Raw genomic sequence first — 243793 nt, 5'->3', positions numbered from 1 at the left:
GGGACACAGCCCTACCATATCATTCCACCCGTGACCCCTCCCAAATCTCATGTCCTCACATTTCAAAACCAATCATACCTTCCCAACAGTCCCCCAAAGTCTTAATTCATTTCAGCATTAACTCAAAAGTCCACAGTCCAAAGTCTCATCTGAGACGAGTCAAGTCCCTTCTGCCTATGAGCCTGTAAAATCAAAAGCAAGTTAGTTACTTCCTAGATACTATGGGTACAAGCTTTGGGTAAATACGCCCATTCCTAATAAGAGAAATTGGCCAAAACGAAGGGGCTGCAGGCCCCATGCAAGTCCAAAATCCAGCAGGGCAGCAAAATCTTAAAGCTCTGAAATGATCTCCTTTGACTCCATGTCTCACATCCAGGTCATGCTGATGCAAGAGGTGGGTTCCCACAGCCTTGGGCAGCTCCACCCCATGGCTTTGCAGGGTACAGCTCTCCTTCTGGCTGCTTTCACAGGCTGGCATTCTGTGGCTTTTTCAGGTGCGTGGTGCAAACTTGGTGGATCTGCCATTCTGGGGTTGGGAGGACGGTGGCCCTCTTCTCACAGCTCCACTAGGCAGTACCCCAGTGGGGACTCTGTGTGGGGGCCTCCCACCCCACATTTCCCTTCCACACTGCCTTAGCAGAGGTTCTCCATGAGAACTCTACCCCTGCAGCATATCTCTGCCTGGACATCCAGGCATTTCCATACATCCTCTGAAATCTAGGTGGAGGTTCCCAAACCTTAGTTCTTGATCTCTGTGTACCCACAGGCCCAATACCACGTGTAAATTGACAAGGCTTGGGCTTCTTCCCTCTGAAGCAATGACCTGAGGTGTACATTGGCCCTGTTTAGCCATAGCTGGAGCTGAAGCAGTTGAAATGTTCAAGGCACCATGGCCCTAGGTTGCACAGAGCAGGGGGTCCTAGGCCTTGCCCACAAAACCATTTTTTCCTTCTAGGCCTCCAGGCCTGTGATGGGAGGGGCTGCTGTGAAGGTGTCTGACATGCCCTGGAGACATTTTCCGATTGGTGATTAATATTTGGCTCCTCATTACTTATGAAAACTTCTGCAGCTGGCTTGAATTTCTCCCCAGAAAATTGGTTTTCTTTTCTATCCCATCATGAGGCTGCAAATTTTCCAAACGTTTAGGATCTGCTTCCTCTTCAACACTTTTCTGCTTAGAAGTTTCTTCCACTGGGTACCCTAAATCATCTCTCTCAAGTTCAAAGTTCCACAGATCTCTAAGGCAGGGCAAAATGCCACCAGTCTCTTTGCATAGCAAGAGTGACTTTTACTCCAGTTTCCAACAAGTTCCACATTTCCATCTGAGACCACCTCAACCTGGACTTCACTGTCCATATCACTATTAGAATTTGGGGCAAAACTATTCAATAAGTCTCTAGAAAGTTCCAAGCTTTCCCACATTTTCTTGTCTTCTTCTGAGCCCTCCAAACTGTTCCAACCTCTGCCTGTTCCCCAGTTCCAAAGTCGCCTCCACATTTTCAGGTATCTTTTCAGCAGTGCCCCACTCCCAGTACCAATTTACTGTATTAGTCTGTTCTCACACTGCTAATAAAGACATGCCAGAGACTGGGTAATTTATAAAGGAAAGAGGTTTAATTGACTCACAGTTCCACATGTCAGGGAAGTCCTCACAATTATGGCAGAAGGCAAATGAGGAGCAAAGTCACATCTTACATGGTGGCAGACAAGAGACATGTGCAGCAGAACTTCCCTTATAAAACCATCAGATCTTGTGAGACGTGTTCATTATCACAAGAACATCACAGGAAAAACTCGCCCCCATTATTCAGCTACCTCACACTGGGTCCCTCCCATAACATTTGGGGAATATTAAATTCAAGGTGAGATTTAAGTGGGACATAGAGCCAAACCATATCATATGGTTAAGCTGTTCTAATTGTTGGACATTTTTATTGCTTCCAAATTTTCACCATTATGTGTTGCATTACAGTTGACATCTTACTTTAGATTTTGTGGTATTTTAAAGTTTTGGCGTTTTTTTGTTTTGTTTTGTTTTGGTTTTTTTGCTAAATACCCAGACGTAGAATTGCTAGGTTTAGGTATTTCTAATCTTTTGGATCATTTGCCAAGTGTATTTTATAAGGAGTATACCAATTTCTAGTACCACCAATGATATATCAGAATACATATTTTATTGCATGTTCTTCAGTATCATTTTTAAGTCATTCATTTAATGTGATATATGGAAATAGTTTCTTCCTCTATTAATTTTCATTTTTTTTTAGTACTAGTGAGGTTTAACTTTCCTCCTGTAATAATGTTGCTGTTGCTGATGCTAGTTAGTTATTGAGTGTTTATTATGTGAAAGGTTTTGTTTGAAACCCATCACATAGATTTTCATATTTAATTTGCCTGAGTTTGTGAGTTATTGTTATTCTAATTAGTACATGAAGGAAATGAGTCACAATAATTAAATACTTTCCCACGTTTACATAGCTGGTAATGGTGAAGATGTGTGTCAGTTACAATTTGGTTTTGTGGCAAGATCCTGAGGGTCCTGATTCAGTGGTTCCCCTTAGCTGATGCAGTGGTTCTGCAGCATTCTCCTGATCTCGGACCACTTGTAGTCTTGCCCCCAGTCCTTAGTGCAGCTTTTGTCCTCATGGTTGCAGGTGCTTTTATGCCTTCAGGCTCTTAATTGCCTTTCATTCAGATAAAAACATAAAAATGAAAAACCCTCTACAGGACTTTTACATTATATTGAACAGAATAATGTCACAGGGTTACCTGATACTATAAGGCAGACTAGAAATTGATGCCTTCATTTTTAAATTCTCATTATTAGAGAAAAGAATTTAAAAGGGGACATGAACTTTGAATGAGTGTTGAACGGGCCAATGTCTTTTTCTTATACAAATCATCTCTTTAACTTGTGTGCGTTGATACACACCCTTCACATTAACATGTACATTTAATGTCCCCATTCTCCTCCACATGTAATACAACTTCAAACTCTCATCCAGTTACTGCATCTCACTGATGCATGTTGAGTCATGGATGAGATGTAGAAACTTGCATCAGGTCCAGGGCTCATATGGTCTAGACAGTTTATCTGCCCCCACCTCATAAACATGAGAAAGAATAGAGTAACTAATTTAAAACTCCCATGCAGAGAATGGAGGAAAGCAAAACTCACCTCAGTGCTTATCCAGGTGGACAAGATACAGTGGGACCTTCCTGCTATCAACTTGGTTTTAGTTTGTTGGTTGGTCCCTGGTTCTGTCCTGTGTGGTTGTCTTCCTTATTCCTTGCATTCCCCTTTCTGGAAGCTGCACTATATTTCAGTTCACTTTATCTGAGAAGTCAGAGGCCTAAGACACTCACAGGCTGTCATCGGCCAGATTTGGATTTTTCAGGGGCCGTACAGTTCTCTTTTGCTGGGTTGTATTGTGTTGTATCATCCTGATCAAGCATGGTGACAAAAGATGCAGAGGTGCATCTCTCTTTCTTTCTTCATCCAGTTCATCTTCCTGTGATCCAGGGCATGTTCATATCCTTCCATGATTATGGACACATTTATCTGGCTTCTTTAATCAAGAAAGAGGCTCAATGCCTAAAATGAGGAGGACCCTCTTGATTTGGGAGTCAACGTTTATTTCCATCGGGACTGCTGCTCTTGCTCATTTCTTATGTCACTGGGAAGCCTGCCAATTTTGAATGAGGCTCAGAGCAGAAACTGGCTCTGCAACCATTCCAGGCCACTGTGAAAGGTGCTCTCCACTTGTAAAATGTGACCCAGGGGTACAAGCATGCTCAGAGTGTCATGGCAGATAAAGGTGTTGTGTGGACTCTTGGACAGGTTCTGAGAGGTGAGGATCACAGTGTGAACCTTTAGGATGTTAGAGAAAGCCATGCTATTCTCTGTAGATAACTATTCTCCTTTTGAGAAACAGCTTTTGGATTGGTGCTGGTTCCAGTTTGAGCCAAAAAGTTACTATGTAATCCGAGCTACATAGGTGTTGTCTAACCCACTGAGCCATGGAATTGGGTATGCATAGCAGCACTCTTATCCATTGGGAATGATATACCAGTGTGTACAAGATTGGACTCAAGCAGGTCCCAAGGGAGTGGTAAGTTGCACAAACAAGTGGCTCAGACCTTCATGGCTTCTGTTGCCATGAAGTTGCCACTTCAGCCTGCACCTGTGACCTCATGGGAAGTTCTTTATGATATCTGAGCATCACTTATAGAGTGGTGTACACGTATGTTGGCAGCAGCCACAAATAGCCCTACCCACAGAGGTGGTCCTGAAGGAGAGTGGGGAAGAGAAATGCCAATAGATGAGGCTCCAAGAAGTACACCAGTCTCTCCACCTTGTTGAGAATGAGAGATGACTAGAAGTATGGACCTGCACAGATTTTTAAGCAATAAGTCAACAATTTGGCCCACTGATCAGAAGCATAGAAGGAATAAGATTGGAAATTTGGTGACAGTGTTGTGAGAAAAGTGTATGTAACTAGATATTTCCAAACAAGCACACAGCATGTAGGAATGCACACTAATGAGAAACTCAGCAAATAACCTTAGTTAGTGGACAACATATCTCCTGTGGGCATTGGCCAGCCTCTTTCTTCCTTGCCACTAGGCTCATGAACAAAGTGGCCATGAAAACAAAGATGGAAGGTATGCATGATTACCAAGGCATAATCTAGCTACAACTCATTCTGAGTGTCCAGTTTTCTAACAGCAGAGTCCACCAAGGAGCCCCCAGTATGGCAACATTGACCAGGGAGACAGCCAGTCACCTGGTACCAGATTGATTACATTGGATCTAGTTCATCATGAGAGGGGCAATGCTGTGTTCATATTGAAATTTGATACAAATTTGCTTTCCCTGACTACAGTGTTTCTGCCAAAACCACCATCTGTAGACTTACTAAATAAATTCATTGCTGTCATATTCCTCACAGCAGTGCTACTGACCAGGGAACTCATGGTTAATGACATGTGGCAGTGGGCTCATACTCAAGTAATTAATTGGTCTTACCGTGTTCTCCATTACCTTGTAGCATCTGGAATAACAGAATGGTGGAAGGGGCTGCTGAGGATGCTTATGGTGCCAGCTGGGTGACATCACTTAGTTGAGCTAGTGTAATTTCCTCCTGGGTGTGATTTTTTGCTCTGAATCTGCAACTAATAGCAATTTGCCAAGTCACCCTCTTTGATTCTATGGCCAATGGTGTTTTTGTGAATATTGTAAGGAGGGCATAGTGGAAGCCCCTAGAACTGTCGCTTCCAATACGACTCTAATATATGGTGCCGTTGCTTCCATGATTAAGATTCATGGGTCTCAGAATTGTGTGTGGGTTGGAGGGGTGTTGATGGGAATAGATTCTCACTACTACCCTGGATATCCACTAGCAAAACATTTGCTTCCTGTCTCTGTAATTTTGGACTCTGCTAGTTTGGAAGTCATACTTCCCAAGGGAGGAATGCTTCTAACAAACTATAAGCCAGGACTGCCACCTCATGTTTTTGAACCAGCTGGCACAAAATAAGTTACTGTACTGGCTGGAGTGATTGATCCTAACCATCAAGGGGAAATTGGGTTGCCATTACACAACAGAGATGGGGAGATCCTCTGTGGCGTATCTGAGTACTCTCTTGTCCTGTGGTAAAAGTTAATTGAAGACTACAACACCCAATATAGGTGCGGCTGGTAATGGCACAGAATGAAGGTACGACAGCTATGAAAATGTGGCTCTCCGACCTTCTGCTGTAAGGAGTCACTGACCAGTGGGTCCACTGCTGCACTCTGATTCCACTGTGTTTGTGCTGTGTTCGTGCTTCTAGACTGAGCACAGCAGAGGCCTGCTGCCTGTCTTTCCTGGTTCTGTGAGAATTTCCTGTGGCCGCTATGGCTGGAGGGCCGCTCCTTCACAGCCAGTTGCTTCTCAAAGCTAACTGGAGTCTAAGGCCTTCCTTCCTCCCTGCTCTCCTGCATTATTATCCAGGTGATCTCCCAGCCTCTCCTCTCTTCCTTCCCTTTTTCTCTCACAGACATTTTAAACTATAACACATCTCTTACATGTCTAATCCTATTTTTGTGACCGTTTCTCAGAGGATCCAAGCTAACCCAAGTGATGCCAGGAGCCAGAAGTGGTCTGAGAATACAGGCAGTGGGATGGGGCTCTGTGACTCATTCACTGCCCATCCCGTGGGCAAAGAGGGTACCCTTCTGAGTGGCCTGTGTATGAAGGTGTGATGACTTAGGCCTAAGAAGGGGACAAGGGTGCCACCAAGGACAGCAAAATTGGCTGACTACTGTTAAGTGAAACAGATACTTTGAAAAGGAATGAGAAACTGAGGGCTTTAACAAGATTGAAGACTTTGGGAAAACTTACTGCTAGAAAAAGTGATGGGCAACACAGTAAATGAGAAATGCCTAAGCTGCAGGTGGTAGAAGAAGGAATAGAGAAGCTGACAGAATTGGGAATGCTGGAGCTGGTAAATTATGAGGTTAAAAAAACCCAACAGCGCATTATGTCCAAGAGAACTCAAGGACACACCATTCATGGCACTATCAGCGACACACTTGTTGTCTAAGCAGCACCAGCATCACTAAACACCTAATTGGTGGGTTTTCTCTATTGGCCAGGATTGATGGGAGGAAAGGTAGACATAGTAATGCAAGAACTGCAGGCAGATGGAATGCTTAACTATGGGGCGCCAAGTAACTACAGAGAACTGCCTGTTATGCAGAGTCCACTGACCTAACAGCGGTCCATTCAAGACTGAGTCCAAGCAGGTCCAGAGGGCCCAAGTAAGCTACATTCGCTGACAGACCAAACTCCCAAATTACCCACAGCAATCATACCATTTCCCTTCCCCAAGCTCACATGAGGAAAAATCCCAAGCTTGATTTATGGATTCTGTCAGTGGGTGAAGCCAAAAGTTGACAGTGACTGCCCTATTTTAGAGGGAGATCTGAAAGACAGTGGAGAGGGGAGAATATGTATAATTCTTAGACAGCGGCCAATGGTGTGGCTGCAGCCAGGGGCCTGGAAGGGAAAACAAAAAGACTGGAGACAAAGAGGTCTGAGGCAGAGGCCTTTGGATGGATACATGGGCATGTGTGCACAGTGTGAAGACTTTTCAATCACATAGTTAACACTAAGCAGAAAACATGTACTTTAAAAGAGGCTCTGAAGAACCAAGTAGGTAATTTTTTCCAGGTGACTGGCATTGGCCATCTTTCATCATCAGCTCCACCAGAAACCCCACACAGACGTATGGAGGGAGTGGCCAGGATAGAGCAATGGAGTGACATATGCACCCAATAGCATGGACACCTGCTTTCCCAGGCTTGTTAGCTACTACCACCTCTGAATGTCTAAGCTTTCTGGAACAGAGGCCAACACTGGGTCCTGATATAGGACTGTTCCCCAGGGACACCAATCATCCACTCAGTAGCAAATTAATGCCATCTGGCCCCTGTCCACTGGTTCATCTTTACAGGGATGTATATGTACTCATTGTGTGTGTGTACATACTATATCTGTGCGTGCGTGTGTGTGTGTGTGTGTGTGTGTATGTCTCACCACTACCGGGGGGCTAATAGGAGGGCTGATGCCTACGCATGGAATCCCGCACAAAAGAACATATGACCAGGACTTAGACCACTTCTCAGCACAGGAGGTGCAGAAATGGACCAGATACCACCAAACAGGGGTCAGGAGTGCTGCCTGCTTTCATGCCTGGAGAGTGGGTGAAGAGGACAGCTCCTGCTGGGCCCATTCAAATCAGAGGTAGGTAGTTGTTTACCTGGAGTAGTGTGCACATAGCCAGAAAGGTTTTCTGCTGTTAGGTCATCCTTTTCCTGTGCGTTGGGTTTTCTTGGAGTGTTTATGGTTGGTGCCTGTTGGTGAGTCTGGGATTTATGGGAGGCAATAAGGAAACCATGGAACAGACTGGGGTGTCGTTCCTCAAATTCTGAAGTCCTTGGCAGCCCCCGTCTTCTTTCCAACTTTCAGAGTTTTTATTTATTTATTTATTTATTTTGAGACAGAGTCTTGCTCTGTCGCCCAGGCTGGAGGGCAGCAGTGCGATCTTGGCTCACTGCAAGCTCTGCCTCCCAGGTTCACGCCATTCTCCTGCCTCAGCCTCCCAAGTAGCTGGGATTACAGGCGCCCGCCACCACGCCCGGCTAATTTTTTGTATTTTTAGTAGAAACGAGGTTTCACCATGTTAGCCAGGATGGTCTCGATCTCCTGACTTCATGATCTGCCCACCTTGACCTCCCAAAGTGCTGGGATTACAGGCGTGAGCCACCGTGCCTGGCCTAACTTTCAGTGTTTTTTATGGTTGTTTGTTGTATTATGTCAAGGGTTTTTACTAGTAAGAGGGAGAATCCGGGAGAAATGGGGCTAGTCTATCTTGACAGAGCCAGAACTCTCCCATAATATAATTTGATTATCTTCTTAACACTGCAGAGTCTCTACTGACAGCCCCATTCTATTGTGACCTCCTTTGACCTTGGCCTTTGAGTAGCTGGGACCATAGGTGTGTACCACCTCACCCATCTTGGAATTTTGTTTCTTAATTTGCAACATATGGAGACATTTTATTTATTAATAGTTTTTCTTGTTGAGTTATAGTTTAATTGAATTGTCAGAATTTGTAATTCATGTGATGTCAATGTTTTATAATGAAACTTTCTTTATAGCTCAGAGTAAAGTCATTGTTTATAAATTTTCCACATGCTTGTATTTTGTAACTTTTTCATGAAGAATTATGCACCTATTTCCTAGGTCAGCTTTGTTAATTCTGTTGTTCAGGTATTTATGTATTTTATGAACATTTTGTCTCCTGTTCATTCCACTGCTACATATAAAAAATTACCCTATAAATTATGGTATGCCTCCTTGCCTTATCAAGATCTAGTACTTATTTGTGCTTTTACCATTTTATAACCTTATTGTTATTATTATTATTTGAGACAGTCTCGCTGTGTCACCTAGGCTGGAGTGCAATGGCATGATAGCTCACTGCAACCTCTGCCTCCCGGGTTTAAGCGATTCTTCTGACCCAGCCTCCCGAGTAGCTGGGATTAAAGGCATCTGCCATCATGCCCAGCTAATTTTTGTATTTTTGTAGAGATGGGGTTTCACCATGTTGGCCAGGTTGGTCTTGAACTCCTGACCTCAGGTGATCCACCTACCTCGGCCTCCCAAAGTGCTGGGATTACAGGCATGAGCCACTGTGCCCGGCCTATAACCTCATTCTTTAAAAATGCAGATTCTTAATGAAATGAAAGCTGAAAAAATTACCACCAGTAGAAATTCACCAAAAGAAATATTAAAGAGTATTCTTCAGGCAGAGGAAAAAGATTTACAATGAAAGGTGAAGGAAGCAATAAAAAACAAGAAAATGGCAAATGTGGGAATGTGGCTAAATGGATAATGAGTATTAGAAGAAGAAGAAGAAGAAGAAGAAGAAGAAGAAGAAGAAGAAGAAGAAGAAGAAGAAGAGGAGGAGGAGGAGGAAGAACTTTTCAGATTTAAAACACACAGAATTAAGATACAGCAAAACAGTAGACATGGTGAGGGAATAGTTAGTGCATTGTCTGTAAAAGTGATAAAAGCATCAATAAGTATTAGGTCTTAATAAGTCACAGCTGTATACTATATAGGGCACTAATTATGTGTATGGAATTCTAAGTAGGCAGTTCTTTTCATTCAGCATATTAAAGATGTTTAACTGCCTTCAGAATTGTGCAAAGATAAGAATATTAAACATGCATCAAACATTCACAATTGTCATAATTCTTTTTTACATGGAATCTGTCTGTTTCCTCTGGCTGCCTTTATGATTGTCATTTTTACTTCCTTTCACTGTAGTGCTGCTACTTGGGAATTCTTTGTTTTATTGTCTGTCATCAACTTTAGAAGGCCATCAGCTATTTTCTAACTATTGTTTTTCTGTTCCATTCTATCCTTTTTCATCTTTTGAAACTTCAACTTAATATGTGCTATATTCTTTGCCTCTTATGCATTTTCTATTTGTACTTCTTTTCATTTGATCTGTCTTCAGATTCACTCTTTTCTCTTAAGTTGTTTCTAATCTGTTAAATCCAGTCAATGAAGTCTTTAATTTCAGTTATTACATTTTGCAGTTCAAAAAATCTGTTTTTGGTTCTTTCCAATTTTGCTGGGTCAGTTTAGGTTTCTAATCCTCTGCTGAAATTTCCGATTTTGTCCTATAGCCTTTGAATATAGATTTATTTTATATCTAGGTCTGATTATTCCATCATTAGGAGACTGTGATTCTGAACCTGTTGTTGTTTCTGCTCCATTGTATTTGTGTAGCCTCAGATCAGCTGTGCACCTTGAATGCAGCCCCGTGGGGCCACAAACACATATGGGGAGGTCACCCGCCTTTGTATACCCAGACTCTAAAGTTTGCTCCATTTTTTCCATGAAATGTCAAAAAGTGCTATTCAGCTTCTCAGCATGCTATTCCAATAGGAAATCTACTCAGGGAAAAATGCTCAGAATGCCAGATTAAACTCTAATTTGGACTTTTCCAGCTGTTGGTCTGGTAGGTTTTGCTAAGTATTTAGTTCTCCACTGGCTTCAGGAAGAACTCTTTATTCTGCCCAGCTTTTCCATTTGCCCTTGGCAGGATGATTGTTCTTTTTTTTTTTTTTAATTTATTTATTATTATTATACTTTAAGTTGTAGGGTACATGTGCATAACGTGCAGGTTTGTTACATATGTATACTTGTGCCTTGTTGGTGTGCTGCACCCATCAACTCGTCATTTACATCAGGTATAACTCCCAATGCAATCCCTCCCCCCTCCCCCCTCCCCATGATAGGCCCCGGTGTGTGATGTTCCCCTTCCTGAGTCCAAGTGATCTCATTGTTCAGTTCCCACCTATGAGTGAGAACATGCGGTGTTTGGTTTTCTGTTCTTGTGATAGTTTGCTAAGAATGATGGTTTCCAGCTGCATCCATGTCCCTACAAAGGACACAAACTCATCCTTTTTGATGGCTGCATAGTATTCCATGGTGTATATGTGCCACATTTTCTTAATCCAATCTGTCACTGATGGACATTTGGGTTGGTTCCAAGTCTTTGCTATTGTGAATAGTGCCGCAATAAACATACGTGTGCATGTGTCTTTATAGCAGCATAATTTATAATCCTTTGGGTATATACCCAGTAATGGGATGGCTGGGTCATATGGTACATCTAGTTCTAGATCCTTGAGGAATCGCCATACTGTTTTCCATAATGGTTGAATTAGTTTACAATCCCACCAACAGTGTAAAAGTGTTCCTATTTCTCCACATCCTCTCCAGCACCTGTTGTTTCCTGACTTTTTAATGATCGCCATTCTAACTGGTGTGAGATGGTATCTCATTGTGGTTTTGATTTGCATTTCTCTGATGGCCAGTGATGATGAGCATTTTTTCATGTGTCTGTTGGCTGTATGAATGGCTTCTTTTGAGAAATGTCTGTTCATATCCTTTGCCCACTTTTTGATGGGGTTGTTTGTTTTTTTCTTGTAAATTTGTTTGAGTTCTTTGTAGGTTCTGGATATTAGCCCTTTGTCAGATGAGTAGATTGAAAAAATTTTCTCCCATTCTGTAGGTTGCCTGTTCACTCTGATGGTAGTTTCTTTTGCTGTGCAGAAGCTCTTTAGTTTAATTAGATCCCATTTGTCAATTTTGGCTTTTGCTGCTGTTGCTTTTGGTGTTTTAGACATGAAGTCTTTGCCCATGCCTATGTCCTGAATGGTACTACCTAGGTTTTCCTCTAGGATTTTTATGGTATTAGGTCTAACATTTAAGTCTCTAATCCATCTTGAATTAATTTTCATATAAGGAGTAAGGAAAGGATCCAGTTTCAGCTTTCTACTTATGGCTAGTCAATTTTCCCAGCACCATTTATTAAATAGGGAATCCTTTCCCCATTTCTTGTTTCTCTCAGGTTTGTCAAAGATCAGATGGCTGTAGATGTGTGGTATTTTTTCTGAGGACTCTGTTCTGTTCCATTGGTCTATATCTCTGTTTTGGTACCAGTACCATGCTGTTTTGGTTACTGTAGCCTTGTAGTATAGTTTGAAGTCAGGTAGCGTGATGCCTCCAGCTTTGTTCATTTGACTTAGGATTGTCTTGGAGATGCCGGCTCTTTTTTGGTTCCATATGAACTTTAAAGCAGTTTTTTCCAATTCTGTGAAGAAACTCATTGGTAGCTTGATGGGGATGGCATTGAATCTATAAATTACCTTGGGCAGTATGGCCATTTTCACGATATTGATTCTTCCTATCCATGAGCATGGTATGTTCTTCCATTTGTTTGTGTCCTCTTTGATTTCACTGAGCAGTGGTTTGTAGTTCTCCTTGAAGAGGTCCTTTACATCCCTTGTAAGTTGGATTCCTAGGTATTTTATTCTCTTTGAAGCAATTGTGAATGGAAGTTCATTCCTGATTTGGCTCTCTGTTTGTCTGTTACTGGTGTATAAGAATGCTTGTGATTTTTGCACATTAATTTTGTATCCTGAGACTTTGCTGAAGTTGCTTATCAGCTTAAGGAGATTTTGGGCTGAGACAATGGGGTTTTCTAAATATACAATCATGTCATCTGGGGATGATTGTTCTAAATTGCCTAATCTTCCAGTTCTGGAATGGGAAGTTCTTAGCCTTAAGAAAAAATAATTTTTGTTTTTTATTTATTTTTTAAGAAGCCTTTCTCCAAGCCAGTGCAGAGGAGCCTCTAGAGTGTTTCCATTAAAAAAAAAAAAAAATCTGAAACTAAGGTATTTACTTACTGTTAGTCCATATTTCTCGATTTGTGGTTTCATAATCATTACATTTGCTTTTAGAAATGACAAAGTAGAAATGTATTATCACAGTCAATTCCTTGGGATATTGTATTATAGATGCTACTTCAGTGTACAGCAGTGTCCATCTTTCATTTAAATAAGAGAAATAAAAGTTATATATTTGAGTGAGCCTCAGGGATTATATTTTAAATAACTCAAAATATTTAAAGCATTTTAAATATTTTTAATGACGTACATACATTTTATTTATCTTGCTTAATTTACTTTCAAAAGCTAAAATATTTCAAAGGATTATCTTAAATGTGACTCTACCTGGAAGTGCAAAACCCAGTTTAATAAATACTTTATTTTATAAATCAGGTCAATACACATACCCATCCAACAACACATACAAATTAGGCCTAATTATTTAAATTCAGCTCCACATAAAATTAAGGTATTACAAAACATTTTTCTGGCAAATATATATATAAATGGGATAAAAACTAAGATATAAATTATATGTTAAATTTTAACATGATGATAAAATATTTTTCAAATGAGCACTAAATTATTCATTTAATAGAATCTTCAAAATGTTTTAATTTCAATAGTCTCATATTCCAATGTATTATGTTATAAACACTTTAAATAGATCTTGTGCTTTATAAATATTTATTCTAGGCTACGTGTTTTACAAATATTCACTCATTTAATCCTCTTAGTGGTTGATACCACTCTCCCCATGTTACTGATGAGCAATCTGAGTTACAGAGAGGTAGGTAACGTGTACCTGATAAATAACCGGTAAGTGGTAGAACTGGGATTAGAATCAGACCTCCAAAGGCCAGAGTCTTTACTGCCAAGTTACATTAAAGCAAATAAATTGCAAACGTTTATTGAGAATACTTATGATAGAAATGTTAAAAGGATGCTCTGGCCTTTGTTTCTAGAGACTATGTTTCTATAGCTATGGAGTAAGGCCCAGGCCAGGGATGGGAACAACTCACCTATGCCTTTTAACTCCTATCATCTCTGCTGGAAACCAGACCCATCCTCCAGCCAGCATGTTCTCACCCTGGTTTCCTGAAAGCATCATGGGCATTCCCTTTTGATCAGTTTGCTCTCCTCTTTTCCCCTCACTTGAGTTCCCTTTGGTATCTTCAACACTAAGCACAGTGTTCTCCATCTGTCAGACATGCAGGAAAAGTGGTGACTGATGATTTATTAATGGTTACAGTTGTTATGTAAAATTGATGTTCTTTAATAAAATTTGTGCAGGATATGAACACTTACTGGAAAACTTTCACCAAATAATGTATAAAAACATTTCATTGTTCTCAGTCTATAGAAACTGTCTGAAATTCATAAATGTAATAAGCACAACATTTTAGTACATTTTCCCTATAACAGTCTATTAGAAATGAAGACTAAAAGCTATAATTTTATATTCATCGGGTACCTTGTAAAGCATCACTCAGACTTGGTAAATGATGTTATTTAAAATGACTTTTTTTTTTTTTAATTTTCAAATACTGAGTTTATGGAATAAGTATTTAAAATTATTTTAAACATCAATTCAAATTATAAATAGTAAATAACACAATTAAATACATATGTGTATTATTCATGCTATATTTATAGCTATGTGCAAATAGTTGTGAACTTTACGTAGCCGTACTGACATAGACAAACGAGAATAGCAAACTTGGCCAAGCAGTCCCTCTCTGTTCCCCTACATCCTTCACTGCTTAGGTCCAACTTTCTGTGGACTTAAGTCTGACTTAAAAGGAATTTCTGGCCAACAGTGCAGTGCTTCTTTTGTCTTTTGTTTGTTTTGTTTTGTTTTAACCAGACTCTAGCTTATATTTATATCCACCTTTCCTATCCCAGCGAATTGACAGAGTAACTGTTTTACCATTTGTATAGATGCATGCATGTATAGAAAGATGAGCTTCCAGTTGGAAAATTTACATCATTCTGAGGAATAAATTTAAAGGAAAATTATCTCATCCAAATACCACTTTTATTATTTTCCTTTTTTCCTTAAGAAAAGGATTCATTGTGTAGTAAAATGTTTGAGTTTTTAAGTCATACTTCTTAATATTTTAAATGTTTCAGACAAACCTCTGTTTTGCTCTATATTACTCTGAATTTCAGCATTTCCATTTTGCTTCCATATCCAAATTAATGTCTCCTTTTACTTTCCCTCCTGGTTATTATATAATATGATTTGTCCTCTGAAGTGTAGGTATGCTGTTTATTGTACCAAAAAAACACCATTATGTTTATTTTAAAGACATTTACTTTCTTGGCTTCAATAGAGGGCACAATTTTGAATCTCACTTCAGTGTTATTTGTAACATAAATATTTTAAAGTATTAATTGGCCATAATTAATCTACAACCTACAAAAACATATATAGAACATAATGATTTTTGTATCAAGCTCCTTTATTGCACTGATGCCTATCTTAAAATGAAAATCTTTTTCTTGAGAGAAAACAGGGCAGGTGGGAGCAGTTGACAGACCTGGCCGCTGGTGGCTGAGCCCCCTGGGGATGGGTGGGACTACCTCTGTCCACCCACGACCTTCACCATTGCTGTTATTGTTTGGAGTGGGGATAATCTTTGTTTTTGTTTTAAGAAATAGCATACACTTTGAAACTACAGATTTAACATTATGTAACATGGGTAGATTACTTTTATAATTAATCTATATTAAATTGAGGTTTGTGAGGATTTTTTATTTAATCCTCACAATAAACCAGGGTATACTGCAGAGTATAAGTAGCCCAAGCAGGCACTTAGGTTTTTATGTCATTGGACCATACAATAGTAACTTCATAATTTTATCACTAGCTACTGTGTATCAGAAAATGGCAAAACTCTGCTTAAAAGTATAAATCGTAATACTGATGTAAGTTAATGACTTTAATGCAAAAGTTCAAAATGGCATGTGATGCCATCACTTTTTTTTTTATTAGTTTAAGAATATCTGCTGGTATAGTTGACTCAGAGCTTCATGGGTCCAAAGACCATATATGACCATCACTCAGGCCTAAATTGCATTTGACACATAGAATGCAATGAATAAATCGATTCAGTAAGACTCACAGCCGCTTCCCAGGGAAGAATATTTGGAAGCAGGTAGACTATCCATTCCAGTCCTGACTGTGCCCCATGTAGGATAACTTTGGAACCCAACAGATTTGGCCACAGTACCATCACTGATTTTTTTTTTTTTTTTTTTTGAGACAGAGTCTCACTCTGTCACCCAGGCTGGAGAGCAGTTGAGGCGATCTCGGCTCATGCAACCACCTCCTGGGTTTAAGGGATTCTCCTGCCTCAGCCTCCCAATGTGCCACCATGCCCAGCTATTTTTTTTTTTTTTTTGTATTTTTAGTAGAGATGGGGTTTCACATGTTGGTCAGGCTGGCCTCAAACTCCTGATCCATCTGCCTCAACCTCCCAAAGTGCTGGGATTACAGGTGTGAGCCACTGCGCCCAGCTGATCACCGAAATTTGGGTAAGTGACCCACCATATGTTGACTTCCTCATCAATACAGCAGAGTTGATAAAAAAGAATAAATCAGATAAAAGAATTTGAAATTTGAAATTGTAGTGTTTGCCATATAATCATTACCTAATAAATGGCAGTTTACTTCTCTTGGCTCCAGAAAAACTGGGTCACAATATTTGGTTGTATTTTGTAAATTTCAATGTGAGAATCATACCCGAACAACCTGATGCTTCAATACTATTTTTAAAAAGCGATCTAGATTTAGGAATCAACATATAGCATAAGCATTTAGACTAGGGAGGTCACAACATTTTTGTGAGAAGCTACTATTTACTTTGACAAGTATCAAGATTGATATTCTAGAATTACGGGTCAGTGTTGCTATTCATTATCTTATTTATGGGGAGTGGGGTAAAAGACCATTTTGGAAATTTCTGTCTAATTTCTAGAGGTCCCTGACCTAAAGAAAAATGGTAAGACTTCAAATCATGGGCTCTGGTATAAAGCAGATTTGGATTCTTAACTCAGCCTCTCATTCACCAGACTGAATCTTAAGGCAGTTTTAAAATTTCCCTGAGCCTATATTTACTTTTCTGCAACAAAGGGGATAGTATTACCCACAATTTGGGAGAATTGTGAGGTTAAATGTGATAATAAGTGAAGGAAACCTAGCATAACTTTTGGCTGATGATATACATTCACTGATTGCTTAAGAATGGCTTTTTAAAACTAAAACTCCTTGGTAATATAAAGAACATTAATAGTTTCATAGGTTTATAGTACTTATGGGATACTTCTCACTTTTTTCCATTATAATTATAAGAATTATATGCTTAGGAAAAGAATAAACCCTGAATTCTAATAGAAATAAAAATAGAATTGTATGTATTTGACAAGGTAAATATAAAAATAAAGGAAATGGAAAAATGAAATCTTTCCATAAAATGTGTTTGGAAACAGTTATTTTTAAAACATAGATTACAGAAATTCAAATAACAGAAAATATTAATCATTAAGTAAAATAATGATCATTAAATATTAATCATATAAATGCACTTTAATGTATGCGTTGGTCTTAATGTAATTAGATACTAAATAAAATTGAGAAATATTTCTACTTATTGAAAATTGAATTAAAAACTAAAGTCACAATATTTGCAATTGTGTTTAGTCATTAGGCTGTATTCATAATATACTAAATTGACTTTGATTGTTTTTGATAATTCTGTGCCTGTATAATAGGTCAGCCAGGGGCTTTATGTACTTTTCTACCTTTGAAGGAAAGAGTTAAACAGTATGCACGTCTTAAATCATAAACTGCTCATGGGCCAAGCACTGAGAGCACATTTTCATGTCAGTTTCCTAATTCTATTGAAACTTTGGCTGAATACTTTTCAGGGTGATTGTCAGTGTTACTTAATATTCAGTGGGATTTATTCATTTAAAAATTAGGCATTGGAGTTAGTTTCTAAATTTTTATGTTAAGGCTAGAACAGCAGGTGCTTTGCAAAATTTAAAGTGAAATTTGACACTAGTAAAATTTCGACAATCATCATTTTTAAATAGTTATCATTCACGTTATGGAAGCTACTATATTTCTGTACAAATGACTCAGCTCATTATTTTATCAGTTCACTAGATACCTACTGAGGTGTTTAATTACGTTATGTAGAAAGATTAAAACACGCAGAAATACTCAATACCACAAATGAAAGTCTAAGAAAATTGTTTTCCAAAAATTAAAAATAAGAAAGTAAATAAGTATCAAAACTGTAAACTTGACCTCCTTTTTCATAAAGGGCCAGTGTCTCTTCAATACAATAAACTTTCTTCAGCATCAAAAATTTCACACTAAAAGCAATTTTTTTCTGACTTGCACCAGAAATAGCCAATAGCTGTTAGAGTTCATCCTAAAACTACCATGGGGTATTTGGTGTGTCTCTGGGTTCTGTGACTTAGATATTTGATACTTGCAAATTGACAGAGAAATCAAAAGACAACTGGGTTGGCAAACAGTAATGGGAGCTTTTAGTTGCTCTTTAATATATACATTGTCCTTAAACAAGAATAGCAAATAACTCTGAACTAATAGATTGAATACAATTCAACAAGCCTTTAACATATAGATAATTGGGTGATGTTTTGGGGATTGAATGTCTCACAGCCCAAACTAAAGGGATTTGTAAATAATAGAAGCAGGCATAAAATTAACTATTATGCAAACTATGGTATGATTTATAAATGATATATTAAAATAAGAAACCAAATTAGTACTATATTACTGGGACATAGAGTGACAATTCTTTCGATAAGAACTACAGAAGTCTTCTTACCAGCAATGGCACTTGAATTGGACATTGAAAATGGCTAATATCTCAACGTGCTGCAAAGGACACTCAGGGCAGGATCTGAGATAGTAGAGACCATGTTTAGAGTGGTACCCAGGGCCCAGAAGTCTCACCAGCCACAGGGGCCTGGGTCATGGTGTAGTCCATGATCTAATTGTGAAGACACCAGTCTTCCATGTTGAGGAGTTTGGATGTTATTTTGTGTGTGATTGTGATCCTCAAAATAAAGAATTCAGTTGAAAACTAGATCTACATTTAGAAAACTAAAATAATAGACTGAAGCGGTTGGTGTGGAGTGAGGATATGATATAAGTAGGCTATTTAAACTGTGCTATGGAGCAATGAGAACCTGATCTTTGGAAGCTGCAGCTGGATTGTGAAAAATATGTGCTGTAAAAATGCACTTATTCCTGAATAAGTAAATTGTTCTCTCTTAATCTAATTCTTCAGAAGAATTACTGACTGTATCAACCATCAGATGCTAATAGTGAGGGAAAAAATATAGTAGGTAAGTAGGTTCAGTAAGAAAGTTACAAATTATGTTGGCCAAAGAAGCATGTATGTTTTTACCAATGGTGCTTATAGTACATCTGATACTCTTCTTTTCTCATTACATTATGTTGGGGAAAAATATGATATTAAAAAGAATAATGAAAAGTAGGATTGAGCTCTTGCCCATTGAAACAAATTTAGCAAATTGTTAATATTTTTAAAATCATAGTTTATGTCCATAATTTTGTTTTCTACATGTTTAAATAGTCCACATTTAAAATAATGGATTTAGTTTCCAACAATGCTTGTTTGAAATAGTAAGTTCCAGATAATGTATACATTTAAAAACCCATTTCACTGCTTAAAATAAAAACAAAAATTAAACATCTAAATTTTCTGATTTTTTAGGACTTTTAACCTTATATAAATGCAACTTTTTATTTATGTTGGAGAAGTAGGGAGGAGAGTTTATTAAACATATTATTGATGTTACAAACTTAAAACTTTATGAGAACTCTTCTCAGCATGTTTTACTGCACAAAGCAGACGATGAAATTCTAAGTATCAAAAGATTAGAAGTATTATAATCAAACCTAAATTAGTTTCAAGGCTTACAGACCCCTTGATGTCAAGGATACTGTGCCTTTCCATCTGCACTAGCAGCAACATTGTAGCAGGACTTGCCCAGACTGGAGTGCATCTAATACTTGTTGCATGCAGGGATGAAATACAAGTTTTTGAAATGACTTTTCTCAAGACTTCTGGGAAATGTCAATAAAAAGTATTGTTAATCCACCCAACAAGTAAATATCATATCACTGAAAGAATGAATTTAACTTGAAAACCTCTAAGACACCAGATAATTTCCAGAACCACTCTATTGCTTACATAAGTAGCTTTATACTTTCAGATCTAAATATAGGTTGAAAATTTGAAATAAATTCATTAATACATTTGTAAGCATGGTTTAGTTTATTAAATTGAACAAATCATTTAACAATTATTAGGTACTTATAGAGCAGGCCTATTTGAATTTTAATGATTATGGCTTTTCCAGAACTTCTATACTTGAATTCTGAGGCCGCCTTTTCTGTGCTATCTCCAAACACTATTATTTTGAAATTGAGTGACTTATACTTTCCTTTTTTATTGGGCAGTTATTGAAGTTATGATGTTTACTGAATAGAACAGTTTGTTGTTGATCATCTCAGCAAAGAGTTCTCTGACAACAGAGGGGAGGAAAATAGAATGTCAATCTGAGATAGCTATATATTTGTGAAAGTCTAACTGCAAGAAGAAGTTGATCTTGGACAAAATTGCAAATAATGCCATTGTTATTCATGAGTATGTGCAGTGTCATAAATTCAAGTTCTTCCGTGGGTTGGTTTATGTATTATTTCTATGAAGAGAGAGGAATGAGGGGGTTGAAATCAGAGATGGGGAGGGGAGTTACTTTGGTGTAATAACAACCACTGAGTTTTAGTGCTTAGGAGTGTGTGCCTGTGACGCTGCAGGTCAAACTAAGTTTAGAGCAAGTGAGTCAGTTAATTTTCCAAGATGATATTGGGTTCATTCTCTATATGCAACAAAATACTAGGTTTTCTGAAATTCTCACAGCATTGAAAACACCACTGCAATTATTTCAGAGCTCATCATCCGTTCTGGCAGGAATTATTATTAAGGGAAACAGGAAGACTTTGAGCTGCATGGATTGAGTCTCTAATTGCATCATGCCTGATGGAGAGAGAAGAGGTTACTAATGGCCCACCTACCCATGGGGGCTAGGGCCATTTATTAGCAAAGCGACAACTATAAATAACTGTGTCTCAAACAATCCATCCTTGAATAAAGGAGGGATGGCCAATGTCTACCACTCTTGAATACAAAGGTTAAATTTTGGAAAGCTGATTACACCTGAGAGCAATTAGCTAATAATTCCCCTGAGTATTTTCATGAAATCTATGTACTGGTAGTCCCTTTGGCTCAAAGTGTTCTTTATGAACAAGATAAAAATGACTATATGTAATGTTTTGATGACTCAGTCCGTGGCATCTTTATATTTACTAAAGTCCACAATAGTTTAATTTTTCAACTATGATAGGTGTATCCATTTTTCTTGAATATTATTCAATCTTTAATGATTGAATCATTTTTTATATAATGATTTTTTCATGTTCTCCATCTTCTCATTAGGAAGGCTTTCTAATCTCCATTTGCTGGTCTCTAGTTTGGCTTCTAACACAATACATTATAACTTCATATACTTCTTATGCCAGAGACCAAAAGTCCAAGAAGGCAAGAAATCAAGCCTTATTCCCTTGTTGTCATCACAAATGCTTTGTACTTAGTAGGTTCTTAATGCAAAATTTTAGAATAAACAAAAGTATAAAAAATATCTTTAGAGGCTTCAAACAATGAGTATATATATTTTAATCCTTTAAAGACATAAATAGTGATTATAGTTTTGCTTTTCTTATCCTACACCTATTAAGACTCCAATTACCTCTTTCATCAACACACCACATGCTGATAGGATTGATAAAGGTAGAACTATTTTCTATTATGCATTGATTAGACTAGCGTGACTTTGCAGTGGCTTTTCATGTTCTCTGTTCAAATGAAGAGAAAAGAAGTTGGTTTGGAATTATAGCTATAGGAAAGTTGTGGAGTACACTTGGTCTTCAGCTTTGTTTTAACAGAATAACTGTTTCTCACTCTGCTAGTAAAGGGTGGCTGATTCAAGGTTATCAGTCAAGATTTTACTGTGTAGTTTATGGAGAATAGATGACTCAGTCTGATGATGAATATGATTCCACTGAATTGAGAGCTGAGATATCTGTAGCACGTTTAGATTTCAGGTATATGAACTTGCTTAGGAGTTTGATTTTCCTTAACTCTCCTAGGAGAATTAAAGGACTCCTCCCCTATTTTGTTGTCTGCTTCAGCTTGATGGAACAGTAATGCAAATTTTCCAGCCTACTTTATTCCTCAGTTTAGGGAATGAATTAAAGTTATGCTTAGAAGAGAAAAATAATGTAAATAAGAACGAAATATATGTATGTGCTTACCTATGGTCTACAATATAGGAGGTTAGGGGAAAGAACTGAGAAAGTGTGAGTTAGTGATCTTTATACCTGCATTTCACAAGTGATTGAGAATGAAGCAGATAAAAGCAGTATATTATTATAAGAAGGAAATATATTTATGTGAAGTAGACATCAACATTAGAGATATGTCTGTAATTAAATAGAATTTAAACAGGGTTTCAGTGGAAATTGGTCCTAATATCTTATGATCCATTCATGGGTGACTCTGCCCTGTGAAAATGTGCAGGGGGAACATTCCCGGATGATGGAATCAGAACTGAAAAAGATATGCAGTTACACAGTGAGGACGGTTGACAACACAGCATTTTTAATCTGCATCTATAGAAAACACTTATATAAGCTCTCTAATGGAGGGATTATAGAAATACATTTAATATATAATAGTGTACTTTTGTGTACTTACTGTGAAAATAGCACATTTATTTAGAGAGGGATTTTATGCCCAAAGTTCTTGTTGATGTTTTGAAATATATCCATTTCCTTCTGTTGTAGTAACTGTTATCAAGAAAAGGAAAAGTACCAACAATTTTCCATTATTCCTCATCATAAGTCTTCTCCTTTGACTGATATTTCCCAGAGTCATCTAGAATGTTCACATCAGTAAAATGTTCTAGAAAAAGTCAAGAGTTTGTGTTCTGGGGAGCGTCTACATTTGCCTGCATTCATGTCTTGTGCACATGGCCTGCCGCTCGATTCTCCATGTGCCTTCCTCGTAAGTACAGTGGCATATGGTGCACTCGTCAGTCTTCACTTCTCTGCCAGCAGGGATCACCGCGGTTTCTGCAAAGCAGTTTGGACCTGAAATGCAGAAAAAATGTTTTATGCTATATGTGTGCATAAATATATAATGTACATAGTTAGGTATTAAGCATTACAGCATGTGTGTGTGTGTGTGTGTGTGTATATATATATGTATATATTTGTTTGTGAGACAGAGTCTTGCTCTGTCACCCAGGCTGGAGTGCAATGGCACGATCTCGGCTTACTGCAACTTCCGCCTCCCAGATTCAGGCAATTCTCCTGCCTCAGCCATTCAAGTAGCTAGGATTACAGGGGCATGCCACCATACCCAGCTAATTTTTGTATTTTTTGTAGAAATGGGGTTTAACAATGTTGGCCAGGCTGATCTTGAACTCCTGACTTCAGGTGATCCACCCACCTCGGCTTCCCAAAGTTCTGGGATAACAGGCATGAGCCACTGCACCCGGCCAATGGCACATATTTTATTCAGTTTCTTTTATGAAGGACAGTGGCAAAGTTATAGTTTCAGTAATGTGAAGTACTTTACTTTTGTTCTGAAATGAAACCAATGTCATTTAATTTTTTTTTTTTTTTTTTTGAGATAGAGTCTTGCTCTGTCACCAGGCTGGAGTGCAGTGGCGCGATCTCGGCTCACTGCAACCTCCGCCTCCCGGGTTCAAGCGATTCTCCTGCCGCAGCCTCCAGAGTAGCTGGGACTACAGGAGCATGCCACCATGTCCAGCTAATTTTCGTATTTTTAGTAGAGATTGGGTTTCACCATGTTGGCCAGGATGATCTCCATCTCTTGACCTCGTGATCTGCCCGCCTTGGCCTCCCAAAGTGCTGGGATTACAGGTGTGAGCCACTGCGCCCAGCCCATTTAAAATGTTTATAAGAGACAACACTGTGACTTTCATTAACTATTCCATTTGGGGGCTAAAATCTGCAACCATTTGATTTAATTAATTCTAAATAATCACAGAAAAAGCATAACTAAGACCTTCAAAGAACCAGTCTTCTTCAGGACACTTTCGGCAGAGATATCCTAAAACAAGCAAACTGCTTGAAGTGACATAAATTCAGTGTACTTTCCAGGCCTCCCAGGGCAGCTTTTCAAACTTTCCCATACATTGCAATGGCCTGGAGGGCTGTTGAAGACACTGTTTGCAGAGTTTGTGACTCACTAGGTTTGGGTTGGGGCCTGAGAATTTGCTTTGATAAGTTCTCAGGTGATGTGGATGCGGCTTGTTTGGGGATACGCTTTGAGAAGCACGATCTCAGTGTGCTGCAGGAATGTATCTTTCACAATCTTCCATGAGAATCGAGGATCTCTGTAATTCTCAATCAATTCTATATCAGCCATAATATATCAGCCAACAAATGTGTCACATCTGCACTTTATGTTAAGATCAAGGACATGGAGAGATGGCTATCAGAAAGAGTTCCAATGTTAGTTAAAACACATTATTTTTTAAAGATTGATGGCTTTCTATTATGGTTTATACCTACAGACCTCATTCAACTATGAGCAACTGCTCTACTTCTACACCTCCCTCCAAAATTCAAACACTGGTAATTACTGCATCCTGGCCCTCAACTTCTGTCTTCAACAGTTTGCAAAATTCTCATTCTCCTCCCTTCTTTGCTTCTAATATCTTTGATAATGTGCTCACAACTAAAATGTGTTCAATTATAATGTGTGAAGTCATCAAAGAGATGAAAAAGGTCCATCTGCAAAATTTTAAAAAATGAATTAATCCAGCAAACTCCAGAATAACAGCTGGCCTTTGAATAATTCTAAGCACAATAGCTCATGTTCTGTGGTGGTGGCTTTCGAGCTCGCCCAGGAGGTGGAGGGCCTGCGCCTCTGGATGCCCAGCTCTGCACATGGCTCCCTGCTCGCATGTGCCCCCTTCTCCCTCCTTGAACTCTGTTTTCTTTTTTGTTTGTTTTGTGTTTGAAACAGGGTCTTGCTCTGTCACTCAGGCCGGAGTGCAGTGGCATGATCACGGCTCACTGTAGCTGCTTCAACCTCCTGGGCCCAAGGGACCCTCCCACCTTAGCCTCCCGAGTAGCTCCGATCAGAGGAGCACACCACCACACCTGGCTAACTTTAAAAAAAAATTTTTTTTTTGGAGATATGAGGTCTTTCTATGTTGCCCAGGCTGGTCTCAAACTCCTGGGCTCAAGAGATCCTCCCGCCTTGGCCTCCCATAGTGCTGGGATTACAGGAATGAGTTGCCACACCCAGGCCTGAACTTTCTTTTCTTCTTGTCCCCTGCTCAGACACTGTCCTAAGATTCTGCCCTTGAACTCTTCTCTTTCAGAGAACCCAACAATCATTCATCTGCCAATGACTCCCAAATTATAGTTCCAATTGTACTTTCTTGCTTGAGCGCCAGTCCCGTGTTTCCAGGGGGCCAGTATGTGCATTACCTGAAAACACCAGATTTATGATGTCTGAGCCCAGTGTCACATATCCATTAGCTTTGGTGAATTGTAAGACTTTAAATTCAAGACCCCTCCCCACCCAGTGGCCCCAAAAGGATATTATAGTCCTCTCTGCACTCCACCACACCCCACACAACTGGCCTCCACACTTTGCTGCCTCCCTTGCTCTGCAATGCATTTTCCTTAGTCCATAAGGCCAACAGTGCCACAGTGACCATTCGGATGGTGCCTAGGTTGTAAAAGTTTCCCTAATTAGTCACATTTGGCTTGAGCTGTCTTTGGCATGCCTTCTTTTCTGTATCATCTTTTTTTGCAGAGGTAAACTTGAAAATACAATCTGCTTTTATTTCACCCTAATATCTGTCAGTGTGCTTTGCACAGAGAAGCCACACCATAATTGCCCAGAAGGCCTGTATTCTTAGATACAGATACTGACAGGTCTCATCTCCAGACAAATCTGGATTAAAAATCTGGTACTTAATAGTTATGTGATCTGGGACTGATTAAATTAATTATCGTGTGCCTTAATGGGAATAATAAGACCTCACAGGGCCTCATGAGGGCTAAACTGGATAATTATATTTCACCTATCCTGTTGTTCTACAAATGCTAGCAAAAGTCTTTACCTGAATTAGTCTTTCTATGTCAGGGCAATAGTCACTTGTAATGAGCTTTTATCATTCTAAAGTTAACTCTTCATTTTGCATTTTACTGTAGAATATAAAATCTTTATTTTTCAGTCTTTTGCAACACAATGAAGTCTTTATTCTTTTTGATGTTTAAATTGTCCAAAATTTGGCTAATGGGAGATCTGGACATCAAGCTAACTCTCATGTCTTTTTGCCACACTCCTTTAATCATTAAAAGCCTCTTTCATTTCTAAACTAAGAAGATATCTTCAGCTCATCTTGCCCATATCTGTAATTAACCTTCTCTCTTCCTTTTGGTGGAGAATATATTTAGAACAAAGACCTGGTTATCACATGTAGTATACTGGGGTGGCACTTCTAGGCCTTCCTGGGGGGCACAGATAGGAACACATAAAAACACATATGCATACATTTTTAAAAATTATAAATTCATATTAATTATAATTCAAAAATTTTCCTCTTAGATTTGTGTCTGTATAGCTTTTCTCATACAATGAAACACTTTAAATTTAATGTATTTACTTATTTTGCTCATCCTATTGTATTTAGATTTTAATTATATATCTCATTTTACACTAAGTCTTGTAAATCAAAAATAAAATTCTAGGTCCCTCACCAATTGAATGGACCCCTCCTTGTGGACAAGGGCATTCCAAAGTTAGCCTGAAAACCTATCTCAGATCATGATGAGGTTTAGGCATTGGACATGCCTCATTATAACCTCCTCCTTTTGGAATTCAGGCACAGCTGACCAGCTTTACCATTAAAATAGAGATCTTAAAACTGACAAAACAGACTTTTTGTAGCAATAAGACACCAAATTCCAGCTTGACTCTAGTAGTGGCATCACATGACAGACAGTGGTCCCTGAAAGAAATAGATGTATTTTATTCCAAAATATATTTCTTTGACATATTTTGAAATGGCCCCGAGAGGCTGTCTTTTGTGGGGAAAATCTGCATTCCGTAGAGAATCCCCTTCCCTTTCCAGGTCTTTTCCCTCATCCAGGAAAGAATTAATGAAGAGTCTGGCACCTTTATAGGTCTGCTAAGAGCACTGAAGCCTGCTACTGGAGGCTTCACCTGCATGACAAAACTATGATCTCCACAACCACTTATCTTAACCCAGACATTCCTTTCTATTGATTCCAGGTCTTTATATAATAGCTCTTTCAAGCAATTGTCAATTAGAACATCTTTGAATACACGTATGACTAGGAAGTGGCCCCCATCTCCACCCTTAGTTTTGAGTAGTCCCGCCTTTCAGGACCAAACCAATATATACATTACATGTATTGATTGATGTCTTATGTCTCCCTAAAATGTATAAAGCCAAGCTGTGTCCCAATCACCTTGGGCACACATTCTTAGACTCTCCTGGGACTGTGTCATGGACCATGGTCACTCATATTTGGCTCCGAATAAATCTCTTTAAATATTTTACAGAGTTTGACTCTTTTTGTTGACAGACTCTTGTTTATTAAAATCCTTAATATATTCTATTTTTATCCTACTATTATGTAATTTAAAAATTACAATGCAAATGTCATTCCTAGTAATATATATTTTGCACTTCTTATAGTCAACATATTTTGCTCAAAAGTCACTTATCTCTTCTCTGTGTGGTTGTATTATCACGGGCAAACAGAATTAGGTCCATCTGTTCCCATTTATCCTCTCCACTTCCTCTGTTACCTCCCACCTCCAGCCATTATGTCCATCATTTTCAGTGATTTCTAATTTATCCTTCTAGTGTAACTTTTTTAAAGAATAAGCAAATTGGCCGGGCGCGGTGGCTCAAGCCTGTAATCCCAGCACTTTGGGAGGCCGAGATGAGTGGATCACGAGGTCAGGAGATCGAGACCATCCTGGCTAACACGGTGAAACACCGTCTCTACTAAAAAATACAAAAAACTAGCTGGGCGAGGTGGCGGGCGCCCGTAGTCCCAGCTACTTGGGAGGCTGAGGCAGGAGAATGGCGTAAACCCGGGAGGCGGAGCTTGCAGTGAGCTGAGATCCGGCCACTGCACTCCAGCCTGGGTGACAGAGCGAGATTCTGTCTCAAAAGAAAAAAAAAAGAATAAGCAAATTATTTCCTCATTTTTCTTTCACAAAAGGTAACACACTTCTTAATGCTATGTACTTTGCTTTTTTTCACCTAAAAGCATGTCCCAGCTTATTACTCCACATCCATACACAGACTCAGTACTTGTTCTTTATGGCTCCATTGTGTGCGTTCACCATTGTTTATTCAACATGGACTCTATTGATGGGTCAATTGAAACTGGTCCCCCTGCATTTAGGAAACATATAAATGCTTAGCACATTTTTTAAATCATATGCTTCAGGCAAGAAAGAGATATAAAAATTATTGGAATTTATTACTAAAGCCTATATTCATATGGAAAAGCAAAAAGCCAACGAAAACATCAAGTGTTAAAATGATTTAAAACACACAATCCTAGAGGCAGAAAGCAACAATTTACAAGCTGTTTCACATAAGAAAGTTGGTTTTATACACTTTCAAATATAGTTATATAGAGATTTATCTCTTTATCGTTGCTAAATGACTAATGAGAAGAAACATTGATTCTGGGTTTCCCTTGCTTGAGTCACAACGTCCAGACTAAACTTGGGGTGAAGGCGACACAAGCATCTGGACTTCAGATGTTTGTCCCCCATGGCTGTGATTAAAAAAAAAATTCTTCTTGATAAGAATTTTATGATAGTATGATTTATTAAATTTTTTTGACAGTTAATATTTACTATATTCTTTAGCTCTTTGTTCTTTTTTGAATTTTTTGTCCTTATTATTATTTTAACTAGTTACCCTGTTACTGGAAAGGGGTCCTGATCCACACCCCAAGTGAGGGTTTTTGGATCTCATGCAAGAAGGAATTTAGGGTGAGTCCATAGAGTAAAGTGAAAGCAAGTTTATTAAGAAAGTGAAGGAATAAAGTGACAGGCCTCTAAGACAAAGCTAAGCCATCATATCCCCCGTGATGTGCACATACACATCCATATGGCAAGTTCCTGCCTTAACTGATGACATTCCACCACAAAAGAAGTGAAAATGGCCTGTTCCTGCCCTAACTGATGACATTACCTCGTGAAATTCCTTTTTCTGGCTCAAAAGCTCACCCACTGAGCACCTTGTGACCCCCACCCCTGCCAGCCAGAGAACAACCCCCTTTGACTGTAATTTTCCTTTACCTACCCAAATCCTATAAAACAGCCCCACCCCTATCTCCCTTTGCTGACTGTCTTTTCGGACTCAGCCCACCTGCACCCAGGTGAAATAAACAGCCTTGTTGCTCACACAAAGCCTGTTTGGTGGTCTCTTCACACAGATGCCAGTGACATAAAGAATGGCTAGTCCACTTAGACAAAGCAGCCCCAAGGGCTGCTGGCTGCCCATTTTTATGGTTATTTCTTGATTATATGCTAAACAAGGGGTCAATTATTTATGAGTTTTCTGGGAAAGGGGTGGGCAATTCCCAGAACAGAGGGTTCCTCCCCATTTTAGACCATATAAGGTAACTTCCTGATGTTGACATGGCATTTGTAAACTGTCATGGTGCTGGTGGCGGTGTAGCAGTGAGGATGACTAGCGGTCACTCTCATGGCCATCTTGGTTTTGGTGGGTTTTAGCTGGCTTTACTGCAGCCTGCTTTATCAGCAAGGTCTTTATGACCTGTTTCTTGCGCCGACCTGTTTCTTGTGCCAACGTCCCATCTCATCGTGACTTAGAATGCCTTAACCATCTGGGAATGCAGCCCAGTAGGTCTCAGCCTCATTTTACCCAGCCCCTATTCAAGATGGAGTGGCTCTGGTTCAAACACCTCTGACATCTCCATTAGACAGTAATTCTCTCATTGTAGAGTTTTCTATTGTATTGTAGTTTACAAAAACACAAAGTACAATGCACACAAACAAAACCCTTTTTTAAATGACAGAAATTAAGGTTTACCTCAAATTAAAATATATTATCAATGAAATTCTAAGAGGGAATGTAAACTTGAGGACATGCTATGTTTCGAATGTAAAAAATGAATATTTACCAAAATTTGCTTCCTTTTTGTTTATGTAGTCCCTGATGACTTTGAAGAACTATTGTCCTGGTTGTTTCACAGCGTGAGTAAAAGCAGTGGCACTGCTGTAGCAGTGGCTGCTGTGGTGGAGATGGCTGAGTGATGAATGGTCCCTTTCCATAGCTATCATTTACTCTCATGATAAGTACTATCTTTTACACCCCTTTTTCTAATACATCATAGAACTGCCCATGTTGAATACGCTGCTTCTGTCTTAACACAGTACAATTGAGGTGATGGAAGGTCAATTTGTGTTTCAAATAAGCTGTGTAAATGTGGACCCTTAAAAATTCCTAAAATAAGCTTTCTTCATCTAAAGTGATTTTTAGTTTAAGGAGGGGATTATTCAGATAACAATTAGAATTAATATATGCCAGCCTGGCACGATGGCTCACGCCTGTAATCCCAGCACTTTGAGAGGCTGAGGTGGGTGGATCACGAGGTCAGAAGTTCAAGACCAGCTTGGCCAAGATGGTGAAATCCCATCTCTACTAAAAATACAAAAATTAGCCAAGTGCAGTGGCAGGTGCCTATAATCCAAGCTACTTGGGAGGCTGAGGCAGGCGAATCGCTTAATCCCAGGGAGCGGAGGTTGCAGTGAGCTGAGATTGTGCCACTGCACTCCAACCTGGGTGACAGAGTGAGACTCCATCTCAAAAAAAAAAAAAAAAAAAATTAATGTATGCTATGTTGCTATTTTTTCCTGCTTCAAATATTTAGTTATGATGTAAAGTTACTGCTCTTGTAGTAGGTAAATTCTTTTTGAATCAAAACCACATAAAAGTGGTAAGTTATGAAAATTTAACCAAAATGTACATTTGGATTTTTACAACAGATTTTAATTGCTGAAATTTTTAAAGCCTTTGTCCTATAAGCAGCATTCCTAATAATCAAATTGTGAGATTCTTTCAACCAAGTCCCTCTGAACATGTGTACCTACATGCATGTGCATTTATTTTCTTTATAAAAACATACTACTTTTTAAAAATTTGTTTTCTTTTGAAATCAAACCTGGAAGTTGCGAAGGGAGTAGGAGGTCCTATGCACCCTTCACTCAGTTTTCCCAAAGTTACAGCTTACATGATTATAGAATGATATAGCAGTGAAGAATAAATCACTTAGGCAGATAGGGTATGGGAGTCCTCGGTAAAGCTTTTCTTTTTAATGCAAAGCAGCCTCAAATCATTTTCTAAGGAAGAGCAGCCTGTAAAGTCGCACTGCAGACATAGACAAACAAGCTGGGAGCTTATAAGAGAGAATACCAGCAGGAACTATGGACTAGACATGTTCAAGATGGCGGCTCCATCTTCCCTACTCTGCCAGCCACGTGTATAGTAAGGAGCAGACAAGATGGCAACCGCCAAGGGGAGAGTTCATTTACAAAATAAGATTGGGGGGGCAACCAGCCTTCCCCCATGCTATGTAAACGTCACATCTGATCGAACCAATCTGTGAGACCTACATAAATGAGACACTGCCTCCTTAAGGTGGAGTATAAAATCCAGCGCATCTGCCACCAGCCAGTCTTTCCTTTCAGAAGTCCCTTCTCTCTCACTAGAGAGAGAGCTGTTCTCCTTTTACTTTCTTCTGCCTATTAAACCTCCGCTCCTAAACTCCTTGTGTGTGTCCCTGTCCTAAATTTTCCTGGAGCGAGACCACAAACCCCGGGTATGTACCCCAGACAATGGTAGCCGCTTCAATAATAGGTGCAAAAAATCTATGTTATTTGATTGTATATACAACTTTGTGTAATCACCACCTAATCAAGACACAGAATTGTTCCATCACCACAAAGACCTCCTTCTGCCACCCTATATAGTCACACTGCATCTTCTCTTGCCCCACCATCTTTAACCCCTCAGGGCTGATAATATTCTCCATATCTACTCTTTTATTATTAAAAGAATACTATATAAGTGGAATCATATAGTATCAAAAGTGGGCTTTGGGATTGGCTTTTAAAACTCAGCATAAAGCCTTTGAGATCTATCCAAGTTGTGATGAGTGTCAATAGTTCATTCCTTTTAACAGGTAAGTTGAATTCCGTGGTATGGATGTACCACAGTTTAATAATTTGACAGCTGAGTGGCATTTTTTTTTTCCAGTTTTGAGCTGTTATAAATAACGTTGAATATTTTCTGTGAACATAGTCTTTCTCCTAATTGAAAGCATAGGAGAAATACACATAACTACCAGAATTGCCGGATTGTGTGGTAACTATGTATTTAGTTTTGTAAGAAACTACCAAACTGTTTTCCAGAATGTGTATAAAATTTACAGTCCAACCACTAATCCAGTTTACTGACATCTTTACCAGCATTTGATCTTGTCATAAGTTTTTGTTTTAGCCATTATATTGATGTATAGTGATATCTCAAGTTTTAATTTGTATTTCCCTAGTGGCGAGTGATGATCATCTTTTCATGTGTTTGCCATTTTATATCCTCATCTGTGAAAGGACTCTTCATGTATTTTGCCTATTTTCTAATTGAATTGTTTGGTGTTTTTATTGTTGAATGTTGTGTTCTTTATATGTTCCAGGTACTGTTCCTTTATCAGATATGTGGTTTACAAATATTTTATCTGAGCTTGTAGCTTTCTATCATCTTAAAGGGGTCTTTGATAAAAGAAAACTTTTATATTTCAAAGGAAACATTTTATATTCCAATGAGGTCAAATGCATCAATTTTCTATCTTATGGATCATGCTTTTGATGTCCTAACAACTCATCAAGAAGCTGTACGTCCTAAACTTTTTCTCTTGTTATTTTATAAGAATGTTATACTTTTATGGTTTACATTTAAATCTATGATCCATTCTGAGATAATTTTTCATAGGGTGTTAAGTTTAGGTTTGAGATTTTTTTTTTTTTGGTCTATGGATATCCAATTGTTACAGTGTCATTTGTTAAAACAAACAAACAAACAAAAAAAACCTATCCTTTCATTGAGTTACTTTTGCCCCTTTGTCAAAAATAAATTTGCTATACTGTTGCGGGTCTGTTTCTGTGTTCTGCTGTTCCACTGATCTATGTGTCTGTCGTCTTCACAATACATTTTAAATGGGGTGGAATGATTCTTCCCTCTTTATTCTATTCGAAAATTGTTTGTATATTTAGGACAACAGTTTTTTCATATGTGTTTTGCAAATGTTTTCTTCCAGTCTGTGGTTTGCCTTTCATTCTTTTGACATCTTTCAGAGAGCAAACATTTTTAATTTTAATGGAGGCCAGCCCATCAATTCTTTATTATTCGTGTTACTGATGTTGTATCTAAAAATTCATCACCAAACCCAAAGCTATCTAAACTTTCTCCCGTGTTATCTTCTATGAGTTTTATGGTTCTATGATTTATATGTAGGTATATAATCTATTTTGAGTTAATTTTTATGAAGGGTGTAAAGTCTATGTCTAGATTTACTTTTTCACATGTGGATGCTCAGTTGTTCCAGTACCATTCGTTGAAAAAACTATCATTGCTCCATTGTATTATGTTTACTCTGTTAGCAAACAGTGTTCATGATATTTATTTGAGTCTATTTCTGGGCTCTCTATTCTGTTCCATTGATCAGTGTGTCTATTCTTTGGCCAGTACAATACTGTCTTGATTACTGTTGCTTTATATTAAGTTCAGCTATGTTTTTCTCTTTCAATATTGTGTTGGCTCTTCTACATCTTTTGCCCCTCCAGATAAAAAAGGATCAGTTTTGATATCTACAAAATTGCTTCCTGGGATTTTGTTTGGGATTCTGTTGAATCTATTGCTCAACAACAGATCTTGATCATGCTGAGTCTTTCTGTCCATGAACTTGAAACACTCTCTATTTGTATAGTTCTATGATTTTTTTATATCAGAATTTTATAGTTTTCCTCATATAGATCTTATGTATATTTTGCTAATTTTATACCTAAATATTTCATTTTGGGGGTAGTAATATAAGTGTATTATGTATTTAATTTCAAATTACAGTTGTCATTTGCTAGTATATAGGAAAATGATTGAATTTTGTCTATTAACCTTGTACATTGCAATCTTGCTTATTAGTTCCTGAAGTTTTTTTTCTTGATTGTTTTGGATTTTCTACACAGACCATCAAGTCATCTGCAAACAAAGACAGTTTTATTTCTTCCTTCCCTATCAGTGTATGTTTTATTTCTTTTTCTTGTCTTATTGCAGTAGTTGGGACTTCACTATGATTTTGAAAGGAAATGATGAGAGGAGATATCCTTATTTTGTTCCTAATCCTGGTGGGAAAGCTTTGAGTTTCTCAACAGTAAGTACGATGTTGTAGGATTTTTGTAAATAGTCTTTATAAAGTTGATGAAGTTCTCTGCTATTCCTAGTTTACCTTATCATAAAAGGGTGTTGGATTTTGTCAGGTCTTTTTTTCTGCATCTACTGATATCATCATGTGATTTTTCTTCTTTAGCCTGCTGATGTGATGAATTATGGCATACCTGGGATAAATCCCATGTAGTTGTGATATATAATTATTCTTACACATTGTTGGGTTCAATTTGCTAATAGTTTGTTGAGGATTTTTGTATCTATTTTCTTAAGAAATATTGGTCTTTAGTTTTCCTTTCTTGTAGTGTCTATGTCTGGTTTGGTAATAGGGTAACGCTGAAAGAAACTGTAAAATATTGATAATCATTTCTTTCTTAAATGTTTGGTATAATTCACCAGTGATCCCATCTGGGCCTGGTGCTTCCTGTTTTGGAAGGATGATAATTATTGATTATATCTCTTTTATATATGTAGACCTATTTGGAGTATCTATTTCATTTTGTGTGAGTGTTGGCAGATTGTGTCTTTCAAGGAATTGATTCATTTCATCTAGATTATTAAACTTGCAGGAATAGGGTTGTTTGTAGTATTTTCTAAATTATCCCTTTAATGTCCATGGGATCTGTAATGATGTCCTCTCTTTTATTTCTTATATCAGCAATTTGCATCCTCTTTTTTGTTCTTAGCTTGGTGAGATACTTAGAACGTTTATTAATCTTTTCAATGAACAAGCTCTTCTTTTAATCAGTTTTCTCTATTGTTTTCCTGTTTTCAAATTAATTGATTACTGCTCCATTTCTTTTCTTCGGCCTACTTTGAAATTAATTTGCTCTTCTTTTTCTAGTTTCTAAAGGTGGAAGCTTAGATTACTGGTTTTAGATTTCTTCTTTTCTACTTTATGCATTCAATACTACAAATGTCCCTATAAGTCCTGCTTTCACTCTATCCCACACATATTGGGGTTTTCATTTTTATTTAGTTTAAAATATTTTTAAACTTCTCTTGAGACTTCTGGGCTCCATGTGTTATTTATAAGTGTGCTGTTTAACATTCAAGTATTTGGGGACTTTCCAAGTATCTTCCTATTACTTATATCTCATTTAATTCCCTTGTAGTCTGAGAACAGATATTGTATGATTTCCATTTTTCAAAATTTGTTAAGGTATTTTATGGCCCAGAATGTGGTCTATCTTAGTGAGGGTTCCATATCATTTTGAGAAGAATGTGTATTATGCTATTGTTGATGAAGTAGTCATCAACAGATGATGTCATCAATAGATTGACGTCAATAGATGTTAATTATATCCACTTGACTCATGGTACTTTTCAGGTCAACTATGTCCTTACTGATTTTTCAGCTTCCCGAATCTATACATTTCTGGTAGAGGGGTGTGGAAATATCCAAGTATAAAAGTGGATTAACCTGTTTCTTCTTGCAGTTCTATCAGATTTTGCCTCATGTGTTTGATACTGTTTTCAGGCAAATGGATATTGGAGACCTGTGTGTCTTCTGAAGAATTGACTCATTTATCATTACATAATACCTCCCTCTGGCTGATAACTTTCCTTGTTCTGAAGTCTGCTCTGCCAGAAATTAATATAGCTACTTCTGCTTTCTTTTGATTAATCTTAACATGGTGTAACTTTATCGATCCATTTACTTTGAAGCTATACAGTAGTCCCTTTTTATCCATAGTTTTGCTTTCCATGGTTTCAGTTACCTATAGTCAACTGCAATCCAAAAATATTAAATGAAAAATTCCAGAAATAAAAAACTCCTAAACTTTATTTTTTTTGCACTGCTCTAAATAGCATGATGAACATTCACACCATCTCATGTCATCCTTCCTGGTACCTAAATCAGCGCCTTGTCTAGTATATTCTTGGTGTGTATGCTACTCACCATTATAAGGAGAAAACATAGTATGTGTAGGGTTCAATACTATCTAAAGTTTCAGGGATCCATTGGGGGTTGTAGAACATATCTTTTGTGGATCAGGGGAGATAGTCTATGTGTCTGATTTCTTGTAGACAACAAATAGTGGTGTATTGTTTTTGATCCCCTTTGAAAATCTGTCTCTTGGTGTATTTAGCCCATTTATATTCAAAGTGACTATTAATATAGTTTGATTAATATCTGCTATATTTCTCACTATTTTCTATTTGTTGCATTTGTTCTTTGTTCCTATTTTTGTCTTCAACTTTTTAATGCTTTTTGTGGTTTTAATTTAGCACTTTATGATTCTTTCTTTATGATTTCTTCTTTCTTGGCATACATGCTATATTTCGTTTTTTACTTTTTATAGGGGTTGCCCTAGACTTCTTTACGCTTTTTGTGGTTTTAATTTAGCACTTTATGATTCTTCTTTCTTTATGATTTCTTCTTTCTTAGCATACATGCTATATTTCCTTTTTTACTTTTTATAGGGGTTGCCTTAGACTTTACAGGATACAACTAATATAAGTCAGCTTTCAACTAACACTAAACCACTTTGTGGGTAATGAGAGTATCTTACAATAGCAAAATAAACCTAATTCTTTTTATCCATTGTCCCACTGCTATCATTCATTTCTGTTATACATAAGCTTACATAGGTTATATGTATATGGGGGTGTGTGTGTGTGTATGCTTATGATATGTGTGTATGTATATACATCTGTAATGTGTTGTAAGAAAAAAATCACCACTCTAGAATTTTGTAGCCTGCAGAATTATCTTTCAAAAGTGAAGGAATAATAAAAACTTTGTCAGACAAACAAATATTGAAGGATTTATTGTTAGTAGACCAGCCTTACCAGAAATTTCAAAGTTCTTTAGCAGGAAAGAAAATCGTATGGGTAAGAAACCCAGATCTAAATAAAGAAATAAGTAACATCACAGAAAGAACAAGTGAAGCTTTAAAAAAAAAAAAAAAAAAAAAACTTTGATTTTTTCTTAATTGATTTAAAAGATAACAGTTCATAATAATAGCAACAATGTATTTATGTATGCTTATGATATCTGTGTGTTTGTGTGTGTATATATATACACACACATATATATAAAGCATACATATATACACACACACATGTATAAAGCATACATATACATACACACACATATATATACACACACACACACACACATATATATAAAGCATATATAATAGTTGTACAGGAAGGCTATAGTGGGCTGAAGTTGGGTATTTCTTTTCCCCCAGATCAGTTAGGCTCTGGTAAGACCCTAGCAGGTTAAGTTCTGGTTAAACAGTTTCTCCTGAGAACTGAGAAGAACACAATGCTCTGGAGTGTTTCAAATGGCTACTTTTCCCCTCCCGCTGCAAGAAGTATGAGCGAATTTTTCTCTAATATTCACTGTGAGAACCTTGTTGAGCTCCTGGCAGTTAAACTCAAAGTGTGGGAACTGTGACCCTATGACTGGATCCCCGTGGAGTTTTTTACTTTCAATTTTGTCCAGCAAGCTTCCAGCAATTCATCAGTTACTGGTTAGGTTTTCCTCAATTACAGTTTACATTGTCTTAACCCAATACTGGTTCCCATGGAGCTTTCTGCTCAGGTAAATTGTGATTTTCTGTATTTGCCTATAGATCTCCTCAATTTGGAGAGTAACAGTTTGTCCTGTTACCTCTGAGGGATCCAAGAAGAGTTGTTGATTTTTTAGTTTGTTCAGAGTTTTACTTGTTTTTAGGATAGAGTTGCAACTTCCAAGCTTCTACATGCCAGACTGGAAACTCTATTGATCAGTGTTTGAGAACTAAGCCAACTTTGGCATATCTGGAATAAACTCCCCGTGGTCTTGGCATGCAATTCTTCTTCTATATTGAAGTATTCCTTTTATCAATATTTTAAAAGAAATTTTGTGGCAATATTCATGCAAAATATTGGCCTGTATTTTTTTCACTGTCTTTGGTTTTGGTATCAGGATAATAATAACTTCATAGAATGAGTTGGGAAATTATTGGATGAGATTCAGGGATACTAATTAATTCTTCTTTCAATGTTTGGTATTCTTCTTGAGTTTGAGTTTTTAAAAAATTATCAATCCAATTTTCTTAATAGTTCTCAAGTGAATTATTTCATATTGAGTGAATTGAGGTAGTTTGCATTTTTTGAGGACTTTATCGACATCTTCTTACTTGTTAAATTTATGTGCGTAGAGTTGCTGATAATATTCCTTTGTTTTCCTTTTAATGTCTGATGGACCTGTAATCATAGCTCCTGTTTTATTACTGATTTTAGTAATTCATGTCTTCTTTCTTTTCTTCCTTTGTGCTGCTATGTGTTTAATTGTCGATCTTTTCAAAGAACCAATAAGCTTCTGGTTTCATTGATTTTCTTGAGTGATTTTTTGTCTTCAATTTTACTGATTTTTGTTCTCATCTTTACTATTTTTTCTTTCCATTGCTTTTGGTTTATTTTGCTTTGCTTTTTCAAGTTTCTTCGAGTAGGAACTTAATTATTGATTTAGGAATTTTTTCTCTTTTCTAATGTGAGCATTTCATCCCATACATTTTCCTTTTAGCACTGCTTTACCTGTCTCTCACAAGTTGTGATGTGTTATATTTTCATTTTTTTTTTTTTGAGGTAGAATCTTGCTCTTTCACTCAGGCTGGAGTGCAGTAGTGTAATCTCAGCTCACTGCAGCCTCCACCTTCTGGGTTCAAGTGATTCTTGTGCCTCAGCCTCCCGAGTAGCTGGGACTACAGACGTGCACCACCAAGCCTGACTAATTTTTGTATTTTTAGCAGAGACGGGGTTTTACCCTATTGACCAGGCTAGTCTCAAACTCCTAACCTCAAGTGATCCACCCACTTTGGCCTCCCAAAGTGCTGGTATCACAGGTGTGAGCCACCACACCAGGCCTGTATTTTCATTTTCATTAAACATTTACTTTAATTTTATAGACTTGAAGCCCAATAACTACAAAGAATATTGGGAAAATATATCACTCATGACTACCTGGTGGATGAAAATATGAATTACTTAAGAGAATGTATAAAATTTATACATTCTAAGAATCTTGGGAAAATATATCACTCATGACTACCTGGTGGATGAAAATATGAATTACTTAAGAGAATGTATAAAATTTATACATTCTAAGAATCTTGGGAAAATATATCACTCATGACTACCTGGTGGATGAAAATATGAATTACTTAAGAGAATGTATAAAATTTATACATGTATACAAATGGATTCTACTATTATAATTACTCAATGAAAGTAACCTCCCATAAATTTAACTTCATTAGTAACTAGGAGAATGGGTTAATCTTAATTAATTAACATTGATTGTACTTAATTTTCATATTTACATGCTACTTATTTTTTATATTTATATGCTATATATTATAAGAAATATGATGCAGGCAGAAAAATTATATAAATATAAAAAATGAGACTTAGACTATTACTCCAAGTCATATGGCTGATAGTTAATTACTGATATGTTACATTGTGTTGATTTTGCATGGTTTCAGTTAAAGGATGCTCTGGTTAAAAATGATTCATTGGGGGCGGAGCAAGATGGCCGAATAGGAACAGCTCCAGTCTCCAACTCCCAGCGCGAGCGACACAGAAGACCGGTGATTTCTGCATTTTCAACTGAGCCTCTGCTGCTGATACCCAGGCAAACAGGGTCTGGAGCGGACCTCAAGCAATCTCCAACAGACCTACAGCTGAGGGTCCTGACTGTTAGAAGGAAAACTATCAAACAGGAAGGACACCTACACCAAAACCCCATCAGTACATCACCATCATCAAAGACCAGAGGCAGATAAAACCACAAAGATGGGGAAAAAGCAGGGCAGAAAAGCTGGAAATTCAAAAAATAAGAGCATATATCCCCGGGCAAAGGAGCGCAGCTCATCGCCAGCAACGGATCAAAGCTGGATGGAGAATGACTTTGACGAGATGAGAGAAGAAGGCTTCAGTCCATCAAATTTCTCAGAGCTAAAGGAGGAATTACGTACCCAGCGCAAAGAAACTAAAAATCTTGAAAAAAAAGTGGAAGAATTGATGGCTAGAGTAATTAATGCAGAGAAGGTCATAAACGAAATGAAAGAGATGAAAACCATGACACGAGAAATACGTGACAAATGCACAAGCTTCAGTAACCGACTCGATCAACTGGAAGAAAGAGTGTCAGCGATTGAGGATCAAATGAATGAAATGAAGCGAGAAGAGAAACCAAAAGAAAAAAGAAGAAAAAGAAATGAACAAAGCCTGCAAGAAGTATGGGATTATGTAAAAAGACCAAATCTACATCTGATTGGGGTGCCTGAAAGTGAGGGGGAAAATGGAACCAAGTTGGAAAACACTCTTCAGGATATCATCCAGGAGAACTTCCCCAACCTAGTAGGGAAGGCCAACATTCAAATCCAGGAAATGCAGAGAATGCCACAAAGATACTCCTCGAGAAGAGCAACTCCAAGACACATAATTGCCAGATTCACCAAAGTTGAAATGAAGGAAAAAATCTTAAGGGCAGCCAGAGAGAAAGGTCGGGTTACCCACAAAGGGAAGTCCATCAGACTAACAGCAGATCTCTCGGCAGAAACTCTACAAGCCAGAAGAGAGTGGGGGCCAATATTCAACATTCTTAAAGATAAGAATTTTAAACCCAGAATTTCATATCCAGCCAAACTAAGTTTCATAAGTGAAGGAGAAATAAAATCCTTTACAGATAAGCAAATGCTTAGAGATTTTGTCACCACTAGGCCTGCCTTACAAGAGACCCTGAAGGAAGCACTCAACATGGAAAGGAACAACTGGTACCAGCCATTGCAAAAACATGCCAAAATGTAAAGACCATCGAGGCTAGGAAGAAACTGCATCAACTAACGAGCAAAATAACCAGTTAATATCATAATGGCAGGATCAAGTTCACACATAACAATCTTAACCTTAAATGTAAATGGACTAAATGCTCCAATTAAAAGACACAGACTGGCAAACTGGATAAAGAGTCAAGACCCATCAGTCTGCTGTATTCAGGAGACCCATCTCACACGCAGAGACATACATAGGCTCAAAATAAAGGGATGGAGGAAGATTTACCAAGCAAATGGAGAACAAAAAAAAGCGGGGGTTGCAATACTAGTCTCTGATAAAACAGACTTTAAACCATCAAAGATCAAAAGAGACAAAGAAGGCCATTACATAATGGTAAAGGGATCAATTCAACAGGAAGAGCTAACTATCCTAAATATATATGCACCCAATACAGGAGCACCCAGATTCATAAAGCAAGTCCTTAGAGACTTACAAAGAGACTTAGACTCCCATACAATAATAATGGGAGACTTCAACACTCCACTGTCAACATTAGACAGATCAACGAGACAGAAAGTTAACAAGGATATCCAGGAATTGAACTCATCTCTACAGCAAGCAGACCTAATAGACATCTATAGAACTCTCCACCCCAAATCAACAGAATATACATTCTTCTCAGCACCGCATCATACTTACTCCAAAATCGACCACGTAATTGGAAGTAAAGCACTCCTCAGCAAATGTACAAGAACAGAAATTATAACAAACTGTCTCTCAGACCACAGTGCAATCAAACTAGAACTCAGGACTAAGAAACTCAATCAAAACCGCTCAACTACATGGAAACTGAACAACCTGCTCCTGAATGACTACTGGGTACATAACGAAATGAAGGCAGAAATAAAGATGTTCTTTGAAACCAATGAGAACAAAGATACAACATACCAGAATCTCCGGGACACATTTAAAGCAGTGTGTAGAGAGAAATTTATAGCACTAAATGCCCACAAGAGAAAGCAGGAAAGATCTAAAATTGACACTCTAACATCGCAATTAAAAGAACTAGAGAAGCAAGAGCAAACACATTCGAAAGCTAGCAGAAGGCAAGAAATAACTAAGATCAGAGCAGAACTGAAGGAGATAGAGACACAAAAAACCCTCCAAAAAATCAATGAATCCAGGAGTTGGTTTTTTGAAAAGATCAACAAAATTGACAGACCACTAGCAAGACTAATAAAGAAGAAAAGAGAGAAGAATCAAATTGACACAATTAAAAATGATAAAGGGGATATCACCACCGACCCCACAGAAATACAAACTACCATCAGAGAATACTATAAACACCTCTATGCAAATAAACTGGAAAATCTAGAAGAAATGGATAATTTCCTGGACACTTACACTCTTCCAAGGCTAAACCAGGAAGAAGTTGAATCCCTGAATAGACCAATAGTAGGCTCTGAAATTGAGGCAATAATTAATAGCCTGCCAACCAAAAAAAGTCCAGGACCAGATGGATTCACAGCTGAATTCTACCAGAGGTACAAGGAGGAGTTGGTACCATTCCTTCTGAAACTATTCCAATCAATAGAAAAAGAGGGAATCCTCCCTAACTCATTTTATGAGGCCAACATCATCCTGATACCAAAGCCTGGCAAAGACACAACAAAAAAAGAGAATTTTAGACCAGTATCCCTGATAAACATCGATGCAAAAATCCTCAATAAAATACTGGCAAACCGGATTCAGCAACACATCAAAAAGCTTATCCACCATGATCAAGTGGGCTTCATCCCTGGGATGCAAGGCTGGTTCAACATTCGCAAATCAATAAACATAATTCAGCATATAAACAGAACCAAAGACAAGAACCACATGATTATCTCAATAGATGCAGAAAAGGCTTTTGACAAAATTCAACAGCCCTTCATGCTAAAAATGCTCAATAAATTCGGTATTGATGGAACGTACCTCAAAATAATAAGAGCTATTTATGACAAACCCACAGCCAATATCATACTGAATGGGCAAAAACTGGAAGCATTCCCTTTGAAAACTGGCACAAGACAGGGATGCCCTCTCTCACCACTCCTATTCAACATAGTGTTGGAAGTTCTGGCTAGGGCAATTAGGCAAGAGAAAGAAATCAAGGGTATTCAGTTAGGAAAAGAAGAAGTCAAATTGTCCCTGTTTGCAGATGACATGATTGTATATTTCGAAAACCCCATCATCTCAGCCCAAAATCTCCTTAAGCTGATAAGCAACTTCAGCAAAGTCTCAGGATACAAAATTAATGTGCAAAAATCACAAGCATTCTTATACACCAGTAACAGACAAACAGAGAGCCAAATCATGAATGAACTTCCATTCACAATTGCTTCAAAGAGAATAAAATACCTAGGAATCCAACTTACAAGGGATGTAAAGGACCTCTTCAAGGAGAACTACAAACCACTGCTCAGTGAAATCAAAGAGGACACAAACAAATGGAAGAACATACCATGCTCATGGATAGGAAGAATCAATATCGTGAAAATGGCCATACTGCCCAAGGTAATTTATAGATTCAATGCCATCCCCATCAAGCTACCAATGAGTTTCTTCACAGAATTGGAAAAAACTGCTTTAAAGTTCATATGGAACCAAAAAAGAGCCCGCATCTCCAAGACAATCCTAAGTCGAAAGAACAAAGCTGGAGGCATCACGCTACCTGACTTCAAACTATACTACAAGGCTACAGTAACCAAAACAGCATGGTACTGGTACCAAAACAGAGATATAGACCAATGGAACAGAACAGAGTCCTCAGAAAAAATACCACACATCTACAGCCATCTGATCTTTGACAAACCTGAGAGAAACAAGAAATGGGGAAAGGATTCCCTATTTAATAAATGGTGCTGGGAAAATTGGCTAGCCATAAGTAGAAAGCTGAAACTGGATCCTTTCCTTACTCCTTATACGAAAATTAATTCAAGATGGATTAGAGACTTAAATGTTAGACCTAATATCATAAAAATCCTAGAGGAAAACCTAGGTAGTACCATTCAGGACATAGGCATGGGCAAAGACTTCATGTCTAAAACACCAAAAGCAACAGCAGCAAAAGCCAAAATTGACAAATGGGATCTAATTAAACTAAAGAGCTTCTGCACAGCAAAAGAAACTACCATCAGAGTGAACAGGCAACCTACAGAATGGGAGAAAATTTTTGCAATCTACTCATCTGACAAAGGGCTAATATCCAGAACCTACAAAGAACTCAAACAAATTTACAAGAAAAAAACAAACAACCCCATCAAAAAGTGGGCAAAGCATATGAACAGACATTTCTCAAAAGAAGCCATTCATACAGCCAACAGGCACATGAAAAAATGCTCATCATCACTGGCCATCAGAGAAATGCAAATCAAAACCACAATGAGATACCATCTCACACCAGTCAGAATGGCGATCATTAAAAAGTCAGGAAACAACAGGTGCTGGAGAGGATGTGGAGAAATAGGAACACTTTTACACTGTTGGTGGGATTGTAAACTAGTTCAACCATTATGGAAAACAGTATGGCGATTCCTCAAGGATCTAGAACTAGATGTACCATATGACCCAGCCATCCCATTACTGGGTATATACCCAAAGGATTATAAATTATGCTGCTATAAAGACACATGCACACATATGTTTATTGCAGCACTATTCACAATAGCAAAGACTTGGAATCAACCCAAATGTCCATCAGTGACAGACTGGATTAAAAAAATGTGGCACATATACACCATGGAATACTATGCAGCCATAAAAAAGGATGAGTTTGTGTCCTTTGTAGGGACATGGATGCAGCTGGAAACCATCATTCTTAGCAAACTATCACAAGAACAGAAAACCAAACACCGCATGTTCTCACTCATAGGTGGGAACTGAACAATGAGATCACTTGGACTCAGGAAGGGGAACATCACACACCGGGGCCTATCATGGGGAGGGGGGAGGGGGGAGGGATTGCATTGGGAGTTTTACCTGATGTAAATGACGAGTTGATGGGTGCAGCACACCAACATGGCACAAGTATACATATGTAACAAACCTGCACGTTATGCACATGTACCCTACAACTTAAAGTATAATAATAATAAATAAATTAAAAAATAAAAATAAAAAAATGATTCGTTTTGAAATTACTACAGGATATAATGCTTTTCTTGCCTCATGGACAGTTGATAAACATGGCTTAACTGAATTTTTCTGTGATCATTTGATGTCAGAGCAGAGGGTTCACATTGTGAAGGGTTTTTTTGTGGTTTATACCATCTAGACTCCATGAGTATGTCCACCCTGCTCACTGGTGCTGATGCACAATGCTATGATCTGAATATTGGTGTCCCCCTGAAATTCGTACGTTGAAACTTAATCAACAATGTGATAGTGTTAAGAGGTGAAGCCTTCAGGAGGTGATTAAGTCATGAGGTCTGCCCTCATGAGTGGGATTTAGTGATCCTAGGAAACAGATGGGAGGGAGCTGTTCATCCTTTCCATCCCTCCCCTGCCCGCTGTGTGAGGATGCTACCGTGACAAGACGCCATCAATTGAACAGGCCCCCTCCAAACACCAAATCTGCAAGTGCCCTTATGTTGGACTTCCTGGTCACTAGAACTGTGAGAAAATACATTTCTGATGTTTATAAATTACCCAGTCTGTGGTATTTTGTTATAGTAGCATGAATGGACTAACACATATAGTATCAGAATGGCCTAGCACATTTAACAAAAACTCAATCTTGATTGGGGAAGAGCCATCTTCCATCCCTTAAAAAATCTCCTGCAATGCAGAGGCTGTGTTCGGCGCCTGCTGTTGCCCTAGTTGCCAGCACACTGTAGCCCAGGAGAGGTGCTTTCACTTAGCACTGAACAGATGATAAGGCTGTGGCTTACAAATTACAAATCCAGCTAGAACCTCTTGGGCCATTTTTAGTTGAGCCTCCCCTCCTGGCTGCTCCTGTGTCTCCAGCAAAACTGCCTTCTCAGTGACAGCCCTAGGTCCCCACCCATGCTTTTCCCTGATTGGAAGTCCCAGGAGCCAACACAGCACTGCAGCCTCTCCTTAGGGTCTAGTACTGCATGCAGCACAGAGCTAAAGCTCAGCATATGTACAGTTAAGTCTTCAAATTAAATAATGAATTGGCATACTGAAATAAAAGTATCACAGCTGTGTTGGTGGATAAATTGCCACTATGTTTTAGATGTTTATAACAAGGGATGGTAAGCCATAGGAAGACTGTGTTGATGAACAAAGATTGGGCACAGTGGCTCATGCCTGTAATCATAACACTTTGGGAGGCCGAGGCAGGTGGATTGCTTGAGCCCAGGTGTTCAAAACTCCGTCTCTACAAAAAATAGAAAAATTAGCCGGGCATGGCAGTGTCATCTATAATCCCAGCTATTCAGGAGGCTGAGATGGGAGGGTCACCTGAGCCTGGGAGGTCAAGGCTGAGGTGAGCTGTGATTGTGCCACTGCACACCAGCCTGGAAGACAGAGTGAGAACTTGTCTCAAAAAAAAAAAAAAAGAAAGAAAGAAAGAAAAAGAAAAAGCCCAGAAACGACACACATAAGTGTCTATGTCACATATCTCCTCCCCTTCCATCCAGGACTAGGTGTTGAGGAATGGTCCATCACACCAGAATGACATAGCCCCCGTGGAGCAGAACTCCAAGCAGTGAGAGCCCAGCAGGGTACAGCATCTGCTTGTGGCAATGCATTTTATTTTAGGCACTAGACTATTGGTAATTTTTTTGCGTTTTTCTGAAATTAAACTGCAGATAATTCCCAAGTATTCCAAACTTTACATCCCAAACCTCTTTTGAAACAGCTGCTTTTTCTGTAACTTATTGTAAATTATGTTCCTTAGCACCAGCTCTGTCTGCCAAATGTAAAATTTCCCAACTGTTATTTATAGAGAGGAATCAACATCTATTGTATTTAGATTTCCCTTTTACATACCGGACATATTTTAGTTTCACAGAGCGCTGGTCTCAAAAGGATTAAAAAAAAAAACAAACAAACACTGGTTTCCTAAGATGCATTTTTATTTCACTAAGAGTAAACTAAAAATATGTTGATGTCTTTGTGCATATTTATGTGTTCATGTGGACTTGTGTGTTTTCCTAGTAAGGACCTAGTACAAAATCGTTTATAACTAAGAGTTCAAATGAGCAACACTTTTTAAAAAGGGACTAAAACAAGCATGAAAAAAAGCAAATCTGGTCTCTATGGAAGAAATAATCTTCATCAAAAGAAAACGCCTGCCAGCTTGAAAACTATCCTGCCAAATTAATATCCTGTCTTTCTCAGTGGCTCCCAGGGAGTGCTGTGCAGGAATAGGAGCCCTTCTTGTAGTTTGTACTCTTCCTTCCAGCCCTCTGGGAACATTCCCCAGTCTAGATTCATGGAACCTAATGCATAACTCCTTGATCACCCTGTTTCAATCCTTTCAAGTTGATTTATCATATGCTACCCAGTCTCCACCAAAATTCAAGATATAAAATATATCTCCATTTTTAAAGGCTAAAGTATTCTCATGCTCAACATTCTCAGGAAACAGAAATAGTAGGTCCTCCTCAAAGGAATAAAAAAGGAAAAATATTTCCCAAAGTTCATATTCCAGTATAGCAAAAGGTACCCTGTTTAAAAAAGTGTCCCTGCTGTCAAATAAATTGAGGACAGGCTTCATTATGCAACTTAAGTGAAGATTCTTCATTGAAGATCTTTTCAGAACTTTAATTGTGCTAACATATACTGAGAACCTCAGAGAAAGGGGCAGCGTGGGCAGCATTTTCTAAATTCACTTGAATAGAAGTCTTTGCTCACAAACAGTTATTAGGATCTGATAAACATTCATATTCATTCCCCGGAGCAGTGTTTGAAAAATGAACCAATACAATGTAAGTAAAAAAAAGTCACTGTCTCTTTTGCATACAACATGCAGAACCGAGAGGCAAATACCCGGGGCTTGCACAAGCTAACTCACTGGGCAAGTATTATTACATAGGCCTTCCCACCCCTCTGACAGAGCACACACAAAAATGCCAACACAGCATGAAACTGCAACACAAATCAAGAAACAGAACATGACCAGGGCCTGAGAAGCCCCCACATGTGCCTTTGCTGACTTCTAACAGAATAAAATAGGTTTGCCTATCTCTGCACTCCTTAGATAATCATAATGTATATACCCCTGTAGAGCAGGACTTCTTTTCCTCAATATTATGTTTATAAGATTCATTCACATTGTTGAAGTAGCTGTACTTATTTCATTCTCATGGTTGCATGGTATGGTGTTTTTCATTTTATGAATGTATCACAATTTATTTACTACTCTTGATAGACATTTACTTTCTACTGGATAGATATTTAAAGTATCAATAGCAGAAAGTTAGAGTACTATAGTAGTAGCTATTAAAAGGACCTATTATGAAGTAAAACATTCTTCCATAAGCATTTTTAGAAGTGTCCTTGCTGTGCAACTATCCCAGGAATGGAAGAGTTGGGTCATAGGGCATGTATGTATACTTTCAGCTGCAGCAGGGAGCAGTAAACGTTTTCCCAAAGTAGTTACATCAGAATCAGCATATAAGAACTCCAGCTGATCCAGAGCTTGATGTTGGTATTACTGTTATTTTTTTATTGTTATGTTTTACTGACCCTGGCGGATGTGCAATAGTATCGAATGGTGGCTTTAACTTGCATTTCCTTGATGACTGATTGTTTGGATACTCTCTGCTAATATGTGTCTTTTGAAGTATTTTGTCATTATTTTCTACTGGTCGTCAAGTCCTTATTTATTTGTCAGAATTTTCATGCACTCTAGAAAAGTCCTTTGTCTGATGTGTGATGACAAATAAAACTTCCAATGGTAATTATTAAATTGTCATCTCTCTTTTTAGTTCTTTCAAATTTTGCTTTACTTTAAAGCTGTGCTATTAGGTACATATATAATTAGCAGAGTAATGTCATCTGGCTAAATTGAGGTTTTTATTGCTTGTCTCAAGAGATGCTTCTTGCCTTAAAATCTACTTTGTTCTGCCAACTGCATTTTTTTGGTTATAATTTATAGGGTCCATATTTGTATCTTTTTACATTCAACATTTTTTCCATCCTGCAGTTAAAGTGTCCCTTGAAAGCAGAAGATAGAGTTTAAGAAACTGTGTTTGAAAATCTTTGTCTTAAAAATATATTTAATTGATTTTTATTCAATATAATAATGAATATAAGCAGAATGGCATAAACCCGGGAGGTGGAGCTTGCAGTGAGCTGAGATCCGGCCACTGCACTCCAGCCTGGGTGACAGAGCGAGACTCCGTCTCAAAAAAAAAAAAAAATTAAAAAAATTAAAAAAAAAATTAAAAAAAAAATGAATATATTTGGCTTAAATCTATGGCCTTAGTAGTTCTTTGCTACTTAGCCCATCTGTTTTTATTCATTTTATCTCATTTGTTGTCTTCTAAAGGACCTTTTATTTTATTCCTGTTTACCTGTCTCCTGGCTTGTGAGTTTCCTATTGCCTGACACAAATCCTTAAATACAAATCTTAAAAGAATCTTAAAGTAAGGAGGTGAACATGGGGTTTATCTCAGTGAGCCTTCCTTTCCTGTGAGAGCTAGACCTTCAAGTCCTTTGTTCTCTCATGCTTTCCAATCCGTTTTTTGTTTTGTTTTGTTTTGCTCTGTGTTTTAATGTGTGTGCATTCTGTCCCTTAGACTTGTTCTCAGTAGTGGGAGTTACTCTCATGCATCCTCTTCCATCATGGCTAAAAGTAGCTTTGGGATGATTTCATTGTCACATTTTATTTGACTAACACTTCCCAAATAAGAAAGGAGCAGATCATAAGTATCCCTATAAAATGAGAAGTTAATCTGCAGAAATTGATAAGGTGTTATGATTGTATAGTTCAGTAGGGATGCTAACCCGGAGATGTTATGGATTTATTGGTCTGTAAAAAGTCAAACAGCATATTATGTAATTTAGCAATCTTATATATGCATTCCTTTCCATATTGACTGTTATAAATCCCTGTTTTTGAACAAGTTCTTTTGTCTTCCTCATGGTTCTACCATTAGAAATTAAATACAATTTTGCATGTGTCCCTCATCCATTTATGTGAGAATATAATTTATATAATAGAATTTCAAAGTTTTTATCAAATACACTTGACCTGGGAAAATTATTAGGAGAGTACATCCCCTTGTCATTTTGCTACTTATGCAGTTCTTCATTGTTAAGACCTCAGAGCTCTGCTTCATCTGTGTTAATCTTCCCTCTATTCCTAAAGGAGATGTATGGGTATTAAATGTGAGGTGGGAAACTGAGGCTTTGAATGCTCAAACTACAAAATATTAGGCCTTGGTGATCTTTGTTCTGATACTTCAACACTCATATGGGAAAACTGAAACCTAGAATTAGATCCCAATTCTAATCACAAGATTAAAATTGAGATTAGTTATTTGACTCTTTTGCAAAACGTATATTTGTCTCTCAAACTTTTTCGGTAGGATCTAACATGCCAGATGGTCTCCCTGTTTCAGAATTGCAAGTGTGAATGACGGCATACTGGGGCACCTATTTGTTACCGTTAAAGACCAACTTGGACTGTTTGAATTCAAATAGAATATATTCAAGACATGTTAATCAGGTTTGTTGTTTATTTCCAATAAGTTCTTTTTCTTCCAATACAGTTTGTAGTGATCACTGGCGAAAGCAACATGAAAGCCTTGAGGAGCTCCTAGGGCAAACTTAAGGGGCAAGAAGGGTCCACATGTGTGTCACCCAGAATTCTGACTAGGTCATCACATTGTACCACTGCTCTTTTCATCCTCATCTTTGACCAGCCTTGGTGTCTAGTTCCGGGGACTCCTTTCACTGGACCCATTTTAATGTCTTGGCTGCCCTGATTTTGCCGCCATCTTCTGCCTCTCATTCATTTCTTCCCTCTACTTCCCCACATTTGAGGCATAACAATTTCAAGTATGTGGGAAAGCACTAATATTGCCACGATATGTTTAAATTATACCATCTTATTTTGATAGTTAGACCTCAATCCACTGGATACTATGACATACCATCAAGTTTAACTTTCACAATAGAAGCCTAAGTAGCATTTTGAAAAACTCGCAAAAAAATGGCAACACCAGGAAATGCTCCTTCTCCAAATTCCATTAATATATTTTAAAAGTCATGAAGTGAATGTGATGTGATTCAGAAATGAGGGAATAATCATTTGTAATGCACTCAGAAGAAACAAAAGGTGAGCATTCCCTGTATATCTGGTCTCACAGGGGTGAGCCATGGCGCCCGGCAAAGGGTGCACTTCTTAAACACCTCTGGGCCCAGGGAGTGTGCTTGGATGCAGGCTGCCTGAGGCTTCAGGGAGGCCTGCTATGATCTCAGATTCTGAAGCCAGTCCTCCTGAACTGGTCTTAACCCCTTCGTAGTGACATGGTACAAAGGATGAATGGAATGTTATGAATGTTATGAATTAGAAAAAAAAAATCGATATTACTAATAGAATAAAATGTAGTGAAACCACCGTTTTGTAGCTCTATACCATACCTAAATTGATAATCTGAACAAGAACTAAATTGAGGAAAATCAGTGATCATCTAGATAATAGCTACAGAGCTAACAAAATCGATAAACACCAAGTTATTATGAAACAAATAAGGAAAATTAGAATTAGGAGCAGGATTAAACCTAAGAAGATAAGGAAAAAGGAAATTTAGTGGTGTCTTGATTAGTATTTAACTGGCTGTCAGAAAATTTTTAAAAAGGCCCAGAAAAAATAATTGCCATGGACTACTTCCACCAAGGCCAATTTTGAGCTACCAATGAGACCTCACTGAAGAGGCTGGGAAGAGTCCCTGAGTTGGACAGAGAAGTACATGATCAACTCTCAAAACCAGTAGGAGCCCGCCTCTAGCGACGTGGATGAAAACATGATACCGAGTGGTTGTGAAGGGCAATGATGAAACAGGCTACAAATACACAAATGTAAATAAGTGAAGCAATAAACATAGATTGGAGAACTGTGAATAAATACAATGCAAGGAAGAAACCAGCAGCTAGTCTGGTGGTTAAGTGCAGTAGGCTAGAACATTTGTGAATAGATATTTCTGGGGGATGGGAGAGAAGTTCCGTATATGGAAAGCGCAGTGCAGACAGTAGAAGTGCCATGGGTTGGGGTGATGTTGTATAGACTTCCTAATTCAACAAATGGAGACGCTTGCATTTGAGCTGGGTCCCGGGACGAGCCTCTCTGAGAATTCACTGAAATTTTGGAAGGGCCTATTTTACTTCCATAAGTTGTGTTGGATCCTGTACAAATGGAAACCATTGACATCTGATTATCGTATAGACACAAATGAAATGATACACAAATGAAAAGACCATGTAAGGAGAATACAGCATGGTGTTATCTAACACCCCACAATTACAAGTTTTATTAGGGAAACAAAAACATGGTAATCCAAGCACATACACTAATAAATCAATGATATAACCACATTTAAAATCAGTCCAAAGGATGTCAATATCTTTGTCTGTCATTCTTGATGACTGGCATCCAACATAAAACAAATCAATTGCAAATCTTTCAAACGATGCAGAAAATCCTGAAGTCAAAATTGCTGTTGAGAAATTGCTAAGAATCACACACAAAGCCACTAATAAATAAGTGTATGTCAGAGCTAGACCACAAATCTAGCATCTATTCAGTAGTATTGAGATTGGGGGGGAACCCAAATCATCATCGATCAGTATAAAGCATCCCTGAAGTTAAAATACACAAACCCTTGTCGATAAAGAATTTTATAATTCAAGTAGTTAATGTTCATGTGCAAAGACGTCACAGAGGAATTGCGATGGATTAAAATAAATTTTCTGCAAAAAATTACTTAAACTTTGCCTTGAACATAAGTAAAAGTAAAAATGAAGGTAAAGACAAACAAGACCAGTCAAAAGAAAAAGAAAACAAATAACTACAAAGGACCCATAAAATAGAAATTAGGGTAGAAGAAGTCTTATAAGGTCCAACAATTGTAAGATACACGTTTTCCTATGCAATAAAGGCTACATGTTTTTGATTAAAAGCAAAGAAGCACCAAAATGTTGTGTGTGAAAGAACATAAGTACAAATAAAAATTCAGAAAGGCTAAATCAAAAATTAATTTTAAACAATGCATCACTTCTTTTAAAAAATTACATAATAGGTGACAAAATAATCTGTACAGCAAACCCCTCTGACACTAGTTCACCTATATAACAAACCTGCCCATGCACCCCTGAACCTAAAGTAAAAGTTAAGAAAAGAGTACACGACATAATAACATGATACTTACCACATTCTAAAAGAACTGAATAGGGACATTTGATAAGAACAAGTGAAATTAAAAACAAAATGAAGAAATAACATTTTAAATCTTAAAATGGAAAAGAGCATATCAATGAAATAGTTGAAGAAAAATCCATTTGAAATCAAAATTAAAAAGTAATCATATCATTTTTAATTACCTATATTAGCATAAAGTAGATTAGATGATGACTTAGAAGCTATAGGAAGCTTAATTAACATTGTAGAGGTCGGGCTAATATGGCGAATTTTGTGTTTCCAAATAGGAATATACTCTACTGTCTGCATATTCAAGGGCTTTTACTAAAAGTGATTCAAAGCCACACTGATAATTTCAGTAAAGTAGAAGCACAGCTTACCAAGGTCCCCTCACTCCCCTCACCCCACACTGTGGTGCCCCACATTCAGTGTGGGATGCTTCCTTCTCTGTACTTGCCCAGCCCAGGGGCTTCAGAAACTGCGCAGCACCTTGATGATGCCTCCGTTCTGGACCTCTCCCCTATCTCCAGGCTCCTGCACACACTGCTTTCCTGACCTCTCCACTCCGATGTCCAACAGCCTTTTCAAAATCCATCACATCAAAAATGTAACTGATTTTCTCCAAACTTCCCCTGGCAGGGAGGGGAGACTCCTCTGACTGCACAGCGCCAGAATCACAGGGGTCTTGATTCCTCTCCTCCTGTGCCACGCCAAGGACCTGTAGCCCTACCAGGTTTACCCTGAAAGCAGCAGTGGCCAGCTGCTTCTCCCCAGCTCCAGGGCTGCGTCCTCGGTGCTAGTGGTCCAGGCCGCAAGCACCTGCACTCATAAATCAATGCTTTAACCACATCTAAAATTAGTCCCAAATGCTTACACCCTCCTAGACTCTTGTATCTATTCCTGATCACCATGTTAACACCTTTGTATTAATAGACTAGGTAAGAACTTTCAGAATAAAATGAGAGGAGGTATATTCTTTTTTTTTTTTGGCATAATTGATATTTTTATTGGTAACATCTGCACACAGAATTAAGAAGACTCCAAAAAATAAAATAAAATCGAGATCTGTTCTCATCGGATTCATCTGGCAAAAGTTCCAAATGTCTTTATTTATGAAAATTAATGTATGTCTTTTCATCTCACCCACAAGGAGAGCTCTTAAAATTTAATTGATTATGATTATTTTTACCCTTTTCTCCATCAAACTCTAGGTGGGTTAATATGAGCACCAGATGTTGGCTTGGCACATTCTCCTCCTTCCACCAACAGTCTTTTAGGGAAAAGTGAAGAGGTTAGAGGAGGAAGATAGGGGTTCACACTCAGTGGTCAATAGGGGCAAACGATGAACACCCCAGAACTAGGCAAAAAACCCCAAACTGTCACTTAACCATCACTTTCTGAATAATTATGGGTTGATTTTAGTAAACAATAAACTGAAGATGTATTTGAAATTGTATGTTTCCGGCAGCACATCATAAGCAGTGGTGATTTAAATTTGGTATAGTTGAATTTCTACTGCTCTTGAGGCTGTATCTCTATGCCCAAATGGTAAAATAATCAACAGATTCCATAAAATAGTATTACAAGAAGTCATTTGATTTCTAGCAAAAAAAAAAAAAAATTATTGGCTTTCACAGTGGTATTTGGAAGGCTGTTTTAGAATAAATTTTATTAGCCTGAAAAAGACAGTAAATGAGCATCCCAGCTATTATTCCATGAAATAGAGCAATGAGATTGTCTTTCTTGGGTTTTTTTCCTGCTTCATTATGTATGTTTAACTACTAAGTTAGTTAAATAACTACTAGTTTAGTCATTCCCAATATTTAACTTTTAAACTACATTAACTTTATTTATCTTTTTTCCTTCCTTTCTTTCTTTCTTTCTTTCTTTCTTTCTTTCTTTCTTTCTTTCTTTCTTTCTTTCTTTCTTTCTTTCTTTCTTTCTTTCTTTCTTTCTTTTCTTTCTTATTATACTTTAAGTTGTAGGGTACATGTGCATAACGTGCAGGTTTGTTACATATGTATACTTGTGCCATGTTGGTGTGCTGCACCCAGTTTGTGTCCTTTGTAGGGACATGGATGCAGCTGGAAACCATCATTCTTAGCAAACTATCACAAGAACAGAAAACCAAACACCGCATGTTCTCACTCATAGGTGGGAACTGAACAATGAGATCACTTGGACTTGGGAAGGGGGACATCACACACTGGGGCCTATCATGGGGAGCGGGGAGGGGGGAGGGATTGCATTGGGAGTTATACCTGATGTAAATGAGAGGAGGTATTTTCTTAAAAACAAATCTTGTGCTTTACTTTTTTGTTGCTGTTTAGGAGACTGAGTTGAAATAGATAATTCTTGTAATTGAAAGGATTATTAGAAAAAATCCTAATTATATAAGGAGTTTTACTTCTTCAGAATGTATTTTCATAAAGTTAATCTTCCATCTTACATCTGTATCAAGTGCAATTTTCCCATGTTTTCTTGTAAATTTTTATTTTTAATTTTTATGAACATAATTAATTGTATATGTTTATATAGTTTTCCTTTCAGATATATTTTTTAAAAATTAGATTGTGGTTTAGAATTATCCTAACTTTATGAAATTTGTTGATAAATTACCTGTCATTTTATGTGCCAACTTTAACTGAGACATATTGTTCGCTTTTCAAAAGCCTTGCAGAAGTTACATTAAAACTTTTCTGGAACTAAATTATTTAACAATTATTTCAATTTCTTATGTGCGTTTTGAAGGATTCTATTTTTCTGCTTCTCCTTTAGACACACTTTTAGTGAACCCAGATAATCATGTAATTGAGATTTTGATATTTTATCAAATATTTTAAAAATTGCAGTAGTACAAGGAATTCTCCTATAATTTTAAATTTAGCCATACAACTCTTATATTCTATTTCCTAATTTCAAAAATTTGATGCTTTTCATCTTTTTATTTGACTTGTTAGAAGCTATGATTTTATTGGTTTGGTCAAGGAATTAGTTTTTAGGTTTCTGAATTTCCTCTGTAATTTTTCTATTTTCTAATGTATTATTTTTCTATTTGTTTTGACTAGCTATTGATGTCTATATAATTTTTGGACTTTTGTTTTTGTCTCCTTTGGAATCCTAGGTTTATTTATTTTTTTTTGTCCCTGTTTAGGAGTGAAAATATTTAAGACAATGAATTAAAACGAGTTTGGGCTGTAAATCTCACAGTGTTGACACAGTCAGGTGGCAGGTCCTGCTCTCCTGAAGCAATCAGCCCAACTGTCCTATATAAATGATATTTACTGGTTTTTAAATAGACATAGAAATTGACCCACTGCCTTAAAACTTGCAATTTATATTTGTCTTAGAACTGAGTTCCTTCCTGAACTTCAGTGGATCCCCGGATCCAGAGAATGAGATGCCACACCCCTCATCCATCAGGATGGCTTTCTTACCCCACCCCAAATTGCTGTTCTCCACCTTCCCAGCCATGTGAATCCCCCAATTTTAGTCAAGGAGACAATTTGAGACTTTATCTCTTGTTCTCCTTGGCTGTAGCACCCAGTTAAAACCTTCCTCCCAGGCAGTACTCAACTCAGTGATTGGCTCTCCATGCTGTGGTCAGCAGGACCTAGGAGGAACCCGTGTTTCTGTAGTACTGTCACCCATTTGCTAGCTTGGTCCTTCCTGCAGCCCAGACATGGGCAGCGGCTCCTCAGCCAGCAGCCTGGACCCTTCTTCCCTCCCAAACTCCAAGGGACTGGCTCCAGTACTGTGGCTTCAGGGGCCACTGCAGGAACCCCTTCCTCTACCAGCCTGACAGGTCTGCAGCTGGTTCTGTGCTCCATGTTCTGTGTGGAGTGTGCAATGCCCCTAGGTCCTAGGAGTTGCCTCCTACCTTGGCTGTCCCCACACCCACAGTCGTGCTAACCCTCTGCAGGAAGAAATACTATCTCCACCCATCATGCCTACAGGGGATTGCTCTCCACTGCTTTCTGTTCTTAGCACAGGACAATCTGAGGCCAGCATGACTTTTACTAAATCTTTGTAGAGTACTTGTTTTCTTTATTCTAGAAATTCAAACATTCACTAGGGTATGTCTATGAATTAGGTTCTGTTCATTGATTTTAACTGATACTTGATGGACCATTTCAAATTTGTGTTCAATTAGAAACTTTAAAGCCAAAATTTGTATTCATTCTCTTCAATCTGTTCTGATGTCTGTTTGAGGAAGTACAACTAAAGGAAGGTGAAATTTCCTTTTTCTGTCAATTTTTCCCATTTTATTTTTACATTGTTTATCATTTCCACAACTTTGGAAGAACATGCCTGAGCTAATGTCCTCATCAATCCTACATGTGCAACTAATGTTTTACACTATGATTTTTGAACATTGGCAGATGTGATTTTAATTTTTTCTTGGGCTTTCCCAATCTGCAAGTTAGTTTAAATCTAATGCCATGGATATATCATTATTTTTAATGTTTATTTTGAGAACATAAATCACCTTTTTTCCAAACTGTTTTTCCTATTTTTTAGTACATTCATTTCAGATGAAACCATTTTTATATTTAAGCTTATTTTTTGAGTCAACATTGCAGTGTGGTAACTCGGCCTGATCTGTTCTCCACAGCAGTGCCCTGGATTCGCTGTTCTGGCCCCTGCTCTGGGAGGACGCCTCCCTGGGTTAGGTACTGCTTGACAGGTTCAGGTCAGTGGACTTCCTTGCCTGCTTCTCCTCAAGTTCAAACCCGCATGAAGGCCTGACAGCTCCCTGCGCCTTCCTCATTTCCCCTCAAAGTTGTTTCTTTTGGGAAATCTCTGGCCCATCTCATCCGGTCTTGGCTTCTCTGTCTCAAAGGACCCAGACAAGCTCAGGGAGGAAGAGGGAATGTTAATCCAGGTAGCAAGCAGGCGGGCCTACGGCAGAGACGAAATGGAGACAACTCTGAGGTGACTGACAGAGAGCTTTGAGGTTTTCTGTGGATTTATTCTGCAGAGAGTTTAAGATAGAGGAAAATTCAAATTAAAAGAAAAAAAAGAAAACAAAAAAACCACAAAAAATAGAAGATGTAGTTGAAACTTATAAATGACTTGAATTTCCTTTTAGAAAAAAAAGTTGGGAATCAGATTCTTTTAAATAAATTTTTGTCTGTGCTTCTTGTGTGGCCTTAGGAAACTTACACATTGATCTCTTCAGTGGACACCCAGAGGTGCAGAAGCTAAAAGCTCACCAGGGATGAGATGTAGTGTTTACCTCTCTCCCCGTCTCTCTCCCTGGTTCCTCTCTGTACTCACTATCTCTGTCTCTCTCCTTGTCTCTCTTTGTTACTCCCTGTCTGTCTTTCTCTGTCTCTCTCTCTGTCTCTCCCCCGTCTCTCTTTTTCTCCATCTCTCTCCATATCTCTCTCAGTCTCTCTTCCCTCCTCTCTCTCTCTATTTACAGTGACAATCTAAATTCCATATAGGATGTATATGGAAAAAGACTAAAAGAGAAGACAAAATAAAGACAGTGGATGGTTTACTGATGTGAAATACTGCTATGTTTTTCTTTTTCTAATTTGCTTTATATTGCCATGTGCTAACATTGTAAGGTGGAGAAGGCTTAGCAGAACAAAGAGAAATAGCCAAGAACCTCTCTTACTACTCCTAATTGAAAACTCTGGACAACTTCCATGTAAGCAAAAAAGTGTTACTTCCACTAGCTTTGTTTTCTTTTAAATTAATAAAAGAACAGAACAAATATTGATTATATCACCAGTTTTTTTCCTCAAGTATTATGGCACATATAAATCTATTTTTATACAATCATTTTTTTGTTTTAAATAATGAGCAACTGTTAAGCAGGCACTTGGGTGCTTCTGTAAAAGCTGTTTTCATTTTTTCTTAGGCTTATAAAATAATACCAAAATGTAATTTATTTTCAAGACAATTTAAAAAAGGAAAGGAAAATTTTAATTAATTGGAGATTAAGTATATCTAATATTTGTCCCTTTTATTAAAAAATCTATGAATTCAACTTCAGAAAAATACCTGTTTAGTAGTACAAACATAAATTATGAATTATTTTAATTATTATTATATACGAAGTGATTTCAATCCATATTTTAAAAGAGATGAGTTGCCTATCAAAAGCCTATTTATAGTTATTCTACTAGAAATCTAACCAAACCAAAGACTTTTAGGGAAAACTAATATATTCTGAAATAATATTGTAGTGGTTTGAGACAAGCAAGGCATAGATAGATGGGAACAAGAGTATCTCAAAGAAACAATATAGCACACATTTTGGGGGGCTAACAACACATATCTTGAGCTTCCTCCTAATTAGTTTCAACCCAAATAACTAAGGCCACAGTCGAAAGAGACAGGACGTTTTGTGCATGGGCAGAGGTGGGGTAGGGTCAGGCATAATTAGTGCTCTCTCACTCTTTTTTAAACTTTCTACTAAATCATTCATTCCAGACTCCCCTATAACCCCAAATATAAATTCAGTGCTGTTCTTTTAAATTTCTCAAGTTCCACAAACTGTATTGTCAGATGGGTGGAGTCTCCTATAGGCCAGCAGCACTCTAAAGATTTAGCTGGTTGGTGGAACAAATGGAACAAAAGAATTGGAAAGCTGGGACTGAGGCAACCTGAACAGGACTCTCCTCCTCTCTGCTCAAGCTCAGTCAGCTTCACCTCCTGAGCCTAGTAGCCCCAAAGGCTCAGGACAACTAAATACAAGTCAAACGCAAACCTGGACTCTCAGGCTGAGACAACTGACGCCAGGAATGGAGGGCAAGATAGGGCAAGATATTGGCCAACAGAGAATGGGCAAAGGGACCCAAGAAAGGATGAAACATTTGAATAAATCACTTATTGTACAAAGGATGGATCGAAAGCTTACTCTTTAAAAAAGCACACAAAGCCAGATAAACTGACAATTAAATAAAATAAAACCTTTGTCTACAGCCATACCACCCTGAACACACTCGATCTCATCTGTAAGAGAACCTTTACTCCTGGTAGTATTTACAGTATTCAATGTCATAGGCAAAAATGAAGAGCTTCCTGCGACATAATGAAGCCACGTAAACTTCAATACAAACGCTACAAATGCCTAACAAAGATGATAACATGAAAGAAACCCAAAGTTATCTATAAATTCAGATAAAAGCTTAAAAGGAAAATACACAGAATTCAGCATCATGCATCAAAAATACAAAATGATATATTAAGAAATGCAAGTGTGGTTCTATATATGGAAATGTGTCAACATGTTTTATAGCCACACATATAAGAGGAAAATCATTACCACATGAAGAGGTAAAAAAGGCACTGATGAAATTTAGCAGATACTCTTAGTAAAATATTGCAAAAGCAGAAAAGTTTTTAAATGAAAGAAGAAAACTTTGTCAAAATCTAACAGGAGTTATTATTCCAAATCATGTTGAACTAAAATCATTTCAATTAAAATCAATTGATTTTAATTGGGAGAAGATGATGCTCCCTCTAGCCATTACTATTTTCTTTAAACTTGAAGCCTGTAAAACAATAGAGAGGAGAATGAAATTGCTTCAATAAACACTGGAAAACCAGTGATGAATCTCATCTGTCATGCTGCTGGTGTAAGACTGAATACCCTGAAAACCAAATAACTTTCTGAGGTTTTAAAATAAGTACATAAAAAGGGAAATGAGAAAAATATCCACTGACAATTGTGATCACGCCTAAAATTGTAAGAACAAAATTAGCCAAGATAGCAAAGGGCCTACTTAAAAAAATAACCATGGAAAGAAATAAAACAAGAACCAAAGAGAAAGAATTACTGTGTACTAGGATGGAGAGATTAAATATCACAAAAACTGCAGTACAAGCCCTTCCAGTTGGGGTTGGGACAGAGTTGCCTGTGAATGCCACGAGCTTTGGGTCAGGACCTGGAACTGCTGCGTTCTGGAACTAGGAGTGAAATAGAAGTGGACAGGCCCTACCAGAGACTAACGCTCAACTTGATTTGGTGATTCTGCATTCTATTACATGCCATGCTTTGGTGGTTCTGGGTTGTATTACGTGCCATGCTGTCTGGTACCTGCACATATAAACCCTCTCCGGATAAGATAATGGCATCTTTAGTCTCAAATCATTCCTACAAATGTTTGCACAAAGAGTATCCAGCAAATAATAAAAATTAATAAACACATGAGATCAAGCAAACATGAATAAAAACAGCAGACTAAAGCATAATTGCTCTAGAGATTGGAATTATCTGACAGAATTTCAACTAGATTTGCTCACTATATTCAATAAGATAAAAGACAAAATTAAGAATTTAGGCAGAGAATTGAAAACTACAGAGAATCAAGTGGAAGTTCTAAAACCAGAAATACAGTCATTGACATTACGAAGGCAGTGGAGAGAAATAAGAAAAAGCAGAGAGCTTTGAGAATTGAGGGAATGAACTGCCAAATATTAAGAAAACATCCAGTGGAGTGGAGCACAAAGAGACAAAAATTTAAGAATATGAAGAATACATAGTGACATAAAGAATATCGTGGTAAGATCTAACCCAGGGGTTGGCAAACTTTTCTGTAAAGGGACAAACAGTAAATATTGCAGATGTATTAGATTATCCAGTTTCTGGAGCAAAATGAGCTCTTCTGTTGCAGCAGGAAAAAGCCACGCCTGGTACATAAACGACTATAGCTGTCTTCCAACGTGTCTTTATTCACAAAAGCAGGCAACAGTTTGTGTTTGGCCAGTAGGCCATGGTTGCCCACACCTGGTCTAACCTATGTGAAATTAAAATATCAGCAGTACAGGAGAAAATAGTGCGTGAGCAATTTTTTAAAAGATTATGGCAGAGAACTTATCAAAGACATTGAACCATAGATAAGGGACACCAGGAGGAAAAATAGAACTAATAATAATATACAACTTGGAATGCCATTATGTAATAAAACTGCTGGAACAAAAACAAAGAAAAGACACTAATGGCAGCCAAAGGAAAAAAGGAAACAACATTAAATTACTTCCAAAGGAGCAAAACGTAGACTGAGCATTGAGAGCTAGGAGTCAGGAGACAGTTAAAAAATATATTCAGAGTTTTGAAAAAAAATAGTCAAAACAGAGGTATGTATTGAGCAAATACATTATTTAAGAATTAAAGGAAAATATAGACAGTTTCAAATGAACAAGTACTGAGAAAATGCATCACTCTCAGGTCTTCACTAAAGAAAATACTACAGGGTAATTTTCAGGCAGAAAGAAAAGTATCCCAGAAGGAGCTTGGAGAGACAGAGTCACACAATCATAAATATGTGAGCAGATCTCAGTGACTGCTGTCTGCAGAAAACAACCGTATTAACATATTGCAGTGTTTAAAATACAGGGAATGAATATATATGAAAGAGAGGGGGTGTGAGAGGGAGTGTTTGGAGGTAAGGTGATCTGAAGCCTGAGTGTGGCCCAGGCTGTGGGCACCAATTAATATTAACATTTAAGTCAAGGGGACACGCTGCAACAGTTGGAGCGGTCACTGAAAAAAGCCAGAAAAATCTTCTGAGCTCACAGAAGTGGAAAGCTGAATAAAAGACCATCAGTCATCCAAAGATATCAAGAAAGCAGAAGATTATTTAACCCAAATGATATGACACCAAACCCCAAAACGACAGAACCTATGTTTTTCAACCAGACCCAAAACATTTTGCCCAGATGCAAGGTCAGGAAGATGATGACAAAGTGGCAGTTGCTTAACAGTGTGGTGGGGAAATGGTAGCAGTAGCCTTGGAGACTACTCCCTATTCCAAATAATAATAATAACAACAACAATAATAATACGGCTTAGATGAAAGCAGCTGACACCTGAAAAGTGAGTGCTCTCCAGAATGTAAAAGTTAGGACTAGATGGGAGGGCTCCTAACACCCCGTTCATGACTCTTGGGGTGCTGCCACAGGTAAATCATCACATCAATCACAGCATTTACAGACCAAATTTTGTCCATCCATGAGTCCGGACTTCAGTCATGGAAACAATCATAAAAAAGGAAGACAAAGGATGAAATGGGTGAGCAAGTGACCAAATATATATATATGGGGGGGGGAGGGGGGGGAGAGAGAGAGAGAGAGAGAGAGAGAGAGTTTCTCTCTTGTTGCCCAGGCTAGAATGCAATGGCATGATCTCAACTCACTGCAACCTCCGCCTCCCAGATTCAAGTGATTCTCCTGTCTCAGCCTCCCAAGTAGCTGGGATTACAGGTGTCTGCCACCATGCCCAGCTAATTTTTGTATTTTTAGTAGAGACGGGGTTTCCCCATGTTGGCCAGGCTGGTCTTGAACTCCTGACCTCAGGTGATCCACCTGCTTCAGCCTCCCAAAGTGCTGGGATTACAGGCGTGAGCCACTGCGCCCGGCCCCAAATAAATATTTTTGAGCACTGAGACTGTGTGTCAGGAAAGAGATACATGTCTTCCAATGTATTTTCTCACTTGATTCTCACAACAACACAGCATCTTTCCTTCCAGTCCCTTTGGGCATCAGCTGTAATCTGGAGGAGACTGATGGTCAAGTAGAGTGCCCTGCACCCCAAGACTGTCCTAAGGAATAAATGTGGCTGAATAGATTTGAACCTTGAAGACGTGTCAAAAGAAATTGGGCAAAGACACTGACAGGAGTGCATCAAAAGGATCCACTGATAAATTTAGACTTTGTTTTAAGTCATCTAGGTGCGTTCTGTCATATTCTTTAGATGTGAAGGCTGAGCAAATAAAGCAACTCCACAACTGTAATTAAGAGAATCATTTTCAAGCTAATTATGCCATATTTATTCATACCAAATAAAACTGTGTTGACAGGTAATGATTGAATACAGATACAGGCTGTCAGGAAAAAGGAGGAGGAAGGGGGTATCTTAAAATAGGATAAAATGTCAAGCCTTCTAAAAAACAACAAGGCATTTCTTCCCTTGATCTCTTTCCTGGAGCTGCTCTTCGTTAGTGCTCACAGAGTTTCTCCAAGTAGGTATTTAATTGAAGCACTAAATTAAATATGAATAATGTCAACAGCATATCCCTGAATACAACTTGAGAATTATAATTATAGATGAGTTTGTGGTCTTAAAAGAGCTTTTACATATAGTTAATTATTTTCCAAACTCTAGGAGACAGGTGCTATTTTCCTACACTATAGATGTGGAAACGAAGGCTCACAGATACTGACTTGGCCAATCTTGTCAACCACAAAGTGCCAGGCAGAAAAATCAAACTTGGATCTTTTAAATGAAAAGCATTTTTCACCAAACTAACTACAACTTCTCCCTGTAATGAAAATTTACCTATATTTTCAAATTATCTTGGACAAAACATGTCAGTATCTTACCATCTGGACATGATTTACCCAACCTTTGTCTCTTAAAGGTTACCAAGTTCCTATACAGCCAAGACGGCCTTCCATATAATTCCTGGTCTGTAATTTGGATCCTTTCTTTAGGATAAGCTTCCAGAATTACAATCTTCAAACCACAAACTCTGAACAATTTTGATACTTGGTACACAAGGTCAAGTGGTTTTTGAGAATATTGCCTGCGTTCATATTCACAGTACAGAATAAGTGTTCCGGCACAATGCAACACCAGTTTCTTCTACTCATTATTCCAGCCACTACATAATTAAACACCACTATTTATTAGATATCATAGTTGATGCCAAGGACAACGTGGTGAGAAACCAAGCAGGATTCTCCTGCCTGTGGAGCCTGGAGCCAGTAGCAAAAAGGAATAGTAACACCAATACTAACAATAAATAGTTACGTTTTGGTTGCATTATTATGGCATTGTTTTAGGGGCTAAATATACAGCATGTTAAAGTAATTCTTATGCCACCCCATCAGACACTGTTATTACCCTCATTGCAGAGAGGAGGAAAGTGAGAGTCAGGGGGACAACATGACCAGCCAAGGTCACAGAACTGATACTGGATGGGGGTGGGTTTCCACTCAGCAAAGCACAGGCAGCTGCACCCCTGACCACATGATTGCATGTGTCAATCATGCAGAAGGACTCTAGCCACACACCAAGAACACTGGCTCTCCTCCAGCTTCCCCAGCACAGCACAGAGGCTCCACATTGTGAGTGAACTAGCATTCAAATACTTTATTTTTTCCTATTTTTTTAAAAATATGTGTGACATGACATTTATTCCTTTTTTTTTTTTTTTTTTTTGAGATGGAGTCTCACTCTGTTGCCCAGGCTGGAGAGCAGTGGCGTGATCTTAGCTCACTGCAACCTCCATCTCCCAGGTTCAGGCGATTCTGCTGCTTCAGCCTCCCGAGTAGCTGGGACTACAGGTGCACACCACCATGCCCGGCTAATTTTTGTATTTTTAGTAGAGACGGGGTTTCACCATATTGGCCATGCTAGTCTTGAACTCCTGACCTCGTGATCTGCCCGCCTCAGCCTCCCAAAGTTCTGAGATTACAGGCGTGAGCCACTGAGCCCAGCCATTTTTTCCTATTATGTAAGTATATTGGAAGTTCTTTTTTGTTGTTGTTTTTCACAGAAACAAGATCATAAACTGTTTCCAGTTCTTTCTGCAAGATTTCTTTTATCCATTGGAAACGACGAAACTATTTCAAAGACACCTCAGCACAATTTAAAACTGACTTCTGTGGGTAATTAAAATCCCAAGAATCTCACTCTCTCATACAAATAGGAACAACCAAGAGGCAGGTTCTGGCCACACTCTCTGAATTCTGAGTTAGAGAAGAGGGGCAGGAATCTTCACTGAAGTAGGAAAAGGATGGACAAGTGAGACGTAAGCCTCTTGATCTCTCATCCCTCACACTCCTATAGCAAAGGTGCCCTAACCTGAGGCCTGCTAGTGGAGTCTTTCTATAATAATTTTATAAGTAGAGGTTACAGCAATTTTATAAATTCCAGAAAAGAAAAAGGAAGAACACAAATACCTCCAATCCAGTCCCTTAAACCTAACAGCTGTATTTCTCTCTCTTTCTCCATATATATATATACACACACACAGAGACATATATACACAGACACATATATATATACATATATATAGTCATGTGTCATGTAACGAGGATATATTGTGAGAAATGTGATGTTTTGTGATCTTGTTGTTATGTGAACATCATAGGGTGCACTTACACAGACCTAGATAGTACAGCCTTCTACACACCTAGGCTGTACGGTATAGCCTATTGCCCCTAGACTACAAACCTGCATAGCATGTTCCTGTACTGAATACTGTAGGCAGCTGTAACACAATGGTAAAGATTTGTGTATCTAAACATATCTAACCATAGAAAAGGTAGAGTAAAAATGTAGTATTGTAATTCTATGGGACCACCATCCTATGTGCAGTCTACGGTTGACCAAAATGTGGTTATGAGGCACATGACTGTGTGTGTGTGGGTGGGTGTGTGCATGTATATAGTTTCACTTTTTCAAAACCTTGGCTATAACGCATAGAGCAAGGGCATCCTTTGCCCATCAACTCCAGTCCCATCCTCACTCCTTCCCCAGGGAAAGCCTCTATCAAAATATACCATGTATGTGATAGTGTGTGCATATGCTAAACACACACACACATACACACACACACTCCAAACAATATAATGCATTGGTTTTAATTTGTTTGAATTTGCAATAAATAAATATATCATGCTAACACTGTTTCATCTTTTTTTTTTTTTAACTTAGTTATATGTTTTGACATTTCTCCATGCTGGCGTAAATACAAATGCTGTGTAGCAGTACATTATACAAATGTTCCATAATTAATTAACCCATTTTTCTCTTGATGACCACATTTCTATTTCTGTTTCTATTTTGTATTTTTGGTCATTAATAACAATGATTTAATCAATATACATGTTCAAGTTTCCCTGTACAAAATGCATGAGAGCATCTCTCTATCAACCCACACGCAAAAATTTGTGATTGCTGCACATTGCCTGGCTATGCACATTTACAATTCTAAAATATACTGGCAAACTTTTTTCCAAAGAAGTCCTTCCAACTCATACTCACACCAGCTGTGTGCACCATCATTACTTTATACTCTAGCCAACCACCACTGTGCAATGGTCTGAATGTTTGTGTCCCCCCAGATTTCACATGTTGAAATGTTAACCCCCTAGGTGATGGTATTAGGAGGTGGGGACTTGGGCAGATGATTAGTTCATGAGGGTAGAGCACTCATGATGGGATTAGTGCCATTATGAAATAGACCCAAGGGAGCTCCTGCCTTCCCTCCACTACAAGGTGGACACAGGGAGAAGGGACCACCTATGAACCAGGAAGCAGGCCCTCACCAGGCACTGAATGTGCAGGCATCTTGATCTTGGACTTCCAGCCACCAAAACTGTAAAAAATAAATGTCTGTTGTCTACGTTTCACCCAGTTCATGTATTTTGTTACAGCAGCCCAAACAGACCAAGACAAATTGTTACTCTCAAAATTTTTTTTTCTTCAAATTAATAGGTAAGAATTTGCTTTCTTTTGTATTGTTTTGCAGTTCCCTGAAAACTACTAAGGTTGAACATTTTTTCTTCATCTCATTCTTGTCATCAGTACTTCTGGTTCTGTTCCTGCTCATTTATCAGACTTTTTCTTTTTTTTTTTTTTTTTTTTTTTTTTTTTTTTTTTTTTTTTTTTTTTTTTTTTTTTTTTTTGAGACGGAGTCATGCTCTGTCGCCCAGGCTGGAGTGCAGTGGCCGGATCTCAGCTCACTGCAAGCTCCGCCTCCCGGGTTCACGCCATTCTCCTGCCTCAGCCTCCCAAGTAGCTGGGACAACAGGCGCCCGCCACTTCGCCCGGCTAGTTTTTTTGTATTTTTTAGTAGAGACGGGGTTTCACCATGTTAGCCAGGATGGTCTCGATCTCCTGACCTCGTGATCCGCCCGTCTCGGCCTCCCAAAGAGACTTTTTCTTATTTAGAATAAGAAAATATCTATTTAGAATACATAGTATTTTAAAAATATTTATTCTAATATTTATTAAATATGTATTTAGAATTAAATATTATAATATTTATTAAATATTTATTAAAAATAAATATTTAGAATAAGAAAATATTTATTTGGGTACGAAATTCTTATTTTTTTAATTTCATTTTATTTTTTGAGATGAAGTCTTGCTCTGTCCCCCAGGCTGGAGTGCAATGGCATGATCTCGGCTCACTGCAACCTCCGCCTCCTAGGTTCAAGTGATTCTCCTGTCTCAACATCCCAAGTAGCTGGGATTACAGGTGTGAGCCACCATACCCGGCTAGTTTTTTTTTGTGTGTGTATTTTTTGTAGAGACGGGGTTTCACCATGTTGGCCAGGCTGGTCTGGAACTCCTAACCTCAGGTGATCCACCCACCTTGGCCTCCCAAAGTGCTGGGATTACAGGTGTAAGCCACTGCACCCAGCCCCAAATTCTTATCTTCATGGCTTTTATTGTATCTTATTGTGGAAATATATGGTAGTTTTTTCCTTTGTGCCTTGTAATTTTTGTGTATCTTAAAATTTTCATTCCCCGTAAGCCATAGATTCTTACTCACAGATATTGAATCTTACTTTTTTTTTTTTCACACTTAGAGTTTTAAACCACCTAGGATTTATTTTTGCATATATTATGAGGTAGTGACCTAATTTTTTCTGTGTAAACCCAATTTCCTTGACATTATTTATTGAATAATACCTGTTAGGGTTAGGCTTGTCTGCAAACAACAGGCTTACACTGCATTTTCTCTCACATCAGGAACTCATGGGCAGCATTCAGGCCTGGCATGGCAGTTATGTGCTCCAAGAGGCCTAGCTCCTTCTTCATTTCTGTCCCCACAATCTGTGGTTTCCTTGCTCAAGTTCACCTCATGCTCCAGGCCAGCTGCTGGTGCACCAGCCAACACATCCCAGTTCCAGAAGGGAAGACAATGCTGAGACGTTCCATCCATAAGCCTGGCATAGGTTGGCCTGTTTTTACTTAAGCATTGTGAACATATTTGGTGAGGTAATTTTTATGGGAACTATATTTTTGTTATGTTGTAAATGGTATGCATTTTGGGGAACATATAGAGCTTTGCATTTTGTATTTGGCATGTTTCTCTTTGCTTCTTTCTTTTCTCCCCTCTTCATTCCACTCGTGGTGCTGATTTTGTGTCTTCCCTTTGTTTTCCTCTACTAGTCAAGTTGTTAAATATTCTGTGCATATTCTTTTGATGGTTGCCTTTACATTTTCTAACATAATTGAAAATTAACTAAAGTTAATCAGTATTTCTAGTCTCCCCTCAAAGAAAAAGAAGTTGTTGTGTGCTTTAACTGCCCTCTTTGTTTTTGAGACTGAGTCTCGCTTTGTCGCCCAGGCTGGAGTGCGGTGGCGCGATCTCAGCTCACTGCAAGCTCTGCCTCCCGGGTTCATGCCATTCTCCTGCCTCAGCCTCCCTAGTAGCTGGGACTACAGGCGCCTGTCACCACACCTGGCTAATTTTTTTTGTATATTTAATAGAGACAGGGTTTCACCATGTTAGCCAGCATAGTCTCGATCTCCTGACCTTGTGATCCACCCGCCTCAGCCTCCCAAAGTGCTGGGATTACAGGCATGAGCCACCGCGCCTGGCCTTAACTGCCTTTTAAACATCCTTGCTAACTCTCAAGTAATGGTTAGCCATTCTTTTTCTTTGAAAGGTGATTCTGAGCACATACAAAACCTATGTTCCTTCTATTCTCATTTTTAGACTAACACTTACTTAGATTGACCATAATATTTTACTTTTTTTCATTCTCTTTGCTTCTGGCTTAGAGTTCTGTACCCCTCGGAATCCTCTTGCCTCTCCGCCTTCTCCTTCTGTTCTGTGCTGGGATAGTAAGGATGGTGGAAGAGTCAGGGAGAGTCTTCAGGCTTCTGGCAGCATCTGCCCAGGGATGCCCAGCTTAAATCAGAGGGAGCAGGAAGAGAGGCATGACACTTTCAGCCATCTGTGCACCCAGCCCCCAGGCTCCGGGCCGTACGTACCTTTCTCTTTCTGGGTTCTACAGAGGACTCAGCTCCTGTCTCTATGGGATGGCATCCGCTGAGCCGATAAACTCCATCGACTGCAACGGCCCGACTCCCAGGCATCTGTAAATCACTGTTTTGTTCTTTTTGGTTTTACCTACCATTGCTTTCTGGATGAAAAAGGTATTTTTGTTGGTAAGGTGCATCTTCAGTATTAAAATGTCTTAGTTCTTGTAAACTTAATAATATCTTTACCTTTATTCTTAAATGAAAATGGGTAACTACAGAAATCTAGATCATCATTATTTTCTCTCAGGACTTCTAACTATTTTAAATACTCATTGCCTTTCCATGCCCATTATTATTGTTGAGAGAAAAGCTATTGTTACTTTGATTGCTGGTGTTTTCTAGAAACCTGCCTTTCCATATGGACATTTTCAAGAATTTCTCCTCCAGCTTCACTGTGATGTGGCTGAGTGTGAGTCACCATTTCTGTCATTGTTCCCAGCACATCTAACTTGACACTTGGTGGACATGTTAAATCCAAGACCCTTCATGTTTTCACTTTTTTCTCAAAATTCCTCAGTCACTGTCTCTTCAACAGTAGCCCATCTGTCTCTCCACCTCCACCCCCAGCCATGCCACTAATTCTCTCTTTAATTGTGACCTATCGACTGGATTTTTAGTTTCAACGACCAAATATTTTTCACTTTTTGGGATTTTTTAACTGCTTTCCACATGTTAACTACCTGTTTCTGTTTCATAGTCTACTGTTCTTTAAATAAGTATTATTCCTCTACTTAGTTTTTTTTAGTTTATTAATTTTTTTCTATATATTACTTTATCATTCTCTCTTGTCTCCGCTTATTCTTCCTGCCCTCCTTCTCTCTCTCGGTGTGTGTGTGTGTTTATATACACACATATATACATAATATATATGCACATATGTATGTGTTTGACTGGGTGTATAATTTCCCTTAAATCTAATTACAAAATGCATGCTGTTTTCCAAGGACAGTATTTTTAAAATAAACCATTTATTTGTTTTGATTTTTTTCCTTACCTGATCTAAATCCCCTGCCCAACATTTGCACAGAACAACAGTATCATCCCATTATGTTTCCTTCCATGACATTCCATTCTCATATCACATGAATAAAAAAAATCTAAATCCCCTGCCCAACATTTACATAGAACAACAGTATCATCCTAGTATATTTCCTTCCATGACATTCCATTCTCATATCACAATGAATAAAAACACATAGAAGTTTCTGTTTTTCTCAATTCTTCTTGTAGGAAAAATGAGATACTAATCAACTCTTCTGCCATTTGTTTTTCTGCTTAAAGACACATTATGGAAACCCCGCCAAGCCAACTCATCTATAACGAAGTCACTGCTTTTAGTCACTGTGTATTAGCTCATGAATGTATATGGTATATTTTATTCAGCCATTTCATTACTGATGAGTATTCACCACAATTTCATATTTTGTTCTTATTAAAAGCAATGTTATAATAAAGAAAACCATGGGACATACCTTCATGCACAGGGGTTTTAATTGCACAGTGCTTCAGGGAATCAGACTTGGATTGAAAGGTCCATGAAATTTCAGTTTTAGGCAAAAATACCCAATTGTTTACACAGAAGGCTGTAAGAAGCTTCAGTAAGATACCAACAATAGATATTATTATTCATTTTTATTTTTACCATTGAATTTTGCTATAAATTGATATCTTATTCCTTTATCACCTTATGTATTTATGAAATACTACTTTGAAGTCCTTCTTGGATGGCTCCATTAGCTCTCCATTCTTAGGGTTGAATTCTCCAATTTACTGGTTCTGTGGAATGCTTTTCATGGCTTTGCATTTTTTAGCATCTTTTATCGTTTTGATTATCAATTCATTTTGCAAAGGGGTCTTCTTCTAAGAGAGTTTAACATATATCCTGGAGCAGTTCCATAGTTGTTTTGCCTGGGTTCTACAGAGTTCACCTGTTATTAATAGGTTTTGTTGATGGTTTCTCAAACTGGAATTCTCCCACAAGCATCAGTATAAATGAGGTGCACAGTCTATATTCCTTCTTTGTGGATGACTCTTTTTCCAATCATGCATTATCATGCAGGTTACATTTTCAGCAGTGTGGATTAATGAGGAGAAACTTTGTTGTCTACTCATGATAATGTCATGGTTTCCCAACTCTTGTTTCAGAAGAGGAGCCCTTTTTGGACTTCCTGCTGCACATGTGAACTATAGCCTCAGTTTCCCTGTGCAAGTGTGAAAATCCTACTCGTAAGGCATGCCCTGTATTCAGCTGTGTAAGTGCCGGTCACTACTCCCACTTACCTCTTAAAATGTTTAGTTTCAAATACAGAAAAAGTTGCAAATCTTACATGTTGGTAAAATCTACATATCTATGCACTCATGCACCTACCACTCCAATCATAATATAGAAAATTTTTATTTTTCTGAGACTGAGTCTTGCTCTGTCACCCAGGCTGGAGTGCAGTGGCGCGATCTCCCCTTTCTGCAAGCTCCGCCTCCCAGGTTCATGCCATTCTCCTGCCTCAGCCTCCCTAGTAGCTGGGACTAGCCCACCACCACGCTTGGCTAATTTTTTGTATTTTTAGTAGAGATGGGGTTTCACCATGTTAGCCAGGATGGTCTCTATCTCCTAACCTCGTGATCCACCTGCCTCAGCCTCCCAAACTGCTGGGATTACAGGCGTGAGCCACGGCGCCCAGTGAAAATTTTTTCACTCCACGTTTCCTTGTGTCCCTTCCCAATCGGTACTGCATTTCTGTCTTCTACCACCATAGATCAGTTTTCTTGTTCTTGAACTTCAACTAGACAGAATCATATAGTATACACTCTTTTGTTCCAGGGTTCTTTTATTCAACATAATGTTTTGAGACTCACTATATCTTCTATATATCGAGTAGTCATTCCTTTTGGCATCTGCTGTATGAATAGGACACAGTTTGTTAATCCGTTCTTTTCTGAATGGGTACCTAGGAAGCATCCTGTTTTTGATTACTATGAGAAAACATATATGTACATTTTATAAATGTAGTTTGGTGGCCATGCACATCCTGTTCTCTTGGGTGTATCTAAAGGTAGAATTGCTGGTCATAGTGTAGACATAGATTTAAGTTTGTCACATCAACTTACAAGAAGTCCAGTGGCTTTACATCCTTGCCATTCCTTGCTATTGGCAGGTTTCTTAATTTTAACTATTCTGGTGACAAACAGATCCTTTTTTAGGACTTTTTAAATTCCTTAGCCAAAAGATCAAAATAAGGATTTCAATCTTTGCAAAAGGATCGTTATAAAAATATAAAACATATAAAGCTTAGAAATATCATGATACAGCAACCATAGCAGCTACTTTTGTAATATACAAGATAATTCTTTTTTCCTACATCCAATTTGCTACCCTAGTGTAGGCTTTGATTTGGTAAAATCGTTGCTTTGTTTGAAACAGTCCTTCCTCCCCTTCTCCTCTTGGCCAGATGAACCCACCCTTTCAGACCTTGTTCAGTGTTACTTCCTCTAATATTCTTCCCCAGATTCCTGAATGGAGGAATTATTTCCTCCATTCACTGTGTATTTTGCTAAGGCTTAATTTATAACAATTATCTAACGGAATTATAGTCAATGTCTGCCTCTTCTCCCAAGCTGTAGGATACCATATTTTATTCATATTTGTGCCCTCAACCTTACTGTAGTGTTTAAGCACATAGCTAGTGTTCCATGAATATTTATGGGGAAAAAAAAAAGAAAGTGTAAATGTTTCCTCACTTGTACGGGTTTCAAAAATTCCCTACAACTCAGAAAGATAACCAACTAATATTTTCTTAATTCATAGCTTATTCCTTCGGAAACTGTACTCTGGAAAACCATACATATATTTGAGAAAATATGTACGGGAAAACTTCTTTCCTATATATAACTATTTTTAAAGATCTCCCAGGCCAGGCACGGTGGCTCATGCCTGTAATCCCAGCACTTTGGGAGGCTGAGGCAGGTGGATCACTTGAGGTTAGGAGTTCAAGACCAGCCTAGCCAACATGGTGAAACCCCGTCTCTACAAAAATACAAAAAAAATTAGCCCAGCATGGTGGTACACGCCTGTAATCGCAGCTACTCGGGAGGCTGAGGCAGGAGAATCTCTTGAACCCAGGAGGCGGAGGCTGCAGTGAGCCGAGATCGTGCCATTGCATTTCAGCCTAGGTGACAGAGCAAGACTTCATCTAAAAAAAAAAAAAATTCTCCCTACATGAGATCATTACACTTAAATGTTGCAAATTAATGCTTAGAAAAATTAAACATACATGTAGAACTATATGATGAAAATCCACATATGGGAACATTTTTAGGTACTTTTTAAAAATTCTATGTGATTTAGATGTTTTTATAAAATACAGTACATATACTCCCCAAGTAGACATGGTGGCTCTGAATTAGATGTGCTTCATCTCACAAATACTATAAATGTTATCATCACTAATTTATGATCAAGGAAATGAACCATCAATTAATATTTTGAAATATCTACAAAATTGACTTGGCAAAAGAGGTCTAAAGCAAGTCTCGGCTTTAAAAGAAGCAGCGTATATCTCCTATTAATGAAACCTAAATTATTCCAAGCTCTTGGGAAACAGCACCTATTAATGTTACACAAAAACACCAAAATACAGTCATTGTAGGGTGAATGAATCATTCATTTGGGTTTTCCTCATTTATAATGTAATTTTCCTTGGCCGGGCGCAGTGGCTTATGCCTGTAATCCCAGCACTTTGGGAGGCCGAGGCGGGTGGATCATTTGAGGTTGGGAGTTTGAGACCAGCCTGGCCAATATGGTGAAACCCCATCTCTACTAAAAATACAAAAATTAGTCAGGTATAGTGGTATGCACCTGTAATCCCAGCTACTTGGTAGGCTTAGACAGGAGAATTGCTTGAACCTGGGAGGTGGAGGTTGCAGTGAGCCGAGATCGCACCATTGCACTCCAGCAGGGGCAACAGAGCAAGACTCCACCTGAAAAAATAAAAAATAGAAAAAAATGTAACTTTCCTTAAATAAAAGGCTGCTGCAGGCAGCCCCAAAAGATACCAGCAGATCTTCTGCTGTTTCTACTTTTGTAGCCATGTAGTGGGATCATGGCTGACTGACAGGTGAGCCTTAGGGCCAGAATTCTACTGTCTCTTCAGCCAGGGCCTCGCAGTTGCCAGAGTTCATGAGGACGAGTGCCTCAGATGTCTCCTGTGCCTCCAGCACCACACAGCACCTGTGTCCTCTATATAGCCTTTAGTTACTTGTTCAGTCTTTTATTTTTAACAGAACAAGAAGGCTATGTCAGCACATGAGACATACTCTGTTTGGTATGGTGCATCCTTTCTTAACATTTTCCTTCGCTTGGGAGGCCCACCTCCGCCTCTCCGTTGATCTGTACTCCTTCCCTTACTTCATCCTCCAGGTCTGTCCTCTCTGTGTTGGGGAGCAGCTGCTGACACTGAATATGTAAATGTAAGGATGGCCTTTCTGGGTTTCTCATGCTTCTTCCTTTCTGGCAATCTTCAGGAATGAAAAAATCTTTAAGTATATTTTTAGTGATAGTTTGGTCAATATCATATTCCTATGGGATTGTTAAGGGATGTGGACGAGGTTTCGATCTCTTTAGATGAAGTTGACTGAAAGGGAAAGGCCTTCCTCACAGGCTAGTCTGTGTGTGTTGTTCTCTCCAGAGGCTCCCCACATAGCTGCAGGACCCCCAGGGAGACATTTGGCTATTTACATTTCTTGAGCCATCTGTCTCTCTAACAGGGGTTGCAAAGATAATGTAATCAGTCCTGGATTATCCCTGCTGTAGTTTAAAGTTTCACTTATGATTTTGCTTCTAGCAAGAAGAGGACACAGATGGGCTTCTGGGTCTGTGCGTCCTCAGAAAAAGGTGGCTTTGCTGCGCTGCTGCTCCACTGGAGCCGTTTCAGGCATGTTTCTGCCTCAGGCATGCCTCGGGCTGTCTGATTTGAAAGGAAGCAAATGTAGATCCAATTCAACAAATACAGGAACCTGAATGCCATAAAAGGAAGCTGCGCTTCGTGTAGAATTCCAGCCTATCCAGCTGTGGACCATCATCCTCTGAAGCAGATGCTTGAGTGTTTCTGCCTCCTTCTAGCAATGCACCACAATTCTGCAAATGAGGGACCTGTGATGATGTCAAAACTGACCACCCTTTGTAATGGGATGTTGCATTTCATTCCATCAAGAAGAAGGCTGTCTTCCTTCTTTTCCAAGTCACATGGGCAAGCCCGAACTCAAAAGATTCAGGGCTTGCCCATGTGACCTGCTTTGATCAACAGATCCTTAGCAAATGTAATACAAGCAGAGGCTTGCAAAGGGCTTGCCTGCAGGGGCTGTCTCACTACTGCACTCGCAAGCCTGAGACCACCACAGGAGAGCCCTAAGGGAGCCTGTGGCATTAGTTTCAGGATAGAGTACAAGGCAGGGGTTAGAAAAGCAATGAGGGAAGAATGCCAGTCAGGACAGGAAAAGTGGCAACCAGCGTTAGGCCATAGCAAGATACCTGGCACGGCAGACAGCTGGAGGACCTTGAAAAAAACATACCCAATGAACACATCTGGCGAAGGGTCTGTTGGTTCTCCCAGCTGTGTCTGAATAGATAAGCAAGTGAGAAACAATCCGAAGAAGGAATTGTTTGGCTTAGAAGCAGAATTTAGAGGTGATATGAAAGAGCCAGGACTTGCCGGATGGAAGAATGAAACTGTTTCACATTTCTAGTCTCTCCACCGGCAAAAGAGTCTCAAAGGAAGGAAGAAAATTTAAAAAAAGAAAAAATAATAAAAGCAAGGTATGGCTGTAAAAGTCTTTTATTAAACCTAAGCAATTTAAGATGGTGCCCAGTAGACTCTCTCAACTGGACAAGTGGGCTTGTAAGAATCTTAAGGATATTGTTCCACTGAAACATGAAATGTTCCCCAAAGTAGAAAGACATCCGGACTTTGAGACTGAGGTTGAATAGAATGAGCATTCTGGGTGCTGGGATGGAGTTGGTATATCTTGCAAGTTAGAGGTGGGTGGATCCGGAGGCTGACTTGTTGCCATAATAGACCCCTGTGTTTAGGTCTGCTCTTCTGAAGGCATGCCCTTAGGTGTGACTTTCACTCACTTGACATGTGGCTTGCTTTGGACAATGGGACTGCAGCCAGTGATATACAAACAGAGTCTCAAAAATACTTGCATATTGGAGTTTGCCCGCTCTTGATGCTTTTTGGAGTCCTAGGCCCACTATGTGAAGGATAATGAGTTAGCTTATGGGAGGATGAGGAACCACATCGCCAGAGGCCACACCTGCCCAGCCATCTCAGCTACTTAAGAAACAAGAGCTAAATAAAACAATTGTCACTTGAAGCCACTACGTTTTGTTGTTGGTTGTACAGCCAAAGCTAACTGATTCAGTGCTCATGTTACTCCCATTTTTCAGCTGGGAAAACTGAGGGTTACGTGCTTCAGTAAATTATCAAAGATTATAAAATGGATAGGAAAGAATCTATTACTTGATCCAAGGTACTCAGATTTCAGATACCAACTCTTTCATCACCGTTCCTCAAGAAACTTTTGCCTTTCTCTACTACCCCACGGACCACACTAACAACTGAACTGCACATTCTCTTCCTCCTGTTCCTGAACCGGCATATTCTTATAAAAGCAATATACAAAATCAATCACATCTCTACATGGCAAATTTCAGCGAGAAAACATGACAGAAAAATATTCCATTTAGAATTCTTTACAAAAAATAAGACCTTTAAGAATCAATACAGAGGAATATCAGCAAACTGAGAGTAGGCAGCTCTACCCTCCCGTTCTCCCCACAGGAGCACTAAAAAACAAGCAGGAACTGTCAGAATCAGCTTCGTTAGAAACGTGGAAAATAGTCAAAGGTTTACAGCAACAAAGCAAACACTGAATCACGAACAAGGCAACTTAAAAATGGCAGGAAAGCTTTGAGGCAGTCTTGTTTGTCCTTGCTTCACCCTCCCCTGCTCAGCAGCAGTCTTCATTCCCATGCTGGGAACTTGGTCCTGGGTTCGGGAGGGAGCAGACAGCATTCATAAATTATTGTGCATGTCTGTTTGAAACTGTCTGGAGCTACTTGAAAGACCAACAGAAGATGCAGGTCTCTGTTTTGCCTAACTCAGAAGCCATTTGGGATGGAAAAGCAGTAGATGGTGCTCGAAAACACTGTAAGGCAGACAACAACCTGCACCACCCACCCAGGCCAAAAGACAACTGCTGAGACATGCAGAGGCCTACTAGAGTGAGGAAGAGCCCAGAAAGAGCTTCCCTGGGATATTCGGGCATTCAAAAGCACCCATGTATTTGGAGGAATCTAGAACACCATGCACATGCCCAAGGTAAGATGCATGACCAGAAAAAACCTGAGAAGACCTTAAGCTTCCATCCCAGATGGATTCCGAGGCTCCCGGGAAATCCATTTAAGGGCTGAAGGAAGGTCCCAGCACAGAACCATTCTGCGGAGACTACAAGAGGTTCTCCTATCTTCTCCTCCTTCCTTCTTTGTCTTCTTTCTCATCTTCTTCTCTTTCCCTTCATATTCAAGGAAACTTTCGGAAAAAGCTAACTGAACAATATCTAAGGAACAGAGACTTCAGTGACACCAATGGTAAGGAGTACAGTCTGAAAAATAGTTAAGAAAAGTCGCAAAACAGACAAACAACCATAGCCTGCAACAACAACAACAAAAACAGAAAACCTCTGGAAGAACGGGAGTCTGATTTCCAATTTTATCACATTATAATAAACAATATATGATTTTTGAAAAAATAAAGGAAAAATATTTTAAAACAAAGTAAAGGAAAAATATTTTAAAACAACATGCCAAAACTTACAGGAAAAACAGTGCTAAAAGGGAAATTTATGGCTATAAATGCTTATATTATAAAACATAAAAGGATCTCGAATCAATAATCTAACTTTACACCTAAAAGAATGAATAAAAAGAGAGCACACTAAACCCAAGGTTAGCAGGAGGAAGGAAATAATAAAGATTAGCACAGGGTAAACAAAATAGAGAACAGAAAAGCAGACCAGGCGCAGTGGCTCACGTCTCTAATCTCAGCAGTTTGGGAGGCTGAGGTGGGCGGATGGCTTGAGCTCAGGAGTTAAAGACCAGACTAGGCAACATGGCAAGACCCCTTCTCTACAAAAAATACAAAATTTATCTGGGCATGGTGGTGCACACCTGTAGTCCCAGCTACTTGGGAGGCTGAGGCAGGAGGATTGCTTGAGCCCAGGAGGTGGAGGTTGCAGTGAGCCGAGATCATGCCATGCACTCCAGCCTGGGTGACAGAGTGAGATCTTGTCTCAAAAAAGAAAAAAAAAAAAAAAAGAAAGAGAATCAATAAAGCCAAATTTGGTGCTTTATGAAGATCAACAAAATTGACAAATCTTTAGCTAGAGTGGCAAAGATAAAAAGAGAGAAGATACAAATGACTAAAATCAGGAATGAAAGCGGGAACTCACAGAAACAGAAAGGATGGTAAGGGACTGCTGTGAACAAATGTACTCCAACAAATTAGATAACCTAGGTGAAATGGACAAATTCCTAGAAACACACAAACTACCTAAGCTGACTCAAAAAGAAGAAAAATAACAAAACACCTATAACAAGTGAAGCTATTGAATCCGTAATCCAAAACCTCTCAACAAATAAAAGTTCAGGACCAGATGGCTTCACTGGTGAATTTTATCAGACATGTAACATACAATTAGCACAAATCCTTCTCAAACTCTTCCATATGATAGAAGAGGAAGGAATACATCCTACCTCACTGTAAGAGGCCAGCATTACCTTGATACCAAAGCCAGATCAAGATATCACAAGAAAAGTGTAGGTAAATATCTCTAATGAGACAGATAAAAAAAATCCTCAATGAAACAGTAGCAAAGTGAATACAACGGCATATTAAAAGGATTATACATCATGACTAAATGGGATTTATTCCTTGAATGTAAGGGTGAGTCAACCTACAAAAATTAATAGACATAATACAACACATTAACAGAATGAAGAATGAAAAAAAAAAACAACTTATCGTCATCTCAATTGATGCGGATAAAGCATTTAACAAAATCCAATGCTCTATTATAATGAAAGAAAAAAACACATCAAAGCAGGAAGAGAAGGGAACTTCCTCATCATAAAGTCTTTTATGGAAAACCTACAGCTAACATTTTACTCAATGGTGAAATAATGAAAGTTTTCCCCTAAAATAGGAACAAGACAAGAATTTCCAATTTCACCACTGCTATTCAACATTGTATTGGAAGTTCTAGCCAGAACAACTAGGCAAAGAAAATAAAAGCATCCAAATTGGAAAGGAAGAAATAAAACTATCTCTATTCACAGTTAGTATGATCCTGTCTATAGAAAACCTCAAAGAATTCACGAGAATGATACTAGGGCTAATAATGGAACTCATAAAACTTGAATGTTACAAGATTGACACACAAGAAATGGCTGTTTTTCTATATACTGGCAATGAATAATCTGAAAAGAAATTTAAGAGAGCAATTTTATCTAGATAGCATCTAAAATAATAAAATAGTAATAAATTTAATTGAGGTAAAAAGACTTGTGCATTAAAAACTATAAAACATTGCTTAAAGAAATTAAAGAAAACACAAATAAATGAAAAGATATCCCATGTTCATGGCTTGGAAGACTTAATATTGTCAGGATGGCAGTACGTCCCAAAGCAATCTACAGAGTCAATACAATCCCTTCCAAAATTCCAACAAACATTTTTTACAGAAATGGAAAAGCCTATCCTAAAATTCATATGGAATTGCACAGGTCCCTGGATAACCATAATAATCTTTTAAAAAGTAAAAATACACACAATTCCCAATTTACCACCAAGTTACCGTAATCAAAACAGTGTGGTACTGGCATAAGGACAGACATATAAACAATAGAATAAAATTCAGAGTCCAAAAATAAACCCCGGCATCTGTGGCCAACTGATTTTTGACAAGTGTGCCAAGTCTATTCAGTGAAGAAAAGATTAGCCTTTGCAAGAAATGGTGCTGGGACAACTAGAAAGCCATGTGCAAAAGAATGAAGTTGGTCCCCTACCTCATACAAAAATTAACTCAAAATTGGCCTGGGGCCTAAATACAATATCTAAAAATCATAAAACTCTTAAAAGAAAACAAAGGTTTAAATCTTTCTTACCCAGAATTTGGCAGCAGATTCTTAGAAGTAACACCAAAACATGAACAACAGAAGAAAAAATCGATGAACTGGATTTCATTAAAATTAAAAACTCGCCTGCATAATAGGATATTTTATCAAGACAGTGAAGAGACAACAAACAGAATGGAAGCAAATAGTTGCAAGTCATATATTTGATAAGGGCTTAATAATATTCAAAATATAAAAAAGTGTTAAAACTCAACAACAAAAAGACAAACTACTCAATAAAATGAGTTGAACTGTCATTTCTCCGAAAATAATGGCCAATAAGCACATGAAAAAAGGCTCAATGTCATTAGTCATTAGGAAAATCCAAATCCAAACCACAATATGGTTCCATTTTACATGTACTAAGATGGTTGTAGTAAAAACAAAGACTAAAAAAAAAAAATAACAACTGTTGGCGAGGACGTGGAAAAATTGTAACGCTTATCAATGGAAAACCTGTCCATTGCTGCTGGGAATGTAAAACTGTGCAGTCACCATGATAAAGGGTGGTGGGTCCTCAAAACATTAAAACAGAGTTACTTTCTTAGTTCACTAGAGCTACCATTTAAAATACCATGGACTGGGTTGCTTAAATAATAGAAATGTATTTTCTCATTGTTCTGAAGTCAGAAAGTCCAAGGTCAAGGTGTTGGCAGGTTTGGTTTCTGCTGAGGCCTCTCCCCTGGGCTTGCAGATGGCCACCTTCCTTCTGTGGCCTCACATGGTCTTTTCTCTGTGCACACATCCTTGGTGTCTCTTCCTCTTATAGGGAGATCGGCCCTATTAGATTAAGGCCTCACCTTTATGACCTAATTTAACTTAATTACATCTTTAATGGCTCTATCTACAAATATAGAAACATTGAAAGTTAGGGCTTCAATATATAAATTTTGGGGGAAATAATTCTGTCCCTAACAGTTACTATATGCCCTAGCAATTCCACTCTTAGGTATACAATAGTCAAAGGAATTGAAAGCGGGGCTGAAACAGATACTTGTATGCCAATGTTCACTGCAGCATTATTCACAGTGGCCACACAGATAGGAGCAACCCAAGTGTCTATCAACAGATGAATGGAGCAACAAATCACGGCATATACATACAATAGAGTATTACTCAGCCACAGAAAGGAATGAAGCACTAATCCATGCTACCTTGACCTTGGACTTTCTGACTTCAGAACCATGAGAAAATACATTTCTATTATTTAAGCAACCCAGTCCGTGGTATTTTAAATGGTAGCTCTAGTGAACTAAGAAAGTAACTCTGTTTTAACGTTTTGAGGACCCACCACCCTTTATCATGGTGACTGCACAGTTTTACATTTCCACCAGCAATGGATTAAGTGAAATAAGCCAGACACAAAAGGACAAATATTGAAAGAGTCTACTGATGCGAAATAACTAGAATAGGTAAATTTTTAGAGACATAAATTAGATTCAAATTTACCCTGAGCCTGAAGTAGAGAGGAAGGAGGAGGTATCACTTAACAGACAGAGGGTTTCAGTTTGGAATGATGAAAAAGTTTTGGAAATAGTGGTGATGACTGCACAACCTCGTGAATGTACAATGCCACTGGATTGAACAGTTAAAAAATATTAAAATGGCAATTTTTGTCATATTTTTTAACACAATTTAAAGAAACTTAAGAAAATAACAAAAGTGGCATAAAACTATGGATAAAATTATGAAACTTTAAAGAAGCCCTTAAAGAGTACCTAATTAAATGGAAATACATGTATATAAATATAAGCGTATATTTATATACAAGTGAATATTATATAAATAATGTTTATTTGTATCTAGATAGAAAAACTCCTTTAGGCAAAGTTCTTAATTTGCCCTGTGTTGATTCATACGTCAATGCAATTGTGATTAAAACCTCAACAGAGTGTGTGTGTGTGTGCGTGCACACGCAGGCACACACATGTGCGCTCTAAGACACATCAAGTACATCTGTAGGGAGAAATAGATGGAGAAAACAGTCAAGATCATTCTGAGGAAAACTGACTCACCCACGGATTGGCAACACATAGTATAAATCTATAGCACTTAAGAAAGCAGAGTATTTGAATGCAATAGGCAAATACACCTGTGTAACAGAATGGAAAGCCCAGACGTCAACGCACACATATGTAAAAGTAGCCACATGACAGAGGCTGTACTGAGGGTCCCATTGTTGGGGCTGAGACAAGTGGTTATCCACATGAAGTACAACAAGGAAAAAATTAGATTTCCCACCTCACACCACACACAAAAATCAATCTCATCTCCATTAAAGTTTAAATGCAATAAGCAAAATTTAAAGAATTTCAAACTTTAAGGAGGATATATATGAGAACAGCCTTGTTACCTTAAGGAGGATAAGATTTTAAAAACCAGACTTAAAATAAAAAACCATAAAAGATAATTTAGAAACTTTAATTCCATCAAAAGATACCACAAAGGAATTGAAAAGAAGAACCCCCCAAATGGTAACTCAAGATATCTGCAATATGTAAAACCCTTAAAGAAGATTTTAAAAACTCCTAAAGGTATTATAATTTTGGTGTTGCTGAGTAACGCTGAAGACACACACGCCCCATGAGTGAAATTCTCCTCTAAGGTATAATTCTTAATGCTTCCTAAATAAGTATGTGCCCATATGGGCCACAATGTAGAACAAGATGTGTCACTAGTAGCACCTGCAGTTGCTAAAAACCATCAGATAGCAACACCAATGTCTAGCAAGCACAATGGTTGAATATATCCTGACATATTCTGATAAAGTCTGTGGGGCCATGAAATAAATATACCTTCAACCTTTGTCAATGTGGATGAATCTCTGGAAGAGAATACTAAGGAAACAAGGTAAGGTTTTAAAAATTTTCCACAATGGGATTCCATTTGTATGAATTTTATAAACAACAAAAAAGTAACATTTAAAAACTATCTACATAAGTAACAAAACTGAAGGTAAATGCATAATCTCGCATTGTGTTCCCTTTCTTATGTATGGCTTTCATTGACACGAGGTTACAGGGGAGCTCCACAAGCCTAAGAAAAAGAAATCAGGGTGATGTTCTGGGGAAGGCTGTGTGGTCTCATCTCTGATGTATCATCATCAGTAGACCTGTGGAAACACCAAACTTAGCTCAGATGCCCTCACCACCTTTTTCAGACCCACGATTGAAAATCATAGGCAAAGAAGGTAAGGAAATGGAAGCCCTGCTTCACTTTTTATGGATTTATACCCAGAAGTGAGACTGCAGGATTGTATGGTGGCTCTGTTTTTAACTTGTTGAGAAATCTCCATACTGTTTTTGACAAGGACTACACCATTTTGCATTTCCACCAAGAGTCACAAGGGTTCTAATTTCCCCATATCCTCACCAATACTTGTTTACTTTTGATTTTTGTTAACAGCCATTTTGACAATTATGAGGTAATGTCTCATGGAAGTTTTAATTTGCATTTCCCTGATAATTAGCAATGTTGAACACTTTTTCTTCTACCTGTTGGCTATCTGTATGTCTTCTTGGAAGATATCTACGCTCCCATATTAATTGCAGCACTATTCACAATAGGTAAGATATTAATTGCAGCACTATTCACAATAGGTAAGATACGGAAACAACTCAAGTGCCCCTGGACAGATGAATGAATGAAGAAAATGTGCTATATGCCTACATTGGAATATTCAGTCTTAAGAAGGAAATCCTGCCATTCGTGAAAACATAGAGGAACCTTGAGGACATTATGCTTAGTGGAAAAAGCCAGTCACAGAAGAACAAATACTGCATGATTCCATTTATATGAAGTCCCTAGAGGAGTCAAACTCATAGAACCAGAGCTGAACCAGAGAGGAGAATGGTGGTTGCCAGGGGTTGGGGGCAGGGGCAAATGAAAGTTGTTGAATGGGTATAACGTTTCAGTTATGCAAGATAAGTTCTAGAGATCTGCGGCACGATATAATGCACATAGTTAACAATATGATATTGCGCACCTGAAAATTTGTTAAGAAGGTAGATAACATGTTACGTGTTCTTACCACAACAACACAAAACAAACAAAACAAAACAAATAAAACCAAAGGGACATCAGATAACTTTTGGAGGTGATGGATATATTAGTTACTTGGACTGTGGTGATGGTAATATGAGTGTATACTTATGTCCAGACTCCCAAATTGTATACACTAATTGTGTGCAGTTTTTTATATACCAATTATACTTCAATAAAACTGGTGGGGGAAATGGAAATCCTGCTGTATTATTCCATTTTGTGTTGTTATAAAGGGTAATTTTTAAAGAAAATAAGTATATTTGGCTCATGGCCTGCAGCCTGTACAAGAAGCATGGTGCCAACATCTTTTTCTGGTGAACCTCAGGAAGCTCATAATCGTGGCAGAAGGAGAAGGGTCAACCAGCATATCACATGTTGAAAGAGGGAGCAAGAGAGAAAAGGGAGGTGCCAGACTCTCTAAGCAACCAGATTTCACTTGAGATAACAGACTGAGAACCCACTCATTACCAAGGGGAGAGCACCAAGCCATTCATGGGGGATCCACCCCCATGACCGGAACACCTCCCACTAGGTCCCACCTCCAACATTAGGGATCACATTTCAACATGAGATTCCCAGTTTGGACACACATCCTAACCTTATCACCTGTCTTTATTTGTATGGTATTATGCATTGCCTCCAGGCAGGGTGGCGTTTCTGCGGACAGAAGGGGACACCAGCCCTGAAAGGCAGCCTTGTACACCTGAACTAAGCAGGGTTTAAGCATTTCTCAAAAGGTTGCAGAAATAACTGAAGGAAACCCTTCCTCACAGCAGCAAACTGTGGGGCTTAGTGTCTCAGTGGGTCTGAAGGAAACATCAGTTTTCTTCCTTCTCTTCCCCACTTCACTCTGTCCCTCTCACCAAATCCCTCGGAATCATGGGGAGCCAGGTGCTCTGGGAATTAATATGCACCGTCAGCCACCGACCCCTGGCTGGTGAAGGCAGCTGGGAGGGCTGGGCTGGCTGCTGGGGAGGCAGGGACCCTGGAGGCCAAGCACTGAGCTGGCCCCTCAGGGGACTCATTTTTGCCTAATTCACACTACTCACCATCTGCCACCACAAGGCCCCCAGAAATTATTTTGGAGAACTGCCACATTCTCCTGCAGCACAGATCAAGAAACCTGTCCTGACTTAAAGGGACGCTACCTAGTTAATGCTTGGCAGGTCTCTAGGTCTCCTCCTTCTCTCTGTCCCTGGAACCTGTCCGCGCTGAGCCTTCCTTACCTCTCTCCACGACATCTGTCCTCTTTCACCTGGGAAATACCCAAGGCTTCCTCCTCCCAGCTGGGCTGAGAGTCCTTAAAGCCTACTCCCTGGATGTTAAACTCCCACCCAGAGATGCTGACGAGGTCCCTGTCCTGTAAATGTACCACCTAATGCCAGGCAACCTGGTAGTGAATTGAGTCAAAGCTGTCAGTGATCATAAGGAAGATCATGAAACTTCACTAAGAAAGAGACTACACTGCCCATAAACTATGACCCAGTGTTCTCCTCAACCATTGATTGCAAAACATATCCCATTTTCAGAGACATGAAAAAAAGATTTGCCTTTTGGGAACTAAGAAATATGATAATTGCATTAACTATTAAGACTCTAATGTGAGCAGGCCTTTCACATGCACAATCTCATTTATTTCTATCTTCACAGCTGTACCAAGGAAAATATTTATTTTTCTATTTTCAAATATAAAAGCCAAGAACTCCTCATCCCTCTCAAAGAGGCAGGCTAATGCTTCAGTTTGCATTTTCAGGAAGCTTGGCACTCCTCTTATAACCAAAAGCCATATTTGTCAAGCCCTCTAACCTGGACTAGGGTGCACGGCATTGGGCAAGTTACTTAACCTTTTTGAGCTTCGTAATTCTAATCTAAAAATATGGTTGATAACAGCCATCCTGTCCAGGTGTTGTGACGCGTGCACCAGTGTATCTAGAGCGTTTAGCACAATGTGTGGTTCATGCTAAGGATGCAGTAATAAATGACAAGTAGAAAAACAAATGTTCGTAAACATACTTTATGTAAATTCTCTCATTTAATCTCATTATAGGGCTTATAGTCTACTATGATTAAAAAAAAAAAACAAAAAACTTAAGACCTATCTTATCCCACTCTGTCTTTCGAACTGTAAGACACGGGAGGGCAGAGATGGGGTTTGGGTCCCTAATAGGCCCCAATGCCCAGCAGAGCTCCTGGCACAGAGCAGATAGGCTGGCTGCCAGCATCTCCTGAGGCCGAAGGCCAGTCCAGATTTCAGGTGTGACTTCTTAGGCCTGGGGAGAGACAGGGGGTGCCTCCATGGGCAGGTGCTAGGGACCGGCCACAGGTTCCTAAGGGAGGCTACAGTCATCCCTGATAGGGTCTGCCATGCAGAACATGTGCACTCCACACGGCAGCAAGAGCCTGACCACGAGAGGCCTCACCTTCAACCTGGGATCCAGAGCAAAACCAAGTCCACCCCAGTGACTGCTCCTGTTTGGAGCCCGCAGCCCTGCCCTACAGCCGGGGAGCCCGCCTTCAGCCTGCAGCCAGAGCTGGGCACGCTGCCTTCCTGTGGCCTCTGCTTTTGTCCTTGGTGCAGCTGTTGTTTTTAATGTGTGGGGTGAGGAAGAGGAAAGGGCTCTGGACTGGAGTAGATCTGTGGTGATAAAGGACTGGATTTGTTTGGAGGCCTAACTTCTGCACACTCATTCTGGTAGTTACCCAAGTTCACAGAGTGCCCTGGCTTTACAGAAGCGGGTTTCCACCTGCAACTGTAGTTCAAGGAGCCAGGCACTAGATGGAGACGCAGCCCAAGTCATGGCCAAATGTTCCTCACATCTGGGAGTTTGAGAGCAGAGGGAGGAACCAGGGTTTGGAAGAAGTTGATTAAGACAGTCACTTAAATCGCACAGATATTGGTCTATAAGAGCAACGCCCGTCCCCCATCCGTCACACCAAGGTGATAGGGTTCTTTCTGAAGAGGGGAGGTGAGACATTACCCTGCACTCATCCCTCACTCCTCCCACAACATCACTTCTCAAAAAGCCAGAGAAACAGGAAAAACCACTAAAGAGCATTGTCCCCAGGTATGATCTTCAGCCCTTCTGCCCCCCAATTTTAAGATAATTATAAAGGTTAGTTTAAAGATGGAAAGAAATTATCTCCCTAAAGGGTTGGGCCGTGCAAGGATCATATTTCTAGCAAGTGCAAAACAGTACCGGTCATCTTGTTAAGGAGATGAGTGAACAAGCCAAGGACAATCACCAGCTCATGCCTGGCAGGCCTTTTCTTTGAACCAGAGCCTGCCATGTCATCTGCATGCATGTCCTTGAAGAACACAGCCACAGAGCCATCATGACCCTCTGATGCTCCAGGGTCACGCATCTGGAAAAGGAAGAGCTTTTGAGGCTGGACTTTCAACTCAGGCCATGTTAGTGAGGGTCTGAGATAAGGCAGTGGTCACAGGGCAGAGAGACCAGTGCTGGCCTGATGACCGACTCTTCAGAAAGCAGACACAGGTGGTGCTGGTGCCTGCTGGCCTCTGTCGGGCTCCCAGCATCTGACTGCTCAATATAGTTCTTGGTTTAATCTGGATTAAATCCGGACCCTAGGCTGACAGCAGTGATCTACAGGGGATGAAGATGCCATCTTCACTGCCTAACAGTCCTTAGAACAGGAGTGGGAAGGAGCCCACTGGGTTTTAGAGATCCAGTGTTGTGGGTATGAATGCTCTGTGGGGTCTGGCCGTTTTGTAGCAGACATTTTTTTTTTTTTTTTTTTTTTGAAAGAGAGTCTTGCTCTGTCACCCAACCCAGGCTGGAGTGCAATGGTGCGATCTCGGCTCTCTGCAAACTCTGCCTCCTGGGTTCAAGTGATTCTCCTGCCTCAGCCTCCCAAGTAGCTGGGACTACAGGTTTGTGCCAGCATGCCCAGTTAAGTTTTGTATTTTTAGTAAAGACAGGGTTTCACCATGTTGGCCAGGGTGGTCTCGATCTCCTGACCTCGTGATCCACCCTCCTCAGCCTCCCAAAGTGCTGGGATTAGAGCATGAGCCACCACACCCGGCCTGTAGCAGACTTTTTATTTCAGAGTTGGTCCCAGAGCCTAGACTCTGTTCACTCACACACTGTGACGTGGCACTGTCAGAGCCGCTGGAGCACTTTCAATATAACATTGTGCTAAGCAACTGTCCCCTTTCCTGTGGGCAGACCTCCTTAAGTGTCTGTCTGCTATGAGCCAGGCTCTGGTGCTTAGCACCAGAGTGAGTTGAATGGTGGCCCCCAGAATGTCTGTCCACTGAGAACCCACAAATGAGGCCTTATTTGGAAAAGGATTTTTGCAGATGTAATTAAGAAGGATCTGGAGATGAGATTATCCTGGATTACTCAAGTGGCCCTAAATCCAATGACAAGTGTCGTTATCAGGAAAGGAGAAGACACAGGCACAGAGAAGACCACATCAAGACCGAGGCAGAGCCTGCAGTGAAGCCTCGAAAGCTCAGGATGCCCAGGGTGGCAGGCAGCCACTGGGAGCCAGGAGAGAGGCATGGAAGGGAGCAGCCCTCGGAACCTCCAGAAGAAACCGATTCTGTGGGACCTTGACCTACTTTAGACTTCTGGCCTGCAGAACTGCGGACGAGTAAACTGACATTCCTTAAAGCCACTCAGGGTGTGGGATTTGCTATGGCAGCCCCAGGGAGCTAATGGAGTCTGGTGCCATGATCACTCCATGCAGCCTTCTCCACAGGGAGCCATCCTGAGGTACGGTGTCCACTATGGCCAGCACGGTGCTTGACCAAGCGTAATGGCGGTACGTGGTTGCTGAGTAAATACACAGAGGTCACCGTAGCCATGATGTAACTGAGAGTTATGCAGGGTGAAGTAATTTGGGGAAAGTCACACAGGTCAGACACTGGAGACCGATACATGAACACAAGTTGTCTGACGCTGGCTTTTTTCCAGAAGATGGCATTACATCTCCTAATCACAAACAGTTGATTGTTTAGGTAATATGAAATTAGACATGGTCTGGCCTAGTAAAAACTGATGAGGCTGCTGTGTGTGGGCATCTGTGTGAGTCCATGCATGCACCGGTGAGCAAATGCTCCTCTCCTCTCTCAGGACCTCCTGCAGAGCCCCTGTCCATCTCCTTGTGCCTAAGCTGCCATTCTTTCCATAGTTCCAGGAGTACTTGGCTTATAAGGATGCGACAGGAAGACAGGAGGCCTCTGACACTGGATGTGAAGCTATGTCATTGCACTGGCCAGTTTTGTTCATCTTGGACTCACCAATGGAACTGGCAGATGGCAGGTGTGTTAAACAATGTGACTTAAAATAAAGGACAAATTCCTAGATGATGATGTAATTCTAGGTCCCTGGTGTGTGGCATGAAGTGGAAAGGTTACTATAGTCAAACCTTCATTGATGACAGACCCTGCCTAATCACTGTGTTGTGGTACTATGCTCAGTCTTCCTGAATACTGCATTACAGCACTGTGCTCTGTTTTCCTGCAGCACCATGCTATGTACTAGGCTCGGTCTTTCTATAGCAACATGTTGTGGTACTGTGCTTAGTCTTCCTGCAACTGTGCTAGGATACTGTGCTCAGTCTTCCTGTGCACCATGCAGTGGCACTGTGCTCAGTTTTCCTCCACACCCTGCTGTGGTACTGTGCTTAGTCTTCCTGTGCACCATGCTGTACTACTGCACTGAATCTTTTTGTACCTGTGCTATGGTACTGTGCTCAGTCTCTCCAGGGTCCTCTCAATCCCACTACATGAGGCTTCACTGGCCTCACAGGTTAGAATCTGAGAAGTGATGCTACCCTAAGACTTGGTTAGAACAGTAGCCACTTTGATTAAGCCAAACTCTCAGCAGAATAAGTGACAGGCTGGTTGCCCATTCTTCAGGCTTCTGCTGACATCCAAAATCTCCCTGAAATAAATACAGCGCTACCAAACGGTGAAACAAGCACCTAGCATTAGACCCAATCTAATGATGCATGTTCTTAGTCTGAGTCTTGGTTGGAACATTTATATTTGTGAAACAAGGAGAGGAGAGGCAGCGTGTGTGTGTAGAAGAGCTGAAATGTGGCGTGGAGCAGGGGTGCATATGCCAGTGGGCTGCAGAAAGATGCACTTCAGAAGGGAGATCCAAACCCCATCCAGAGACCCGCGAGGAGCCTTCCTGATAGTCTGCTCCCAGCAGGGCTGATTGCTTTTGAAGCCCTCAGGAGCAGTGGCAGGAACACAGCAAATCTAAACTCCCTTCTTAGCCATCTAATTTCCAGTGCTCCCCCAAGCCAGTTCATCAAAGGTAGCACTTACTTTCTCTCTCTCTCCTCAGGGAAATTCATTCATAAAAGACAAAAGCATTGTGTAATCAAGATATGGTGACTGCATTGGTTTCCCCCATAGCCGAGGTTTCATGGGATCCAGAGGGGTCTCCCTGGGACTTCAGAGTATGAACTGCTGAGATATGTAAAGTCAAACTCTGAGAAATAAGAAATACAATACAGTAGGACAAGAAATGCGAGGCAAGCGTGCCAACATATTTGTCACATATGAAGCAAGCAGGACCTAAAGAGAAATAGAGACAATTGGCTACTATATTGATCAGATATAATAAACACACATTTTCCACAGTTTAGATAACTTTTTGTGCTATCATATAAGAGATATGGAGACTAGGAAATTCTGAAAATATTATTAGAGGTGTTTTCTGTCTAGATTCCTTTCTGGTCTACTGAATTAGACACAATGTAATCATTTTATTGACTATACTATAAAAGTGTATTTGATCTGTGGCATAAAAAATAATTTAAGGGCCGAAGAAGATATTACCAAAATATCCACTTATATTATTAACATGTGAGAGAAATGATTCATATAAAACACAAAAATGTGTTTGCCTTCGAACGTATAAGGTCCGAGGAGGTGAGAAATGACAGTCAATGATTTATAGATGCACATATTTTTGACAAGATTTTACAAGTGGAGAAAGGGAAAAGATAGCTCCTGAGAGCAGCTAAAGAGGAGCTGGGTGATAAACCAGGAAACGAGAGAGCAGAGCACAGCTACAGGAGACACACCATTTCTAGGCTCACTGAGCGACAGTTCCCATGGCCCACAGCCGACCCTGGGCAGGTGGGCTGGAAACAGAGGATCCCATGTGTCCTGGGATGGATGGCTGGTCCAGGGCCATGCCCGGCTCCCACATGCTACAGGGCATCTCCTGCTTCCTCTTGTCAGTGGAGAACAGGACATTTGGAGCTGCCCCATAGGAGAGAGAAGATCCTGGAAAGATCCTGCTGTGGGAGGCTCTGAGTGGAGGTGGTAGGGTGACACTCTCCCGACAGCTAGAGCTGCACCATAGACTGCTCCCCAACGCATTTACAGCACAAGTGCAAAACTCATGCATCACTCAAAGTCTGGGCTCCTACCTTGCAGCCTCCCCAGCCCCCACTGGGTAGACAGAGCATCCCACACACAAAGCTGACTCCCGTTACATTTCTCCCTGAGAGAGATCTAATTAGCAACTGAGACCTAGAGAAGCCCCCACTCCCCACCCATGTTGCTGTGGAAGCAACACGCTGTGCTAGCCCTGTCTCATTTTCTGCATTCTAATGCTTTGACATTGGGCCTTGCTGATGCGGGAGGGACTGCCCCTTTCAGGGCTAACCCATTCCAGATGATAGTAAACCACTCACCTGTGAGTGCACTTTTCATGTTGATTACCCAATCAGAGCTCACATCCCCATGACCTCCTCTGCGGGGCTTTCACAAGAGCCACTGTCCACCTCTCCTGATCATCAGGGCCAGGTTCCAGACACAAGGGGCAGTTCCTGTGCCCACAGCCTGCTGAAATCACTCCAAGTAGCCAATCCTAAGCCTGCCTCGCCCCTTCTTCCCGTGGAAGCCACCATGAGGGCTTTTGCTCATATTTCCCTTCAGCTTCTGCTGCCTCCTGACCCAGGCCAGAGTGCCCCTGTGTGTTCCTCAATAGAACACCGTCTTCTCTTGGGATCTCTGAGTATAACCAACTCTCTGTGATCAATGGCGATCCTCTCATGATCTGTTGACCTTACCATACCCAATAATAAAACCCACATTTTCAAACCTTTGCCCTCGGGAGGGTCACAAGTAATAGCACTGAATTAATAATGGTCAGGGATCCTGGCGAGGCTCTGTGCTCAGGCCACACACACATTCACTGTTTGACCCTCTCAGCAACAATTCTACAACACAAATAGCACTATTATGCCAGTTTCAATATTAAGAAATAGAGGATTAAAGAGGATAAGTAACTTGTCAGTAGTCGCAAGTGATACTAGTCAGATGTGGAATTTACAACCTAATCAGATATTATATTATGATAGGTTCACACTTTTTTGTGTCTTAATATTACATCCCACAGAGGATTCTTACATCCTGGCAATGACCCTTTTAAAATCCACCTATTCCTATCACAAGCTCCTCTTTACAGCTTGCTATTCTTTTAAAACACTTTGCAAATAACAAGCCAACCTTTTCAAAGACATCCACAATTTGACAGAGACCTTCTGCTCACTGCAAGTTAGAGTTAAATTCTGCAGGTAGGAAATTTACTGCCTCACACTGAATAATTCACATTCGCAATCTGTCAAACTGCTAATTATTCCTGCAAAGAAAAACAATCAGATATTTGTATCATAATATTTTACCTCATCTAGGCTAAACTGCCAAGGTGTCAGAGTGATTAGGAACCCGCTTCTCTGGCTGTCAAATGAGGCTGGGGAAATTTACATATGTATAAAGAAGAGAAAATGTACGCATTCCTATATCAGGAAATTATGAGTTAATTCAACCAATGTGGAGCTCAGGGACTCGGGCATTATCTGTTCTTTGCTCTTTAGGCACAGTGGATACTGTGACGAAAGCGTCTCTATGGTACTCACAGTTTCATGCAGGAAATAAGTATGGCAATAATAATAACAGCGTAATAAGGAGAAAAGGAGAGAGCCATCTGTCTTACCCAAAAGGCTTTCTACAGTGATAAGCCTTGAGCTCAGCACTGTCAGGCCACGGCCAAATTTGGAAGCTTGGAGATGACACTCCAAGCACAGGAAAAGGCATGTGCAAAGACGTAGAAGTGAGGGAGAACTTTATGTTGTTCTGCAGATGTCAAAAATGTCCCACAGGGCTGGAGCCCTGCATGTAGGTCTGGGAACAGCAACAGTGGAGAGCTGTTAAAAGACCAGATCACAGAAGCGCAGGTAAAGACCTGTGTTCGTTGTCGTTATTGTTTTAGTCCATTAAATTTCTTTCCATATTTACCACAGAGGAAGTCGTGATGTGCAGGTTGGAGCAACAGTCTTGGGGGGTGACTCTTTGCACCACATGGAGTGATGGAAAGTTATTGGAAAAGGGGTGGATTCATATCTTAGTAAGTCTGGTGGGCTCTATTGACTTGCTTAGATACTTGGGATAGTTATCTCTAAAGAAGCAATGTGATATCATCCAAAAAAAGGAATGTTTATTTTTGAAGCTGCCTGAAATACTTTTTAGAAAGCAGGACAACATGGATAATTTCCACGGACTGGAGCCATCTTTTATCATGACTGTACCAAGGAGGCATTTAGAACAAAATATCCACAGGGGCAGGTGTCAAAGACTCATTAGTAAAAACTCTCCAGTGATGAATATGTAAGATGAGAAACGTGTGGGTGTGCACACGTACTCACACTCACTTACTCACTCGCTCTTCCTTCCTGCATAGCTGTTCTGTTTGCCACTCCCACATCACAAGGTTCTATATCTGTGGCCATAAAGACAGGGGAAACTTACCCTGTCCCTCTGATGTCTGCTTCCTGCATAGCTGTTCTGTTTGCCACTCCCATATCACAAGGTTCTATATCTGTGGCCATAAAGACAGGGGAAACTTACCCTGTCCCTCTGATGTCTGTTTTGTACTGGGAAGTGCTCTTGGGTTTAATTTTGTTACAATGTCAAGGTCTTTTATTAGGAATTATAATTTGTTTCTGAAGTATCACCAAGGGCTGGTATTTTAAAGTTAGGAATTTCTGTATTTGAAGACTGACTTTGGGTAGGAAGTCCTTTTGGCCACAGATATTCTGTATTTTGTTAGCATCTGACCAATTTCACACAGACACCTTGCTTGCCTCTCTCTCTCAGATACATTCCTTCACCATTCTGCATTTCAGTCTTTTTTACAGTTGAACTAGTAAATGTCAAGGGTTTGCTATCTCACTAATATATTGATAGTAATAATCACAAGCGTTGTTGAAATTATAGATTGTATATGAAAAGTCTAAGTTTCTATAGAAACTGTAGATGCTTAACAGATGGATAGAGTCTTAGAGATTGTATACTTAAATCATCTATCACCTTTATTTTTTTCTTCGACTTTCAAGTTCCAGGGTACATGTGCAGGATATGCAGGTTTGTTACATAGGTAAACGTGTGCCACTGTGGTTGGCTGAACAGATCAACCCATCACCTCGGTATTAGACCCAGGCTCCATTAGCTATTCTTCCTGATGCTCTCCCTTCCCCCACCCCCACTGACAGGCCCAGTGTGTGGTGTTCCTGCCCATGTGTTCATGTGTTCTCATCGTTCAGTTCCCATTTATAAGTGAGAACATTCGGAAATAACTTCCTTTTGAAAAAGGAAAAGTGAAGCCCAAAAATGAGGACAAAAGTGACTTGCAGGCCAGGCGCGGTGGCTGCTGCCTGTAATCCCAGCACTTTGGGAGGTCAAGGTGGGCAGATCACCTGAGGTCAGGAGTTTGAGACTAGCCTGGCCAACATGGTGAAACTAAAAATACAAAAAATTAGTTGGGCGTAGTGGCGGGCATCTGTAATCCCAGTTACTCAGGAGGCTGAGGCAGGAGAATGGCTCGAACCCGGGGGCAGAGGTTGCAGTGAACCGAGATCATGCCATTGCACTCCAGCCTGGGCAAGAAGAGCCAAACTCTGTCTCAAAAACAAAACAAAACAAAACAAAACAAAAACAGTGACTTAGCCAAGGTAATGTGGCTGCTGTGTGCCAGATCCATTGACTCTAAACCAGAGAGTCTCAATCAAAGACCAGAGCTCTCATACTCTTCCATACTGCATTCCCATTCTAGGGCTTCTGTTTGCTACAATTTTATGACCCACTAAAAAGCAGAAATTTATATTCAGCAATGGATATACAATTAATTGAGTAATGCCGTATAAATATTGCCCAGGGAAGTATTTATAGGATAATATTTTAGAAGCTATCATATCTATAGTTAGCTAACTCTGCCAGGGCAAAGCCGATCGTTCTGACAGACCTGGCTTGGCTTACCTAGAACTGTGAAAATGGAAAGTTTAGTAACTTAAGGAGATTTCCAAATGTAAACACTGCAGTGTTTTAAATTGCTTTAAAGGTTGAGAGGATAGAATCGATACCCTCAAGGGACTCAGCCAGTCATCATATAGATTGATGTAGAGATATTCTTTACTAGCATCCGTGATGTCCACTCTGAGTATGCGATTCCTGTCTGAGTAGACCTTTCCACGTTGCAGTCCCAACACACCTTACGTGAAACACCACACATTCATCCTCCTGTTGCCATCCTCTCCTGCAGCAAAACCTGCCCCGAGTCTCCTCCTGTGCTGCCAACCTTCATGAATCATCATCCAGTCAATTCCATGGCCAAACCCAGAAATCTTCATTGACTTTTTCCCTTCCCTTACACATAGGCCCCTGCAATAGAATGAGTCCTAACTGTCACCTTTTCTTCATCTTTTAAAGCTCTGCTATCTCTCCATCTATCAGGGATTATTACCACCAGTCTTCTTTTTTCCATTCATCCTCTGCACAACTGACAGATTGAGTTTTCTAAGATGAACTGTCATCACATCGGTGCCCAGGTTAAGTCCTTGCATGATGCCCTATAGCACTGGGGGCAACATTTCAACTCTTCGCTTCTCATTCCAGTGCTTCTACGATCTGGCCTCTAACAGGCCTCAGCTGTTGCTGTTCCCCAACCAACATGCAGGACTCTAGCCCTCTGAAACATTTTTGTCGTTATTACCTACATTGTGGGCATTACAAATTGAAAACTTTTCTCTACATACAGAACTAAAGTCATTCATTGAAGAGTAATTCTTAGCTTTTGTTTGGTGTTTGTTTTTTACTTGAGTAAAATAGTCAAATTATCCTGAATCAGTGCTGTAAGCTGGGCTCCTGCTGTCTAAGCTCATTAATCATAGACCCTTTCATTTCTTGAATGGTAAGAAATGGCACATATAAACAATCTCTGAAAATATTTGCTTAATATGTCCATGGGCTTCACTGAGCTGTGTCTCCTCTTCACTTGGGAGATTTTTCACATCTGATGTTTCTGAGAGCTTTACATGCCTGCAGCCATCAGGAAAGGGGCTCACCATGAGAAAATGAAGTTTAAACCAGAATTTGAATTTGGATTTATATGAGTATGGAAGAATATTGGAATTCCCACATTTTCCATTTCTTTTTTTTTTTTTTTTTTTGAGATGGAGTCTTGCTCTGTCACCCAGGCTGGAGTGCAGTGGTGCGATCTCGTCTCACTGCAAGCTCTGCCTCCTGGGTTCACGCCATTCTGCTGCCTCAGCCTCCCAAGTAGCTGGGACTACAGGCGCCTACCACCACGCCTAGCTAATTTTTTGTATTTTTAGTACAGACGGGGTTTCACCATGTTAGCCAGGATGGTCTCAATCTCCTGACTTCGTGATCCGCCTGCCTCAGCCTCCCGAAGTGCTGGGATTACAGGCATGAGCCACCGCACCTGGCCTATTTTCCACTTCTTATTGGTTACAGTAAGCAAGAAGTTTACAGAATACTGCATGTTCTCACTTGTAAGCAGTAGCTAGACATTGGGAACTTAGAGACATAAAGTTGGCACCCACAGACACTGGGGACTGCTGGAGCAGGAAGGGAATGCAGTGACTCAGGGAAAGGGAAGAGGAAAAACAAACTGTTGGGTACTATGCTAGAGTTCATAAGTTCACTATGAGATAATTTGTACCACAAAGTTCAGCATCACACAGTATACCCGGGTATCAAACCTGCACATATACCCTTCTGAATCTAAAAATAAAAGTTGGAAAAAAAAACAGAAAGGGGAGATAAATAATATTATGAGATATCTTTCATTATGCAGTGAAAGCATGAGTAAACATACTTCTTTTCTATAGAATCTGGCCACCTCCTAGATGAGATGTATTAAAGCTACATTGCCAAATTCATACTATGAAATTTCCCTCTATTTCAACATCTCCAGGGAAATCACTAATAGTGGACTTGCATGAATTATTGCATTACCTCCCACATTTATTCCCAATAACTTTAAAGACAATTATTAATGCAAGTATACACAGAAAATGCCTGATAAGAACATTCCTAAGTTCACTGACACATGATTATAGGGTGATTTCTGGAAGCATCCTATAGGCAAGGGTGTGGATTCACTGTAATGTCAGTGAGTTTCACTAGATGGTGAAACTCTCAACATGAGTTTCTTAACTTCATTTGCTCTCCTATATTATCTCTAAGGTTTTAGGCTCTCTCCTATACTGACTTGACTAAACTATCATATCTAACAGGCATCCAACTAAAAATAAAATAAAATAAAAATGTCATGGCATTTCAGTAATTTTTAAGTAAGCTAAAGTATACAGATAATATAGTTTTAGTTTCTTTTTATTTCCTGAATGATAATATTCTCTCATGAGCTATGGCATTGCAATAGCCATTTGCTAATTCATGCATATCCACTAACACTCAACATGTATTTATCAAGCATTTATATAACGCTAATGACATCACTTAAAAGAGTTGAATTGGTCGGGTGCAGTGGCTCACACATCTAATCCCAGCTTTTTGGGAGGCTGAGATGGGTGGATCACTTGAGGTCAGGAGTTCAAGACCAGCCTGGGCAACATGGTGAAACTTCCTCTCTACTAAAAATTCAAAAAGTTAGCTGGCCGGGGTGGCGAGCACCTGTAATTCCAGCTACTTGGGAGGCTGAGGCAGGAAAATCGCTTGAACCCAGGAAGCGGAGGATGCAGTGAGCCATGATCACGCCATTGCACTCCAGCCTGGGCAACAAGACCAAAACTCCATCTCAAAAAAGAAAAGAAAACAAAAACAAAAAAAAAAACAAGAGTTGAATTTACAACATTCTCCTCCTAGGAGTTATTTTCTATCAAGCATAATATAAACAATTGCTTTGGTCATGATTTCTCACAAAAATGGAGTTCCATGAAAAATTCCTCCAAATATTATTACACGTTATAAGAAATGTGTGGACAAGGGCATCAAGTAGGATGAATGCTTAGAAAAAATGCAAACCATGCTAAGTAAATTTCTACTGCAGGGCCTCCCTAAGCGTGTCCCACTTAGGGAGACAGAGAAGAACCTCTGTCCTCCCGGAAGGTCTGAGGGAAAAAGCTCCACATCCAAAGCGTTTTAGGAAATTTGCCATATTTGGCGATTTGTTATATGCACTATGATAGTTAAGCTCTGAGTCATGAAACTTCCAAAAGAAAGACTTGTTCAATACTGTTTAAGTGAAAAGTTTATATCCACATTTTAACACTGAATCCCTTCCTTAAATTCCACCAATCCATTTAATTTCTCCACTATGAAATCATTTCTTTTTGCTTGCCTACAGTACTTTGAGCTGACAGTTCTGCTTACTGCTTTTGCCTGATTCTCTTACTTAAAAAAAAAAAAAAAAAGGTACTGTGTAAACATCTTAGGTTGTTTCAGCAAATACTAGCTCTCAAAACATGACCACAAGCCTCAGTGGAATTCATCTCTGCAAACAGGGAACAGTCAGGCCTCTTTCTTGCTTTGGTTACTTGAGTCTGGAGCACGAAGGCCACTTGCTCTGGAATCCCTCCTGGGTCAGAACAGACAGCTTCGCTTGTATGCATTATGTCTCATAATTCAGACAGAAAAAAATTCCAGTCCACACTCCTCTGGAATCCAAATAAGACCAAATATTTCAATGTTCTGTCCTTGCAGTGGAGTCCAATCACGAAAGAGGTATCCCTTCTAGCTCTTCTCCTGACACCATCTGAGTCTGTTCCTTGCATCCCATCAGGTCATTCATGTTAACCCACTGTAGTGTTGACCAGCTTTCACCAAGAGGCAGAAAACTTGAGACAGGGCAACAGCTCTGCCTCGGCGGTCAGAAAGAGGATGGAGAGGGACAAACTGTGAGTGGCTTGACTCACTGTGAACCTGAAATACAGGGAAACTAACTGGGAGAGTTTTCCTGAATGCCGGATCCACAAAAATAAACAATAAAAGAGTGAATAATTGGCTTTTTATGCAAACAGCTTTTGAAGCTGCACTGAAGCAAATTTCTTAGTAATACGGGAAGAAAAAATAATCAAACCAATACTCCTTATGCTCACAAAATAGAATCAGAGGAGTTAACAAAGACTTATTTATTTGAGAACCTAACTGACTGATTTGTGCTCAATGATCCATAGTCACCCCCTCCCACTGCTAAACATTATTACACAGCACTTGAGGTTTATAAAATGGCTCCCCACCAAGCTGGGGGCTACCAAGCAGCAGCTGGTACAACCTGATAAACATGATGGATCTGGAATTAGTCACTAATCAGATGTGATGCGCCCCCACGAGGCAGATAGTACATGCAATTAAAACCCGGTGAAACCCCGTCTCTACCAAAAATACAAAAAGAAATTAGCCAGGCGTGGTGGCGGGCACCTGCAGTCCCAGCTACTCGGGAGACTGAGGCAGGAGAATGGCGTGAACCCGGGAGGCGGAGCTTGCAGTGAGCCGAGATCGCGCCACTGCACTCCAGCCTGGGCGATAGAGTGAGACTCCATCTCAACAACAAAAACAACAACAAAAACCAAAAAACCTCGGCGCTGCTGATGATCTGCTGCACGACTGTCAGAATATCCTATACTCCATGCCCCTCCACCATACCACCAGACATTCCCTGCAGCTCTAGAAGACCGTAGTCATTTTCATAGTTTACATTTAGCATCCAAAGAAACATATTTGTTCATCTACAACTCTCTCGAAAATGGCTTCCTAGGTCTGCTCTACCACTGACGGAAGAAGAGTCACTCTTCGCAGGCAGGCTCTCCTCGGGTGGAAAGTGAGGTGCAAAGTGAGAGCCAAGTAAATGGGCTCCTGCTCCGGAAGCCTGGTCAGCCCGGGGCCGGGGTTTTCCATGAGGTGAGACTGACACGCCTCAGCACCCATTTCCCAGAAACAGACCTTACTGCCTGGGTCTTTGTCACAGTTTTGATTTTAGGAAGGCATGATTTGATCCTAGAAATCATTCATTTGGGAAAACAACTACAACAAAAACTCAGCTTGGAACCACCAGATCTTCTTTGAATGCTTCTAACTTTAGGCTCTAGAGACATGGGACTTCACAATTTGAAACATGTGGTTCTCACTCCTGACTTGAGTTCACGTCAAAGGCCCCGTTTGTGAAGTGGCTTTATTTCGGCAGGCAGCTCTTTCCTCTCAGACCATTTTCAAATATTACAAATTCCCAGTTGCCTGGATCCAACATACATAGTCCTCGGCCTTCTAACCATGGGCACCACGTGAGAGATCTTTGGCAACAGACAAAGAAAACCTTTTTTTTTTTTTTTTTTTTGGCTCTTGTTTGAAGGTGGTTATCCTGCAGTCAGATCTTGTCCAGGTGAAACCTCCCCTAGGTTTCTCAACAATTATTATGTTGGTTTCTCTCTGCTTTAATCATGAGAATGTAAAACATCATTCAGTTCAAACAAGAAATTTTGAAGGGATAAAAGACATTTCTTAATAAGCAAAGCCTTGGTTGTCCTCAGATTTGACGGCATTAGAGCATGTTTTAAACAAGCATATAAATTAAATGGTGTCACATATTGTAAGTTATCCCCATTGCTGCAGAAGTACCACAGTATCAATTAGACCTCAGGGGACACACGGGTTAAATTTAAATTCTGCCTTTGGTTCTTATATTGGTGCTGCCATAATAAAATATCACAGACTGGGTAGCTTAAATAACAGAAATTTATTTCCCACAGTTCTGGGGGCTGGAAATTTCCAGATGCAGATCCAGGTGGATTGTTGTCTGGTGTGGGCTCTCGTCCTGGCTTACAGACAGCCGCCTTCTCACTGTGTCCTCACATCACAAAGAAGACAGGGAGGGTTCCGGGGTCTCTTTATTTTCTTACATAAAGGCCTGACGCCTATCAGAGTAGGGCCCTACCAATGGGAAATCATTTAAACTTTATCACCTCCCTCACAGGCACTATTTCTAAATTCTGTCACTTTGGGGATTAAAGCTTCAATGTACAAATTTTAGGAGGACACAATTCAGTTCCTAGCACATCTTAACAGTTGTGTGACTTTGGGCAACTTACATATCACCTCTCAGCCTCGTTTTGTGATTTGTAAAATGTGCATTATATTGATTTCATAGTATTACCATAAGGCTTAAATGATTTCATGTAGGTAAAAAAGCTCCTGGAAAATACTGGAAACTTTTAGATCCTAAAAGATAAATTGTAGCTATTACTGTGTCCCTTGTAACCTTATAAGGATGTTGGTTAATCCTTCTGTCAAAACACTGCTTGTATAGGGAGCCACGTTCTACTCCAAACGCATCGTCTACTCAAGCGCAGTAGGATGCTCTGCAGCCCGTCCCAGAGACACAAGCCCTCCTGTGCTAGCCCTGGGAGAACTCCAGCTGTGAGCACTCACATCCTCCGCAGGGCAGCCTCCCAGCTCCCATCCTCCACTGACAAGATCCCAAGAGACCGGAGTCTGCTTCAATCCTACTGTCTCCTGACTCCACTCCGTCAACATCTGTACTCCCCTAAAAGTCCAATTAGCTATCTCTAAGGAAACGAAAAAGTGCACCAATCTGGTGGAAAAAAGTAAGAGATAATAGATAAGTTTCATTATGTGTTTAACAGAATATTGTTCAAGAATCTCAAGTGAGAAATGTCTCACATCCATAGAGCGTTTTGCCTTTTATGGTTGTGTGCTCCCAGCATGTACTTACATTACTGAGGTTATAAGCCCTGCCTCTGCCTCCTGATTCACACAGGCTGGCATTAGATGAGGGGCTAAGGAAGACAGTTTTCAGGATCTTCATTCTTCTGTCCCCATAGCTAGAGTGAACTCAATACTTGGGCCAAACCAGGCCATTTGGGACTTGCATATCTTGACTGGATAGCATTGACTTCCTTTTGAATTGCTTCCACTGAGCCGCATGTGATACTATCCCATCAACGTACATGGAAGAAAGTTATAGACAGATTTTTGAACTTTACGTTTGTATTTTCTGTATGGATTTGAAAAAAATTTTCATTATATCATAAGGACTAAGGGGAAAATTTCTCTCAGGTCTCAAAATAAGAAATAAATATGCTCCTCCTAGGCAACACACCTTTATTTTTATTATCAGTACTGTGGATTGTGCAATGGATTAGATTTCCACCTCCTCGGCTACTGGAAAATTCAAAATGAAATTTGTATTCCATCTCTGGTAAGTAAGTATTTGGAAAGCATTTAGAGTCATAACCTTGCCATTCAATTTATCTTTTTTCCTTCTTCCTCTCAAATCTTGTAACTTTAAAATTTTTCCCTCACAAAGCACAAGTAATTCCCTGGAGACTGTGAATCCAGCAAGTGCCATGAGTCCACGTACAGAACTCTCCCCATGACCTCCCCCAGCCTTCAGGGATTCCAAGGCAAAACTCAAAGTGAAGGATCCCTCTTCTGTTTTTAGCTAATAAGGGGGGGAACCGAAAGTCCTTCACATGTTTTCGGGACACTTATACTCTTTCTTGACACAGTAGGCACATCATCGAGGTGACTTGTTATTGGTTTTCTTGCATTTAATACCAGGTTTTGCAAAAGGCAGACACAATTTTCAGCAATTACTCTAAGAATGTCTAAATTTAATTAAGTTCTATTCCTCAAGCCAATATCCAAAATGTTTGCATGGTTCATTGAGTCTCACAGAGCTCTGGTTATTTAAATATTCCCTCACTGAATATCACAGTTGCAATTCTTAATTTAAAGTCTGCACATCTCTATGGAATATGTTTAATAAAAATGTTTGAAAAGAACTGGGTCATTTTGGTTAAGGTTCTCAACTCACTTCAATAGTTGCCACATATGATCATCTGTAAAGTCAATTTTTAATGTCACACAAATCAAATAAGTTAAACTTCAAAGTCTAAATTTCAAGCATTTAGTGACTATATACTTTAGCAATTAGTTGTGCACACATTCTCATGATTTTTGGCATTTTGTTCAAGGGTAGGAAAAAAGTGGTGTCAAACTCTGATCTAAGTGTGACATATCAAGTGAGGCTGCTCTCTGAGAAGAATATATGACACAACTTACTAAAGAAACCAAACCAATCTACATATATCTACAACTAAACAGTGGTTTGGTTTCTTTTGTAATGTATCTATATTCGTTGCATATAAAAAAATCTAAAATATTTTTTCTAGGTCTCAAGAAGGATTTTTTATAAATCAATGCACAATTAAGTATAGATTTTATTTATGTATTTATATATTTATTTATTTATTGTGATGGAATCTTGCTCTGTTGCCCAGGCTGGAGCACAGTGGGAGACCTCAGCTCATTGAAACCTCTGCCTCTGGAGTTTAAGCAATTCTCCTGCCTCAGCCTCTGGAGTAGCTGGGATTACAGGTGCCTGCCACACACCTGGCTAATTTTTCTGTTTTTTTGTGTGTTTGTCCTTTTTTTTTTTTTTTTTTTAAGGGACAGAGTTTCACCATGTTGGCCAGGTTGGTTTCAAACTCCCAACCTCAAGTGATCTGCCTGCCTCTGCCCTGCAAAGTACTAGGATTATAGGCCTGAGCCACCGCGCCCAGTCCACATTTAAGTATAGATTTTAAATATCATTTCACTATAAGTCATAGACCAAAAATTTAAGTGTAAAAATATTAATGCAAACCATCAGCCTACACGTTTATCTCGTAGTTCATGTTAGCAGAAAAAAAAAAATTTCAGTTTGGTTTTACAAATATGAATACAATTATTGATTGAATGTATCTGCCTAAAATATTCTATCCAAATTAAATCTGATGACGTGATGCCATATGGAATAATCTGAGAGCAGCAACACAGACTTCTGTTTTAACTCAGAATGAAAACAAATTAACTAGCTAACTCCCTTTCTCTGGCTTCTATTCATTATCATTTGCAAATTATGATTTAATGCCTAGGAATCAATAACCAGAAAATTGTATTTTCTTCTAAAGCAATTTAATTTATCATTGTTTGTTTTTATAAGAAATTTAGTCATGACACCACGACTTTTTTCTTTCATATGATTTAAAAAATGGTCATTATAACAAATAGGAAAAATAAATAAAGAAGAAGCAAAAGGTCTTAATAATGTCCAAAGAGAGATAGCTAATGACAATAGTTTATTTCCTTCCAGTATCAATCAATCAACCAATCATACATTTTACTTATAAATTAAATTGTTTTAACACAATGCTGCCAAACCCTAAAATGCACATGGACACAACACAAATTGCCACACCACTTTCTCAGTAATTCTCCACTTAGCCCCTACTGTAATTTTCCATTTCCTCATAGGCTCCAAGTTTCTTTTTTGTTCTTGCTTTTTGTTCCCTCTCTGTCCTCCTTTTAAAAACCTCAGCCACCTTGGTCTTAGTTGAAGTTGAGCTCAGTGTATACTGGATTGTCTCCCTTACTGCAGCTGTCTGAATTCAATCCGTCTTGCCCTCTTTAACAAGTGTTCAGTCCTGTTTCTCTTTAAAAATTTCTGATCCCGGTCCTCCCGGCCCCCACCATGCATGTAAGAAAATTTGCGCCCACGCCCACACGTGTCACTAGCTTAAATATTGAGAAAGGAAAGAAACTTCATATGAGGAATGTGAGCCCCCTTTAATTATCAGGCCTAATTGCATCAGTCACCTCTCATTCCTCCTTGAACTAAATAATTACTGCTTGAAGCCACTTGCTAGGTGGGTTCTGGACTAACTGATGTCCAGTAGCCATAAAATGCCATATGCTGGACACTATGTTCCCTACCCTATTGTTCAACAATATATAGCCAATCACTGACAAATGTTACCACTGTAAACCAATGAGAATTCTAAGCAAACAACTTTGTATCAGGGCCCTCTTTGTCTCCTTTGCCTTTAAGAACCTGTTTGTAACAAAGGAGCACTCCCCAAGGCAACTTAATTATGTCCTAGGCTGCTGTGTTCAACCTTGACCCAAATACACTCTCTATATTAATTTTTCCTCAGCTTCTATCTTTAGGTTGACAGTATCTCCCCCATCCTGGCCTCCACCACCACACACAGTTTAGATTAACAACTGTATGCACAGGGTGTGCTCCAGGTCTTCTGACTCACAAGCACTTACAGCCAAATGTCCTGTCCCCATGTGAGATCATGACTCCAATCCTTGGGGCCTCCAGCCAGTCCCAAACTCCCAGAATCACATGGCACTGCCTGTCTGATATTACTCTGGGATTTACTTCTTACTTGATTTCCAGCACCTGGGGAATTTTATTTTTTCCAAACTAAGCTAGATATTTTAAAGGCAAATATATCCAGCATTTACTCAGCATTTTGTGTTTACAGTAGGAAGGATTCATGAACCTCAGCTCCATCTGCCACGTGACCATAAACCCTATTTTCTACTGATAATTCGGCATATAATAGAGACTGACACTCAGTAGGACTAACAGATCTGTGGAATAATCCCCACTTGCTCATTCACTTGTGGCATGAATATGTATTTACATAATTGGAGTCCTCCTTTAATAGTTCTACATCTTGTTTCCAGCATGGGCTTCTTAATGTATGATGAAAGCTCTCTGCCTAGATTCATTTTCCATATAATTGAACTATCTGATTCCCACAGAGTCCCCTGGAAATGAATTAGCCACTGGGGATAATGAATAGAGGACAGGAGAACATGCCAATGAACTGTATCAGGTCAACCTTGAAGTTTGCCCCAAGGCCCACATAACCCACACGGTGATATTCAGCTAACCAGAACAGCCCTGTGCACAGATCAGAGAGGACTGTGGTGGAAAACAGAAGGCCTCCTTTACTCCCAAGTCCACCTATCAGCCTAGAAACCAGTAGAATCATTATCGCTGCTGGTTTTGCTCAGCCAATACACTTCCCATGGTACAAGATCAACTTTATGGCATCTGAATGTGAAGATCCACAAGCCACCTCTGAAATCAACAGCTAAGCTAGTGATCCTGCAAAACTTTATCTGTTTTGGTTGCTTTTAGCTCCTTTTTTCTAGTTGATCTTAAAACCTATATAGTTAAAAGTCATGAGCTAAACAATATATAACTAAATTCCCACTGCCTAACTTATAGATAGAATCTGTAAGTTACGACGGTAAGTTGCTTACATTGTTTTTCAGGAACTTGGGGTCAACCTTCTTCCGGCTCAAGCCATCTGAGCCTCCAACTGGACAGGGTTGATTCCCTGCAGCAATGTTCAATAAGTGATCTTCTAACATTAGAGGGACGAAAACATCACTCTCAGATCATGTTAATGATGCCATTTTGTGAAGACGTGTCCCATAAAGAGCCATGAAGCTTGACTGCATTTACATGGATCACTGATTACCTCTCATTTTTCCTCACCCCCAATCACCTTTCCTAATGCCTTGGACCACCTTGCTCCTCTATCTCATAAATATCCCTAAGACCCCATCTTCAGGGAGATGGATTTGAGAGGTATTCTCCCACTTCCTTGTTTGGCTGCTTTGTGAATAAAATCTTTTCTCTACTGCAAAACTTGTCATTTCAGTGACTGGCTTATTGTGCAAGGGGTGGAACATGCTGGTTCAGTATCACCTCCACATTCATCTTTCTGGCCGGGATCCCATCTCTGAATTCCAAACTCCAAATCTCTACTTGAAGAAGTTACTCAGACTTCTAATAGGCTTATCAAATGTAACACAGACAAAACTGAATTCTGCATCTCCCTCCACTACCTCCTGTTAAGCCCACATTCTTCTCTGTATCAATAAATATCAATCCCATTCATTTAGTTGCTCACACTAAACTCCTTGCAGTTAACCTGGAAACCTTCCTTTCTCTCATGCCCAAATGCAATGCATCAGCAAGTCTTATTAGCCTAACCTTCATAGTATCCTTTGATCTTTAGCCCTTACTCTGGTCATTTTGACTTCTGGACTTTTCACATTTCCAACTCAGGAGGTACAGAGCCTGTAGCTACAATTCTGGAAGTGTACTTCTCCAGAGAAGACTCTTAGACTGGGATCTCCTTGAAGCAGTGTCGATTTTTGATCCAGACTTTTAACCTTAGAGCCTAGTGAAGGGCCTGGAGGTACCTGGCAAATGACCAAAGAAAGCTAAATGACAACTGGACACAGCTCATTGCCACGAAGTGAATATAGCTTGACAAAGTCTTGGCAATGTAGAATTTTACCTGAATGTTGTTAAACACAGTTGATGAGAGGCTGTTGGCTTAGACCAGCCTCCTGCACTAGGCCCCAGGAGACCAGATCAAACCAGAATGGACAGACCTGTGGTAAGTGCCATGGAACCAAACAGAAGTTTGAAATGGGTTGGTTTTCCTAAAAAACAGGAGATTTCAGTTAACCTGGTTCAGCACAATAAGGAAGTTCCCTCTGTTTTAACCCTGTAAGGAAAGAAACTTTCAAATGACCAATACACTTTTTGTTCCTTGTTTCTGCTTCCTTGAGTCCTTTCTGCCTGTAAAGCCAACCTCCTCTGATCAGTTGATAGGAACCTCATTCTATTTCTCAGAAAATAGAGAATATAATTCTCTATTTCTCAGAAAATAGAATGAGGTTTTATTTCTCAGAAAATTCTCTTTTCAGAAAATAGAACAAGGTGATGCTCAATCCTAGAACAGCAAATAAAAGCCAATTAGATCTTTAAACAAAATTTCTTATAATTTTGTCTTTTGATGAGGTAAAGGAATATCCCACCCTTTTGTGTCCCTGAAAACAGCTTACTGCAAAGACTCGCCCCTCCCATATGACTTAGATGTGTGATGCCCCCTTGTTCCCTGTGAAAAAGACAAAGACTGCAAATTCCCATTTTCCTGCCTCATAAATAATTAGCTGAACTCCTTTGTCCCCACCGATCAACCAAACAAAATGCTTGTTAACCTTCCTCCAGGGCCCCCTCAGCCTGAGCAGCCGATGCCCCTCCTGAGAACAGGCTGGCCTCAGGGAAAATATTATCTGTCTACTATCTGATGATGCTACTCTTTCATCCCAATTCCCCATGCCTGGTTCTTTCTAGCCTTGTTGACTCATGTCTATGAAAGAAAAGAAACTCTTTTTTATTTTTAATTATACTTTAAGTTCTAGGGTACATGTGCACAACGTGCAAGTTTGTTACATATGTATACATGTGCCATGTTGGTGTGCTGCACCCATCAACTCGTCATTTACATTAGGTATATCTCCAACGCTATCCCTCCCCCATCTCCCCACCCCACGACAGGCCCTAGTGTATGATGCTCCCCTTCCTGTGTCCAAGTGTTCTCATTGTTCAATTCCCACCTATGAGTGAGAACATGCGGTGTTTGGTTTTCTGTCCTTGTGATCGTTTGCTCTGAATGATGGTTTCCAGCTTCATCCATGTCCCTACAAAAGACACGAACCCATCTTTTTTATGGCTGCATAGTATTCCATGGTGTATATGTGCAACATTTTCTTAGTCCAGTATATCACTGATGGACATTTGGTTTGGTTCCAAGTCTTTGCTATTGTGAATAATGCCACAATAAACATATGTGTGCATGTGTCTTTATAGCAGCATGATTTATAATCCTTTGGGGATATACCCAGTAATGGGATAGCTGGATCAAATGGTATTTCTAGTTCTAGATCCTTAAGGAATCGCCACACCTTCTTCCACAATGGTTGAACTAGTTTACAGTCCCACCAACAGTGTTAAAGTGTTCCTATTTCTCCACATCCTCTCCAGCACCTGTTGTTTCCTGACTTTTTAATTATTGCCATTCTAACTGGTGTGAGTGATGATAAGCATTTTTTCATGTGTCTGTTGGCTGCATAAATGTCTTCTTTTGAAAAGTGTCTGTTCATATTCTTTGCCCACTTTTTGATGGGGTTGTTTGTTTTTTTCTTGTAAATTTGTTTGAGTTCTTTGTAGATTCTGGATATTAGCCCTTTGTCAGATGAGTAGATTGCAAAAATTTTCTCCCATTCTGTAGGCTGCCTGTTCACTCTGATGGTAGTTTCCTTTGCTGTGCAGAAGCTGTTTAGTTTAATTAGATCCCATTTGTCAATTTTGGCTTTTGTTGCCATTGCTTTTGGTGTTTTAGACATGAAGTCTTTGCCCATGCCTATGTCTTGAATGGTATTGCCTAGGTTTTCTTCTAGGGTTTTTATGGTTTTAGGTCTAACATTTAAGTCTCTAATCCATCTTGAATTAATTTTTGTATAAGGTGTAAGGAAAGGATCCAGTTTCAGCTTTCTGCATATGGCTAGCCAGTTTACACAGCACCATTTATTAAATAGGGAATCCTTTCCCCATTTCTTGTTTTTGTCAGGTTTGTCAAATATCAGATGGTTGTAGATGTGTGGTATTATTTCTGAGGGCTCTGTTCTGTTCCATTAGTCTATATCTCTGTTTTGGTACCAGTACCATGCTGTTTTGGTTACTGTAACCTTGTAGTATTGTTTGAAGTCAGGTAGCGTGATGCCTCCAGGTTTGTTCTGTTGGCTTAGGATTGTCTTGGCAATGCAGGCTCTTTTTTGGTTCCATATGAATGTTAAAGTAATTTTTTCCAATTCTGTGAAGAAAGTCATTGGTAGCTTGATGGGGATGGCATTGAATCCACAAATTACCTTGGGCAGTGTGGCCACTTTCACAATATTGATTCTTCCTTTCCATGAGCATGTAATGTTCTTCCATTTGTTTGTGTCCTCTCCACCGATCCCACAGAAATACAAACTACCATCAGAGAATACTATAAACACCTCTATGCAAATAAACTAGAAAATCTAGAAGAAATGAATAAATTCCTGGACACATACACTCTCCCAAGACTAAACCAGGAAGAAGTTGAATCCCTGAATAGACCAATAACAGGCTCTGAAATGAGGCAATAATTAATAGCCTACCAACCAAAAAAAGTCCAGGACCAGATGGATTCACGGTCGAATTCTACCAAAGGTATAAGGAGGAACTGGTACCATTCCTTCTGAAACTATTCCAATCAATAGAAAAAAAGGGAATCCTCCCTAACTCATTTTGTGAGGCCAACATCATCCTGATACCAAAGCCTGGCAGAGACACAACAAAAAAAGAGAATTTTAGACCAATATCCCTGATGAACATTGATGCAAAAATCCTCAATAAAATACTGGCAAACCGAATCCAGCAGCACATCAAAAAGCTTATCCACCATGATCAAGTGGGCTTCATCCCTGGCATGCAAGGCTGGTTCAACATATGCAAATCAATAAACGTAATCCAGCATATAAATAGAACCAAAGACAAAAACCACACGATTATCTCAATAGATGCAGAAAAGGCCTTTGACAAAATTCAACAGCCCTTCATGCTAAAAACTCTCAATAAATTCGGTATTGATGGAACATATCTCAAAAGAATAAGAGATATTTATGACAAACCCACAGCCAATATCATACTGAATAGGCAAAAACTGGAAGCATTCCCTTTGAAAACTGGCACAAGACAGGGATGCCCTCTCTCACCACTCCTATTCAACATAGTGTTGGAAGTTCTGGCCAGACAATCAGGCAGGAGAAAGAAATAAAGGGTATTCAACTGGGAAAAGAGGAAGTTAAATTGTCCCTGTTTGCAGATGATATTATTGTATATTTAGAAAACCCCATCGTCTCAGCCCAAAATCTCCTTAAGCTGAAAAGCAACTTCAGCAAAGTCTCAGGATACAAAATCAACGTGCAAAAATCACAAGCATTCTTACACACCAGTAACAGACAAACAGAGAGCCAAATCATGAGTGAACTCCCATTCACAATTGCTTCAAAAAGAATAAAATACCTAGGAATCCAAATTACAAGGGATGTGAAGGACCTCTTCAAGGAGAACTACAAACCACTGCTCAAGGAAATGAAGGAAAGAAACTCTTTTTGCCTAAGTTCTGGAGTTGCTTAAAGATCTTCTGTTCTTCCATTTGCAATCGTCTTTTATTATCACAAAAATCCTTTTGAACAAATATCTCTTCTTGCTAAGTTCAGATTTATGTTTTTATTTTGCAATTGATCACCTTGTTGACAGAACTGAACGCTTCTTATCATTGCCAGAGTCAGGAACTCTTCTCACTGTAGCTAAAGCATGGCCAACGAGCCTTTGCCCTCCCACCTCCAGTAGCTGGAAATTGTTGCTTCCTTAGTGTCTGTTTCACTGGGGGTAGCCCTCAGTATGAGGAGTGTCTCTTTACACTGAGCGAAAAACTGCCACCTGTATATTCTACCCATGTGCACCCTATCAAACTATGCAGAAGAAATCGAATTCCTTTTCCATAAAATAAGCACTCAAGTATCATAACATTTCTCCCCTGAAGTACCCGCATCTTCTCCAGGTTAAATAATTATTTCCTGGTTAAATAAGTATGCTAATAAATACATTTGTTATAGGATTCCTGAATTCTGGTGTTCAGAGAGCGTGGAATAGTCCTTTTTACAATTGCTGGTGAAAAAATAAAAAATTCAAATTACTGACAGTCTAAAGCACAGAGTTTAACATTTCAAAAAATAAAATCCACATCAAAATAAATGAGAATGACTTCAAAAAGCAATGAGAAATTTACAAAAGAAGATCATCACCACCATGAGCTCTTAGGAGAAGAGCCAGCAGCTGGAGATGGGCATCCTCAACTCAGGAGCCACAGGGAGCTTCTGGAGGTGTTTGGTCACCTCTTCAGCCAAAGCCAAAGAAGAATGATTACCACCTTAGATGCAGACAAGCACGTGGCACTGTATTGGGCTTGCTAAAACAGTCAGGTTTGGCAGTGGGGGCGGCGGGGGCGCGTGCTGGGTAATTAACAAACTTTCCAGAAGTTACGAACAACTGAATAGCAAGAAATACTGGAAGAGCAATGTTAAATAAAACTAGCCCAAGAAAATTACCATTGGACAGTGGACAGGAATAACAATAATAATACAAGGTGAATTAACAAATTTTGAAGTCAAATCCCAGTAATACAACATGTGATGAAGTCTAGATACCAGAGAAACCAGAGACTTCTGACAACACAGAGCCCCCATCACCCCACAGTGAAGCTCAAATTATTAAGGAAACAACTTCTGTTCCAGGACTCCTACTTGTTAAAGTTTTTGTTTTTTGTTTTTTCAAATTTTAAAGATTAATAAAAGATTCTACAGCTTGCCAAGGACAAAAAGGACAATGCCTAATATTTCTTCCTGGAGACTTTGAAAAGGAGGAGAACCACAGGGAAGAGCTGAACAGTCAAAAGCAAGTTTCCAGTACAAGTACTACATTCAGTGATGTTGACTTTTCTTTTGAAGGCAGAAAAATATAGAGTAGTTGGAGGACATGAAAAAAGAAAATCTGTAAACATAGTCCATGGCTGTAAAAAATCTTCCTAAGCAGCAATAGAGATCTGAGAACAGATTGAAAAAATGACAATAACCCAAAAGATAGTTAATGGCACACAAATCAATCAACATGAAGTTCTGCTTCCAGGTAGCAAATAAAGAGTCTCCAGAGATGGCCATTCTCATCCTAACAGAAAGAGCTGGATAAACTGTGAAACCACAGGTTCTTGTCATTGTTTTTTGTTTAATGTATCTATTCATTAGAGAGCTAAAGATGCAAAGAGATCCAGGTGGACTAAACGCAGAAAGGGATAAGCCTTCTGGCACCTACGGCTTGCCCTCCTCACTGGCAATGTGAAGGCAGAGGAAGAAGGCTGTTTAGGCAGGGCTAAGGAGAAAGGAAACAATGGGATCACAAACTTCAAAGGGCGTGAGTAGCCTGGCGTGATGCGTTAGACCCCAGAAGAGCACCAGCCATGGAATGAGTCTGCAACCAAACACTGGCCCTTTCCCATGAGCTTCAACAAGTGAACAGAGATGTTAGGGGAAGGGCACAAATGCCGAGATGCCCTGCCAGACTGCCAGAACCTTAACTGGGGTACTATGGATGCCTCCATGGGACACAGAGGAGAGAGAGGCCACTGAAGAAGTGGGACCCAGGAGCAAAGCTGAAAAACAAGGAACTCCCTAGAGACCCAAAACTCTGGCAAGCTATAAATGGGGAGAGACTCTAAGAGTTCAGAAAGCTGGTAGGTGGGATATTATTTTCTAAAAAATCTCAAGTCACATGGGTGTTCAGATTCTAAGCACTGCTAAAGAGAAATCCTGATACAGCCTTGCAAATATTTTAAGCCAGTGAATAATTGTTTTAAAATATAGTGTATTAACAGAAAGTTGAGGTATAGTAAGGACAACAGATCAGGAGACAACTCTCTTTGCAAGATAGTTCATTACTCATAGGTTCCAATAGAAGAGGGACACCACCCTCAGGGGACCACTGGGAAGTGGCAGGGTTAGCCATGAGGCAGAGAGAGAGAGAGAGAGAGGAGCTGTGGGCAACAGCCTTGGTGTGGGTTCTATGGGAAGGAATTGGTAGAGCAGGGCAAACAGGCTTAGCATTGACTAGTCTGAATCATTTCAGTGGGCTGTGGGGTACCCGGGCTATCCCTGGGACCTGGCCCTGAGTGAGTATTAGGGCAGGGTACAGCAGCCCAGAGTGTAAGAGCCTGCTGCAGGAGGTGGTTGGGGGAGTGAGCTCTGGATTGGTTGTTTATATTTGAAAAGCCTGCTCTCTGCAAGTTGCTTACTATCTCTCAGAACTGATGAACCCTGGGAGAAGCCATCTGTCTAGCAGCAGTGAGACCCCAGATGTCAAAGTATCAGAATACAAAAAATAAAAGACATGGTTAATATAGAACTAAATCCAACTACACAGCAGCACAGCCCAGACTCAGCTCAACACATACAGGCTACCACCACACCCCACTAGAATGGACAAGTTTAGAAAGACTAACAATACTGAGTGTTGGTGAGGATGTTTAGCAACTAGAACATTCATATATTGCTGGTACGAGTGTAAAATAGTACAAACCCTTTGAAAATTAGTAATTTATTGTAACTTTTCACATAGACCTACCCCATAACCCACTCCTTAGTATTTACTTGCAAGCCATAGAACTATATGTCCACAAAAATCCTGGTGCAAAATATTCATAGCACTTTATTCATTATAGTTCCAAACTGAAAAGGAACCAAACATCCATCAGCAAGAGAAGGCACTTACAAATTGTGGTTTATTTGTACTATGGAATACTACTCAGCCAAAAAAGGAACCAAAATACAAATACGCACAGCACGGATGAAATTCAAAAATATGCTGAGTGAAAGAAGCCAGATATAAAACATCTCATGTAAGATTCTACTTATACGATGTCTCAGAACAAGCGGAAATAATCTATAGAGACAGAAACTGGAAGTAGGTATTTCTGGCACGAAGGGTGGGGTGGGAATTACATGGCAATGTGCATGAGGGCACATTCTGGGATGATGGCTGGTGGAAGTATGTAACTATGAATACTTAACTGAATGATCAAAATTTGTGCATTTTATTGTATGTAAACCGTGTCTCAATAAAAGACTTGATCAGAATATATAAGAAAGCAAAATGCATTCTGAAAAAACAAAGAACAGTAAGTATTGCATTTTACAGTAAAAAACTAAATAGTAAGATGTAATGGGGTTTCCAGAGAAGGCTATACCAATGCCCAATTTAGAGAAGTCCCCCAGAAAAGAGGTGAGACATGAAATAAACGGCCATTATTAAGAGGAGGCTTAGAATTGCTCTTGTACATGGTGGACCTTTTAAATGGTGATTATTATTAATACAATATAATGGTAAGAATGGTAGAAAATAATGAAAGCAACTTATTTTCAGCATAATAAATTCTAGAAAATGAATTTAATAACATGCAATTATCTCCCATCCAATACTAAGAAAAATAAAAAGCTATTGTTTTATACAACATAGAAATAAAAAGACACAACAAAGGCTAGCTATGATATTGAATATATTGGAGAACGGGATCCTGTACTAATAAAATACTAAAATGGGCTGGGCTTTTCTATAAAAAAGAGGCACTTTCTGGAATTAATATGAATTTAAAAAAATTTAAAGCATGTCAAACAACTTTGCTAACTATACAATAACACTTAAAGTCAAAATGCATTATATAAATACTAAAAAATGGGCAAAGCTTCACTCTATTTGCATGAGTATAAAAATGTCAGAATTGACAATAAAAACTCAAGAATACAGAAAAGTACTTAAAATGTAAACATACAAATATGTGAGTCCTATTCATAAACACAACTGCAATATGACATAACTAACTGTATTAACAATATATAAAATCATACAAAGCAATAAATAATTTTAAAACTTCAAATTATAATAAGCATATGTCAAAACTTGGGAATATTATGAAAATGAAATGTGTATTCTTATGTATAAGTGGATATAAGCAATTAATAAAACAATTGTGAATAAACTATTTTTTCCTGACTTGGAATACTGAACATGCTCAAGATAAAAATTTTGCCTAAGAAAATACACCAAATCCATATAATCGTAAATTTATCATAAGGCATAAATAATACATAGTACTTGCTAGAAAAAAAAAGAATATTTATATAGTCCACCCATCAGGGGCCAGAGTCTGTTAAACGACTTTAAGTTATCTTTTGTGATAATATTTTCAAACATTTGAAACATTAGTTAAACAAATAAGAAATCTATTAAAAACTTTTTAAATGAAACCACCAAAAATTTCCTAGCAGATTTGTAGTATACAAGACATTAATATTTAAAAATATCACTGGTTTTGACATGTAGTATTTATTTTGTTTCTAAACAGCACATAATTTTAGTATGATTTCTTCTTTAAGCAAAAAATGATTAAGACGATATTTTTTTCAATTGAAATTTTATAGGACATACATTTGTGCACTTTTAAAGACTCTGGCTTGTTCACCTGCAATGCTATAGTTAGAACCACACTTGTATATAACAGGTTCTTGACTGAAAATTATTGAATGACTGTCTGCGAGTCTCACCTTTTTCAGTCCACTAATATTTTTGGGGGGACCTAATACATGATCATTTTTTAAAAAATATTCTAAGATGTTTTAAAGGAGATTATTCTTTTTTGGATACAAAATTTTATATGTGAAAATAACTAACTTGTTAAAGATTTTTCGTATCTTCATTTTCTTGCAGACTAAAAGTGGAAGACTTCTGGTAATGGTGATGGTGTCACTGAAAAACTGTTCCCCAGACAGCAATGATGAAAACCAGACAGAAGGAATAATTATTGGGAGGCATCAGAAAGCCACCAAAAGCAGGCAGAAAACCTAGGAGAGTTTACTCTAAACAGATGCTTACAACAAAGGGTAAGAATCATGAGTTTGTAGCTTTTTTGCCTGTGGTGGGTTTTTGTCAACTCTCCTTTCTCCTCAAGTCACAGGAAATCACAGTCTTACTGCCTCAAGGACAGAGTCAGATTTGGCAGAACAGTTGGAAATATGGGGGTGGTAGGGATCACTGAAGTAAGAAAGCCAAAGAAAGGGTAAGACTCCAAATCAGCACAAACTGCCTGTAACTCTGACCAACTGATGAATAAGCATGTACAGTGAGGAGTCTGAGGAGGTAGCCAGAAAGTAGGTGTAAATGTAAGAGGAGTCTATCATTAAAGGACAAAAGTGCATTAAGAAACATCAGTTTCTTATTGCTGTTTTGATTGTATGACTTTCTCAACTCACCTGCAGTTCAGATAATAGAAAGCAAAGTCTTACAGCTGGGATTAGCAGAGCAGCTGGAAAGTGAGGAGGAGCACATGGAAGCAAGGAAACAGAAAATGGCTAGGCCCAAAATGCCAGCATAAACTGCACAAGTACTTTGCTTGACCACTAACCTTCACAGGCACAGTGAATTCTGAAGAGGTCCAGACCAATTTAGAAGCAGCCGTAACCAAAAAGAACTAGGCAAAGAATAGAGGAGATCTATATTCACACTGTGGTTCCAGGCAGGAACAGAAAACCATCAATCCTCAGAAGAAACAACAGAACGCAGAGTTGCTGCAATGTAACAACAAAATGTATGCCCCATACTGAAGGAGAAAAAAACTAAAGAAATGGACTCCAAGAGGGCCTATATGTTGTACTCTGTAGACAAAGACTTCAAAGTAGCTATTAAGGGATGTTTAAAAATTTTAAGGAAAATGTGATCTGAATGGGTCTTAATGAGTGAACATATAGATAATATGAAGAAATGAAAACTATAAAAATAATTCTATGGAATTTCTAGAATTGAAAAGTACAATAACTGTAATGAAAAATTCACTAAATTAACTCAACAGATGATTTTAGAGGGCAGAAGACAATCAATCAACTTGAAGATAAACTAATATAAATTATCCAATGTAAAGGACAGAAAGAAAAAAAGATACAGGGAAAATAAATCCTTAAAGACCTGGGGGGTGAAATAAGAAGTTTTCATATGTATAATTTGGGTTTAGGAAGGGTAGGAAAGAGAACAAGAAACAGAAAAATAACTCAATAAATAATGAATGAAAATTTCACAAATTTGGAGAATTTTGTAAGGTAGGAAATACAAGATTAATAAAAATCGAATATATTTCTATACTGAAGGAGTAAACAACTGGAAATTGAAATTAAATGTAAACATTTCCATTCAATATTAGGAAAAGCATAATATTAAGAATAAATTAACAAAAGATATGCAAAACTTATATAATAAAAACCATAAATATTACTGAAAGAAATTTCAAAATATCTAAATAAATGAAGAGATATGCCATGTTCGTAGACTGAAAAACTCAATCTGGTTAAGATGTCTGTTTTTCCAAAATTAATCTGTAAATTAAATGCAAACTCAACTAAAATCAAAACAGGGTTTTTGTAGAACCTGACAAGCTAAATTTAAAATTTGGTGACAATGCAAAGGCTAATGGAATTTTAAAAAATAAAGTTGGACATCTTATAGTACTTAATTTCAAGTTTTTCAATAATTCTAGAGAAGAGTCTGACATTGGCATAAGGATTAACATATAGGTCAATGGAAAAGAACAAATGGTTTGGAAAAAGGTCCCCACATATGGTGAACTGATTTTTGACCCAAAAATGTCAAGATAACCCAATAGGAAAAAGCTAATCTCTTCAAAAAATGGTACTGGAACAACTAGATATCAACATGGGCAAAAGCAAACATCAACTCTTATCTCACTCCATGTACCCAGACAATAAATCTGAGAGCTAAAATTACAAACTTTTAGAAGACAATGTAAAAGAAACTTATGACCTTGGATTAGGCAAATATTTCATAGACAGGACCAAAAAGTAAGCCATGAAAGAAAAATTGAGAAACCAAACTTTATCAAAATTAAAAACTTCTGCTCTTTAAAAGATACCATTAAAAATGAAAAGGCAAGCCACAGACTGAGGGAAAATACCATATACACATATACTAGATGAAGGATTTGTATTAACTTTTTCAAGTCAATAACAAGAAATATGACAGAATAACAATAACAATAAAAAGAATAACAATAAAGAATGAGCCAAAGATTTGAACAGGCACTTCACAAAATAGGATATAAAAGTGGCTATAAACAACATGAAAAGATGCTCATATCACTGGTAGTTATGGAAATGCATATTAAGGTGCACTAGACCTCCTAGACCTTCTGAAATTAATCTCTGTCAGTACCAAGTGTTGGCAACGATGTGGAATACCAGTGTAATATAATATTTCACAAGTGCTGTTTTGACCTAGATTTGATGTCATGGCTGAAAACTTTCAATTCCTCTACACAGGCAGTTTACTAAGCCCCCGACACCACTACTTCCCTTACCAGGCACTAACACTGCTGAATTATAATAAACACACACCCAACCGCCAGGGACCCCAGGATACTTAGGGCCCAGGAATGGACCTTCTTATTTGGAATTATTCAAAATGCCCAATGTCCAGGGATCCCAGTTGGCTCCACCAAGCTCACCCCACCCCACTTGCCATACAGAAGACTATATTTTCCTTTAAATCTTTAAACATACCCTAATAGCTACTTTGAAGGCTTTCTCTGCAGAGTCCAACATTCTAGACTCTCTTAGAGTCAGTCTCTTTAGTCTTTTTTCCTTCCGTATGGGGAGTACATTTCACGGTTGTATAGTTCCATCTTGCTGTTACCCTGTCCCTGGATGCAGCTCACTGTGTAGCCCAAGTGGCAGCCTCTTCTCATTCAAAGCTGTAACCAAAAGTTCTTTCATCTGTCCAAGCATCCTTGTATGATATCCTGCCAGTTAGAGAACCCATACTCGTAACTATTATCGTGTAATTATAAAACAAACTGGAGCACTCATGCTGTCCTGAAGGGAATGCTCAATAGAACAGCCACTTTGGAAAACTGACAGTTTCTTACAAAGTAAAACATATCCACTCGCTCCCACAGTTCCATTCCTGGGAAGTTACCCAAGACAAATATAAACATATTTCTACACAAGGGCTTATCCACGAAAGCTCACAGGAGCATTATTCATACTAATCAGAAGCTTATAACCTCAAATCTCCACCAAGTAGTAAATGAATGAAGTGTGCCGTGTCTACACAAGCGAGCACTGCTCAACAGTAAAAAGGAAGGGACTGATACAAGCAACAACACAGGTGAGCCTCAAAAACATCACCAAGTGGAAGAAGCCAGACACAGAGACTCATACTCCATGACTCTCATCTGAAATTCTGTGAAGCACTGGTTAAAAATAACCACAGTGATAATCCGAGCACTTTGGGAGGACAAGGCAGGCAGATCACTTGAAGTCAGGAGTTCGAGACCAGCCTGGCCAACATGGTGAAATCCTGTCTCTACTAAAAATACAAAAACTAGCTGGGTGTGGTGGCAGGTGCCCATAATCCCAGCTACTCAGGAGGCTGAGGCAGGAGAATCAAATCGCTTGAATCCTGGAGGCAGAGGTTGCAGTGAGCTGAAATCCTGCCCCTGTACTCCAGCCTGAGCAGCAGAGTGAGACTCCATCTCAAACAAAAAACAAAAAACAAAATCCCACAAAACCCCACAGTGAGATGAAGCAGAGCACCAGCTGCTTAGGATTAGGGCTGGAGAAAAAGGTGAGAAATAAACTGCACCTTTAAAAGGCAGGTTTTTAATTATATGTGAGGTATACCTCAGTAAGCATGATTTATAAAAGAAGAAACTAAAAACACTACACAATTTATACATGACAGGGCATAACTGCATTAATAATGGCAACTTTCTAAAACTTCAAAAGCTAGAGTTTTTTTTTAATTAATTAATTCGTTAAATACTGTAATGAAAGATTTCTAGTTGGAAAGAAATATGCAGCCAAAATAAAGAGAATTCAATTTTTTAAATGTCAAAAACTTTGTTAGGCATTTAGATTGACTTTAAAGTAGGTCTTCCAAAGTTCAACTATTTCTAAAGAAATTCCAACTGATGAAAGAGAAAGCACTACTGCCATGCTGAGAATTTTTTTATATTTGTAAAAAGATGGGTTTATGAGAATATTTTTAAATTTTGACAACTATAGCTTCTATATTTATTTTTAGAATGTCACAGCTTGTTTAGATGCAATTATGAATATGTGCAACACAATCAAATTCAAGTGCATTTTAACTCTGTTGGTTTCTTAAGTTAAATCACGGTTTTTATCATGACACTCTGCTCCTGCCAAAATTTATCCAAAGTATTAGTCAAAAAAAATTGTACTTTTAACACTGAATTCTTTAAATGAATTTAAAATACAATTTGCAATAGTATTAGATGTTTTAACTCATGGAATCAACTTCCAAAAGCTTTTTTTTAAATCCAAGAATAGATTTGTTTTTAATTACTAACTTTGAAAATTATGGAATTGTTTTTCTACTTGAAGTATGTAAGACACTGATATAAAACTGACATTATTTAATGTTTTGCTGCTTTTTTTTATGCTATTGGAGTCAACATAGTAACAGGATTTGTTTTACTTTTTGCACAGCTATTAGAAAATTGCAGTTGAAAATGAGTGATGTTAATTAATCTAGGGCAAAATTCTCATCTGCTGTCAATGAGCATTCATGGTTCAGAGAGTGACAAGTAAATATTCCTTCCACTGCCAAGTGTGTGACATCATTGTCTTGAGATCCTCTTATTACTGTAACTATTTACTTTTGAACTAGAAGCTGATGTTTCTTCCGCAAATTTATGTTTTCCAGTTTGTTTGTATCTTGCCAGTGAGCTCACTGCAGCCTCCAACAATGAGTGGGCAAACTGCAAATTAAACACTCATCAATATCCTTGCAAAAGCAAAAATCAATATTAAAAGTTGGCTAAAGTCCTCTTTCCCTCCCTGCTTCCTTCCTCATTGCTAGTGAAAGGACTAGTTGCAAAATGGAAAAGTTCATAGAGTGAGTTACTTTCGTTGTGATAATATTGGCTAACACGAAAACAAGCCCTTCATTCAGCATCCTGGGTGGGGAGGGCTGGGCAGCTCATCTCCAGGCTGTGGTTCCATAGGTGGTGCAGGCTGAAGGACAGCTCTTATCTGACCATGCTCATCACTGCACAGAACTCTCGTCCTGCCAGCCTTCCTCAGCCTGTACTTGGGCTGCACCTATGGGGGATGACTGTCAGTGTTCATCTTTTTGATAAGTTTCAGGTGCTAGATTTTTGTGTTTAATCAGGGATCACAAGGCATTGCAAGGATAAATGATGGGGAAGAGTCAATGTAAGTGAGGTACACTTTACTCTTTGCATTCCTGGTATGTGCAACCACCATATTTACATTCTTTAGACAGTGAAACAAAAGTCAAATTCTTGTCAGTTCGATTAGAATTTTTGAACAAAATGTAACTAATGAAACATTTCAGGAGTACTTAATTCAAAGACTCACTTGCAGTAACTGAACTTCATTTTAATCCTTTTTAAAAATAAATTTGTATTCCCTACAAAGTTCCTCAAAATTAGAATATTGGACAGGAATGAATTTCTTTAAAACAAATATCCATTTATTCTCCTCTGCTTATAAAATCTTAATGAATGAGCCCTTCCTTCAGGCTTTCATTACTCATGGGAGCCAGAGGGGAGAGTCTTAGCATCTTCATTATTCTGATGCTGTATTTTCAATAATGACTGCGGGCTGCCATGGTAATCATCCTTCATGGTACCTGGAGTGTGGAGCGGTTGCCTGTGAGATGTTTCCAGCACTCCAGATGGGCTCAGAGCTACAGAGTAGCTGCAGGGTAGAGCGTTCCTGAGATATTAAAAGTAATGGCACCTACCTAATATTTACAAGAGGTAAGAAATCATCATCAATCTCTTCAAGAGCTTCAGGGAGATTGTGAGGGTCAATCTCTCTCAAAGTAATGACAGGGAGCTTGGTGTTTCTAATCTCACTTTAGAAAGGATTAAAACCTTAGAAATATATTGTGAGAGACCAAAATACACTTCCCCAAATAGGGAGGACTTTGAGCTGAAGATGATTAAGAAGCAGCAGATGCAGGAAAGACCTCTGCCCTCCCTCTATTTATATGGACATGGTGTTACAAAGACTAAAGGTACCCTACCTGTCCCCTTCTACCAGGGAGAATAGAGACCCTCCTGGACCTGAGATGGTACCAGAGGAGCCCACACTAACAAGCATCACAAACTAGTCTCTAGCTGCCAGTTATTTGCCCTCCCCCACTGGACCCCTTAGGTAATCAAAGTCCTTTGCTTTTGTCTCCTTACTTCTCTAAAAATTTACTGTTCCCTGTTATCAGCTAGAATTCAAAGCCACCTCTTTGAGAACTACTCATTCTCTGGGTATCTCCCATGTAAGTATGAAATATAAACGTGAATAAACTTGTTGGTTTCTTTTAACTTGCCTTTTGTAACAGGTCTCCACACTACAAACCTATGTTATTTTTCCCCTACAATATAAAGAACATCATGCAGTATTTTACATTTCAGGCTGCACAGCATGGCCCGTGTTTTGGCTGCATGTCCCTCATGTTTCAGAGAACTTGGTCATGGAGAACGCAGTGTGAAATGAGCAAGTTCATGAAGGTGGTCAAGGAATCATGTCACCCGAGACTGTGAGCACCACGGCAGGGGCACACACAACGCTTTCTGTGAACACAAAGTTGAGACCTTGTGAAGCAGGAAGTAGACATCTGCCTCCACCCTTGAACTCCTGTAGAGTTCTGTTTGTTCGAGAAGGGTTTTAAGGCATTCTGGATGGAGTAAGCAAGAGAGCGAAAACAGGTGAACAGATGTATTGACAGTTTTGTGTAGGTTCAATACAGCAGGAAGGGCTGAATGCAGCCATGACAGAGGGAACTGCAGACCAACGAGGAAGCTGTTGGATGCCAAGGTGTCTGTCTTCCCAAGGGGCTAGTGAGAGGGCTTCAAAAACTGAGTTATTAGGAGATAAGTGAAGTTTGGGTTTTGGGACATGTGTGACACTTTTCATAAACATTAATCACATTCAATTTATTTGCTGAGGCTGTTGACTTCCTTTACCTAATATTTTATTTTAAAGGCACATTCATATATATATATATGAATTTACATATATACATGAATTTATATATATATGAAGATATATATATATTTTTATCTTCAATTTGCTTTCAATCTCCTTTCACTGATGAGGAAAGTGAGGTGCATGCATCACAGGTGGCCCCGGCAGCAGGTCTAGCCAGATCCAGCTCCCTTGCTGCAGGGTCTACTCTGTCTCAGGGTCCTGCAGAGCCCCTATGCGGACTGGATGTTGCTCTGCTCTGCTTTGGGGAAAGGTGATCAGCACCTTCTCTCGAAGGTCTTCAAGGAATAAAGGATGAATGTTTTAAGTGCTTATCTCATTCACTTACCAGATGATTTACTGGCATAAGATGGGGAAAAACAAGAAAATTTGTGAGTTAACTGGAGAAAAAAACAACTGTTCTTTCTGTGCACCCAAAATGGATCACTGCGTAACGATGTCTGAAACATTTATGCATTAGTGTCAAAGAATAATAGATTTTTAGTGTTGAAGGGCTCTTCAAATAAACTAGTCCAATTTGGGAAATATTTCTCTGTGAATTTGGCTCCCCATCCCCTGAATACTTAAGTAATAGGAATTCTAATGATTAGAAAATTTTTCTTTGTATCACTTCCCAATCTGCCTTCTCTCAATTGCCATCCACTTTTAGCCATTCCCTCCTAAGATTACCTAGATGCGGACATGCTCAGCATTTGGTGGCTCTCCTTGAGGTAAAGTCTAATGTGTACTTTTGTACCTACCGTAGCCTGCTCATAAGGTGACAAAATACATTCAAATAACTGGTATTTTTAACCGGTATTATAAGAATTAAGTTATAGCATAGGCTAAAATTCAGACACTCTTTTCAGAAGCGTTTAATTCTTATTATCTGAAACATTTCTGTTTTCCTTATTAATGAATTGGCAATGTTTTTCCCCCCATATGATAATGCTTTACTCAATGATGGCTGATGTGCTTTCAAAAGACACTCAGTGAATGTGTGATTAAAGATAAATTCAGTTTGCAGCTGTCAGGATTGGCAAATTGTAACTGCTCTTAAGTGAAGGCATTTGTTTTAGAAAAGATGAGATGCAATTTTCAGAATTGGAGGTTTATGGATACCTCCTGGGGTAATGGACTCTTTTATACCTGAAGTTTATCTTCCTGAAAGACAAATAAAAGGTTTGGGTTTTGCTGTTAGTGTAAGAGCAGAATGTGTCTTCTGATCAACAAAGAGGGTATTTTACATTCCCTGGAAGCACCCACTGAAAATCCTTGCTAATAATATTCATTGGCTTATTCTCCTGGAGATGAAGACAGATTGGGCAAGTCATCCACAGGGTTATTTGTCTTCACACTGTCTCCACTGACAGATCATTTCTACCAGGATGTGTTCCATGTAAGTGTTTTGGATGCAATTCAAGTTACCTCTGGTAATGGCGCCATTGATCATGCTGTGGATGTGGTAAAGATATCTGCCTTAGGATGAATAGCTGTATTGTATATTGTGACAATTGATTTCCCTTTTGCTGAAGACACAGGCTGGAGATATTTTAGAGCACTGTATTAATGACCAAGCAGCTTTTAACAGATGAATAATGGTGAAGGAGTGTGAATGGATAATCTTCTAGAGGACAGAGGGCCTTGCCTGTGAAATACAGCCGGAAATTTAACCTCTTCTGCAGCTTGGGGCCACTGCCTGAGACCGGACAAACTGCCATAGTGTTCAAGCAACAAGTCTTAGAGGTTGATTGGAGGTGGATATTACTTTTAAGAAACTCAACTTGGGATGGAGTCCCAGGGGGCCAATGGCAGGGAGAAAGCAGTCGTGAGTGTCTGGATTCAACAGTGGGCTCTTGATTTACTTGATCCTCATATGAAGCCCACAAGGAATGAATGGAAGATTGTCCCAGTTTTGCAAGTGAAGAAACTGAAGAGGGGAAGCACATTAGACAAGGTGATAGGGATAAAGCTAGAATGTGCCAGTCTAGCTCCAAAGCCAAGGCTTTTTGTACTATTTCTTCAACGAATTCAGTCTAACTTGACAGTTCACAACACTGAACAAAAAAGCATCCATCAGTGCCTGTGATGTGCTCTTCCTCCCATTCTTCCTGCCTCTTGGATCAACCCATAGTCTTTGTCATTACCCAAATCAGAAGTGAAGCCCCATTCTACAACTTTTGATCTCCCCCTACCTTGTACAGTTAACCACAAAGTGCGGTTGACTTGACCTTTGATGTATCTCCTTAGGGCACCGTGTCTCCTTGTGCTCACTGCCCATGTCCAAACTATTGCCCTTCTCTGGATCACTGCAATAGCCTCTTTTCAGACACCCTCAACCAGAATGACTTTCAAGAAGTCAAATGTATTTGCACCATTTCCATCCTATAATCCCTTCTTTGGCTTCTCATGGCCTCAGAATTAAATCTATTAATAACTTCTCTAATGAAGCATCAAGGTCCTTCCTAATGTAGTCAGCATCCATTCTCACATCCCTGCCTCACACTTCCCAACTCTCCCTCCAACTCCAGGCTTAGGCAACAAATCCAGTGCATAAATATGGTTCACTCCCACCCTCTGGACATATGCTGTGCCCACAATCCACACACTCCTTCTCTTCTTCTCCCATTCCATGACCCACTCCCACTCTGCAGCAGGCATTCTCCTTGCTCAATACTGTGTCCTTCATAAATTCAATGGAAATCACCTGTTTCCTTCACAGAATCTATGGTTCTGGAAGCTTTCCTATTAGCCATTTTCTCTTCTGTGACATACAGCAAAGGATGAGTCAATATATCTGTTGAATAAATTAATGAAGGACTTTGAAATTCATCCTGGTATTTAATTGACACAAAGCATCCACTGATGTGGCTACGTTAAATATTTCCAAGTTATAGGTACCCAAAAGGATACAGAGAAATCAAGTTACTTGACCAAAGTTTTACTGTATAATACTCTGTCGTATTACAAGGCAGCCTGATCATTGGTTTTCATATCAAGGGTCTTCAGTTATTAAGAACCACTTAAATTATGTTCAAAATTATTTTGCCAATAAGGTAGACAAGTATAATACATTGTGGAAAAATTACCATCTAAAATATTGTAAGGTTTATGTGCTCAATATTGAAATAATGAGGCATCATTCTTCTATAGTTTAAATTAACAAAAGGTTAGCAAGGTTATAATAAAATCAGAGGCTTTATAAATTTACACAACCTTTTATAAAACAACATGGTGATATGTATCAGAGTCATAAAATATCCTAAGCTGTCAGCCTAATAATCTCACTCCTGGGAGTTTCTCCTAATGTAAGAATTCAAAGGCAAATAAAGGCCATATACATTGTGATGTTTACTGCAGCATTACTCACTTCTTCCTCCTCTTTCCCTCACTACTTTTGTCATAATTCAAGTAAAACAGAAAACACAAGTTATTTACAAGGCTACCTCACCTCTAGACTGTGAGATCATTAAAGGCAGGCATCATAGCTTGACTCATCTTTATACATGCAGTGAAATAAACAATAAGTGCCTCAGTGTTTTATAAAAGTAACATATATATGCTACAATATATATAAATATGCATGCACATACACAGAACACACTTTTCTCCAACAATCTGAAAAACAAAGGGTCCAACAACACATGGTGTCTACACAATTCCTACACTCAGTATCAATGGCATAAGAATACAATGGGATTAGGACTGTGGCTTCTGAGAATAGCCACGAGTGAAATCAATCTCCATTAGGAAGCAAGCCAGAAAAAGTTCCCACAAGGATCTCTGGACACACATTTATACAGACTCAGTGGCAGTTAAAGAGAGGCAGAGATAGGGAAGTGACTTCAGGGCTGGTCCTCAACAAGTTCAAGGGGCACAGTGTAACTGGTAATGGCCAGGCCTAGTGGACACCAGTTTTTGATCTGAGTCCCTGGCTTTATCTGAAATCCATTCCCAAAGGCAGTTTGTCTTGAGGAAGCATACAAATAAAACCACCAGCACACACTTTCTGACCATCAGTTTAGAAGTGCACTTAATTCTGAAAAGTACTTCAGCCTAATAAACTGGTAGCAACACTTTGGGGCAGTCTGTCTGTAACTTTATTTATTTATCTTAAAAATACGATTCTGTCCCAGTGCTTGCAAGCAAAGGGACCACTATAAATTGTTCTCAGATTTACAAAGAAGAGATGCTAATTCAAAGATCTCAGGAAGAGATAAAAACAAATTAAATTCCTATATGTAAGAGATCAAATGTTATCTATTCATCCTCCTTATCTAGTTTGTCAGAAATGAAAATATCGGAGAACCATCTGAACTCTTTTCTGCTGATACTGAGCACTAAAGCCTGAAATAGCAACAGCAAACACATAGTTAGTATTAGTTAAGGAAGTGATGAAGAAGAGCGTGAAAATACTTATTACAGAGGCTGGGATACTGAGGTTCTTCTCTAATAAGAATAAATAATTCATACCCATTGGGTTTTTTACAGATTAACGGGTTGTAATCTGAATCAATATTCCCACAAAATCAAAATGCAAGTAAAACAGAAGACATGTGTAAAATAAGTACATTAGCACTTTGGAGTAGAGTTCTTGACTTTTGTTGGGAAATGCCAACAGGAGGAACTGAATGAAGCTTTTAAATATTTTAAAATGTATTTGTGTATTTATTTGTACAGAAACAATTCACCAGCGAGTCATTTCCTCCAGGCTTCAGTACCAAGAAAAACAGAATTGTGTGTTTCTGATAAATACTGTAGCTAATGTTTCCTATGGTTCTCTTTTTTGCTTTGGCTGCTAGCAAGCCTATAATCTAATTTTATGCCAACCTGTACTAACTAGCTGTATATGACGATAGAGAGTGTATTTCTGTATAAAACCTTTCCGACTTAATTTGCCATTCAACAGTCATGTTTTCTCTGCCCTGATATTTTCCAATTTTAAAGTATTATTGCATGTTAATATATTTCCATAAACCCTACAATCTGTAGAATACACCAAACATAAATTAATTAAGGCATTTGAAATCCATTCGAAGTCTCAAATTTATCTCATTTCATGTTTAAAGCCTTATAAGCACTGTGTTCTCTCAGTAAATTTGACTGGCAGGAAATATCCAAGAATAATAGGAACAAACGAGTGCCCGAAAGCAGTGGCTCTCACAGCAGCAGCAGAAGCACACAGCAACAGAAGACCAGCAGCAACAGAAGCACACAGGGTTTGTTAAAATGCAAATTCTCAGGCCCCAGCCCAGACCTCTGGACCAGGCACTCTAGGCATGGGTCCTCAAAGTATGTTTCATCAAGCCTTCGAAGTGGTTCTGCTACACACAATACTTTGGCAATCACAGGTCCTAAAAAGCACGTTGAGTGTTGCGTCGCGGGCTCTGCAGTTTTAGCAGTATGCAGTGCCTGCAGGAGAGCAGGAGGCAGGCACTGGCTTTCATTCTCCCTGCATTTTCAGTGTTCAGCACCATCTTCTGGGAAGCTGAATCCATAAAGAGGAAGAGCCTAGAATGACATGGAGAAGAGCACTGCTTGAAGGAGAAAGAGGGTATCTCCATGGCAAGAAAAGAGTAACAGGAGAGAGGGAAGTGTGGGGAGTTGGACTTCCACATTACACACAAGGAACCAAGAGTACAAAAAAATCTACAACCAGCTATAGACTTGTGTTTCTTTGCCTATTTTTCTTTACAACTTCTTACCTCTTACAGGTATTAAATAAGAAGGCGGCTATTAGCTTGAAGCAGCCTCCTTCCTTTGACTTTCTACCTAACAAATCAAAACATAATTTAGGAGTATATTTTTATAACAATTGCTGGCTTCAGCCAATCAGAATCAGCTGAGCTTCAAGCAATTACAGGCAGCCAACTGATCAGACTATGCCCAAATAAGGGAAATGCCTCATCACACCACACCCAAATATGGTGACTTCTCCACTTCGCTTCTGTGCTCAGCCTATAGAAGCTCACTGCTCACACTGCTGGGTGGAATTTTCTGAACCTCTTCTGCTTCTTAATGTTGCCTGACTCATGAATCCTTTGCTCAAATAAACTCAAGTTTAATTTGTCTGAAGTTTCTATTTTAACACTGGCAAATAATATATACTTATAAGGGTCTCAGCTTCAGTAGGCTTAAGAAGGACGATTTCATAAAGCTATTAAAGACATCAGACCAGAATTAGAAAAGTCAGTCTCTGAGGAAAGATAAAGGTTGTGTACCAAGATTAGCCTTGGGAGTGAGTCAAAGGAAATTACAAAAATTTCATTTTGCCTATCTTTGTTAAGAGGGTCAATAATTTTAGGTTTATTCAGGAATATTTCACATACCAGAAAACTCACCCAGTGTAAGTGTATAATTTAATGATATTTAGTAAATTTAATTAATTGTGTATCCACCTGACAACTCAATTAATAAGCATACCATCACCTCAATAAATTCCCTCACGATGATTTGCAACTAATTCCCACTCTGATTATAGCTCTCGGCTACCACTGATCAATTTTCTTCCTATGTAAATTTGCCTTCACAAAATATTTCAAAGAAATAGAAGCATAAAATATGTAATCTTTTGCAACAGCTTCTGTATTTGAGGTTCATCCATGTTGTATGTATCATTAGTTCATTCCTTTTTACTGATAAATAGTATTCAGTACATGAATATACTACGTTTATCCATTCACTGGTTAATGAACATTTGCATTATTTCCACTCTTTGGCCATTAATAATAATTCTAGGAATAATAATAATCTGCTAGGAACATTTGCATACATATTTTTGTGTGGAAATATGTTCTCAATTTGCTGGGATATAATCCTAGGAAGGAATAACTGGGATGTATGGTAAGTTTTCTTTAACTTTTTAAGCAACTGCCAAACTGTTTCCCAAAGTAGGTGCACCAGTTGACATTTCTGCCAACAATATTTTTCCATTTTCTCCACATCTTTGCCAACATCTGGTACTTTCTGTCCTTTTTATTACAAACATTCTAATGGGGTATAGTAGTATTGCATTAGACTGTTCTCATGCTGCTAAATAACCTAAGACTGGAGTATTTGTAAAGGAAAGAGGTTTAATTGACTCAGTTCTGCGTGATTGTAAGGTCTCAGGAAACTTACAATCAAGGTTAAGGGGAAACAAACATGTCTTTCTTCACATGAAGGCAGCAAGGAAAAGTGCAGAGTGAAGCGGGGAGAAAGCCCCTTATAAAACCACCAGATCAAAAGAACAGCATTAACCCCCATGATTCAATCACCTCCACCATTTCCCTCCCACAACATGTGGGCATTACAGGAAATACAATTCAAGATGAGATCTGGGTAAGGACACAGCCAGGCTGAGGTTGAGCATCATCTTAATTGGTTATTTGTCATTTGTTTGTCTCTTTTGCTGAATTGTCTGTTCAATCTTTTGCCTGTTGTTAAATAGGTTGTCTTCTTTTCAAGTTGTGTGAGTTGTTTATATATCCTCGATACAAGTCTTTTATCAGATACATGATTTACAAATGTTTTCTCAAAGTTTGTGGCTTGTATTTTCATTTTATTTGTTGTGTGTTTTGAGATGCAAAAGTTTTTCATTTTGATGACATTCAATTTATTAGTTTTTTCTTTTGTGGATTATGATTTTGACATTAATTTTAAGAAATATTCACACAATCTATAGTCATAAAGATGTTCTCCTATCTTTTTAATCTAAAAGTTACATAGTTTAAACTCTCACATTTAGGTCTATGGTTCATTTTGAGTTAATGTGTATATGGTATAAAATAAGGGTCTAAGTTTTATTTTGCATGTGAATATATAATTGTCCCTGCACCATTTGTTGAAAAAGTTATTCTTTCCCCATTGAGATATCTTACAACATTGGTTGAAAATAAATATGTGAAGATTTGCATACTGGATTTCTTTTGGGGCTGTCAATTCTTTTCCATCATTTATCTTTGCACCAATACTATGGTATCTTGATTATTGTGATTTTCTAAAAAGTTACAAAGTGGGATAGTAAAAATTTTCCAACTTTGTTCTTTTAAAATTTTCTTTTGGCTATCCTTTACATTCTATATGAATTTTAGGATCAGACTGCAGACTGTCAATTTCTACAAAAAAATGTATGCTGGGGTTTGTGTGGGAATTGTACTGAATTTATATTTTAATTTGGGAAGAACTATCATCTTGACAACATTGAGTCTTCTACTCATGAAATGTCTCTCCATTTATTTATATGTCCTTTGATTTCTTTCAGCAATATTTTGCAGCTTTTAGTGTACAAATCTTGGATTGTGACGTGTTTCTAAGTATTCTTTTTGAAGCTATTCTAAATGAAATTATGTTCTTAATTTCATTTGTATTATCCATTGTATACTACAAAAATGTGTATTTTTGTATATATATCTGGTATTAATCTTTATTAGCCCCCATAGTTGTGTGTATGTGCATGTGCATGTGTGTATGCATGTATATGTGTGTGTGTGCGTGTGTGTGTGTGTGCACGTGTATGTGTAATTCTTGGTATTTTCACATACAGGAGCATAACTTCTTCTAATAAAGGCAGTTTTACTTCTTAATTTCCTTTTCCTTCCTCTTTTTTCTCCTGTCTTCTCTTTCTCTCTGTATATAGGACCTCCACTACATTGATGGATGAAAGTGGTCAATATGGATATCCTTATCTTCTCCTAGATTTTAGGAGTACTGAGAGAGTATTCATAATAGTTGTTAGCTGTGAGTTATTCATAGTTGCTCTTTATCAGATTGAGAAAGTTCCCGTTTATGCCTAGTTTGTTGAGAACTTCAATCATGAATTAGTGTTGGATTTTTCAGATACCTCCTCTGCATCATTTGAGATCATATGAGGTTTTTGTTATCATTTGCATTATTAATGTATTATGTTAATTGATTTTTCAGACAGTAAACCAAACCTTGCACAACTGAAATCAACTGCATTTGGTTAAAGTGTATAATTCTTTATATGGTGCTGGATTCAGATTGCTGATATTAACTCATTTGGAGGTTTCCATTTATGTTCATGAAATAAATTTGTCTCTAGCTTTCTCTTTTGTGTGGTGTTTTTGTCTATGTTCAGTGTTGTGGTCACAACAAATGCAGAAACTAAACAGGAAAGTGTTTCCTTTGCTTCTATTTCCTGGTTAAGTTTGTAAAAGATTGGTATTATTTCTTTCTTTGAATATTTGAAAGAATTCACCAGTAAAGGTATGTAGGCTTGGGCTTTTATTTGTGGGAAGCTTTTAATTATTAATTTGTATTTTATTTGTTTTAGGGCAATTCAGAAATGAACTGAGTCAGTTTTGGTAATTTGCATTTTCCTAGGAATCTGTCCATTTCTTTCAACTATTTTAATTTGTTGGCAAAGAGTAGTTCATAGTATTGCCTTGTAATCATTTTCATTTTTGTAGGGTTAGTAGTGATGCCCCTCTTTCATTCCTGACTTGTGTCTTCTCTAATTTTTTCTTGGTTAGTTTAGTGAAAGTTTTGTCAATTTTATCAATACTGTTAAGAACCAGCTTTCAAAAACGAACCTGGTTTTATTTACTTTTTTCCTAAGCTTTACTATTTTCTGTTTAATTGATTTATGCTTATATTTTTGAGTTCCTTCTGCATGCTTTTAGTAAAATTTGCTGATCAGTTATTAGTTCCTTAAAGTAGAGGGTTATATTGCTGATTTGAGACCTTTCTTCTTTTCTGAGATAGGTCTTCATATCTATACATTTCCTTCTAAATACTGCTTTAGCATCATCCAATAATTTATAGTGCATTCTGTTTTCATTAAATCAGTTCTAAGTATTTTCTAAAATCTCTGAAATTTCTTCATTGGACCTTGGGTTATTTAAAATGTGCTGTCTAATTTCCAAATAATCTCCAATTTCCCAGATTTCCTTCTGTTGTTGATTCTAATTTAATCCTTTCAAATTCTGTGGTGTTCAAGAAAGAAACTTTATATGATGAAGTCCTTTAAATGTATTGAGACTTGTTTTATGTCTTAGCGTATGATCAACTGTAGAGTGTCCACCTGCACTTGGCAAAAATGAGTATTCTTCAGTGGATGGGTGGTATATTGTACATATATGTCAGATCAAGTTCACTATATAGTATCATTCAAGTCTTCTACATTATTGTTCATTTTCTGTCTATATTTTCTATGAATTATTGAATGGTTTATCAGAATTTGCAACTACAATTACTTAAGTTTATATTTCTCCTTTGAATTCTATCAATTTTTACTTCATGTATTTTGGGGCTCTGTTATTAAGTACATATATGTATATAATTTTACTTGTCTTCTATCAGTTTCCTGACAGTTGTTCCTGTTTCTCCTTGACTGCCTTTTAAAATTAGATATACAATTCTTTCTTGTGTCATGTTTAATGCCTTTATTGATTTTCTTAGTGATTGTTCTAGGAACAACAAAATGCATCTTAAGTGATCACAATCTATGTCAGGTTAACACTAATTTAATTCCAGCAGAACAGGAAATTCTTTTTTTCTATTTTTTATTTTTTCTCTCATATATGCAGCAAGAACAGGACCTGTCATGGAAACGCAATGTTACAGAAATAACAAAGGCAGCCCATTACTTAAAACCCAGTAAGAAAACTCATCTTGCTGATCAGAGGGATTGGGAAAATGGTATTGATATACAAAGAAAGTTGGGAATCTCTCCTTATACTTTTCTCTCTTTTGTATCTCTCTGCTTTATTTGGATGTGTTGGAATTATTTAAATAGATATTAGTTAATTATACATACTGCAAATACTTTCTCAAAACATGTGAGCTATATTGTGCTTGTTTAATATTGTTTGGTGAACAAAGATTCTGAATTTTAAAAAGTTCAATTTGTAAATTATTTCCTTATGTTTAGTGCTTTTAGTGTTCTTTTAATCTTTGCATACTCAGTGACAAACTGTTCTACGTTTTCCTCTAAAAGCATTATTGTTTTAGCCTTCATATTTAAATCTGCAATCTGTTTGGAAATGATTTTTTGTCGAATGTGAGGTAGCAATCATGATCTCTTTTATCTCCATACTGCTATTCAGTTGGTCTAGCACCATTCACTGGAAAGATTACTCCTTTCCCACTGTCCTGTGATGTCAGCTTAGTCACACAGCTGGTGGTCTTACATGCACAGGCCTTTTCTGACTCTATTCTGTTCCATTTGTCAGTCTTTCTTTGGGACCAAACCACAATGGGCTAATTACTGTCTCTTTGAGTAAGTCTTAACATTTGTACATTTTTCAGCTTTGTTGTTCCTCTTGGATATCTCTCAGGCCAGCCTTTGGCTTTTGTATATCATTTGGATTTTAGAAACAGTTTGATAATTGCTAAAGAAAACCATCGGATTTTTGGCTAGAATTTTGTACTGAATCAATAGATTACTTTGAAGCAGACTCACATCTTTATGTTATTGAGTCTTTCAATCATGAACATGATATATCTCTCCTTTTACTTAGGTTCTTTAATTTCTCTCAATAAAGATTCATGTTTTTTAAGTATGGAGACTTTTCACAATTTTGTTAGATTTACTTCCAAGTATTTGATTTGTATGATGTTATTTGAAACTCTAGTTTTTAATTCGCTTCTATTTGTTTCCGGTATATAGAAATACAGCTGATTTTTCAAACACTGATCTTGCTAAACATCCTTGTTAAAATCAACTCTTCATTTTGATATTTGTAAATTCCTTTATTTTTTATGGGCACAATCATGTAATCTGTAAATAATCACAGAGCGTTTCCATAAAATTTGTATTATTTCTTTGGTAAAAACGTTAGAAGGATTCAATGGTGAGACCATATAGGAGCAGGCTTTTCTTTGTGAGAGGATCTTGATATGACCACACACATACACATACACACACACACACACACACACACACACCCCATTCCGTTTTGTGTAACTCACTGCATGAAATTTACTACCATCTTATCCTACTCTATGAAATACACAGGAAAACAAACAAAACTTTGCCTAATTCTCAGTCGGTGCTTCTTACATATTTTCCCATGAAATTATGTTTAATAATTTGACGTCTCAGTGTTTATCTTTAAAGTGTCATAAAAGTTTTTCACTTTCCTCCAAAAAAATAGACATTTACTTTTCGTGTGAAAATAAAGCTGCAAATAATAATCATCAGGTGGCAGTAATACTTCAGGGAGATATACAACCTTTATATCCAGTGGCTTTGTGCTTTTGGCATAAGTCATATCCTCCCCTGGATACTATATTCCACCTTTGAGAAACACAGCTAATTCTGACAAAGTCTTCATATTTCAATACCAATGTCTTACTTTTATCATTTTTCTTCTTTGGATCCATAAAGTAAGACAACATGTATACCTGCAGAATGGAGGTCTTCTGATCGCTAATGGGAGCCTAGTGCCTACTTGATGCAGACAAGCATGTCTAAAACTAAGGGGTTTGATCGGAATCGGTGCTGTGCACCTATCGCCAGAGAAAAGCTGAATTCTTGAAAGTCAAATAATACTCACTGTTTGTATCATTGTGGGGTAGGGGGAATTTAAAAACAAATAATGCCATGCAACATCCATTTTATCAAAAGAAAAACACTGGGAGATTGATCTGCACAAGTCAACAAAGTGAATATATTAAAGTACATGTGATTTGTGATCATTTATTTATATTCAAGACATTCTTGGTTTCCATCTTCTGCTCCTTTGATGCAAGTGACTTTGGCAGCTGGCAACTGAACTGTAATTTTCCTTCTGTCGGAGAAAGAGCTATTTAATGCTACAGGTCAAGACACGCCAGAGTGAGGAGTAAAGGCCAGTCTACGGAGATCAAGAGTTAAAACCTTCATATTTCATCCAAGATAAGTCTATTCAAGCTTTTAATTTCATATAAAGCATTCATTTCTGATGTCCCTTAATCTGTGATGCATCAAACATATAATCTTTTTACAAGAACATTGTTTATGCGGGGAGGCAGGGTTGGACTACTGTAAATTATTCATTAATCTCAGTCAACTATTATAGAGCATTTGTTTTTCATAGAAGCTGTTTTCATTTTTCAAGCAGTTCTCTTTTACTAAGAATTTCAAACCCCGTTTTCCCTGTCAAGGTCAGAATACCCTATAACTAGAGACAGCTGAAAGCCAAGCTCTATCTAGTGAATAAAAGAAATGTAATTGTATGTGCGTGATTAGACACATTTAAATTTATTTCCAGTTAAACTCCCCAAAATAAGTTGTTGATGTTTTGATATAACTGGATCAAGCCTTATAATAGAAGTCTTTCTGTAATATAAATCTAGCTTTAAAAAACATATTCATCTCCCTTCTAAAAATCTCTAGTGGGCCACCACAAAATCTTGCCTTATTCCATCCCATACTGCCCCTCAAAATATAGAGGTAAAGGGTCAACATTTAGAAGTTTACCATCAGGACAACAACCATCTCACAAAACCATCAATGCAATATGAAAACAAACTGTGAATCTCAGAGTATATAATATTTATAAAGTGTTTACTTTTTCTATTTTTTTTTACTCAAACATATAATTATATCTTACATGAAAAAACTGAACACGGAAATAAATTACATCTCTGTAAATTTAACATATCTGCACACTTTTAAGTATTCATTCAAATAACTGTCCAATGTAGTTCTCTGACTATATGCTCTAAGAAGGATAAATCCTAAGGGCAAAAGAAAAACTCTAAAAAAATCTTGAACGCTATTCAGTAGGTTTCACGTTGGTGGTAGTCTCAATAGAGTTTGTGCTGTGTGTCTTATGGGAAAGAACAAATAAGTAAATATATTGACGGTGTTGGATTATGTATATACAGAGATGGGGCAAGAGCGGACCAAAGATAGAGGGCCAAAAAAGAGACAAAGCAAATATGGCAACGTGTTAGGAATAGGTGTAGCTAAAGGTATACAATTCTTCACTGGACAGTTATTTCAACTTTTCTGTAGGTTTGAAATTTCTCTAAAAGCTGGAAAAAAACAATCCAGGGGTTGAAATCCTGTCTTCTCACCTATTGGTAACACCCAAGGTAGGATTCCCTGGCTATCTAATGCCAAGACTTAGTTTACAATCAAAATTTACAGGAAAAACATGGAATATCTTGGATAGTTAAGATGCCAAATATTTGAACAACACATATTTAAGCCACTCACTAAACCCCCTGACGCAGTGAGAGTTGTTGTCCAGTACCCCTGAGATGCAGGGCACATGGCCTGAGCGCCAGCCCTCAGATCTCCCAGCAGACCAGAGGTGCTCACTCGGGCTCCTCAGTGCATGTGCTGAAAGCCACACCCTGAGACTCTGCCAGACTATCCATCTCCCTCTCCTTCCTCAATCTGAGTCTTCTTCCCCCTTTATTAGTGTTAATTAGTGGAAATTAATACTAGCAGAGTAAACTGTATTGATTTCCCTCCATCTCACAGCTGGTGTCTCAACATCATTAAAAAAAAAACACACACACATACTCTCCATGCTCAAAGGCCCACTCGTTCCAAATGGAATCCTACCTCAGGATTTCTTCATAATTAACATGCACAAGAGACCAGCCAACCCCATATAAAGTACACTCTGTGACATCTTTGTTTTAACACTGTCCACTTGCCTTTGGAGGACTGGATGTACTATGCTACAATGATTATGACATTCCTAACACAGTCATCTTGTTCTTTCAGGGCTATCCTTCAACAGCAACATCATTCCCTCTTCCAATTATTTACCTCAAGAGTTTTACGATGTGTTGTAGTAAAATTTGGATATGTACAGGTACGTGGTCGAAGGTACCCATGGAACCTCACGGCCCACAGAATTTTGACTGTGATGAATTGGACTCTGGGAATTGTCTGAGTACCATGACCACCGCTGTGTCACCATCCTCTGACACATGCCTGCCACTTACCAAACCCATGCCACACAGCTATCAAGCCTCGGTCCAGCAACCCACTTGAACAGCCAACAGCGTCACAAGTTAGCCCTGAATGCTTTCAACCAGGGGTCCCCACAGCATGCCCAGGTGACATCCAGAAAGCCTAGTGGCTCCTGTCAGCAAGGCCACTCAGATCCTTGTAGACTCTGGCTGTGTCCCCTCCGTCCGCTGTTTCCCAAGCTCTGCTCAGCCTCTTGTCAAACTGCCCTCCAGCCATAATTCTCAGGCCCAGTCATCCTGGGAATGCACTCTGTCAAAACCCATCTTAAAGTGTAATGCCCTCAGTACTTCAGGTACAGAGTAATCATCGTTTGTCAGGATGAGGAAACACTCTCCCTTGACAAATTAGGATCAAGGACATCCTGCCACTTCATTTTTCATAAAGCAGGCAAGGCTTCGCATCTACCAGGGGCTCTCACTGGGAATAGGAAGGGACTCTCTTCCTGCCTAATTTGCTTATGAAAAATATTCAATTATGTTCCAAGTTCAATTCACTTAGTAATGAAAAGTAAATGAGCCCAACCAGTGTGTTTAATTTGTCTTGGAAAGATAGAAATAGCTTTGTAAGAACAAACAAAGTTAAATTAAAATAAGTGACTCTCCTCAAAGGTGGAAATTGAATTTCTCCCCAAAGAACTTCTTAACATCCATAAAACATGGTGCCGATGCCAGTAAGAGAGAGAAGGCCTTGCTACAGAACCACTGTGGCCGAAAGATTACACACGTGTGTATGCATGTGTATAGATACATAGGTTGAAACTCACATATCCGTATGTGTGTCCCGTCTACCATGAAGCAGCACATGGGTTGTGTGTCAGGGTGGAAGGTGCACCCCATCACCAACGGGCATCTCACATACCGTTTTTGCAGATGGGACAACACTGATCAGGCTCGTACACAGGGTCCACACACTCCGTCTGGGGACACGCTGACACCGTGCACAGCACCTCACCGTTGGCTTCACAGCGACACCTCTCGCATGGAGACACCTGAAACACAAGTCCACAATCAGCATCATGCCTGCTGTCATGTTTATCCTACAGGGTCATATATATATATATATTTTTTTTTTTTGAAATGGAGTCTTGCTCTGTTGCCCAGGCTCGAGTGCAGTGGCACAATCTCAGCTCACTACAACCTCTGTCCCCCGAGTTCAAGCAATTCTCCTGCCTCAGCCTCCTGAGTAGCTGGGCTTACGGGCACCCGCCCACCATGACTGGCTAATTTATGTATTTTTTATAGAGATGGGGTTTCACCATGTTGGCTAGGCTAGTCTCGAACTCCTGACCTCAGGTGATCTGCCCGCCTCGACCTCCCAAAGTGCTGGGATTACAGGAGTGAGCCAGCGTGCCCAGCCCTATAGGGTCATACTTTTCTTCCCCTAAACTTTCTGCAAAGACACCTAAGTGTTTTAGGAATGTTAAAAAAATGATCCAGTCCAGTGGTTTTCAGAGTGTGGACACAGGCGCGCTGGGTGTTTAGTGAGTTGTCTTAGGTGCAAATGCACAGGACAGGCCATAGGGCTATGACGTTCCCTCTCCTGTCCAGCCAGAGCCACTGTTTAATTCGTGGTCTGCATATTGGGTTTCTCAATAAACTTTTTTTTTTGAAGAAACGTTTTTCATCTCTTTAAAAATTAAACAAATAACTTGCTGCTGAGTTGTTGCTCATCCCCTCACCATGTAGGTGAATCCCTTGTCTATAACCCTGTCAAGTCACCACCCAGCCTCACATGGAACACTCCCAGTGTTTCCAGTTACGAAGACACTGGAATAGGAAAGGGGAAAGGAACGAAGGAGGAGAAACAGAGTGGCATCCAAGCAGGGCCATGGGCCAGGGACTCTATGAATATTCCCTCACCGAACTTTTACAGCAGTGCTAAAATACACCTACTCAAATTACTGACCCTTTGTACTAACAAGAAACTGAGACTCACAGGCGTTAGACAACGTGCCATGGGCAGGTCTGTCTTGTGAGCACAAGATCCTCTTCCACTGAGGGCTCCTGACTGCGAGTCCATGGTGATTCCAATCTCTTCCATGTCATTCCGCCCATTATCCAGCATCATGATGCTCTGTTAGAAACCAAGCTTCCATTTGCCTCTCTGTACTTTCCAGCCATGGGCTCAAACTCTGCCTTCTGGAGCCATCCAAATCAAGCATACCAGCCATTCCCAGGAAAGCTGTACGTGGCTAATGGAACCCTCCATGGTCACCCACACAGGGCATGGTGATTTATCTCCTGGTTACCACCAATGGAGTGATTTTTGATACGTGTTGACCCAGGGCAAAGTGGGAACAGCATACGCAGACCCAGCCATCAGAAGCAAAACAGGAAAGTGGGGATACCCACTAGAAAGACTATGGAAATGGGGGACATGAAAATGGGTCGTATCAAGCTGAGTTCCTGCTTTCCCAGGGGCAGGGAGACCCCAGTTGAGTTGTGTTCCCCATGTCCATGGTACAAACACCACTTCTAAGGTATAGAACATGAGCAACCCTCACAGATGCCCCCTTTGTCTATACAACGCAAACGCTAAAAACTGAAATCTCCACTGAGTGGACTGGCTATTATGAGAAGCAAAAGCTCAATTTGAGTTTGACCATGTCTCTTTCTGAGGCACTAGACCACAGTCAACCTGCCTGGGAGTGAGGGCTAAGTGTGTGTGTATGTGTACTTGGCCAAAAAAAATTTTAAAAGAAAGGAAACTTTGAAAAACTTTAGAGTAGCCTGAGACAAAACGCTGACCTGGTTTGCAATGTAGCCTTAGAAGTTAAAATCAATCTTGAAGTAATATAAAGGCCTGTTTTTGAGATGAGTTATTTTTGTTATTGTTGCTGTTGGCACAATTAGGTGTTTTTTTTTTTTTCTACAATAACCAGTGTTGTTCTTTGCTGTTGCTGTCATCGCTGTGGGTCTCATTTCCTTCTATCTCCTACCAATTGCCCCATTCAGTATGTAGCATTTTTGTCTCAAGGGGGATATATACATAGCAAGCAGAATGAGAACAGGATTCTGAGTTTTAAAAGCCAAGACCTTCAGTTGCAAGAGACATGGTTTATTGCATGTCAGAACCCTTTGGCCAGAAGGACTCAGAGCATAAGCTCTCAAGCCCAGGTGGTGTGGATTATGTGATGGAGAGCCAGAACACCCTGCCCCAGAGGAGGGGAGCACCATCTCCTGTAGAGATCAGGATAGTCAGCAAGGAGCAAGAGGGTCAGATAGTGAGGTCTGTCCTCACGAAGCAGCACAACGTGGCATCCACTCCTCACCTAGGCATACACCAGGGAGGGAGTAAAAAGCATCATTTCCATTTGGGAATTTAAAAGAAGGCCAGAGCATGCCCTATGTCATATCCCCAGGGAGGGCCCTGGAATACAGCAGGACCAAAGATAAATGTCCAACTGCAACGTCAAAAAGGCTCCAGGTCCTTAGGCAGCAGGCCCTGAATCAGCCTCGTCCAGCAGCTTTCTGCATGAAGGCGCACACCTTGGCAAATGGGGCAGAGATCACTGGCCTGGAAACAAAACACTTCTTACTGCCACTGGAGCTGAAATTTCACTGAATCCATGCCACAGAATACTGCCCAAAGGCATGCACACAGGCCGGCATGCTATTTTCTCAAAGGTTTTGTAGCTTTGTAAAACATTTGATTGTCAGTTATATTGTCATTAAATATTTAGAAATCCTGATTCAACTTCAGTCATGTGCCCCATAACTGGGTCAAAAAGGGACTACATATATGACGTGGTCCCATAGATTACAATGCCACATTTTTACGTATCTTTTCTATGTTTAGATACAAAAATACCGTGTGTTATAACTGCCTATAGTTTTCAGGACAGTAACATGCTGTGCAGGTTTGCAGCTTGGGAGCAATAGGCTATACCATATAACCTAGCTGTGTAATAGGCTATACCATATAACCTAGGTGTGTAATAAATAGGCTATACCATCTAGGTTTGTGTAAGCCCACTTTATGGTGTTCACATAATGATAAAATCACCTAAGGATGCATTTCTTAGAATGCTTCCCTGTCATTTAGTGATGCATGATTGTGTCTGGAGATTTGTTTACTTCTAAAAAGTGAGAGTTGATGCTTAGAATTAGGATCGCCAATCAGGCCTCCCCTCCTAGCGCCTACATCTGCCTTCACCAGCACCCATGCTGGGCTCCTATGCTCCTGCATCCCGGTTTGGGCCTGTCTCAATTCCCAGAGGAAGTGAGGCTGGTGACAGCAAGTGGCAAAGCTGTGTCAGTCCCTCAAATGCCAGCCAGGTGCCCTGCTAGTCCTGCCTGGGCAAAAGCCCTCAAGCTAGTCACAGGTCCTGGATACTTAGAAGTCAGAGTTTCTCATCTGATAAGCAGGTTCCAGAACCCCTACCCGGGATCCAGGTCACATAAAAGAACCCTGCCTTCTCCTGGTTTATGTTCCTATCTCCTGCAGGCAGGCGTCCTAGGCCTGAGGCAGCCACAATCCCAACCTATGAACCCACCTTCCAGTAAAACCTTCTTGCCTCACAGTCTCAGAACACCTGCTGGGCCACTGGGCCACTTGCCAGTGTTGGGCCCTGATCACTGATCAGACTTCACCCAACACTGCGGGTGTGCCCAGACTCAACAGATGAAAATAATGCCCCGTCCTTTTCAGCCATGCCAACCCCCTGAGCCCACCCCGCCAAGCTCCTCGCTTGGTGAAGCAGTGGCCTATGCCCCCTCAATGCTGTCCTGTCTCCCTGGCTCACATTTGATAAGCTCCTACCTGTCACGGATTCAGCTCAAACGTGGTCTCCTCTGCGGAGCCATCTTTGATACCAACATGGATGAAACTGGGCACTTTCCCTCCATTGAGACATCGCTTGAGATCAAACCTAGGCCTTGCATAGCCCTCAAGTAGGGAAGGGAATGTTGTTAAAATAGCAAAACAGGCCGGGTGCAGTAGCTCACGCCTGTAATCCCAGCACTTTGGGAGGCCGAGGCGGGCGAATCACAAGGTCAGGAGATCGAGATCACGGTGAAACCCCGTCTCTACTAAAAATACAAAAAATTAGCCGGGCGCGGTTGTGGGCGCCTGTAGTCCCAGCTACTCGGGAGGCTGAGGCAGGAGAATGGCGTGAACCCGGGAGGCGGAGCTTGCAGTGAGCCGAGATCGCGCCACTGCACTCCAGCCTGGGTGACAGAGCGAGACTCCGTCTCAAAAAAAAAAAAAAAAAAAAAAAAAAGATGTTATCAATGACAATGCATGCCTGAAGCTTCATTAGCAATTTTAATTTCACCCCATCCTGCAGTCCTGTGATCTTGCCCTGCCTCCATTTGCTTTGTGATATTTTATTACTTTATGAAGGATGTGATCTCTGTGACCTACACCCTATTCTTACACTCCCTCCCCTTTTGAAAACCACTAATATAATCTTGCTGGTTTTACGGCTCAGGGAGCATCATGGAAACCGCCAACATGTGATGTGTCCCCTGAACACCTAGCTTTAAAATATCTCTCTCGTACTCTTTCCCTTTTTTCATCAGACCAGCCAATGCTTCAGGAAATAGAAAGGAACCCATGTTAAATATCGGGGGTGAGGTTTCCCCTGATAGGAGGCTGAGGCGAGAGAATTGTTTGAGCCCGGGAGGTGGAGTTTGCAGTGAGCCGAGATCGCGCCACTGCACTCCAGCCTGGGCGACAGAGCGAGACTCTGTCTCAAAAAAAAAAAAAAAAAAAAAAAAAAAAAGCAAAACAAAACAAACACAAAACCCAGTGCCCACGTGAACTCAGCAGCCAGCTGAGGAAGATGCAGCCTCACCACATTGGGGGGAAAAGCCACCACTGAACTCCACACCTCAAGTCCTCCAGGGACATCTGACAGAGACCCAGCTGGATTCAGGCCAGCTCTTCCCATGGCTCCAGTCCCTACACTGCCTAAGGACCCCTCATTCCAACACAGGGCTCTGTTTGGTGCCCCAGGATGGCCACTGTACACTCATAAAAGCAGCTTCCTGCTCAGAGTCCTCCGGGACAATGTGCCAGTGCCTCCCACCTCCTGAGGCACAGAGAGGCTGCCAAGGAGCAGATGGAAGCTGCAGCCGTGGCTCCAGCCATGGGTTCCAGCTTTGACATGAGGCTTTAATCCCCAGTCATCAGGGCCAATCTGGCATTCTGGGTTACAGTGGCCCTCTTTTAGGCTCATTTTACCAACCCATGGCTGGATCCCCACTGGCGTGGTCAGCAGGCCCAGGAAGCTGACCCAAATGTCTAGGAGTGAGGTCAAAGATTTGCCTGTCCCTTGACCTGGTCAGACACCAAGCTGCTGCTCTGACTCTAAGCACCCACCAAGCTGATGGTTGCCCACCTGCCAACTCAAGCACCACGGCCCTTTTGCCAGGCTGTGCTCTTTGTTCCCCATGGAAACTAAAGGTAAGATGCCCAGCACATCACTTACGCTGCAACCAGCAGCTGGAACTTCCACACACATTTTTTTCTAATCAGATGAAACAAACCTTTCTCCTCTTCTAAAGTTATCATTTCCCCAGAAGAAACTTAACTAGGGATAACTTAAGTTTAAAGCACTAGTACTTCTTATTAGCAAATCGCCACCTACATTTTATGTACAATACCTTACGGCAGAAATATCATTCTTCACAATCTCCCAGTTATAATTCCAAGTTTTGCATAGATAGAATTTAGAGGCATAGCCTGGAGAAACAGCTGGGAATTGAGAAAAGAATTCATTCTCAAGGCCCTTACTGTGTGCCAGGAGTAGTGAAAAAAACTTGTGGGATCCAAAGAACATGGCTTCTTGGAATTGGGAGTGAGAATGAAGACATTCTCGATGTGTTCATTGATTCATTCCAGTCCTAAGGCCAGAGAGATGAATGCTACTTATACCATTTTTCAGGAAGATGAGAAAACAGATAATAGTAGGGAGTGGTAAGGAAAATTAGCAAAGATGTGCACATTGCACCTGACCCCCACAAACAGGGTCTCTGAGCTGATGCACTAATCATTCTCACTCATCCACATTGCTTTCACAGTTACCACAGTGCCACTGTCTGTAAGACAGCAGTTAAACAGGATCTGAGAGATACACCCTCAAACCTGATGCAAAACAATGAAGAATAGATACGTTTGGGAATATTTTTTCAACTATGACTAGCAGAGGCTAGTCATAACTACATGCATAGCAGAGGCTTTGTAAAGATATTAACTTGATGGCAAAGTAAAATTATTCATAATTAGTTAGACCTTTATAATGTTCAATAATTATAGATATGTCTATATCATATGTACATAGGCAACAAGGACTGCAAAATAAATATTGAATCTATTTCTAAATAATTAAGTAGGAGTAGGTAATAGAGTTTACACATGAAACAATTCTTAAATGAAAAATGAGGCCTATAAAACTGGATACTGCTTAAATCAAGTGACATACATAAACTAAAGCTCTATATAATGGTAAGTGGTACAGAGTTGGGATTAGCACTCCTATATGAGTAGCATTTAAGGAGCTTCATATTGCATTGCATACATTTTACGTTAGCAAACTGAAGTCCAATTAGGCATCTATCTGTAAGAAGCTTTGCCTTGTTTAATTTCATAACTGTGATTGTAATCATTATAACCACGAGAAGGACCAGACTTTGAAATGTTACAGAAAGCAGCTTGATTTTAATGTCTCAAATGTCTTTCCACTATGGAAGGTAGGAAGTATTTTTCAGACACTATCTCCTACTCCATCCTGTCTGCAACAGCAGCAACCCTCACCATCTACCGGGATGCCTACCTACCTGAGAATGCCAACATATTTTTCTCAAATCCAGCTTAAACACATCTTTCTGTGAGAAGTCAGAGATGACTATGTTCACAATGTCACCTGAATAAGGACCACCATGACATGTCTAATCTGGAGCTTCTGATTGTGAGCTGCTGGAGTAGGTGCCAGGAAATCCCACTGCTGCAAAGTGCACTGGCTTTCGGTAGCTAGAGAGTAATTCCAGGCTGAATGCACATGCCCACTCATGAGCAGACAAATGGGAGGCATGAAAACCCCAGAACAATTTTCCAAGTAATTGTAATGGTTTCATAGATGGAGTTAATTTAAATATAGAGAAGAAAGAGAAGTATTGAGCTAATAAACTTCAGCATAGAACTTTCTCAACTACTATTCAGCATAAAGTAAATTCTTCTTCCCATTTTGCTATTTCTTCCATTAGTAGAGATATTGCACTGATATTTTCTAACTCTCAGATTATTGGATTCTGCAATGATACAAAATAATACTAACATGAAACCAGTGAAACACTGAAATATTGTCTGCCCCCTTCCTTCCTATCTGCCTCTCTCAATCCTTCCCTTCCTTGAAATTCTTTAAGTCTCTGGACCCCCTGGAGCCTGCCAGGCCTTTTGGACACAGATGATCTATCACTGAGGTTCTTAACCCCCATGTATGCAGAAAGTGTGGCCACCTAGACTAGGTGCAACTCAAGGGCCAGAGCCATCTCTCAGTCAAATCTATGATGGCTACAGTAACTGGGCCAGTGCAAAATGTTGAACAAGCTCAAGAAATATTGATTGAGTCAAGAAAGAAATGGTTGGAAAGACACAAGATCTAACACCAACATATTATGAAAACAAAAACAGTGTCTACAACTTTGCTACAGGGACAATTGCTCAACACTTCACAAAGAGCTGCTGAAGGGTTAGGCACCCAACTCTTAAGAATGGGGAATAAAGTTAAACCTTTCTATTGAGACGGATCATGATTTGAATTACACATGTAATCCACAAAGGGAATAGAAGGCATAGATACTAAAGCAGTGACTTTGAAGAAGGGGCCGATAGTGTGTGAGGGCTGTGTGGAAAGTGAGTAAATGCAAAATCTGAGATCAGAAAGCGAACTTCAAGGTCCTGATTCCAGTTCTGAACCTAGGGCACATACAGCTGCACACCACACTCCACCTATTCCAGACGTCTAACTCTCTGCACTACTCCCTCTGTTGATGTCTTCTTTAAACAGCTAAAAATGTACAATGAATAACTGATAATTCATACTTACACAATTGACAAAAATTTTCAAATTCAAATATGAAAGATACACATCCATCTTGCTGATTAGAGATTATATACACATGGGACCTGGGGCAACAATACTAAGAAGAGGCCCCACAAATCGCATCAACGACCCGGCCATCCTACTCTTGATCAATTGCATAGGCTTACTACATTATCTCTCCTTGTGTTCTCAAGGAGAGATATAAATAAATACACAAGTCACTCACCTCAAATGCTCAGTCTGGTTAGGGAGATGAGGTATAAATATATGGAAGAGAAACTAACAAAATGGCTGAAAATGTTGGGTACTAACTGAGCTATGTGCATACTGAGAGTTTTAAAGACAGTGCTGTCACTTCTGGTTGGGATTTTCACACAGAGAACTTGGAATATGGTAAGTCAGGTGGGAAGGATTGGGACAGGTAGAAAAGAGAAGAGGACCACATAGACAAGACGATGAGGATGGAGATGCGTCCAAAGGATGCTGCACATTCTAGACTGGCTGAACTGAACTACAATGAAGAAGTGCAACAGTGGATCAGATTGGGCAGGTGGAGAGGAAAGGCATTAGGAATATAGCCTATATACCTTGGGGAATATGGAATGAGGTGATGAATATCCTGTGCTCTGGGTCCTTGTACCATAAGAGAAGACCAACTTGGATCTACAATAACCAACAATAACCTCTTCAAACTACATGCAATATTTCTTTCTCAAGCTTCTGCGTCCAGCACCAATACATACCTGCCTGCTGAGCTCACACCCTGTTTATTACAAGGGCCAAAGACAGTGCAGCTAACAGGCATGGATGCAAATTCCAATGTATTTATTGGTGTAAGCTTCGGCAAGTACTTAACATTGCTGTGTCTCAGTGTCCTCAATTGTGAATGCTCTATTAAGTGGCAAAAGAAGAAAATCGGAATGGTCAATTAATGTATAAAAGAACATTCCATCTCATTAAAAATCAGAAAAAATGCAAACCAAATGATAGTATTTCATGCACATTCGAGTTGCATGAAAAGAAAGTCTGATAACATCAGGTCTTGGCCAAGAGAAGGGGAACCAAAGTTCTTACATTTGCTAGCATGCAAATGGGCAAAAGGGCTTTGGTTTGGGATATATAAGAGGTTAGAATGAGAGGGTCGGGAGTGAGAGAAATTCTTGCTTCTTTTCCAGTCTTCAGTTATGTCTCTCTGGGAGGAGGCATTCAAAGAAACTCTACAGCCACTCTGCTCAGCCCCTCTGATTAGCTCTCTGGTGTTGGCTAGTTCACAGGATGAGCACAGTTGTGCCCTCCTTTCAGAAACCTTGCAGGTACCCCTACAGGTGGACTCTGAGTTGCTCAGACTGCTGAGGTTCAGAAATGCCCCTGGTCTACCCTGGTCCATCTAGCTGCACTTCCCAGTCCAGGATGCTGATCTTGGTCTCTGTGTCCCTTCTAAGTTGGTTGTTAACTAAAATGCATGCCATTTATGTGCTATCTATCAAAGACCTAAAGCCCTAACAGTTTGCAATAGAAAAAAGTTAGAAACAATCGACCATTAAGAGAGTGGCTAAACACATTGTGGTGTTAATCAGATGGAATAATAGACAGCAGTTATAAATTAATGAACAACTATGCCTGTGACAATACAGATGAATCTCAAAAACATAAACAGGAAAAAAAAGTTGCAAAAGAATATATGTGGTATGATGTTGCTTCTATCAATGTCAGTCTTTGAAAACACATGTACAAACAGGTGTTGCTTACAGATACAGGCTCATGAATAAAATAAGAAAATCAGTACAGGAATGTATGTAGCAACTTCACTGCACCAGCTACTTCTGCAGAGAAAGGAAGGGGGGCAGGATGGGATGAATGAGAGGGCAGTTTTGTTTCTATCTGTACACTTCAATTTCATTTTAAAAAGGAGGGTTAGAAACAAATGTGACAAAAAAGTGGCATCCAGTGATGCCTCGACAGAGTCTGCATATTATTTAGGCACATTTGATACATTCTAAACACACATTTTTAAAAATCTCAGATATGAATTTGTTCCACATCAAAGATCATTTATGAAGTACCTAAAAAATGCCAGGAAATATTCCAAATCCCACCGATCACCTCTAACCAGCAGCCATCTGATGGAGGATTTTAGTGGCGCTTTACCGGGCTGCAGCTCTTCCATAAGAAAGCAAAGACAGAGAGTGGAATCATTAGCACAATTTAAAGTTCTGTCAGGGCCTCTGGGAGCAGCTGCCAGGAATCTTTAATTGTAAAGGAATAAGCACGAGGGTTCTCCCAGATCTAGAGACCCAGGTAGGCCACGAGACGTGGGAAACTCGGTCCTGGACCTCACTCCTCAGCCTGCCCTGTAGCCTCAGACGAGCCCCTGGCCCAACATCGTAGTACCAAGATGAGACACACAGGAGGACTCCCATGTTCCCTTCTCCCACTGAAACCCCATGAGGCTTCCCCAGGGTGGAGGTTGTGCAGTGGCCCCAACATCTGGCCTTCTCCAGCCAAGCCCGAGGAAAAATACAAAGCTGGACGCAGTGCAGATGGGGAGACCTCTGGCCGCCAGGACAGAAGGCTTCCAGAGCAAGGGTAGGAAGGGTGGCCAAGGAAACAGGAGGAATGACAGCATACATGGCAACAGTACAGCGATTCTCAGGAAGAGAAGCAGCTCTAGAACTGGACTGCGCCATCTCCAGCCAGTCCCTTTTCCTTCCTGAGTTTCCATGTCCTCATGTTACAAAGGGGAAGGAGGAAGTTACCTGTTGAACCTACTGGGGTACCAGTCCTCGCAGTCACTGCCTGGCCACAGGAGTGCAAAATCAAAGGTGTCTAGTGCAGCGTAAATGTGCACAGCGGGAGAGGACAATCAAGCCCAATTCTGCCCGATTAACTGTGGGACCTGGAGCAAGTTATCTGAAACTTGTGCCTCAGTCTTTTTATCTGTAAAATGAGGACAGTTAAATTACTGTTGGCAAAGTGCTCAGAGCGGTGAGTGGCTCGTGATGGGCACTCCACAAGGATGAATTTCAGTCATCCGCTGGTATCCACTGGAGACTGATTCCGGGAAACTACTCGGATACTAAAATTCAAGGATGCTCAGGTCCCTTCCAGGTGGCTCTGCATATGTGGCATCTGTGGATGTGGAGGGCCAAATGTGCTAGTAGTCATGGCAGAGAGAAGGACAGTGTTTTGAAGTGACACCTGTATATTTCTTTCTCACCAGTGTTTCCCTTTGGCCCTTCCACCATTGCATCTACACAAAGAGGCTAAGCCTTGGTTTTCTAGAAAGCAGACACAAGTAAGCAGAACAAGTAACTACACAACTGCTGTGCTTTTAAGAATGATGAGAGCTAGGCTTTCCAGGAAGACAGTGGTCGTTATCAGTACTTCTTGAGCTCGAGTTTTACAGACCGAGTGCCAAAGTCCAGAGGTTCAATCATAGAGTGGGAAGAATGAAAGAACATATAACAAAGGAAGGAGAAGCATCTTCTCATCCAGAAGGACCCGAGGGAGGAGGATGGAATGAGGGCGAAGCCAAAAGGTCAGATGCCACCACCCTGGCTTGAATCAGCCTGCAGCTGGTGGAGGGGGCACTGAGAAAAATGGCCCTAGGTTTGGGACATAACTCCTGAAAAGCTGAGTAACTTCCCAGAAGTGATCAGATTCCTGACTGCCCAAAAGGCTGGGATATCCCAAAAGGCACAGAAACTTTAGTTTCATAAGAACAACTGTTTTCAGCCATCAGCAAATGTTGGGAGCCATGAAAGGAAAAGCAATGTTCTAAACTAAGAGGACCTCCCTGTCTCCACATACCACTTTTGTTGTATTCATTTTGACCCTGTTACATGATTATTTGGATGACCTCAGATTAAGAAGTTAGTGAAAGGCACGAACGACAAAGCAGTCTCCCCGTGTAGCCCAGGACAAGCAGCCTCCCAAAATCATTGTCACAGTTCTGTCACCAGATGGCGAAAGTGCCTTTTCTAGCTGCCCAATTTATGAAAACCTGTTTCCAGCTCACACCCTTCCGGCGCATGTACAGGCAAGTCACAAAGTCCCTTCCATTTATATAATGAAGTCTTACCAGCTTCTGATAACCCGGAACTGTGTGATTTCAGAGCTGGAGGAAAATGCTGAAAATGCTGAAGTGATTCCTTTCAACTTTGCTTTTTATGGAGTGAAAACACACCCACAGGTCTGGTGACTTTTAGAGGCAGGTCGCTGCCTGAACTCAAGTCTGGTCATACCACAGCGCCACTGATAGAAAATCTTCATTAATAAGTACTCAGAATCCACAGGCATCCTGGAGTGGCTCTGCCTGCACCTGTCAACCCTCCTCACGACCTGTAAGAAACCTGGAAAATGAGGTCTTCCTTTCAGCAGTCACCTGGAACTAAACCTCTCCCCCATCCTTCTTCAGGTTTCTTCCCTGAAACTGTCTTATTAAACTAGCACAGGACATGGCCAAATTCTCCTTCCAAACTTGACAAGCAGAAGGGCCCTTGCCACCTGGGGACACTGGCCCTGCAGCCTGAGTCCCCTACCCCCTGAGGGCTGGCAGGTGCCCTGCCGCGTGATGTCCCTTCATCAATCCAGGCAGGCATAGAAAGGCTCCCCACCTAGCTTCCTTGCCCCTCTCTACTTTCTCCCTCAAAAAGAGAGCTAATTCTAATGTGAAGTGATGTTGATTCACAAACTACCTTCCAGCCTCCAACACAAGGATTGTAGCAACAGAAACTAAGGACAGAGAGATGCTGCTGCCTGTGCCATTCAGAAAAGAATTTTCTTTTGTTCTCTTTGTCTTTCCACTCTCTGTCAGAGAGCAGATTTGCACACAAAGGGATTTAATTAAGAACTGTCCCCCAGAGGCTGTCAGTTTCGGAGTGTCAGTAAGAAGACAACTCCACGTACCGCACAATAGATTAACAATACAGCAGCCTGACAATCTGAGGCAATACAGCTTTCTTCTCCAGCACCACAGACAACTTTTCCTTCTTTGTGGTTTAAGCTTCAGGCAAGACCCTTGTTTACTAACATCTTTTAAATCCTCTCCTGAATAATGCCTTCATATTAATACAGCTCAACAGGAACTTGCTAGGTCAATTATGTGGGGAAAAAGCAGTGGCAGAGTTTATAGTACATATTTATGTGGTTGCAAACAGCAGAAGAGCTAGGAGGAGAATGAGGAAGACCTTCTTTGCTGATGGTTCAGACCTGATGGGCAGTCTGGAATCTGCCAGCCTGCCTACCAGATACACAGTCAGAAAGGATGCAGCCAAACCTGCTGGCCACCTGCACCCCGTGGCCGTAGGGCCACCCGGAGCACCAGGGCCAGTGCAGGGAGCGGCCTCTCACTTCCCAGCTGGGAAGCATGGGTGATGCTGAAATCTTTGTAGAATTATTTCGTAGCTAATTTGCTCATTTATAGATTCCTAAATTAAGCCTATAAGAGAAGGAAAGTAATGTCAGCTGCATCTGACCACCTGCTTGGGGAGAGAAAAAGGTTCTCTGACAAATTTTGAAAGAGATTCTCTTCTTTAAAAACATTGGAAGATCAAAACCCCTTTGTTTTAGTATTAAAGAATTAAAGCTAAGTAATCCTTGGGAGAAAAAAAAAAACAGAGAGCTTAATTTTCACTTAATACATAAATGACTAAAATAATGTTTTCCTAAGAATAGACTTTTAAAAGACGAGTGTGACATGGGGATTAGTTCTCTCAGGGATGACAAATTCAAATTACTTCAGGGACCACTTAAGTAAGAAAATGAGGCAGTGAACTAGGTGTGTAATAGGGAGTGGTGGGGACTGTGGCCAATGGGGGGAAATGTTAATGCAATGGAACTACTATGCCTACTTCATACACACACTCACACACACAGTCACATATACACACACACGCACCCACACACTCTCACACACTACACCCACATTCAGGCACACACTCACACACCCACACTCGCACACCCACACTCACACACACAGTCACATATACATTTACATGTACCCACACACTCTCACACACACCTACACCCATACTCATGGACACACACCTACACCCATACTCATGGACACACCCACACTCACACTCCCTCACACCCACACTCTCACATACACGCATACAGCCACATTCACACTCATACACACACCCACTCCCACGCCTACACTCTCATTCACACACTCACACATACACCCACACTCACACATATGCACCCACACACACTAACACACATACACCCACACTCACACATACACCCACTCATTCTCATACACACATACGCACTCTCATACACTCATTCACACCCACACCTACACTCTCTCATACACCCACTCACACACGCACTCACACATACTCCCACTCACACACGCACCCACACATGCTAACACACACACAGACACACTCTCATACATGCACCCACATCTCCCACACACATACGCTCACACGCACACACATGCACCCACACTCATATTCTCACCCACATATGCCCATACTCATGCAACCCACACACACATATACACACACTCCACACACACCCTCTCACACACCCACCCCTCACACACCCCCACACACATGCTCACACACATGCTCACACTCTCATATCCACATATCCACTCTCTCACACACACCCACACACACAGTCACACACTCTCACATACCCAGTCACACAAAAAACCCTCTCTCACACACACACTCACCGCCCACACCAACACACACCCACACATCCACACACACCCCACACCCACACACCCTCTCTCACACACACACCTCACACCCCCACACTCACAGACTCTCATACCCACACATCCACACTCACACACACCCACACATCCACTCACACACCCACCACTCATGAGAGTGTGGGTGTGTGGGTGTGGGGGTGTCACATACCCCCAAACTCATACACACTCACTCTCTCACACTTACACACTCATACTGTCTCACACCCACCCACACTCACATCCACACTGTCTCACACACCCACACTCACCCACTCTCTCTCACACACACACACATACAGAGGCCGGGAGAAAACAGAACTACACTGCTCCCATTTGGCATTCTTTTATTTGAGACGGCGATGACAATGCCCGCTATAAGCAGGAAGTGAAGATGACCAAAGGCACCCATCAGTCTGCCTTTGCCCAAAGCTGGCCTGGCTCCAGCAGTAGCACTCGCACCCGCAATTGTAAAGTGACCCAAATGGATGCTCGTCTGGACGCTGTCTGAAGTCATGGTTTGCTTGTCTTGTTAAAGTTCCTTCAGCATATCAGCTGCCAATTACCCAGAAAGTGCTGGGCCACAGCCCGAGCCAGGAGTGGACAAGCACTGTGGGCTCCCATTACTGGCTCTGAATCTCTTCTTGAACCTAAGCCTATTCAAAGGTAGGCTGAAATTAGAACAGGACACCCACTGCGGATTCTCCGTTTAATGAAGTCCCTTTCCATGGAGTTTTAAGCTCTGGTGGAGAAGGCACAGCAGTGCTCACTCACGCAGAAAGGGACTCTTTGCACTCAGTCATACGGTGCAATGGTCCCTGAGATCTGACCATTAAATTATATCTGTCATCCCTTGCTGTTACCTAGAAGCAAGATGAGCTGATTTTCTTGGCTTCCTGGAGGGCACTGGGAGCCCAGACATGAACTCTGTTACCAGTGTGAGGTTACCCTGAGCTGGGAGGCTGACATTAGAGCACAGTGTACCCCTCAGCTGCCTGTCTCTCTCCTGATTCTCCTGCCCAGGCCACAGCAGCAGCCTTGTCAAAAGCCATATTCTTTTTCAACCTACCCACTCCTGACATTTGTGTGTGTGATGCAGCAAAAGCACAGTGAGTGGAGGCAAAGGCGCTCGGGGCAGTTCTGCCCCACATGAGAAAGGAAGGTGAGCATCTGGCCACCTGCTGGCTCCCTACACATCCCAGGCTCCTCACAGGTGGGGCTTGTGTCCCTCCATGTCCCTAGAGCGTAGCTGTCAACAGTGCCACAGTGTTACCAGGCAGGGAGGTTTAGCTCCTGGCATATCAAGAGGAATTAATAAGAATAGTGACTCATTTGAAATTAATTCTATTATATTTCATTTATTTCAAGCTTTCTAAAACAAAAATGTTGAGCTCTCTTTTTTAAAAACACACAGAATTTGAAAGTAAAATATAAATAAAAATTGTTTTTAAAGCTAGATACAAGGAAAGCAAAGATACATACAGAAGGGCCAATCTGTTTGGTATGGTTGAAGGTACTATTTATTTCTGATTGGCCTATTGCCCCAAGGGTATAGAGAGCAGTAGGAAAGGAATCTGATTTCCAGGCATTCTGACCTTCATTACAGGAAGGGCAGGAAAAATTGCCCATGGCTGAGTAGAACTTGGTGGTGGGCAATTCTGACCAGCTGGGGGTGCCTTTGAAATGTTCACCTACTTGATGATTTGGCCTAAGGCTGAGCTGGCTCCCAGCACCTGTTTTCTAAGAATATTTAAACTAAAGAGCTTCTGCACAGTAAAAGAATCTATCCACAGAGTAAACAGACAGTCTACAGAATGGGAGAAAATATTTGCAAACTATGCATCCAACAAAGGTCCACCATCTATAAGGAATTTAAACAAATCAGCAAGCAAATAGCTAATAGCTCCATTAAAAAGTGGGCAAGAGACATGAACAGACACTTCTCAAAATTAGACAAACAAGCAGCCAACAAGCATATGATAACATGCTCAACATCACTGATCATCAGACAAACGCAAATCGTAATCACAATGGGATACTATCTCACACCAGTTGGAATGGTCATTATTCAAAGGTCACAAAATAACGGATGCTTGTGAGGCTGCAGGGAAAAGGAAGCACTAATACACTGTTGGAGGGAATGTAAATTAGTTCAGCCACTGCAGAAAGTAGTTGGAGATTTCTCAAAGAACTTAAATCAGAGCAACCTCTTACCCAGTAACCCCATTCCTGGGTATATACCCAAAGGAAAATAAATCCTTCTACCAAAATGACACATACACTGCTATGTTCATTGCAGCACTGCTCACAATAGTAAAGACATGGAATCAACCTAGGTGCCCATCAACAGTGGACTGGATAAATAAAATGTGGTACATATATACCATGGAATACTACATAGTCTTAAAAAAGAATGGAATCACGTCCTCTGCAGCAACATGGATGCAGTTGGGGGCCACTACCCTAGGTGCATTAATGCAGGAACAGAAAACCAAATACCACGTTTTCATTTATAAGTGGAAGCTAAACATTGGGCACTTATGTACTCAGAGATGGGAACAATAGACACTGGGGACTATAAGAGGGGCGAGGGAGGTGGGCAAGGGTTGAAAAACTAACTGTTGCATACTATGTTCAGTACCTGAGTGATGTGATCATTCTTATCCCAAACCTCAGCATCACACGATATACCCAGGTAACAAATACTTTGCAAAGGTCTCCTGAGGGAAGGCAGGCAATGTTGCCCACAGCTGAGCTCCACCAGTCTACACCTTAGTAAACAGTTAAGTTGTATCCACTCCTTCTTGATTCTGTGACTTTGCTTCTGGGATCATCTTCCTTCTTCCTAAATTTCATCCTTTAGACTCCTTTTTAAAAATTATTTTAGTAAATACTTTTTGGTGATACTCTCCATTGTATAAAGTATCTTTCTTTAGGCTTACTCCTGAAGGACAATTTTGTTGGATACATCAATCAGATTAACACTTGTTTCTCTCTTATTTAAAAATATTCTCCTACTGTGCTGTGTTTTCTGTTGACCAGATGTCTGCTGTCAGCCTACTCACTGCTATTCTGGAGGTAATGTCCTCTCTGTCTGGTTGCTCTGAACATCTTTATTTTGCCTTTGTTGTTCTGCAGTCTCTATAATATGGCTGGGTGTGAATATATTTTTTTTTTATCTTTCTTTAGATTCATTGGGTTTCCTGAATGAGAAAATAGATGTCTTTCAACTAGAAAGTCTTGGAACTTCCATATCTTAATTTCTCCCATTCTCTACAATCTCTATCAGAATTCTAAGCAGATGTGTGGTAGATCTTTTCACTTTATCCTCCGTGTATCGAAACATCTCTTTCCTGTGTCCCATCTATATATGTTTCATACTACTTAACTTCTTCAGATCTGTGTGCTGGTTTGCTATCAAATATCTCAAAACAGACATCAAAATGAGTATATATCAAATATACTCATTTTACATCCCAATATCTGGGCCTGATTCAACTGCTTTTGCCTCAGCTGATTCTTGCTTACACTGCCCTTTCTCCTTGTGACTAGTTTTTATTTTGAGGTCACATTTCTTGGAACACTATTTGTGGGAATTTTTTGTAGCCTGGGTGAAGGGTGCATTCACCCCGTGTGCATGTGTTTAGGTCAGACACCTGTTGATCCATTTAAAAACACATATTCCATTTGGACTTTGCACACCACACAGGGAAGCATAAATGGGGCTCCACATTCCTAAGAGGGTAAGCCTGCTACAGATGGCAATGACTCAGGGAAAACAAACATTTCTTTCTCTTCTGGACAGAGCCAAGGTCCACTGAGAGATGTTTGCTTACATTGTCCCACTGCAGTACAGGCTCTTGGGTCTCCTGGTTTTATAAGATAGATCCTGATCTGATTCTCTCTACTTGGGTACCTGCACTCATCACATGCCACAACCCAGCAATGATTGGCCATGAGGGCCAAGGGCCCAGGGCCCGAGATCAAGAGATGCTCCCAGACAGCCACCACTTTAAGGCAAACTTTGCTCTATGGATTCCAACTTCACCTCTAGAAATTAATTTCTCTTATTTTCTTGCCATGTCAGCTGTGCTTTTAAAAATGGACGTAGAATGTGAAATGACAGACAATAGAGACTCAGAAGGGTGTCAGGGATGGAGAGGGAGTAGATAACGACAGATTATGTAACGGATGCACTGTACATTATTCAGATGCAGTGTACATTACTCGGATGCCATGTACATTATTCTGGTGATGACTTCACTAGACGCTTTTCCTTTACCACTACGCAGTGTATCCATGTAATAAAATTACACTGTACCCCATCAATTTATACAAGCAACATTTTGCTTTTAAAAATATGTGTTTTATATGGTATTCAGGATTTCAGGCATTTTGTTGAATGTGAGTTTTCAGGCTGTCCTCCATATTCCCAGGAAAGGAAGGAGTAGTCTCATGTTTAAAGCATCATCACTTTTACTATACTTGGATACTTGGAAATGTGCAGAGCCACCTGGCATTTTAATTTCTTTTTCTCCTCCCTCCCTCCCTCCCTCCCTCCCTGCTTGCTTGCTTTCTTTCTTCTTTCTTTTCTTTCTTTCTTTCTTTCTTTCTTTCTTTCTTTCTTTCTTTCTTTCTTTCTTTCTTTCTTTCTTTCTCTTTCTTTCTCTTTTCTTTTCTTTCTTTCTTTCTTTCTTTCTTTCTTTCTTTCTTTCTTTCTTTCTTTCTTTCTTTCTTTCTTTCTTTCTCTCATTATTGTTATTTATTTTTTTTTAGAGACTGGGTCTCACTCTGTTGCACATGCCAATCCTAAACTCCTGGGCTCAAGTGATCCTACCAGCTCGGCCTCCCAAACTGCCGGGAATATAGGCATGAGCCACTGTGCCCAGCCATGGAGTTTAAATTTTCAAGCTCTATGCTTTTTCACAGGCCTAAGGCTTCTGAGAGAACTCATAGGGCCCTCGGCAGAGGCCTGACATCATCCTTTTCCACAGATTTGAAAGGCGGTCTATGTCCTGGCCGCACCCCAGTGCCCGACAGAAATAGAATGAGAAGTATGATCCAGCTGGCAGGATCTCAGCCTTGGAACAGACAGGCAGTAAGAAGGATTTCTAGCTATGTGGTCAGAAAAGTACCATGAAGGATGGTCACAGGGTAGGTAAGCCTGGGTGGGAAGCCATATTCTTCATGCAAACTCACAGTTGTTACATTTGATACAAACTCTTTTCTTTTCCCTAGAACATCTGGCCCAGGATTCCTCTGTCATTTAAAAACAAGTTATCAGCAACAATGGAGTCTATTAATAATAATAGAGTGACTTCCACTGTGTGTCCCCTTGAACCCCTGACCCAAGCTCTCACAGTGCCTCACACACCACAGTACTGCTGCCTGTCTCCTGGAGGGGGCCATGTGCTTCCCGTCACATCTCCAGGATGCAGCCCAGGGACTGGCACACATGGTGTCCTAAATATTTTCAAATAAATGTAAGAATAATGTTTCTGTTGGGACTTATCAGATTTAGAGATATCATCTGAGGAGGTAATGCTTTACGGAAAAACAGCTCCACGGAGCCAGTCCCTAATGGTCTACAAGAGTCCTTCTAGAGACCAAAATCTGGACCAGGGCGTAGCCACCTACCCCTGAGCGGCACACTCTGCAGAACTTGTCTAAACATTCACATCGACTTTGTTCAGAGCTTTACAGGTTCAAATTGCTTTCACATACATCTTATTTACTTCTTATAATGGGAGAGAAATGCAGAATACTATCCACTTTTTTATTTTTCTTTTCTGATTTTTAAGATGGGGTTTCATGCTATCATCCAGGCTGGCATGCAGTGACCCAATCATGACTCACTGTAACTTCAAATTCCTGGGCTCCAGCCATCCTCCTGCCTCAGCCTCTCAAGTAGCTGGGTCTACAGGTGAGCACCAACATGCCTGGCCGTTCTTTTGTTTTGTTTTGTTTTTAATTTGTGGTAGAGATGGGGCCTCACTATGTTGTCCAGACTGGGCTTTAACTCCTGGACTCAAGTGATCTTCCAACCTCAGTCTCCCAAAGTGCTGGGATTACAGGCATGAGTCACCATACCAAGCCTCATTTTTTTTTTCTTTCTAACCACTAGAAAACAAGGCTCTGAAAGTTGTCCAGAGAAGCACTGGATAAAACAGAACCCGGTTCACACTGCTGTGTTCAGATGATAAGTACCCTGTCCTTAAAGTCCCAGAAGCTGATTCTCCACCAAAACTGAAGAGGAAAGGACTGGAGAGCATGGGACCTGCTTTCCTAAACCTCCTCACGATATCAACTGCCTGTATGATTCTGGAGGGGGCACTAATTTTCTAAGGTGAATTTTCACTGCCTATGAACAAGAGTCTTTTCAAAGTCGTGTATTTACAGAAACATGGGTGAATCGCACATCTGCCGAGTAGGGGTGTGGTCAGCTGGAAAGCAAATGCCCTCCCACAGGAGCAGCCCTGCCCAGCTCTGACAGATGGCTGCCATCTGGGAATCATTTCATTTTTGTAAGAATTAGGCAATCTGGGAATTTACATGAACCTCCCACTTGTCAAATACTGGCACTAATAAACAAATGTTTTATATGCCGTGAGCCAAACAGAATACCTCCTAGAACCAGATCTTCCTCTTGGGCCACCTGTTGCCCCCCATGGGTCTGATCATCCCTGGAGTCCTACCCACCTCTTGGGATCTAGTCTTCTTTTCGCTGCCCCCTGGACTCATTCCCCCTTGCTCTCAGGGAAATCCTGGGACTAAGTACTTTTAGTTCCATTACAACTCAAGACTTCATCCTTTGAAGGACACAGGCATTATTTTGTCCATCAGATGGCCAAGTCAAATATGACATAAATCCATGTAAATACATGTTTAACCAAGAGGATCAAGCATTTATTGGACATACATATGAGCAAGGTACTCTGGACTTGTATTATTTTTCCTTTTTCCAGGTACCTGAAATGTTCTCCACCACACACAAAATGCCACTTCATCACCATATGGTCATGAAGACACTATGCACGATCTTCACAGTCCAACACGCTAGGATTCAAATCCTGTCTTTACCATTTACTAGCTCTATGATGTTGATCAAGCTATTTAACTTTTTTGGACCTTAGTTTTCTCTCCTTTAAAAATAAAGAAAATACCACCAACTGATTAGTCTGTTGTGTAAATTACTCCAGAAAAGCCAACACATAAAAAATATTGGTACTGGATAAATATTGATTCCCTTCTGCCCACTGCAAAAGGTTATGGTGTTAATTCCATCATACTTCACATCAGATATTGTATGAAGCAGGCAAATAAGGAGTTTTTAAAGCTGTGTTTCCCCCACCTCAGTTAGGAACACATCTAAAGAGTCTAGATATGGCATATGACTCCCTCTTTAAAAAAAAAAAAAGTCACTGTTTAAATGACTTTAGACAGAAGGGTAGAAAATGAGAAGTCGAGAATTTATAAAATCTTACTCAGAACCAAAACAAACTCAGAGACAGCAACAGTACATGCATTAGCCTGACTTGCAGAAAAGAACACAGATTGACTCATTTTACTTAGTGAAGGTAGATAATAATAGCATTGTTTTCAGTTAAGTAACATCAGCCAAAAGAATATAAATACCATTAGACTGAAAAGCATGAATAACCGTGGCTTTCTCTTTGCTGGCATTTTCTCATAATTACAGTAGAGATCTATTTAGATGGAGGTTTTGATTCCAAATTTCACGTTTGAAGTTTTTTAATTGATAAAAACCTAGAAATAAGATTTTGCAGTGGGGTTAACGGCAAGTCAGATACGGAAGCAGTCAGAGAGAATTTGGTTTAACTCAGCGGTCCCAAATCATTTCACCTCCAAGTACCCCTTCCTGTTATCTCTCTCTCAACAGTTCTCAAGCTTTGAAAGACAGTCTAGTAAGCTTCACTTATTAATAATTCATCTTCCCTTTTTCTTCAAAGACTTATACAATTGCCAATCAGAGCTCCTGATCAGCTATGATAACCAGTGTTGACACACTTTGCTGATATCAATCCTACCAAAAGCAAAGAAATGTGAAGATTTAGTTATCCTGTATGGCCCTATTTCAGAGTCACAAAATTTCCATTAGGTTCTATAAAACATGAAATAAGCCTGCAAACTCCCCTTTCCACCATCACGGTCCTCCCAAGATTCACAGAGGGAATCACAGAGACCAAAATTCTCATGATGAAAACAACTTGTTTTGTTGATCAAAATAGAATGATTTTTTTATAAAATTAACACATTTCAAACGTTATTTTACTTCTGAACAAATCACATGGTCATTGAGGCAAAATTTACAACTACTCAATATAGCCCCCCTCCGCACCCTTAGTCACCTTTTAGTTTTCCGTGATACAAGGATCTATTCACATAAGTAATATAAGAACTCCTAAAGTGACTCTCAGAATGCAATAGACACAGAATCAGAATGGTCAAGATGAGCCCCTCAGTTAATATTCATTGGCATACACTTCATCACCACTCACTCTATGCCTTTGCCGTAAGCACTGTTTTCCCATCATGCGTGCTGATGCATCCTCACACACCCCACTGTTACTACCTCATTAGATCTGTTTTATGATGTCAATTTTGGTCATTGACACTATGTTTTGGGCTGAACTGTGTGCTTCTACAATTCAAATTTTGAAGTCCTCATGCCAGTAGCTAAGAATATGACTGTTTGGAGACAGGTCTTTAAAGAGGTAATTAAGTTAAAATGAAGTCATTGGAGCAGGCCCCAATCCAATATGAGTGTGTCCTTATACGAAGAGAAGTGGACACAGACAGATGCAGAGGGAACACCACGAAAAAACCCAGGGAGAAGATGGACATCTGCAAGCCAAGGAGAGAGGCCTCAGAAGAAACCAGCCCTGTCAACGCCTTGATCTTGGACTTCCAGATTACTTGCAAAACTGGAAGTCTGGAAATCTTGGATTTCCAGACAACAAATTTCTGTTTAAATTACCCAGTCTGTGTTCCTTTGCTCCAGCAGCCCTAGCAGACTAATATACTGTAGGAAGCACAAAACAGTTAAAAATATCATTCCTTTACTAAAAAAACAATAATAATAAGCCAATAGACAAGCTTCCTTATTCAAAGTTGGATGCCTGCTGGTATAAGTTAAAGAAAAAAAAGACACTTGGTATCATTTGAGAGGCAGTGGGGAAAATTCTATTATTAACTATGTTTTTATTTGAATGTCCCAATTAAATTACAACCATCCCTGGAGGAATGAACACATTACTCTCATTATTATTAGCAGCTTAATGGTATTTTGTGGAATCAGTGAGATCTTTCACAAGTATCTAACTGAGATCAAACAGGCTGTAAGGAGAGGAAGTTTTAATGGGGTAAAAGAGTACAGAGAGAAGGGAAAGAACAGGTTCAGAATATTCAGAAAACTGAGTAGAGTAGAGAAGGCAGCAAGAAAACATGCCCAACAAAAGAGAAGCCTATGAAGACAGGGAGAAGCCACACTCCTGCCGGAGCCAAATACCCTGCACATCGCAAGCACAGGCAGTCTCTGGGGTTAATCTACTGCTCAAAGAGGGTCAAGCCTCCATCAATAACTAGTAATTTCCCCTCTCTCTGTCTCTCTCTGTCTCTCTCTCTCTCTCTCTGTCTCTGTCTCTCTCTCTCTCTCTCTCTCTGGAAGCAGAGAACAGACTGTTAAAAGATCTATGCATCATGCAGGGACTGAGGCCCAAGGAATCTCACTTTCACTTCCTTCCTTGCTAAAGTAAACAGTGTTCCAGTCACGACCCTACTGCACCACAATCTCCATTTGTATCACATTTTCTTCAGAGAAGTGCAAAGCACTTCAGACAGAAATGCTTTCCTTTTTCGTTTTCCATGTACTTTGTGCTATGCAAACTACAGAGTACAATTTATCTCTCTCTGAAACCCAGAATACCCAGAGCAGGCATGTTAACAATTTCTGTGCCCTGGTACTCAGCATCACGACAAATCTCTATTACTACAACCCACAAACCCCGTGGACTCACAACTAACCCTATACCATTCTACATTCATATTTTCAACATTCTTCAAAAAAAGCATTGCTTTCTCTTTTGTACACTGAAGGACAGAAAAATGGAGACAGTAAATGGCCTGCACAAGGCCACAATAAATTAGAAGAATGCCTAGAAATGTTCCTGATACTAACAAAAAGGAGCAAACATGATATAACACTATAAAATCTTTATGTAGTTGACATAAGAACAAGCATATAATTAAAAATGTGTAACAACTTTGCAACTTTCAAGCATGTGTGCATCCCAGCATCTAGTAATAACTGATGAAAGCTTAGAATGAAATGACATTTGAAGATGGAAGATGCGCTTAATACTCCAAAAATAGCTTTACTGGTATTTTAATTCTTTCTAAGAGTGTAATCTTTCCAGTTTCCCTTTTGTCAGTATCATCTCCCGTCCTCAAGAGTTTGAAAACACATTCTACCTATGGACTACCAAACAGGTAGCAAAGAGGAATTAAATAAGAGATCCCTCTCCTCCATTGACAAAAGCAGCTTCATGGCTGCTAGCATTTAGCATGTACAATTAAGACAGAAGTTTGAATTATTCCCTTTACCTGTGATCTCAGGTAGGTAAGTGGACACTGAAGTTATTTGGGCTTTCTAGATCAAAGTGCTATTAATTCCTCAGTTTACCTCTTACGACAATTCTAACAAATTACTATGGAACTATAAACAGTGCAAACAACAAAAGGAATTAATTACAAACCACTGCTTATCTTTGACTTTAGAAGAGCCAATGATGTTACCAATTCAAAACTTAAGAGAATTGTTCTAGTGTTCTATGACCCTGCTCCAAGCCAAAATGGAAGGCCCCTCTTCTGGGGTCATCTGGCACCCACGAGTTCCTTTACCTGGACACATTTGCCTGTGCACTTTTGTATTGCACCCAAAACATCTGGAGAGATAACTACCAGACCCTCCCATAGGCAGGAAGCATTTTGAGGGCAGGGTTTCTGATTTAGTTAATTTTGTATGGCCTGGGCATGGATCATATGAGTTGCTCCTCTCAGCTGTCTTTCTCCAAAGGGCTGAAGTCAAATGTTAGTACTTAAGCAATGTATGCCTGGAGTTATATTTTGCTACATGAGCCTAGGGATAGCTGGCCCCTTATCTTACAGATAAGAGAAAAGAAACCCAGAGAGGATATGTCTTTTGTTCCAGTCCAGCAGCTGGTCAGTGGTAAAGCCAGAATGGATAACCATGTTTCCTGACTCTAAATTCCAGCACTCTTTCCATACTTTGTACACCATATATAGATATGTCCTTCCTGGCTTTGGACTTCTGTAACACTTGATAATTCATTGCCACAAGTCAGTAACTACATGGCCTTCACATCCTGGGAATTAGCAGATCTCACAGGCTAATTCCAGGACGGGTATGCCAGCAGAATTCCTCCCTACCTGCCTGCCGAGCTTTGCTTTAGTAGCTGCACGTTCCATGACGCCCTCTGCAGGTGGGAAAAGGACAGCTATGGCCTGGCAAGTCAATGGGCCAAGTCCAGGCAGGCCATAGGTTGAGCCTACCTTGAGGTGTTTGGAATAACTGAACACCTGTACAGGTCTCTCTCAGGCCCCCAGCCCACTTGCAGGGATTTTACCTGGAGCCTGTGCATGCAGGCTGTGCAGCACCTTCACCCAAACTAAAGCCGCAGTGGAGCTGGGCTTTTGGTTCAAGTAGAGTATAAGGGTTAAAAACCTAAGCTATGGGAGTAGAACTGCTTAGTTTGACATATGAATCTGCTTCTTAATAGCTGCTCTGCCTTCAACACATTATTTAAATATTCTGTGTCTGTTTCCTCTTCTCCATAAAATGGAGACAATGGATAATAATCCACCTCCTAGAATGGTATGAGATTTAACTAATGTACATGTAAAACAGCGGGATCCTGACGCACAGTAGGCATTAGAGAGATGGCCGGTATTATTAACACTACTACTACGTATCTAAATCAAAACAATTTTTAACCATTAACTGCACTTGTTGGTTTCGCCATCCACTATGATTTGGCACCCCATGAGCAAATATTTTTTTCTTTTAATTTTTAGAACATTTGCATGATACACACATAATCTAGGGAAATGGCTTATTTATATGAATAGTCTCCCTTAATTAGCTATTAGTTGAAAAATATATCCCAAATGGCATGGTAAATTACCCTGTGTTTGAAAGCAGGTTGAGCATTTCAGCGACAACATTCCCAAATTAGGAGCAGTAAATTAATGTTGAAAGTCCCTCTGATACCTGTTGGGACCCTTGCCTTCAGTGCCATGGGCTTCATCCTCATGAAGCCCTTTTAAAGTGAACACCGAAGGAATCCCTATGATTGGCCACAGTGCTCTTGGAAGGATTACCTCTGCCCTGAAAAAGAGAGGTCATGTCAAAGGGTCTTGAGCACAGCGCTCCCCACCTCTGAGAACCAGAGAGCACCTCTTCTTCAAAGTGGGGGACCACAGAACCAAAGCTGTTCCACCCCTTTCTGGAAGGTGCAAAGTCGCCCGGCGGGCGTTCGCCTCTTACCACGAACTCCTCCAAAGTCTGATAGGTCTTGCCCCGGAACTCGCAGTAGTTCTTCCTCTCCTTGCACTGCGGGCAGCACTGGCTCGTGTCGACGTGGATGCAGCGCGGGTGCAGCCTCGGGCACTCCGGCTGCGCGCACAGCGGACCCTCCTCGGTGCACAGGCACGGGCAGGCCGAGGGGCCCGGCGCGAACTTCTCCCCGATCGCGTACACGAAGCCGCTCTCGTCCACGCAGCCCTTGCCGCGATAGTCCGGGTACACGTACTCCTCTGGTGGCTCGGGCGTGGGTGCGAGTTCCGGGCCAATCGCGTCCTGGGCGGCTGCAGCCAGGGCTTCCCCCTGCGGGGTGTCCCCACGGGGCCGGACCTGCAGATCCCCGGCCTTGGCGCCCCCGCCCTGGGAGACCCAGGCCTGCTTCAGCTTGCTCCACGGCTCACGGCCGGCGAGCCCACGGCCGCTCTTGCTCTTCCAGTCTCGGCCGCTGCCGCCCTCGTCCCTCGCCGGGCGCCCGAGCTCGTTCACCCGCCCTGGGCCGTCCCGAGAGGCGTGCTCACGCTTCTCCTGGCCCGGCTGCTCTGGTGCCTGGGCCAGCTTCTCCAGCGGGATGCTCGGACTGCACAGAGCCACCATCAGGCAGCAGGTGACCAGGAGGGAACTGGAGAGCGCGCCAACTGCCATCGCAGTGGAGCTGGGCATCCCCTACCACGTCCCGGCGGGCGGGCGGGCGGGGAGCGCGGCCGAGGGGCGAGTAGCATTCACAGCCCGGGGGCGCGCCGCCGCCAGCCGGGAGCCGCCGTCCCTGCGGAGAGAACAGCAGCACAACTGAGCCCCGCGGCCCGCGCGCGCCCCGGCCCGCCGCGGCCCCCACCCGGGCTCCGGCATAGCTCTAGATTAACGAGCTGGGCGACGGGGGCGGGGGCAGCATGCCCAGCGTCGGTGCACGGCCGGGGTTCTTAGACATCACAAATTGTGGAGCGATATATTGGAAACGAAATCCAAGAACGACACCGGCCGGCGTGTTTCTGATGTATCGTGATTAGTGTTGGAGATGGCCAAGGGCGGCTTGCGGAGCCCAGGGAACGCAGTGAGCAGGGCCCGCGCCCCCCTGCAAAGCTCTGCTGGGAACCACGTAATTCGGGCACCCAGGGTGTCCCTCCCTAGGTCCTGGCCACGTTTCCCGAAGGTTATTAAATGGAGAATTCAGCAGTGGAGTTAGAGAGAGACGAAAGTACAGGAAGATAAGAGGGAAACTCTTCCTCATTTGCATTAGGGGTTTGTGCTGGGAAAATTCGGGGAGGTTAAACAAAGCTTCTCCTAGGACTCCACGATTCATTTCTAACAACTTCTTAAAAGCCTCCCGTCTCGGGAGCAGATGTCCCCTCCCTGCTCTCTAAGCCCCGCTGCATGAAAAGATGCCCTCGACCCCTTCCCAGAGGGCCGAGTCGGGGATTCCCGGGGCTTCGGTTCCTCCGCCCGCCCGCCCCTGGGAGCCTCGGGAGCCAGGTCGCCGGCCGCGGCGCTCAGTCTTGTAGGGTCCTGGCTGCGGAGCAGAAGCGCCCGGGCAGCACCAAGGAGTGCAGTGCGGAAGGCTGGGGCTCCAGGGCGCAGAGTGGGGGCGAGACCCTCCTACTCGCCGGACCCTCGCCAGCCTTTCTGGATTCCAAAGTTTCTGCCGCCCAAAGGGGCTGGGAGAGCCCGATACGCCGCAGGACACCGGCAATCCAGCCTCTCTCTGCCTCACTTCCCGAACGCCCCCACTCTGCGCACTCCAGTGCGTCTGTCCCCTCCCCCTCAGCCCTCCTCCCTGAGGGCTCTGAACGTGCCCGGCCTTGCTCACCCCCTGCCCGGTCCCTTCCGACCTCAACACTGGGCGAAGCGCCCATATTCACAAACTTGGGCGGGGGAGGGGGGGTCCTCCGGAGCAGCTGAGCGGTGGAACACAGCGGGAGCGCGTCCGGCAGCGCGGGGACACCCAGCATGCACCCTCAGCCCTGAAGACCGGCGCCCAACCTACATACATGAGCGCAAGGCGTGGGCCGGACGCCGGGCTCGTGGCGGGCGCAGGGGTAGCAGCGGCGGGCGCGGACCCGGGTTGCCAGCCCCCATCCTGGGCCAGTCGGGGACCCGCGCGGGGCGGACCGCGGAGAGCCCAGCCCCACCTGCGCGCTCCGCCCGGCGCGCGCACCGGGCTAGGGCGTCTCCGGGGACTCGCTCATCGTGCTGCCAGCTGCCGGTGGTCGCGGCCCCAACTCGCGTCAGTGTCCGCGTCGCCCTCAGCCGCTCATCCTCCAGCCTCGTCCCCACTTCTCCGAGACCAAGCGCGCCCCGGAGGCCACCCGGGCGCCGCCTCACTCCTCTCCGCGGAGGGGTTCGGGGAGCTGTCCAGACCCGGCAGCCGGAATGTCTGGGCAGCCGCTGCGCGTCGGAGGGGAAAGAGAAGCCCGGAGCGCGGCAGGCGCGGTAGTGGCACCGAGGCCAGCATGGGAGCCAGCGCGCCTGTCACCCGCCTCCCCCTGCCGCAGCCGCCTCCGCCCGGCTCCCGCTCCGCTCCCTCTTCTGCTGCCCCCGCTCGGGAGGCGCCGCCTCGGCCCGCGCTGCCCCAGGGGAGGCCCTCGCGTTGCCCCCGGGGAGACCCTGCCGCGGCACCCGCTCCCTTTGCTGCGCCAGACCCACCTGTCAGTTGTCCGCGCGGCGGCGTCCCCACCTCCGCCGCCGGCCGCAGACCCTGCTAGGGTTGCCATTCTCCAGGCGTGTCACTCACTTTGCGCTGGACCTTTCATCTTGGCTTTTCTCTTTTCTTTAATTTCTTCCTTCCTAACTGGCCCCCTCTGGCTTTCCTCTTTGTGGACGGCTTGGTTCAGCTACCGTGATCAGTTTGGGATTCGAAGGCCGTGTTAGTTTAGCAGACTCTTGAGACTTTTTCGTCTTTGCATTCAGAAACCCAGAGAAATAGACGTGTATGAGTAAGAAACGTAAAAATCTCAAGCGCGAACTTTCTGAATCTCTGCCAGTCTCTCCCCGCTCCCATCTTCCTCTTCCTGCCTGCTCACTCTTCTGCTGCAAATAGAAACCTGTTTCCTAACTTTGCTGGAATCCTCAACTGTTAAGCAGAGGCCTGGTTGGTTTTACTCTTTGATGTTGTGTACAGGAGAAAAAGTCAGTAGCACCTGTTCGGATTAATCCCCGAAATGGAATTTTCATGGAAATGGCCATTCCCAGGGCACTGGTTCCCACTCATGGCATTTTAAAATCCCTGAAAGTGCTCGGACGGTAAACAGATAACCTTCCCTGCAAGGTCAGGCGCTCTGGTGGTGGAAACTGGGGAGGCTGGTTTAGGACAAAGTATTTCTCTCTACCTTTTAATTGTATAGACAAACAAGTCTTAGCTGAGGTGGTAGGAAGCCCTCCTTGAAAGTCTTTTTAGAAGGCTGCCCCTCCACCCCCTCCAACACACACAGAACCAACAGGGCAACAGGGCTGGATGGAGGATTTCTTTCTGTTTTCTGTTTGTTTGTTTGTTTTTGAGACGGAGTCTTGCTCTGTGGCCCAGGCAGGAGTGCAGTGGCTGATCTCCACTCACGACAAGCTCCGCCTCCCGGATTTATGCCAGCCTCAGCCTCCTGAGTATCTGGGACTATAGGCGTCCGCCACCACCAGCGGCTAATTTTGTTTTTGTATTTTTAGTGAGACGGGGCTTCACCGTGTTATCCAGAATGGTGTGGATCTCCTGATCTCGTGATCCGCCTGCCTCGGCCTCCCCAAATGCAGAGATTACAGGCATGAGTCACCGCGCCCGGCCTGGATGGAGGATTTCTATGTCCAGGATGATTTGAGCCTTTCTGCTGTTTCAGTTCTACTCTCATTTTTCCTTTTTTTTTTTTTTTTTTTTTAATGTTTTAGAGACATGATCTCACTTTGTCACCCAGGCTTCAGTGCAGTAACATGATCACGGCTCACTGCAGCCTCAAACTCTTGCCTCAGCCTCTGAAGGAGCTGGGTGTACAGGTCACCACACAGGGCTAATGGTTTTTTTATTATTTTTTTTTGGTAGAGATGGAGTCTTGCTTTGTTGCCCAGGCTGGTCTTGAACTCCTGACCTCAAATGATCCACCCGGCCTCTCAAAGTGCTGGAATTACAGGTGTGAGCCACCACACTCGGCCCTTTCATTTCTTGTTACCGTCAGAAAAGAGATAGGCCACATTTGCCTGTGGCTGCAGCAGCCTACCCACCCACCTGCCTCTCATCACTGCTCTAATCAATTATGGCTTCCGTGTCTTTATGATGCCTCTATTCCAAATATCACACCTTTCACAATACCGCCGAAATAAAAACACGCCTCAAGGTGTGATCATATGTAATGTGCAAAATGGGTCCTCAGTTCTATAAAATCAAGTTTTTATAGCATGGGTTAGGTTACAAATTTTGTTATTAGACTTACTTTATTAGCTAATTCTGTTCTTGTCATTAAACGCCCTGTTTGTTTTGTTTTGCCAACAGTACTCTCATGTGGTTACAATGGGGTAGCCCCAAACACGTGACTAATAAGAAGAAACAGTAACGGTGTATGTGTCCAGAATTCTAACTGAAAAATTGATTGGGGGCTCAGGTGAGGAAATAATGATGTCTTTTTATTGATCCCACCTCAATCACTGGTCTCTCTGAATCGGAAACTCCTTGTCCCAGCCAGCTGGTTCCAGTAGAGAGCCATGAATATGAGATAACCAAGTTTTCAAGAAGAGGCCTGACAAAACTGAGGATGAATTAAGTGACCAAGTGTCCAGATGGCTTTGTTCTGTTAGATGTTCTCAGAGATAGTGTTACAGGGCTGATAGAAAGAGGGAGGAAAGCAGTTTCCAAGGGATTGCTGTTCTTTGTGAAGAACAATACCCATGCAGCTCGATGAGCTGAGTAATTTGAGAAAATATAGGGGATTTTGCAGGCACTGAAGGAATATATAATTTATTTATTGCCAGTGCAATGAATTGTAATTCACTTTTCTTCTTTCCTTGCTTCTTTGTTCCTTTCTTTCCTTCCTTCCCTTCGCCCTCCTTCTCCCCTTTCTGCCTCCCTCCTCCATCTCTCTCCTTTCCTTTTCCTCTTTCTCTCCCTCATTTCTTTTCTTCTTTCCTTTATTCCCTCCCTCCCTCTTTCCTTTCTTCCTTTCCACTTATTTTACTTTCCCTTGCTTTCCTTTCCCTTCTTTTCCTTTCCCTTCTCTTCCCTTTCCCCCATTTTCCCTTCCCTTCCCTTCCCTCCCCTCCCCCTCCCCTCCCCATCCTCTCCCCCTCCTCTCCCCTCCTCTCCTCTTCCCTTCCCTTTCCCTTCTCTTTCTCTCCCCTTCCCCTTCTTTTTCCCCCTTCCCTTTTGCCTTTCCCTTCATCTTTCCTTCTCTCTCCTTTCCTTTTTTTCCGGGCTACAGTTTGCAAGGAAGCAGCAGAAAGATCTCTGGTCAGGGAGTGAGGTGACATGGGTGTAATCCAAGTTCCACCAGAGGCCAGTTTTGCAACTTTGAACAAGTCACTCAGTGTTACAGGTTCTTTGTTTTCTCACCTTTAAAAGGAAAAAGAGAGGATCTCTGAATGAATAGGAAGTCCAAAGCACTCTAGGAATATAGCACATTTCTGCTTTCATGCCCTGTTTTAACTGAGTTCGTTGGTCCATTTTCTTCCTGTGCGCAAGAGTTAAATCCATCTGCTGAGATACAGTCGTATTTAGTAGCCGGTGTGACAGTCTGAGCTTGGCCGCAGGACCAACCCTGAGCAATGCAAAGCAAGTGGGTTCCAGGCAGGATTCTAGGCCAGTCACCTTTCCTGTCCCTTTTGGCAGAATTAATCTTACCTTTCTTTTCTCCCCAGAGAGTGGTTCATGTCTCTTGTAACAGTCAACTTTTTATGTCAACTTTTTTTTTATGTCCCTTAAACTTTTTTTAATGCCAACTTTTGTTTTTTTAATGTCCCTTATAACAGTCAACTTTTTCATAGCTCCGGATTGTCTGTACTCACCTCTGAAATGGTTGCTTATTTAAGGGCAGTGGCTATGCTTTATTCATCCTTCTATTCTTAGAGCCAATAGGACCAATTGAGGAGGGAAGGGGAAAAGGAGGGAAGAACGCAGCAATAGAAGGAGGGAAGGAAAGAAGGTGGGAGCGAGGGAGGGGAGAAAGGAAGGGAAGGCGATTCAGAGGGAGGGAGAGAAGAAAAGCGAGGGAGGGAGAGAAGAAGAGCACCGGAAGGAAGAAGGGAGAGAGGAAGAAAGGAAAGAGGGAAAGAAGGAAGGAATGAAGAGAAGGTAGGAGGAAGAGAAGAATTGAGGAAGAGAGGAAGGAAGGGAGAAAGTAAGAAGAGGGAGGAAGGAAAGGAAGGGAAGAAGGGAGAGAGGGAAGGAATGAAGAAGAAAGGGAAAAAGAAGGAAGAAAACAATGGAAAGAAGAAGGATTGAAGAAAGGGAAGAAGGAAGGAAGGAAGGAGGGAAAGAAGGAGGATGGAAGAGGGAAAGCAGGAAGGAAGGAAAGCCAAAACTAGGAGAAATTCACTTATTTATACAATATTGGGCGAGGTCACAACCATCTCATTTAATTTCTTACAGTACTACTAGTCTTAGCGACCATTATTGTTTTTCATTTTGCCCATGGGAAACCATGCCTGAAAGAGGTTGAGACTTGACTAAGGTTACCCAGCTAATAAGGGCAAGTGCCTGGTTGACAGTGACACCTGTGACGGCACCCCCAGTGTCCTGTCCCACACCCCCACTGCTGTCTCCTCCAAGTGGGCTGTTTTGGGTCAATGATTTACTATTCTGGATTAACTGGCTCTCCCGAGCTTCTCTATCCAGCCAGAACTGCACGACCTCACGCACTGGGACTTACATTCATCACAGCAGAGAAGCAACAGGTCATACAAGGACCAGAGTGGGTTGGTTGTAGGGGGCCTCGGGAGCAGTCCTGAGATGCTGGCTCCATCTTCATGTCCTCAGGCCAGGACCCCCTCTAACAGGGACTCATGTTTGCCAACAAATGAGAGAACACATTAACACATGCATGGCTGAGAAAGGATCCCTTGATGCATATTATCCCATACGCTGAGGAAGAAGAGTCAAGGAGCAGATTTGCCTGGGAGGAAAATATAAGAGATCATGCCCTGGGAGGAGAGGCACCTCAGAGCAACCATTCGCAAGTGAAATAGAAGAGAGGTAAGGAGCTTAGGTGTGCTCAAAGAGGGATGAGACAAGGTCATCTCCTGCAACTGAGGGTGCCAGCTGTTTGTGGTTTGAAAGTGGAAAAGAGAATAAAACATAAACGAAGTTAGGATGACTGCAGACCTGACCAGGAAACCAATAAGGCCTTAAAGGGAAGCAGAGCCAGCCAGGGAACCTTGCATATTTGTTCTATGGGGAGAGCTGCTTGTGATGCACAGGCGAGCCAGCTTTATAGGTGGCAGTGGAGAGAACTGGCAGAATGCTGCCACGCCTCCCTTTAGGGGTGAGGAGACAGTGTGGCTGCCCTGGGGAAGGAGGGTGTCCGGGAACTGTGTGTTCCAGGCACAGCAGCTGCAGCAGTGTCTGCAGAAAACACAAAGGGCTCCCCACTCCTGCTCATGCACTCACTCCTCCTGCTGACTGCAGATCTCCTGAGCCCAAGGAGAAGAGCTTTCCTTCACTTAGTTCACACCTTTGGCAAAGCCATTTAACTTGAATTCTGGGTTTGGGCCAGTGAAGGAAATGCTTTGAAACCTTCATCTTTGAGGGTTAGAGGGAATAAAAGCCTCTTTCACCTGAAATCAAGGGTCAGCAGGATTGTTGTGGTTCAAGCAGAAAGGTGACCATTAATGAGTGGGAGAGGCCACTTTGGTGTTCAGATGGCTTTTTATGGATGTACACTGAGCAGGCCTGGCTGTTAAGGGAGCCACTAATTAAAGTTCTGCCCTGGAACAAGCTACCAGTCGGCAGGGCAACAGCTCCATTACTGCTTCCCCTTTTGATACATGTCTGCGGTTGAGAGTTACTGTTCCCTGGGCTGACCCGCCGCACATGATGCCTGATTACAACACACCTTGGGGACTCATCCCTTCTGCTATGATGCCAGAAGTCAGCAGCATCTGTTCAGATAATCAAATGGATGACTCACAGATATTCTTCTGAAATCAGTGGCAACATCTTACTCCTTGAAAAGAGGTTTCCAGAGATCCATTTTTTGTAGACTATTAAGTCATCCACTGTACTGGTATCACAGGCCCCATAGATACGGACCAAAGAAGTTTCAGAAACAATTATTGTGAAACAAAGGCCTATCAAAGTTTACTACTCTAAGAAGTACAATAAGCAGTTGGTTTAGAATTGTTGGAATTGCAGATGGCATAGCACTGTGCAATAGTGGGAAAGGATCTAGGTCCGTAAAGCAGAGGTAAGAAGCTTCAGGTTGCATTTGTAAAGGTGTTTCCTCTTACCTTTGGAGAGTTCCAAAGGAGGAAATCTCTGGCTAGTGCTGCATGTCATGTGGCCGTCTTTGGGCAGGATTTTTCCCTGGAGTCAATAAAGGGAACCTGAAATCCACTCTGGAGCCCTTCGGACTTGGGATGTGTTTTCTCCTGACTTCTCTGGCCCATGATTTTCCCAGGAGCCAGACACTGGATCTGGCTGTGATACCACAAGAGATGGAGTGTTATTTATACCCTGTAGTCTATGTTGGGGATGCTTTGCTTGGCTGAGCATAGCAGAAAGCAGTGCAGGAAGGGGAGGGTGTTTCCAGGTGGGCTCATAATGAGTGAGCGGCTAAGAGAAAAAAACAAACTCTATTTTTAATTTGCTTTCACACCATGATGATCAACACAGAAAACTTCTGTGGCCAAATGTTTGGGGATTACCCCTAACCATAAACCAAGCAGTCAATTCTGCAGTAGACACCAACTGGGTGTCTTTCAGTTCAATTCCAACTCCGTCTATTTGGAGATAGCCTCAGATCCCACACGTTGGGAGCTCAGTCCCCAAGACTGCCTCCACTTCTGATGCCAATCTCAAGGCCCAGGTTGTTTTACCTGGGCTTCTGAATGACTGGCTATACATTGGGGATCCCATAAGCCCCTTCCTTGGGTTTGATTAATTTACTAGAGTGGCTCACAGAAGTCAGGGAAACACTTTGTTTACCAGTTTATTATAAAGGATATTACAAAGGATACAGATGAAGAGATCCTTAAGGCAAGGTGTGGGGGAAAAGGCATGGAACTTCCATGTCCTCTCCAGGTACCCCACCCTCATAGGAACCACTGCACATTCAGCTATCCTGAAGCCCTTCAAATGCTATCCTTTTGGGTTTTTATGGAGGCTTCGTTAGGCAGGAATGTAGGTTAAATCATGATGGACTTATTAAAATACAAAAAGACATTACTTTGGAGACTCTAAAGATTTTAGCAGATATATGCCAGGAAGCAGAGTTGAAGACCAAATATATATTTCATAATATCACAGGGGCACATGCATCTTTGGTGGAGAGTCAGGAAAATGGGTCTGCCTGGATGACTTATCTCCTTGGTCCCAAGCTGGTTGAACTCTAGAACATTCATTCCCTGATGTGCCAAGGGGACTTCGAAATTCTCTGGGGTTCCTCAATTCTTTCCCAAGTATCACTAGCTATACAGGACAATGGCAGAACCTGAGGATGGGTGGTACAAGGGATTCCCTCTGTAAACAGATGGTCAAAAACCTGACTTCTCCCTGACACGACTTAAAACCCTGACAATGGGCCTCATACTTGGGCTGGGACAGTGGGTGTGTGCTTCAGAAATACTTGGGCTGGGACAGTGGGTGTGTGCCTCAGAAGAATCCTGGGCTCATTATCACAAGGCGGTAAGTCCTTATTCCAAACAACTTCTTCATGGGATCTAAACATGAGAACATATAGATACCTAGGACTTACAGGACAAGGACAATGACAGTGACCACCCCTACTCTATCTCACTTCTTTATTTCTAGCATCTAGAGCATGTAGCATCTATAGCAGGCAGCTGGGGCACAATGAATGTTTACCAGATGAAATAACAAAGAATCACAAAACGACATGACACAAAGTTCTTTTTCCTACATCTCCCATTACCGACCCCCTCCACTCCCCCACCCCTCCCCCTAAGCTCTTCACCTCCTCACCACCAACCCACTAGGACTGTACTTAATCATGTAAAACAGTTCTGCAAATACACTGAGCCCTAGGGCACTGAGTGAGCACAGGCCTCCTGACTTCTCTTCATTTGCTGGGCTTTCCCAGGTACTACTTCACCCCCTCACTCAGGAACATGCTAGCTAGGTTTTATCTCCAGCTGTTGAAAGAAACTGCTTCCTTTCAGCACCAAGCATAAATAAACCTGAAATTTTTCTGTGGTTCTGGGCCAATAATTATTATTATATTGCTTTTCTCATACCTTATGCATCCTAATTATTCCCTACTCCCTTGCGATATTCAAGAAAGCAATCCTTTGAGGGGCTATTGAGGAATTCATCACCTGGTTTCCACCACTGGCCAGTGAAGAGATGCTCAGGAATGCATAGAATTTGAGAATGGAAAGGTCTTCTCTATTTTATTTCTGTGAAGTTGTTATTATGTACCTAGTCATTAGCCTTTAACTTCGTTATTTACGTCACATTATTCAGTTTGGTCTATTATTCTAATAACTGACATTCTGTCTTCCAGCAAATTAAATAACCAGTCCCTGCTTGGGGTTTTCTAGTTTCCTCGATCTGTGGTTTGATATCTGACATTAACTTGAGGAAATTCTCAGTCATTATTGTTTCAAATATTTCTCCCATTCCTTTTTCTCTTTCTTCTCCTTCGGGAATTTCCATTGCACATATATTGCTCCTTTTGTAGTTGTCTCAGATAATTTTCTCAATTCCATTCTATTGTTTTCAGTCATTTTTCTCTTTGCTTTTTAATTTTGGAAGTTTCTTCTGAGATATCCTCAAACTCAGGGAGTCTTTTTTCAGCTATGTCTAGTCTACTATTTAATAATAATAGGCTCATCAAAGGCATTCTGCATTTCTCTAACAGTGGTTTTCTTCACTAGTGTTTCTTTTTGGTTAACCAAAGTTTCTTAGAATTTCTATTTCTCTGCTTACAGTGCTCAACTATTCTTGCATGGCATTTACTTTATCCATTAGTGCCCTTTGCATATTAATTATAGTTGTTTTAAATTTCTGGTATGATAATTCCAACATCCCTTCCATATCTGGTTCTGATGTCTGTTCTGTCTCTTCAAACTTTTTTTGTTTTTTTGTTTTGTTTTGTTTTTGCTTGCCTTTCAGTGTGCCTTGTAATTTTTTCTTGATAGCAGGGCATGATTTAATGCATGAAAGGAACTGTGTCAATTGGCCTTTAGTGCTGTAGTGGTAAGGTGTGGGGAGAGGAAACACGCTATAGTCCTGAGAGTAGGTCTCAGTATGTGGCAAGCCTGTGCCTCTGGACTGTAAACTTCACCAAGTACTTCTCAATTTTTTATCCCCCTTTAGGTGGCACAGGATGGCTGGAGTGGGCTGGAGTTGGATATTTCCCTCACCCAAGGTAGGTAGACTCCAAGAAAACCATGGCAAGCGAGTCTCTGGTTAACTAGTTTCTCCTGAAGGCAGGCCTTGGTAAGAAGAGAATGCTCTGGTGTATTTCAAAATAGATCCTTTTCTCCTCCCCTCGCTGGAAGCAGGATCCTGTTCGATCTCTAGGAGGCAAAACTCACGAAAGTGTGCCCCTTCCCCCTCGGTGCCTGGTCACTGGGTCTAGCCAGAGTTTTTACCTCCAGACTTGTCCACCATGAACCCCCAGCACTTCGTCAATTACAGTTCAGGTGTTTCTACCCTGGCACTGGATCCATGGAGGTTGCTCCTCCATGGATTTCTGCTCTGATAAATCGTCATTCACTTGTCTGTCTAATTTAGAGGCAGTGGTTTGGCCTGTGCTCTCACTTCCCTGACAGATCTAAGAAGAGCTGTTCATCGCTTTTTCAGTTCGCTCAGCTTTTGACTTGTAAGGGTGTTGAGAAGACTTCTTCGCTCCTTATGTGCTGGATCAGAAACCAGAAGTTCACGAGTATCCTTTGAGTAAAGTGTTTCAAATCGTTTCAAAGCCACCTTCTATACTTACATTCAAATCATATTTCTGCCATGTGCCTCAAAGATATTGTTGCTGTTAATTCAGCATAGATTTATTTTTATGCTAATACCTATTTTGTTGGAGATTGTGCACTGAAAGACAGATATTGGTATCTATTTGACAACAGATATATAAATGTTCGCCACCCAATATCCGTTCTCTTTCTTCTGATAACACACACTGACCTGTTTTCCTCTAGAGAACCAACTCCTGCCCCAGTCTCAACACACCTGATTCTCAGTTGGAGCTGCTGGCTGCAGCAGTGGACCCTGCCTGGTCAGCTTTGTCATCCTTTGGTCATGTTGGATGTTCAAGGATGCTCCTGTGATCAATCCCATTGAGCCTGCAAGGGCTGGGTTCATCTTGAACCGTATGAAAATAAAATATGTCTTATTCTTTTTCCTACTAGACTTGAATCTTGTAAAAATTAAGGCTTCACCTGCTAGGGTCACCACAAGTTGTAGGTAGGTTCTACCTGAAATGGAGACAGCACAGAAGAAAACTGAAGCAAGAGACGAAGACAAATCAGCTCCTGATAATGTGATGTGAAGTACGAGGTCCTTGCAGGCTCAAATAAGTTTCTAACTGGTTCTCTTTGTAATCACCAGAGCAAATTCACATCTTCCCCCACACCCCACCCCCCAAGCTTATTTGAATTGAAGTCTTCTGTCACTTGGAATTTCAGAAGCCCTGACAAATAAAATGGTTCATTAATTGAATCAGCTATATCACAATTCAAATGGTGGCCTGACAACATATCTGCAGATATCAAAATCCTACCATAATAATTAGACTATAAATGGTTTTTAGTCCTATTTTCAGTATTCTCAAAAGTACTCTCTTAGAAATTAAGCCACCGCTTATTCTGCACAAGAATTCCTTTCATGCCATCCCAGCAAATCTGCCTGTATGCGCTCAGATGCAGAACTGGTTCTGAATTGTGCAAAGAGCCAACGTTGCCAGCTCTGCTCCATTTTTTTCTGGCAGCCCCAGCATCCAATCAAGATTTCTGGATCTTTTCCAATTATAACACCATTTGGAAATACTCAGCTTTTTCCAGCCTTGAATAATGTATTGATCTCTTTAAAGTAGAAAATATTCTCACAGACCCCCAACGTTGACTTAAATTCTTTTTATTGTAATTTTACTTAAATATATATGCAAACATAAAACACTACAAACTGTTAGGCTTGTAGCTTTTAGACAACTATAAAAATAAACGTACAGATCAGATATAATATAAACTACAAAGCCAATGAAATGGAACTGAGCTACATTAGCTTACCAGGGCAGAGCAGAGAGTATTCCCGAAGCCCCATGGCTGCTCAGCTTGGGAGGCCAATGTTTCTAATTACTCTGAGTCCTGAGCTCAGCATTATCAGAGGATTCCTGCCTGGCAAGGCCTGGATTCTCCAAAATTTTTCTGTATTTAGATTATTTCAATGCTTCATTAGAATGGCTTCCCATAAAGTCACTGGCCTCTACTTAACATAACTATAGCTGTTATTTATGAAGACTCTCTGCTGTTTCTTATTGAATCTGTGACTAGTAAAATTGTACCAAATCCAGTATCAGCATTATAATAAACATTTGAGCTGTGAGAAATAAAATCACATGATGGCCCTCAGCAAGGTGATCATCTAAAGATCTAGAAGATGCTTATGTAATTTTTAATCAACTTTACTGAGGAATAGTTTACACACAATAAAATGTACAGACTTTATATGCTTGGATGAATTTTGACAAATATATACATTTGTAAACAAGACATCAATCAAAATATACATTGTTACCCCTCAGTAACTTTCCTGTTGTCTATTTCAGTCAATATCCTATCTGACTGCTATGAAAGTTGTCAGAATCAAAAGGGAGTCACTAATGTTAAGAAACTGCTGACAAATAGAGCTGAGAAAGGCTCTGAGACTTCTCATGCTTGTATGCCTGATAACAAAAAAGGCTACAAAACCCAAAAGTTTGCACAAAGGCTGTCACAACCCTACAAAAAATCTTCCAGGACATCTGCCTAGCAACTGCCCCGTCCATCCTCTGGCTGGTGTCACCCTTGCTATTGATCTTTATAGTCAAAGATAATTATTTAAAAGCAATTATGAAATTCTTCTCATTTTCCCTTTAAAATCCTTAGTTTTCCCTTACCTCCCTGAATACACACATAGTTTAGTATGACATGTGTATTCCCACTGCACTGCCCTATTCCCAGATAAATGTATTTTCTTTTGGAGAGGCTGACTCTGTTTGTTTTTTGGGTTGATATTGCCAAACCAACCCTTCACACCCCCCAATGTCAGAAAATCACTTCCATTTTGCTTAAGGACTTCCTATACATGGAATCATATAGCACCATATAGTCTCGTGTGTCTGTCTTCTTTCACTCAATACTATGTTTTTGAGATCTATTCATGTGATTATGTACATTAGGAAGCTGTTCATTTTTCTTGCTAAGTAGTGTCACATTGTATGGCTCTTCAAAAGTTTGTTTCTCTGTTCACCTGTTAATGACATTTGGGTTGTTTTGGGTTTTGGTTCAAGGTAATTTTGTGATGTATCCAGAGTTAGAAGTCAAGGTCTCTTTCTTCCATACAGATACCTAACCTTTCCATTATCATTTGTTGAGGACCTCTGAGGTCCTCAACCTCAGAGCAAACAAAAATATCCTAGAAAAGATAACTTTCTTTTTCAGTATTTGTCAAAATTCCATCAACTATCAAGTGTATTTGTCCAATATCTGTTCTGTTCCATAGCTTTAAAGATAGGTTTGCATGCCAATGCCATTAGTGCCTTAATTAAATATCTTTATATGAGATATAAACATCTTTATATAAGCCTTGAAATCAGGTAGTGTAGGTCCTTTTGATTTAAAAAAATGTATTAGCTTTGAATTTATTGAGTATATTGCTTTGAATTTCCTTATGAGTAGTTGAAGCAATCTGTCAGCCTCTACTTGTTGGGTGGTATTGAGTCCACAGGTCCACTGGGAGAGACCTGACATCTTAATAACATTAAATCTCTAATCTATGAACATAGTACATCTCTCTACATGTTAAATTGATTTTCTCTGTGAATTTTTTAATACAAAGTTCTAACACACAATTTAAAAAATTTATTACAAAGTATTTTCTGTTTTTAGATGTTATTATACGTACTTTAAAATTTATTTTCCAATTGCTTCTTGCTAGTGTATAGTAATGAAATTGGTTTTAGCATATTGACCTTATGTCCTATCACCTGGGTTAATTCATTTATTCATTCTAGTAATTGCTTTGCATATTCCTTAGGAGTTTTTAAAGAAAAAACTTGTATGGGCATCAAATAAAGACAAGTTTAATTCTTTCTTTCAATCTTTATTACTTTTTTATTTTTAAATACTTCATTTCATTCGTTAGGGACTTCTAACACAATGTGGAATAAAAGGATTCAGAGCCTTGCTCACATTCACACATGGAAAACATTCAAAATGGATGATTAAATATAATAATGGCCATAGGTTTTATTGTGGATGTCCTTTATTAGATTGAGGAAATTTCTTTCTTTTTTTTTTTCTTGGTTGATTGTTTTTATAATGAATGAGTGTTGAATTTTGTCCAGTGCCTTTATTATTTTCTCTGATACACTTATCATAGGTTTTTTTCTTAATGTATAAATTATATTGAGTTTTGAATGCTGAACACATGTTGCATTCCTGAGATAAACTCCACTTGGTCATAATGCTGAATTCAGTTTGCTAATATTTGATGAGGATTTTCAGGTTTATATTCATGAGAAATATTGGTTTATAATTTCTTTTCTTGTAAGATTTCTATTAGCTTTTGCTTTTAAGGTAATTCTGGCTTCACAATGGAAATTTGGAAGCATTTTCTTATCCTGGGTTTTCTGAAAGAGTTTGTATATGGCTGATATTTACTCTTTAAATGTGTGATAGAATTCACCAGTCAAGCCATCTGAGCCTGGAGGTCTCCTTATAAGTAGGTGTTTAATTATGAATTCAGTTTTTAAAATGATATAACTATTCAGGATTTCTAATATTTAGGTAAATTACTTTTTAAAGAAATATGGTCAATTTATCTAAGTTGTCAAATTGTTTTGACATAATATTCAAAATATACCTTTGTTATCCTTTCAATATCTGAAAAATCTGTAGTTATCTTTCTAATTTCATCCTCTTGTTTTTAATTGTTTTCTCTCACTATTCTTAAAAGTTCATTATTATTTTTAAAAAATCTTAGTTGGGCTGTGTTGATGTGTTCTGTAATTTGTTTTTTATTTCATTAATATTTGGGGGGTAAATCTTGCTGTCTTTTTTGTAGATTTTTACGTTGGAAGCTTAGGTAATTAGTTTTGTAGTCTCTTCTTCTATTGAAATGTAACCATTTAAAGGTATTGGTTTTTTTTAAGGACCACCATATCCGTATCCCATAAATGTTGATATCTGTCTTCTCAACACTCAGTTGAAAATATTTTTTAATTTTTCTGGAGGAGTTTTTTTCTTCAACCTATTTCTTATTTAATGTCTGCTGCAAAGTCTCCAAATATTTGGAGAGTTTCTATGTAATTTCTAGATAATTTTATAATTGCTGACATTTATTTTTAATTTAATTTAAATATGGCTAGATAATATAATATTTACTATTTTAATCCTTCAAAATGTGTTAAGACTGGTTTCAGGGTCCATCACATGTTCCGTCTTGGTCTGTATTCCATGAGCCCTGGGAAGGATTGTGCACTCTGTAGATGTTAGGTGTGGTGGTCTGCAAGTGGCAATCATAGCTGGTTGGTTGATGGTATTATTCCCATCTTTTATATTCCTACTGATTTTTTTTGTTTGTATTTTTTATCACTTATAAAAGCTAGACATTGAAATCTCAAACTATGACTGTGGTGTTGCTTTTAATATCTTTAGTTCTGTCAATTTTGCTTCATGCATTTTGAAACTACTTGTATGTATGTAGGACTGTTAATACTTTCAATTATTTGAGCTTTAGTTATTATAAAATGGTTCTCTTTATATCTGCTTATAGTCCTTTTATAAAACCCTATTTTGTTTGTTATTAATACACTCACACCATTTTTCTTGTGCTTCCTCTTTGTATTACATATCTTTTTCCATTCCTTCAATCTTTCTGTGTATCTTTGTATTTTATATACCTTTGTATTTAAAATTCATCTGGTAAACAGCATAAAGTGAGAAAGGCCAACTAGGCCATCCTGTGGCCTAAACATCTGTGCCCTTCTTTCTTGTGTTTAAATAAAATCCCTGGCCTTTATTTAAAGTGCTTAGTCCACTGTAATTATCAGTATAATTGGTTTTACATCTATCACCTTGCTATTTGTTTTCTCTTTGTACCCATATTCTTTGCTCGTTTGTTTTTCTCTTTTTATGTTCTTGTGAGTTAATTTTTTTAAAAGTGTTTTACTATATCTCTTTTATTAGCTTTTTAGCTATACGTGTGTATTCTACTTTTGTTATGGTTGCCATATGAGTTACAGTATTATCTTTATCACACTGCACTTAATTAATGTTATTGTACTTTGTGAATAATGTAAGAACTTTACAATAATGTAACTTAATACATACCCTATCCCATTGCTCAGGGTATTAATGCACTGTGCTATATCTTATATTGACATGTTATAAGCACCACAACACATAGTTAATATTATTTTTTCTTTGAACAGTCAATTAAATTTTTCTTGAATAAGAAACAAAGAAAAATAACATGTCTATTTGCTCACATATTTTCTCTTTCTAGTATTCTTCATTTTTTTTCTGTAGACCGAAGTCTCCATCTGGTATCCCGTTTTAGTCCATTTTCAACTTGAGAAACTTCCTTAGCATGTCTTATACTATAGGTCCTCTGAAACAAACTATCTCAGCTTTTATTTATCTGAACATTTTACTTTCATTGCTGAAAATATTTATCACTGGAAATTAAATTCTAGGTTGACAGGTTTTTACTTTCCTTAGAACTCTAAAGATGTTGTTTCAGTGTTTTTATCTTCCATTGCTTTGAACGAGAAGTTCAGCAATTTCCTAAATATTGGTTCCCTGTGTCTACTCTGCCTCCTTCTTTGGCCTCTTTTAAGATTTTCTTTATATCATTATTTTTAAGTTAACCACTTAACTATGCTGTTCCTAAGTGTCATTTCTTATTTATTTCTTTATTTTGAGGCAGAGTCTCTGTCGTCCAGGCTGAAGTACAGTGACACCATCTTGCCTCCCTAATAGCTGGGATTACAGGCACCCGCCACTATGCCTAGTTATTTTTTTGTATTTTTAGTACAAAAATACAGGCTGGTCTGGAACTCCTGACCTCAAGTGATCCACTGCATCAGCCTCCCAAAGTGCTGGGATTACAGTCGTGAGCAACCGCACCTGGCCCATTTGTATTTATTTTATTTTATTTTATTTTATTTTATTTTATTTTATTTTATTTTTGCCATAGAGTTTTGCTCTTGTTGCTCAGGCTGGAGTGCAGTGGCACCATCTCAGTTCACTGCAACCTCTGCCTCCTGGGTTCAAGCGATTCTCCTGCCTCAGCCTCCAAAGTAGCTGGGATTACAGCCATCCACCACCATGCCCAGCTAATTTTTATATTTTTAGTAGAGACAGGGTTTCACCATGTTGGGCAGGCTGGTCTCAAACTCCTGACCTCAGGGGATCCACTGGCCTCGGCCTCCCAAAGTTCCAGGATTACAGGTGTGAGCCACTGAGCCTGGCCCGTTTTTATTTATCTTATTTAAAGTTTGCTGAGCTTGCAGTGTGTCTAGATTGCTGTTTTTGATCAAATTTTTAAAAGTTTTGGCCAACATTTTGTTTCCAATCTTTCCTTCTACTTCGCCTCCAATTACACATATTTCAGAATGCTTGACACTGTCCCCATATCACTGAGATTTTATTCATTTTTTTAAAAAACTAGTATTTTTTTCAGCCAGTACTTCAATTTCAATGATTTCTATTGACTTATCTTCAAATTTATTTAATCCTCATTTCTCTGTGTCCAATCTGCTATTAATCCCATATAGCAAAATTTATTTCAGATATTGTATGTTTTAGTTTTTTGTGTTTTTTGTTTTTGTTTTGTTTTTTTTTTTAGACGGAGTCTCGCTGTGTCGCCCAGGGCTGGAGTGCAGTGGCCGGATCTCAGCTCACTGCAAGCTCCGCCTCCCTGGTTCATGCCATTCTCCTGCCTCAGCCTCCCGAGTAGCTGAGACTACAGGCCACCTCGCCCGGCTGGTTTTCTTTTTTGTATTTTTTAGTGGAGACGGGGTTTCACTGTGTTAGCCAGGGTGGTCTCGATCTCCTGACCTCGTGATCCGCCTGTCTTGGCCTCCCAAAGTGCTGGGAATGTTTTAGTTTTAATATGTTGTTCTATATAGTTTCCATGTCTCCTAAATTATTTCTCTCTTTATCCGTCTTTCTTTATAGTTTTTTAAAAATCCATCTCATTGCTATTTTAAAGAATTTATCTGCTGATTCTAAAATCTGAGCCATCTGTTGGCTTGTTTCTATTGATTGATTAGATTTAATATGGATATATCCCCCTTATTTCAGGAAATACCCTTTCCTCTCTTTGGCATCTGTAAGTTAGGACTGACCAGTTTGAGATAATCTGGAGTTGAGCTGGTAAAATAAAGTATTATGGCTTTAATATAGATATAGTAGGGCCTTGAAATTCAAGCACCAAGAGTTGCTTGAATTCTTTGTTTATCTTCAGTTTTCACAGAAGTTTAATTGAGTTGGGGTTTGGTTGCATCTTTGCTTAAACTCAGCTCACCTGGCACTTCAAATGCTTTGAGGGTGAGCTCAGGCTCTTCCTCATGAAGGACTCTAGATCTCCAGAGTCAAACAGAGGAAGACTGCTACACCTCAAAGGTGGGAGCCCTAGAGACCACTAGGTTGCAAATCTGATGACTCAGACATGTCCAGCTATGGACACTGGGAAACCTTAAGGCTGAGATCTGGAAGCTGCAGGACTGTGAGACTCGGACAGTGAGAGCTCATGATTTCTTTCTGTTCTCTAGCCCTCCTCCACCATCTATAAAATCCTTGGGTTACAGAATTACTGGGTGGAAGGGATTATCCTTGCCTCTGTGTTTTTTCCAGACTCAGAGCTGACCTGCCTGTCCATAGAGTGTCAACAATTTGGATGGTGTTGCCTCACCCCAGCAGCTGTCTTTCCCTGGCCAGCCCATGCCTCTCCCAAACCTGCAGCCACCCTCAGTCATGATGAGAAAGTGCACTGTGCCCCTTGCTCACCTGGGCCATGCTTGCCTTCAGGAGTTTTAGCTCTTGCTGGTTTCTTTGCTTCGAAAGCTCCACGATGACTTTAAAAAATTTTTTAAAACATTTCCTGTGCTTTTTGGTTAAGATGAGAATGATTTTTTTTTTTTACATCCCTTCAAAATATTAACTGGAAGTGGAACTTGATTATACTATTTTAAAATTATTAGAAAAATGAAATTAAGACGCTTAAGTCAATGAAACAAATAAGACCTCAAAATCTGTACCCCTAAATTCTCAGGGTCCTCAGGTCCCAGTTTTGGGAAAAATAGCTAATCATGACCATTTAGGAGATGAAGTTCATAGGAATACTTCCTCACCCTCCAAGACTTTAAATAAAATATCAAGACAGACAGTAGCCAGCCCTCCTGGTTAGGTGCAGCTAGGTCTTTAGGGCCAGGGCTAGAGTCTGAGCCAATAAGTAAGTGGCCAGGTTTCTTATCTTGGACTCTCTCCATTTGAGATTGCCAGATAAAATACATAAAATACTGTATGAGGCATAATTATACTAAAAATATTGTTTGTTGTTTATTGGAAATTCAAATTTAACCATGCATCCTGTACCTTTCCTTGAAAAATCTGATAACCCTATTTCCATTGCATGATACTGACTGTTCTTATGCTAAGGATTTCTATAACAAGACATTAAAAGGATGGTTTTTCCTTTTTATTCCAAATCAAAAGGTAAAAAATGAGTATTTTAACTTTCTGCTCTTACATGTGATCAGAGCTTTGCTGATAGAAGTTTTGTTATATAGTGGAACTAGTGGAATCACTTTATGATCCTGGGTTCTAGGGAAAGGCCATAAGCAAATGTAATGATTTATGGAACTAAAATTAATCTTATTAAACTGTAACCTCATTGAGAAAAGAAATGCATGCTTCTTACTGATATTAAAATTTACATGAAGGACATTTAATAAAAATAATACATGCTCATTTAAGGACATTTGAATAATAAAAATATATAAGAAAATAATCAATAATAATTTGACCACCTAAGAGAAACGCCTTCACATTTTAATGTATTCCTTTCATTCTTCATATTGATATAAGAAGGGCGTCTCTGTGTGTGTGTGCACATGCACGTAAAATATTTGTAGAATCGCTATGTCTCAGACTCAAGCAGCCAGCCTATGACCACAATATAGTCATATTGAAAGAAACAGCTTTTAATAATATCCTGCAAAGCAACTTTTACATACTGACTCCATACATATGTTTACACACACGTTTGCCTAAAGATGCAAAGCCTAAGATGTCACTTTGCTCTGTCTTAGTAATTGTTACACTAGACTTCTTGTTTCTTGGAATGATACATGCATTTGCAAACCTCCAGGATAAAATGTCCCTAGTATCCCCCTACAGAATGCCCATCTGTTACAGTAACAGCAGTTAATTGCTTGTGTTTTCGCAGCTTTGAGCCAAGCTAATAGTTGGCTTTAGTGTCCACAGTCATTTGCTGTCACTTGGAAGAGCTGTTTTCACCCCTCCATGCCAAAGTGGGCAAGGGCCATCCTGAGTGTCAGCCATCCATCACTAAAGAATATATAACACTGACCTAGCAAGGAAGACACTGGAATTGTTAGAGCTGAGGGTAGGCCATCGTAGGAGTCCAGAAACAGCCTTTGATTTACTGATTTATTGGAAGATTAATTATCTTCTACAACAATTTGCCACCGTGACAAATAGGGACTGCTAGAGACAATCTGGTGATACGTGCAGTTAGTATCTGTGGCCTTATCTTTGACTGATGCGTGACGATTTTCTGTTTTACTAATCAATATTGTTAGGTGACAGGTGACTGGACATATTTCTTTGCTTTGGAAAAAACCATCAAAGGAAAAGAAATCAAAGTACAGATTACATAGGTTAGAGAACCACAGGACAAAACTTAAGGAGACCTATGCTTTTAAAGGCAGAATTACTTCCATGGGCAAAAATAGAATTTAAATTTTGAAAGTCTTGATTAGCAGGAAGTCCTTTCTTATGTTCCAAACATTTTCTACCAAAATAATTTCAAAATTTTCAGGGATGCTTGCACGTCTCACAGATCCACCTGCCATGGGGAACTGGCAAAGTCATTTCTAGAGTTGATTTCAAATTCACTGGGTAAAATTTATCCACCTGACAAGGCTCTGGGACTGAGCCATCCTCCTTCTCTCCTGTTGCGACTCTTTTCCAGGCTTCAGAAATGGTTCTTCCCTCTACATGTCCAGCCTTTTGAGGGAAGCCGTTCATAGCAGAATTCTTTGGGCTACAAGTGATACAGGGGTTTTAGTTGTATCTTTTCTTTCCCAGAACCAAAAGACCCCATGGAACTCCAGAGGAAGTTAGGCCAAGGGTATTCAGGAGCCATATGTGTGGCCTGGAATCTCCCTGCTGGAACAATTGGGGTTCTGCTGCAGAGGCTGGCTCACCTTCCTCATTCATTTGTTGGGTCTTGAAGCTCATAATTTTCCCCAGGCCTGGCTTCCCTTAGATCAGTCCTGGCGTGAGCTGTGAAGTGGGAAGTGCTCCACTTTTCATCCCTGGATATCCCAGGTCTTTCCCAATCAGAGGTGGGAGCTCTATTGTGTAGGAAGGGTGGCAAGCATTCTAAGACAACATGTTCTACTAATATCCTGTGTCTCCTAAGAGGCCCCTTTTCCAGACAGTAGGGTTGAGAAGCAGCATCATTTAACTTCCATGCGGGTCAAGCTGTGATTTCCACCCTCCTATTTTACCTCTCTTTTCCTCATCTTTGCTTTTATTTTCTTGCACAAATTCAGGGCCTTCATTTCATCAAAAAATTCATTTCCAGTTCCTGCCTGCATTTAATCACTTTCAGAGTGGCAATGACATGGCTGAAGGGGATAGTCTTTGAAAATGAATTTGCCTGAATTTACACCTGATTCCATCATTTATTACCTGTGTGGTTAGGGGACAAATTTTGTGCTCTTTGAGTCTTAGTTTTCAGCATTTACAAAATGGAGTCAGTCATGTCCACTTCAAACAGATGGGTGTGAAGATTATGTGATTTAATGCATATATTTTTTCATGCAAGGAAGGAATCTGCGGAAGATTTATATTCCTACTCTTCTTCTATTTTCTCCAGTTAATCTCTTGTAAGCAGTTGGGATTTTGGTGTGTGGAACATCTGATTAATTTACCACCAGCTCTGATCTAGTTGCAATGTTTTCTTCTACCTTGAGTTTTGAGAAGCAAGATTCAGTCCTTTGACTCAGGGTCCAAACCATTCCTGCCTCTCTGAGGCTGGAGCTGGCTTTTGTCCTGGGAATTCTCAGACTCTACCATGTTCTGTCCCGGGCTGTATTCTGCATGGACTGTTCTTTCCTTATCTTGGCCCTTTCTACAGATTGTGACCTGAGAGTCATCCATTAGAAGCCCTCAATTATATGCTGTCTTTTCCATGAAACCTTTTCCAAATCACCCAGTTGGAGAAAGCACCATCTCAGTATAAACATGACACTTTTCCTACACCATCTTCTTCCAAGCATAACATTCTTTCTCACATTTTATATAGCTGTTAAATAACTGTATTTGAGGAGTTGGTCTCTTTTCCCATTGCATAGTAAACCTGTGAGATCAGAATCTTCATCTGATCCATCTTTATTTTTTCACAGAGCTTAGAAAATTGCCATATAGGCCAGGCGCGGTGGCTCAAGCCTGTAATCCCAGCACTTTGGGAGGCCGAGACGGGCGGATCACAAGGTCAGGAGATCGAGACCATCCTGGCTAACACGGTGAAACCCCGTCTCTACTAAAAATACAAAAAACTAGCCGGGCGAGGTGGCGGGTGCCTGTAGTCCCAGCTACTCGGGAGGCTGAGGCAGGAGAATGGCGTAAACCCGGGAGGCGGAGCTTGCAGTGAGCTGAGATCCGGCCACTGCACTCCAGCCTGGGCGACAGAGGGAGACTCCGTCTCAAAAAAAAAAAAAAAAAAAGAAAACTGCCATATATGCAGAAGACACACTGTAAATGGTTTTAAGTAAATTGATTCATTTATTAAGATATAAAGTACTTGCCCTCAGAGTCTCCCAGGATCTTTTGCCATCTTATGTCCCTAAACGTCTGGTTTTATTGATAAAGGTCTTTCTCTAGCCTCTAGCTAAAAATGTTTAAATAAGTTACAGCATACTCAAAGCAGCAGTTATTAAAAATAATAATGCTGGACCTGGAGCAAGATGGCCAAATAGGAACAGCTCCAGTCTCTAGCTCCCAGCATGAGTGACACAGAAGACGGGTGATTTCTGCATTTTCAACTGAGGTACCGGGTTCATCTCACTGGGGAGTGCTGGGACAATCAGTGCTGGTCAGCTGATGCAGCCCCACCGCGAAAGCTGAAGCAGGGCGAGGCATCACCTCACCTGGGAAGTGCAAGGGGGAAGGGAATCCCTTTTCCTAGCCAGGGGAACTGAGACACACAACACCTGGAAAATTGGGTAACTCCCACCCTAATACTGCGCTTTACCAAGGGTCTTAGCAAATGGTGCACCAGGAGATTATATCCCACACCTGGCCGGGAGGGTCCCATGCCCACGGAACCTCCCTCATTGCTAGCACAATTGCAGGCTAGCAATGAGGCAATGAGACAATTGCAGGCTGCTCTCTAACTGCAAGGCCACAGCAAGGCTGGGGGAGGGGCTCCCGCCATAGCTGAGGCTTAAGTAGGTAAACAAAGCCGCCAGGAAGCTCGAACTGGGTGGAGCCCATAGCAGCTCAAGGAGGCCTGCCTGTCTCTGTAGACTCCACCTCTGGGGACAGGGCATAGCCAAACAAAAAGCAGCAGAAGTCTCTTCATATGCAAATGACCCTGTCTGACAGCTTTGAAGAGAGCAGTGGATCTCCCAACACAGAGGTTGAGATCTGAGAACAGACAGACTGCCTGCTAAAGTGGGTCCCTGACCTGGGAGACATCCCCCAGTAGGTGCAGACCGACATCCCACATCTCACACGGCGGGGTACATCCCTGAGACGAAGCTTCCAGAGCAAGAATCAGACAGGAACACTCTCTGTTCAGCAATATTCTATCTTCTGCAGCCTCTGCTGCTGATACCCAGGCAAACAGAGTCTGGAGTGGACCTCAAGCAATCTCCAACAGACCTACAGCTGAGGGTCATGAGTGTTAGAAGGAAAACTAACAAACAGAAAGGACACACACACCAAAACCACATCAGTACATCACCATCATCAAAGACCAAAGGCAGATAAAACCACAAAGATGGGGAAAAAGCAGGGCAAAAAGCTGGACATTCAAAAAATAAGAGTGCATCTCCCCCTTAAAAGGAACACAGCTCATCGCCAGCAACCGATCAAAGTTGGACAGAGAATGACTTTGATGAGTTGAGAGAAGAAGGCTTCAGTCCATCAAACTTCTCAGAGCTAAAGGAGGAATTACATACCCAGCACAACGAAATTAAAAATCTTGAAAAAAGAATGGAAGAATGAATAACTAGAATAATCAATGCAGAGAAGGCCATAAACGAACTGACAGAGATGAAAGCCATGACACGAGAAATATGTGACAAATGCACAAGCTTCAGAAACCGACTCGATCAACTGGAAGAAAGAGTATCAGTAATTGAGGATCAAATGAATGAAATGAAGTGAGAAGAGAAGTCTAAAGAAAAAAGAGGAAAAAGAAATGAACAAAGCCTTCAAGAAGTATGGGATTATGTAAAAAGACCAGATCTACGTCTGATTGGGGTGCCTGAAAGTGAGGGGGAAAATGGAACCAAGTTGGAAAACACTCTTCAGGATATCATCCAGGAGAACTTCCCCAACCTAGTAAGGCAGGCCAACATTCAAATCCAGGAAATACAGAGAAAGCCACAAAGATACTCCTCGAGAAGAGCAACTCCAAGACACATAACTGTCAGATTCACCAAAGTTGAAATGAAGGAAAAAATGTTAAGGGCAGTCAGAGAGAAAGGTTGGATCACCTGCAAAGGGAAGCCCATCAGACTAACAGCAGATCTCTTGACAGAAACTCTCCAAGCCAGAAGAGAGTAGGGGCCAATATTCAACATTCTTAAAGAAAATAATTTTCAACCCAGAATTTCATATCCAGCCAAACTAAGTTTCATAAGTGAAGGAGAAATAAAATCCTTTACAGACAAGCAAATGCTTAGAGATTTTGTCACCACCAGGCCTGCCCTACAAGAGATCCTGAAAGAAGCACTAAACATGGAAAGGAACAACCGGTACTAGCCATTTCAAAAACATGCCAAAATGTAAAGACCATCGAGGCTAGGAAGAAACTGCATCAACTAACGAGCAAAATAACCAGCTAATATCACAATGACAGGATCAAGTTCACACATAACAATATTAACCTTAAATGTAAATGGAATAAATGGTCCAATTAAAGACACAGACTGGCAAATTGGATAAAGAGTCAAGACCCATCAGTTTGCTGTATTCAGGAGACCCATCTCACATGAAGAGACACACATAGACTCAAAATAAAGAGATGGAGGAAGATCTACCAAGCAAATGGAGAACAAAAGAAAGCAGGGGTTGCAATCCTACTCTCTGATAAAACAGATTTTAAGCATCAAAGATCAAAAGAGACAAAGAAGACCATTACATAATGGTAAAAGGATCAATTCAACAGGAAGAGCTAACTATCCTAAATATATATGCACCCAATACAGGAGGACCCAGATTCATAAAGCAAGTCCTTGGAGACTTACAAAGAGACTCAGACTCCCATACAATAATAATGGGAGACTTTAACACCCCACTATCAACATTAGACAGATCAACGAGACAGAAAGTTAACAAGGATATTCAGGAATTGAACTCAACTCTGCAGCAAGCAGACCTAATAGACATCTACAGAACTCTCCACCCCAAATCAACAGAATATACATTCTTCTCAGCACCACATTGCACTTATTCCAAAATTGACCACATAATTGGAAGTAAAGCACTCCTCAGTAAATGTACAAGAACAGAAATTATAACAAACTGTCTCTCAGACCACAGTGCAATCAAACTAGAACTCAGGACTAAGAAACTCTATCAAAACTGCTCAACTACATGGAAACTGAACAACCTGCTCCTGAATGACTACTGGGTACATAATGAAATGAAGACAGAAATAAAGATGTTCTTTGAAACCAATGAGAACAAAGATACAACATACCAGAATCTCTGGGACACATTTAAAGCAGTGTGTAGAGGGAAATTTATAGCACTAAATGCTCACAAGAGAAAGCTGGAAAGATCTAAAATTGACACCCTATCATCACAATTAAAAGAACTAGAGAAGCAAGAGCAAACACATTCAAAAGCTAGCAGAAGGCAAGAAATAACTAAGATCAGAGCAGAAGTGAAGGAGATAGAGACACAAAAAACCCTGCAAAAAATTAATGAATCCAGGAGCTGGTTTTTTGAAAAGATAAACAAAATTGATAGACTGCTAGCAAGATTAATAAAGAAGAAAAGAGAGAAGAATCAAATAGACGCAATAAAAAATGATAAAAGGGATGTCACCACCGACCCCACAGAAATACAAACTACCATCAGAGAATACTATAAACACCTCTACACAAATAAACTAGGAAATCTAGAAGAAATGGATAACTTCCTGGACACTTACACTCTTCCAAGACTAAACCAGGAAGAAGTTGAATCCCTGAATAGACCAATAGCAGGCTCCAAAATTGAGACAACAATTAATAGCCTACCCACCAAAAAAAGTCCGGGACCAGATGGATTCACAGCCGAATTCTACCAGAGGTACAAGGAGGAGCTGGTGCCATTCCTTCTGAAACTATTCCAATCAATAGAAAAAGAGGGAGTCCTCCCTAACTCATTTTATGAGGCCAACATCATCCTGATACCAAAGCCTGGCAGAGACACAACAAAAAAAGAGAATTTTAGACGAATATCCCTGATGAACATTGATGCAAAAATCCTCAATAAAATATTGGCAAACCAAATCCAGCAGCACATCAAAAAGCTTATCCAACAGGATCAAGTGGGCTTCATCCCTGGATGCAAGGCTGGTTCAACATAACGCAAATCAATAAACATGATCCAGCATGTAAACAGAACCAAAGACAAAAACCACATAATTATCTCAATAGATGCAGAAAAGGCCTTTGACAAAATTCAACAGCCTTCATGCTAAAAACTCAATAAATTCGGTATTGATGGAATGTATCTCAAAAGAATAAGAGCTATTTATGACAAAACCACAGCCAATATCATACTGAATGGGCAAAAACTGGAAGCATTCCCTTTGAAAACTGACACAAGACAGGGATGCCCTCTCTCACCACTCCTATTCAACATAGTGTTGGAAGTTCTGGCTAGGGCAATTAGGCAAGAGAAAGAAATCAAGGGTATTCAGTTAGGAAAAGAAGAAGTCAAATTGTCCCTGTTTGCAGATGACATGATTGTATATTTCGAAAACCCCATCATCTCAGCCCAAAACCTCCTTAACCTGATAAGCAGCTTCAGCAAAGTCTCAGGATACAAAATTAATGTGCAAAAATCACAAGCATTCTTATACACCAGTAACAGACAAACAGAGAGCCAAATCAGGAATGAACTTCCATTCACAATTACTTCAAAGAGAATAAAATACCTAGGAATCCAACTAACAAGGGATATAAAGGACCTCTTCAAGGAGAACTACAAACCACCGCTCAGTGAAATAAAAGAGGACACAAACAAATGGAAGAACATACCATGCTCATGGATAGGAAGAATCAATATCGTGAAAATGACCATACTGCCTAAGGTAATTTATAGATTCAATGCCATCCCCATCAAGCTACCAATGACGTTCTTCACAGAATTGGAAAAAACTGCTTTAAAGTTCATCTGGAACCAAAAAAGAGCCTGCATTGCCAAGACAATCCTAAGTCAAAAGAACAAAGCTGGAGGCATCACGCTACCTGACTTCAAACTATACTACAAGGCTACAGTAACCAAAACAGCATGGTATTGGTACCAAAACAGAGATATAGACCAATAGAACAGAACAGAGCCCTCAGAAATAATACCACACATCTGACAAAAACAAGAAATGGGGAAAGGATTCCCTATTTAATAAATGGTGCTGGGAAAATTGGCTAGCCATAAGTAGAAAGCTGAAATTGGATCCTTTTCTTACTCCTTATATGAAAATTAATTCAAGATGTATAGAGACTTAAATGTTAGACCTAATACCATAAAAACCCTAGAAGAAAACCTAGGCAATACCATTCAGGGCATAGGCATGGGCAAGGAATTCATGTCTAAAACACCAAAAGCAACGGCAACAAAAGCCAAAATTGACGAATGGGATCAAATTAAATTAAAGAGCTTCTGCCCAGCAAAAGAAACTACCATCAGAGTGAACAGACAACCTACAGAATGGGAGAAAATTTTTGCAATCTACTCATCTGACAAAGGGCTAATATCTAGAATCTACAAAGAACTCAAACAAATTTGCAAGAAAAAAACAAACAACCCCATCAAAAAGTGGGCAACGGATATGAACAGACATTTCTCAAAAGAAGACATGCGTACAGCCAACAGACACATGAAAAAATGCTCATCATCACTGACCATCAGAGAAATGCAAATCAAAACCACAATGAGATACCATCTCACACCAGTTAGGATGGCAATCATTAAAAAGTCACAAACCAACAGGTGCTGGAGAGGATGTGGACAAAGAGGAACACTTTTATACTGTTGGTTGGATTGTAAACTAGTTCAACCATTGTGGAAAACAGTATACAATTCCTCAAGGATCTAGAACTAGAAATACCATATGACCCAGCCATCCCATTACTGGGTATATACCCAAAGGATTATAAATCATGCTGCTATAAAGACACATGCACACGTATGTTTATTGAGGCACTATTCACAATAGCAAAGACTTGGAACCAACCCAAATATCCATCAGTGACAGACTGGATTAAGAAAATGTGGCACGTATACACCATGGAATACTATGCAGCCATGAAAAGGGATGAGTTTGTGTAGTTTGTAGGGACATGGATGCAGCTGGAAACCATCATTCTCTGCAAACTATCGCAAGAACAGAAAAGCGAACACCACATGTTCTCACTTATAGGTGGGAATTGAACAATGAGATCACTTGGACTCGGGAAGGGGAACATCACACACTGGGGCCTGTTATGGGGAGTGGGGAGTGGGGAGGGATGGCATTGGGAGTTATATCTGATGTAAATGACGACTTGATGGGTGCTGACGAGTTGATGGGTGCAGCACACCAACATGGCACAAGTATACATATGTAACAAACCTGCACATTGTGCACATGTACCCTAGAACTTGAAGTCTAATGATAATAAAATAATACTAATAATAATGCTTTTTTTTTATTACATGGAAGGCCTTGCATTTTAAAAGAAAAAGTAGAATATTAAAGGTGTAGAATTATTATATATGCATATGTGTATAAGCCTGGAAGGCTACAAACTAATATATGAACTGTGGTTCTTTCTGGTAAATGGAATTTTATGTGACTTTCTTCACATTTTGTTGATCTGTTTCCTGTTCTCTTACAATGACTATATTACTTGAGGTTACAGAAAAAAAAAGGAAAGGTAAAAAATGAAATGCTGCTGCTAATATGAATAAGAAAATAGAAATAGTATAATTTGGGGACATTCATATTTTTTCAAGGTGTAAGGAGCTGCTGCTTTGCAGTCCTGGGTAACCGGTAGGGATTCCCTCCTAGAGCAAGGGCTATGAGTTTTCAGAGCTGTACTTTTTCCATGACAGCTTCAACTCTGTAAGGCTTTTCTAATTTTTTTTCTTTTTGAGATGGAGTCTTGCTCTGTCGCTCAGGCTGGAGTGCAGTGGCACAATCTCAGCCCACTGTAACCTCTGCCTCCTGGGTTCAAGCAATTCTCCTGCCTCAGCCTCCCTAGGAGCTGGGATTGCAGGTATGTGCCACCACGCCCAGCTAATTTTTGTATTTTTAGTAGAGATGGGGTTTCACCATGTTGTCCAGGATGATCTTGAACTCCTGACCTCAAGTGATCCACCTGCCCCAGCCTCCCAAAGTGCTGGGATTACAGGTATGAGCCACTGCACCCAGCTGGCTTTTCCAAATTGGAGTAAAGCTCTACAGAGGGGGCCTGATGCCTGCCTCATGCTGCACCCATATATATACAGCAGCAATACCAATAGGTATCTATACTATATGTAATAGCACAAGCAAGGAAAACTCTGATCTTTGAAAACTCATAGAAGTCTACAATTTATGAGCTGGACACGTTTATCAATATAGAACAAAGTTGGCATGAGACATAAAGTAGAGTTACATTTTCCAAACAGAAAATACCCAAGAACTACTAGACTATTACTTACCTGAATGCCATTTGGCAAATTCTTGACCATTTTATTGCCACCTCTTACTGCCACCTATAACACTTCCTCCTATGGGGGCTTTGTGCAGAGTGGAACGACCTTTGCTATTCAGGTCAGAAATGAGGAGATGTTTGTACCATTTTTATCCTCTATAATTTATATAACTGTGGGGGAAAAACGGTATTTTGCAGCCACATATAAACGCTTGGTTTTAATTAAAAACTGTATGCTGGGCTTTCTTAGTTCTTACTAAAATGTAAGTAGATGCTTTGGAAGCCTCGTTAAGAGACAATTTGGGGAGGTCTGTGCTCCTGGTCATTGATTTTCCTGGAAAAGAATGTGTGCATGCAGAAACATCTTAGCATATTCTGTTATATATTATAAAACGCCATGCTATTTGTGATGCCTTTTTACATTCTAAATTCGGAGCTAAATGCTCACCTCTTTCTTCTCATCCTTCAAATTCCTGTAATGATTCTTATTCAGCCTATTGATGTGGCATACTAAAGCAACAGTGCCTCCCTTGGCTTAAATGCCTATTGCACAGATGAGGACATTAATATAGGAGATTGTGGTGACTTATCCCCAGTCCCACAGGCATCATGATCAGACAGCTATTCATCATGGAGTTGTCTAGGAAAGCCTTTCACCTTGCAGTGGCTTTTCCCACTTTCTCTTCCAGCAACACTAGCAATAGGCCTTCCCGAATTTCCAGACTCAACACTCTTAAGGAATCACATTCCATCCAGTGCACTACAGTAATTATCATGTTTTACCCATTACGGTAATACCCCAGTTGACAGAATCAGAGCCACAACCCTCTCAGTGGGCCCAAGATACAAAATTGCAGCCTGATGGGTGATTCACCTGCTTCTCTGTCCCATAATCCTCCTGTCCCCGCTGGAGGCCACAGGTCCTTCTGGTGTCCTTTTTTGCTTATATGCCCTTGATCGAGGATTATAGACGAGGAAGGGAGGTGGTGAAGAAGAGGACATTTGGGGAACCTCTCTGAATTTCAAGTTACTTTAACACCTGGAATGATAAAGTTGTTAGAATGAACATCTTGCCTTTTGACTGAACTCAGGTCAAAACTGGGCAGCCTTTCCTCCAGAATTATTCTGTTGTAGCTGTTTGTTTTCTAGAGTCCCTTTTCAGACTGGAGAAGTTCTCTTCCATTTTTAATTTGCTTTGCATTTTTATCAAGAATGTATGTTTAATTTAGTCGAGTATTCTATCTGTATCCATGAGATGATCCATTTTTTCTTCTTTAGGCTATTAATAACATGAATTACATTGACTGACTTTCAGATGTCGAGTTAGCCGAACATACTTGATCATGACATATTAGCATTTTTACATAGTGCTGACTTTTATTTGTAAGAATTTATTGAGGATTTATGCATCTATGTGCACAAATGCTATTGGTCTGTGGTTTTCTTAAATTATAGTATCCATTGTCTTTTACACTTTGGATGAGTTTGCATAGATTTGGTATTATAGTCATCCACCACATAAGGACATACTGGTCAATGATAGACCATATACACTATGGTGATCCCATAAGATTATAATGGAGCCGAGAAATTCCTATCCTCTAGTGGCATCATAGCCCTCATAATGTTGTAGCACAATGCATTACTCATGTGTTTGTAGTAATACTGATGTAAGCAAACCTACTGCACTGCCAGTTGTATAAAAGTATACCAAATACCATTATGTAAAGTACCTAATACTTGATAATCATAATAAGTGACTGTGTTAACTGGTGTACGCATTTACTGTACAACACTATTAATCATTTAATCATTACTTTACAGTTTACTCCTACTTATAAAAAACAGCCTTAGGCAGGTCCTTCGGGAGGCATCCAGAAGTAGGCATTGTTTTCATAGATGGCAGCTCCCTGCCTGTCATTGCCTGGAAGGGCTTCCAGTGAGACAAAATGTGGAGGTAGAAGATGTGATATTGATGCTTCTGACCCTTTGTAGGCCTAGACTAGTGAGTGTGTTTGTGTCTAACAGAGTTTGTATATTTGCCGCTGCCTAAATCTCATGTAAATGTAATGTTGAATTGTCATCTTCAGTGCTGGAGGTGGGGCCTGGTGGGAGGTGCTTGGATCATGGGGGTGGGTTTCTTATGAATGGTTTAGTGCCATCCTCTTGGTGCTGTCCTGGTGATAGTGAGTGACTTCTGAGATCTGGCTGTTTACAAGTGCGTGGTGCCTACCCTGACCTGACTCTTGCTCCCATTCTCCTTATGTAATGTGCCTGCTTTGGCCATGAGTAAAAGCTTCCTGAGGCCTCCTTGGAGGTAGATGCCGCTATGCTTCCTGTACAGCCTGCAGAACCATAAGCCAATTAAACCCCCTTTCTTATAAATTACCCAGTCTCAGGTATTTCTTTACAACAATGCGAGAATGACCTAACACAGTGTCTTAGTTAACAAAAAAAGTGTAAAAAAGTTAAAAAATAGAAAAAGCTTACAGAATAAGGACGTAAAGAAAGAAGATATTTTTGTATAGCTGTACACGTGTTTTAAGCTAAGTGTTATTATAAAAGAGGCGCAAAGTTTAAAAAGTTAAAAAGTTTATAAAGTAAAAAAGTTATGGTAAGCTAAAGTTAATTTATTATTGAAGAAAGAAAAATATGTTATAAATTCAGAATAGCCTAGGTGTACAGTGTCTATGAGGTCTACGGTAATAAACTGTAATGTCCCAGGCCTTCACATTCCTCCACCACTCGGTCACTGACTCACCCAGAGCAACCTTCAGTCCTGTAAACTCCATTCATGGTAAGTGCCCTATATAGGTGTACCATTTTTTATATTTTATACAATATCTTTACTGTTCCTTCTCTATGTTTAGATATGTTTGGAAACATAAATACTTACCATTGTGTTACACTTGCCTATAGTATTCCATACAGTAAAATGCTGTACAGGTTTATAACCTAGAAGCAATAGACCATACCCTATAGCCTACATGTGTAGTAAGCTATACTTTCTAGATTTGTATAGGTGGATTCTATGATGTTCACGAAATGATGAAACTGTCTACTGACACATTTTTCAGAATGGTGTCCCCCATCATTAAGCAACACATGACTGTATTTTGTTCTTAAATATGTATTAGAATGGCACAGTAAAGGCATTTGTTCCTGGAGTTCGTTTGGTGGAACTCTGTTAATTATTAATTAATTAATTTAAATAGATATAAGGCAATTCAGGTTATCTATTTGTTCTTGGTAGAGTATGGCAATTGGTTCCTTGAAAAAATTTAATTTCGTCTAAACGGTTGAATTCATGAGTGTGCCATTATAGTTTTATTATTTGTCTAATGTTTGTAGTCTGTAGTGACGTCACTACCTGTTTCTGATGTTTATAATTTTTTCTTCCCCACTTTTTAGTTGGGCATTCTGATTACAGGTTTTACAATTTTAGTTTATTAAAGAATCAGTTTTTTGTTTTATTGATTTTTCTCCATTGCTTTGCTAGTTCAGTGTAATTGATTTCTGTGCTTATCTTTATTTTTCCATCTCCTGCTTGCTTTGGATTTGATTTGTTCTTCGTTTTCCAGTTTTTCAAAGTGAAAAGTTAGAGAACTGATTTACTTGTCTTCTTTTGTGACATAAGCATTTGATGCTATCAATTTTTCTTTAAGCACTGGTTTTGTGTCCCACAAATTTCAATGTGTTGTTATTTTATTTTCATTAAACTTAAGGTATTTCCTATTATCTAGTGTAACTTCTTCTTTGTGCTATGGGTTATTTAAAAGTATTTTTCAAATATTTGGGGATTTCTATGTATATATTTTTCATTTCTACTTTTTTCTTACTATGATCCAAGAACATTGTTAGTATCATTTTAATATTTTGTGTATGTTAAAGGTTGTTTTGTGGCCAAGAATAAATTCTATTCTGGGGATCATTTCATGTGCACTTAAAAAATATGTATTTGCTACAAAAAAATTAGCCGGCTGTGGTGGCGGGTGCCTGTAGTCCCAGCTACTTCGGAGGCTGAGGCAGGAGAATGACGTGAATCCAGGAGGCAGAGCTTGCAGTGAGCAGAGATCGTGCCACTGCACTCCAGCCTGGGCGACAGAGTGAGACTCGATCTCAAAACAAAACAAAACAAAACAAAAACGTATTTGCTATTGTTGGAAGTGTTCTATGCTTCCAATTCATCAAGTAGACAAAACTGGTTGATAGTGTTGTTCAAGTCATCTAGATATTCATGTATTTTCTGTCTATTTGTTTTACTAGTTACTAAGAAAGGAGCACTGACATCTCTAACTGCAACCGTGGATTTCTTTATCTATTTTTTCAGTTCATGTACATTGAAGGACTGCTGTTAGGAGGAAAATTATACAATGACTCTCCTGATCTCTGGCAATACTACTTGTTTCAATGTGTATTTTCTCTGATAATTTGTATAGGTGCTTCAGTTTTCTTTTGATTTGTATAGTAATCTTTTTATATCTTTAAACTTTTGATTCATTTATATATTTAGATTTAAAAGTGACTGTTTTGTATATATAATATATTTGGGTTTCATTATTTCATCTGCTTTTATGGTCTCTGTCTTTCAAATGGAATATTTAGACCACTTATATTCAATATAGTTTTGATATAGTTGAATTATGATTTATTTTGGTAGTCATTTTAAAATTTGTTACATCTCTTCACTTTATCATTTTGTACTTTTATTCGATGCCTTAATTCAGTATATTTTCAATGATGCTCTTTTGCTTCTACTACTGGGTTATCATCTAGTGCTTTTAAAAAAGGATTTTTAGTTATTTCTCCAGGTTTTAGAATATACATTTTGAATTAATTATATCCAGTCATCAAATATTATATAACTTTTCTATAGTGTAAAGACCTGCCAACTGAATTCCCCATTTCTTTCTCCCAGTTTTTCTAATATATTTCTATATACTCTATATTTGCATATACTATAACACACAATGCATTGTTACTGTAGTGGTTTTACACAAGTAACTGCATTTTAGAACAATTAAAAAATTTTAAAAATGATTATTTACCACCATTTATATCACTTCTTGCACTCTTTATTTCTTTGTTTAGAAATATGATATTCTAATCTTTTGTTCTGAATAATTTATTTTACCATTTCTTGGAGTACAAGTCAGCTGTTAATGGATTTCCTAAGCTTTTGGTTGTCTGAAAAACTCTTTCATATTTTTTAGAAAGATTTTTCACTAGGTATAGAATTCTAGGCTCATTGTTTTTTGAATTAGCGCTTTAGTCATATCATTTCATATTCTCTCACTTTAAATGTTCTGATGATAAGTCTGCCTTCAAGATATTCTCTTTATCTTTAGTTTATGCCAGTTTGTATATCATATGTTTAGGAGTGTTTTGTTTGTTTACTTATTTGTGTTTATCTGTTCAATATTTTCTGAGCTTCTGTCATATGTGATTTTGTGTCTTTTATGCTTTTTGACAATTCTCAATTATTATTCCTTTAAATATGTCTTTTGCCCCATTATCTGTCTCCCTCTTTTGTGATTCCAATCGTATACACATACCTGATAACTTGATATTGTTCCATACCTCTTGAATACTGTAGTCTGTTTTATTTTTTTCCCCACTGTTTTGTTCTCTTTGTATTTCAGTTTGGATAATTTCTTTTGAAGTATCTTCAGTTTTGTTGAGTCTTTACTGTGTCAAGTTTATAGATGTGTCTGTTGAATCCGTGTTTTTTTCATTTTTGCTGCAATGTTTTTTATTTCTAGCATTTCTGGTTAATTCTTTTTGGTAGTTTCCATGTGTCTTCTAAAATTCCCCATCTGTCCATGTGTCTACCTTTTCCACACAATCCTTTAACCTATTATAGTAGTTACTTTATTTCTTTGATAGTTTCTACTTCTGGGTCATATATGTTTCCCTTTATTTCGTCTCTTTTTAGGAATTTGTCTTTGTCTTTTTTCTTTTTTTCTTCTTTATGTGTCTCTTAATTTTTGGTTGACAGCTAGGCATCCTATGTGGGACAGAAGAGATGGAAGTAAGTAGTATTTGTGGCACAAACTGAGCATGCCTTGTTTTGCTAGGCTTTTAGCATTAGGCAATTAGTCTATGTAGTCAGGAATTGAGCTGGGTTTGGGGTTTGTTGTTACTATGATGATTATCCTCAGTTCACCTGGGACTGTTTGAGTTCTCTATATTACTTTGAGTTTAGGGTTGGGGGCTAGGTTGCCAGAGGATTTTTCTTCATAATCCTGATCTACTGTAAGCTTTAGTCTTTCAATGTGTGCCTATATCTTAGAGAAGACCAGTTTTTGTTATGTATTTTGTACTTCGCTCTCCTGGCTTTGGAATCCTTTTATTTGTGACTTGTTGCTTGCTAGACTGGTGGGAAGTGGGCAGAGGTGCTTTCTTCTATCCTGGCTCAGCCTTCATGTTAGGCAATGCTTAGTCCCTGGTTTCTCTGTGGTTCTTCTTCCACTGTGTTAGGGGAGTTTCTACGAGTCTGGACCCAAGATTTTTTCAGCCTCTACTCTAGGTTTTTTCTTCTTGTTCCCTTTTCATAGCTGTAGTGGGTCTTCACCTATGTCCTGAGGGTGACAGAGTTTGCTGCCCTTCCCCTAGCAGCTTAAGGCTTTTGTTCTGCAGAGAAGGTGAGTACCAGGCTTTAAAGGTGGACCTATGTGTCTTTCCTGCAGCAGCTACTGCTCTTCCCCACAGGCCTGCAGCATGAGACAGGCTTTCTTCTGTTTCTCGCTCTACCCCTCATTTTCTTTGAGTTTCCAGTGAAATTTCCAGAGAAGAGCCTGTAAGTGGGTGAAAAGTTTATTTTTTTCTGCGGGTTCTGGGATTCTATGTTCTCGTGCGAGCCTACACTCAGCGTTTAGCAAGTGGTCATACCCTAACCTTTGGTTTCAGCTATTCGGTTGCCCTGCTCTCAGCTCTCTAATGGATTGAAGAAAAAGTTTGATTTTGTAGATTATCCTTTTTTTCTTATTGTTGTAAGATTTGGATTAACACTTTTCAACTTCTTACATCTTAATTGAAAGCCAGAAAAAAAGGTCATTCAATTAATCCTTCATATTCTTCAGTTCTTGGAAGGCTTCTTGAATTATTTCACTGATGATTGTCTTGACTTTCTCTTAGTTATCTCTTTGTTTTTTGGCTTTTGGATCTTCTGAACTGAAACTTAATCTATTACCTTTTAAATTTCTATTTCTTAGTATTTTTTAAAAAACTACAGATTTTCTTGACTTTACTCCGAAATTCTTCTATTCAGTTATGTATTCAGGCTATCACGTCTTCATTCTTAAGAACTCTTTGCTCTTTGTTGAATTTCATATATGTGATATAAATGTTATATGTCAAATATATATTTATGAATGTATATGTAATTCTTATTTATTAGAATAATATAATTAATAAAATATGTATCTCTTTATGAGTGAGATATATGTAATATATGACATATATCCTAATTATATATAATTACTTATTTAGTTGCCAGGTTTTTTTTGTTTTTGTTTTTGTTTTCGTTTTTTGAGATGGAGTCTACTCTATTGCCCAGGCTGGAGTGCAGTGGCACGATGTCAGCTCGCTGCAACCTCTGCCTCCCAGATTCAAGTGATTCTTGTGCCTCAGCCTCCCAAGTAGCTAGGATTACAGGTACCCGCCATCAAGCCAGGCTAATTTTTGCATATTTAGTAGAGATGGGGTTTTGCCATGTTGACCAGTCTCAAACTCCTGACCTGAGGTGATATGCCTGCCTCAGCCTCCCAAAGTGCTAGGATTATAGGTGTGAGCCACTGTGTTTGGCCAACAGAATGGTTTTGAGAACATCAAGTTTTGTTTCGTTTTCATTTTCCTCTTTTGGTGCTTTTTTTTGTTTGTTTTTTCTCTATCTCCTCCAATGTTTCCTTTTTTTCCAGGAAGCGTCTTTCTTCCTTAAGACTTTCTTTAGCTATATAATATATAATACATGGCTGTCTTCTCATAATTAAAAGTAGGGGACTGAAAAGCTGATTGTAAGCTCTCAATGTGTGCTCATTAATTTTGACCTTAACTGTCATATGAGCTACTTGTGGAGGCAACTAATGAGAATATCTTTAGAACTTTCCCATTGGGTTTCTTGAATTACCCAGCGCAGGGCCTTAACAACTCCCACATGGAGGTAAGGGTCTTCCTTCCATTCATCATTCTGGGAGCTCACCGTAGGCATGGGTTGGGGACTCTCAGCGTTCAGTGTGCATAGTTGCTGAATCCTCCCTTGATGGTGAATACAAGCCTGTGCCCTCAGTTGAGTTTTGTGTTCTCATTCATTTCCAGGATTCTATCTGCGAGGAAAAGGCTGTGGCCAAGTCACGTGCAGTGCAGCAGTACTTCTCATCTCACATTCACTATCCCATAACATACTCTATGTAAGCCCCGTTCCTGCAGTAGCTCTAGTTACAGAGGTACTAAAGTTGCCAGTTCATGTGCATTTTTAGGGTTTTGCAGGGTAAATCATGTTAGTTCTCAGCTTATCCCACTGCTTGGGATTCACCTTTGTGGGGTTCTGCAAAGTCAGTTACCACCTCATCCATCTGTATCTTAGTTTTTGGCATTTTCTGTTCTTATCTCCTTTCTTGGTTTCACCATTGCTTTGGGTTTATATCTTTTCAAGTTAACCTTTATTTTAAAGATACATCTAGAAGGACCAAATTTGGATGCCTGTGTTTGATCTTCTGTCAAAATCCAGAAGCTGAATATATCATGCTTGATTTTTCTCCACTTCTCCACCAGTTGCAAAGTACATTTTGAAAATGAAGATAGCAAAAGGCAACTCATCTCACTCTTTATTAAAACAAATAAATGTATAGCAATTGAGAAATCCCAGGTAATCAGTGAGAAAGGGGTTCTTTGAAATGGGTTTCAGTACCCATATGAACTTAATATATCTACAAGGAAGAGTCATAAATCAGCAAAGCAGGAGAGAATAAAATCTTAGAAATAAAATCATATTAATTAAAGTTATATTTTTAAAATAAAATAGTTATAAATTAGAAAAAGTAAGTGAATAACTGATACGATGAGAATAACTTTTCAGAATAAAAGCAGTAGATAAATTTATGAAAAATATATAATTGTGTTCAAAAACATTGTATACTTTCTTTATTTCCAGGTATTAGTATGCTTGAATTTTTAAAATTTATATTTTTCTGTAATTTCAAAATACATTACATAAGCATGAATTATATAATAGTAAAATATTGCACATTAATTTAGATAGCTTATACTTCAACTGCATGAACGTTTAAGAAGAATGTGAATGCAGGTTGGGCGCGGTGGCTCATGCCTGTAATCCCAGCACTTTGGGAGGTCCAGGCGGGTAGATCACAAGGTCAGGAGATCGCGACCATCCTGGCTAACACGGTGAAACCCCATCTCTACTAAAACGAACAAACAAACAAACAAACAAACAAACAAAATTAGCTGGCGTGGTGGCGGATTCCTGTAGTCCCAGCTACTCGGGAGGCTGAGGCAGGAGAATGGCATAAACCCGGGAGGCAGAGCTTGCAGTGAGCCGAGATCACACCACTGCACTCCAGCCTGGGTGACAGAGCAAGAGTCCAACTCAAAAAAAAAAAAAAAAAAAAAAAAAAAAGTTTATAATTTGAAAACTTAAGTTACTTATTTAGTAATCTATACCATAATTTTTTTCTAGAGTATCTTTTGTCCACAGAAGTTATCTGACAAGCACTATTTTTCTAGATGGACTACAGGAACTGTAAATTGTTTTCCTTCTGCAGCTAAGATGAGCTTTGTCTACACAATTGCCACTTTAGCCGCAGTATAAAATGTCCGTTCTCTCTTAATTGTTTCCCTGTCAAAGAAAAGATAAAAAATAAAAAATAAAAAAGACATCAAACACAGATCATCCTTAAATACCTTAAGTGCTTGTGGGGAATAAAAGCTTATTCTCATTTTTAACAGTGTGATACCAAAGTTTATTAGTATGTCACATTTATTCTAGGCACTATGATTGATGCTAGGAATAAAGAGAAAAATACCACACAGTTCTTGCTCTGGGATGAAGTACATACTGAATGGGGTTGGGACCACAAGAAGAAGAAAGTAATTGTGTTAGGTGGTATGGTGAATGCTTTGACTTAGTAGGATGTGAAATCTGTGGTCTCATGTGGATGGAGGTGGAGTGGGAGTGGGGAGGGGATGGGGAATGCTTATGGCATGGCTTGAAAACAGCCAGATTTGTACATAATCATCACAGCATACGATGTTCTCCTTGGCATCACTCCACTGCAATGCTGTACACAGCACATAGCTAGGAAATCTGGTTGTCAGACTGAACTCATTTACTACCTAAGTGATTTGCTGCTTGAGTCTACTTAGCCTGAATTGAGCAGCAGGTAGATGTTTCCTTTGTTTCATGTCTGCCGTTAACACTAGGGGTTGTAAATTATTTAACATGGCTTAGTTAATACTTAATTGCTAATGAAGCTGAGAAATGTTTATCTATTTATTTGTCATTCATGATTCATCTTCACTGTTTAATTTGCTTGCCCATTTTTTCTTAGATTGTTTTTCTTATTGTTACTGAGGTAATATGTATTTTGTATCTTTACCAAAGCTTTGGTTTGCCTTTTCACTCTTCATGAACTTTTATTTTGATGAACAGAAGCTCTTAATTTTAATGTAGTTAATAAAGAAGCTATTAATTTTAATGTAGTCAATGTATCCATAATTTTTATTTTTAAAAATTTGAAATAATTATAGAATCAGGCTCACGTGATCCTCCCACCTCAGCTTACCAAGTAGCTGAGACTACAGGTGCATGCCACCATGTCTGGCTAATTTGTTTTTTAATTTATTTTTTGTAGCGGCAGAATTTTTCTATGTTGCCTAGGCTGGTCTCAAATTCCTGGGCTCAAGCAATCCTTGCACCTCAGCCTCCTAAAGTGCTGGGATTGCAGAGGTGAGCCACCGCACCTGGCCCCAGTGGTTACATTCTACTCAACTGTAGTAAAATATCAAAACCAGGAAGGTGATTTTGGTACAACGTATGTGCACGGATCTCTGGCATTTTATTATGTAAGCCCATGCATGTAACCACTACCACAATCAAGATACAGAACAATTCCATGAGCACACAGATAGCACTCCTGCTGCCCTTTTATTGTCATACCCCTCAACTAATCTCAACCCTTGAAAATTATTATTCTTTTTTCCTCTGTGTGTGTGTGCATGTGTGTGTAGGTGTGTTTGGTATTTTTTATTGAGTTGAAATTCAAATAACATAAATTTAGTCATTTGAAAGTGTATAATTCTGTGGCATTTAGTGCATTCACTGTTATACAACCATCATCTCTATGTAGTTCCAAAACCTTCTCATCACCCCCAAAGGAAAGCTTGTACCCCATAAGCAGTTGCTCACCATTCTCTCCTCTCCCTAGTTTCTCTGAACCCCTAACCCGCTATCTGTCTTTAGGGTTCAGCTACTCTGTATTTTATAAATGGAATCACATGATTGTGAACTTTTATGCCTGGCTTTTCCTCATTAGCCTAAAGTTTTTTTTGTTGCTGTCTGTGTTTTTGTTTGTTTGTTTGTTGTTTGAGACGGAATCTCACTCCTTTGCCCCGGCTGGAGTACAGTGGCACGATCTCGCTTCACTGCAACCTCTGCCTCAGGTATAAGTGATTATCCTGCCTCAGCCTCCTGACTGGCTGGGACTACAGGTATGTGCCACCACACCCAGCTCACTTTGTGTTTTTAGTAGAGATGGGGTTTCACTATGTTGGCCAGGCTGGTCTTGAACTCCTGACCTTGTGATCTGCCTGCCTTGGCCTCCTAAAGTGTTGGGATTATAGGCGTGAGCCACCGCGCCTCACCTAGAATAAAGTTTTTGAGGGTCATCCGCATTACAGTATGTATCAATACTTTGTTCCTTTTTATGGTAGTATAATACTGTATAATAATGTATCTATATAACACAATCTGTTCAGTCATTTTTCTGTTGATGGATATTTGGGCTGTTTCCACCTCCTGGCTATTGTGACTAGTGCTGCTATGAGAATATGTGCACATGTATTTTTTTGAGTACCAGTTTTTAATTATTTTGGATATATACCTAAAAGCAGAATTGCAGGATCACATGGTAATTACTGCTTAACTTTGTTAGGAACAAATTGCTTAGTTCAGTGACTGAACCATTTTACATTCCCACGAGCAATGTGGCAGAGTCTAATTTCCTTAAATCCTCATCATTATTTTTGTTTTGTTTTGTTTTTAGAACAATTATAGGCTTCCCAGGAGGTGTGAGGTAGTATTGCACTATTGCTTTAATTTGTGTTTGCCTATGACAAAGGATTTTTCTTTCATACGCTTGTTGTCCACTTTTATATCTTCTTTGAAGAAGTGCCTATTCAAATCCTTTGCATATTTGAAGATAGGCCTGTTTGTATTTTTGTTGTTGAGTTGTTATGTATTCTGGACATTAAACCCTTATTAGACATATGCTTTGCAAATATTTTCTTCTATTCTATAGGTTGTATGTTCACTTAATGATAACTTTTGATGCACAAAAAAAATTTAATTTTGGTGAATTCCAGTTTATCTAATGTTTTCTGTGTTGCTTGTACTCTTGGCATCCTATCTAATTATCTAAGGCTGTATCATGAACATTTAGCCTTACGTTTTGTGCAAAGATTTTTATGGTTTTAACTCTTTTATTTATGTCATTGATACATTTTGAGTTAAATTTTGAACATTATGTCAGGTAAGAATTGAACTTTACTTCTTTTGCATATAGATGTCTGATTGTCCTAGCACCATTTGTTGAAGAGACTGTTCTTTCTCTCCATTGAATGGACTTGGCACTTTCATTGAACATCACTTGGCTATAGATGTATGGGTTTATTTCTGGACTCAATTCCATTCTCTTGGTCTTTATGTCTATCATTATGCTAATACCATATTGTTTTGATTACTGAGCTCTGTGACATTGGAAAGTGTATTAGTCAGGATTCTCTAGTGGGATAGAACTAATAGGATCTATCTATCTATCTATCTATCTATCTATCTATCTATCTATCTATCTATCTATGAAGGGGAGTTTATTAAGGAATATTGACTTACATGATCACAAGATGAAGTTCCACAATAAGCCATCTGCAAGCTGAGAAGCAAGGAAGCCAGTTCAAGTCTCAAAACCTCAAAAGTAGGGAAGTGGACAGTGCAGCCTTCAGTCCATGGCTGAAGGCCATAGAGCCTCTGGCTAACCATTGGTGTAAGTCCAAGAGTACAAAAGCTGAAAAACTTGGAGTCTGGTGTTAGAGGGTAGGAAGCATCCAACATGGGAGAGAGATGAAGAAGGGAAGACTCAGCAAGTCAAGTCCTTCCATCTTCTTCTGCCTGCTTTATTCTAGCCGCACTGGCAGTTGATTAGATTGTGCCCACCAAGATTGAGGGTGGGTCTGCCTCTCCCAGTCCACTGACTCAAATTGTTAATCCCTTATAGCAAAAGCCTCACAGACACACCCAGGAATAATACTTCGCATTCTTCAATCCAATTATGTTGACACTTAATATTAACCATCATAGGAAGTGTGAGCCTTTCAGTTTTTTAAAAAAATCTTTTTAAGATTGTTTTGCTGATTCTGGGTCCCTTGAAATTCCATATGAATATAAGAATCAGCTTTTCCATTTCTGCAAAAAAATAAAAAAGGCCATTTAAATTTTGATAGTAATTGCAATGAATATGTAGATTGCTTTGGTTACTATTATCCTCTTCACAATGTTGTCTTTCAATTCATGAGCACAGGATGTCTTTCCATTTATTTAGGTCTTCTTTATTGTTTTCAAAAATGATTTGTAGTTTTCATTGTATAAGATTTTATATCTTTGGTTAAATTTATTCCTAGCTTTTTTTTATTATTTTTATTTTGAATGCCATTATAAATGAAAGCATTTACTTAATTTCCTGGTTAGGAGAGCTTTTCTCCTGGCCAGTTACTGTCAACAGGTCTTCCCGCTGATTCTTCTTGCTGGTTTTACTAGGCTTGGTGACACTGTAAATGAATTATTACTCAGTCTCTGGAAGGAATGAGCTTACTTGGGCCACCTTCAGTTGCTGAGCTGGGGGTCAGGAAATGTTGGGCCTGGTAAGTTCCAACAATGGTATGAACCTGTGGCCACCTGAATCTCTGTCAATATACAGAACATGACCATTGCTGTAATGTCTCTTCGTAGTAAATCCCTGCTAACCCCAGGCAACAACTTTTTTGATTTTTTTTCTACCATAGGTTAGTTTTTCCTATTTCTGAACTTCATATAAATGGAATTACACTGTACGTACTTCTTTTCCAAAGGCTTTTTTCACACAGTATAATTATTTTGAGATTTTGTGTGTTTCTTCATTTTAATTGCTGAATAGGATTTCATTGTACATGTGGATGTACCACTATTGTTTTGTTCATTTATCCTTTAATGGATGCTTCTAGCTTTGGGCTAATGTGAATAAATCTGCTTCATTCTAATATAGTCTTTTTCTTTTGTGGACACATCTGGGGGTAGAGTTGCTGGATGCATGTTTAGTATTTAAAAACTAGCCAGTTCTTTCCCCAGAGTAGTTGCATCAGCAATAGGTGAGAATTCTTGGGTTCCATGTCATTGTCACCATTAGGCATCTTTCAGTCTTTTAAATTTCAGTCATTGTGGTGGGTATGTAGTGATGAGTAATTTTGGTTTTAATTACTATGTCTTTTATGACTAATGATGGTGAGCAAAGTCAAGTGTTTATGGGCCATGCATGTATCTTCCTTTGTGAAACATCTGCTCAAACCTTTTGCCTGTATGTTCTTGGAAGTCTTCCTTTTATTAGTGAGCTGTAAGATTTATTTATATGGGCTGTATACTAGTCTTTTGTGAAATATATTATTTGCTAGTATTTTCTTTTAGCTAATATTTTCTGCTTATTCTTTTAAAAAATTATATCCCCTTATCAATAGAATTTTGAAATTTTGGCAAAGTTCATTGTTTTCCTGTTATTGATTTGTTAGATTAATATTTGATTTATATAATTTGAGGTTATATTATTAGGTGACTTCACAATTAAATACTTTATTACTCTTGTTGAATTTCACTTTTAAATTAATATTTGATACTAATCAGTGATCTGCATGAACAAAATATGACCTGTGAATGCTTTAACTTGGGTTAAAGCATTTTCCTTTTCAACTTTTATGCTATTTTTGCTGAATATTTTGGTTTTATCTTGTTTTTATTAAACCCCACAAACTGGATAGAAATATTATTGCATTATATAATAAATTAGGTTATCAATTCATTTCTAACATAATTTTTATTTTTATTTATTTTTATTTTTTTTTATTTTTGAGACAGAGTCTCGCTCTGTCGCCCAGGCTGGAGTGCAGTGGCCGGATCTCAGCTCACTGCAAGCTCCGCCTCCTGGGTTTATGCCATTCTCCTGCCTCAGCCTCCCGAGTAGCTGGGACTACAGGCGCCCGCCACCTCGCCCGGCTAGTTTTTTGTATTTTTTTTAGTAGAGACGGGGTTTCACTGGGTTAGCCAGGATGGTCTCGATCTCCTGACCTCGTGATCCACCCGTCTCGGCCTCCCAAAGTGCTGGGATTACAGGCTTGAGCCACTGCGCCCGGCCGTAACATAATTTTTAATTTTATTTTCTTGCTTTTCTGACTTTTCAGTTTGGATCATTAATCCCTAATGAAAATGTGATCTTCAGAAGTTACTTATTTGTTGGTGGAAAAAAATCTCTCTTTCTTTTCAGTAAAATATTTTTATTTCTGTTTTTGATTTTAGGATTCATTGTGATCTTGATTCTGAGAACCGATTTTTTCAACCATTCTAAAGCATTCTCTATTATTATCATAACGTATATTGCCTCACTTAATTCTTCTATGACCTTTCTAGAACTGTTATTAATAACTCTCCAAATAGATTAACCTCTTTTTTTATATTGTTTTAATACTTTATATTTGATATGGTTTGGCTGTCTGTCCCTGGCCAAATCTCATCTTGTAGTTCCCATAATTCCCACAGGTTGTGGGAGGGACCCAGTGGGAGATGATTGAATTATGGGGGCAGGTCTTTCCCATGCTGTTCTCATGATAGTGAATGGGTCTCATGAGATCTGATGGTTTTAAAATTGAGAGTTGCCCTGCACAAGCTCTCTTTTTGCCTGCTGCCATCCATGTAAGATATAACTTGCTCCTCTTTGCCTTCTGCCATGATTGTGAGGTCTTCCCAGCCATGTGAACTATGAGTCCAATTAAACCTCTTTCTTTTTTAAATTGCCCAGTCTCAGGTATGTCTTTATTAGCAATGTGAAAACAGACTAATACAATATTCTTCTTCTTGTCCTGTGATCTGAATAATTTTTGATAATCTATATTCTCGTTTACTAATTTACAAACTTTATATCAATTTCAATAATTAAAAATTTTTTTTTGAGAATGAAATGTATCAATTTTTTCCCAAATCTACCAGATCCCTTGCCCCTTAGTTATATTTCAAAACACCACTTTTGTTTTAGGACACAAATTATAGGTATTTAGTTTCCATCTCCATTCCTTTTAGTAACTGCATTGTAAGTCTTTGCTTTTATGCACAATGCATTGTTTTCTTGCATGTTTTGTAATTTTTTTCTTTGAGTGATTGAATTTTTTTTTAGAACAGTTCAGAAATTTATCTGTGGGTTGAAATACATATACCTTGAGGACGTTTACTTCTGTCAATTGCCTCTAACACCACCAACCCAAGACGATGTTCAGCTAAATTCTTCATCTAAGGGTTTTCAGGCACTCAAAGTAGCACGAATTCTGTCTATATACTGTGGTTGGATTTGGTGAGACATTTAAAAAAGGTTTTCCACGCAGCCTTCAGCTTAAAACAGACATGTTTCCTGTTGTCTTCTTCTGTGTTTCAGGATTGCTTTGTCTTTTGGTGAATCAACACTTAACCTGATGGTGTGATGTTCACGTCCCTCCTGTAAACACCTGTCACCTTTTAGATTCCCAACTTGCTCCCACTCTAGCTTTCAACACCTGTTTCTTGCAGAAATATTTTAAGGACAATACTATTTAAATTGAAATTCTTCATGTTGCTAAGATGTGATCCTCTCTGTCCTTCCTAAGAAGTCTTCAGTCAAGTTGGTTTAGTAGCTATTCTAGTTTGTGTGTGTGTGTGTGTGTGTGTGTGTGTGTGTGGCATTCTGTTCATATATAAGCTGAGACTCTATGCATGTAAAACAGATGGAGAGGACATTTGTAGGATTTCCAGACATCAGTCTATTAAATTAATTATGTCAGTGAAAACAGGAGTTCAGAGCCAGAGATAACCTCAACAAAGTAAGGCCTTTGAGAAATTTTCAAAAATGTTATGGAGAGCTTTGATTGTTATAGGCTGTAAACTATGTAGTATAAAATGTTTTATTTTATTTTAAACAATTGTAAACAATTTTCAGATATACGTACCCCATTGAACATTAACTGTAATCATTTCCCAATATGGATGGAATTTTTGCTGTTTTGAAAAAATTTTGTGCCTCACTCTAATAATCTACTGCAAATGTTATATTCTGTTCTAAACTACTTGTCTGTTAAAACCAGCTGCATCAGTTTGGAAGACACTATTTTTCTTTAACCCCTTGTTTTTGTTTATCCAGTGGCTATCAAATTTGGTGATAATGATCAACAAATAAAAAACCCTGGGAGTTATTGTTGGATTGATTGCAATTGAGTTTAGTTATATAAATTATCTTTCTTTCTTCTGTGAATTTGAATGAGGAAGATATCCTTACACAATTTAGTATAATCACATTTCAAAATAATTTTTTAAACGTGAGCATATAATGGATTATAATTCCTACAGTACAGAATAATTAAAGGAAATAATTACTTTTATGAATGAAAACATTACCATAGGAATTATAATCTATTGACAAATAGTTCATATAATCCAGTGACAAATAGCTCATGTTCTAACATTTGTTTGGATCTTTGTAAGTTGTAAAGTGTTCCAGAAACGCTAGATTTTATTTAATTCAGACACTAATTTGGCCTTTTTATCAAGCCTGTTGTTAATTGCTTTAGAAGAACCAAATGCCTGTCATCAAAAAGAAAATATAAGCAATCAGGCCCTGTGAAAGCATAGCAGGTGCAGAAAACAAAAAGTAATGGCTGATGCCTAGCCACCAGTTTCTCTCTTAAAAAGACAATATTAGAATTAAGTTTGTGATGGTACAGTATATTGAGTGGATCTGCTTTGATTTGTTTGTACCTAGTTCAGGAGCCACTTTGTTTAATTGGGGTCATGTGTCTATTGTCTTAAAAAACCTATCTGGAGAAATAGTTAATTTCTGAGGCAAATGATGTAATGTATGTGAACAGTATTTAAAAACCAGTCATTATATGAGTATAAATTATTGTTATAACTATTTCCATCAAAATATCTTTTGGTTCCTGAATTCTATCTGCAATTATTTTTCCTGACATCCAAATTTAAAGTTCAACTCTTAGAACTGAGTGGTTTAACCTTGTTATACTTTCTGATCAATGACTGCATTTCAATTTCTTCATTGGAATGTTCATGATAATAGAATTATCACTTATTGCAATAATAGTTATTTTCAACTGCAGAAAATTCTTTTGTTCTCTGCTCTATCCTAAGGAAAGTTAGCCCATGGATCAAAGTTAGAAGTAGCACTTCCTCTCATTTCTGCTTGTACCCTCCAAGGCCACAGCCTGGGTTCTGTACTCAGACTCAACATCATGTAATTGATTATGAGGATATGATAAGACACATGAAGTTTAGAGTATTAAATGTTTAACACCAAACTATTTATAGTAGCAGAATATTGTAAACAACCTCTTTATCAGTTTATATGGATTAAATAAAAGTTGATATATCCATATGTTAGAATATTATGTAGTGATCCAAATATTTAGGAGGGATTTTAAAGAGATTATATGCATGATATAATTTTCATTAAAAAAGTAGTAGCCAGGATCATTTGTACATTAGAATTTCAATTTTGTATAAAAGATTGGCAACAATGCTGGATGGAATATACATAAAAATGTTTCAGTGGGTCTCTGAGGGGTGATATGTAGGTGATTTAAAATATTTTTTATACTTTTCTATTTTTTCAACAATGATTACCTACTGTTTTTATTATCAAGACAAAAGAATAAAATTTCATTACAAAATGCAAAGGCTCTCCTGTAAGATGGACATCAGCTAACTGTAGCCAAATCCAGCTGGCCACTTGAATTTCTAAATACAATTTGATTGGAACACAGCCACTCCACTTTGTTTCTGTATTGTCTGTGGCTGCCTTTGGACCACAGTTGTAGAGTTGAGTAGCTGCAATGGAGACTGTGTGGCCCACAAAGCCTAAAATATTTACTATCTTGATTTTTGCAGAAAAAATTTTCGGTTCCTAATTCTACGATATCACCCTGCCACTAATCTCATCCAGCAATTCCTATTGCCATATCTGAGAAGCCCTCAGCCAATATTGCTCCTCGCTAAATGCTTGCTTATTTAAGACAGATTCTTCTCCATGCAGATACTCACTGTAACTTTTGGGATCTTACAGACCACACTTGCTCAGTCAGCCACCTCCAAGAACCTCGGAGAGCCTGTTCACCAATTGCACTCTGCTTGTAGCCATTGCTATCCTCTGAGGACTCACATTCAGACTCTTTGTGGTTGACGCTGTGCCTGGAATTCTTGTCCAGTCTTCTGCTGTTATGGAAGCTGGTGCAGACCCACTTACCTTTCCTGGGTTACCTAGATGCAGCCACTGCACTGACTTCTCTGTGTCCTGCTGAGTTGTGTCAACCTCTCCATTTCTCTTTAAATGTTTACTCACTCTTTTTGGAGCCTAGTCTGTCTACCTTGAGACAACCCCATTTTTCTTGGCTGCCCTCTGCTATTCTCAGTGAGGGTTTTGCTACAGGATAACCTGTACCCAGGCACTAGAGTAATGAAGGACAAGCCTGGAAGTACATTAGGCACTATGGACTCATTGGCAGTGGGGAAGAAAATTGATTTTCCTATTTACAAGGAATGCACATGGGTATTCACTATTTAATTTAAAAACAAAAACAAAACCAAAACAAAACAATAAGGTAACAAACTCAAAAGGAAATATTGTGTTTCTGCTTGACTCACTCACCTACATAATTTAAATATGCTCCAGGTACTTTCTATACACTTTTTCTTTTAATTCTCCTAAGCACTCTGAGTATTATGATCTATTATGATATTTTATGGATTTCCTGTTGATAAATCAAACCTCTGAATGTTAATGCCATGACTTTAAGAATTTGCTATGCTGACTGACATCAAATCTTACACAAATGAGCTTTTGGGTTGTGGCCTTCCTTTAGAGATCCTCTCTGGACATTTTCTTGCCAATAGGACCATCTTTCTCGGCTCTGGAGTTAGGATTTTTAAACTTTCTATGTGACTCCACCTTAGTCTTTAATGACTAGGAATCTTTCTCATCTGATTTATGGAAGGTATTTTGTTTCTAGTATCTTTCATTTCATTTTTCACAGCTTTATTAAGGTATAATTGATGCATAAAAATCTGCACATATTTAATGTATACAATTTAATGAGTTTGCACATGTGCATACACCTGTGATACTATCACCACAACCAAAGTAATAAGTACATCCATCAGTTTCAGAAATTTCCTTATGTTCCTTTGCATTTTTGTGTGTGGTAAGTACATGTAACATGAGATCTAGCCTTGTTTTATTCTGTTTGTCTTCCTACAAAGGAATACCTGAGGCTGGGTAATTTATAAAGAAAAGAGGTTTATTTGGCTCGTGGTACAGCAAGCCGTGCAAGAAACGTGGTGCCAGCATCTGCATCTGCTGAGGGCCTCAGGTTGTTTCCACTCCATGGTGGAAAGGGAAGGGGAGCTGCCATGTGCACAGATCACATGACAAGAGAAAAGCAAAAGAGAGAGGGGAAGAAGATGCCAGACTCTTTAACAACCAATTAGCAAGGAAACTAATAAGGGTGAGAACTCACTTATCCCTTCCCATGAAAAGAGGATATTAGTCAGTTCATGAGGGATCTGCTCTCATGACTCAAACACCTTCCATTAGGCGCCACCTCCAACATTAGGATCAAATTTTAATGTGAGGTGTGTAGGACAAACATCCAAACTGTTGCAACTCTCTTAAAATTTTGAGTGTGCAACACTGCATTGCTAACTATAGGCACCAAGTTGTATGGAAGACACTAGAATTGATTCATTTGTTTATCTGGGACTTTATACCCATTGTGCAACTTCCCATTTTTCCCCAAACCCCCATCCCCTGGCAATTATCATTCTATTTTTCTTAAAGAAGTATCTGCACTCTTTAATTTATAACAGCATTATTCACAATAGAGGAATGTCCTTCAACCCAACTGTTGGTCAACACATAAATGGTAAATAAAATGTGGTGTATTCCTTAATGAAATAGTTTTCAGCCTTAAAAAGGAAGGAAATCCTTCCATTCGTGACAACATGGATAGACCTGGAAGACATCATTCTAAGTGAAATAAGTCTGTCACAAATACTGCATGATTCCACTTACATGAGGTATCTAAAATAGTCAAACACATGGAAGCTTTTCTTTCATTTTGAATAAAGCTTTCTGTGTTTTTTATATTCACAAGTCCCTATTATTTGGTTGTCTTGACACCATATTTTAAGAACTGGAAGACAGTTCTTAAAATGTGGTGTCAGGACAATGAAATAATAGAGATTTATGAATATAAATCCATAGTATTAATCAATGGATATTGACTCATTGATTAGTATCTGATGGAATTGTCGCTCTCCTTCAGATTTGGTTTTGGAATATTGTGTCCTTACCACTCATTTCCATATGCCCTGGGAAGAAAGGTCATTGATGTGGCCTTAGTTTTCTCTTGTATCCATCAGTTCTCAAGATTTTCTTTACTCGCTAAGAATGAGCTCCTCCCACCAATCTGCAATTTGATTTGAATTTTGAATATGTACTCAAAATTTTACAACACATTGCATTATCATTATGATTCAACAAATAAGATGGAACTGAGAAACATTTTGAGCTTTGTCAATGTCATTAGAAGAAAATACATAGGAAAGTAGGAAATGTTCAGAGAAGCTCAATATTACCTCAGCATTCAGCCTCCCTGAAAGCCCCCATGCTCAGGTAAGTTCTATGCTGAGTTATAACTGCTGAGCTTTCTGGACTCTCTTTTGGTAGCTGATCCTTCCACACCATCCTTTTATGTATAAGAAAAGATACCTTTTCCAACAACAGTAGACTTTAAGCACCGGAACCACACACAAGTTTATCACAATTCTCCCTTGAGAAGGAGAATGGCAACCTTGCTGAATATGTATTTTATTTTATTTCTTGACTTTCCTTTTATTTTCCCAGATTGACTGCAATTCACTCACCTACACTCTTAAGCCATTAATCATCCTTATGTGATATTTTTTTTGCAAGAAGTGATGTCATGCCTGCATCCATTATTTAAAGTTGCCCTTCATATATCTGATTATGGACATCGCATTCAGAAACAAATGCAAAATGGAGGTGCCATTTAGCTGAAGTCAGGAGAACACCAGATGTCCTGATGTTTGCTGCTCCTGCAAAGGGAGTGAATTAAACTACACTTTCTTCTCTAGCACTGAGTTTAGGTAATGTTTTTACCACACCAGTCTCTCACTCAGTCTGTTTTCTGATTATGCCTCTGTAGACGTTGTCTTCTTTAGGAAGAGACTAGAGGATTTCTTTTGACTGAACTATCCAACAGCCTCCTCAGCACTTACTTCTATTGCAATGTGTAGCTAACCACAAGACCCTCCCTGAGACTCAGGCCAGGAGGTGTGGAGTGGTCTACTTAGCATAAGATGAAAAAGATGGAGAAGTACAGGTGCAGTGGCTTACACTTGTAATCCCAGCACTTTGGGAGGCCAAGGTGAGTGGATTGCTTGAGGCCAGGAGTTCAAGACCTGTCTGGGCAGCGTGGCAAAACCCAATCTCTACTACAAAATACAAAAATTAGCCAGGCGTGGTGGCACATACCTATGATCCCAGTTACTCAGGAGGCTGAGGCACGAGAATTGCTTGAACTGGGAGTTGGAGGTTGCAGTGAGCCCAGATCGTGCCACTGCAAGCACCCTGGTGACAGAGTGAGACTCTGTCGTAAAAACAAAAACAAAAAACAAAACAAAACAAAAAGGGGGAGAAGCACAGCACCTGGAAAACCTGGTAATTGTTTTAGGAGAAGGTCATTCTTCAGTAGGAACTGGTCCAGGGTAATTTTCTTATCTCTTACTTTGTCATATTAAGGTTTTTGGAACAGAATTATTGTCATTGAGATTAGTAATATTTTAAGGAAAGTGTTGTGGTTGGTTCTCAACAAGGAAGGCTAGCTGAAAACAGTCATATTGTAAACAGAATGATATATGACTTGGAGCGCTCAGTGAGTCCAAGGCTTGCCCCTTAGCCCCTGGGCACTCAACGTTGTCAGAATCCTAAAACTAAGCAAGCTTGAGGAATGCAGAATCATGTTAACTAAACTCCAGAGAGAAATAATTTTACACAATGGATACCAGTTATTCATCTGTAATGAAGAATAAAATAATGCCCAAGGACTGGATTTCCCTGTGACATACATTGCTGGAGCCTCTACTCTCTGAGATCAATAAGAGACGTGGGAAGCCTTGTAAGTCGGAAGGTTACTTCTTGAGCTCAGAACTGAGATGATTTTATTGGCTAGGCTATCTTCATGCCTCCACATTCACTGAAGGTGTTTATCTTTTTCCAGGAGCAGAGTGCACGCAACTCCATGGCCGGACACCTCCTTCAATGGGGAGGATACATGAGTCCTACAAAGTCTTCTTCCCTGGGTCTTCATTTCTAATGCTTTCATTGCTGACCAAACTTTTTACAGGAAACTTTCCCCCTCTGAATTCAATAACATCTCAGTCAATTGTTTTCTTTGCGTTCAGTGTCATTATATGAATGCATAGTTTGCTATCCTGATTTCTTCTATTTTTGTCTGTAGTAATTCTCAAAAGACAGTCTTAGTGTAAGTTCAAGGACACAGAGTTGGGGTGCCGGCAGGGAGAAGATTTATTGCTGCCTCAGATTAGACAACTCATTCCTCAGGAGGGGAAAAGAAAGATGCAAGTGTGGGTTGCACAGCCCTTCAACCCAAACAAAATCTAAAGTATATGCATCATGCTTTCGCTGTTATTTCATTTGCTTTCTATATTGTGCCTCACTTCCTAGTCCCTAAATTCCTCCTGTTCAAATCAGCTCTCTTTAATCCCAATTACCCTGGCTATCCCTTACATGTCTGGTGTCTGAGGTTGTTCCCCTCTTACTTGATATCAATCACCACCCCATTGAAATCTTTTATTTTCTTAAGTGAGATTTAGAAAACAAAGTCCATTTGGTCGTGATGATGTAGGATGAGTTCAGGTTGATTATATCCGCTATATTCAATCTAGGATTTAATAGGAAAGATACAAAGATGATTGGCCAAGGCAGGATCTGAAAAGGTGAATTTTAAAAGTGTGCTTCTTAGATTACCTTGTGGATGTTATTTTTTACTTTTGCATCCCAGAATTAGGGTGATGAAATACAGAGTATGAAAAATCTAAAAGAGCGTCATCGCTCATATTAAACATCATACTGGAAGTCCTACTTAGTGCAATAAGACAAGAATAGGAAAGAAAATATACACAGATTGGAAAGGAAGAAAGAACTGTCTTTATTCTTAGATTATATGATTTTTTATGTAGAATCAACAAGAAAATTCCTGGAATATAAATGATTACAACAAGATTCAAGGATTCAGTGCTAATACATAAAAATCAAGTAATTTTCTACATATCAGCAATGAAGAATTATAATTTGAAATAGAAAATACAATAGTATCAAAAAATAAAATATTTAGGCCTATGTCTGGAAAATATGTACAGGATCTTTATGGAGAATATTACAAAACTCTGATAAAAGAAATCAAACAAAATCTAAATAAGTGGATAGATATTCCGTGTTTATGAATTGGAAGAGAATGTTAACATGCCAGTCATCCCCAAATTGATCTATAGATATAATGCAATCCCAATTAAAATCCCAGCAAGCAGTTGTGTAGACATTCACAAACTGATTCTAATGTTTATAGAAGATGTAAGTGATCTCTAACAGCCAACACAATATTGAGTAAAAACAAAGAGGACTGATACTCATTGACTTAAAGACTTACCATAAAGCTACAATAATTAAGACAGTATGATACTGATGAAAGAATAAACAAATAGATCAATGGAATAGAATAGAGAGCCCAGAAATAGACCCAAATAAATATAGTCAACTGATCTCTGAAAAAGGAGCAAAGACAATACCATGGAGAAAAGATAGTCTTTCAAACAAATAATGTTGGAACAACTGAACAGCCACATGCAAATAAAAATGAATCTAGACACAGACCCCACATGTTTCAAAAAATTAACTTAAAATGATTCATCGACATAAATGCAAAATGCAGAACCATAAACTATCTGCAAGAAAATAGAAAAGAAAAATCTAAATGAGCTTGAGTTTTGTGATGTTTTTAAAATATATTATGAAAAATACAATCCTTTAAGAAAATATTGTTTATTTAAATATTACTAAAATTAAAAAATTCAGCTTCGTGGAAGACCATTAATAGAATAAAAATACAAGCCACAGCTTAGGAGAAAATATTTCCAAATGTCTTATATTCAACCTATATGAAAATCAAGAAAAACAAAACAGCAAATCAAACATCACAATTAGATAATAAACAAAAGATCTGAACAAACACCTCACCAAAGAAAAATGCAATGGCAAATAGGCATAAGAAAATACATTCAACATCATCTGTCACTAGAAAACTGCAACTTAAAATAACAATCTGATGTCATTGCACACCTATTAGAATAGCTACAATTTTAAAAAACCCCTGACAATACCAAATGCTATTTAAGATATAGGGCAATAGAAACCCTCATTCCTTTCTGGTGAAAATGCAGAGGATACAGTTACTTTGGAAGACAGTTTGGCAGTTTCTTACAAAGCTGAACAGCCTTGCCATACTGTGTTAGTCTATATTCTGTTGTTTATAAGAGAATGCCTGAAACTGGGTAATTTATAAAGAAGAGGAATTTATTTCTTACAGTTACAGAGGCTGAGCAGTCCGAGGTCTAGGGGTTGCATCTGGTAAGAACCTTCTTGCTGGTGGGGACTCTGCAGAGTGCTCAGGTAGTGGAGGGAATCCCATGGTGACAGACTGAGTGAACTAATACGCTAGGTCAGGTCTCTTTCCCTCTTCTTATAAAGTCACCAGTTTCATCCATTATAAATCATTCATCCATTAACGCATTCATGGATTAATGCATTCATGAGGGAAGAACCCTCATAATACAATCACCTGTTAAAGTCCCAACCTTTCAATGTTACCACATTGAAAATTAAGTTTCAACATGAATTTTGGAGGGGGCATTTAAACCATAACAATCCGGCAGTTACACACCTAGGTAGCTTTCCAATTATTTTGAACACTTGTTCATACAAAAACTTGCTTGAGAATGCTTATAACAACTTTATAATCACCCCAAACTGGAAGCAATCTAGGAGTCCTTCAATAGGTGAAGGGATAAAATACTTTTTTACATCCATGCAATAGAATATTATTTGGCATAAAAGGTGAGAAAAAAATGAGCTCTCAAGTTATAAAAAGACACAAATGAATTATAAATCCACACTGCTAAGTAAAAGAAAAACTTCATACTAAATGATTCCAATTATATGACATTATAGAGTGCAAAATTGTATACAGAGTAAATAGATCAGTGGTTTTCAGAGGTTTGGGGGAAGCAGGGATGGTGGGGGATGTTGAATAGGTGAAGCCCAGGAGACTTTTGAGGGTGGTGAAACTATTCTGTATTCTACTGTCATGGTGGATACATGACATTATGACTTTGTGAAAGCCAATAGAAATATACAGCACAATGAGTTAACCTTAATGGATGAAAATTATATATATAAAAAAAAAATCACTGAAGAGATCAGGGTATTCCAGGATGCAATGCAGAATGTGACAAAATCATCTAACTTGATTACAAATGCATGAAAACATCCCACTGAAGGTGATAGATGAATAAGGTGCTAACCCAAATATGAATGAAGTCCGTAAGACTAAAGGCAAAAGTAATTTAATATAAGCATTGTTGATAAGGTTGATGAGGTGTTTGCCACTGGGATATAAGTTAACCATTCTCATACAGATTGATCCTGACTTATGATGATTTGACTAACGATTTTTGGACTTTATAGTGTGTAAAAGCAGTACACATTGAGTACAAACCATACTTTGAATTTTAATCTCTTACGTTTATTTTTACTACTATAGAGTAGGCTTTGTGTTAGATGATTTTGCTTAACTATAGGCTACTGTAAGTGTTCTGAGCATGTTTAAGGTAGGCAAAGGTAAGCTATGATGCTCAGTAAGTTAGATGTATTAAGTGCATTTTTGACATGATATTTCCAATTTATGACGGGTTCATCAGGATATAATCCCATCGTAAGTTGAGGAGCATCTGTACTGTTATGCATGTATGCTGGAGTCAAATACCTAAGTAAATGGGTGATAGATGGTTGGATCCCAGGTTTTTCATTGTTGGATCTGGCATTACACATCAACAAGGTGGGGAGGAAGCTAGAGTGATTCATGTGGTAATGGATTAGGGTTAGACACAATAGAATAAATTCCTTTTTTTTTTTTTTTTTTAGTACAGTGGCGCGATCTTGGCTCACCGCAACCTCCGCCTCCCAAGTTCAAGCAATTCTCTTGCCTCAGCCTCCTGAGTATTTGGAACTACAGGCATGTGCCACCATGTCCAGCAAATTTTGTTTGTTTGTTTGTTTATTTGTTTTTTGGTAAGCCTTAATGCAGGTGTATCTGTAGTGAGTGGGGGCTAAGACAAAACAACAAGGAGATATTGGAAACCTTTAAAACTCTAAAGAGATTGTTCATGAGGCATATATTCTCTAATCAGATCTCAGTCCTGGGCTCTTTGGAAATGTACTTCTCTAACCAAGCCATAGAAAAATCCAAAAGCCTGCTAGTTTTGAATGGGGCCCGGTCTGAAATAAACTCTGTAGCAGTTCCAGGCTGTGATATGAACCTTGCTTCCACTTGAGCCCTATGCTCCAGTAGATTTAATGATGCTCAAGGAGTGATCTCTAGTAAATAAGGATGGCCCTGGCCGTCCCTGAAATAAAAATCATGAGGCAGACCCTGGGGGGTTTAGAACAAAGCCATGCTTTCTTCTGTTGATGATGATACCCCTTTTAATAGACAGCTTCTTGCTTGCCATTGAGTCCTGGCAGAGACTGCCACTTGCCATGAAGCACCAAGTGACTATGAACGGGTACAAATTTCATGTATATACCCGGAATGCTGGTCTTGACATGTACCTATCATCTAGGAGCAAGTAGTCTGATCAAGCCATATTATGTCAACAGATAACTTGCTTATGACTGGAAGAGAACCACCTTTAAGAATGGATTGCTATTCTATCAGATGGAGCATATAATGAGCCAGGAACTGGATATAAATAACCTTTGCAGGGTTTTTGCTTTATGTGCCTAAAATCCTGACATCTGCTGGTCTAGAGATCCTAGTTTCCAAGAGAGGAATGCTTCCCCCTGTGGATACAACACTGGCCCCTTTTGGCCGGAAGTTGATACTGTCACCTGGCTAATTTTGTCTCCTCTTGACTGTAAATCATTTGGCACATGAGGAAATTACTGTACTATTTGGGATGATCAATCCCGGTTATTATATTAAGAGTAAATTGGATTGCTATTCACAATGAGAGTAGTGATTAGATCTGGAAACTGGGGAATTCTCTAGAGTGCTTCTCAGTAATTCCAGGTTCAATGGTAAAAATCAATGGAAGACTTCATGACTCAATAAAGTGAGGACCATTAAGGGACTCTACCAGGTGAAAAACACAAATCAGGGAAGTGCTAATTGAGGGCAAGAGTAACCTGGAATGGATGTGGGTGATAGAAGTAATAAATATTAATTACTCCCTCTTTACTAGTTACAGAAAAGGGGACTGAAACAATTACATATTTCTGTTGTATATGCAATAGCCAAACATTTCCTTTGCACTCCTGCATATGAGAAGTGTTGCTGCTATTTAGTTCAAAGATTATCAGACCACGTAGAGTCACATCCACACCTCAAGGGGGGAACTGTAGATATATGGGACACAGGGTATGAAGCGGAAATGATGAGCAAGAGGGCTTGTCTTGTTTAGGGAAAGTGTGAACGTGTCTTCATTTGTGCAACTGTTGGCTTGTGACACAGAGGAAAAAAAATTAAGTACGGGCAAATTGGTGAGAGCAAGCAGTGAGCAGCAAAGTGTATGGGCTGTGCTGAGCTTGCCTCGTTCAGACCACCCTTCATCTTTCTCCATCTCTGTTCAGTCTTGCAGAAGGGCTGATTCCTACAGGCTGAGTGTGAAGTCTTCTGTGTCAACTGCCTCCTGTCTGAATCAGTCAGTAAGGAGGCCCTGGGGGATACTAGAGGACAGGAGGAAGGAAGAGAGAGCAGTATCACAGGCAATAACAATATCTTGTCTATGTTTGCAGCCTCCGGCAGACAGACCCATTGGAATTCCAGTTTTTGTGGGATGACTCTGGTAGGCTTCAGAAAAGCCTACTTTTTGTGTGCTTCTGGTCTGAGGGTTGGAAATGATGGCTTCCTGATATTGCCCATTTCTGGCTTGCTTCACTGTGTTTCTTAGTCTTCTCAGCATTTTCATAACCTGAGTAATCAACTCCCTGAATTCAGTTCTCTTTGTTTCAAGTACTTAAGGTGGCTTCTGGTTTCCTGGTTGGGCCATAACTAACAGGGCTGGGTTCATGGGTGTGTAACCTATACAATTGCACAGGGACCTGACCTGGGACGGGCTTGTGCTTGCTTTACTGCTCATCTGTTGCCATATTGAATGAAAGAATCTGCAATTTAATTTTGCACTAAGCCTCAGAGATTGTGCAGCTATTCTTGCTGATGAACACACATGAAAACTCTTAGAATTGCTTGCTGTAATAGAACACATCTAGAAGGGGTTTGTTCTTGACAGGTCACTTGCCAAGACCTCTAGACATGGGGTGGGCTGTTCACTCTGACATGTAGACAGAAGGGTCACCTAAAGTTTCTATCAAGGACAGCAGCAATGACAGTGACCAGGAAAGTGTCATAGAGCATAATGACTGAGGTGATGAGGTAAGATTATAAACAAGACTGTAAATAACAGAGTGAGAAGCTGGGAGAAAGGGCAATTTCTTGCTGTGGTGCCAGTGGTTTTGCTAGGCCATGAGCAATGCAAGGATATTGCAGATCCAGTGTTCACAGTGCTTGAACGTCTTAAAATTCACACATTTTTTGCTCAGCTTGTTTTCTTTCCTAGAGACATTATTGTATGAAAGACTTGGGCTTTTTTCCACACATATATTAATGCTGTTATTGGCTCATCTGAGAAATATGGACAATTTCTCCTATCTGTAGCCCAGCAGGCCAAGATGTCCCAAAATAATGTTTGTACCTATACCAGGAATGAGTCCTTAAAAAAATCAATCTTTTGCAATTGAGCCAGAAAAAGTCCAGCACTGCTGTCGTCTCCAAAGACAACATATTCTGAACCTGGAAATCCTGCCTCCATCATCTTGATCCATTCACTTTATGAAGGAGATTTCTATCCAAAACATTATGAGGCTTACAAACCCTCAATGGAGAGAAGAAATTCAAGTCTGTGTGTCTAATAGCTATGGCACAGATGTTTGTCCCCTCCAAATCTCATGTTGAAATTTGATCTCCAGTGTTGGAGGTGTTGGAGATGTGGGGACAGATTTGTCATGAATGGCTTGGTGCCATCCTCACATAATGAGTAATCAACTATTAGGTCTATTTGCTCTTGTGAGAGCTGGTTGTTAAATAGAGCCTGTCACCCCACCCCCTCTCTCTTGCTTCCTCTCTTGCCATGTGATCTCTCAACACGCCAGCTCCCCTTCACCTTCTACCATGAGTGGAAGCAGCCTGAGGCCTCACTGATACAGATGCTGGCACCATGCTTCTTGTACAGTCTGCAGAACTATGAGCCAAAGAAACTTCTTTTCTCCATAAATTACCCAGCCTTAGATAATCCTTTATAAAACACAATCAGATTAAGACACTAATTTATAATGAAAACAACTGCCAACATTCATATAAGGCACAATATATTTCAGGTACCATGCTAAACATATTCCTTTCGTTGTCTTCATAAAAATTTCATGAGATAAGACTATTGATATGCCCCTTTCACTGTGGAGAAAACTGAGGATCAGATAATTTAAATAGTTTGTGCAAGTTTCCATGGATAGTAAATGTTGGAGTTGAGATTCCCACCAAAGCAGTAGGCCTGCAGAAAAAATTTCCTTAGCTAAGGGACTTAGTTCCTTGTTCAATGTAAAATGTAATTCTGGCCCTGTTAACATAATTGTTTATACTGAATATGGCTAAGAAGGTTAACATTATAAGATTAATTGATTGGTTGCTACAAACCCTTTATTTTAACCCCTGACCCACCACATGAGGAGCTCAGACCCTTCTTCTCCTTACTCCTGTATCACCCTAGGCAATACCCCACTGTTGTATTGCTTAGAACACTGGGTTTGTCCATCTGCTAACCAGCCTTCCCTCTTCTTCAGTCCTGGGTCTCTTGAAGACAACAGTGTTATAAATCTGATACCAGCCTTTAGACAATGTCTAACACATAAAATCACCCCACACACGTCAACTGAAAAGGTGGCTGAAGGACTATGTATAATTCTAGACTGGAATTTTGAGATCAAAAATGAGGTTCTGTCCCACTGCTCTCCTGAAGTTTGACTTCTGCCAGCCTTGCCTTCCATGCTCTCTCTGTTTTCACACTCACTGTTGACCACCCTCTTTGCAGTCTCCTCATTCCTAATGGTTGGCATTTTTTTAATGACAGTAGCTAAAAGGAGATTATTGTTTAGCTTAGATCTTTTTTTTTCTTTGTTACTTTATTTTTTCTCTTCATTCTTGATTCCTTCAGAAATCAAGAACATCATAAGGAAGATTTAGGGAATCCTTAAAGCCTTTCCAAGCACCATAGTAACAGCATACTTCTAAGAAAGTTAAGTTCTGTCTTCAGGTAAGCCAGGGAATTTGAGGAGTTGAGTAGAGATACTTTGTTGACTCTGGAGAACCTAGATTTTTGGCAATCTTCCATACTCCCCACCCTTGCTACACTTTATTTCTCACATTTCTCATCTGTCAAGTTACCATTTTCTTGACTGAAAAAGATTTGGGAGCCAGGAAAAAGTACCTTTCCTGTTTAGGAGTGTATTTTTTATTTCCACCTTCAAAGCTGTTTTCATAGCTTTTGCTTTTTCTCATTCCTCTCCGGCCCAGCTTCTGGGATGAGATGATTCCACAGAAACTGTTTCCTCATTTGTTGTGCCTTCTGAATCATAGGGTGATGTGATTAGTCACTTGTGAAAAAGGCCAAACTAAATAAAATTCGTATTCTGATCATGTGGAATCATTTCTCATGTACGAGGGCTGTAAGGTAGTATTGTGTAATAAAGCAAAACAAACAAACCCTCCTATGAAATAAAATAAAAATCCTGACTGGCTCTGGTTAAATCCCAGGACATTCTTTTGATATGGAATCTCAGAAAAGTTTCTTTATCTTTCTGAATCTTCTTTCTTTTTACTATAAAATGGAGGCACTATGGAACTGTGTCATTATTTAGTTAAAACAACCACCATTGCCACCACCATTTGCCATGGGTAAAGTATCTCTAATAGTGTCTGGCAAATACTAGGTGTTCCAGCTGTGCTAATGTGCTTGCCAATTGTCTACATTAGAAATGAGACATCAAAAATTCACGTAGTATAGGCACTTCATCCTTTTCCAGTATTCTAAATAGCTAGCTGTTCTGCTTTTGCTTGAAACTTCCAGTGTGGGTAACCCTCCACCCCCCATGGCAGTCTATTCTTTTTTTTTTTTCCCCATAAACCAATAACATAATCATTTGTTATTGTCAAGTATTATGTACTGTACATAATTATATGTGCTATTCTTATTTATTTATTTATTTATTTTATTATACTTTAAGTTCTAGGGTACTTGTACATAGCATGCAGGTTTGATACGTAGGTATACATGTGCCATGTTGGCTTGCTGCACCCATCGACTTACCATTTACATTAGGTATTTCTCCTAATGCTATCCCTCCTCCAGCTCCCCACCCCCCAACAGGCCCTGGTGTGTGATGTTCCCCACCCTGTGTCCAAGTGATCTCATTGTTTAATTCCCACCTATGAGTAAGAACATGCAGTGTTTGGTTTTCTGTTCTTGTGATAGTTTGCTCAGAATGGTGGTTTCCATCTGGATCCATGCTACTGTAAAGGACATGAACTCATCCTTTTTTCATGGCTGCATAGTATTCCATGGTGTATATGTGCCACGTTTTCTTAATCCAGTCTATCACTGATGGACATTTGGGTTGGTTCCAAGTCTTTGCTACTGTGAATAGTGCCACAATAAACATACGTGTGCATGTGTCTTTATAGTAGCATGATTTATAATCCTTTGGGTATATACCCAGTAATGGGATTGCTGGGTCTAAGTCATAATAGTAGAGAGATCTTTATTAGCATGAACTGAATAGACAGAGTAACATCAGCCAGCGATTGCAGGCATGTGCCTCAGCCTCCTGCCTTCATACCCTGCTGGCCCAGGGCAAAGTCTTGATGTTTCTGTGTACATCACCCACCATCCCTGAGAAGGGAAAGGTTATAAACTTACTTATGCCTGAGAGTTGTGTAATAAAGTTTGAAACAGGCAAGAGATTAAATTAGCCTTATAAATCATGAAGCACAAATTGTAGTTGTGAAACAAGTTAATGGTTAAGAAGAAATCTAGCTAGAATTTTGGTTTTTGTTTGACGGTTTGTTTTAACATTTCCTTTTCCACATCTTTCGAAGAAAGACCAGTGTGGCTGTTGAAGTCTGAGATAGCGCCCAAGGATCCCTGCCTCTTGGGGCTCACATCCTTTGGTTAGATTTTCCTCTTAAGCATGGATGTTTATCCAATAGAATAAGGCCAACGGAGATGTTACCTCTATGATTGAATTTGGTACACTTGTAATGTGTGCCTTTCTAGAAGACTTTATGGTTCTATTAGATGATGGTTCCCAAACTAATTGGCTTGCTTGTAATCACTCAGGAGAACAGGTCATCTTTTGGATTTGTCCTCAGTTTGGTGCGAGATCCACATACACAGGCACTGTGCTATGGTGCCTGTGTTTGCAAGTGTGGCTGTGGGCCTGCCATGCCTTCCTACAGGCCTACCTGCACCTGCCATCTGCCCTGAGCCATAGTTTCACTGTGTTGCCCTCTCACTAGTCTCCTCCCTGCCGCCAGCTTTGGTACCACAGTTTATTGAGGCTTTTGTGGCTATCTTGTTTTGTTTGTTTGTTTGTTTTTTGAGATGGAGTTTTGTTCTTGTTGCCCAGGCTAGAGTACAATGGCACAATCTCAGCTCACTGCAACCCCCGCCTCCCCGGTTCAAGTGATTCTCCTGCCTCAGCCTCCCTAGTAGCTGGGATTACAGACACCCACCACCACGCCTGGCTAGTTTTTTGTATTTTTAGTAGAGATGGGGTTTCACTATGTTGGTCAGGCTGGTCTTGAACTCCTGACCTCAAGTGATCCACCCACCTCAGCCTCCTAAATGAAGTTTTGTGGCTATCTTACTGCTCTACCTGCAGGCTCCTTGCACATTCCTTGACTTCCTGTTGAGCATATCTTGGACACACTATGCATGCATTAGATCTCCTTGGCCTGGTATCCTAAAGCCCTCTAGCAATGTGTCACGTGGGCAGCCTCCAGTGGTCCTGGCCCAGTGTTGCCTGTACCTAATTCCCTTCTTGTGTCCTTTATTGTAGGGCTAGGTGTGAGAAACTTACAGTTTTTTCAAATAGGTACAAGGAAGAAAAAAAAATACACCTAGTTCTCCACACCCACCAAACTAGTGGAGGAAGTTTTATCCTTGTTAGTTTTCATTCTGCTATCTTTGTCACTGATTTTTAGGTTGGCTGAGATGCTGGCTTTCAATAAATTTGCTAATCATCCTGGCTTTTGTCCACTTGAAAAAATGATAAACATATTGTCCAAATATTCATATCCATGATACTTTTATAGGACAAATCTGGACAAAATATTGTCTTGTTCTCCAATATAGTTTAAAAATTTGACATATTTTTCCCACGTAGTTTAAAGCATATACAACTAGATTTGCCTTAACATTTAATGCAAGAGTTTGAGAGAAATTTAAGACTCTTTTGCTTAAGAAATTATATCCAAGTTACATCCAAATACACTGATTCTGTTTCTTTATGGTTAATGGATGATTAGGTGTTTTAGGCTTTAATTTTGAAAGGAATATAAAAGGTTACAGCATACACAGCATGAAAATGTATGTGACAAAATCGTTGTCAGATGTGAGTTGCATTCATTAGCATGGACCCTTCTTTAGCATAATATGAATCTAATGCCAAGTTTATGTTTACCTAAACTAATGATGTTCTGGGTGGAGATGCTTAATCTACTCTCTTACAAGAAGGGGGTGAGGCAGAAAAGTAGATGTGTGTCCTCTCCGTTCTTTCTTCCTCAGTGCCCTGCCAGAAGAGGCCAGGGATCTCACATCACACAGTTAGTGGCTTCTTAACCTGTCTCAGGGTATGTGAAGATGGATGGCAATTAAGAACATTCATCTGACTGGGCTAGACACATGTCTCCACAGCACTGATCAGGGCTCCCAGCTTCTTTATTGCAGGTCATCAGGTAGTAATAACTTTCAGTCTTCACAGTGCAGAGCTGTATACAAACTGAACAAGGAGAAAATGCTGTAGCTTTTTAAAAACCTATTCCTTGAGTCACTGATTCTTAAGAAACAATCCGATTTTCCTACTGATTGTTGTGTTTTCAAAAGGATTGATAGTGGCTCATGCCTAAGGGGAGAAGCCTTTGATGTGCCATAACTGCGTGCCCACTTTTAACAAGGTGGTGCCATACACCATGATATTTGTGGTTCCCACTTATTGAAAGGCATGATGCCTACTATACTCTTTCTTTAGAACCCACAACTTCCTTATTATGTAGGTATTAGTATTTTTCTCTTAAAAGAAAAAAAAAAGTAAAAATAAAATTAAAAAAACTGGAAGCTCAGAAGAGGTACATGTTCCAATCAACATGACTACAAAGTCCCATTGTACAATGATAACAGCCGATTTTCTAACAAGCAGACTCAAACATAGTTTGGTAATGAAGCATGCTACAATATGAGATAAGCTTGGTACAGAGCTGTAAAAATACTTGTGTCAGTCTAAAAACAACAATAAGATTTCACATTTTTATTGAATGAAAATGTGCATATTAAATAAAAATTAGGCAGGTGGTTATTTAAACAATTGTTCATTTGATTAAAGAGAAAAAACACTTAAAAAGATATAATCGTATTGATTAACTTCAAGCAGGTTTGCAATCTGATCCTAGTTCCTTTTGGGTTTCTTTCTTTGAACACACATATATAAAACCTACAGGAACATTTATAGACTCACAAATCTTGACAAATCTTCAGTACCAAATCATAGAAGTCATCTGCTCAAGTCAAGTACATGGATTCTATTTATTCTTCTCAGCCAGAATGGAAACTTTCTATTTCATACATTTTTTAGAAAAGGAAAAATGTTATTCCCTAACTATGTATCCCAAGAACTCACTTCTTCTAAATCTATCCTCCCATTAAAACTTATCTGACTGTTTTGGTCCCCTGAGTAAAAGCTGTCAGTGGTTCCCAGGAAGCTGCCTGTTGTTAAATTCTTTTAATGCTGTGGTAAATTGGATGATTGGCCCCTATCCTTCACCCCTTATTGTATCATACCCTCTGCCTCTTTGCTGCGGTATTCCTACCACAAAAGCAAAGTGTGCTCACTCACCCCTTGACACTGGGCTGTACCTTGTGACTTGTTTTGGCCGTTGGGCTAACAGCTGACTTGGCACAGGCAGGAGCTTCCCTTGTGCTTGTGCAGTTGGGAGAGTTCCCTCATGCTTCTGCCACTGCCACGGGAAGGATATTCTGCAGTAGCCAGCTGGTCCTGCATGAAGGTTGAAGGACACATGGAGGAGAGTTATCCTGGCTTATCCACTAATATGTGAACAAGACATAATTGCTGAGTTTTGTGTGCCAGTGACATTTGAGATTGTTTGCTATGCAGCGATCTTAGACTGTTAGAAATTCTTTGCAACACTTTCCAGGGTCTTGTCCCTTCTGACCCTTTGCTTCCCCTCTCCCCGCTGGTGATTTTTCCCCCAGTGACTCCCACAGGCTGGTGGCTCCTGAGCATCCCTCATCAGCTCATGTTGTTTCCCTGCTAGCCTGCATTCCTGCTGTGATTTTCCTGAGCCTTGAGTCCCCCTACTCCTTTCAGAGAAGATGATAACCACAGGGCTTAGGGGATTAACTTTGGGTATCAATGGGCCCTTCACGGTAGACACAGACTTAAGCTTCGGGCACATAACTGCTCCAACCTCAGTGCTCTCATCTGGAAAATATGAGCAATAATATCTCATAGGGTTTTTATGAAGATGGTGTGTGTTTAAATCACTGGTTGCTCTAGTTTAACCTGCTCAGTAAGATTTGAGGATGTTAAGTGTTTTTACATAAGATCCATGTAAAGGTCATCTTATCTTGACAATTACTTCTTCCATTTCCCACTTTCCTGTATCCTTTCTCTCCAAATGTAGAAATCTCTTACTGCATTGGGATTGGTGTGAGACCTTAAACACTGTAAGGCAGGAATATATTTCTTATTCAGTGCTAGTTGGCACAGAGTAGGGGTTATGTCTTTCTTGTACTGAATTGAATTTTGCACTTGGATTATTGTCTCCTGGGGGGTCCTACCAGCAGATCCAAATTTCCTAGAGCAAACTCCATTGCTTGTGTTCCATTTCAAGCCTCCCTCCCTCCTTGTCTCTGACTGTGCATTCTGTTTACTTCTTATAACCAGGAACATTAATCATTTTTTGTATGTTTTCCTCCAATGGGACATGATGGACATGATTATTCATATGTAGGAGTAAACAAACCCAGCTTGTTTCCTTCTGGGAACCAATAAACCTAGACGCTATTAATTTAGACTAGAGAACAGGAGTTTAAAAAGCTTTTCCCTTTTTAATGATGCATTCCCTGTAATTCTATAGTATTACATTCGGGAAGTAACATGAGAGTTCTCTTGTGGCTAATTTAACACCTGTTCTTGTGTGGCCAGGTCTTTGAATTTATTTTTTAAATGTTTTTTGTTTTTGTACCATCAGTGCATTTGTCTTATTGCATTTCCATTGAAGAAAAGGTAAGATTAAATAACTTTCACAAGAATTAAAGGAAACCAAATTGAACGTAAGTTCTAGGTAGTGCTGTATCATGTGAACACTTTCGTGAATGCTGGATTGAGAACTGAGTGAGCATCATCATTGATACACATAGTACTTCCGACAATTTTTGCAATCTTTTGGTACCTGTTTCTCTGTACAAATTATGAAGAAACAATTGAATTTTTTATAGCTTTTTGACATCTCAGAAGCAAATAGGTTTTAGGGATTTAAATTGCTGCAGAAGGATGCATGGTGTATACAGTAGGAAAGAATCTCCATTTAAAAGCTAAAGAAAAGTGCATTTGGGGAATTTCGTCATTCATTGTGTGAGAAAAATTAAAAACATCTCCTCTGAGCCTTTTCTCAACCACAAGATGGAAATAATAGTATGGACGTCACAAACTGATTGTGGGGCTAAATGTAAAATTTGTAAACATATTGGCTTCCTTCATTTGAATTAATATTTGTTTGGTGAGAAACATGATAGAACTTATTTCTCTGTGACTGGGGGGACAGATGCACCTGGGATTGCTGCCTTCAGCTTAGGTCAACTTAAATACTTTTCATTCACTGTGTTACCCGGAGGAAGTCACTTAACTTTTGTAACCTCAGGTTGGTCAGCTATAAAGAAAGACAATTATAAAACAAACTTTATAGAGTTATTTGAGTAAGAAATGTGTCAGAAGGTATAATTACCGATTAAATTAATAACATTCCTTTTTTGCACAGCTTTATTTAGATACAATTTATACACCGTAAAGTTCACCTGTGTAAAGTATATGATACTATTAATACGAAATTGTGAAGTCATCACCATAATCTAATTTTAGAACATTTTCATTACTCAGTAAAGGTATTTTATTTTTCTGCTAGCAAAGCATTGAATGCCAGTTTTTCCACATCCTTGCTAACCCTTGTTTTTCTCTGTGTATCTACTTTAGTCATTCTATTAGGGATGAGGTGGGATCTCATTGAGGCTTTGATTTACATCACCTAAATGTCTATGAGGTGAATGAAGATGAATATCTTTTTAGGTGCTTATTTTCTGAGCCTCAGTTTCTCTTTCTGTAAACATAAATAATAATACTCTCCTTACAAAGGTAATGATTAGATGAGATGATATATGTAAAGGGGATACATATATATATACACACACACACACACATATGCACAAGATCCTAAACATAGAAGGAGATAAATAAACGGTTGTTTATTTTTCTTTGTGTTTCTTACTTGGGCCATGGGGTATAACTACAGAAAAAAATAATCATAACAATTATTGGACAACTTTCAGTTTCCCTTCTGTTCTGCTGAAACTTAGGAGTGCTTCATAGCACCCCACCAATCTGGCACTGGGTGAACTCCAGGACAGTGCTGGACATTAATGGTAGGGCTGCAATCAAGAGAACACAATGGAGTGACAGGGCGGATCTATCCCAGACACCTCCAGGTTCAGGACGGAAAGGTGTGTAGTGTAGTCAGTGTTCTTGGTTGTAAATTGAAAGAGAAAATAGATGTATTCAGTAGATATTGGGAGTTTTCAGGGTCCTCTTGAGGGGCTGTGGTCCAGGCTGGGAGAATGGCCAGGACTAGAACCCAAGAGGTCAGGCAGCGGAGGTAGTGCCTGGCTGGGATGGCACCACTGGCATGACCACACCATTCATGGTCTGCAGCCACCCCCTGGAATCTCCACCTGCCCTGGGCCTCTGCCTCACTCCCCCACCCCTATATTCATAGTCTTGACTATGTCTGGAGTTAGATGGTGACTGGGCCCAGGTTACCTCCCATCTCCCGGCTGCTTAATATGGGAGGGATTATCTGCTCTCTGATGGTTTCCTTAGAAAAAGGTGGGGACCTGTCTCTCCCAAACAATGAGGGACTCCTCAGACAAGAAAAGGGTTCATTTCCCAGGAGTCCCCAAATGACAAATAACTAGTGAAGGATCCTAGGCTGTTGATCTGTGTGTCAGGTGGGTGGGTGAAGGAATGAGTGAATGATTATATCCCCCTACAGATAATTGCAAAAGTGAATATTCACTATGTAAGTCAATCAAGGTATTTGGCTTCCTTAGACTTGTACACTTAATAGCATACACTTGACATGTTTATATTCTTTCTACTTTGTCATGGCTTTTCTTTTCTTAGGGTCCACTGAAAAGAGAAATTTCAGTGACTAAGAGAAGCATCTTCCAATTCCCTTATTTGTGAAGGTTCTGGTTTTCCAGGAGATAGTGCACTAACAGGTTGGTATCAGAGCCTTCCCCAGGCTACATCCCCATCCCTCCTGCCATCATCTCCTGCCTGGCTGCCTGTCTCTTATCCTGTGCTTTCTGTCTTCAATAGAGCGGCCAGAATGACCTGCCAGCCCATTGCTCCAAAGGTCGTGCTACATGCTCTACCCCCACTATACCTTTCCCCATTTCTTCCTGGCTAATGGCTACTTAATTATCCAGAACCCAGTTCAAACATCACCTCCCGATTTCTCCTAACTCTAGTTGCTTATCCGTGTGTCTATTATAGCTACTTAATTGCTTGTGTGTGTAGGTTCTCCTCTCTTAGATTGCAAATTCCTCAAAGGCTGAAAATAACTCATCAACGCTTGTGGCTCTCAGTCGCACTCCTGCTACCAATCATCCAGCAGAGGATGTGGTTCACAACACACATTCAATCCAGGAATACTGAACACAGTAATTCATTACTGTCAAGGAAGGTCTTAGAAAACCAGGGGCCATCTTTGCTTTTCCCAGGTCCAATTGTGTAGATTTCCACTTGCTCTCCCCAAGGGAGAAAGCTGTCCCGAGGTCTCTCACCAACTTCTTCACTCTCGCAATCCATTTTAGACTCCATAAGCAACAGATTAATTTGGCAGCCCAAAGACAATTTCCCACCAACGAGTCTTCTAATTCTTCCTTTCTGCTTTCATGTAAACATTTGCACTTGCTGACACAACTTCTACTTAGCATTTATTTCTCTTTTTACCAAATTAGGCTACTTATTGCCTTATTTGCATATAAGACTCACTACTTGAGAATGTTCACAAATCGCAATAATTAATACTTACTTGCACTCAATATCACCTATCTACAAAGCAATTTAAATTTATTAACTAAGTCAGCTAATTGGTAAACAAGCATAAACCATTGCCACGGTTACAAAGAGTGGGGAATTGAGATGTGGAGGCACTAAGTGATTTATTTAAGCCATTCAGCAAATGAACTGCAGAGAGAGAGTTTGCATTAGTCCGTTGTTGGCTCTCAGCCCCATATCTAGACAACTGGCACAGCCCAAGCCGCACAAGCAACAGGGGGCAATTAGTTATGCAAATCAGGTAATTACAGACATAAATACTCACTGTCTCATGCCATGTCTGCTGGCCTCAGAAGGCCCATTTGGAGCCAGGTCTTGAAGGACTATGTTAACAAACTCAGCAGGACTTTGTGGCTCAACATCAATAAGAGAGTAGACTATTATGTTAGTGACTCTTGTCTACCACTGCGTTGTGTAAGGAATATCTGTGCTCTCAAATTCAGTATTGTCCTTAGTGAACTTCTCTTGTCATTTTTACATCAAAAGGTTTGTCTCTTTAAGAAAAATAAGCAAATTCATCATGTAATTGGTAATTCAAATAAAATATTTGTTAAGATCTTCCTTTGTAGGCATTTGGGGAAAAGGTTAAGAAGACTCAGGTTCCTTCCTTATGAGAATTATCAAGAAGTGCTGCTGTGTTCCAGGTGTTTGTGTGTGTGTGAAAATCTCTTATTTTCCTAGGAGAGCTCTGGAGGGGGCAGTGCTATTTTTCTTACATATAGAGTCCAGAACAGATAAACACACATGCCCAGGATCAAAGGTAGAAATGAATGCTTGAAAATTTAGGCTTAGGTTTGTGTGATTTCAGATCTCGCATGTATTTTAGGGTATATCATGAATACAGAAAAGTGCACAAATCAAAAGTGATACATTTTCACCAACTGAAAACACTTAAGTAACCAACATCAGATTAAATCTTCCTAACAATGGAAGTTATAGTTTCAGGCACTTGTTAGGAAGACAGTCCACTCTTCTAGAGATCACACACTTTTACTCACAGTTGTAAAGTGAGGACATGCAGGCCAAGGGAACGATGAAGCCAACATTTGCTGGAGCAGAGCCTTGTGTGTGCATCTCCGGCTTGGCTTGGTCTGAGCAGGGGTTGCCTGTTACCTTCACTTTCCTGTTCCACTGCTCTGCACTGTTGGAGGCTCCCAGTTGCAACTCAGGATGAAACTAAGGCTTGGGGCACATTCTAATCTTCTTGAATTCTCCAGAAGGCCAGCTACTTACTTATCCATGATGGACACAGGGGAAGAAATTGCCCTGCATTTAGAAGATTTGGACATTGTTGGTAAAATACTTTCTGCTGTGTGGTGACCCCTTGTCAAGACCCAAGGCTACAGGAGAATAGACAAAGCATTAGGAGACATAGAAGGTAAAGAAAAATAAAAACAAAGGGAAACTCTAGTTAAAATACAAACAGTCTCTTCAGACGTATTC

At 39.7% G+C, this 243793-nt stretch overlaps 1 protein-coding gene across 2 annotated transcripts; it reads right to left on the bottom strand.

Annotated features, from left to right (window-relative positions):
* Nucleotides 1–13008: 13008 nt before the first annotated feature.
* On the bottom strand, nt 13009–171022 carry LOC105492367 (von Willebrand factor C domain containing 2). Of its 2 annotated transcripts, XR_011622371.1 has the most exons (5): nt 170928–171020; nt 168910–169708; nt 141424–141553; nt 22687–23081; nt 13044–14003 (listed from the first exon to the last, which is right to left on the bottom strand). XR_011622371.1 is itself a non-coding variant. In XM_071095179.1 (4 exons), the coding sequence occupies exons 2-4, from the start codon at nt 169603–169605 to the stop codon at nt 22930–22932; spliced, it is 978 nt and encodes a 325-aa protein (XP_070951280.1). In that variant the 5' UTR covers nt 169606–169708; nt 170928–171022; the 3' UTR covers nt 13009–22929. The 2 variants fall into 2 exon arrangements, 1 of the variants encoding a protein (XP_070951280.1); XM_071095179.1 differs by having other exon boundaries at nt 13009–23081; nt 170928–171022.
* Nucleotides 171023–243793: the final 72771 nt, after the last annotated feature.

This window comes from Macaca nemestrina, chromosome 4 (genome assembly GCF_043159975.1).
Source record: "Macaca nemestrina isolate mMacNem1 chromosome 4, mMacNem.hap1, whole genome shotgun sequence".
In the NCBI taxonomy this organism is placed as follows: Eukaryota; Metazoa; Chordata; class Mammalia; order Primates; family Cercopithecidae; genus Macaca; species Macaca nemestrina.
Note: the sequence above shows the minus strand (reverse complement) of the source record. Positions and strands in the feature narration are given on the sequence as shown.

Coding starts and splice junctions, on each gene's coding strand:
- LOC105492367 (XM_071095179.1), bottom strand. CDS start 169,605: ATGCCCAGCTCCACTGCGATGGCAGTTGGCGCGCTCTCCAGTTCCCTC. Junction 141,554..168,909: donor AGACTTTGGAGGAGTTCGTG/GTAAGAGGCGAA, acceptor CTTGTGTTTCAG/GTGTCTCCATGCGAGAGGTG. Junction 23,082..141,423: donor TTGTCCCATCTGCAAAAACG/GTATGTGAGATG, acceptor TCTGCATTTCAG/GTCCAAACTGCTTTGCAGAA.